Source organism: Ranitomeya imitator, chromosome 4 (assembly GCF_032444005.1).
Source record: "Ranitomeya imitator isolate aRanImi1 chromosome 4, aRanImi1.pri, whole genome shotgun sequence".
Taxonomy (NCBI): domain Eukaryota; kingdom Metazoa; phylum Chordata; class Amphibia; order Anura; family Dendrobatidae; genus Ranitomeya; species Ranitomeya imitator.
This window is the reverse complement of record NC_091285.1, coordinates 641331008-641600021: the sequence shown is the minus strand read 5'-3', so window position 1 is coordinate 641600021 and position 269014 is coordinate 641331008. Positions and strand designations below refer to the sequence as shown.

Genomic DNA, 269014 nt, shown 5'->3' with positions numbered 1-269014 from the left:
AAAAGCGAAGAGTCTCCCTAAGCCAGAAGATCGTTGGGTACAGCCGGGACCAGCTGCTTGGAAAGCATCACCAAACCAGGGATTCGAGCTTGAGGAGGCTAATTTGCATACTCCAGGTGCCCTCTGGGAAAAGCGAAGAGTCTCCCTAAGCCAGAAGATCGTTGGGTACAGCCGGGACCAGCTGCTTGGAAAGCATCACCAAACCAGGGATTCGAGCTTGAGGAGGCTAATTTGCATACTCCAGGTGCCCTCTGGGAAAAGCGAAGAGTCTCCCTAAGCCAGAGACTCGTTGGGTACAGCCGGGACCAGCTGCTTGGAAAGTCATCACCAAACCAGGGATTCGAGCTTGAGGAGGCTAATTTGCATACTCCAGGTGCCCTTCTGGGAAAAGCGAAAGAGTCTCCATAAGCCAGAAGATCGTTGGGTACAGCCGGGACCAGCTGCTTGGAAAGCATCACCAAACACAGGGATTTCGAGCTTGAGGAGGCTATTTTGACATACTCGCAGGTGGCCCTCTGGGAAAAGCCGAAGAGTCTCCCTAAGCCAGAAGATCGTTGGTACAGCCGGGGACCCAGCTGCTTGAGAAAGCATCACCAAACCAGGGATTCGAGCTTGAGGTAGGCTAATTTTGCATACTCCAGGTGCCCTCTGGGGGAAAAGCGAAGAGTCTCCCTAAGCCAGAAGATCGTTGGGTACAGCCCGGGGACCAGCCTGCTTGGAAAGCATCACCAAACCAGGGATTCGAGCTTGAGGAGGCTAATTTGCATACTCCAGGTGCCCTCTGGGAAAGCGAAGAGTCTCCCCTAAGCCAGAAGATCGTTGGGTAACAGCCGGGACCAGCCTGCTTGGAAAGCATCACCAAACCAGGGAATTCGAGCTTGAGGAGGCTAATTTGCTTACTCCAGGTGCCCTCTGGGAAAAGCGAAGAGTCTCCCTAAGCCAGAAGATCGTTGGGTACAGCCGGGACCAGCTGCTTGGAAAGCATCACCAAACCAGGGAATTCGAGCTTGAGGAGGCTAATTTGCATACTCCAGGTGCCCTCTGGGAAAAGCGAAGAGTCTCCCTAAGCCAGAAGATCGTTGGGTACAGCCGGGACCAGCTGCTTGGAAAGCATCACCAAACCAGGGATTCGAGCTTGAGGAGGCTAATTTGCATACTCCAGGTGCCCTCTGGGAAAAGCGAAGAGTCTCCCTAAGCCAGAAGATCGTTGGGTACAGCCGGGACCAGCTGCTTGGAAAGCATCACCAAACCAGGGATTCGAGCTTGAGGAGGCTAATTTGCATACTCCAGGTGCCCTCTGGGAAAAGCGAAGAGTCTCCCTAAGCCAGAAGATCGTTGGGTACAGCCGGGACCAGCTGCTTGGAAAGCATCACCAAACCAGGGATTCGAGCTTGAGGAGGCTAATTTGCATACTCCAGGTGCCCTCTGGAAAAGCGAAGAGTCTCCCTAAGCCAGAAGATCGTTGGGTACAGCCTGGGACCAGCTGCTTGGAAAGCATCACCAAACCAGGGATTCGAGCTTGAGGAGGCTAATTTGCATACTCCAGGTGCCCTCTGGGAAAAGCGAAGAGTCTCCCTAAGCCAGAAGATCGTTGGGTACAGCCGGGACCAGCTGCTTGGAAAGCATCACCAAACCAGGGATTCGAGCTTGAGGAGGCTAATTTGCATACTCCAGGTGCCCTCTGGGAAAAGCGAAGAGTCTCCCTAAGCCAGAAGATCGTTGGGTACAGCCGGACCAGCTGCTTGGAAAGCATCACCAAACCAGGGATTCGAGCTTGAGGAGGCTAATTTGCATACTCCAGGTGCCCTCTGGGAAAAGCGAAGAGTCTCCCTAAGCCAGAAGATCGTTGGGTACAGCCGGGACCAGCTGCTTGGAAAGCATCACCAAACCAGGGATTCGAGCTTGAGGAGGCTAATTTGCATACTCCAGGTGCCCTCTGGGAAAAGCGAAGAGTCTCCCTAAGCCAGGAAGATCGTTGGGGTACAGCCGGGACCAGCTGCTTGGAAAGCATCACCAAACCAGGGATTCGAGCTTGAGGAGGCTAATTTGCATACTCCAGGTGCCCTCTGGGAAAAGCGAAGAGTCTCCCTAAGCCAGAAGATCGTTGGGTACAGCCGGGACCAGCTGCTTGGAAAGCATCACCAAACCAGGGATTCGAGCTTGAGGAGGCTAATTTGCATACTCCAGGTGCCCTCTGGGAAAAGCGAAGAGTCTCCCTAAGCCAGAAGATCGTTGGGTACAGCCGGGACCAGCTGCTTGGAAAGCATCACCAAACCAGGGATTCGAGCTTGAGGAGGCTAATTTGCATACTCCAGGTGCCCTCTGGGAAAAGCGAAGAGTCTCCCTAAGCCAGAAGATCGTTGGGTACAGCCGGGACCAGCTGCTTGGAAAGCATCACCAAACCAGGGATTCGAGCTTGAGGAGGCTAATTTGCATACTCCAGGTGCCCTCTGGGAAAAGCGAAGAGTCTCCCTAAGCCAGAAGATCGTTGGGTACAGCCGGGACCAGCTGCTTGGAAAGCATCACCAAACCAGGGATTCGAGCTTGAGGAGGCTAATTTGCATACTCCAGGTGCCCTCTGGGAAAAGCGAAGAGTCTCCCTAAGCCAGAAGATCGTTGGGTACAGCCGGGACCAGCTGCTTGGAAAGCATCACCAAACCAGGGATTCGAGCTTGAGGAGGCTAATTTGCATACTCCAGGTGCCCTCTGGGAAAAGCGAAGAGTCTCCCTAAGCCAGAAGATCGTTGGGTACAGCCGGGACCAGCTGCTTGGAAAGCATCACCAAACCAGGGATTCGAGCTTGAGGAGGCTAATTTGCATACTCCAGGTGCCCTCTGGGAAAAGCGAAGAGTCTCCCTAAGCCAGAAGATCGTTGGGTACAGCCGGGACCAGCTGCTTGGAAAGCATCACCAAACCAGGGATTCGAGCTTGAGGAGGCTAATTTGCATACTCCAGGTGCCCTCTGGGAAAAGCGAAGAGTCTCCCTAAGCCAGAAGATCGTTGGGTACAGCCGGGACCAGCTGCTTGGAAAGCATCACCAAACCAGGGATTCGAGCTTGAGGAGGCTAATTTGCATACTCCAGGTGCCCTCTGGGAAAAGCGAAGAGTCTCCCTAAGCCAGAAGATCGTTGGGTACAGCCGGGACCAGCTGCTTGGAAAGCATCACCAAACCAGGGATTCGAGCTTGAGGAGGCTAATTTGCATACTCCAGGTGCCCTCTGGGAAAAGCGAAGAGTCTCCCTAAGCCAGAAGATCGTTGGGTACAGCCGGGACCAGCTGCTTGGAAAGCATCACCAAACCAGGGATTCGAGCTTGAGGAGGCTAATTTGCATACTCCAGGTGCCCTCTGGGAAAAGCGAAGAGTCTCCCTAAGCCAGAAGATCGTTGGGTACAGCCGGGACCAGCTGCTTGGAAAGCATCACCAAACCAGGGATTCGAGCTTGAGGAGGCTAATTTGCATACTCCAGGTGCCCTCTGGGAAAAGCGAAGAGTCTCCCTAAGCCAGAAGATCGTTGGGTACAGCCGGGACCAGCTGCTTGGAAAGCATCACCAAAACCAGGGATTCGAGCTTGAGGAGGCTAATTTGCATACTCCAGGTGCCCTCTGGGAAAAGCGAAGAGTCTCCCTAAGCCAGAAGATCGTTGGGTACAGCCGGGACCAGCTGCTTGGAAAGCATCACCAAACCAGGGATTCGAGCTTGAGGAGGCTAATTTGCATACTCCAGGTGCCCTCTGGGAAAAGCGAAGAGTCTCCCTAAGCCAGAAGATCGTTGGGTACAGCCGGGACCAGCTGCTTGGAAAGCATCACCAAACCAGGGATTCGAGCTTGAGGAGGCTAATTTGCATACTCCAGGTGCCCTCTGGGAAAAGCGAAGAGTCTCCCTAAGCCAGAAGATCGTTGGGTACAGCCGGGACCAGCTGCTTGGAAAGCATCACCAAACCAGGGATTCGAGCTTGAGGAGGCTAATTTGCATACTCCAGGTGCCCTCTGGGAAAAGCGAAGAGTCTCCCTAAGCCAGAAGATCGTTGGGTACAGCCGGGACCAGCTGCTTGGAAAGCATCACCAAACCAGGGATTCGAGCTTGAGGAGGCTAATTTGCATACTCCAGGTGCCCTCTGGGAAAAGCGAAGAGTCTCCCTAAGCCAGAAGATCGTTGGGTACAGCCGGGACCAGCTGCTTGGAAAGCATCACCAAACCAGGGATTCGAGCTTGAGGAGGCTAATTTGCATACTCCAGGTGCCCTCTGGGAAAAGCGAAGAGTCTCCCTAAGCCAGAAGATCGTTGGGTACAGCCGGGACCAGCTGCTTGGAAAGCATCACCAAACCAGGGATTCGAGCTTGAGGAGGCTAATTTGCATACTCCAGGTGCCCTCTGGGAAAAGCGAAGAGTCTCCCTAAGCCAGAAGATCGTTGGGTACAGCCGGGACCAGCTGCTTGGAAAGCATCACCAAACCAGGGATTCGAGCTTGAGGAGGCTAATTTGCATACTCCAGGTGCCCTCTGGGAAAAGCGAAGAGTCTCCCTAAGCCAGAAGATCGTTGGGTACAGCCGGGACCAGCTGCTTGGAAAGCATCACCAAACCAGGGATTCGAGCTTGAGGAGGCTAATTTGCATACTCCAGGTGCCCTCTGGGAAAAGCGAAGAGTCTCCCTAAGCCAGAAGATCGTTGGGTACAGCCGGGACCAGCTGCTTGGAAAGCATCACCAAACCAGGGATTCGAGCTTGAGGAGGCTAATTTGCATACTCCAGGTGCCCTCTGGGAAAGCGAAGAGTCTCCCTAAGCCAGAAGATCGTTGGGTACAGCCGGGACCAGCTGCTTGGAAAGCATCACCAAACCAGGGATTCGAGCTTGAGGAGGCTAATTTGCATACTCCAGGTGCCCTCTGGGAAAAGCGAAGAGTCTCCCTAAGCCAGAAGATCGTTGGGTACAGCCGGGACCAGCTGCTTGGAAAGCATCACCAAACCAGGGATTCGAGCTTGAGGAGGCTAATTTGCATACTCCAGGTGCCCTCTGGGAAAAGCGAAGAGTCTCCCTAAGCCAGAAGATCGTTGGGTACAGCCGGGACCAGCTGCTTGGAAAGCATCACCAAACCAGGGATTCGAGCTTGAGGAGGCTAATTTGCATACTCCAGGTGCCCTCTGGGAAAAGCGAAGAGTCTCCCTAAGCCAGAAGATCGTTGGGTACAGCCGGGACCAGCTGCTTGGAAAGCATCACCAAACCAGGGATTCGAGCTTGAGGAGGCTAATTTGCATACTCCAGGTGCCCTCTGGGAAAAGCGAAGAGTCTCCCTAAGCCAGAAGATCGTTGGGTACAGCCGGGACCAGCTGCTTGGAAAGCATCACCAAACCAGGGATTCGAGCTTGAGGAGGCTAATTTGCATACTCCAGGTGCCCTCTGGAAAAGCGAAGAGTCTCCCTAAGCCAGAAGATCGTTGGTACAGCCGGGACCAGCTGCTTGGAAAGCATCACCAAACCAGGGATTCGAGCTTGAGGAGGCTAATTTGCATACTCCAGGTGCCCTCTGGGAAAAGCGAAGAGTCTCCCTAAGCCAGAAGATCGTTGGGTACAGCCGGGACCAGCTGCTTGGAAAGCATCACCAAACCAGGGATTCGAGCTTGAGGAGGCTAATTTGCATACTCCAGGTGCCCTCTGGGAAAAGCGAAGAGTCTCCCTAAGCCAGAAGATCGTTGGGTACAGCCGGGACCAGCTGCTTGGAAAGCATCACCAAACCAGGGATTCGAGCTTGAGGAGGCTAATTTGCATACTCCAGGTGCCCTCTGGGAAAAGCGAAGAGTCTCCCTAAGCCAGAAGATCGTTGGGTACAGCCGGGACCAGCTGCTTGGAAAGCATCACCAAACCAGGGATTCGAGCTTGAGGAGGCTAATTTGCATACTCCAGGTGCCCTCTGGGAAAAAGCGAAGAGTCTCCCTAAGCCAGAAGATCGTTGGGTACAGCCGGGACCAGCTGCTTGGAAAGCATCACCAAACCAGGATTCGAGCTTGAGGAGGCTAATTTTGCATACTCCAGGTGCCCTCTGGGAAAAGCGAAGAGTCTCCCTAAGCCAGAAGATCGTTGGGTACAGCCGGGACCAGCTGCTTGGAAAGCATCACCAAACCAGGGATTCGAGCTTGAGGAGGCTAATTTGCATACTCCAGGTGCCCTCTGGGAAAAGCGAAGAGTCTCCCTAAGCCAGAAGATCGTTGGGTACAGCCGGGACCAGCTGCTTGGAAAGCATCACCAACCAGGGATTCGAGCTTGAGGAGGCTAATTTGCATACTCCAGGTGCCCTCTGGGAAAAGCGAAGAGTCTCCCTAAGCCAGAAGATCGTTGGGTACAGCCGGGACCAGCTGCTTGGAAAGCATCACCAAACCAGGGATTCGAGCTTGAGGAGGCTAATTTGCATACTCCAGGTGCCCTCTGGGAAAAGCGAAGAGTCTCCCTAAGCCAGAAGATCGTTGGGTACAGCCGGGACCAGCTGCTTGGAAAGCATCACCAAACCAGGGATTCGAGCTTGAGGAGGCTAATTTGCATACTCCAGGTGCCCTCTGGGAAAAGCGAAGAGTCTCCCTAAGCCAGAAGATCGTTGGGTACAGCCGGGACCAGCTGCTTGGAAAGCATCACCAAACCAGGGATTCGAGCTTGAGGAGGCTAATTTGCATACTCCAGGTGCCCTCTGGGAAAAGCGAAGAGTCTCCCTAAGCCAGAAGATCGTTGGGTACAGCCGGGACCAGCTGCTTGGAAAGCATCACCAAACCAGGGATTCGAGCTTGAGGAGGCTAATTTGCATACTCCAGGTGCCCTCTGGGAAAAGCGAAGAGTCTCCCTAAGCCAGAAGATCGTTGGGTACAGCCGGGACCAGCTGCTTGGAAAGCATCACCAAACCAGGGATTCGAGCTTGAGGAGGCTAATTTGCATACTCCAGGTGCCCTCTGGGAAAAGCGAAGAGTCTCCCTAAGCCAGAAGATCGTTGGGTACAGCCGGGACCAGCTGCTTGGAAAGCATCACCAAACCAGGGATTCGAGCTTGAGGAGGCTAATTTGCATACTCCAGGTGCCCTCTGGGAAAAGCGAAGAGTCTCCCTAAGCCAGAAGATCGTTGGGTACAGCCGGGACCAGCTGCTTGGAAAGCATCACCAAACCAGGGATTCGAGCTTGAGGAGGCTAATTTGCATACTCCAGGTGCCCTCTGGGAAAAGCGAAGAGTCTCCCTAAGCCAGAAGATCGTTGGGTACAGCCGGGACCAGCTGCTTGGAAAGCATCACCAAACCAGGGATTCGAGCTTGAGGAGGCTAATTTGCATACTCCAGGTGCCCTCTGGGAAAAGCGAAGAGTCTCCCTAAGCCAGAAGATCGTTGGGTACAGCCGGGACCAGCTGCTTGGAAAGCATCACCAAACCAGGGATTCGAGCTTGAGGAGGCTAATTTGCATACTCCAGGTGCCCTCTGGGAAAAGCGAAGAGTCTCCCTAAGCCAGAAGATCGTTGGGTACAGCCGGGACCAGCTGCTTGGAAAGCATCACCAAACCAGGGATTCGAGCTTGAGGAGGCTAATTTGCATACTCCAGGTGCCCTCTGGGAAAAGCGAAGAGTCTCCCTAAGCCAGAAGATCGTTGGGTACAGCCGGGACCAGCTGCTTGGAAAGCATCACCAAACCAGGGATTCGAGCTTGAGGAGGCTAATTTGCATACTCCAGGTGCCCTCTGGGAAAAGCGAAGAGTCTCCCTAAGCCAGAAGATCGTTGGGTACAGCCGGGACCAGCTGCTTGGAAAGCATCACCAAACCAGGGATTCGAGCTTGAGGAGGCTAATTTGCATACTCCAGGTGCCCTCTGGGAAAAGCGAAGAGTCTCCCTAAGCCAGAAGATCGTTGGGTACAGCCGGGACCAGCTGCTTGGAAAGCATCACCAAACCAGGGATTCGAGCTTGAGGAGGCTAATTTGCATACTCCAGGTGCCCTCTGGGAAAAGCGAAGAGTCTCCCTAAGCCAGAAGATCGTTGGGTACAGCCGGGACCAGCTGCTTGGAAAGCATCACCAAACCAGGGATTCGAGCTTGAGGAGGCTAATTTGCATACTCCAGGTGCCCTCTGGGAAAAGCGAAGAGTCTCCCTAAGCCAGAAGATCGTTGGGTACAGCCGGGACCAGCTGCTTGGAAAGCATCACCAAACCAGGGATTCGAGCTTGAGGAGGCTAATTTGCATACTCCAGGTGCCCTCTGGGAAAAGCGAAGAGTCTCCCTAAGCCAGAAGATCGTTGGGTACAGCCGGGACCAGCTGCTTGGAAAGCATCACCAAACCAGGGATTCGAGCTTGAGGAGGCTAATTTGCATACTCCAGGTGCCCTCTGGGAAAAGCGAAGAGTCTCCCTAAGCCAGAAGATCGTTGGGTACAGCCGGGACCAGCTGCTTGGAAAGCATCACCAAACCAGGGATTCGAGCTTGAGGAGGCTAATTTGCATACTCCAGGTGCCCTCTGGGAAAAGCGAAGAGTCTCCCTAAGCCAGAAGATCGTTGGGTACAGCCGGGACCAGCTGCTTGGAAAGCATCACCAAACCAGGGATTCGAGCTTGAGGAGGCTAATTTGCATACTCCAGGTGCCCTCTGGGAAAAGCGAAGAGTCTCCCTAAGCCAGAAGATCGTTGGGTACAGCCGGGACCAGCTGCTTGGAAAGCATCACCAAACCAGGGATTCGAGCTTGAGGAGGCTAATTTGCATACTCCAGGTGCCCTCTGGGAAAAGCGAAGAGTCTCCCTAAGCCAGAAGATCGTTGGGTACAGCCGGGACCAGCTGCTTGGAAAGCATCACCAAACCAGGGATTCGAGCTTGAGGAGGCTAATTTGCATACTCCAGGTGCCCTCTGGGAAAAGCGAAGAGTCTCCCTAAGCCAGAAGATCGTTGGGTACAGCCGGGACCAGCTGCTTGGAAAGCATCACCAAACCAGGGATTCGAGCTTGAGGAGGCTAATTTGCATACTCCAGGTGCCCTCTGGGAAAAGCGAAGAGTCTCCCTAAGCCAGAAGATCGTTGGGTACAGCCGGGACCAGCTGCTTGGAAAGCATCACCAAACCAGGGATTCGAGCTTGAGGAGGCTAATTTGCATACTCCAGGTGCCCTCTGGGAAAAGCGAAGAGTCTCCCTAAGCCAGAAGATCGTTGGGTACAGCCGGGACCAGCTGCTTGGAAAGCATCACCAAACCAGGGATTCGAGCTTGAGGAGGCTAATTTGCATACTCCAGGTGCCCTCTGGGAAAAGCGAAGAGTCTCCCTAAGCCAGAAGATCGTTGGGTACAGCCGGGACCAGCTGCTTGGAAAGCATCACCAAACCAGGGATTCGAGCTTGAGGAGGCTAATTTGCATACTCCAGGTGCCCTCTGGGAAAAGCGAAGAGTCTCCCTAAGCCAGAAGATCGTTGGGTACAGCCGGGACCAGCTGCTTGGAAAGCATCACCAAACCAGGGATTCGAGCTTGAGGAGGCTAATTTGCATACTCCAGGTGCCCTCTGGGAAAAGCGAAGAGTCTCCCTAAGCCAGAAGATCGTTGGGTACAGCCGGGACCAGCTGCTTGGAAAGCATCACCAAACCAGGGATTCGAGCTTGAGGAGGCTAATTTGCATACTCCAGGTGCCCTCTGGGAAAAGCGAAGAGTCTCCCTAAGCCAGAAGATCGTTGGGTACAGCCGGGACCAGCTGCTTGGAAAGCATCACCAAACCAGGGATTCGAGCTTGAGGAGGCTAATTTGCATACTCCAGGTGCCCTCTGGGAAAAGCGAAGAGTCTCCCTAAGCCAGAAGATCGTTGGGTACAGCCGGGACCAGCTGCTTGGAAAGCATCACCAAACCAGGGATTCGAGCTTGAGGAGGCTAATTTGCATACTCCAGGTGCCCTCTGGGAAAAGCGAAGAGTCTCCCTAAGCCAGAAGATCGTTGGGTACAGCCGGGACCAGCTGCTTGGAAAGCATCACCAAACCAGGGATTCGAGCTTGAGGAGGCTAATTTGCATACTCCAGGTGCCCTCTGGGAAAAGCGAAGAGTCTCCCTAAGCCAGAAGATCGTTGGGTACAGCCGGGACCAGCTGCTTGGAAAGCATCACCAAACCAGGGATTCGAGCTTGAGGAGGCTAATTTGCATACTCCAGGTGCCCTCTGGGAAAAGCGAAGAGTCTCCCTAAGCCAGAAGATCGTTGGGTACAGCCGGGACCAGCTGCTTGGAAAGCATCACCAAACCAGGGATTCGAGCTTGAGGAGGCTAATTTGCATACTCCAGGTGCCCTCTGGGAAAAGCGAAGAGTCTCCCTAAGCCAGAAGATCGTTGGGTACAGCCGGGACCAGCTGCTTGGAAAGCATCACCAAACCAGGGATTCGAGCTTGAGGAGGCTAATTTGCATACTCCAGGTGCCCTCTGGGAAAAGCGAAGAGTCTCCCTAAGCCAGAAGATCGTTGGGTACAGCCGGGACCAGCTGCTTGGAAAGCATCACCAAACCAGGGATTCGAGCTTGAGGAGGCTAATTTGCATACTCCAGGTGCCCTCTGGGAAAAGCGAAGAGTCTCCCTAAGCCAGAAGATCGTTGGGTACAGCCGGGACCAGCTGCTTGGAAAGCATCACCAAACCAGGGATTCAAGCTTGAGGAGGCTAATTTGCATACTCCAGGTGCCCTCTGGGAAAAGCGAAGAGTCTCCCTAAGCCAGAAGATCGTTGGGTACAGCCGGGACCAGCTGCTTGGAAAGCATCACCAAACCAGGGATTCAAGCTTGAGGAGGCTAATTTGCATACTCCAGGTGCCCTCTGGGAAAAGCGAAGAGTCTCCCTAAGCCAGAAGATCGTTGGGTACAGCCGGGACCAGCTGCTTGGAAAGCATCACCAAACCAGGGATTCAAGCTTGAGGAGGCTAATTTGCATACTCCAGGTGCCCTCTGGGAAAAGCGAAGAGTCTCCCTAAGCCAGAAGATCGTTGGGTACAGCCGGGACCAGCTGCTTGGAAAGCATCACCAAACCAGGGATTCAAGCTTGAGGAGGCTAATTTGCATACTCCAGGTGCCCTCTGGGAAAAGCGAAGAGTCTCCCTAAGCCAGAAGATCGTTGGGTACAGCCGGGACCAGCTGCTTGGAAAGCATCACCAAACCAGGGATTCAAGCTTGAGGAGGCTAATTTGCATACTCCAGGTGCCCTCTGGGAAAAGCGAAGAGTCTCCCTAAGCCAGAAGATCGTTGGGTACAGCCGGGACCAGCTGCTTGGAAAGCATCACCAAACCAGGGATTCAAGCTTGAGGAGGCTAATTTGCATACTCCAGGTGCCCTCTGGGAAAAGCGAAGAGTCTCCCTAAGCCAGAAGATCGTTGGGTACAGCCGGGACCAGCTGCTTGGAAAGCATCACCAAACCAGGGATTCAAGCTTGAGGAGGCTAATTTGCATACTCCAGGTGCCCTCTGGGAAAAGCGAAGAGTCTCCCTAAGCCAGAAGATCGTTGGGTACAGCCGGGACCAGCTGCTTGGAGAGCATCACCAAACCAGGGATTCAAGCTTGAGGAGGCTAATTTGCATACTCCAGGTGCCCTCTGGGAAAAGCGAAGAGTCTCCCTAAGCCAGAAGATCGTTGGGTACAGCCGGGACCAGCTGCTTGGAGAGCATCACCAAACCAGGGATTCAAGCTTGAGGAGGCTAATTTGCATACTCCAGGTGCCCTCTGGGAAAAGCGAAGAGTCTCCCTAAGCCAGAAGATCGTTGGGTACAGCCGGGACCAGCTGCTTGGAGAGCATCACCAAACCAGGGATTCAAGCTTGAGGAGGCTAATTTGCATACTCCAGGTGCCCTCTGGGAAAAGCGAAGAGTCTCCCTAAGCCAGAAGATCGTTGGGTACAGCCGGGACCAGCTGCTTGGAGAGCATCACCAAACCAGGGATTCAAGCTTGAGGAGGCTAATTTGCATACTCCAGGTGCCCTCTGGGAAAAGCGAAGAGTCTCCCTAAGCCAGAAGATCGTTGGGTACAGCCGGGACCAGCTGCTTGGAGAGCATCACCAAACCAGGGATTCAAGCTTGAGGAGGCTAATTTGCATACTCCAGGTGCCCTCTGGGAAAAGCGAAGAGTCTCCCTAAGCCAGAAGATCGTTGGGTACAGCCGGGACCAGCTGCTTGGAGAGCATCACCAAACCAGGGATTCAAGCTTGAGGAGGCTAATTTGCATACTCCAGGTGCCCTCTGGGAAAAGCGAAGAGTCTCCCTAAGCCAGAAGATCGTTGGGTACAGCCGGGACCAGCTGCTTGGAGAGCATCACCAAACCAGGGATTCAAGCTTGAGGAGGCTAATTTGCATACTCCAGGTGCCCTCTGGGAAAAGCGAAGAGTCTCCCTAAGCCAGAAGATCGTTGGGTACAGCCGGGACCAGCTGCTTGGAGAGCATCACCAAACCAGGGATTCAAGCTTGAGGAGGCTAATTTGCATACTCCAGGTGCCCTCTGGGAAAAGCGAAGAGTCTCCCTAAGCCAGAAGATCGTTGGGTACAGCCGGGACCAGCTGCTTGGAGAGCATCACCAAACCAGGGATTCAAGCTTGAGGAGGCTAATTTGCATACTCCAGGTGCCCTCTGGGAAAAGCGAAGAGTCTCCCTAAGCCAGAAGATCGTTGGGTACAGCCGGGACCAGCTGCTTGGAGAGCATCACCAAACCAGGGATTCAAGCTTGAGGAGGCTAATTTGCATACTCCAGGTGCCCTCTGGGAAAAGCGAAGAGTCTCCCTAAGCCAGAAGATCGTTGGGTACAGCCGGGACCAGCTGCTTGGAGAGCATCACCAAACCAGGGATTCAAGCTTGAGGAGGCTAATTTGCATACTCCAGGTGCCCTCTGGGAAAAGCGAAGAGTCTCCCTAAGCCAGAAGATCGTTGGGTACAGCCGGGACCAGCTGCTTGGAGAGCATCACCAAACCAGGGATTCAAGCTTGAGGAGGCTAATTTGCATACTCCAGGTGCCCTCTGGGAAAAGCGAAGAGTCTCCCTAAGCCAGAAGATCGTTGGGTACAGCCGGGACCAGCTGCTTGGAGAGCATCACCAAACCAGGGATTCAAGCTTGAGGAGGCTAATTTGCATACTCCAGGTGCCCTCTGGGAAAAGCGAAGAGTCTCCCTAAGCCAGAAGATCGTTGGGTACAGCCGGGACCAGCTGCTTGGAGAGCATCACCAAACCAGGGATTCAAGCTTGAGGAGGCTAATTTGCATACTCCAGGTGCCCTCTGGGAAAAGCGAAGAGTCTCCCTAAGCCAGAAGATCGTTGGGTACAGCCGGGACCAGCTGCTTGGAGAGCATCACCAAACCAGGGATTCAAGCTTGAGGAGGCTAATTTGCATACTCCAGGTGCCCTCTGGGAAAAGCGAAGAGTCTCCCTAAGCCAGAAGATCGTTGGGTACAGCCGGGACCAGCTGCTTGGAGAGCATCACCAAACCAGGGATTCAAGCTTGAGGAGGCTAATTTGCATACTCCAGGTGCCCTCTGGGAAAAGCGAAGAGTCTCCCTAAGCCAGAAGATCGTTGGGTACAGCCGGGACCAGCTGCTTGGAGAGCATCACCAAACCAGGGATTCAAGCTTGAGGAGGCTAATTTGCATACTCCAGGTGCCCTCTGGGAAAAGCGAAGAGTCTCCCTAAGCCAGAAGATCGTTGGGTACAGCCGGGACCAGCTGCTTGGAGAGCATCACCAAACCAGGGATTCAAGCTTGAGGAGGCTAATTTGCATACTCCAGGTGCCCTCTGGGAAAAGCGAAGAGTCTCCCTAAGCCAGAAGATCGTTGGGTACAGCCGGGACCAGCTGCTTGGAGAGCATCACCAAACCAGGGATTCAAGCTTGAGGAGGCTAATTTGCATACTCCAGGTGCCCTCTGGGAAAAGCGAAGAGTCTCCCTAAGCCAGAAGATCGTTGGGTACAGCCGGGACCAGCTGCTTGGAGAGCATCACCAAACCAGGGATTCAAGCTTGAGGAGGCTAATTTGCATACTCCAGGTGCCCTCTGGGAAAAGCGAAGAGTCTCCCTAAGCCAGAAGATCGTTGGGTACAGCCGGGACCAGCTGCTTGGAGAGCATCACCAAACCAGGGATTCAAGCTTGAGGAGGCTAATTTGCATACTCCAGGTGCCCTCTGGGAAAAGCGAAGAGTCTCCCTAAGCCAGAAGATCGTTGGGTACAGCCGGGACCAGCTGCTTGGAGAGCATCACCAAACCAGGGATTCAAGCTTGAGGAGGCTAATTTGCATACTCCAGGTGCCCTCTGGGAAAAGCGAAGAGTCTCCCTAAGCCAGAAGATCGTTGGGTACAGCCGGGACCAGCTGCTTGGAGAGCATCACCAAACCAGGGATTCAAGCTTGAGGAGGCTAATTTGCATACTCCAGGTGCCCTCTGGGAAAAGCGAAGAGTCTCCCTAAGCCAGAAGATCGTTGGGTACAGCCGGGACCAGCTGCTTGGAGAGCATCACCAAACCAGGGATTCAAGCTTGAGGAGGCTAATTTGCATACTCCAGGTGCCCTCTGGGAAAAGCGAAGAGTCTCCCTAAGCCAGAAGATCGTTGGGTACAGCCGGGACCAGCTGCTTGGAGAGCATCACCAAACCAGGGATTCAAGCTTGAGGAGGCTAATTTGCATACTCCAGGTGCCCTCTGGGAAAAGCGAAGAGTCTCCCTAAGCCAGAAGATCGTTGGGTACAGCCGGGACCAGCTGCTTGGAGAGCATCACCAAACCAGGGATTCAAGCTTGAGGAGGCTAATTTGCATACTCCAGGTGCCCTCTGGGAAAAGCGAAGAGTCTCCCTAAGCCAGAAGATCGTTGGGTACAGCCGGGACCAGCTGCTTGGAGAGCATCACCAAACCAGGGATTCAAGCTTGAGGAGGCTAATTTGCATACTCCAGGTGCCCTCTGGGAAAAGCGAAGAGTCTCCCTAAGCCAGAAGATCGTTGGGTACAGCCGGGACCAGCTGCTTGGAGAGCATCACCAAACCAGGGATTCAAGCTTGAGGAGGCTAATTTGCATACTCCAGGTGCCCTCTGGGAAAAGCGAAGAGTCTCCCTAAGCCAGAAGATCGTTGGGTACAGCCGGGACCAGCTGCTTGGAGAGCATCACCAAACCAGGGATTCAAGCTTGAGGAGGCTAATTTGCATACTCCAGGTGCCCTCTGGGAAAAGCGAAGAGTCTCCCTAAGCCAGAAGATCGTTGGGTACAGCCGGGACCAGCTGCTTGGAGAGCATCACCAAACCAGGGATTCAAGCTTGAGGAGGCTAATTTGCATACTCCAGGTGCCCTCTGGGAAAAGCGAAGAGTCTCCCTAAGCCAGAAGATCGTTGGGTACAGCCGGGACCAGCTGCTTGGAGAGCATCACCAAACCAGGGATTCAAGCTTGAGGAGGCTAATTTGCATACTCCAGGTGCCCTCTGGGAAAAGCGAAGAGTCTCCCTAAGCCAGAAGATCGTTGGGTACAGCCGGGACCAGCTGCTTGGAGAGCATCACCAAACCAGGGATTCAAGCTTGAGGAGGCTAATTTGCATACTCCAGGTGCCCTCTGGGAAAAGCGAAGAGTCTCCCTAAGCCAGAAGATCGTTGGGTACAGCCGGGACCAGCTGCTTGGAGAGCATCACCAAACCAGGGATTCAAGCTTGAGGAGGCTAATTTGCATACTCCAGGTGCCCTCTGGGAAAAGCGAAGAGTCTCCCTAAGCCAGAAGATCGTTGGGTACAGCCGGGACCAGCTGCTTGGAGAGCATCACCAAACCAGGGATTCAAGCTTGAGGAGGCTAATTTGCATACTCCAGGTGCCCTCTGGGAAAAGCGAAGAGTCTCCCTAAGCCAGAAGATCGTTGGGTACAGCCGGGACCAGCTGCTTGGAGAGCATCACCAAACCAGGGATTCAAGCTTGAGGAGGCTAATTTGCATACTCCAGGTGCCCTCTGGGAAAAGCGAAGAGTCTCCCTAAGCCAGAAGATCGTTGGGTACAGCCGGGACCAGCTGCTTGGAGAGCATCACCAAACCAGGGATTCAAGCTTGAGGAGGCTAATTTGCATACTCCAGGTGCCCTCTGGGAAAAGCGAAGAGTCTCCCTAAGCCAGAAGATCGTTGGGTACAGCCGGGACCAGCTGCTTGGAGAGCATCACCAAACCAGGGATTCAAGCTTGAGGAGGCTAATTTGCATACTCCAGGTGCCCTCTGGGAAAAGCGAAGAGTCTCCCTAAGCCAGAAGATCGTTGGGTACAGCCGGGACCAGCTGCTTGGAGAGCATCACCAAACCAGGGATTCAAGCTTGAGGAGGCTAATTTGCATACTCCAGGTGCCCTCTGGGAAAAGCGAAGAGTCTCCCTAAGCCAGAAGATCGTTGGGTACAGCCGGGACCAGCTGCTTGGAGAGCATCACCAAACCAGGGATTCAAGCTTGAGGAGGCTAATTTGCATACTCCAGGTGCCCTCTGGGAAAAGCGAAGAGTCTCCCTAAGCCAGAAGATCGTTGGGTACAGCCGGGACCAGCTGCTTGGAGAGCATCACCAAACCAGGGATTCAAGCTTGAGGAGGCTAATTTGCATACTCCAGGTGCCCTCTGGGAAAAGCGAAGAGTCTCCCTAAGCCAGAAGATCGTTGGGTACAGCCGGGACCAGCTGCTTGGAGAGCATCACCAAACCAGGGATTCAAGCTTGAGGAGGCTAATTTGCATACTCCAGGTGCCCTCTGGGAAAAGCGAAGAGTCTCCCTAAGCCAGAAGATCGTTGGGTACAGCCGGGACCAGCTGCTTGGAGAGCATCACCAAACCAGGGATTCAAGCTTGAGGAGGCTAATTTGCATACTCCAGGTGCCCTCTGGGAAAAGCGAAGAGTCTCCCTAAGCCAGAAGATCGTTGGGTACAGCCGGGACCAGCTGCTTGGAGAGCATCACCAAACCAGGGATTCAAGCTTGAGGAGGCTAATTTGCATACTCCAGGTGCCCTCTGGGAAAAGCGAAGAGTCTCCCTAAGCCAGAAGATCGTTGGGTACAGCCGGGACCAGCTGCTTGGAGAGCATCACCAAACCAGGGATTCAAGCTTGAGGAGGCTAATTTGCATACTCCAGGTGCCCTCTGGGAAAAGCGAAGAGTCTCCCTAAGCCAGAAGATCGTTGGGTACAGCCGGGACCAGCTGCTTGGAGAGCATCACCAAACCAGGGATTCAAGCTTGAGGAGGCTAATTTGCATACTCCAGGTGCCCTCTGGGAAAAGCGAAGAGTCTCCCTAAGCCAGAAGATCGTTGGGTACAGCCGGGACCAGCTGCTTGGAGAGCATCACCAAACCAGGGATTCAAGCTTGAGGAGGCTAATTTGCATACTCCAGGTGCCCTCTGGGAAAAGCGAAGAGTCTCCCTAAGCCAGAAGATCGTTGGGTACAGCCGGGACCAGCTGCTTGGAGAGCATCACCAAACCAGGGATTCAAGCTTGAGGAGGCTAATTTGCATACTCCAGGTGCCCTCTGGGAAAAGCGAAGAGTCTCCCTAAGCCAGAAGATCGTTGGGTACAGCCGGGACCAGCTGCTTGGAGAGCATCACCAAACCAGGGATTCAAGCTTGAGGAGGCTAATTTGCATACTCCAGGTGCCCTCTGGGAAAAGCGAAGAGTCTCCCTAAGCCAGAAGATCGTTGGGTACAGCCGGGACCAGCTGCTTGGAGAGCATCACCAAACCAGGGATTCAAGCTTGAGGAGGCTAATTTGCATACTCCAGGTGCCCTCTGGGAAAAGCGAAGAGTCTCCCTAAGCCAGAAGATCGTTGGGTACAGCCGGGACCAGCTGCTTGGAGAGCATCACCAAACCAGGGATTCAAGCTTGAGGAGGCTAATTTGCATACTCCAGGTGCCCTCTGGGAAAAGCGAAGAGTCTCCCTAAGCCAGAAGATCGTTGGGTACAGCCGGGACCAGCTGCTTGGAGAGCATCACCAAACCAGGGATTCAAGCTTGAGGAGGCTAATTTGCATACTCCAGGTGCCCTCTGGGAAAAGCGAAGAGTCTCCCTAAGCCAGAAGATCGTTGGGTACAGCCGGGACCAGCTGCTTGGAGAGCATCACCAAACCAGGGATTCAAGCTTGAGGAGGCTAATTTGCATACTCCAGGTGCCCTCTGGGAAAAGCGAAGAGTCTCCCTAAGCCAGAAGATCGTTGGGTACAGCCGGGACCAGCTGCTTGGAGAGCATCACCAAACCAGGGATTCAAGCTTGAGGAGGCTAATTTGCATACTCCAGGTGCCCTCTGGGAAAAGCGAAGAGTCTCCCTAAGCCAGAAGATCGTTGGGTACAGCCGGGACCAGCTGCTTGGAGAGCATCACCAAACCAGGGATCCAAGCTTGAGGAGGCTAATTTGCATACTCCAGGTGCCCTCTGGGAAAAGCGAAGAGTCTCCCTAAGCCAGAAGATCGTTGGGTACAGCCGGGACCAGCTGCTTGGAGAGCATCACCAAACCAGGGATCCAAGCTTGAGGAGGCTAATTTGCATACTCCAGGTGCCCTCTGGGAAAAGCGAAGAGTCTCCCTAAGCCAGAAGATCGTTGGGTACAGCCGGGACCAGCTGCTTGGAGAGCATCACCAAACCAGGGATCCAAGCTTGAGGAGGCTAATTTGCATACTCCAGGTGCCCTCTGGGAAAAGCGAAGAGTCTCCCTAAGCCAGAAGATCGTTGGGTACAGCCGGGACCAGCTGCTTGGAGAGCATCACCAAACCAGGGATCCAAGCTTGAGGAGGCTAATTTGCATACTCCAGGTGCCCTCTGGGAAAAGCGAAGAGTCTCCCTAAGCCAGAAGATCGTTGGGTACAGCCGGGACCAGCTGCTTGGAGAGCATCACCAAACCAGGGATCCAAGCTTGAGGAGGCTAATTTGCATACTCCAGGTGCCCTCTGGGAAAAGCGAAGAGTCTCCCTAAGCCAGAAGATCGTTGGGTACAGCCGGGACCAGCTGCTTGGAGAGCATCACCAAACCAGGGATCCAAGCTTGAGGAGGCTAATTTGCATACTCCAGGTGCCCTCTGGGAAAAGCGAAGAGTCTCCCTAAGCTAGAAGATCGTTGGGTACAGCCGGGACCAGCTGCTTGGAGAGCATCACCAAACCTATAGGACATTATTGCATGAGAGCTTCGCTGAGTAGATTACACAAGAAGGAAAACACACAGCAAGTCAGCAGGATCTAGGAGCAACATGGCAGATGTGACAACCTACATGGTGAGCTGCAGCATGTGCTACATGTTCGCAGATCGACCAGAAGAAGAATCCAATTTCACCTGTCAGAAGTGTAGACTAGTGGCCCTTTTAGAAGAAAAGGTGCGGGGTCTGGAAGAAAGAATAGCAACTTTGAAACTCATCAAAGAGAATGAAGACTTTCTAGACAGAACAGAAGCATCTCTACTGGTCACAGAAGGTGAAAAAAGTGTCAGAGAACCTCCAAAAGCAGATGAGTGGAAGCATGTGACCAAAAGAAGCAAGAAGACCATGGAGAAATCACCAACCACACAACTGAAGAACCGATATCAGATCTTTGTAGAGGATGAAGATGGCACACCTAAGGATGAAGCAATACCAGCAAGCAAAAAAAGAAAAGGGCACACAGCAACAAGTGACAGCAAAAAGTACAGCCAAGAAGCAACGAAGAGTGGTGGTGGTGGGAGACTCACTACTGAGAGGCACAGAAGCAGCCATCTGCAGACCGGACATAACTGCAAGAGAAGTATGCTGCCTTCCAGGTGCGATGATCAAGGATGTGACCGATAGGATACCAAAGCTCTTCAGCTCCAAGGACGTCCACCCATTTCTTCTGATACATGTTGGCACCAATGACACGGCAAGGAAGGACCTACCGACAATCTGCAAAGACTTTGAAGAGTTGGGGAAGAAAGTAAAGGAACTGGATGCACAGGTAGTTTTTTCTTCTATCCTTCCAGTAGACGGGCATGGCACCAGGAGATGGAACAGGATCCTTGATGCAAACAACTGGCTAAGACGATGGTGCAGACAACAAGTATTCGGATTCCTGGACCACGGTGTGAATTACTGGTACGATGGACTCCTCGCCAGAGACGGACTACACCTCAACAAACCTGGGAAACACACATTCGCCAGAAGACTCGCTACACTCATCAGGAGGGCGTTAAACTAGAAGAAGAGGGGACGGGAAGAAAAACATTAGACTCGACCAAAGAAGACCCAGGAAAACATACTCAGAAGGGAGGTAAGAACATTTCTAAAAAAATCCACAGCAAGGAGATTGGAACAAAACAAAATCCTCTAAACTGCATGCTCGCAAACGCCAGAAGCCTGACAAACAAGATGGAAGAACTAGAAGTAGAAATATCTACAGGTAACTTTGACATAGTGGGAATAACCGAGACATGGTTAGATGAAAGCTATGACTGGGCAGTTAACTTACAGGGTTACAGTCTGTTTAGAAAGGATCGTAAAAATGGGAGAGGAGGAGGGGTTTGTCTCTATGTAAAGTCTTGTCTAAAGTCCACTTTAAGGGAGGATATTAGCGAAGGAAATGAGGATGTCGAGTCCATATGGGTCGAAATTCATGGAGGGAAAAATGGTAACAAAATTCTCATTGGGGTCTGTTACAAACCCCCAAATATAACAGAAATCATGGAAAGTCTACTTCTAAAGCAGATAGATGAAGCTGCAACCCATAATGAGGTCCTGGTTATGGGGGACTTTAACTACCCGGATATTAACTGGGAAACAGAAACCTGTGAAACCCATAAAGGCAACAGGTTTCTGCTAATAACCAAGAAAAATTATCTTTCACAATTGGTGCAGAATCCAACCAGAGGAGCAGCACTTTTAGACCTAATACTATCTAATAGACCTGACAGAATAACAAGTCTGCAGGTGGTTGGGCATCTAGGAAATAGCGACCACAATATTGTGCAGTTTCACCTGTCTTTCACTAGGGGGACTTGTCAGGGAGTCACAAAAACACTGAACTTTAGGAAGGCAAAGTTTGACCAGCTTAGAGATGCCCTTAATCTGGTAGACTGGGACAATATCCTCAGAAATAAGAATACAGATAATAAATGGGAAATGTTTAAGAACATCCTAAATAGGCACTGTAAGCGGTTTATACCTTGTGGGAATAAAAGGACTAGAAATAGGAAAAACCCAATGTGGCTAAACAAAGAAGTAAGACAGGCAATTAACAGTAAAAAGAAAGCATTTGCACTACTAAAGCAGGATGGCACCATTAAAGCTCTACAAAACTATAGGGAGAAAAATACTTTATCTAAAAAACTAATTAAAGCTGCCAAAAAGGAAACAGAGAAGCACATTGCTAAGGAGAGTAAAACTAATCCCAAACTGTTCTTCAACTATATCAATAGTAAAAGAATAAAAACTGAAAATGTAGGCCCCTTAAAAAATAGTGAGGAAAGAATGGTTGTAGATGACGAGGAAAAAGCTAACATATTAAACACCTTCTTCTCCACGGTATTCACGGTGGAAAATGAAATGCTAGGTGAAATCCCAAGAAACAATGAAAACCCTATATTAAGGGTCACCAATCTAACCCAAGAAGAGGTGCGAAACCGGCTAAATAAGATTAAAATAGATAAATCTCCGGGTCCGGATGGCATACACCCACGAGTACTAAGAGAACTAAGTAATGTAATAGATAAACCATTATTTCTTATTTTTACGGACTCTATAGCGACAGGGTCTGTTCCGCAGGACTGGCGCATAGCAAATGTGGTGCCAATATTCAAAAAGGGCTCTAAAAGTGAACCTGGAAATTATAGGCCAGTAAGTCTAACCTCTATTGTTGGTAAAATATTTGAAGGGTTTCTGAGGGATGTTATTCTGGATTATCTCAATGAGAATAACTGTTTAACTCCATATCAGCATGGGTTTATGAGAAATCGCTCCTGTCAAACCAATCTAATCAGTTTTTATGAAGAGGTAAGCTATAGGCTGGACCACGGTGAGTCATTAGACGTGGTATATCTCGATTTTTTCAAAGCGTTTGATACCGTGCCGCACAAGAGGTTGGTACACAAAATGAGAATGCTTGGTCTGGGGGAAAATGTGTGTAAATGGGTTAGTAACTGGCTTAGTGATAGAAAGCAGAGGGTGGTTATAAATGGTATAGTCTCTAACTGGGTCGCTGTGACCAGTGGGGTACCAAAGGGGTCAGTATTGGGACCTGTTCTCTTCAACATATTCATTAATGATCTGGTAGAAGGTTTACACAGTAAAATATCGATATTTGCAGATGATACAAAACTATGTAAAGCAGTTAATACAAGAGAAGATAGTATTCTGCTACAGATGGATCTGGATAAGTTGGAAACTTGGGCTGAAAGGTGGCAGATGAGGTTTAACAATGATAAATGTAAGGTTATACACATGGGAAGAAGGAATCAATATCACCATTACACACTGAATGGGAAACCACTGGGCAAATCTGACAGGGAGAAGGACTTGGGGATCCTAGTTAATGATAAACTTACCTGGAGCAGCCAGTGCCAGGCAGCAGCTGCCAAGGCAAACAGGATCATGGGGTGCATTAAAAGAGGTCTGGATACACATGATGAGAGCATTATACTGCCTCTGTACAAATCCCTAGTTAGACCGCACATGGAGTACTTGGGCACCGGTGCTCAGGAAGGATATAATGGAACTAGAGAGAGTACAAAGGAGGGCAACAAAATTAATAAAGGGGATGGGAGAACTACAATACCCAGATAGATTAGCGAAATTAGGATTATTTAGTCTAGAAAAAAGACGACTGAGGGGCGATCTAATAACCATGTATAAGTATATAAGGGGACAATACAAATATCTCGCTGAGGATCTGTTTATACCAAGGAAGGTGACGGGCACAAGGGGGCATTCTTTGCGTCTGGAGGAGAGAAGGTTTTTCCACCAACATAGAAGAGGATTCTTTACTGTTAGGGCAGTGAGAATCTGGAATTGCTTGCCTGAGGAGGTGGTGATGGCGAACTCAGTCGAGGGGTTCAAGAGAGGCCTGGATGTCTTCCTGGAGCAGAACAATATTGTATCATACAATTATTAGGTTCTGTAGAAGGACGTAGATCTGGGGATTTATTATGATGGAATATAGGCTGAACTGGATGGACAAATGTCTTTTTTCGGCCTTACTAACTATGTTACTATGTTACTATGTTACCTAACGGACAGATAGTAGGGGCATCCCCCTGAGCCTCAACAACCTTTTTCTCAAGATCGAAGCATATAGACGCAATAACCACCCCTTTTTGAAGAATAGGAATTGGTTCACAATTATCTCCACCCCCAGGAAAACAATGGGATAGGGCATCCATCTTAATGTTCTTCATCCCCCAGCCTATATGTAACAAAAAAGTTAAACCTGGTGAAGAACAATTCTCATCTTGCTTGTCGAGGCGTTAGATGTTTCGCAGACTCTAGATATACAAGATTCTTATGATCCATGATTACCATAACCGGATGAACTGCCCTCTCCAAAAAATGACGCCACTCTTCAAATGACCACTTGATTGTGAAGAGTTCCCTGTTACCAAGGTCAGAATATTTCTCCGCAGATGACAATTTTTTTTAGAAAAGTATGTACATGAACACCATTTATCAGGAGACACAACCAGCTATAATACAGCCCCCACTTTAGACGCGTCAACTTCTACAATAAAAGGCTGAGAGACGTCAGGATGTATGAGACTTGGCGCAGATGCAAAATACTCCACCAAGGTATTAAATGTCTCCCTGGCTAACTGGACCACTTGGAAAAGTCTGTTCCTTTCCTGGTGATATCCGTCAGAGGTTTGGCCACTACTGAAAATTTTTTGATGCACTTACGGTAGTATTTGGTGAAACCCAAAACCTGTGTAAAGCCTTCAAATCCTCAGGACAATCCCAATCCAGTACCGCCCAGACTTTCACCGGATCCATGCGAAAACCGGTGGATGATGAAACATATCATACAAAAGGGATCTCCTCAACAGAGAAAATACATTTCTCTGGTTTGACAAATAATTTATTGTCTCTGAGTATCTGTAAGACCTACCTGACATGTACCTGATGTGACTCAAGGTCAGGTGAATAAATTAATATATCATCAGGATAGATTACCACAAATTTACCTACCAGATGACTAAAGATGTAATTTACCAAGTGCTGAAAGACGGTGGGAGCATTTGTCAACCCAAAAGGCATCACAAGGTTCTCATAGTGTCCCTGAGGCATATTGAAAGCTGTTTTCCACTCATCCCACTCTTTAATACGAATCAGATTATACGGCCCATGAGATTCAGTTTCTAAAACCATTTTGGTTGTATAATCTACTATATAAAGCTGAATGTGTGTGTGTGTGTGTGTGTGTGTGTGTGTGTATGTCCGGGATTGGCATCTGCACCGTCGCAGCTACGGCCACAAAATTTTGCACAGTCACACGTCTGGACCCCGAGAGCGTCATAGGCTATATTGTGAGGCGAAATTTTAACCCCGCACGTTCCAATTCACCAAACAATTTTGCCCCTATCTACATAATGGGGAAAAAAGTGAAAGGAAAAGTGTTGGAAACGTCGCAGCTACAGAAACAAAATTTTGCACAGTCACACGTCTGGGCCCTGAGAGCGTCATAGGCTACGTTGTGAGGTGAAATTTTAACCCCACGCTTTCCAATTCACCAAACAATTTTGCCCCTATCTACATTATGGGGAAAAAGTGAAATGAAAAGTGTTGGAGGCGTCGCAGCTACAGCCACAAAATTTTGCACAGTCACACGCCTGGACCCTGAGAGCGTCATAGGCTATGTTGTGAGGTGAAATTTTAACTCCGCGCTTTCCAATTCACCAAACTATTTTTCCCCTATCTACATAATGGGGAAAAGTGAAAGGAAAAGTGTTGGAGGCAAATTGACAGCTGCCAGATGTGAACAAGGGGGACTTAAAGCATGAGAGCGATGGCGCCAAAGAGTATATACCGTACAGTTGCTAAGGTGGGGCCCCGACATGAGATACTCACCACACACGGGGATATGAAGACACACACAAAATGCGCCACACACTACCACGTGCTTGAACACATATACCACCCTCAGCACACATTTCACCACACATACACCAACCTCGCCACATAAAAGTCGAAACACAAAAGTCGCCGCTCAAAATTCACCACGCGCAAAACTCGCCACATGCAAAAAATAGGCTCACGCAAAACTCGCCACAAGTGCAAAACTCACCTCATGGAAAACTCGCCACACGCAAAACTTGCACATGCGGAAAAATTGCCACATGCACAAAATTTGCAACACATGCTAAAGTTGCCTCACACAAAACTTGCACATACTCAAAAGGCACCAGAAATAAAACTCACCACGCGCAAAACTCGCCATGCGCAAAACTTGCTGCACACAACTTGCTACACTAACCTGCCACATGCAACTCGACACACAAAAAGTTGCTACACGCATGTTGCCACACAAAACTCATCTCACAAAAGTCGCTACATGCATGTCGCCAGACACAACTCAACACACACAACTTGACAAACGAAACGCCCTAAAACACACACAAGTCTGGTATTAGCCTTCAAAAATAAAAATCTGATTAATAAGCAGAGAAACTACAACAGCAACAAATGTACCATATAGGAAATACGGCAGCTGTCAGTCACATGACCTGTCTATTATGTGTATGTGTGAGCTAATATATACTGCCAGGGGGAGGGCTTCCTGTTGGCTGGGGATTTATCAGGCTGCCAATTTATCTTACAAATACTGAGGTAAAAATACTGAGCAAATAATGTGTTAATGAGGTCTAATACAGGAGATCACACAGGTATATACTATATACAGGGGAGATGACACACAGATATATACTATATACAGGAGAGATGACACACAGGTATATACTATATAAAGGAGGAGATGACATACAGGTACATACTATATACAGGAGGAGATGACATACAGGTATATACTATATACAGGAGGAGATGACACACAGGTATATACTATATACAGGAGCAGATTACCTACAGGTATATACTATATACAGGAGGAGATGACATACAGGTATATGCTATATATAGAAGATGACATACAGGTATATACTATATACAGGAGGAGATGACACACAGATATATACTATATACAGGGGAGATGACACACAGGTATATACTATATACAGGAGGAGATGACATACAGGTATATACTATATATAGAAGGAGATGACATACAGGTATATACTATATATAGGAGGAGATGACATACAGGTATATACTATATATAGGAGGAGATGACATACAGGTATATACTATATATAGGAGGAGATGACATACAGGTATATACTATATACAGGGGAGATGACACACAGCAGGTATATACTATATACAGGGAGATGATATACAGGTATATACTATATACAGGAGATGACATACAGGTGTATACTATATATAAGGGAGATGACAAACATGTATATACTGAGGTGAAAATGAGAGGTGTGAGGTGAAAATGAAAAGGTGTGAGTGCAAAATGAGAGGAGTGAGGGAAAATAGTGTAGTGATCGGAAAATGACAGATGTGAGGTCGAAATGACAAGTGTTAGGGGGGAATGAAAGGAGTGAGGGAGAAAATGAGAGGTGTGAGGGAGAAAATGAGAGATGTGAGGGGGAAAATTAAAGATGTGATTGGGAAAATGAGAGGCGTGATGGGAAAATAAGAGAAGTGACGTGCTATAACTAACCACAGATATTTACTATGCCCAGGCAACGCCGGGCTCTTCAGCTAGTCTACTATATAAAGCTGAATGTGTGTATGTGTGTGTGTATGTGTGTGTGTGTGTATGTCCGGGATTGGCATCTGCACCGTCGCAGCTACAGCCACAAAATTTTGCACAGTCACACGTCTGGACCCCGAGAGCATCATAGGCTATATTGTGAGGCGAAATTTTAACCCTGCACTTTCCAATTCACCAAACAATTTTGCCCCTATCTACATAATGGGGAAAAAAGTGAAAGGAAAAGTGTTGGAGGCGTCGCAGCTACAGAAACAAAATTTTGCACAGTCACACGTCTGGACCCTGAGAGCGTCATAGGCTACGTTGTGAGGTGAAATTTTAACCCCGCGCGTTCCAATTCACCAAACAATTTTGCCCCTATCTACATAATGGGGAAAAAGTGAAAGGAAAAGTGTTGGAGGAGTCGCAGCTACAGCCACAAAATTTTGCACAGTCACACGTCTGGACCCCGAGAGCGTCATAGGCTATATTGTGAGGCGAAATTTTAACCCCGCGCGTTCCAATTCACCAAACAATTTTGCCCCTATCTACATAATGGGGAAAAAAGTGAAAGGAAAAGTGTTGGAGGCGTCGCAGCTACAGAAACAAAATTTTGCACAGTCACACGTCGGGACCCTGAGAGCGTCATAGGCTTCGTTGTGAGGTGAAATTTTAACCCCGCGCGTTCCAATTCACCAAACAATTTTGCCCCTATCTACATAATGGGGAAAAAGTGAAAGGAAAAGTGTTGGGGGCGTCGCAGCTACAGCAACAAAATTTTGCACAGTCACACGTCTGGACCCCGAGAGCGTCATAGGCTATGTTGTGAGGTGAAATTTTAACCCCGCGCTTTCCAATTCACCAAACAATTTTGCCCCTATCTACATAATGGGAAAAAATGAAAGGAAAAGTGTAGGAGGCAAATTGACAGCTGCCAGATGTGAACAAGGGGGACTTAAAGAATGAGAGCGATGGTGCCAAAGAGTATATACCGTACAGTTGCTAAGGTGGGGCCTCGACATGGGATACTCACCACACACGGGGATATGAACACACACAAAATGCGCGACACACTACCACGTGCTTGAACACATATACCACCCTCAGCACACATTTCACCACAAATACACCAACCTCGCAACATAAAAGTCAAAACACAAAAGTCGCCACTCAAAACTCGCCACGCGCAGAACTCGCCACATGCAAAAACTAGGCTCTTGCAAAACTCGCCACAAGTGCAAAATTCTCCTCATGAAAAACTCGCCACACGCAAAACTTGCACATGCGGAAAAATTGCCACATGCACAAAAGTTGCAACACATGCAAAAGTTGCCTCACACAAAACTTGCACATACTCAAAAGGCACCACACATAATACTCGCAACGCGCAAAACTCGCCATGCGCAAAACTTGCTGCACACAACTTGCTACACTAACCTGTCACATGTAACTCGACACACAAAAAGTTCCTACACGCATGTTGCTACACAAAACTCATCTCACAAAAGTCGCTACATGCATGTCGCCACACGCAACTCAACACACACAACTTGACAAACGAAACTCGCCCTAAAACACACAAGTCTGGTATTATCCTTCAAAAATAAAAATCTGATTAATAAGCAGACAAACTACAACAATTGCACCATATAGGAAATACGGCAGCTGTCAGTCACATGAACTGTCTATTATGTGTATGTGTGAGCTAATATATACTGCCAGGGGGAGGGCTTCCTGTTGGCTGGGGATTTATCAGGCTGCCAATTTAGCTTACAAATACTGAGGTAAAAATACTGAGCAAATAACGTGTGAACGAGGTCTAATACAGGAGGAGATGACACACAGGTATATACTATATACAGGGGAGATGACACACAGATATATACTATATACAGGAGAGATGACACACAGGTATATACTATATAGAGGAGGAGATGACATATAGGTACATATATATACAGGAGGAGATGACATACAGGTATATACTATATACAGGAGGAGATGACATACAGGTATATGCTATATATAGAAGATGACATGCAGGTATATACTATATGCAGGAGGAGATGACACTCCGATATATACTGTATACAGGGGAGATGACACACAGGTATATACTATATAGAGGAGGAGATGACATACAGGTATATGCTATATATAGAAGATGACATGCAGGTATATACTATATGCAGGAGGAGATGACACTCAGATATATACTATATACAGGGGAGATGACATACAGGTATATACTATATATAGAAGGAGATGACATTCAGGTATATACTATATATAGGGGAGATGACACACAGCAGGTATATACTATATACAGGGGAGATGACATACAGGTATATACTATATACAGGAGATGACATACAGATGTATACTATATATAAGGGAGATGACAAACATGTATATACTGAGGTGATGAGGTGAAAATGAGAGGTGTGAGGTGAAAATGAAAAGGTGTGAGTGCAAAATGAGAGAAGTGAGGAAAAATAGTGGAGTGATCAGAAAATGACAGATGTGAGGTTGAAATGACAAGTGTTAGGGGGGAATGAGAGGAGTGAGGGAGAAAATGAGAGGTGTGAGGGAGAAAACGGCCCATGAGATTCAGTTTCTAAAACCATTTTGCACCTACAATCTGATTAAAGAGGTCCAGAAAGAGAGGGAGTGGATATGAATCCTGGACCGTGATCTGATTGAGTTTGCGGAAATTTATGCAGGGCCGTAACCCCCTATCTTTCTTCTTTACAAAGAAAAACTCCACAGTAATGGAGGACAAGGATTATCTGATATGACCCTTTGCCAAACTTTCCACGATATAATCCTTCATGGCCTGCCTCTCTGGACCAAAGATATTATATAGTCTGCGCTTTGGCAGCTTGGGACAAGATTAGCAGCGCAGGCATAAGGATGATGGAGAGAAAGATCTTGGTACTCCTGTTCCGAAAACACATCCCCAAAGTCAGACAGGTATTTAGGCACAGACTGGGTATCCATCCTTGGAAGCCGCTTTCCCAAGCAGTGTCCTTGACAATACTCACTCCACTTTACCACCTCCTGAGTCTGCCAATTTTCCACAGGGTTGTGCAGAGTGAGCCAAGGAAGTCAAAGAACCATAGGAGAGGGCAGACCCTCTAGCACATAACAGTCAATACCTTCTGAGTGCATGGCCCATACCTGTAGATGTAACCCTAGGATGAATTGAGTAAAATATGTTAGTCTCAAGGGTGCAGAGTCAATGGAGATTATGGGTATAGGTCTGAACAGTGTGTGGTTTGAGGCCCTGGACAAACCTAGCATTGGGCAGCATGGTGGCTCAGTGTTTAGCACTGCAGCCTTGCAGCGCTGGAGTCCTGGGTCAAATCCCACAAAGGACAACATCTGCAAGGAGCTTGTATGTTCTCCACGTGTTTGTGTGGGTTTCCTCCGGGTACTCCGGTTTCCTACAACATTCCAAAGACATACTGATGGGAATTTAGATTGTGAGCCCCATCGGGGACAGCGATGATAATGTGTGTAAAGCGCTGCGGAATATGTTAGCGCTATATAAAAATAAAAGATTAACTATCAAGTTAAACCCTGCCCCACTGTCTACAAAGGCAGAAACAACCACCTTATTTTTGCCCAGATGGATTTCAGCAGGCAGAAAAAAATTGTGTCCTACCCACGGAAGAGATATGTACACCTGGGTTGCTAATCTCCCAGAAACCTGGGCTCCTTAGTTTTATGGCAGCTGTTTACAGTGAGATACGGAAGGACACGTGTCCACGAAATGACCCTTCTACCCTAGTAGAAATATACTCCCCCTTTGCGCCGACAGACTGCATTCCAGAATGAGTTGCCCCACCCAACTGCAGGAGTTCCTCAGATGACTCAGACCAGGTATCTTTGGCCTCGAACATCCCGCACATTGGGGTCTCTCTTTATGTCTCTGGCGAAGACGGCGATCCACCCGGATATCCAGAGACATGGCCGCCTCACGGTAAACTGGAATCTTATACAGGGCTAAGTCATCCTTCACTCTCACTGATTGCCCTTCACAGAACTGGCTACAGAGCACGGGGTCATTCCACTTAGTGTCAGTGGACCACCTCCAAAACTCAGAGCAATACTCCTCCGCCACCTCCTCTGTCATATGTGAGTGAATATTTTGTATGCCTGGACTTTTCTGCTAACCCTTGTTTGTGTTGCCTTCTTTGTCCGGTTGGTCTACTACGGTGCACAGTAGTGCCCCTCTTCCCTGGGTGGGGGAAGAGAACAGACAGAGGGCTAACTCAGGAGATAAGGCAAGGGTGGAGGTCATGGCATCTCTCTCGTCTGTGGAATGACCCCGCACTCCTTAGTCAGTTCTGTGAGAGGCTCACAGTAAAGATGAAGGATGCCTTAAGCTATGTATGAGACTCCTGACTCCCTGGAGGCAGCCATGTCTCTGGTGATCCGGGATGATTGCCATTTTCACCAGAGACATAGGTAGTCACGTCTGTGTGCGGGAGGTCCGGGGTTAAGGGAGGTCAGCACTGAGCCTACTGAGGAACTCATACAGGTGGAGGCGGCACCTCACTCTGGTAAACTACCTTTTGTCCGGCATAAGGGGCAAGTGTGTTTCAATTGTGGCAAAAAGGACCATTTCGTGGGCGTGTCTCCATCCCTATCATATAGTGAACAACTGCCAGGAAAACTAGGTGGCCCGGATTGCGGGGAGGTTAGCAACCCGGGTGTCCTCATCACTTCCGTGGGTAGGACACAATTTTTCCTATCAGGTGTAATCCACCTGTGGGGGGTTAAGGTGGACAGTTTCATTTGATCGACGCTAGGTTTGTCCAGATCCTCATCCCACAAACTCTGTAAAGACCCATACCCATAATCACCATCGACTCAGCCCCCTTAAGACAGGGGCATTTTACTCAAGTCGTCCGAGACTTACAGCTTCAGGTGGTGGCCATGCACACTGAGGTGTTAGACTGTTAGGTGCTATAGGGTCTGCCCTCACCTGTGGTACTGGGACTTCCTTGGCTTGCTCTGCACAATCCTGTAGTAGATGAGCAGACTCAGGAAGTAGTAAAATGGAGTGGATATTGTCAAGAACACTTCTTGGGTACCCGTTTTGCTAGGGTGGATACCCAGTTTGTGCCTAGCTACCTGTTGGATTTTGTGGATATGTTCTCGGAGAAGGGGTGCCAAGATCTCCCTCCCCAGTGTCCTTATGATTGCGCCATTAATCTCATTCCTGGTGCCCAGCTGCCCAAGAGCAGACTCTATAATATCTCTGGTCCAGAGTGACAGGCCATGAAGGACTACATCGCAGAAATCCTGACAAAAGGACATATCAGGTTCTTTTTTGTAAAGAAAAAAGATGGGGGTTACGCCCTTGCCTCACTTTCCGTGAACTCAATACGATCACTGATGGTGATGCTTATCAGCTTCCTCTCATTCCAGACCTCTTTAATCAAATTGTAGAGGCGAAATGGTTCTCTAACATGGACCTCAGGGGGGCGTATAAATAATCTCATCTGCATTAAAGATGGGGATGAGTGGAAAACAGCGTGCAATACGCCTGAGGGACACTCTGAGAATCTGGTGATGCCTTTTGGGTTGATGAACACGCCCGCCATCTTTCAACACTTTATAAATGACATCTTTAGTCAACTGGTAGGCAGACTCATGGTATTGTATCTCAATTACATATTAATTTATTCACCTGACCTTCAGTCACCCCAGGTACATGTCAAGCAGGTCTTATGTATACTCCTAGACAATGAATTATTTGTCAAACCCGAGAAGTATATGTTGTTGGTTGAGGAGATCTGTTGTGAATTCTGTGGCTGAATTCACTCCTGTGGTCACAAGTGGTACTGCAGCTTCTGAGCTTCCTCCCTCAGGTGTTCTGGTGAGCTCGTTAACTGCTTCATTACTTAACTCCGCCTGATGCTGCTATCCTTGCTCCTTGTCAATGTTTCAGTGTTGGATCTGAGCTTCTCCTGATTGTTCCTGTGACCTGCTGCTCTGTATAGCTAAGTGCTTTTTGCTTTTTTGTTGCTTTTTTTCTGTCCAGCTTGTCTTTTGTTTTGCTGGAAGCTCTGAGACGCAAAGGGTGTACCGCCGTGCCGTTAGTTCGGCACGGTGGGTTTTTTTTGCCCCCTTTGCGTGGTTTTGCTTTAGGGTTTTTTGTAGACTGCAAAGTTCGCTTTACTGTCCTCGCTCTGTCCTAGAATATCGGGCCCCACTTTGCTGAATCTATTTCATCCCTACCTTTTGTCTTTTCATCTTACTCACAGTCATTATATGTGGGGGGCTGCCTTTTCCTTTGGGGAATTTCTCTGGGGCAAGTCAGGCCTATTTTTCTATCTTCAGGCTAGCTAGTTTCTTAGGCTTTGCCGAGTTGCCTAGGTAGTTGTTAGGCGCAATCCACAGCCGCTTTTAGTTGTGTTTAGGATAGGATCAGGTGTGCAGTCTACAGAGTTTCCACGTCTCAGAGCTCGTTCTTGTATTTTTGGGTATTTGTCAGATCACTGTGTGCGCTAAGCACACTGTGTTTCTGGATTGCCTTCATAACACCTGTCATTAGCAAACATAACAGTACAAGGAGCCAAACTAATGATTCTCAATAGAGGGAAAGAAAAACTTCTGACATGATTTTTTTTTTTTCTGCTCTGTGTTCACTTTTTTTTTTTCCCCTAGACATTTGGGTGATTCTGGACACAGGTGTGGACATGGATATTCAGGGTCTGTGCTCTTCAATGGATAATCTCGTTATAAATGTACAAAAAATTCAAGATACTATTGATCAGAAATCTATGTTAGAACCAAGAATTCCTATTCCTGATTTGTTTTTTGGAGATAGAACTAAGTTTCTAAGTTTCAAAAATAATTGTAAGCTATTTCTGGCCTTGAAACCTCATTCTTCTGGTAATCCTATTCAACAGGTTTTGATTATTATTTCTTTTTTGCGCGGCGACCCTCAAGACTGGGCATTTTCTCTTGCGCCAGGAGACCCTGCATTGAGTAGTGTCGATGCGTTTTTCCTGGCGCTCGGATTGCTGTACGATGAGCCTAATTCAGTGGATCAGGCTGAGAAAAATTTGCTGGCTTTGTGCCAGGGTCAGGATGATATAGAAGTATATTGTCAGAAATTTAGGAAATGGTCAGTACTCACTCAGTGGAATGAATCTGCGCTGGCAGCTTTGTTCAGAAAGGGTCTCTCTGAGGCTCTTAAGGATGTTATGGTGGGATTTCCTATGCCTGCTGGTTTGAATGAGTCTTTGTCTTTGGCCATTCAGATCGGTCGACGCTTGCGCGAGCGTAAATCTGTGCACCATTTGGCGGTACTGCCTGAGGTTAAACCTGAGCCTATGCAGTGCGATAGGACTATGACTAGAGTTGAACGGCAGGAATACAGACGTCTGAATGGTCTGTGTTTCTACTGTGGTGATTCCACTCATGCTATTTCTGATTGTCCTAAGCGCACTAAGCGGTCCGCTAGGTCTGCCGTCATTGGTACTGTACAGTCCAAATTCCTTCTGTCCATTACCTTGATATGCTCTTTGTCGTCGTTTTCTGTCATGGCGTTTGTGGATTCGGGCGCTGCCCTGAATCTGATGGATTTGGATTATACTAAACGTTGTGGGTTTTTCTTGGAGCCTTTGCGGTGTCCTATTCCATTGAGAGGAATTGATGCTACACCTTTGGCCAAGAATAAACCTCAATACTGGGCCCAGCTGACCATGTGCATGGCTCCTGCACATCAGGAAGTTATTCGCTTTCTGGTGTTGCATAATCTGCATGATGTGGTCGTGTTGGGGTTGCCATGGCTACAAACCCATAATCCAGTATTGGATTGGAATTCCATGTCGGTATCCAGCTGGGGTTGTCAGGGGGTACATGGTGATGTTCCATTTTTGTCGATTTCGTCATCCACCCCTTCTGAGGTCCCAGAGTTCTTGTCTGATTATCAGGATGTATTTGAAGAGCCCAAGTCCGATGCTCTACCTCCGCATAGGGATTGTGATTGTGCTATCAATTTGATTCCTGGTAGTAAATTCCCTAAAGGTCGATTATTTAATTTATCCGTGCCCGAACACGCCGCTATGCGCAGTTATGTGAAGGAATCCCTGGAGAAGGGACATATTCGCCCATCGTCATCACCACTGGGAGCAGGGTTCTTCTTTGTAGCCAAGAAGGATGGTTCGCTGAGACCGTGTATTGATTACCGCCTTCTTAATAAGATCACTGTTAAATTTCAGTATCCCTTGCCATTGTTATCTGACTTGTTTGCTCGGATTAAGGGGGCTAGTTGGTTCACTAAGATAGATCTTCGTGGTGCGTATAATCTGGTGAGAATCAGGCAAGGAGATGAATGGAAAACTGCATTCAATACGCCCGAGGGTCATTTTGAGTATCTAGTGATGCCGTTCGGACTTGCCAATGCTCCATCTGTGTTTCAGTCTTTTATGCATGACATCTTCCGTGAGTATCTGGATAAATTCCTGATTGTTTACTTGGATGACATTTTGATCTTCTCAGATGATTGGGAGTCTCATGTGAAGCAGGTCAGAATGGTTTTTCAGGTCCTGCGTGATAACTCTTTGTTTGTAAAGGGATCAAAGTGTCTCTTCGGTGTGCAGAAAGTTTCATTTTTGGGGTTCATCTTTACCCCTTCTACTATCGAGATGGATCCAGTTAAGGTCCAAGCCATCCAGGATTGGATTCAGCCGACATCTCTGAAAAGTCTGCAAAAGTTCCTGGGCTTTGCTAATTTTTATCGTCGCTTCATCTGTAATTTTTCTAGCATTGCCAAACCATTGACCAATTTGACCAAGAAGGGTGCTGATTTGGTTAATTGGTCTTCTGCTGCTGTGGAAGCTTTTCAGGAGTTGAAGCGTCGTTTTTGCTCTGCCCCTGTGTTGTGTCAGCCAGATGTTTCTCTTCCGTTCCAGGTCGAGGTTGATGCTTCTGAGATTGGAGCAGGGGCGGTTTTGTCACAGAGAGGTTCTGATTGCTCAGTGATGAAACCATGTGCTTTCTTTTCCAGGAAGTTTTCGCCCGCTGAGCGTAATTATGATGTGGGCAATCGAGAGTTGCTGGCCATGAAGTGGGCATTCGAGGAGTGGCGTCATTGGCTTGAAGGAGCTAAGCATCGCGTGGTGGTATTGACTGATCATAAGAACTTGACTTATCTCGAGTCTGCCAAGCGCTTGAATCCTAGACAGGCCCGTTGGTCGTTATTTTTTGCCCGCTTCGACTTTGTGATTTCGTACCTTCCGGGCTCTAAAAATGTGAAGGCGGATGCTCTGTCTAGGAGTTTTGTGCCCGACTCTCCGGGTTTATCTGAGCCAGCGGGTATCCTCAAGGAAGGAGTCATTGTGTCTGCTATCTCCCCTGATTTGCGGCGGGTGCTGCAAAAATTTCAGGCGAATAAACCTGATCGTTGTCCAGCAGAGAAACTGTTCGTCCCTGATAGGTGGACTAATAAACTTATCTCTGAACTTCATTGTTCGGTGTTGGCTGGTCATCCTGGAATCTTTGGTACCAGAGAGTTAGTGGCTAGATCCTTCTGGTGGCCATCTCTGTCACGGGATGTACGTACTTTTGTGCAGTCCTGTGGGATTTGTGCTAGGGCTAAGCCCTGCTGTTCTCGTGCCAGTGGGTTGCTTTTGCCCTTGCCGGTCCCAAAGAGGCCTTGGACACATATTTCGATGGATTTCATTTCTGACCTTCCCGTTTCTCAAAAGATGTCAGTCATTTGGGTGGTCTGTGATCGCTTTTCTAAAATGGTCCATCTGGTGCCCTTGGCTAAATTGCCTTCCTCCTCTGATTTGGTACCTTTGTTCTTTCAGCATGTGGTTCGGTTGCATGGCATTCCTGAGAATATTGTTTCTGACAGAGGTTCCCAGTTTGTTTCAAGGTTCTGGCGAGCCTTTTGTGGTAGGATGGGCATTGACCTATCCTTTTCCTCGGCTTTCCATCCTCAGACTAATGGCCAGACCGAACGAACCAATCAGACCTTGGAAACATATCTGAGATGTTTTGTTTCTGCAGACCAGGATGATTGGGTGTCCTTTTTGCCGTTGGCTGAGTTCGCCCTTAATAATCGGGCCAGCTCGGCTACCTTGGTTTCTCCATTTTTTTGCAATTCTGGGCTCCATTTTCGTTTCTCTTCAGGACAGGTTGAGTCTTCGGACTGTCCTGGTGTGGATTCTGTGGTGGATAGGTTGCAGCAGATCTGGACTCAGGTAGTGGACAATTTGATCTTGTCCCAGGAGAAAGCTCAACTTTTCGCTAATCGCAGACGCCGTGTGGGTCCCCGACTTCGTGTTGGGGATCTGGTTTGGTTATCTTCTCGTCATATTCCTATGAAGGTTTCCTCTCCTAAATTTAAACCTCGTTTTATTGGTCCGTATAGGATTTCTGAGGTTCTCAATCCTGTGTCTTTTCGTTTGACCCTCCCAGACTCCTTTTCCATACATAATGTATTCCATAGGTCGTTGTTGCGGAGATACGTGGCACCTATGGTTCCATCTGTTGAGCCTCCTGCCCCGGTTTTGGTGGAGGGGGAATTGGAGTATATTGTGGAGAAGATTTTGGATTCTTGTGTTTCTAGACGGAAACTCCAGTATCTGGTTAAATGGAAGGGTTATGCTCAGGAAGATAATTTCTGGGTTTTTGCCTCTGATGTTCATGCTTCCGATCTTGTTCGTGCCTTTCATGCGGCTCATCCTGGTCGGCCTGGGGGCTCTGGTGAGGGTTCGGTGACCCTTCCTCAAGGGGGGGGTACTGTTGTGAATTCTGTGGCTGAATTCACTCCTGTGGTCACAAGTGGTACTGCAGCTTCTGAGCTTCCTCCCTCAGGTGTTCTGGTGAGCTCGTTAACTGCTTCATTACTTAACTCCGCCTGATGCTGCTATCCTTGCTCCTTGTCAATGTTTCAGTGTTGGATCTGAGCTTCTCCTGATTGTTCCTGTGACCTGCTGCTCTGTATAGCTAAGTGCTTTTTGCTTTTTTGTTGCTTTTTTTCTGTCCAGCTTGTCTTTTGTTTTGCTGGAAGCTCTGAGACGCAAAGGGTGTACCGCCGTGCCGTTAGTTCGGCACGGTGGTTTTTTTTTGCCCCCTTTGCGTGGTTTTGCTTTAGGGTTTTTTGTAGACTGCAAAGTTCGCTTTACTGTCCTCGCTCTGTCCTAGAATATCGGGCCCCACTTTGCTGAATCTATTTCATCCCTACCTTTTGTCTTTTCATCTTACTCACAGTCATTATATGTGGGGGGCTGCCTTTTCCTTTGGGGAATTTCTCTGGGGCAAGTCAGGCCTATTTTTCTATCTTCAGGCTAGCTAGTTTCTTAGGCTGTGCCGAGTTGCCTAGGTAGTTGTTAGGCGCAATCCACAGCCGCTTTTAGTTGTGTTTAGGATAGGATCAGGTGTGCAGTCTACAGAGTTTCCACGTCTCAGAGCTCGTTCTTGTATTTTTGGGTATTTGTCAGATCACTGTGTGCGCTCTGATCGCTAAGCACACTGTGTTTCTGGATTGCCTTCATAACACCTGTCATTAGCAAACATAACAGTGATCCCTTTCCTAAGATATGTGTTGTCTTGCATCGGTTTTTACAAGGCTCCTACTCTGGCGCTGAGAAGAAACACTTCTCCCTTGCTTTAAATGTGTTTATTCTGGCTGAAAAGGGGTTAATCAGCCATGTTGGAAATCCCTGTGCTCATAGCTGAGCTCGGTTAGCCACTCCTTTCCCCTTTATAATCTGGGCTCTGTTAAAAATCCTTGTCAGAGCTAGCATTTGCCGCATGGCTAACGGAGGGAGAGGAGTTCGTATGAGAAAGAGAGTTGGAGGAGCAATCTGTGACTTGCTTGGTTTGTACATGTGGTAACTCCCTATCCTTCTCTACTTTGGTTTATTCCCCTACCTCCATGCCCCGGTACATTCCTCTGTTATATATGAGTGAATATTTTGTATGCCTGGAGTTTTTGGTTAACCCTTGTTTGTGGTGCCTTGTTTGTCGGTTTGGTGTACTACGGTGCCCAGTAGGGCTCCTCTTCGCTGGGTGGGGGAAGAGAACAGATGGAGGGCTAATTCAGGGGATAAGGCAAGGGTGGAGGCCCCAGCATTTCATTTTCAGAGGTATCCCAGGGAGTAGGGCGAGCTAGGGCGTCCCCTAGTGTTAGGGACAGGGAAGGAGCCCTTGGTCCCGGGTCACCCGACAGCTGTGTCATGACAGAGAGAGATTATTATTCCCACCCGTTGCTCCTCAGTTCCTGAGGAACAAGAACGTAACCTGAAGTATAGCTTACAGACCTCAATGAAAACAACAAACTTGTCATTATCCCCCAGAGAACCTGTCTGGCAAAGTAATTTTGCACTCCACAAAGGGTTGCCTGAGATTCAGAGTTCCCAAACCTGATGTGATAGGGTGCTGTAAAAGGACAGTTCATAGATCTGCCACCTCCAGGCCGAGCTGCTGCAGTTGCCCTGTGAGAGCAAAAATGGTTTAGGTGAGAGCTAATGTTATGACTCTGTTATCAGGTATCCCATGACAAGTGGCACCTGCCCTGTCCCTAGCACTAGAGGCAACCTAGCTCGCCCTGTTCCCCTGATTACTTCTGAGGGTGAAGATGCTGGGGCCATGTACCTTGCCTTAGCTCCTGAATCCACCCTCAGTCTGAACCCTTCCTGTTATGATCTGGTGGTTTAGGAGCAACATGGAACGAGCTCTGAAGGAAGTGGTATCTGTACTGACCGCAGTCCCTAAGCTCAACACAACACTAGAAGTAGCCGTGGGATGCTCCTAACACTCCCTAGGCACCTTGTCACAGCCTGAGAACTAACTACCCCTAAAGATAGAAACAGGAAAACTATCTTGCCTCAGAGAAAATCCCCAAAGGATAGATAGCCCCCCACAAGTAATGACTGTGAGTGGAGAGGGAAAAGACATACACAGAATGAAACTAGGATGAGCATAGGAGGCCAGTCTAGCTAGATAGATAGGACAGGATGGAATACTGTGTGGTCAGTATAAAACACTACAAAAAATCCACACAGAGTTTACAAAAATCTCCACACCTGACTAAAGGTGTGGAGGGTAAATCTACTTCCCAGAGCTTCCAGCAACACAGAATTAATTCATACTGACAAGCTGGACAAACATAGAAAGCACGGAACGGATAAGTCCACAACCTGTGGACAGAAAAGAGCAAGCAAGGACTTAGCTTTGCTGAACTGGTCAGGATAACAGGGAAATCCAAAGAGATGTGAATCCAACGAGGAACCATAGGCAAGTGGCACAAGCTGAAGGAAAGAGCCAGGCTAAATAGCCGAGCAGAAAAGACAATCAGTGGAAGCAGCTGCTGACAGCTAAATCCAAGGAGCAACCATTCCACTTAAAACCACCGGAGGGAGCCCAAGAGCAGAACTCACAAAAGTGCCACTTACAACCACCGGAGGGCGCCCAAGAGCGGAATTCACAACAGTACCCCCCCCTTGAGGAGGGGTCACCGAACCCTCACCAGAGCCCCCAGGCCGATCTGGACGAGCCAAGTGAAAAGCACGAACCAAATCGGAGGCATGGACATCGGAGGCAATTGTCCACCACATGAGTCCAAATCTGCTGCAGCCTGTCCACCACAGAATCCACACCAGGACAATCAGAAGGCTCAACCTGCCCAGAAGAAAAACGAGGATGAAAACCAAAATAACAAAAGAAAGGTGAAACCAAAGTAGCCGAACTAGCCCGATTATTAAGGGCAAACTCGGCCAACGGCAAGAAAGCCACCCAATCATCCTGATCAGCAGACACAAAGCATCTCAAATAGGTCTCCAAGGTCTGATTAGTTCGCTCAGTTTGGCCATTAGTCTGAGGATGAAACGCCGAAGAAAAAGACAAATCAATGCCCATCCTAGCACAAAAGGCCCGCCAAAACCTAGAGACAAACTGAGAACCTCTGTCAGACACAATATTCTCCGGAATTCCATGCAAACGAACCACATGCTGAAAAAACAATGGAACCAAATCTGAGGAGGAAGGCAACTTAGGCAAAGGTACCAGATGGACCATTTTAGAGAACCGGTCACAAACAACCCAGATAACAGACATCTTCTGGTAAACAGGAAGATCCGAAATAAAATCCATGGAAATATGCGTCCAGGGCCTCTCAGGGACCGGCAAAGGCAAAAGCAACCCACTAGCGCGGGAACAGCAAGGCTTGGCTCTGGCGCAAGTCCCACAGGACTGCACAAAAGCACGCACATCGCGCGACAAGGAAGGCCACCAAAAGGACCTAGCAACCAAATCTCTGGTACCAAAAATCCTAGGATGACCAGCCAACACTGAACAATGAACCTCAGAAATCACCTTACTTGTCCATCCATCAGGAAAAAACAGCTTCCCCACTGGACAGCGGTCAGGCCTATCAGCCTGAAATTCCCGAAGCACCCGCCGCAAATCAGGGGAGATGGCAGAAAGAATCACCCCTTCTTTAAGAATGCCAACCGGCTCAAGGACTCCAGGAGAATCAGGCGAAAAACTCCTAGAGAGGGCATCAGCCTTAACATTCTTAGATCCCGGAAGATACGAGACCACAAAATCAAAACGGGAGAAAAACAGGGACCACCGAGCCTGTCTAGGATTCAGCCGCTTGACCGACTCGAGGTAAATCAGATTCTTATGATCAGTCAAGACCACAACGCGGTGCTTAGCTCCCTCAAGCCAATGTCGCCACTCCTCAAACGCCCACTTCATAGCCAACAACTCCCGATTGCCGACATCATAATTGCGTTCCGCAGGTGAAAACTTTCTGGAAAAAAAAGCACACGGTTTCATCAAAGAACCATCAGAATCCCTCTGAGACAAAACGGCCCCTGCCCCAATCTCGGAAGCGTCAACCTCAACCTGAAAAGGAAGAGAAACATCCGGTTGACGCAACACAGGGGCAGAAGTAAATCGGCGCTTAAGCTCCCGAAAGGCCTCAACAGCCGCAGAGGACCAATTCGTCACATCAGCGCCTTTCTTCGTCAAATCAGTAAGGGGCTTAACCACACTGGAAAAGTTGGCAATGAAACGGCGATAGAAATTAGCAAAGCCCAAAAATTTTTGAAGGCTCTTCACAGATGTGGGTTGAATCCAGTCATGAATAGCTTGGACCTTAACAGGATCCATTTCCATAGACGAGGGAGAAAAAATAAAACCCAAAAAAGAGACCTTTTGAACTTTGAATAGGCACTTAGACCCCTTCACAAATAAAGCATTATCACGAAGGATCTGGAACACCATCCTGACCTGCTTCACATGAGACTCCCAATCAACGGAAAAAATCAAAATATCATCCAAATATACAACCATGAATTTATCAAGATAATTGCGGAAAATATCATGAATGAAGGATTGGAACACAGATGGGGCATTAGAGAGCCCGAATGGCATCACAAGGTATTCAAAATGGCCTTCGGGCGTATTAAATGCAGTTTTCCATTCGTCACCCTGTTTAATACGAACAAGATTATATGCCCCTCGGAGGTCAATCTTAGTAAACCAATTAGCCCCCTTAATCTGAGCAAACAAATCAGAAAGCAAAGGCAAGGGGTATTGGAATTTGACCGTGATCTTATTAAGAAGACGATAATCTATACAGGGTCTCAAGGAGCCTTCCTTCTTAGCAACAAAAAAGAAACACGCTCCCAATGGTGACGAAGACGGCCGAATATGCCCTTTCTCCAAAGATTCCTTAACATAGCTCCGCATGGCGGCATGCTCTGGCACAGACAGATTGAAAAATCGGCCCTTAGGGAACTTACAACCAGGAATCAAGTTAATAGCACAATCACAGTCCCTATGTGGAGGAAGGGAACTGGACTTGGGCTCATCAAATACATCCTGTAAATCTGACAAAAACTCAGGGACCTCAGAAGAGGGGGAAGTGTTGTGAATTCTGTTGTCAAGCTCCCTCCTGTGGTCATGAATGGTACTTCGGCTGGTTCTGTCCATGGGCTTCCTCTGGTGGTTGTGAGTGGGGCTGCGGCTTCTGAGTTTCCTTCCACAGGTGACGAGGTTAATTCGTTAGCTGGCTGTTCTATTTAACTCCACTTAGATCTTTGCTCCATGCCACCTGTCAATGTTCCAGTATTGGTCTAGTTCTCTCCTGGATCGTTCTTGTGACCTGTCTTCCCAGCAGAAGCTAAGTTCCTGCTTGTTTTTCTTTTGTTTGCTATTTTTTCTGTCCAGCTTGCTATTTTGATTTTTGTCTTGCTTGCTGGAAGCTCTGGGACGCAGAGGGAGCGCCTCCGCACCGTGAGTCGGTGCGGAGGGCCTTTTTGCGCCCTCTGCGTGGTCTTTTTGTAGTTTTTTTGTGCTGACCGCAAAGTTACCTTTCCTATCCTCAGTCTGTTCAGTAAGTCGGGCCTCACTTTGCTAAATCTATTTCATCTCTGTGTTTGTAATTTTCATCTTTACTCACAGTCATTATATGTGGGGGGCTTCCTTTTCCTTTGGGGAATTTCTCTGAGGCAAGGTAGGCTTTATTTTTCTATCTTCAGGGCTAGCTAGTTCCTTAGGCTGTGACGAGTTGCATAGGGAGCGTTAGGAGCAATCCACGGCTATTTCTAGTGTGTGTGTGATAGGATTAGGGATTGCGGTCAGCAGAGTTCCCACGTCTCAGAGCTCGTCCTATATTATTAGTAACTATCAGGTCATTCCGTGTGCTCTTAACCACCAGGTCCATTATTGTCCTAACCACCAGGTCATAACAGTACAGGTGGCCCTAAGTATTAATGCATCTCAATAGAGGGATAAGAGAAGTTCTGAGACCATTTTTTTTTCTTTGCAGTGTGTTTTGTCTCTCTTTTCCCCTTTACCTCTGGGTGGTTCAGGATACAGGTGTAGATATGGACATTCAAGGTCTGTCCTCTTGTATGGATAATCTCACTGCAAGGGTACAAAACATTCAAGATTTTGTGGTTCAGAATCCGATGTTAGAGCCTAGGATTCCAATTCCTGATTTGTTTTTTGGGGATAGATCTAAGTTTCTGAATTTCAAAAATAATTGTAAATTGTTTCTTGCTTTGAAACCTCGCTCCTCAGGTGACCCTGTTCAACAAGTGAAAATCATTATTTCTTTGTTACGTGGCGACCCTCAAGACTGGGCATTTTCCCTTGCGCCAGGAGATCCGGCATTGCGTGATGTTGATGCGTTTTTTCTGGCGCTCGGATTGCTTTATGATGAACCAAATTCAGTGGATCAGGCAGAGAAAATCTTGCTGGCTCTGTGTCAGGGTCAGGATGAGGTAGAGATATATTGTCAGAAGTTTAGGAAGTGGTCTGTACTCACTCAGTGGGATGAATGTGCCCTGGCAGCAATTTTCAGAAAGGGTCTCTCTGAAGCCCTTAAGGATGTCATGGTGGGATTTCCCATGCCTGCTGGTCTGAATGAGTCTATGTCTTTGGCCATTCAGATCGATCGACGCTTGCGTGAGCGAAAAGCTGTGCACCATTTGGCGGTATTAACGGAGCATAGACCTGAGCCTATGCAATGTGATAGGACTTTGACCAGAGCTGAACGGCAAGAACACAGACGTCGGAATGGGCTGTGTTTTTACTGTGGTGATTCCACTCATGCTATCTCCGATTGTCCTAAGCGCACTAAGCGTTTCGCTAGGTCTGCCACCATTGGTACGGTACAGTCGAAATTTCTTTTGTCCGTTACTCTGATTTGCTCTTTGTCATCCTATTCTGTTATGGCATTTGTGGATTCAGGCGCTGCCCTGAATTTGATGGACTTGGAGTTTGCTAGGCGCTGTGGTTTTTTCTTGGAGCCCTTGCAGTATCCTATTCCATTGAGAGGAATTGATGCTACGCCTTTGGCCAAGAATAAGCCTCAGTACTGGACCCAACTGACCATGTGCATGGCTCCTGCACATCAGGAGGATATTCGCTTTTTGGTGTTGCATAATCTGCATGATGTGGTCGTTTTGGGGTTGCCATGGCTACAGGTCCATAATCCAGTATTGGATTGGAAATCTATGTCTGTGTCCAGCTGGGGTTGTCAGGGGGTACATGGTGATGTTCCATTTTTGTCTATTTCGTCATCCACCCCTTCTGAAGTCCCGGAGTTTTTGTCGGATTACCGGGATGTATTTGATGAGCCCAAATCCAGTGCCCTACCTCCTCATAGGGATTGCGATTGTGCTATCAATTTGATTCTTGGTAGTAAGTTTCCTAAGGGCCGACTGTTCAATTTATCTGTGCCAGAGCACGCCACTATGCGGAGTTATGTAAAAGAATCCTTGGAGAAGGGTCATATTCGCCCGTCGTCGTCACCATTGGGAGCAGGGTTCTTTTTTGTGGCCAAGAAGGATGGTTCTTTGAGACCTTGTGTTGATTACCGCCTTCTTAATAAGATCACAGTCAAATTTCAGTACCCTTTGCCGCTGCTGTCTGATTTATTTGCTCGGATTAAGGGGGATAGTTGGTTCACCAAGATAGATCTTCGTGGTGCGTATAATCTTGTGTGTATTAAGCAGGGCGATTAATGGAAAACAGCATTTAATACGCCCGAGGGCCATTTTGAGTACCTGGTTATGCCATTCGGGCTTTCCAATGCTCCATCAGTATTTCAGTCCTTTATGCATGACATCTTCCGAGAGTACCTGGATAAATTCCTGATAGAGTTGAGCGACCTTGACCTTTTTAGAGTCGAGCCGGGTTTTGCGAAACCCGACTATATCCAAAGTCGGGTCGAGTGAAATCGGCCGATTATGACGTAAAGTCGGGATCGACCGAAACACGAAACCCAATGCAAGTCAATGGGGCAGCATAGTCGGCAGTGAGTGGGGGCCAGGAAAACACCTAGAGTGGCCATTTTAATGTCAAAACCATCCATTCTTCTTAATGAAGCTTGTCAAGCGTAATTTACCTTATAATAATTGGAAGGCATTTGAAATTGGGGGTCATTTGGCTAAAGTTGTGGGGGGTAGGGCTGGTTCAAGTAATTAGTGGGCCCAGGAAATCTGGACCACGTCACGGCAGTGGAGCAGGGAGAGGTAAGTATTTCAACTTTGCAAGTGCTGTGAACCTGAGCAAGCAGGGGGGGCCCACTCGTTGGCATTGGCACTGGCACAGGGCCCCTCAAAGTACAGCGGTGTGTTTGCACGGCGGGGGCGCCTCCCACCGGCAGCAACACTTTTGCGTACTATGAGAGGCCCTGTGCCAGTGACGTCGCCAACTAGTATTCCTCCCCCCACCTGATGAAGGAACCTGCACTTTCATCTGCACCTTCCTCTTTGTCCCCGTGTAAGGTGGTATGGTATGCGGGAAGAGCAACCTGACTTTCAGCAGGGTCACAATGTTGTTGTGTAGCGTGCACGGGGAATGTTGCGTTATGGGTCAATGTACCAGCAGACTCATCTATCACTGGCTGGGCAATGGGCACGATGAAGTGGAAACACAGATATAGGCCCAAAGAAGAAAGTGGGCTAAATGCAGTTCAAAATTGGTAACACAGGAATAACCAGGGGGCATTGCAGTGGAGGACAACTGGAATGAGAGGCTGACACAGAGAGTAGGGCCAAATCAGTAAGTAGTCGAAATGCAGTTCAAAATTGGCAACCGTAGTAAACAGGCGGCACAGCTTTGTTCAGTGGAGGAGAACAGCAAGGAGTGGCAGACACCGATAGTAGGCCCCAAACCAACTAGTACGCCAAATGCAGTTGTTCCATTTAACCACAATTTAATGAGAGCCTGAAGATAGAAGCTCAGGAAAGGCAACCTGGGGAACACCTTGGAGTGTAACACACCATCTCTCTCCACCCCATACCCATTTTGTATGGCCTAATGCAGTGTACTTTTCTACAACTACTAAACGAGAGTCGGAAGACCGAAGCAATGGCAAGGAAACCTGGGGAACACCTTAGAGTGTAACACACCCTCTCTCTACACCCCATACCCAATTTGAAGGTCTAATGCAGTGTAGTTTCCAAGAACTACTAAACGAGAGCCGGAAGATCGAAGCTCAGGAAAGGCAACCTGGGGAACACCTTGGAGTGTAACACACCCTCTCGCTACACCCCATACCCAATTTGAAGGCCTAATGCAGCGTAGTTTCCAACAACTACTAAACGAGAGCCGGAAGATCGAAGCTCAGGAAAGGCAACCTGGGGAACACCTTGGAGTGTAACAAACCCTCTCTCTACACCCCATACCCAATTTGTAGGCCTAATGCAGCGTAGTTTCCGACAACTACTAAACGAGAGCATGAAGATCGAAGCTCAGGAAAGGCAACCTGGGGAACACCTTGGAGTGTAACACACCCTCTCTCTACACCCCATACCCAATTTGTAGGCCTAATGCAGCGTAGTTTCCGACAACTACTAAACGAGAGCCGGAATATCGAAGCTCAGGAAAGGCAACCTGGGGAACACCTTGGAGTGTAACACACCCTCTCTCTACACCCCATACCCAATTTGTAGGCCTAATGCAGCGTAGTTTCCGACAACTACTAAACGAGAGCCGGAATATCGAAGCTCAGGAAAGGCAACCTGGGGAACACCTTGGAGTGTAACACACCCTCTCTCTACACCCCATACCCAATTTGAAGGCCTAATGCAGTGTAGTTTCCAAGAACTACTAAACGAGAGCCGGAAGATCGAAGCTCAGGAAAGGCAACCTGGGGAACACCTTGGAGTGTAACACACCCTCTCGCTACACCCCATACCCAATTTGAAGGCCTAATGCAGCGTAGTTTCCAACAACTACTAAACGAGAGCCGGAAGATCGAAGCTCAGGAAAGGCAACCTGGGGAACACCTTGGAGTGTAACAAACCCTCTCTCTACACCCCATACCCAATTTGTAGGCCTAATGCAGCGTAGTTTCCGACAACTACTAAACGAGAGCATGAAGATCGAAGCTCAGGAAAGGCAACCTGGGGAACACCTTGGAGTGTAACACACCCTCTCTCTACACCCCATACCCAATTTGTAGGCCTAATGCAGCGTAGTTTCCGACAACTACTAAACGAGAGCCGGAATATCGAAGCTCAGGAAAGGCAACCTGGGGAACACCTTGGAGTGTAACACACCCTCTCTCTACGCCCCATACCCAATTTGTAGGCCTAATGCAGCGTAGTTTCCGACAACTACTAAACGAGAGCCGGAATATCGAAGCTCAGGAAAGGCAACCTGGGGAACACCTTGGAGTGTAACACACCCTCTCTCTACACCCCATACCCAATTTGAAGGCCTAATGCAGTGTAGTTTCCAAGAACTACTAAACGAGAGCCGGAAGATCGAAGCTCAGGAAAGGCAACCTGGGGAACACCTTGGAGTGTAACACACCCTCTCGCTACACCCCATACCCAATTTGAAGGCCTAATGCAGCGTAGTTTCCAACAACTACTAAACGAGAGCCGGAAGATCGAAGCTCAGGAAAGGCAACCTGGGGAACACCTTGGAGTGGAACACACCATCTCTCTACACCCCATACCCAATTTGAAGGCCTAATGCAGAGTAGTTTCCAAGAACTACTAAACGAGAGCCGGAAGATCGAAGCTCAGGAAAGGCAACCTGGGGAACACCTTGGAGTGTAACACAACGTCTCTCTACACGACGGAAGGGCTGATTCTTAGGAAGGAAGGCTGTTGGAAATAAGCATTGCGCGTCCGAGGGTGATTATATTCTTATTAGGTATATACTCACCCTCGGACGCGCCCTGCTTCTTTATTTGGAATGAATGTTTATTTGCAATGTGGTGTTGACTTTCTCTATTATTTTGGTAATTAATGATTTTATTATTTTCATTATTTTGCATCTTCTCGGCAATAATATAAAGAAGACGCGACAGGACAACACTCGGTGGATGCCATATGTGTGTTTTCAATTTAAAAAAACTTTCAGTTAACTACTTGCAGGAGAAAGTAATTGTAGCTGGTGGCCATTTTTAGTACTGTACCAGATTTTAGTTGTGTGTTTGTTTTTAATGTTAAAATGTCTGCATTTGATATCTCACCAGTATTTTCTTTTTTATAAGCAAAATACTTATTTTTATATTTTCTGATGTTGGTTCCAGGGGTACACGGCCAGCAGTGCCCTGGTCAGTGTAGTAGTAGTTGAAAGAATGGACCGCAGACAGGCATCGAAGGCCTAAAATAATAACACATGGCTGTAGGCAATTTTAAATTGGTTCCAGGGGTACACGGACAGCAGTGGTGTGGTCAGTGGAGGCCTAGTGGAAGGAGTGACCGCAGACAGGCATCGAAGGCCTAAAATAATAACACATGGCTGTAGGCAATTTTAAATTGGTTCCAGGGGTACACGGGCAGCAGTGACCTGGTCAGTGTAGTAGTAGTTGAAAGAATGGACCGCAGACAGGCATCGAAGGCCTAAAATAAAAAAATTGGGCTGGCTGTAGGCAATTTTAAATTGGTTCCAGGGGTACACGGACAGCAGTGGTGTGGTCAGTGGAGGCCTAGTGGAAGGAGTGACCGCAGACAGGCATCGAAGGCCTAAAATAATAACACATGGCTGTAGGCAATTTTAAATTGGTTCCAGGGGTACACGGGCAGCAGTGACCTGGTCAGTGTAGTAGTAGTTGAAAAAATGGACCGCAGACAGGCATCGAATGCCTAAAATAATAACACATGGCTGTAGGCAATTTTAAATTGGTTCCAGGGGTACACGGACAGCAGTGGTGTGGTCAGTGGAGGCCTAGTGGAAGGAGTGACCGCAGACAGGCATCGAAGGCCTAAAATAATAACACATGGCTGTAGGCAATTTTAAATTGGTTCCAGGGGTACACGGACAGCAGTGGTGTGGTCAGTGGAGGCCTAGTGGAAGGAGTGACCGCAGACAGGCATCGAAGGCCTAAAATAATAACACATGGCTGTAGGCAATTTTAAATTGGTTCCCGGGGTACACGGGCAGCAGTGACCTGGTCAGTGTAGTAGTAGTTGAAAAAATGGACCGCAGACAGGCATCGAATGCCTAAAATAATAACACATGGCTGTAGGCAATTTTAAATTGGTTCCAGGGGTACACGGACAGCAGTGGTGTGGTCAGTGGAGGCCTAGTGGAAGGAGTGACCGCAGACAGGCATCGAAGGCCTAAAATAATAACACATGGCTGTAGGCAATTTTAAATTGGTTCCAGGGGTACACGGACAGCAGTGGTGTGGTCAGTGGAGGCCTAGTGGAAGGAGTGACCGCAGACAGGCATCGAAGGCCTAAAATAATAACACATGGCTGTAGGCAATTTTAAATTGGTTCCAGGGGTACACGGGCAGCAGTGACCTGGTCAGTGTAGTAGTAGTTGAAAAAATGGACCGCAGACAGGCATCGAATGCCTAAAATAATAACACATGGCTGTAGGCAATTTTAAATTGGTTCCAGGGGTACACGGGCAGCAGTGACCTGGTCAGTGTAGTAGTAGTTGAAAGAATGGACCGCAGACAGGCATCGAAGGCCTAAAATAAAAAAATTGGGCTGGCTGTAGGCAATTTTAAATTGGTTCCAGGGGTACACGGACAGCAGTGGTGTGGTCAGTGGAGGCCTAGTGGAAGGAGTGACCGCAGACAGGCATCGAAGGCCTAAAATAATAACACATGGCTGTAGGCAATTTTAAATTGGTTCCAGGGGTACACGGGCAGCAGTGACCTGGTCAGTGTAGTAGTAGTTGAAAAAATGGACCGCAGACAGGCATCGAATGCCTAAAATAATAACACATGGCTGTAGGCAATTTTAAATTGGTTCCAGGGGTACACGGACAGCAGTGACCTGGTCAGTGTAGTAGTAGTTGAAAGAATGGACCGCAGACAGGCATCGAAGGCCTAAAATAAAAAAATTGGGCTGGCTGTAGGCAATTTTAAATTGGTTCCAGGGGTACACGGACAGCAGTGGTGTGGTCAGTGGAGGCCTAGTGGAAGGAGTGACCGCAGACAGGCATCGAAGGCCTAAAATAATAACACATGGCTGTAGGCAATTTTAAATTGGTTCCAGGGGTACACGGGCAGCAGTGACCTGGTCAGTGTAGTAGTAGTTGAAAAAATGGACCGCAGACAGGCATCGAATGCCTAAAATAATAACACATGGCTGTAGGCAATTTTAAATTGGTTCCAGGGGTACACGGACAGCAGTGGTGTGGTCAGTGGAGGCCTAGTGGAAGGAGTGACCGCAGACAGGCATCGAAGGCCTAAAATAATAACACATGGCTGTAGGCAATTTTAAATTGGTTCCAGGGGTACACGGACAGCAGTGGTGTGGTCAGTGGAGGCCTAGTGGAAGGAGTGACCGCAGACAGGCATCGAAGGCCTAAAATAATAACACATGGCTGTAGGCAATTTTAAATTGGTTCCCGGGGTACACGGGCAGCAGTGACCTGGTCAGTGTAGTAGTAGTTGAAAAAATGGACCGCAGACAGGCATCGAATGCCTAAAATAATAACACATGGCTGTAGGCAATTTTAAATTGGTTCCAGGGGTACACGGGCAGCAGTGACCTGGTCAGTGTAGTAGTAGTTGAAAGAATGGACCGCAGACAGGCATCGAAGGCCTAAAATAAAAAAATTGGGCTGGCTGTAGGCAATTTTAAATTGGTTCCAGGGGTACACGGACAGCAGTGGTGTGGTCAGTGGAGGCCTAGTGGAAGGAGTGACCGCAGACAGGCATCGAAGGCCTAAAATAATAACACATGGCTGTAGGCAATTTTAAATTGGTTCCAGGGGTACACGGGCAGCAGTGACCTGGTCAGTGTAGTAGTAGTTGAAAAAATGGACCGCAGACAGGCATCGAATGCCTAAAATAATAACACATGGCTGTAGGCAATTTTAAATTGGTTCCAGGGGTACACGGACAGCAGTGACCTGGTCAGTGTAGTAGTAGTTGAAAGAATGGACCGCAGACAGGCATCGAAGGCCTAAAATAAAAAAATTGGGCTGGCTGTAGGCAATTTTAAATTGGTTCCAGGGGTACACGGACAGCAGTGGTGTGGTCAGTGGAGGCCTAGTGGAAGGAGTGACCGCAGACAGGCATCGAAGGCCTAAAATAATAACACATGGCTGTAGGCAATTTTAAATTGGTTCCAGGGGTACACGGGCAGCAGTGACCTGGTCAGTGTAGTAGTAGTTGAAAAAATGGACCGCAGACAGGCATCGAATGCCTAAAATAATAACACATGGCTGTAGGCAATTTTAAATTGGTTCCAGGGGTACACGGACAGCAGTGGTGTGGTCAGTGGAGGCCTAGTGGAAGGAGTGACCGCAGACAGGCATCGAAGGCCTAAAATAATAACACATGGCTGTAGGCAATTTTAAATTGGTTCCAGGGGTACACGGACAGCAGTGGTGTGGTCAGTGGAGGCCTAGTGGAAGGAGTGACCGCAGACAGGCATCGAAGGCCTAAAATAATAACACATGGCTGTAGGCAATTTTAAATTGGTTCCAGGGGTACACGGGCAGCAGTGACCTGGTCAGTGTAGTAGTAGTTGAAAAAATGGACCGCAGACAGGCATCGAATGCCTAAAATAATAACACATGGCTGTAGGCAATTTTAAATTGGTTCCAGGGGTACACGGACAGCAGTGGTGTGGTCAGTGGAGGCCTAGTGGAAGGAGTGACCGCAGACAGGCATCGAAGGCCTAAAATAATAACACATGGCTGTAGGCAATTTTAAATTGGTTCCAGGGGTACACGGGCAGCAGTGACCTGGTCAGTGTAGTAGTAGTTGAAAGAATGGACCGCAGACAGGCATCGAAGGCCTAAAATAAAAAAATTGGGCTGGCTGTAGGCAATTTTAAATTGGTTCCAGGGGTACACGGACAGCAGTGGTGTGGTCAGTGGAGGCCTAGTGGAAGGAGTGACCGCAGACAGGCATCGAAGGCCTAAAATAATAACACATGGCTGTAGGCAATTTTAAATTGGTTCCAGGGGTACACGGACAGCAGTGACCTGGTCAGTGTAGTAGTAGTTGAAAGAATGGACCGCAGACAGGCATCGAAGGCCTAAAATAAAAAAATTGGGCTGGCTGTAGGCAATTTTAAATTGGTTCCAGGGGTACACGGGCAGCAGTGACCTGGTCAGTGTAGTAGTAGTTGAAAGAATGGACCGCAGACAGGCTTAGAAGGCCTAACATAACAAACTTGGGCTGGCTGTAGGCACTTTTAAATTGGTTCCAGGGGTACACGGGCAGCAGTGGTCTGGTCAGTGGAAGTCTAGTGGAAGGAGTGACCGCAGACAGGCTTCCAAGGCCTAACATAACAAACTTGGGCTGGCTGTAGGCACTTTTAAATTGGTTCCAGGGGTACACGGGCAGCAGTGGTCTGGTCAGTGGAAGTCTAGTGGAAGGAGTGACCGCAGACAGGCTTCCAAGGCCTAACATAACAAACTTGGGCTGGCTGTAGGCACTTTTAAATTGGTTCCAGGGGTACACGGGCAGCAGTGGTCTGGTCAGTGGAAGTCTAGTGGAAGGAGTGACCGCAGACAGGCTTCGAAGGCCTAACATAACAAAATTGGGCTGGCTGTAGGCACTTTAAATTGGTTCCAGGGGTACATGGGCAGCAGTGTATGGTCAGTGGAAGTCTAGTGGAAGGAGTGACGGCAGACAGTCTTCGAAGGCCTAACATAACAAAATTGGGCTGACTGTAGGCACTTTTAAATTGGTTCCAGGGTAACACGGCCAGCAGTGGCCTGGTCAGTGTAGTAGTTGTAGAAAGAAGGGACCGCAGACAGGCTTCGAAGGCCTAACATAACAAAAATGTCAAAACAATGGTATTGTCAGTGCCAGGCATTGAAGGATGTCAGCGGCTAGACTACACATTGGTGAAGCTGTGAGAGATAATTTTGCTAGTGGTAGAGCACTGTTTGAGCTGGGGGGGGGAACTGTCTTGTGGCCGGCGGTACAGGCACAGGGCCCCTCATATTACAACGGTGTGTCTGACGTTGGGTGCGCACCACCACCGCCAGAGACACTTTATTGTACTATGAGGGACCCAGTGGCAGTGCCGTCGACCAAAAGCGGCCACACCCACCTCTTCAGACAAACAGCACTCTCAAGGGTCCAAGCGCAAAGTGGCGATAGCACGGCCCCGTGTGGGGAGTTTGGCCATTTCGTGAGGTGGAAACATGTCGTATGCTGGACAATCAGGTGAAGAAAATTACGAGATTGGAAAAGTCATTCAGAATAGTCCACAGGCAAGACCTTTTCATAGGAAAGCTAGGTGTCAGCCGGGCAGGGTGGGGCAAAAGATTTTGAAATCCAGTTGTGGTTCATTTTAATGAAGGTTAGATCATCTACATTTTGGGTAGCCAGACGAGTCCTTTTTTCTGTTAGTATTGAACCTGCAGCACTGAATACTCTTTCTGATAGGACACTAGCTGCCGGGCAAGCAAGCTCCTGCAATGCATATTCTGCCAATTCTGGCCAGGTGTCTAATTTGGATGCCCAGTAATCAAATGGGAATGACGGTTGAGGGAGAACGTCGATAAGGGATGAAAAATAGTTTGTAACCATACTGGACAAATGTTGTCTCCTGTCACTTTGAATTGATGCTGCAGTACCTGTCCTGTCTGCGGTCATAGAAAAATCACTCCACAACCTGGTCAGAAAACCCCTCTGGCCAACGCCACTTCTGATTTCTGCCCCTCTAACACCTCTGGTCTGCTGGCCCCTGGAGCTCGTGTGAGAACGATCACGGGCGCTGTGTGCAGGGAATGCCAGAAGCAAACGGTCAACAAGAGTTGATTGTTTTGTTGCTAATATTAGTTCCAAGTTCTCATGTGGCATAATATTTTGCAATTTGCCTTTATAGCGAGGATCAAGGAGGCAGGCCAACCAGTAATCGTCATCGTTCATCATTTTTGTAATGCGTGTGTCCCTTTTGAGGATACGCAAGGCATAATCCGCCATGTGGGCCAAAGTTCCCGTTGTCAAATCTGCGGTTGTGCTTGGTTGAGGGGCAGTTGCAGGCAAATCTACGTCACTTGTGTCCCTCAAAAAACCAGAACCCGGCCTTGCCACGCCACCAATTTCCCGTGCCCCCGGGAAAGCTTCCTCATTAAAAATATACTCATCCCCATCATCCTCCTCATCCTCCACCTCCTCTTCGCCCGGTACCTCGTCATGTACACTGCCCTGACCAGACAATCGCTGACTGTCATCAAGGCTTTCCTCTTCCTCTGGTGCAGACGCCTGATCCTTTATGTGCGTCAAACTTTGCATCAGCAGACGCATTAGGGGGATGCTCATGCTTATTATGGCGTTGTCTGCACTAACCAGCCGTGTGCATTCCTCAAAACACTGAAGGACTTGACACATGTCTTGAATCTTCGACCACTGCACACCTGACAACTCCATGTCTGCCATCCTACTGCCTGCCCGTGTATGTGTATCCTCCCACAAAAACATAACAGCCCGCCTCTGTTCGCACAGTCTCTGAAGCATGTGCAGTGTTGAGTTCCACCTTGTTGCAACGTCTATGATTAGGCGATGCTGGGGAAGGTTCAAAGAACGCTGATAGGTCTGCATACGGCTGGAGTGTACAGGCGAACGGCGGATATGTGCGCAAAGTCCACGCACTTTGAGGAGCAGGTCGGATAACCCCGGATAACTTTTCAGGAAGCACTGCACCACCAGGTTTAAGGTGTGAGCCAGGCAAGGAATGTGTTTCAGTTGGGAAAGGGAGATGGCAGCCATGAAATTCCTTCCGTTATCACTCACTACCTTGCCTGCCTCAAGATCTACAGTGCCCAGCCACGACTGCGTTTCTTGCTGCAAGAACTCGGACAGAACTTCCGCGGTGTGTCTATTGTCGCCCAAACACTTCATAGCCAATACAGCCTGCTGACGTATGCCAGTAGCTGCCCCATAATGGGAGACCTGGTGTGCAACAGTGGCAGGTGCGGATGGAGTGTTTGTGCGACTGCGGTCTGTGGACGAGCTCTTGCTTCTGCAGGAGGACGAGGAGGAGGAGGAGGAGGAGGAGGGGGTGCGAACGGCTACAGACAACTGTTTACTAGACCGTGGGCTAGGCAGAACTGTCCCAAACTTGCTGTCCCCTGTGGACCCTGAATCCACCACATTTACCCAGTGTGCCGTGATGGACACGTAACGTCCCTGGCCATGCCTACTGGTCCATGCATCTGTTGTCAGGTGCACCTTTGTGCTCACAGATTGCCTGAGTGCATGGACGATGCGCTCTTTAACATGCTGGTGGAGGGCTGGGATGGCTTTTCTGGAAAAAAAGTGTCGACTGGGTAGCTCGTAGCGTGGTACAGCGTAGTCCATCAGGTCTTTGAAAGCTTCGCTTTCAACTAACCGGTAGGGCATCATCTCTAACGAGATTAGTCTAGCTATGTGGGCGTTCAAACCCTGTGTACGCGGATGCGAGGCTAAGTATTTCCTTTTTCTAACCATAGTCTCATGTAGGGTGAGCTGGACTGGAGAGCTGGAGATCGTGGAACTAGCGGGGGTGCCGGTGGACATGGCAGACTGAGAGACGGTGGGAGATGGTATTGTTGCCGCCGGTGCCCTAGATGCAGTGTTTCCTACTACGAAACTGGTGATTCCCTGACCCTGACTGCTTTGGCCTGGCAAAGATACCTGCACAGATACAGCAGGTGGTGCGCTAAATGGTGGTCCTACACTGCCGGAAGGGATGTTGCGTTGATGACTAGCTTCATTGGCCGAGGGTGCAACAACCTTAAGGGACGTTTGGTAGTTAGTCCAAGCTTTCAAATGCATGGTGGTTAAATGTCTATGCATGCAACTAGTATTGAGACTTTTCAGATTCTGACCTCTGCTTAAGGAAGTAGAACATTTTTGACAGATGACTTTGCGCTGATCAATTGGATGTTGTTTAAAAAAATGCCAGACTGCACTCTTTCTAGCATCGGATACCTTTTCAGGCATTGCAGACTGAGCTTTAACCGGATGGCCACGCTGTCCTCCACCAGGTTTTGGCTTTGCCACGCGTTTTGGGCAAGATACGGGCCCGGCAGATGGAACCTGTGGCGATGTTGATGCCTGCTGCGGCCCCTCCTCCTCCTCTGCTTCAGAACTGCTGCCGCCTGCACCCTGTTCCCCCAATGGCTGCCAATCGGGGTCAAGAACTGGGTCATCTAATAACTCTTCTTGTACCTCCTGCGCAACTTCGTCTGTGTCACCGTGTCGTTCGGTGGTATAGCGTTCGTGATGGGGCAACATAGTCTCATCAGGGTCTGATTCTTGATCAGCACCCTGCGAGGGCAATGTTGTGGTCTGAGTCAAAGGACCAGCATAGTAGTCTGGCTGTGGCTGTGCGTCAGTGCACTCCATGTCAGATTCAATTTGTAATGGGCATGGACTGTTAACTGCTTCACTTTCTAAGCCAGGGACGGTATGTGTAAAGAGCTCCATGGAGTAACCCGTTGTGTCGCCTGCTGCATTCTTCTCTGTTGTTGTTTTTGCTGAAGAGGACAAGGAAGTGACTTGTCCCTGACCGTGAACATCCACTAACGACGCGCTGCTTTTACTTTTACCAGTTTCACGAGATGAGGCAAAAGAGCTAGAGGCTGAGTCAGCAAGATAAGCCAAAACTTGCTCTTGCTGCTCCGGCTTTAAAAGCGGTTTTCCTAATCCCAGAAAAGGGAGCGTTCGAGGCCTTGTGTAGCCGGACGACGAACCTGGCTCCACAGCTCCAGACTTAGGTGCAATATTTTTTCCCCCACGACCACCTGATGCTCCACCACTACCACTACCCTCATTACCAGCTGACAATGAACGCCCCCGGCCACGACCTCTTCCACTAGACTTCCTCATTGTTTTAAAAACGTAACCAAACTAACGTTATTTGTTGCAGTCACACAACTTACACGGTGAGCTATAACTTCAGTATGATTTAGCTACCCCTTTACAGGTTGGTGAGACCACAGCGAAAATCAGGCCCAATGTTACACACTCTTTTTTTGGTGGCTGCAAATTAGAGAGATGCCCCACACGCAGGACTGTCACTGAAGCACAAATGTTAATATTAATGTCACACTATTATTTTTTTTTTATTTTTATTTTTTTCAGGAACACTTTAGAAACCCCCCAAAAAAAAAAAAATAGATTTTTGCAGGGAGAATTTAGAAAACAAATGTAACAAACTATATGCTTTCTATGGGCCACTGAGTGAGAGATGACGCACACAGGAATCAGGAGTGGCACACAAGCCCAGAGGCCAATATTTTTCTACCAATGATTGATGGAGTTATTTTCTCTGGTAGATTTTGGAACCCAAATCAAGGAAAAAAAATGTAGGCTTTCTATGGACCACAATTGGAGAGAGAGAGAGAGAGAGATGGCACACCCAGGAGTCAAGACTGGCACACAAGCAGAAAGGCCAATATTAATCTCCCACTGTTTTTTTTTTTTTTTTTCAGGGAGACTTTAGAAAAAAAAATAATAAAAAAAATATGATTTTATCAGGAAGAATTTAGAAACCAAATAAAATAAAATGATTTTTTCAGGGAGAATTTATAAAACAAATAAAAACAAAAATAGGCGTTCTATGGCCCACTGACTGAGAGATGACGCACACAGGAGTCAGGAGTGGCACACAAACCCAGAGGCCAATATTTTTCTACCAATGATTGATGTAGTTATTTTCTCTGGTAGATTTTAGAACCCAAATCAAGGAAAAAAAATATAGGCTTTCTATGGACCACAATTGGAGAGAGAGAGAGCGAGAGAGAGAGAGAGAGAGAGATGGCACACCCAGGAGTCAAGACTGGCACACAAGCAGAAAGGCCAATATTAATCTCCCACTGTTTTTTTGGTTGTTTTTTTTTTTTTTTTTTCAGGGAGACTTTAGAAATAAAAATAATAAAAAAAATATGATTTTATCAGGAAGAATTTAGAAACCAAATAAAATAAAATGATTTTTTCAGGGAGAATTTAGAAAACAAATAAAACCAAAAATAGGCGTTCTATGGCCCACTGACTGAGAGAGAGAGAGAGATGGAACGCTTAGTACTGGCACACAAGCCCAAAGGGCAATATTAATCTCCCTTTTTTTTTCCAGGGAGAATTTCTAAAACCCAAAAAAAAAATAAAATAGGCTTTCTATGGCCCACTATTTGTGAGAGAGATGGGACGCTCAGGACTGGCACAGATGGCACGCTCAGGACTGGCACAGAAGCCCAGAGGCCAATATTAATCTCCCTTTTTTTCTGGGAGAATTTATAAAACCAAAAAAATATTTAAATAGGCTTTCTATGGCCCACTATTTGTGAGAGAGATGGCACGCTCAGGACTGGCACAGATGGCACGCTCACAACTGGCACACAAGCCCAGAGGCCAATATTAATCTCCCTTTTTTCAGGGAAAATTTATAAAACAAAAAAAAAAATTAAATAGGCTTTCTATGGCCCACTATTTGTGAGAGAGATGGCACGCTCAGGGCTGGCACAGATGGCACGCTCAGGACTGGCACACAAGCCCAGAGGCCAATATTAATCTCCCTTTTTTTCAGGGAGAATTTATAAAACCCCCCAAAAAAATAAAATAGGCTTTCTATGGCCCACTATTTGTGAGAGAGATGGGACGCTCAGGACTGGCACAGATGGCACGCTCAGGACTGGCACAGAAGCCCAGAGGCCAATATTAATCTCCCTTTTTTTCTGGGAGAATTTATAAAACCAAAAAAATATTTAAATAGGCTTTCTATGGCCCACTATTTGTGAGAGAGATGGCACGCTCAGGACTGGCACAGATGGCACGCTCACAACTGGCACACAAGCCCAGAGGCCAATATTAATCTCCCTTTTTTCAGGGAGAATTTCTAAAACCCAAAAAAAAAATAAAATAGGCTTTCTATGGCCCACTATTTGTGAGAGAGATGGGACGCTCAGGACTGGCACAGATGGCACGCTCAGGACTGGCACAGAAGCCCAGAGGCCAATATTAATCTCCCTTTTTTTCTGGGAGAATTTATAAAACCAAAAAAATATTTAAATAGGCTTTCTATGGCCCACTATTTGTGAGAGAGATGGCACGCTCAGGACTGGCACAGATGGCACGCTCACAACTGGCACACAAGCCCAGAGGCCAATATTAATCTCCCTTTTTTCAGGGAGAATTTCTAAAACCCAAAAAAAAAATAAAATAGGCTTTCTATGGCCCACTATTTGTGAGAGAGATGGGACGCTCAGGACTGGCACAGATGGCACGCTCAGGACTGGCACAGAAGCCCAGAGGCCAATATTAATCTCCCTTTTTTTCTGGGAGAATTTATAAAACCAAAAAAATATTTAAATAGGCTTTCTATGGCCCACTATTTGTGAGAGAGATGGCACGCTCAGGACTGGCACAGATGGCACGCTCACAACTGGCACACAAGCCCAGAGGCCAATATTAATCTCCCTTTTTTCAGGGAGAATTTCTAAAACCCAAAAAAAAAATAAAATAGGCTTTCTATGGCCCACTATTTGTGAGAGAGATGGGACGCTCAGGACTGGCACAGATGGCACGCTCAGGACTGGCACAGAAGCCCAGAGGCCAATATTAATCTCCCTTTTTTTCTGGGAGAATTTATAAAACCAAAAAAATATTTAAATAGGCTTTCTATGGCCCACTATTTGTGAGAGAGATGGCACGCTCAGGACTGGCACAGATGGCACGCTCACAACTGGCACACAAGCCCAGAGGCCAATATTAATCTCCCTTTTTTCAGGGAAAATTGATAAAACAAAAAAAAAAATTAAATAGGCTTTCTATGGCCCACTATTTGTGAGAGAGATGGCACGCTCAGGGCTGGCACAGATGGCACGCTCAGGACTGGCACACAAGCCCAGAGGCCAATATTAATCTCCCTTTTTTTCTGGGAGAATTTATAAAACCAAAAAAATATTTAAATAGGCTTTCTATGGCCCACTATTTGTGAGAGAGATGGCACGCTCAGGACTGGCACAGATGGCACGCTCACAACTGGCACACAAGCCCAGAGGCCAATATTAATCTCCCTTTTTTCAGGGAAAATTTATAAAACAAAAAAAAAAATTAAATAGGCTTTCTATGGCCCACTATTTGTGAGAGAGATGGCACGCTCAGGGCTGGCACAGATGGCACGCTCAGGACTGGCACACAAGCCCAGAGGCCAATATTAATCTCCCTTTTTTTCAGGGAGAATTTATAAAACCAAAAAAAAAAATAAATAGGCTTTCTATGGCCCACTATTTGTGAGAGAGATGGCACGCCTAGGGCTGGCACAGATGGCACGCTCAGGACTGGCACACAAGCCCAGAGGCCAATATTAATCTCCCTTTTTTTCAGGGAGAATTTATAAAACCCCAAAAAAAATAAAATAGGCTTTCTATGGCCCACTATTTGTGAGAGAGATGGCACACTCAGGACTGGCACACAAGCCCAAAGGCCAATATTAATCTCCCACTGTATTTTTATCAGGGAGAATTTATACACCCCACAAAAAAAAATACAGAAAAATGAAAAGGCTTTCTATGGCCCACTATGTGAGAGAGATGGCACACACAGGGATGGCACTCTAGCAGAAATGCCAAATTGCCAATCTTAATCTCCCACCAAAAAAAAAAAAAAAAAAAAAACAGGGAATGTCCTACAATTACTATCTCCCTGCCTGCAGTAATCTCAGCCAGGTATGGCAGGCAGCTACTATCTCCCTGCCTGCAGTAATCTCAGCCAGGTATGGCAGGCAGCAATAAGGAGTGGACTGATGCACAAATGAAATAAAAAGTGTGGACAAACAAAAAAGATAGCTGTGCAGAAAGGAAGGAACAAGAGGATTTGTGCTTTGAAAAAAGCAGTTGGTTTGCACAGCGGCGTACACACAGCAATGCAGCTATCAGGGAGCCTTCTAGGGCAGCCCAATGAGCTACAGCGCTGAGGGGAAAAAAAAAAAAAAAAAAACTTCCACTGTCCCTGCACACCGAGGGTGGTGTTGGACAGTGCAAATCGCTGCAGCACAAGCGGTTTTGTGGTTAATGGACCCTGCCTAACGCTATCCCTGCTTCTGACAAAGCGGCAGCAACCTCTCCCTAAGCTCAGATCAGCAGCAGTAAGATGGCGGTCGGCGGGAACGCCTCTTTATAGCCCCTGTGACGTCGCAGACAGCAAGCCAATCACTGCAATGCCCTTCTCTAAGATGGTGGGGACCAGGACCTATGTCATCACGCTGCCCACACTCTGCGTTTACCTTCATTGGCTGAGAAATGGCGCTTTTCGCGTCATTGAAACGCGACTTTGGCGCGAAAGTCGCGTACCGCATGGCCGACCCCGCACAGGGGTCGGATCGGGTTTCATGAAACCCCGACTTAGCCAAAAGTCGGCGACTTTTGAAAATGTTCGACCCGTTTCGCTCAACCCTAATTCCTGATTGTATATTTGGATGATATTTTGGTCTTCTCGGATGATTGGGAGTCTCACGTGAAGCAGGTCAGAATGGTGTTCCAGGTCCTTCGTGCGAATTATTTGTTTGTGAAGGGGTCAAAGTGTCTCTTTGGAGTTCAGAAGGTTTCATTTTTGGGTTTCATTTTTTCCCCTTTTACTATCGAGATGGACTCTGTTAAAGTCCAGGCCATTTATGATTGGACTCAGCCGACATCTGTGAAGAGTCTGCAAAAGTTCCTGGGCTTTGCTAATTTTTATCGTCGCTTCATCAGTAATTTTTCTAGTGTTGCTAAACCGTTGACTGATTTGACCAAGAAGGGTGCTGATGTGGTCAATTGGTCTTCTGGGCTGTGGAAGCTTTTCAGGAGTTGAAGCGTCGTTTTTCTTCTGCCCCTGTGTTGTGCCAGCCAGATGTTTTGCTCCCTTTTCAGGTCGAGGTTGATGCTTCTGAGATTGGAGCAGGGGCTGTTTTGTCGCAAAGAAGTTCTGATGGCTCGGTGATGAAACCATGTGCCTTCTTTTCTAGAAAGTTTTCGCCTGCTGAGCGCAATTATGATGTTGGCAATCGAGAGTTGTTGGCCATGAAGTGGGCATTCGAGGAGTGGCGTCATTGGCTGGAAGGAGCCAAGCATCGCGTGGTGGTCTTGACGGATCACAAGAATTTGACTTATCTCGAGTCTGCCAAACGGTTGAATCCTAGACAGGCTCGTTGGTCGCTATTTTTCTCCCGTTTTGATTTTGTGGTTTCGTACCTTCCAGGCTCTAAGAATGTGAAGGCTGATGCCCTGTCAAGGAGTTTTGTGCCCGACTTTCCGGGTGTTCCTGAGCCGGCGGGTATTCTCAAAGAGGGGGTAATTTTGTCTGCCATCTCCCTGATTTGCGGCGGGTGCTGCAAAAATTTCAGGCTGATAGACCTGACCGTTGCCCAGCGGAGAAACTGTTTGTCCCTGATAAATGGACTAGTAGAGTTATCTCTGAGGTTCATTGTTCGGTGTTGGCTGGTCATCCTGGAATCTTTGGTACCAGAGATTTGGTGGCTAGATCCTTTTGGTGGCCATCTTTGTCGCGGGATGTGCGTTCTTTTGTGCAGTCCTGTGGGACTTGTGCTCGGGCTAAGCCCTGCTGTTCTCGTGCCAGTGGGTTGCTTTTGCCCTTGCCGGTCCCGAAGAGGCCCTGGACGCATATCTCTATGGATTTTATTTCGGATCTCCCTGTCTCTCAAAAGATGTCGATCATTTGGGTAGTTTGTGATCGCTTCTCTAAGATGGTCCATTTGGTACCCTTGTCTAAATTGCCTTCCTCCTCTGATTTGGTGCCATTGTTTTTCCAGCATGTGGTTCGTTTACATGGCATTCCAGAGAACATCGTTTCGGACAGAGGTTCCCAGTTTGTTTCGAGGTTTTGGCGAGCCTTTTGTGCTAGGACGGGCATTGATTTGTCTTTTTCCTCGGCTTTCCATCCTCAGACAAATGGCCAAACCGAACGAACTAATCAGACTTTGGAAACATATCTGAGATGCTTTGTTTCTGCTGATCAGGATGATTGGGTGTCCTATTTGCCTTTGGCTGAGTTCGCCCTTAATAATCGGGCCAGCTCGGCTACTTTGGTTTCGCCGTTTTTCTGCAATTCTGGTTTCCATCCTCGTTTCTCTTCAGGGCAGGTTGAGTCTTCGGACTGTCCTGGTGGATAGGTTGCAGCAGATTTGGACTCATGTGGTGGACAATTTGACATTGTCCAAGGAGAAGGCTCAACGTTTCGCTAACCGCCGGCGCTGTGTGGGTCCCCGACTTCGTGTTGGGGATTTGGTTTGGTTGTCGTCTCGTTATGTTCCTATGAAGGTTTCCTCTCCTAAGTTTAAGCCTCGTTTCATTGGTCCGTATAAGATTTCTGAGGTTCTCAATCCTGTGTCGTTTCGTTTGACCCTTCCAGCTTCTTTTGCCATCCATAATGTATTCCATAGGTCGTTGTTGCGGAGATATGTGGCGCCTGTGGTTCCATCCGTTGATCCTCCTGCCCCGGTGTTGGTTGAGGGGGAGTTGGAGTATGTGGTGGAGAAGATTTTGGATTCTCGTATTTCGAGACGGAAACTCCAGTACCTGGTCAAGTGGAAGGGTTATGGTCAGGAAGATAATTCCTGGGTCTTTGCCTCCGATGTTCATGCTGCCGATCTGGTTCGTGCCTTTCATTTGGCTCGTCCTGGTCGGCCTGGGGGCTCTGGTGAGGGTTCGGTGACCCCTCCTCAAGGGGGAACACTGTTGTGAATTCTGTTGTCAAGCTCCCTCCTGTGGTCATGAATGGTACTTCGGCTGGTTCTGTCCATGGGCTTCCTCTGGTGGTTGTGAGTGGGGCTGCGGCTTCTGAGTTTCCTTCCACAGGTGACGAGGTTAATTCGTTAGCTGGCTGCTCTATTTAACTCCACTTAGATCTTTGCTCCATGCCACCTGTCAATGTTCCAGTATTGGTCTAGTTCTCTCCTGGATCGTTCTTGTGACCTGTCTTCCCAGCAGAAGCTAAGTTCCTGCTTGTTTTTCTTTTGTTTGCTATTTTTCTGTCCAGCTTGCTATTTTGATTTTTGTCTTGCTTGCTGGAAGCTCTGGGACGCAGAGGGAGCGCCTCCGCACCGTGAGTCGGTGCAGAGGGTCTTTTTGCGCCCTCTGCGTGGTCTTTTTGTAGTTTTTTTGTGCTGACCGCAAAGTTACCTTTCCTATCCTCAGTCTGTTCAGTAAGTCGGGCCTCACTTTGCTAAATCTATTTCATCTCTGTGTTTGTAATTTTCATCTTTACTCACAGTCATTATATGTGGGGGGCTGCCTTTTCCTTTGGGGAATTTCTCTGAGGCAAGGTAGGCTTTATTTTTCTATCTTCAGGGCTAGCTAGTTCCTTAGGCTGTGACGAGTTGCATAGGGAGCGTTAGGAGCAATCCACGGCTATTTCTAGTGTGTGTGATAGGATTAGGGATTGCGGTCAGCAGAGTTCCCACGTCTCAGAGCTCGTCCTATATTATTAGTAACTATCAGGTCATTCCGTGTGCTCTTAACCACCAGGTCCATTATTGTCCTAACCACCAGGTCATAACAGGGAAGAGGAAATTGACATCAAAGGAACGTCACTATGTACCCCTTGACAACCCCAACTAGTCACAGACATAGTTTTCCAATCCAGCACCGGATTATGTTCCTGTAACCATGGAAAACCTAGTACAACAACATCATGCAGGTTATGCAACACCAGAAAACTGCAATTTTCCTGATGTGCAGGAGCCATGTACATGGTCATCTGCGTCCAGTACTGAGGTTTATCCTTGGCCAATGGAGTAGCATCAATGCCCCTCAAAGGAATAGGGCTCTGCAAAGGCTGCAAGGAAAAACCACAGCGCCTGGCGAATTCTAAGTCCATTAAGTTCAGGGCAGCGCCTGAATCCACAAATGCCATGACAGAAAAGGACGACAATGAGCAAATCAGGGTCACAGATAAAAGAAATTTAGGCTGTACAGTACTAATGGTAACAGACCTAGCGACCCTCCTAGTACGTTTAGGGCAATCAGAAATAACATGAGCAGAATCACCACAGTAAAAACACAGCCTATTCTGACGTCTGAATTCCTGCCGTTCTGTTCTAGTCAAAATCCTATCACATTGCATAGGTTCAGGACTCTGCTCAGAGGACACTGCCATATGGTGCATAGCTTTGCGACCGCGCAAACGCCGATCAATCTGAATGGCTAGAGACATAGATTCGCTCAAACCAGTAGGCGTAGGGAAGCCCACCATAACATCTTTAAGGGCTTCAGAAAGACCTTTTCTGAAAATAGCAGCCAGAGCATCCTCATTCCATTTAGTGAGCACAGACCATTTCCTAAATTTCTGGCAGTATAATTCTGCCGCTTCCTGACCTTGACACGAGGCCAACAGGGTTTTTTCTGCATGATCCACAGAATTAGGTTCGTCATACAATAATCCGAGCGCTTGAAAAAATGCATCTACATGCAGCAATGCCGGATCCCCTGATTCAAGGGAGAATGCCCAGTCCTGAGGGTCACCACGCAGCAAGGATATGATGATTTTAACTTGCTGAATGGGATCACCAGAAGAACGGGGTTTCAAAGCAAAAAACAATTTGCCGTTATTTTTAAAGTTCAAAAACTTGGATCTGTCTCCAAAAAACAAATCAGGAGTAGGAATTCTAGGCTCCAAAGCCGGAGTCTGGACAACATAATCTTGGATACTCTGTACTCTTGCAGCAAGTTGATCCACACGAGAAAACAAACCCTGAACATCCATGCCAGAGCATAAATCCTGAACCACCCAGAGATCAAGAGGAAAAAAAAGACAAAAGAGCACAGAAAAAAAATGGCTCAGAATTTTTTCCTTCTTTTGAGATGCATTTAATTCATTTTTGGCCACTTGTACTGTTATGATCTGGTAGTTTAGGAGCAACATGGAACGAGCTCTGAAGGAAGTGGTATCTGTACTGACCGCAGTCCCTAAGCTCAACACAACACTAGAAGTAGCCGTGGGATGCTCCTAACACTCCCTAGGCACCTCGTCATAGCCTGAGAACTAACTACCCCTAAAGATAGAAACAGGAAAACTATCTTGCCTCAGAGAAAATCCCCAAAGGATAGATAGCCCCCCACAAGTAATGACTGTGAGTGGAGAGGGAAAAGACATACACAGAATGAAACTAGGATGAGCATAGGAGGCCAGTCTAGCTAGATAGATAGGACAGGATGGAATACTGTGCGGTCAGTATAAAAAACTACAAAAAATCCACACAGAGTTTACAAAAATCTCCACACCTGACTAAAGGTGTGGAGGGTAAATCTGCTTCCCAGAGCTTCCAGCAACACAGAATTAATTCAAACTGACAAGCTGGACAAACATAGAAAGCACGGAATGGATAAGTCCACAACCTGTGGACAGAAAAGAGCAAGCAAGGACTTAGCTTTGCTGAACTGGTCAGGATAGCAGGGAAATCCAAAGAGATGTGAATCCAACGAGGAACCATAGGCAAGTGGCACAAGCTGAAGGAAAGAGCCAGGCTAAATAGCCGAGCAGAAAAGACAATCAGTGGAAGCAGCTGCTGACAGCTAAATCCAAGGAGCAGCCTGTCATGATCCCAATGGCAGGGGATCACCAAAGGACAAGCACAGATACAAACAAGCTCTAGGGCGATGGAACCTGAGCTGACCGCGACCCTGAACCTAACACACAAATAAAAGTAGCCGGGGAACGTGCCTACGATGATCCTAGACGTCTCGCTCCAGCCGAAGATCTAACTTCCCCTATTAGTAGAAACACAGACCTCTCTTGCCTCCAGAGAAATCCCCCACAGAAATAGCAGCCCCCCACATATAATGACGGTGAAATGAGAGGAAAGCACATACGCAGTATGAAAACAGTTTCAGCAAAATGAGGCCCGCTAAAGCTAGATAGCAGAGGATACAAAAGTGAACTGCGCGGTCAGCGAAAAACCCTTCAAAAAATCATCCTGAAATTACTTGAACTCATGTGCCAACTCATGGTACATGAGGAGCAATTTCAGCCCACTAGAGCAACCAGCAGCAAGAATCACATATCTGCAGGCTGGACTAAAAACCAAATAAAGCAAAACACCAAAACAGGAAAATCCAAACTTAGCTTGACCAGAAGGTTCTAGGAGCAGGGAGCAGAGGTAACAAGACACACTGGATACATTGATAACCGGCGAGGAAATGCCAGCAAAGCCAGGTTAAATAGGAAACTCCCATATGCTGATGGATCAGGTGGAACCCAGAAACCCAGGAAAGACAAGTCACCCAGTACCATCAGTAACCACCAGAGGGAGCCCAAAAACAGAACTCACAACAGCAGCCATTCCACTTAAAACCACCGAAGGGAGCCCAAGAGCAGAACTCACAAAAGTGCCACTTACAACCACCGGAGGGCGCCCAAGAGTGGAATTCACAACACCTTCCCCCACAAAGGGAAGAGGGGAGTAGTAGTGTACCGTAATACACCAACCAGACTAACAAGATAATACGAATAGGGTTATAGGAAAATACCAATAGTACAAATATACACTCATAAACAAAAGAGGTAAACACCGGTGAGTGGAGGATGGGGTTAAACCAAAGTAGGAGAATAAATTAAATTATCACACACTCAAAACCTAGCAACAGTCACAGATAGGGTTGAGCGAAACGGGTCAGCCATTTTCAGAAGTCGCTGACTTTTGGCAAAGTCAGGTTCCATGAAACCCGACCCGACCCCTATGTGGGGTCGGCCATGAGGTCGGCGATCTTCTGAATCTGGTATCGGAATTCCGATACCGAGTTCCGATATGTTTGCAATATCGGAAATCGGTATCGGAATCCATATTTAAGTGTAAAATAAAGAATTAAAATAAAAAATATTGCTATACTCACCCTCTGACGCGTCCTGGTACTTACCGGTAGCCTTCCTTCCTTAGAATCAGATTAGAATGACGTCGCGGCTTGTGATTGGTCGCGCGACCGCCCATGTGACCGCTCGCGCGACCAATCACAAGTCGCGATGTCACCGGAGGTCCTTCAAGCGCTTATTCTTAGGAAGGAAGGCTGCCGGAAAGAAGCAGGGCGCGTCCGAGGGTGAGTATATACCTAATAGGAATATACTCACCCTCGGACGCGCCCTGCTTCTTTCCGGTGGCCTTCCTTCCTAAGAATCAGCGCTTGAAGGACCTTCGGTGACGTCGCGGCTTGTGATTGGTTGCGCGAGCGGTCACATGGGCGGTCGCGCGACCAATCACAAGCCGTGACGTCATCTAAGGCCCTTCACGCGCTGATTCCTTCGCTGCCGGTTAGTACCAGGGCGCGTCAGAGGGTGAGTATAGCAATATTTTTTATTTTAATTCTTTATTTTACACTTAAATATGGATCCCAGGGCCTGAAGGAGAGTTTCCTCTCCTTCAGACCCTGGGAACCATTAGAAACCCAATGCACTGCATTGGGTTTCGAGTTTCGGCAGACCCCGACCTCGACTTTTTTATAGGATCGGCCGATTTCACTCGACCTGACTTTTGAAAAAGTCGGGTTTCGTGAAACTCGACCCGATCCTATAAAAGTAAAAGTCGCTCAACCCTAGTCACAGATAAATCCACCAAACGCCTTGTCCAATAACCACCAACAACCACAAGCCATGCAGCAAAACCTATCTTTGACAGTGAGTGCTAACAAGGGCACAGTTTATAAAGGAGATGGGAGTGGCTGACAGTGCACAGCTGATAGCCTTAACTCAGGAAATCTTCCAGGAGCTCTTAACAGCAGATTAACCCCTGCACTGCTAAAAGAAACCTACACCATTTAATATGAAGGTGAAGTGCTTCTAATCAGTGCAGGAGTAGGTGAAATCAGACAGTGCGGTCTTCTGGCTCCTCTCTGTCGCAGTAAATGCGTGACACCTGCAGCCTGCAGAACGGCCAGGAAATTACAGGCCAGTGAGCCGCGTTAGTTCTATACCAGGAAAGTTATTTGGACAAATTATTAAAGTGAACCTGTCACCCCCAAAATCGAAGGTGAGCCAAGCCCACCAGCATCAGGCGCTTATATACAGCATTCTGTAATGCTGTAGATAAGCCTCGGATGTATCCTAAAAGATGAGAAAAAGAGGTTAGATTATACTTACCCAGGGGCGGTCCCGGTACAATGGGCGTCGCGGTCCGGTCCGGGGCCTCCCATCTTCTTACGATGACATCCTCTTCTTGTATTCATGCTGCGGCTCTGGCGCACTTTGTCTGCCCTGTTGAGGGCAGAGCAAAGTACTGCAGTGCGCAGGTGCCGAGAGAGGTGTCTTCTGATTTATTCACACTGTGGGGCGGGATGTCTGGCAGGGCGGCCACACAGGCGCAGTCAGCTAGACTGCAAATGAGAACAGAGGACAGGCAGCGCTCACTGCACATGCCCAAGGCAGGAGAAAAGAGCGCAGGCACCGGCTCATTTGAGAGCAGCGCTGAGGAGGCGGCACCAGGTGAGCACAGGCCCGGAGTGACGGCTGTGCTGCGTCTGATTAGCAAGGAAAGACCCGCCTCTGGGAACATTTCAGGGTAAGAGGGGGCACATTTTATAAGTGATTATTTCAGCGTGTGCAGGCATCATAACTAAAAGAGCCACCTTAGAAATGACAGAAAAACGACTAGCACATCCAAACTAGTGTGAATAGGTGCATACCAGGAGCAGCTACCTCCATATATAATATACAAAAAAAGGTTGCACTCTATGGTGCCAAAACACGTCAAATATGAAATACATGAAATATGAATTGCAAAATGGCTTTTTGAACATTAGGAAAACATTTTTTTAGACGCTTAGCACAGAATTTGGCCAAATAGTGTGAGCCCATCAACCATCGTCAAGGTGGTCTCATTAAACTGATGGGTACCTGACCTCCCTGTCCAAATGTGAACACTTACCGAAGGCTAATGTCTGTATGCTTGGGTGAATGTGGACACCTCTGTCAGCAAAGCCTACATATGGGTTGGCCGGAACCAAGTGTGATTAGATGTAATTAAAAACCACATGGTGAAGGGAGGAGTGCTCAGTCAGTAAGCTAACATAGAAATGACAGAAAAACGACTGGCACATCCAAACTAGTGTGAATAGGTGCATACCAGGAGCAGCTACCTCCATATATAATATACAAAAATATAGAGTGCAACCTTTTTTTCTATATCATATATGGAGGTAGCTTGGTTCCGGCCAACCCATATGTAGGCTTTGCTGAGAGAGGTGTCCACATTCACGCAAGCATACAGACATTAGCCTTCGGTAAGTGTTCACATTTGGACAGGGAGGTCAGGTACCCATCAGTTTAATGAGACCACCTTGACGATGGTTGATGGGCTCAACCTATTTGGCCAAATTCTGTGCTAAGCGTCTCAAGAAATTTTTTTCCTAATGTTCAAAAAGCCATTTTGCTATTCATATTTCATGTATTTCATATTTGACGTGTTTTGGCACCATAGAGTGCAACCTTTTTATGTATAAAAGAGCCACCTTGTCAGAATGCAGCATTTGTGCTGCACAAGGTGGTTCTTTTAGTTACAAACGCCTGAGGGGGGTGACAGGTTCCCTTTAATCCTAATTATGCCAAACAATTATTTTCAGTAGGCTAAGAGACAGACTATTGTTCATATGACTCTGAAAGTTGACTTTTGAGTTGATGTGTATTTCTTTGGTGGGTCAAGAAACATAGACTATTGTTTATATGAGTCTGAACATGGACTCTTGAATTGATATTTGTAAATTGTTGAATGGCTGCTGTTTATCTATTATATAAGCTCCTTCAGTTTATTGTATTGCTATCTCTGGGGGAGAGGGAGGCAGGATCATTGATCAATCGATGTTTGTTAATATGTTGATTACCCATTGTATAGGTCCATGTAGCTTGTGACCTGCAAAACAGTGAAGGACAAATTATGCAGATTGATTAAATACTCAAACAATGAGAGTTAATCTCATCCCACCTTCCCCCTAACCTGTGGATGATGGCCTGAACCACAGATGTGGGTATATAAAGGACCTACAGTACAGACCAAAAGTTTGGACACACCTTCTCATTTAAAGATTTTCCTGTACTTTCATGACTATGAAAATTGTACATTGATACTGAAGGCATCAAAACTATGAATTAACACATGTGGAATTATATAGTCATGAAAATACAGAAAAATCTTTAAATGAGGTGTGTCCAAACTTTTGATTTGTACTGTATATCCTTCTGCAAAGAGACTCAACGGAACCACAGCCAAGGCACCATTGCTCCATCAAAGAGAACACAGATTTGACATTCTCCAGGATGCCAGCTTAAGGAACCACAGCCCTAGCTGGGACAATAGGGATCTGCTCAATTGGCCATCACTGAACCCATGGATACGTTTGGGGAAGCCAGGTTGGGACCCTCTGGTTACCTGGCCCCATGGAGTCATTCAGAAAAGCCAGGTTGGCACCCTCCAGTCACCTGGCCACGTGCCTCAATGGAATGTCAGCTGCCTAAGCTTGTTGTTACCTTCTCTATGTGGGTGCCTGCCAAAAGTGTGGATGTAGTTGACCCTGGAAGCCCCGAAGTCACGGTTGCTCTAATCTCGGTGAGTAAACAGAAGGGTGAGACTCTGTTATTTTGCACCATATTGGGTATTTTACGGGGAATATCCTATATGTGTCACAACACAGCTGTCGGGTGATCTGGGACCAAGGGCTCCTTCCCTGTCCCTATCTCTAGGGGGTGCCCTAGCTCGCCCTATTCCCTGAGATACTTTCGAAGGTGAAGATGCCAGGCCACCACCCTTGCCCTGTCTCCTGAGTTAGCCCTCCGTCTGTTCTCTTCCTGCACCCAGGGAAGAGGGGCGCTATTGTACACCGTAGTACACTAACCCAACAAACAAGGCTAAACAAACAAGGGTTAACAGGAAACTCCAGGCATACAAAATCTTCACTCACATATAACAGAGGAATGCACCGAAGAGTGGAGGTAGAGGAAAAGCCAAAAATAGAGAAAGGAAGGGAAAATCCACACTTACAAGCTATGTAATAGTCACAGATAACTCCTCCAACACTCCTTCTCACATGAACACCTCTCCCTCCTGAAGCTGTGTAGCAAATGCTAGCTGTGACAAGGATTTGCATCAGAGCCCATATAATATTGAACAGGAGTGGCTAACTGAGCTCAACTGCGAGCTCAGGGGTCTCCAACATGGCTAATTAACCCCTGTTCTGCCAGAAGAAATAAACACCATTAAAATGAAGAAGTGCTTCTTCTCAGCGTAGGAGTGGGAGCAATCAGACGCCGTGGTCTTCTAGCTCCTTTCTGCTGCAGAAACCTCATGACAATATGTTATTGACTGTTGGTGGATTAGTAAAGTATTGCCACACTGTTTTACCCTCACCCTGTGTTGTCTGTGCAGTATTCTGAGCATGGTGAAAGACTGCAGGCATTCAGTGGGATGAGCCCTAGTCCATGCAGTCTTTTTTTAAGACAGCTGAGCCAGTGGCCAACAGTGCCCACTGAACCCTATGTGTCCACATTTGGGGGCAGTGGTGGGATACTATTCAGCCCAGTGGAGCTGCAGGGGACTGGAGTTCGCAGAAGCATGAAAAGGAGTGGGCACCACTAAGAATAAAAAGACTGGAGTTTGTAGACACTGTCCAAGGTCTTCACAATCAGGGAAGTATATAGACAGACCCAGCAGACCATAGTTGAGGCATAGACAGCAGGTTTCAGATGCCACCATGTCTAACCCCATCAGCTCAGTCTTGGAAAAAGGACCGGAGAGGATGTAAACCTGCAACAAGAAACGGCCACTATAGGAGCTGTTCCAGCTTTGATGCATTGAATGCCGGGCCATCGACACTTAGTCGGATTTGATTCAGGAACCACGGAATGCGGAGGACACCATGTGTGGATGCAATGGGTACAAATCCGTTGTTGTTGATTACGTGAGGAGTTACCCATGTCAAACAGAGTACCAGGAGAAGGATGATCGGAATCTTATCACGTCTGGCTAACTAAGATGGGGGATCAATGTGATGACACAGCATTTAATCTTAATTATGCCAGACGTACATTATATATATATATATATATATATATATATATATACTGTATATATATATATATACAGTATATATATATATATATATATATATATATATACACAGTATATATTATTTATATGCTAAGCTTTCTGACCAAGCACTTCACCCTTCACCAGGTGTTGGTTTTTAATTACATCTAATCACATCAGGTTCCGACCAACCCAAAATGTAGGCTTTACCAAGAGTGATGTTTATTTTCACCCATGCATTCAGATATTAGCCATAGGTAAGTGTTCACACTGGGCAGTTAAGTCAGGTACCCATCAGATTCATGAGATTACCTTGATGATAATTGATGGGCTCACACTATTTGGCCAAAGTTTGTGCTAAACGTATCATGTGTATTTTTCCTGAATTTCAAAAGCCATTTTGCTATTCACACTTCATGTATTTCACATTGATATGCTTTAACACAATTGAGTGCAACCATTTTCGTATTTTGATACAGTATATATGTTGCTTTTTTTGGTATGCACCTGTTCAGAGTAGTTCTTGATGTTTCAGTCAGTTTTTCTGTTATTTAGACGTATATTTTCAGCAGGCCAAGACACATAGAATATTGTTTATATGAGTCTGAACATTGACTCTTGAATTGATGTCTGTAAATTATTGAATGGCTGCTGTTTACCTATTATATCAGCTCCTACAGTTTAACCCCTTTACCCCCAAGGGTGGTTTGCACGTTAATGACCGGGCCAATTTTTACAATTCTGACCTCTGTCCCTTTATGAGGTTATAACTCTGGAACACTTCAACGGATCCCAGTGAATCTGACATTGTTTTCTCGTGACATATTGTACTTCATGACAATGGTAAAAATTATTTGATAGTACCTGCGTTTATTTGTGAAAAAAATGGAAATTTGGCGAAAATTATGAAAATTTCCCAATTTTCCAACTTTGAATTTTTATGCAATTAAATCACAGAGATATGTCACACAAAATACTTAATAAGTAACAATTCCCACATGTTTACTTTACATCAGCACAATTTTGGAACCAAAATTTTTTTTTGTTAGGGAGTTATAAGGGTGAAAAGTTGACCAGCAATTTCTCATTTCTACAACACCATTTTTTTTAGGGACCACATCTCATTTGAAGTCACTTTGAGGGGTCTATATGATAGAAAATACCCAAGTGTGACACCATTCTAAAAACTACACCCCTCAAGGTGCTCAAAACCACATTCAAGAAGTTTATTAACCCTTCTGGTGCTTCACAGGAATTTTTTGAATGTTTAAATAGAAATGAACATTTAACTTTTTTTCACAAAAAATTTAATTCAGCTCCAATTTGTTTTATTTTACCAATGGTAACAGGAGAAAATGGACCCCAAACATTGTTGTACAATTTGTCCTGAGTACGCCAATACCCCACATGTGGGGGTAAACCAGTGTTTGGGCGCATGGCACAGCTCGGAAGCGAAGGAGCGCCATTTGACTTTTCAATGCAAAATTGACTGGAATTGAGATGGGATGCCATGTTTCGTTTGGAGAGCCTCTGATGTGCCTAAACATTGAAACCCCCCACAAGTGACACCATTTTGGAAAGTAGACCCCCTAAGGAACTTATCTAGAGGTGTGGTGAGCTCTTTGACCCACCAAGTGCTTCACAGAAGTTTATAATGTAGAACCGTAAAAATAAAAAATCATATTTTTTCACAAAAATTATCTTTTCGCCCCCAATTTTTTATTTTTCCAAGGGTAAGAGAAGAAATTGGTCCCCAAAAGTTGTTGTACAATTTGTCCTGAGTACGCTGATACCCCATATGTGGGGGTAAACCACGGTTTGGGCGGATGGGAGAGCTCGGAAGGGAAGGAGCGCCGTTTGACTTTTCAATGCAAAATTGACAGGAATTGAGATGGGACGCCATGTTGCGTTTAGAGAGCCACTGATGTGCCTAAACATTGAAACCCCCCACAAGTGACACCATTTTGGAAAGTAGACCCCCTAAGGAACTTATTTAGAGGTGTGGTGAGCACTTTGACCCACCCAGTGCTTCACAGAAGTTTATAATGCAGAACCGTAAAAATAAAAAATCATATTTTTTCACAAAAATTATCTTTTCGCCCCCAATTTTTTATTTTTCCAAGGGTAAGAGAAGAAATTGGGCCCCAAAAGTTGTGGTACAATTTGTCCTGAGTACGCTGATACCCCATATGTGGGGGTAAACCACTGTTTGGGCGGATGGGAGAGCTCGGAAAGGAAGGAGCGCCGTTTGACTTTTCAATGCAAAATTGACAGGAATTGAGATGAGACGCCATGTTGCGATTGCATAGCCCCTAATGTACCTAAATAGTAGAAACCCCTCACAAGTGACACCATTTTGGAAAGTAGACCCCCTAAGGAACTTATCTAGATGTGTGGTGAGCGCTTTGACCCACCAAGGGCTTCACAGAAGTTTATAATGGAGAGCCGTAAAAATAAAACAAAAATTTTTTCCCACAAAAATTATTTTTTAGCCCCCAGTTTTGTATTTTCCCGAGGGTAACAGGAGAAATTGGACCCCAAAATTTGTTGTCCAATTTGTCCTGAGTGCGCTGATACCCCATATGTGGGGGGGAACCACTGTTTGGGCGCATGGGAGGGCTCGGAAGGGAAGGAGCTCCATTTGGAATGCAGACTTAGATGGAATGGTCTGCAGGTGTCACATTGCATTTGCAGAGCCCCTAATGTACCTAAACAGTAGAAACCCCCCACAAGTGACACCATTTTGGAAACTAGACCCCCTAAGGAACTCATCTAGATGTGTTGTGAGAGCTTTGAACCCCCAACTGTTTCACTAGTTTGTAACGCAGAGCCGTGAAAATTAAAAAAAAAAATCTTTCCCCCAAAAATTATTTTTTAGCCCCCAGTTTTGTATTTTCCCGAGGGTAAGAGGAGAAATTCTACCCCAAAAGTTGTTGTCCAATTTGTCCTGAGTACGCTGATGCCCCATATGTTGGGGGGAACCACCGTTTGGGCGCATGGGAGGGCTCTGAAGGGAAGGAGCTCCATTTGGAATGCAGACTTAGATGGAATGGACTGCAGGCGTCACATTGCGTTTGCAGAACCCCTAATGTACCTAAACAGTAGAAATCCCCCACAAGTGACCCCATATTGGAAACTAGACCCCCCAGGAAACTTATCTAGATGTGTTGTGAGAACTTTGAACCCCCAAGTGTTTCACTACAGTTTATAACGCAGAGCCGTAAAAATAAAAAATCTTTTTTTTCCCACAAAAATTATTTTTTAGCCCCCAGTTTTGTATTTTCCCAAGGGTAACAGGAGAAATTGGACCCCAACAGTTGTTGTCCTATTTGTCCTGAGTATGCTGATACCCCATATGTTGGGGTAAACCCCTGTTTGGGCACACGGGCGAGCTCGGAAGGGAAGAAGCACTATTTTACTTTTTCAACGCAGAATTGGCTGGAATTGAGATCGGACACCATGTCGCTTTTGGAGAGCCCCTGATGTGCCTAAACAGTGGAAACCCCACAATTATAACTGAAACCCTAATCCAAACGCACCCCTAACCCTAATCCCAACAGTAACCCTAACCACACCTCTAACCCTGACACACCCCTAACCCTAATCCCAACCCTATTCCCAACCATAAATGTAATCTAAACCCTAACTGTAACTTTAGCCCCAACCCAAACTGTAGCCCTAGCCCTAACCCTAACCCTAGCCCTAACCCTAATCCTAACCCTAGCCCTAACCCTAGCCCTAACCCTAGCCCTAACCCTAGCCCTAGCCCTAACCCTAGCCCTAATGGGAAAATGGAAATAAATACATTTTTTTAATTTTTCCCTAACTAAGGGGGTGATGAAGTGGGGTTTGATTTACTTTTATAGTGGGTTTTTTAGCGGATTTTTATGATTGGCAACCGTCACACACTGAAAGACGCTTTTTATTGCAAAAAATATGTTTTGCGTTACCACATTTTGAGAGCTATAATTTTTTCATATTTTGGTCCACAGAGTCATGTGAGGTCTTGTTTTTTGCGGGATGAGTTGACGTTTTTATTGGTAACATTTTTGGGCACGTGACATTTTTGATCGCTTTTTATTCCGATTTTTGTGAGACAGAATGACCAAAAACCAGCTATTCATGAATTTCTTTTGGGGGAGGCGTTTATACCGTTCCGCGTTTGGTAAAATTGATAAAGCAGTTTTATTCTTCGGATCAGTACGATTACAGCGACACCTCATTTATATCATTTTTTTATGTTTTGGCGCTTTTATACGATAAAAACTATTTTATAGAAAAAATAATTATTTTGGCATCGCTTTATTCTCAGGACTATAACTTTTTTATTTTTTTGCTGATGATGCTGTATGGTGGCTCGTTTTTTGCGGGACAAGATGACGCTTTCAGCGATACCATGGTTATTTATATCTGTCCTTTTGATCGCGTGTTATTCCACTTTTTGTTCGGCGGTATGATAATAAAGCGTCGTTTTTTTTGCCTGTTTTTTTTTTTTTTTTCCTTACGGTGTTTACTGAAGGGGTTAACTAGTGGGCCAGTTTTATAGGTCGGGCCGTTACGGACGCGGCGATACTAAATATATGTACTTTTATTGTTTTTTTTTATTTATTTAGATAAAGAAATGTATTTATGGGAATAATATATATATTTTTTTTCATTATTTAGGAATATTTTTTTTTATTTTTTTTTACACATTTGGAATTTTTTTTTTTAACTTTTTTACTTTGTCCCAGGGGGGGACATCACAGATCGATGATCTGACAGTTTGCACAGCACTCTGTCAGATCACCGATCTGATAGCAGTGCAGGCTGCTTCACAGTGCCTGCTCTGAGCAGGCTCTGTGAAGCCACCTCCCTCCCTGCAGGACCCGGATCCGCGGCCATCTTGGATCCGGGCCTGGAGCAAGCAGGGAGGGAGGTAAGACCCTCGCAGCAACGCGATCACATCGCGTTGCTGCGTGGGGCTCAGGGAAGCCCGCAGGGAGCCCCCTCCCTGCGCGATGCTTCCCTGCACCGCCGGCACATCGCGATCATCTTTGATCGCGGTGTGCCAGGGGTTAATGTGCCGGGGGTGGTCCGTGACCGCTCCTGGCACATAGTGCCGGATGTCAGCTGCGATAGGCAGCTGACACCCGGCCGCGATCGGCCGCGCCCCGCCCGTGAGCGCCGCCGATCGCGCTGGACGTACTATCCCGTCCGTGGTCATGGGGGCCCACCCCACCTCGACGGGATAGTACGTCCGATGTCAGAAAGGGGATAATGTATTGATATCTTTGGAGGAGAAAGATTTGGAATCGATGTTTGCTAATATGTTGATTACCCACTGTATAAGTCCATGTAGCCTGTTGACCTGCAAAACAGTGAAGGTCAAACCATGAGTATGTTCTCTCCGTGTTTGCGTGGGTTTCCTCCGGGTTCTCCGATTTCCTCCCACTGTAATTTTGCACCATTTTGGGCATTTTGCTGGGACTGTTCTATATGTTATAGTCTGTTGGTGGTTTAATTAAGTATTACCACACTGTGTTACCCTCACTCTGTGTTGTCTGAGTAATATTCTGCCCACGGAGAAGGAGTATGGGCATTGAGTGGTATGAGCCCTGGTCCATGCGGTCTTTCTTAAGACAGCCGGGCCAGCGGCGAGAGGACCCACTGACCCTTGTGTATCCACAACAACCAATAATTTGCTTCCCATGCCATCTTAAGGAATTTAATCTGTGTTCTGATGGGTTGCTATTTATTTATTAAGTTGATAAGGAAAAATGAAACTATTCTTGACAAAAAAAAACACCAGTATACAGGCAGAGATGCTTACCTGTCCAGGACCTCCAAACAATAGCACTAACCAAGGTGCAGTGGACCCAAGTTAAGATGGCAGATACACAGGTGCAATAATACCGATAAGGAAGCCATCCTACAATCAGGAATTGGCCGCATGGTACACCTGTGCAAACAAATAATCTGATAGACAGAATCCCCCTTGCCTCCAAGCATGACATCACCCTCCCCGAAGGGAAAGCAACATCACTGCAGCAACCGGTTACCTGGGGGTGCTGCAGATGTATTTTAATGCACACCTGAAACACACTGCTCCTTTGTGTAGCATCATGAGAAAGTCTGAAGAAATCAGCCAAGACATCAGGAAGAGAATTGTGGACTCGCACAATTTGGCTCATCCTTGGGTACAATTTTTGCCATGAAAGGATCGTATGTTCAGGGAACTAAAAAGTATTTTTAAAATATCTTTTAAGTTATGTTTTAAATAAAGAACAAAACGTAAAATTCTGTTTTTTCCCAATAAAACATGTTTTAGGGTTTATTCACACAAATGTTTTTGATCAGTATTATTAGTATGCCAAAACCAGGAGGGTGTCAATATTTTAATAGTTTTTCTCTGTATGCCCCACTCCTGACTTTGGCATACAAATACTAATGAGTGAATGAGGCCTTAATCTGGAAGAAAGCAGAACACCCTAAAAAACGATTCATTTTTGTATTGCAACACTTAAATATGATTTGTTACCCCACACACTAAACCCACCCCATAAATCAATGGCGGACTTGCATTTCTTTCGCTATTTTACCCCATTTGTGATTTTTTTCACCCATTTTACCGTACATCTACTATATAATTGTCTAAGGGTCACTTCCGTCTGTCTGTCTGTCTTTCTGTCTGTCTGTCACGGATATTCATTGGTCGTGGCCTCTGTCTGTCTTGGAAATCCAAGTCACTGATTGGTCGTGGCAAAACAGCCACGACCAATCAGCGAAGGGCACAGTCCGGTGGAAAAGTGGCCGCTCCTTCCTCCCCGCAGTCAGTGCCCGCTCCATAAACCCCTCCAGTTAGCGCTCACACAGGGTTAATGGCAGCGTTGACCGCGGTGTAACGCATTCGGTTAACGCTGCTATTAACCTTATGTGATCAACTTTTTACTATTCATGCTGCCTATGCCGCATCAATAGTAAAAAGATCTAATGTTAAAAATAATTAAAAAAAATAAAAAATAGTTACTCACCGTCCGTCGGATCAGGAACAGGCCTTTTCCACTCCTCGCGACGCCCCGGTGACCGCTCCATGCATTGCGATCTCGCGAGACCGCTACGTCATCATCTCGTGAGACCGCAATGCACTCTTCAGACCGGAGCGCGCGAGGAGCGTCGGTAACCGTTTCGATCCGGGAGCCAACGGAGGGTGAGTATATAACTATTTTTTATTTTTATTCTTTTTTTTTAACAGGAATATGGTGACCACATTGCTATATACTACGTGGGCTGTGCAATATATTACATGGGCTGTATTATATACTACTACGTGGCTGGGCAATATACTACGTGGCTGGGCAATATACTACGTGGCTGGGCAATGTACTACGCAAACTGGGCAATATACTGCGTGGGCTGTGCAATATACTACGTGGCCTGTTATACACTATGTGGCCTGTGTTATATACGGCGTGCGTGGTACTGCGCGGGCTGTGCAATATACTACGTGACTGGGCAATATACTACATGGCTGGGCAATATACTACGTGGGGCTGGGCAATATACTATGTGGTTGGGCAATATACTACGTGGCTGGGCAATATACTACGTGGCTGTGCAATATACTACGTGGCTGGGCAATATACTACGTGGCTGTGCAATATACTACGTCACTGGGCAATATACTACGTGACTGGGCAATATACTACGTGGCTGTGCAATATACTACGTGGCTGGGTAATATACTATGTGGCTGGGCAATATACTACGTGGCTGTGCAATATACTACGTGACTGGGCAATATACTACGTGGCTGGGCAATATACTACGTGACTGGGCAATATACTACGTGTCTGTGCTGTATACTACTGTATACTACGTGGCTCTGTGCTGTATACTACGTGACTGGGCAATATACTATGTGGCTGGGCAATATACTACGTGGCTGGGCAATATACTATGTGGCTGGGCAATATACTACGTTGCTGGGCAATATACTACGTGGCTGGGCAATATAATAAAAATAATCTTAATTTATATAGCGCCAACATATTCCGCAGCGCTTTACAGTTTAACAGCTTCAAACACAACAGTCATAAGTAACAACGTTAACAATACAATAATTAAAGCAACACAAGACGACCTTGCTCATGAGAGCTTACAATCTACAATGAGGTGGGGGAGATACAAAGTACAGGTGTGTATTTACAATGATGTATTTACAATGATGGTCCAGCCATCTTCAGGGGGTGGGGGATAGATGGAGATAGTGAATGGGCTACACACACAAACAAAATTACTGATTACATAGTAACATAGTAACATAGTTAGTAAGGCCGGAAAAAGACATTTGTCCATCCAGTTCAGCCTATATTCCATCATAATAAATCCCCAGATCTACGTCCTTCTAAAGAACCTAATAATTGTATGATACAATATTGTTCTGCTCCAGGAAGACATCCAGGCCTCTCTTGAACCCCTCGACTGAGTTCGCCATCACCACCTCCTCAGGCAAGCAATTCCAGATTCTCACTGCCCTAACAGTAAGGAATCGTCTTCTATGTTGGTGGAAAAACCTTCTCTTCTCCAGACGCAAAGAATGCCCCCTTGTGCCCATGAAAAAACGGACAGCACCACAGCAATTGTGAAAAAAACAGCTCCCGTATTTATTCTGCCATCTGCGACGTTTCGGTCCGTGGACCTTTTTCAAGCATGTTGTCCATGGAGACGTTGCCATTGTAGGGTGTGGCTTTACTACTAGTTTTGATACTTGCCCCCTTGTGCCCGTCACCTTTCTTGGTATAAACAGATCCTCAGCGAGATATTTGTATTGTCCCCTTATATACTTATACATGGTTATTAGATCGCCCCTCAGTCGTCTTTTTTCTAGACTAAATAATCCTAATTTCGCTAATCTATCTGGGTATTGTAGTTCTCCCATCCCCTTTATTAATTTTGTTGCCCTCCTTTGTACTCTCTCTAGTTCCATTATATCCTTCCTGAGCACCGGTGCCCAAAACTGGACACAGTACTCCATGTGCGGTCTAACTAGGGATTTGTACAGAGGCAGTATAATGCTCTCATCATGTGTATCCAGACCTCTTTTAATGCACCCCATGATCCTGTTTGCCTTGGCAGCTGCTGCCTGGCACTGGCTGCTCCAGGTAAGTTTATCATTAACTAAGATCCCAAAGTCCTTCTCCCTGTCAGATTTACCCAGTGGTTTCCCGTTCAGTGTGTAATGGTGATATTGATTCCTTCTTCCCATGTGTATAACAAAAAGGAATATGCTGCCCCGTGTGAGGATCGAACTCACGACCTTCAGATTATGAGACTGATGCGCTACCTACTGCGCTAACGAGGTAAGACAGGGAACGTGATAGGCTGCTCTGAGCAAATACAAATTGTGGATGGTCCTAATATCTTGGGGTAGAGCATTCCAGAGGATTGGCACAGCATGGGAGAAGTCTTGGAGTCGGGAGTGGGAGGTATGGATTAGTGCAAAGGTTAGCCGAAAGTCATTTGCAGAGCGCAGAGGTCGGTTAGGCTGATAGACAGAAATGAGGGAGGAGATGTAAGGGGGTGCAGCACTGTGGAGAGCTTTGTGGGTGAGAACAAGTACTTTGAATTGTATCCTGTAATGAATGGGCAGCCAGTGTAACGACTGGCAAAGAGCGGACACGTCCGAGTAAAGATTAGCCAGATGGACGACCCTGGCTACTGCATTAAGGATAGACTGGAGAGGGGAAAGTCGAGTGGGGGGGAGGCCAATTAATAGAGCGTTACAGTAGTCCAGGCAGGAGTGGATCAGGGAGACAGTGGGGGTTTTTGTTGTTTCTATGGTGAGAAAAGGGCGGATTCTAGAGATGTTCTTTAGGTGTAAGCGGCACGAGCGGGCAAGAGATTGTATATGGGAGGTGAAGGAGAGATGGAAGTCAAACATAACACCCAGACAGCGCGCCTGCTGCCAGGGTGTTTTTATGGTGCCACCCACGGAGAGGGAAACGTCAGGTTTACGGAGGTTAGTAGATGGCGGGAGCAGAAAAAGTTCCGTTTTGGAGAGGTTGAGTTTCAGATAGAGAGCGGACATGATGTTGGAGACTGCGGACAGACAGTCAGTGGCATTCTGTAGTACAGCGGGGGTAAGGTCAGGGGATAACGTATATAGTTGTGTGTCATCGGCATAAAGATGGTGCTGAAAGCCAAATCTGCTGATGGTCTGTCCAATTGAGGCCGTGTAGAGGGAGAAGAGAAGTGGGCCAAGGACTGAGCCCTGAGGTACCCCAACAGTGAGAGGAAGAGGAGATGAAGTGGAGCCAGAGAACAGAACACTGAAGGAGCGGTCAGAAAGATAGTAGGAGAACCAGGAGAGAGCAGCGTCCTTAATGCCTAGTGACTGGAGCCTAGAGAGCAGGAGAGGGTGGTAAACAGTGTCGAAAGCTGCAGAAAGGTCGAGGAGAATGAGCAGAGAGTGGTCACCATTATGTTTTGCTGCCAGGTCATTGGTCACTTTGAGGAGTGCAGTTTCTGTAGAGTGTAGGGGGCGGAAGCCGGACTGTGAAGGGTCTAGGAGGGAATGAGTGGAGAGGTAACGGGTAAGGCGGGAGTATATCAGGCGCTCCAAGAGTTTAGAGATGAAGGGGAGATTGGAGACTGGTCTGTAGTTGTTTGTGCAGGATGGGTCGAGAGAGGGTTTCTTTATACTATGAAGAATATACTGTGTGGCTGGGCAATATACTACGTCGCTGTGCAATATACTACGTGGCTGGGCAATATACTACGTGACTGGGCAATATACTACATGACTGAGCAATATACTACGTGACTGGGCAATATACTACGTCACTGGGCAATATACTACGAGACTGGGCAACATACTACGTGACTGGACAATATACTACGTGACTGGACAATATACTACGTGACTGGACAATATACTACGTGACTGGGCAATATACTACGTGACTGGACAATATACTACGTGACTGGGCAATATACTACGTGACTGGACAATATACTACGTGACTGGGCAATATACTACGTGACTGGGCAATATACTACGTGACTGAGCAATATACTACTTGACTGAGCAATATACTACGTGACTGGGCAATATACTACGTGACTGGACAATATACTACGTGACTGGGCAATATACTACGTGACTGGGCAATATACTACGTGACTGGGCAATATACTATGTGACTGGGCAATATACTACGTGAATGAGCAATATACTACTTGACTGAGCAATATACTACGTGACTGGGCAATATACTACGTGGCTGGGAAATATATTACGTGACTGAGCAATATACAACGTGCCTGGGCAATATACTACGTCACTGGGCAATATACTATGTGGCTGGGCAATATACTACGTAGCTGGGCAATATACTACGTGGTTGGGCAATATACTACGTGGCTGGGCAATATACTACGTGACTGGGCAATATACTACGTGACAGGGCAATATACTACGTTGCTGGGCAATATACTACGTGATTGGGCAATATACTACGTGGCTGGGCAATATACTACGTGACTGGGCAATATACTACGTGGCTGGGCAATATACTACGTGACTGGGCAATATACTACGTGACAGGGCAATATACTACGTTGCTGGGCAATATACTACGTGATTGGGCAATATACTACGTGACTGGGCAATATACTACGTGGCTGGGCAATATACTACGTGACTGGGCAATATACTACGTGACTGGGCAATATACTACGTGACTGGGCAATATACTACGTGACTGGGCAATATACTACGTGGTTGGGCAATATACTACGTGGCTGGGCAATATACTACGTGGCTGGGCAATATACTACGTGACTGGGCAATATACTACGTGACTGAGCAATATACTACGTGACTGGGCAATATACTACGTGACTGGGCAATATACTACGTGACTGGGCAATATACTACGTGACTGGACAATATACTACGTGACTGGGCAATATACTACGTGACTGGGCAATATACTACGTGACTGGGCAATATACTACGTGACTGAGCAATATACTACGTGACTGGGCAATATACTACGTCACTGGGCAATATACTACGTGACTGAACAATATACTACTTGACTGAGCAATATACTACGTGACTGGGCAATATACTACGTGGCTGGGCAATATATTACGTGACTGAGCAATATACAACGTGCCTGGGCAATATACTACGTCACTGGGCAATATACTATGTGGCTGGCAATATACTACGTAACTGGGCAATATACTACGTGGTTGGGCAATATACTACGTGGCTGGGCAATATACTACGTGACTGGGCAATATACTACGTGACTGGGCAATATACTACGTGACTGGACAATATACTACGTGACTGGGCAATATACTACGTGACTGGACAATACACTACGTGGCTGGGCAATATACTACGTGGCTGGGAAATATACTACGTGACTGGGCAATATACTACGTGACTGGGCAATATACTACGTGACTGGGCAATATACTACGTGACTGGACAATATACTACGTGACTGGGCAATATACTACGTCACTGGGCAATATACTATGTGGCTGGGCAATATACTACGTAGCTGGGCAATATACTACGTGGTTGGGCAATATACTACGTGACTGGGCAATATACTACGTTGCTGGGCAATATACTACGTGACTGGGCAATATACTACGTGACTGGACAATATACTACGTGACTGGGCAATATACTACGTGACTGGGCAATATACTACGTTGCTGGGCAATATACTACGTGACTGGACAATATACTACGTGACTGGGCAATATACTACGTGACTGGACAATATACTACGTGACTGGGCAATATACTACGTGACTGGACAATATACTACGTGACTGTGCAATATACTACGTGGCTGGGCAATATACTACGTGACTGGGCAATATACTACGTGACTGAGCAATATACTACTTGATTGAGCAATATACTACGTGACTGGGCAATATACTACGTGGCTGGGCAATATATTACATGACTGAGCAATATACAACGTGCCTGGGCAATATACTACGTCACTGGGCAATATACTATGTGGCTGGGCAATATACTACGTAGCTGGGCAATATACTACGTGGTTGGGCAATATACTACGTGGCTGGGCAATATACTACGTGACTGGGCAATATACTACGTGACAGGGCAATATACTACGTTGCTGGGCAATATACTACGTGACTGGGTAATATACTACGTGGCTGGGCAATATACTACGTGACTGGGCAATATACTACGTGACTGGGCAATATACTACGTGACTGGGCAATATACTACGTGGTTGGGCAATATACTACGTGGCTGGGCAATATACTACGTGACTGGGCAATATACTACGTGACTGGGCAATATACTACGTGACTGAGCAATATACTACGTGACTGGGCAATATACTACGTGACTGGGCAATATACTACGTGACTGGGCAATATACTACGTGACTGGGCAATATACTACGTGACTGGGCAATATACTACGTGACTGGGCAATATACTACGTGACTGAGCAATATACTACGTGACTGGGCAATATACTACGTCACTGGGCAATATACTACGTGACTGAGCAATATACTACTTGACTGAGCAATATACTACGTGACTGGGCAATATACTACGTGGCTGGGCAATATATTACGTGACTGAGCAATATACAACGTGCCTGGGCAATATACTACGTCACTGGGCAATATACTATGTGGCTGGGCAATATACTACGTAGCTGGGCAATATACTACGTGGTTGGGCAATATGCTACGTGGCTGGGCAATATACTACGTGACTGGGCAATATACTACGTGACTGGGCAATATACTACGTTGCTGGGCAATATACTACGTGACTGGGCAATATACTATGTGGCTGGGCAATATATTACGTGACTGAGCAATATACAACGTGCCTGGGCAATATACTACGTCACTGGGCAATATACTATGTGGCTGGGCAATATACTACGTAACTGGGCAATATACTACGTGGTTGGGCAATATACTACGTGGCTGGGCAATATACTACGTGACTGGGCAATATACTACGTGACTGGGCAATATACTACATGTTGAAAGACCCAGCCACGTTTCATCTTCAATGCCCTTGCTGATGGAAGGAGGTTTGCTCTCAAAATCTCACGATACATGGCCCCATTCATTCTTTCATGTACCCGGATCAGTCGTCCTGGCCCCTTTGCAGAGAAACAGCCCCAAAGCATGATGATGTTTCCACCACCATTCTTTACAGTAGGTATGGTGTTTGATGGATGCAACTCAGTATTCTTTTTCCTCCAAACACGACAAGTTGTGTTTCTACCAAACAGTTCCAGTTTGGTTTCATCAGACCATAGGACATTCTCCCAAAACTCCTCTGGATCATCCAAATGCTCTCTAGCAAACTTCAGACGGGCCCGGACATGTACTGGCTTAAGCAGTGGGACACGTCTGGCAGTGCAGGATCTGAGTCCATGGTGGCGTAGTGTGTTACTTATGGTAGGCCTTGTTACATTGGTCCCAGCTCTCTGCAGTTCATTCACTAGGTCCCCCCGCGTGGTTCTGGGATTTTTGCTCACCGTTCTTGTGATCATTCTGACCCCACGGGGTGGGATTTTGCGTGGAGCCCCAGATCAAGGGAGATTATCAGTGGTCTTGTATGTCTTCCATTTTCTAATTATTGCTCCCACTGTTGATTTCTTCACTCCAAGCTGGTTGGCTATTGCAGATTCAGTCTTCCCAGCCTGGTGCAGGGCTACAATTTTGTTTCTGGTGTCCTTTGACAGCTCTTTGGTCTTCACCATAGTGGAGTTTGGAGTCAGACTGTTTGAGGGTGTGCACAGGTGTCTTTTTATACTGATAACAAGTTTAAACAGGTGCCATTACTACAGGTAATGAGTGGAGGAAAGAGGAGCCTCTTAAAGAAGAAGTTACAGGTCTGTGAGAGCCAGAAATCTTGATTGTTTGTTTCTGACCAAATACTTATTTTCCACCATAATATGCAAATAAAATGTTAAAAAAACAGACAATGTGATTTTCTGGATTTTTTTTTCTCAGTTTCACTCCCATAGTTGAGGTCTACCTATGATGTAAATTACAGACGCCTCTCATCTTTTTAAGTGGTGGAACTTGCAGTATTGCTGACTGACTAAATACTTTTTTGCCCCACTGTACTACGTTGCTGGGCAATATACTACGTGACTGGACAATATACTACGTGACTGGGCAATATACTACGTGACTGGACAATATACTACGTGACTGGGCAATATACTACGTGACTGGACAATATACTACGTGACTGTGCAATATACTACGTGGCTGGGCAATATACTACGTGACTGGGCAATATACTACGTGACTGAGCAATATACTACTTGATTGAGCAATATACTACGTGACTGGGCAATATACTACGTGGCTGGGCAATATATTACATGACTGAGCAATATACAACGTGCCTGGGCAATATACTACGTCACTGGGCAATATACTATGTGGCTGGGCAATATACTACGTAGCTGGGCAATATACTACGTGGTTGGGCAATATACTACGTGGCTGGGCAATATACTACGTGACTGGGCAATATACTACGTGACAGGGCAATATACTACGTTGCTGGGCAATATACTACGTGACTGGGTAATATACTACGTGGCTGGGCAATATACTACGTGACTGGGCAATATACTACGTGACTGGGCAATATACTACGTGACTGGGCAATATACTACGTGGTTGGGCAATATACTACGTGGCTGGGCAATATACTACGTGACTGGGCAATATACTACGTGACTGGGCAATATACTACGTGACTGAGCAATATACTACGTGACTGGGCAATATACTACGTGACTGGGCAATATACTACGTGACTGGGCAATATACTACGTGACTGGGCAATATACTACGTGACTGGGCAATATACTACGTGACTGGGCAATATACTACGTGACTGAGCAATATACTACGTGACTGGGCAATATACTACGTCACTGGGCAATATACTACGTGACTGAGCAATATACTACTTGACTGAGCAATATTCTACGTGACTGGGCAATATACTACGTGGCTGGGCAATATATTACGTGACTGAGCAATATACAACGTGCCTGGGCAATATACTACGTCACTGGGCAATATACTATGTGGCTGGGCAATATACTACGTAGCTGGGCAATATACTACGTGGTTGGGCAATATGCTACGTGGCTGGGCAATATACTACGTGACTGGGCAATATACTACGTGACTGGGCAATATACTACGTTGCTGGGCAATATACTACGTGACTGGGCAATATACTATGTGGCTGGGAAATATACTACGTGGCTGTGCAATATACTACGTGACTGGGCAATATACTACGTGACTGGGCAATATACTACGTGGCTGGGCAATATACTACGTGACTGGGCAATATACTACGTGACTGGGCAATATACTACGTGACTGGGCAATATACTACGTGACTGGGCAATATACTACGTTGCTGGGCAATATACTACGTGACTGGGCAATATACTACGTGGCTGGAAAATATACTACGTGACTGGGCAATATACTACGTGACTGGGCAATATACTACGTGACTGGGCAATATACTACGTGACTGGGCAATATACTACGTGACTGGGCAATATACTACGTGACTGGGCAATATACTACGTGACATATAGTAACATAGTAACATAGTTAGTAAGGCCGAAAAAAGACATTTGTCCATCCAGTTCAGCCTATATTCCATCATAATAAATCCCCAGATCTACGTCCTTCTACAGAACCTAATTGTATGATACAATATTGTTCTGCTCCAGGAAGACATCCAGGCCTCTCTTGAACCCCTCGACTGAGTTCGCCATCACCACCTCCTCAGGCAAGCAATTCCAGATGCTCACTGCCCTAACAGTAAAGAATCCTCTTCTATGTTGGTGGAAAAACCTTCTCTCCTCCAGACGCAAAGAATGCCCCCTTGTGCCCGTCACCTTCCTTGGTATAAACAGATCCTCAGCGAGATATTTGTATTGTCCCCTTATATACTTATACATGGTTATTAGATCGCCCCTCAGTCATCTTTTTTCTAGACTAAATAATCCTAATTTCGCTAATCTATCTGGGTATTGTAGTTCTCCCATCCCCTTTATTAATTTTGTTGCCCTCCTTTGTACTCTCTCTAGTTCCATTATATCCTTCCTGAGCACCGGTGCCCAAAACTGGACACAGTACTCCATGTGCGGTCTAACTAGGGATTTGTACAGAGGCAGTATAATGCTCTCATCATGTGTATCCAGACCTCTTTTAATGCACCCCATGATCCTGTTTGCCTTGGCAGCTGCTGCCTGGCACTGGCTGCTCCAGGTAAGTTTATCATTAACTAGGATCCCCAAGTCCTTCTCCCTGTCAGATTTACCCAGTGGTTTCCCATTCAGTGTGTAATGGTGACATTGATTCCTTCTTCCCATGTGTATAACCTTACATTTATCATTGTTAAACCTCATCTGCCACCTTTCAGCCCAAGTTTCCAACCTATCCAGATCCATCTGTAGCAGAATACTATCTTCTCTTGTATTAACTGCTTTACATAGTTTTGTATCATCTGCAAATATCGATATTTTACTGTGTAAACCTTCTACCAGATCATTAATGAATATGTTGAAGAGAACAGGTCCCAATACTGACCCCTGCGGTACCCCACTGGTCACAGCGACCCAGTTAGAGACTATACCATTTATAACCACCCTCTGCTTTCTATCACTAAGCCAGTTACTAACCCATTTACACACATTTTCCCCCAGACCAAGCATTCTCATTTTGTGTACCAACCTCTTGTGCGGCACGGTATCAAACGCTTTGGAAAAATCGAGATATACCACGTCCAATGACTCACCGTGGTCCAGCCTATAGCTTACCTCTTCATAAAAACTGATTAGATTGGTTTGACAGGAGCGATTTCTCATAAACCCATGCTGATATGGAGTTAAACAGTTATTCTCATTGAGATAATCCAGAATAACATCCCTCAGAAACCCTTCAAATATTTTACCAACAATAGAGGTTAGACTTACTGGCCTATAATTTCCAGGTTCACTTTTAGAGCCCTTTTTGAATATTGGCACCACATTTGCTATGCGCCAGTCCTGTGGAACAGATCCTGTCGCTATAGAGTCCCTAAAAATAAGAAATAATGGTTTATCTATTACATTACTTAGTTCTCTTAGTACTCGTGGGTGTATGCCATCCGGACCCGGAGATTTATCTATTTTAATCTTATTTAGCCGGTTCCGCACCTCTTCTTGGGTTAGATTGGTGACCCTTAATATAGGGTTTTCATTGTTTCTTGGGATTTCACCTAGCATTTCATTTTCCACCGTGAATACCGTGGAGAAGAAGGTGTTTAATATGTTAGCTTTTTCCTCGTCATCTACAACCATTCTTTCCTCACTATTTTTTAAGGGGCCTACATTTTCAGTTTTTATTCTTTTACTATTGATATAGTTGAAGAACAGTTTGGGATTAGTTTTACTCTCCTTAGCAATGTGCTTCTCTGTTTCCTTTTTGGCAGCTTTAATTAGTTTTTTAGATAAAGTATTTTTCTCCCTATAGTTTTTTAGAGCTTCAATGGTGCCATCCTGCTTTAGTAGTGCAAATGCTTTCTTTTTACTGTTAATTGCCTGTCTTACTTCTTTGTTTAGCCACATTGGGTTTTTCCTATTTCTAGTCCTTTTATTCCCACAAGGTATAAACCGCTTACACTGCCTATTTAGGATGTTCTTAAACATTTCCCATTTATTATCTGTATTCTTATTTCTGAGGATATTGTCCCAGTCTACCAGATTAAGGGCATCTCTAAGCTGGTCAAACTTTGCCTTCCTAAAGTTCAGTGTTTTTGTGACTCCCTGACAAGTCCCCTTAGTGAAAGACAGGTGAAACTCTACAATATTGTGGTCGCTATTTCCTAGATGCCCGACCACCTGCAGATTTGTTATTCTGTCAGGTCTATTAGATAGTATTAGGTCTAAAAGTGCTGCTCTTCTGGTTGGATTCTACACCAATTGTGAAAGATAATTTTTCTTGGTTATTAGCAGAAACCTGTTGCCTTTATGGGTTTCACAGGTTTCTGTTTCCCAGTTAATATCCGGGTAGTTAAAGTCCCCCATAACCAGGACCTCATTATGGGTTGCAGCTTCATCTATCTGCTTTAGAAGTAGACTTTCCATGGTTTCTGTTATATTTGGGGGTTTGTAACAGACCCCAATGAGAATTTTGTTACCATTTTTCCCTCCATGAATTTTGACCCATATGGACTCGACATCCTCATTTCCTTCGCTAATATCCTCCCTTAAAGTGGACTTTAGACAAGACTTTACATAGAGACAAACCCCTCCTCCTCTCTGATTTTTACGATCCTTTCTAAACAGACTGTAACCCTGTAAGTTAACTGCCCAGTCATAGCTTTCATCTAACCATGTCTCGGTTATTCCCACTATGTCAAAGTTACCTGTAGATATTTCTGCTTCTAGTTCTTCCATCTTGTTTGTCAGGCTTCTGGCGTTTGCGAGCATGCAGTTTAGAGGATTTTGTTTTGTTCCAATCTCCTCGCTGTGGATTGTTTTAGAAATGTTCTTACCTCCCTGGACAATATACTACGTGACTGGGCAATATACTACGTGACTGGGCAATATACTACGTCACTGGGCAATATACTATGTGACTGGGCAATATACTACGTGGCTGGGCAATATACTACGTGGCTGGGCAATATACTATGTGACTGGGCAATATACTACGTGGCTGGGCAATATACTACGTGACTGGGCAATATACTACGTGGCTGGGCAATATACTACGTGACTGGGCAATATACTACGTGGCTGGGCAATATACTACGTAGCTGGGCAATATACTACGTGGCTGAGCAATATACTACGTGGCTGGGCAATACACTACGTGGTTGGGCAATACACTACGTGGCTGGGCAATATACTACGTAGCTGGGCAATATACTACGTGGCTGGGCAATATACTATGTGGCTGGGCAATATACTACGTGGTTGGGCAATATACTACGTGGGCTGTGCAATATACTACGTGACTGGGCAATATACTACATGACTGGGCAATATACTACGTGGCTGGGCAATATACTACGTGGCTGGGCAATATACTACGTGACTGGGCAATATACTACGTGACTGGGCAATATACTACGTGGCTGGGCAATATACTACTTCACTAGGCAATATACTACGTGACTGGGCAATATACTACGTGGGCTGTGCAATATACTACGTGACTGGGCAATATACTACGTGACTGGGCAATATACTACGTGGCTGGGCAATATACTACGTGGCTGGGCAATATACTACTTCACTAGGCAATATACTACGTGACTGGGCAATATACTACGTGGCTGGGCAATATACTACGTGGCTGGGCAATATACTATGTGACTGGGCAATATACTACGTGGCTGGGCAATATACTACGTGGCTGGGCAATATACTACGTGGCTGTGCAATATACTACGTGGCTGGGCAATATACTATGTGACTGGGCAATATACTACGTGGCTGGGCAATATACTACGTGACTGGGCAATATACTACGTGGCTGGGCAATATACTACGTGACTGGGCAATATACTACGTGGCTGGGCAATATACTACGTAGCTGGGCAATATACTACGTGGCTGAGCAATATACTACGTGGCTGGGCAATACACTACGTGGTTGGGCAATACACTACGTGGCTGGGCAATATACTACGTGGCTGGGCAATATACTACGTGGCTGGGCAATATACTATGTGGCTGGGCAATATACTACGTGGTTGGGCAATATACTACGTGGGCTGTGCAATATACTACGTGACTGGGCAATATACTACGTGACTGGGCAATATACTACGTGGCTGGGCAATATACTACGTGGCTGGGCAATATACTACTTCACTAGGCAATATACTACGTGACTGGGCAATATACTACGTGGCTGGGCAATATACTACGTGGCTGGGCAATATACTATGTGACTGGGCAATATACTACGTGGCTGGGCAATATACTACGTGGCTGGGCAATATACTACGTGGCTGTGCAATATACTACGTGGCTGGGCAATATACTATGTGACTGGGCAATATACTACGTGGCTGGGCAATATACTACGTGACTGGGCAATATACTACGTGGCTGGGCAATATACTACGTGACTGGGCAATATACTACGTGGCTGGGCAATATACTACGTAGCTGGGCAATATACTACGTGGCTGAGCAATATACTACGTGGCTGGGCAATACACTACGTGGTTGGGCAATACACTACGTGGCTGGGCAATATACTACGTGGCTGGGCAATATACTACGTGGCTGGGCAATATACTATGTGGCTGGGCAATATACTACGTGGTTGGGCAATATACTACGTGGGCTGTGCAATATACTACGTGACTGGGCAATATACTACATGACTGGGCAATATACTACGTGGCTGGGCAATATACTACGTGGCTGGGCAATATACTACGTGACTGGGCAATATACTACGTGGCTGGGCTATATACTATGTGACTGGGCAATATACTACGTGGCTGGGCTATATACTATGTGACTGGGCAATATACTACGTGGCTGGGCAATATACTACGTGGGTGGGCAATATACTACGTGGCTGGGCAATATACTATGTGGCTGGGCAATATACTACGTGGCTGGGCAATATACTATGTGACTGGGCAATATACTATGTGGCTGGGCAATATACTACGTGGGGCTGGGCAATATACTACGTGGACATGCATATTCTAGAATACCCGATGCGTTAGAATCGGGCCACCATCTAGTTATAATAATAAGTCTTGAAATTGGCATTTGAACTCCTGCGGAAACGTTCAATGTGTTGCACTTCCCCCTCCTACCGCTAGGTGTCGCTCTAGAATTCTTCCTATACCTCATCTGGGTTTCCAAGCTTTAATGACAGCGATTCTTACTGACACCTTAAAGTGAAACTACAACTCCCGGGATCCTCTGCGAACATTTGCCAGCCAATAAGGGGATTCGAATTTTTTTTTTTTTCACTGGCGCTGCCGGGGCGCGCGGGCGGCTTTTGTGTGAGGAGGAAGCGGGCGGTGGTGACCCGGACACACCCGGAAAAATCCTGGAACGTACCGGGGGGGAGGGAGGGGGTATTTAGTCACCCGGGAGCCGATATCCGGAAGCCTCGCACGACGCCAGGACCTCCTGGGCAATAAAACACCCGCCCCCCTCCCCTTTCCCCCCTGAAATTGAGGCCGCGCTTCACAACTGCTCACACCGGGTGTACACCCGCCGGAAACAGCCCCCCCTCCGGGAGGATTAACTTCTACAGACACCCGAATAAGAGGACAGTCGCCATTTTATGTCGGACGAGGATCACCCGAAATACTGGTGCGGACGCCCGGAATATTCCTCTCCTCAGCCCGGATATTACGTCACACGCCCGGCCGATACGGTCACCCGCGGGTTCTTGTCCGAGAGTCCGAGACACCCGGATCTAGAATGGAACAAACTGAAGGTGATGACGGCGGGTGTAACGGGCGTCTGTGGGGGAGGGGCGGGCTGTGACCTGCGGTGTACTGGGGTCACTGGTGGGCACTAGGAGCCGACCCTCCGCTGCTGCTGCTGCTGCCCTCCTACTGTGTGGGGTGTCCGGTCTGTAGGGGGCGGTGTATGGGGGCTTCACATGGATGTACAGTGTGTGAATGGGTGAGTGTGTACGGTGTGAGTGTGTAGGGTGCGTGAGTGTGTGTATGGGTGCGTGTGTGTATGGGTGAGTGTGTGTACGGCGCGTGTATGGGTGAGTGTGTACGGTGCGTGTGTGTATGGGTGAGTGTGTGTACGGCGCGTGTATGGGTGAGTGTGTACGGTGCGTGTGTGTACGGTGCGTGTGTGTACGGTGCGAGTGTGTACGGTATATGGATAGTATGTATGTGTATACGGTGCGTGTTTATATGGATAGTATGTGTATATAACTGTACACGCATCCATGTAAATACTGTACATGTGTATACACGGTACACATCCATATACTGTGTATATACCGTATGTTTCTATACTGTAAATATACTATTCACATCCATATATAACCTGTACAGTGTATTTATGTGGATGTGAGTGTTTATCTATTTACACATATATCATACACATCTAGATATACATATTTATATAAATGGTATATTCCACACATCCATATATCCTGGACACACCTAGATGTGTATGTGTGTACGGTATATGGATCTGTAGTACATATATGTAATGCACACATCCATATACACTGTACAGTACACATGTATACACATCATAAATATACGTGTGTTTAGGGATATATATATATATATATATATATATATATATATATATATATATATATATATATATATAATTTTATTTTTATTTTTTTCAAAGGCTCCTACGGGTGAACGGTGACTGTAGTGGGGTTTCCCTCGCTGCGCTGCCGCCAATCTCTATTTTGATTTGTGTATAGGAGCAGTGGACGAGGCCGGCACCGATGTGTCCAGTGCTGCCGCCTTCCTTTATTAAGGCCTATAGATATATGGCCCATGCATGTCTGTGTGCGCACACATTGTGTGTATATCCACTTACTACTCTTACTGTAATCATAAATGCAGCCATATAAACAAGCAACCTCTCAGGCTACTTTCACATTTGCGTTTTTTGCTGTCCGTCGTGGTGCAGCAAAATGATGTATCGACGGACGTGGAGATAGAGACCCCTGCTGATGGCCCGTGCGCACCACCCGCATGTCCACTGTGTGCGACCCCTGCTGATGGCCCGTGCGCACCACCCGCATGTCCACTGTGCGCGACCCCTGCTGATGGCCCGTGCGCACCACCCGCATGTCCACTGTGCGCGACCCCTGCTGATGGCCCGTGCGCACCACCCGCATGTCCACTGTGTGCGACCCCTGCTGATGGCCCGTGCGCACCACCCGCATGTCCACTGTGTGCGACCCCTGCTGATGGCCCGTGCGCACCACCCGCATGTCCACTGTGTGCGACCCCTGCTGATGGCCCGTGCGCACCACCCGCATGTCCACTGTGTGCGACCCCTGCTGATGGCCCGTGCGCACCACCCGCATGTCCACTGTGTGCGACCCCTGCTGATGGCCCGTGCGCACCACCCGCATGTCCACTGTGTGCGACCCCTGCTGATGGCCCGTGCGCACCACCCGCATGTCCACTGTGTGCGACCCCTGCTGATGGCCCGTGCGCACCACCCGCATGTCCACTGTGTGCGACCCCTGCTGATGGCCCGTGCGCACCACCCGCATGTCCACTGTGTGCGACCCCTGCTGATGGCCCGTGCGCACCACCCGCATGTCCACTGTGTGCGACCCCTGCTGATGGCCCGTGCGCACCACCCGCATGTCCACTGTGTGCGACCCCTGCTGATGGCCCGTGCGCACCACCCGCATGTCCACTGTGTGCGACCCCTGCTGATGGCCCGTGCGCACCACCCGCATGTCCACTGTGTGCGACCCCTGCTGATGGCCCGTGCGCACCACCCGCATGTCCACTGTGTGCGACCCCTGCTGATGGCCCGTGCGCACCACCCGCATGTCCACTGTGTGCGACCCCTGCTGATGGCCCGTGCGCACCACCCGCATGTCCACTGTGTGCGACCCCTGCTGATGGCCCGTGCGCACCACCCGCATGTCCACTGTGTGCGACCCCTGCTGATGGCCCGTGCGCACCACCCGCATGTCCACTGTGTGCGACCCCTGCTGATGGCCCGTGCGCACCACCCGCATGTCCACTGTGTGCGACCCCTGCTGATGGCCCGTGCGCACCACCCGCATGTCCACTGTGTGCGACCCCTGCTGATGGCCCGTGCGCACCACCCGCATGTCCACTGTGTGCGACCCCTGCTGATGGCCCGTGCGCACCACCCGCATGTCCACTGTGTGCGACCCCTGCTGATGGCCCGTGCGCACCACCCGCATGTCCACTGTGTGCGACCCCTGCTGATGGCCCGTGCGCACCACCCGCATGTCCACTGTGTGCGACCCCTGCTGATGGCCCGTGCGCACCACCTGCATGTCCACTGTGTGCGACCCCTGCTGATGGCCCGTGCGCACCACCTGCATGTCCACTGTGTGCGACCCCTGCTGATGGCCCGTGCGCACCACCTGCATGTCCACTGTGTGCGACCCCTGCTGATGGCCCGTGTGCGCCCCTCACTTGTTCACAGTGCAGATGGCCCGTGCGTGGATCCATACCACACAATGGCCTGTGATGGTATCCAGAAGACATGGGTGCTATGGAGACTGTTGCTTGGCACAGCCCCTCTGGGTCGCAGTGAGACCCCGATCACTTGTATTGTGCTGCCATGTAGCAGTGACCCCTAGCAAACTGCTCAGCCGACAGGTGTCGTGTGGACTGGACCTTACAAGGGCTGGAAGGCGCTGACTCTTTCCCAGCATGTTCTGGCCATTCACCCCCTGTACGGTGCAGGAGACGCTTCTGACCTGTGTGAGACATTACAAGGGTCGTCAGGCCCAAATTATTGCCATTTATACTGTAAGATAAGTGATAAACAAGCGAATCACCATCTCTGTCACAATCCTCTTGTGTTGTGTGGCTCGTTCATTGGGTGAAATGTTTTATAGCACAAATCATTGTTCTCCTCATCCTGTGTAATCGGGACCGCACTGCCGAGGACTATGGCAGCCTGTGCACACTGATCTAGTGCAGACTCGCCTTCTAACGACCACCATCGGCCTGTGACGTTCTTCTCGTTACATATGAGGGTGGCATGGAGTGGGCTTAGGAGCCGAGCCAACTTCATACCAGGCGAATGCCGGCTGCGTTACTTGGCCAATATTTGCCTGTGACGGCAGAGGCAGCCCTGATCCCTGTTAACTATTCGGGTGCCACGGCCAATCTCAGAACGCAGCATGTAATTGAGATGGTTTTGCTCATCCACCGCATTGTGATCATGGGGAGCTGCTGGTGGTGGTGGCCACCGGTGTCCTCCAGTGATGCTGGCCCGGAGGCTGGCCTTCACAGCCACAATCTTACTATTGTATCATAGTAGAAGTGATTGAGTCCCCCAGGAAAGGGAGGAAAATGAGAAGGCAGAGAGGAAATGTCCGGCCCTCTTAAGGGTTAATGGCGTATTCTGAAGTGGCGCTGTATGCCAGGGCCTGTTTTGTGCCTCCTCTTCTACTTGTTAAAGGGGTTTTACCTTTTATTTGGTTAACGATTTAAAGGGAACCTGTTTTCTGTTTACGCTGACTATACCCGCAGGGCTGCTCCATAGGGTTTCCTCTGAAATTCTCCAGGAGAAAAACTAGTTTGGAACAATTGGGCAGAGAAGACTAGTCCGGTGCCGCTCCCCCGGCTGGCTTCTCCTGGGGCTGCCCTGGATCAGTCATGTCTCTGTTTTGCCTGATACCTGGGGGGGGAGACCTGTCAATCACCCAGAGCAGAGGGGTCCGGTCTCCTTCCTTCACTTTCTCCTGATCAGCGTTGGATGATTGCGGGGGAACCTCAGTCTAGATTAGTGATGGCATCAGTAATACAGTATATTGGGAGGCAGACCAACTCCTCCCCGCAGCCCCCAGCAGTCATATAGTGCTGCTGAGGCCACCGATTGGCTGCAGTGGTGCTGCACAGGCAGCTTGTAAACATGCCACCCCTGCTGCCAATCATGCTGGTTTTATGGGGGTGAAGGAGGTTGAGTCTTGTGATTTCTAACACTTGCAGCTCTTGTCCCTCCTGTGTAGCCTACAGCCCTCCTCACCTACTGTGCAGGTCATGTCCCCCACTGGAGGATTCCTTTAACCCTTTAATGAGTGTACAGGCTGTAGAGTAGTTCTGCTGACCAGGCTCCTGTCCTGCATTGTATACATCGGAGAGCTGCGGTCACGTGACCACAGGGCCATTGGTCTTGTTCGACCCTTGCCACGCTCAATTGTCCTGTCAATGCCAGTCCCAGTATAGTGACCTGTAATGGGTCATCCATCCCCCCGAAGTCTTTCATCTGTAGTGCAGGTCCCAGCTGTGGCCCTATGGCTGGAACACCTTTGTTGAGACCTCCCCTTTAACTAATCCTCCATCCGCTGCCCCTGGGGTAACGAGGCTGCAGTGATGATGCCTCCATAATGGTCACCGGACCCCAATTCTCCTGTGCCTGAGAGAGTGACTTTTTGTAGTCCAATCCTTGAAGTCTAGCCCCTCCAACCTTTTCTCACTTCTCGTCAGACACAGCAGGGATTTCCTTCAGTAAAAGTTGAGTGAGGTTTGGCATGAAGTCATTTTCTGGGGAATTACTGCTTAATTGTCACGATGACAGTGATCAGGGGATCGCCGAACCACAGGGTCAACTCTAAACTGTGGAGCTGCACATGTCATGTGTGTTTTTTTTAGGGATGAGTCCTTGGCGGTCCTTATTTGAGTATATGCAGATCAGCGTCTTGTCTAAGGGGGTGTGGCTTGCTGGAAAGCAGGTGTGGTCTAATGTGCGCTACAATTTTGGCGCAAGGTTTTGCCACAAAGTACAGGTCCTTCTCAAAAAAATTAGCATATAGTGTTAAATTTCATTATTTACCATAATGTAATGATTACAATTAAACTTTCATATATTATAGATTCATTATCCACCAACTGAAATTTGTCAGGTCTTTTATTGTTTTAATACTGATGATTTTGGCATACAACTCCTGATAACCCAAAAAAACTGTCTCAATAAATTAGCATATTTCACCCATCCAATCAAATAAAAGTGTTTTTTAATAACAAACAAAAAAACCAACAAATAATAGTGTTCAGTTATGCACTCAATACTTGGTCGGGAATCCTTTGGCAGAAATGACTGCTTCAATGCGGCGTGGCATGGAGGCAATCAGCCTGTGACACTGCTGAGATGTTATGGAGGCCCAGGATGCTTCAATAGCGGCCTTAAGCTCATCCAGAGTGTTGGGTCTTGCGTCTCTCAACTTTCTCTTCACAATATCCCACAGATTCTCTATGGGGTTCAGGTCAGGAGAGTTGGCAGGCCAATTGAGCACAGTAATACTATGGTCAGTAAACCATTTACCAGTGGTTTTGGCACTGTGAGCAGGTGCCAGGTCGTGCTGAAAAATGAAATCTTCATCTCCATAAAGCATTTCAGCCGATGGAAGCATGAAGTGCTCCAAAATCTCCTGATAGCTAGCTGCATTGACCCTGCCCTTGATGAAACACAGTGGACCAACACCAGCAGCTGACATGGCACCCCACACCATCACTGACTGTGGGTACTTGACACTGGACTTCAGGCATTTTGGCATTTCCTTCTCCCCAGTCTTCCTCCAGACTCTGGCACCTTGATTTCCGAATGACATGCAAAATTTGCTTTCATCAGAAAAAAGTACTTGGGACCACTTAGCAACAGTCCAGTGCTGCTTCTCTGTAGCCCAGGTCAGGCGCCTCTGCCGCTGTTTATGGTTCAAAAGTGGCTTTACCTGGGGAATGCGGCACCTGTAGCCCATTTCCTGTACACGCCTGTGCACGGTGGCTCTGGATGTTTCCACACCAGACTCAGTCCACTGCTTCCTCAGGTTCCCCAAGGTCTGGAATCGGTCCTTCTCCACAATCTTCCTCAGGGTCCGGTCTCCTCTTCTCGTTGTACAGCGTTTTCTGCCACATTGTTTCCTTCCAACAGACTTACCATTGAGGTGCCTTGATACAGCACTCTGGGAACAGCCTATTTGTTGAGAAATTTCTTTCTGGGTCTTACCCTCTTGCTTGAGGGTGTCAATGATGGCCTTCTTGACATCTGTCAGGTCGCTAGTCTTACCCATGATGGGGGTTTTGAGTAATGAACCAGGCAGGGAGTTTATAAAAGCCTCAGGTATCTTTTGCATGTGTTTAGAGTTAATTAGTTGATTCAGAAGATTAGGGTAATAGGTCGTTTAGAGAACCTTTTCTTGATATGCTAATTTATTGAGACAGGTTTTTTGGGTTATCAGGAGTTGTATGCCAAAATCATCAGTATTAAAACAATAAAAGACCTGACAAATTTCAGTTGGTGGATAATGAATCTATAATATATGAAAGTTTAATTGTAATCATTACATTATGGTAAATAATGAAATTTAACACTATATGCTAATTTTTTGAGAAGGACCTGTAGTTGAAATTGACTTGGACAGCCTTAAAGGGATGTCTGATACTCCCCTTATTATTTTAGAACCTTTCTAATGGACAAACTCCTATAAAATGTAAGAGAATTTCTCATCCACTTTGCGGAGTTCTGAATCCAGTCTAGTGGAAGGATTGGGACGTGTTGCTGATCCTGCTGCAGGGGGTCGGCACCGGCCCCCGAGCTCCAGGCCGGCGTTACACAATGACTCTGGTGTGAGCAATGCTGGTTTCTGAGGTTTTCCTCGGGGTGGAGGTCTCATAAGTTGCATCACACATTCCCCTCTTGTGGCTGTAAACTTCCCATATGGTAGAATCGGGTGAGCCGTGGTAGACAAACGTACGGCACAGTTCTGCTTTCTGGACCTCAGATGATTAAAGGGGTATTCCCATCTAAATAAAGGGGCCGCCGTCCACTGCACGGAGGGGTGGGTTGTTGTTGGGTCGCGGTGGGCCCCTGAGAATTGCCTGAATGGGAGACTTATGATTGCCTAATGGGACAGACCCCTTCACCATGAAGTCACGTTCCGTCAGCCAAACTACAGAAAAGGGCTAAACCGCATAATAAAGTGCGATGTGTGTCAGAAGGCGAAGTGGCGTGTTTGGCATGTGTCTAAGAAGGAGACCACCGCCGTGATGGGAGGATTACATCTGCACTGAGGCTCGGAAGCCATGTCTGCCTTTACGGATCTAATTTTTTATGACTCCGATCTTAAAACAAAGCAACTTAAATAAATTGCCGTTGAATTCTGGGGTCTGCAGCTTCTGTGGCTATTTGTGTCTCTATGGCAACAGCAATCCTAGTTTGGCCTGATCATCTGTGTAAGAAGCTTGATGAGAACTCTTCTGACCCTTTGGTCTGTGCTCTACTTCGTTGTGATTTGTTGGTGTGACATCTTTAAAGCGTAATCATCGTTTTTTTTTTTTTGTTTTTTTTTTTAATCTTCATAAATCAATAGGACATGTGAAGATACAAACTCTGTAACATGTTTTATCAGAGAAACCTGCTCCTTTCTCCTCCTGGAGTGATGAGTCATTCTTCGGTAAAATGTGTCTTCAGGTTGTTGCATTATTCATAGATGACCATTGGTGCTCATAACATTCAATGTAGATCTGAAGGGGGAGGAGCCACCTTCAACTCCTCCCCTTTCCATAGCTGCCATCTATCTCAATCTGTCGTCACTGAATATAGATTTTACCTGTGAATTGAAAGTTTTCAGAATGAAAGATCAGTCCATGGGGAGAAAGGAGCAGATTTCTTGAAGATATATTACCAAGCTGATTTTTTTTTTTTTTTTTTTTTTGTAACCTGTACTATTGATTTGACATAAACTAAAGTGACGGTTCCCCTTTGAGGTGTTGTACTGTAAATACAAGAGAATAAGCCATGACTTGCTGATCACAGAAGATCCTGCTCACTTGGCCCAGGAGCTTGGGTTGCAGGTCCGCTGCCATTGTCTCCTCTGTACATATGAGCATGGCTTTGCAGGAGAGCTGCGTGCGTCCTACGGAGATCGCTCGGGATGACTGTCTATTATTTGCAGGCACTGGTCCAACTGCCCTGTTAATAGTCCATGGCTCTAAGGTGGAAGCCGGAGATCCTCTTCCTACATGCCACATGCTTGGCGCTGCTTCTGATTACTAGGCCTACATCATGGCTGAGTCGTGCCGCAACAATGAGGAAGTGCTGGGCCTGGTCTAATCTGTGTGCGGAGCATTGCTGTGTGGCTCTGCAGGAGAGCTGTGTGCAGACCCAGGATGACTGTACATAGTATCTGAGGGTGGTGTGCAGAGCGTTGCTGTATGGCTCTGCAGGAGAGCTGTGTGCAGGCCCAGGATGACTGTACATGGTACCTGAGGGCGGTGTGCGGAGCATTGCTGTATGGCTCTGCAGGAGAGCTGTGTGCAGGCCCAGGATGACTGTACATGGTACCTGAGGGCGGTGTGCGGAGCGTTGCTGTATGGCTCTGCAGGAGAGCTGTGTGCAGGCCCAGGATGACTGTACATGGTATCTGAGGGTGGTGTGCGGAGCGTTGCTGTATGGCTCTGCAGGAGAGCTGTGTGCAGACCCAGGATGACTGTACATGGTATCTGAGGGCGGTGTGCGGAGCGTTGCTGTATGGCTCTGCAGGAGAGCTGTGTGCAGACCCAGGATGACTGTACATAGTACCTGAGGGCGGTGTGCGGAGCGTTGCTGTATGGCTCTGCAGGAGAGCTGTGTGCAGGCCCAGGATGACTGTACATGGTATGTGAGGGTGGTGTGCGGAGCGTTGCTGTATGGCTCTGCAGGAGAGCTGTGTGCAGACCCAGGATGACTGTACATGGTATGTGAGGGCGGTGTGCGGAGCGTTGCTGTATGGCTCTGTACAGTCATCCTGGGCCTGCACACAGCTCTCCTGCAGAGCCATACAGCAACGCTCCGCACACCACCCTCAGATACTATGTAGTGTCATCCTGGGCCTGCACACAGCTCTCCTGCATAGTATCTGAGGGCGGTGTGCGGAGCGTTGCTGTATGGCTCTGCAGGGGAGCTGTGTGCAGGCCCAGGATGACTGTACATGGTATCTGAGGGTGGTGTGCGGAGCGTTGCTGTATGGCTCTGCAGGAGAGCTGTGTGCAGGCCCAGGATGACTGTACATGGTATCTGAGGGTGGTGTGCGGAGCGTTGCTGTATGGCTCTGCAGGAGAGCTGTGTGCAGGCCCAGGATGACTGTACATGGTACCTGAGGGTGGTGTGCGGAGCATTGCTGTATGGCTCTGCAGGAGAGCTGTGTGCAGGTCCAGGATGACTGTACATGGTATGTGAGGGTGGTGTGCGGAGCGTTGCTGTATGGCTCTGCAGGAGAGCTGTGTGCAGGCCCAGGATGACTGTACATAGTATCTGGGGGCGGTGTGCGGAGCGTTGCTGTATGGCTCTGCAGGAGAGCTGTGTGCAGGCCCAGGATGACTGTACATAGTATCTGGGGGCGGTGTGCGGAGCGTTGCTGTATGGCTCTGCAGGAGAGCTGTGTGCAGGCCCAGGATGACTGTACATAGTACCTGAGGGCGGTGTGCGGAGCGTTGCTGTATGGCTCTGCAGGGGAGCTGTGTGCAGGCCCAGGATGACTGTACATGGTATGTGAGGGTGGTGTGCGGAGCGTTGCTGTATGGCTCTGCAGGAGAGCTGTGTGCAGGCCCAGGATGACTGTACATAGTATCTGAGGGCTGTGTGCGGAGCGTTGCTGTATGGCTCTGCAGGAGAGCTGTGTGCAGGCCCAGGATGACTGTACATGGTATGTGAGGGCTGTGTGCGGAGCGTTGCTGTATGGCTCTGCAGGAGAGCTGTGTGCAGGTCCAGGATGACTGTACATAGTACCTGAGGGCGGTGTGCGGAGCGTTGCTGTATGGCTCTGCAGGAGAGCTGTGTGCAGGTCCAGGATGACTGTACATAGTATCTGAGGGTGGTGTGCGGAGCGTTGCTGTATGGCTCTGCAGGAGAGCTGTGTGCAGGCCCAGGATGACTGTACATAGTATCTGAGGGCGGTGTGCGGAGCATTGCTGTATGGCTCTGCAGATAAGGGCTCATTGCTGCAAACAGTGATAACCAAGGCCAGTAATTTGGGGAAATAGTAAAGTGAAACCCCTTTCCATTATGCTTTTTTTTTTTTTTTTTGTCCCCTCCTTCACCCTACAGCAGTGCGGTCAGTAGGCCGTAGTCACATCTGATCTAGTGATCTGGTGACTCGGTCATGTGAACGTCCTCTGGATCTCGCCTTCATGTAGTTCTGAGCTGAAACAAGTGATCTTTCAGGTCACAAGGACTGAATGCCGGCTGGATGTGACGGGCGCCTGCCAGGCGTCTATAGGGACCGGCTCACCGGTCAGGAATTGGGAATTTCTTACCTGGTGTAAAAGTGCGGCTGTTCTCCTGAATCCAGCCTGGGTTTTCTGACGTCCTTGCTCTTCTCCTTTCCTGACATTGTATATAAATCTAGTCTTGGCCAAGGGGGAGTGGTCCTCTTCTGCGGTGGACCAAGCCCATTTGGCTAAACAGACTAGACTTTTAGAGTAGGAAGAGAGGCCGTATCTCAGTAGCGGAGAGGACATTGCTGGAATCAGGAGAACAGCAGCATTTACACCAGGCTCAAAACCAAACCTTGCAAGTGACGGGTCGTCTATAACGATTGGGCAAGTGGAGAAGCCTGCTGCTACTTAAAGGGACAGTGGCGTCGTGTTACAGCCGATAGGGGGAGGTTAAAGGATCGTTCACACGCTGCTTTGTTGCTGCAGAAAATACAAAACGGCATTTTACAGGAAGAGCAAAGTCAATAAGATTTGATGTCTCATGAACACACTGCTTATTTTTTTTCCTCGCAGTTTCATATCAGCAGCGTTTTTCACCCATCAGATACTCGGTGTGCACATATCCTTAGGTTTGTGCTGCCGCAGCCATTCGTGGAGCATGGTGAGATGGGTTGTCACTGTGGGGGGTGAAGTGGCGCCATTAAGGGGTATTTTTTTACTACTGGAGGAACACAGCTGTAACAACCCAGGAGAGCTCAGGTGTGTACTGGATGCAAGGGCTGAAACCAATGCACATGAATAACATTTAGGCTATGTTCACACTTTGCGGATTTTGCTGCGGATCCGCAGCGGATTTGACATCTGCGGATCTGCAGCAGTTTCCCATGAGTTTTACAGTACAATGTAAACCTATGGGAAACAAAAAACGCTGTGCACATGCTGCGGAAAAAACCGCACAGAAACACAGCGGATTACATTCCGCAGCATGTCACTACTTTTCTGCGGATTTTCTCCTGCTCCAATAGGAAACTGCAGATGAAAATCCGCTGGAGAAACCACAGTAAAAACCGCGATTAAATCCGCAGTAAAAACCGCGACGGGTTTTCACTACGGATTTTGGAATTCTGATGCGGAAAAATCCGCAGTGGAATCTGCAAAGTGTGAACATAGCCTTAAGGTTCTTGAAGATGCTTTTTCCCAAGATGTATGGCTCCGGCCTGCCAGGCCGCTAGATCGCCGTCGGATGTAGCGGGGCGTATGCAGGGCAGTCAGGTTCCCGCCGGTTCACATTGCAGGCTGCCCTGTGTCCTGCCTCCCAATGATTGCAGTGGGGTGCAGATTGCCCAATATGTGAGCTCCTGGACCCCCACTGACTCTATAGACTATTGGAGAGATGTTTTTGCTCTCCCCATTTTTTTCCTGACGCTCCTCGTGAAGTGCAGCCCCTATGATATGATGGCTACATATAATATTTAGTGCTAGCGGTGTGTTTAGGTTGGTTTTTTTTTTTTGTTTGTTTTATATGTAAATGGAAACCAAAATCGACAATTCTTCCTTTTTTTTGTATTTTTACTTTAGGCCCTATGAGAGAAAGGGAAAGCTGATGATGCCTGAGCACGACAATGGATTTCTCCTTCTCTTTCATGCAAGGGATCATGGGAAACACAATCCAGCAACCCCCTCAACTCATCGACTCCGCCAACAACCGGCAGGATGATGCCAACAGCAGCGATCAGGCCGACGAGGGTGGGCACACACCCTACGAGTCCGGCCTCCAGACGGATTTCCAATACCCCACTCCCACCACGGAGGAGCTGCCGCCTCTCACCAATGGCTATCAGTCTTCGCTGGGTTACGACTCGCAGGTCAAATACCCGACCTATTCTCAATATCCCAACGGCTCGGCCAACGGGTACAGCAATAGGAACTACAGCACCCTGGAGTATTACCACCACCTGGAAACGGCAGCCATGCGCCCACACGAGGGAATGCTCAAATCCTCACCCCCTCAGCCCACATCCCCGCCCAACCTTCTTCAACCACCTCCCTGCTCCACCATCATCGCCCAAAAGAAGACCGGTTCCCCGGAGATCAAATTAAGGATTACAAAGACTATTCAGAATGGGCGAGAGATGTTCGAGTCCTCGCTGTGTGGGGATCTCCTTCATGAATTTCAGGCCCGAGAAATTAACAGGAAAAAGCACGAAAGGAGGCGAGAGAGGAAGGAGAAGCGGAAGAAGAGCAGCCGTCACCATCACCATCATCATCACCACCACCACCGGGAAGAGCTGAAGGTGGTGGAGGAGCCCCCGCCGCACGAGGTGCAAAAGATGGAGCCTCCCGAGGAGGAAGCTGTGAGTTCTGCTACATTTCTGCCTTAAGCTTTAAAGGGGCTTTTGAGATGCTACGCCAATGCAGTTTCTGGACGTTTTAGGGTTAATGTATGTCCTATCCTGCCCAGAGAGAGGTGCTGTCTAGCTCCTGCTCTTTCAGGGAATTCATTTTCATAAGCATTACAGGTGAAGAGGGCCTTAAAGCTTTGATTGAGGGGGCAAATATTTTAAAGGATTCTCCACCCCCCAAATAAAAATGAGAAGTGTCCTCACTTTACTGATCCTTTAGCTGCTCTTCTTCCAGTGCAGGTCCCCTGCCAATCTCTGCTCGCTCCACCAGTCAGCGGGTGTGTGACCACTGCAGCCAGTCATCGACCACCATTATGATGAACGGGTTACCGCTGCAGCGCTCACACGTCCATATGGCTGGTAGAGGAAGCTAGAGACCCGGGATCTCTGGGAAAGGAGCGGAAGGGTATGGTTATCTTTTCTTTTTTTAAGCTTAGAGCCAGCTTTGGATTTATGGTGATTGTGAACTGTTGTGACTCCATTGTGTATTTACCCAATATGAACTTCGTGTTTTGTTTTTTAACCTAGTCTGCTGATCACCTAAAGAATGAGCAAGGCGCTCGCTCCTCAGGTGAAATGATCTTTCGGTTCCGCGTAAACTATCATCGTTCTCGGCAGCGCCTCCTTCTGTGTAAACTGGACCTGTGCTGCCGAGAACAATGTCAGTCTGCGCAGTCAGTGAGCGATCTATCGCTGTTCGCTTCGTGCACACAATACTGGCTATTGAAAGACCACCGGTCAGCAAATAAGTAGCCCCTTGGTGGTTGTGTAATGTCGCAGGTCTGGTGATAGAAACCTGAACGAGACTCTCCTTCCTTTAACATTTCTTCCTTTTTATTTTTTTTCTCATTTATTGTTTTTACTTTTGGTAGAATTACATGTTCAGATAATGACGGGTACGACCGTGTTTGCGCTAATGTTGGGTCCTGTTTTATTGTTTGTTTTTTTTTTATTAAACCTTATTTTTAATCTTCTTGGCATTAAAATTCCATGTATACATTAATATCTGTCTGGACTCATGGACCCCCATTTATTGATTTTTCTTTTTATTTAAAAAAAAAAAAAAAAAAAAAAAAGATGCAAGATATGTCTTTGCTTTGTCAGGGTGCCATGTCCAGGATTAAGCAACATGTGGGAGTGAAATAGGGAGAGATTTCCCCCAATTACCAGAACACCCTACTCACAAATGTATGTATAAATTCAGCCAAAAGTGATGCTAATAAGATGAAAATAGCTTTGTCTATTTTATTACTAAATATTGAAATATAATCACCAGGTGGGGCAATAAGAGGATCACAGACCATATAATTCGGTAATAGTCAGTATAAGGCCGGGATCACACATGCGAGAAACACGTCCGTGTCTCACATGTGAAACCCAAGCTTTGGCGCCGGCACTCCAGAGCGGAGCGTGCGGCCGCATAGCAACACACGGAGCCACACGCTCCGCTCCCAAGTGCCGGCGCCAAAGCTTGGGTTTCACATGCGAGACACGGACGTGTTTCTCGCATGTGTGATCCCGGCCTAAACCAGAGCTATAACCGGCGTGATACTGACCAAGGTTCAGATTGATCAGATTAAACTCTGGTCCTGATGAATATAATGATAATATATAATAGTATATTATAGTGGGGCTGACCGTCTCCGCTTTCACTACAAACCTGAACGAGACGGATGGTGGTCAAATATTATAGAAACAGTCAGGTTTTCACACTCCTGTGTATAGATGTGGGCGCTCCGAAGGAATAGTAATAGTAAATGTATTCAGCTACACATGACACGGTACCATGCTGTCAATATAACATGATCCATCAATGGCTAGTTTGGGAATTCTGCTAATGTAGGATCTAATGTGCGAGCGTCTCCCCTGAAGAACCCAAAGGCTATGTTCACACAGGGCTTTTTTGCTGCAGTTTTTATGCTACTTTTCAGTTGTGTTTTACAGTACCAGCAAAGCCTATGAGATCTCAGAAATCTCCTGCACTCACACTTGTTTGTCATCAGTATTTTGTTTTTGTTTTGTTTTTTTGTTTTTTCACCCATTGACTTGAATGGGTGGTGGGAAAAAAAACCCCACGGGTATCATTTTGCTACATTCTGTGGAATGAGACTTTTTTTTAATTTTCAACACTAAACTTTATCTGCATGCACAAGAGACAAATCTAGCATGCCAAAACTGCTGCAAAAAGCACAAGGAAAAAACATGCTTTTTCCCCTAGTGTGTACTTACCCTAAGGCCACAAGCACACGAGTATTTGGTGAGATTTTTTACCTCCGTATTTGTAAATCCAAAACCAGGAGTGGAACAGTCAGAGGAAAAGTATAAGACACGTCCCCACTAGTGAGGAGCGAATGTACTTATTGCTCGGGTTTTCCTGAGCACGCTCGGGTGGTCTCCGAGTATTTGTGACTGCTCGGAGATTTAGTTTTCCTTGTCGCAGCTGCATGAGTTGCAACTACTAGCCAGCTTGATTACATGTGGGGATTCCCTAGCAACCAGGCAACCCCCACATGTACTCAGGCTGGCTAGCAGCTGTAAATCATGCAACTGCGTCAACAAAAACTAAATCTCTGAGTGGTCACACATACTTGGAGACCACCCGAGCAATGAGTACACTCGCTCATCACTAGTCACCACTTCTGTATTTATCACCCACTCCTGGTTTCGGCTTACAAATACTGATGTAAAATACTGACCAAAGAGGCCAGAAATGCGTCAGAAAGCACATGCTATTTAGGGCTAGTTCACTGCAAGAGCCAGCTGTGGACTGCCTGGTCAGGAGCTATGGCGTCCTCAGAAATTTGAGGGAGTTCCACTATTGAGGTTGTATTATATATGGAAAGCATGTCTTATAAATGGGTTACATATGTGTGAGCCTGCACTTTCCCTAGACACATGAATATCAATGTACGAGGGGTGTATGGTTAAAGTCATATACATAATAATAATTAAAAAAAAAAAAAAAAATAATACTCAATGGCTGATAATGTGGTGGTTCTGTTTTATATGCTTACCATTTAAAGGGAACCTGTCACCCCCAAAATTGCAGATGAGGTAAGCCCACCGGCATCAGGGGCTTATCTACAGCATTCTGTAACGCTGTAGATAAGCCCCGATGTAACCTGCAAGAGGAGAAAGACGTTAGATTATACTCACCCAGGGGCGGTCCCGTTGCTGGTCCGGGTCCGGCGCCTCCCATCTTCACCAGATGACGTCCTCTTCTGGTCTTCACGCTGTGGCTCTGAAGCAGGTGTGCTTTGTCTGTCCTGTTGAGGGCAGAGCAAAGTACTGCAGTGAGCAGGCTCCGGGCCTCTCTGACCTTTCCCGGCACCTGCGCACTGCAGTACTTTGCTCTGCCCTCAACAGGACAGACAAAGTACGCCGGAGCAGCAGCGTGAAGACCAGAAGAGGACGTCATCTGATGAAGATGGGAGGCCCCGGACCAACAGCGGGACCGCCCCTGGGCGAGTATGATCTAACATCTTTTTCTCATCTTTTAGGATACATCGGGGGCTTATCTACGGCATTACAGAATGCTGTAGATAAGCCCCTGATGCCGGTGGGCTTACCTCACCCGCAATTTTGGGGGTGACAGGTTCCCTTTAAATTGAATTTTGGACCATTGACAAGTATGGTCTGACTTGCACATACGTAGGGCTGATCGTATATGTCCCTACTACATGTGCTGCAAGTGCTTCTCACAAAATTAAATATCAAAAAGTTAGTTTTTCAGTTCTTCAATACAAAAAAAGTGAAACTCCTATATTAGTCATTACAAACAGAGTGTTTATTTCTGTTAATGTTGATGATTGTGGCTTACAGCCAATGAAAACCCAAAAGTCTTTATCTCAGTAAATTAAAATTAACAAAAAACACCTGCTTGTGCACTTTTTTTTTCTACCACACTTTTTCTACCACACTTTTTTTTTTTTCTACCACACTTTTTTTTTTTTTCCATTAGTACGCTTGGACACAGCACTCTGTGAACAGCCGGCTTCTTTAGCAATGATCTTTTGTGGCTTACCCTCCTTGTGGAGTGTGTCAATGACTGCCTTCTGTACATCTGTCAGGTCAGCAGTCTTCCCCATGATTGTGGAGCTACTGAATCAAAGGGACCTTCTTGAACGCTTAGGAAGCCTTTGCGGGTGTTTTTGTTAATTATTCTAATTTACTAAGATAATGACTTTATTGGCTGTAAACCATAATCATCAACATTAACAGAAATAAACACTTGAAATAGATCGCTGTGTAATGACTGAGTTTCACTTTTTGTATTGAACTGAAATAAATTAACTTTGTGATATTCTAATTTTGTGAGAAGCCCCTGTGTACTATGTGCGGTGGACATTGACCGCGGTCTGCCTCATTCTCCAGTGTTTTTCTAGTGGAAGCTCAGCTGCTGTCGGCCTCTTTATACCTTTATAGATTTTGTAGACGGTGTTATACTTGACCACCGTCCGTCTCGTTCAGGGATGTAGTGAAAGCGGAGATTGTGAGCCCCACTATAACATACTATAGAGCCCAGAGTGAGATTAGTATTATAGTGAGTATCATGTTCAAAAGTACCTGAGTTTTAATCTGATCAGTCGGATTAATTTGGTGTTATCTCTGGTTTAAACCAATTACGGAGTTATGTGGTTTGTGAGCGTCTTATTGCACCACCAGGTGATTTTTTTTTTTTTTTTTGTCTATTTTATTATTAAATACAAAGTTATATTTTATCTTATTAGCCTCACTTTTTTGTTGAATTTTTATATATCCGGGATTATTTAAAGATGGCCAGATAGTGCCAGATGTAAAAAGAAAAATGAACACTTGTATTCAGAAAACCCATCTCCAGTGCTCCCTTCGCTCCGTTACCTGCCTTAATGATGCGCTTGCTGTAGTGACTGTCTTATGCTTGACTGCCGCAGCTAATCATCTCTTCCTTCCTTATCGTTGATGAGGCCTGCGATTGACTGCAGTGGTCACATGCAGGTACTCTGTACAGCTAAAAGCTGGAGAGGCCATTCGAGCAGAAGCATTGTAGTAACCGGAGATTAGCCGGTTTATTTATCACTTCCCCCTACTATAAGGCCATTTAAAAACAAAAAGGCAATCTCTTAAATAGAAACCATGACGGTTGTGTGAACAGAGCCCTAGGGAGCATGCATTGCTGCAGTTTGTCGGACAGAGCAGCACGTGCTGGAGAGCTCGATCTGTGGCCGGTCTGTCACAGGAACCGATGTATGAGACATTGTCTAATGTCATAATGATGATTTTGTGCTTGGGATCTTTACACTTACACCTGCTGCTATATGACCGCTGGCATATGGCTTCCAATAGGCGCAGGGCGCACAGTATCATAACAATCAGTGTGGCGGTAGTAGTGTAATTTACCCACATGACCGTCTGTCCCCGATCTCCGTCCACTCCCGGGCTGGGTCCTTACACACTCGCGTCATGCACAGAAACATGCATGTGACGGGATCGTACAGGGGGGAGAAGAGAGAATGACTGAGCAGGGACTGGCTCTCTGGCACCACCACTTACCCTAAGGTCAGTCAGGGAACTGCACCGAGGGCAAATGGTCGCTGGAGAGGCTTCCCTTATAGGTACAAGTTATTGAGGAGCTCCCAGTGAGGGGGAGTATACACTACTCCAAAAAATAAAGGGAACACTTAAACAACAGAATATATCTCCAAGTAAATCAAACTTTCCACTTAAAAAGCAACACTGTTTCACAATTAATTTCACATGCTGTTGTACAAATGGAATAGACAACAGATGGAAATTATTGGCAATTGTCAAGACACACTTAATTTAGGAGTGATTCTGCTGGTGGGGACCACAGAGCACATCTCAGTACCAATGCTTTCTGGCTGATGTTTTGGTCACTTTTGAATGTTGGATGTGCTTTCACACTCTTGGTAGCATGAGACGGACTCTACAACCCACACAAGTGGCTCAGTTAGTGCAGCTCTTCCAGGATGGCACATCAATGCGAGCTGTGGCAAGAATGCTTGCTGTGTCTGTCAGCGTAGTGTCCAGAGGCTGGAGGCGCCACCAGGAGACAGGCCAGTACACCAGGAGACGTGGAGAGGGCTCTAGGAGGGCAACAACCCAGCAGCAGGACCGCTACCTCAGCCTTTGTGCAAGGAGGAACAGGAAGAGCACTGCTAGAGCCCTGCAAGATGACCTCCAGCAGGCCACAAATGTGCATGTCATGCGCCCCTATATTTAACATGGGGGGCGCATGGACATGCGTTGTGCTGCGTTTTGCGACGCAAGCGGTTTTTTTTTTTTGCCGCAAGCGTGCGGCGCAGAGGACGCAGCAAGTTCCTTTTTTTTTTTTTGCGTCCAAAAATCGGCAAAAAAGGACGCTTGCGTCGCAAAATGCTGCATTTTAGCGTGCGTTTTGTTTTGCGTTGCGTCTCGGACGCAACATCACAAATGTGAATGTAGCCTTACACAGTACGGTATGCTTCCACCAGTTCCTCGTTGGATACAAGCCCTGCCTGACAACAGGCTTACATTGGGTCAGAAACAATTCCTGGGTAGAGTATAATCACCAACCGAGCGAGGGGATTCGTGAATCGAGCTAAAAGAGCAGCCCAAGATTAATTTTATATTTAACCCCTTCATGACCAGGGGATTTTTCGTTTTTCCGTGTTCGTTTTTCGCTCCCCTCCTTCCCAGAGCCATAACTTTTTTATTTTTCCGTCAATTTGGCCATGTGAGGGCTTATTTTTTGCGGGACGAGTTGTACTTTTGAACGACATCATTGGTTTTAGCATGTCGTGTACTAGAAAACGGGAAAAAAATTCCAAGTGCGGTGAAATTGCAAAAAAAGTGCAATCCCACATTGGTTTTTTGTTTGGCTTTTTTGCTAGGTTCACTAAATGCTAAAAATGACCTGCCATTATGATTCTCCAGGTCATTACGAGTTCATAGACACCAAACATGACTAGGTTATTTTTTATCTAAGTGGTGAAAAAAAATTCCAAACTTTGCTAAAAAAAAAAAAAAAAAAAATTGCGCCATTTTCCGATACTCGTAGCGTCTCCATTTTTCGTGATCTGGGGTCGGTTGAGGGCTTATTTTTTGCGTGCCGAGATGACGTTTTTAATGATAGCATTTCGGTGCAGATACGTTCTTTTGATCGCCCGTTATTGCATTTTAATGCAATGTCGCGGCGACCAAAAAAACGTAATTCTGGCGTTTCGAGTTTTTTTCCCGCTACGCTGTTTAGCGATCAGGTTAATACTTTTTTTTATTTGATAGATCGGGCAATTCTGAGCGCGGCGATACCAAATATGCGTAGATTTGATATTTTTTTTATTGATTTATTTTGATTGGGGCGAAAGGGGGGTGATTTAAACTTTTATGTTTTTTTTATTTTTTTCACATTTTTTTAAACTTTTTTTTTTTTAACTTTTGCCATGCTTCAATAGCCTCCATGGGAGGCTAGAAGCAGGGACAGCACGATCGGCTCTGCTACATAGCAGCGATCTGCTGATCGCTGCTATGTAGCAGAATTGCACGTGTGCTGTGAGCGCCGACCACAGGGTGGCGCTCACAGCGACGGGCAATCAGTAACCATAGAGGTCTCAAGGACCTCTATGGCTACAATGGAGACGCATCGCCGACCCCCGGACATGTGACGGGGGTCGGCGATGACGTCATTTCCGGCCGCCCGGCCGGAAGCGGTAGTTAAATGCCGCTGTCTGCGTTTGACAGCGGCATTTAACTAGTTAATAGGTGCGGGCAGATCGCGATTCTGCCCGCGCCTATTACGGGCACATGTCAGCTGTTCAAAACAGCCGACATGTCCCGGCTTTGGTGCGGGCTCACCGCGGAGCCCTGCATCAAAGCAGGGGAGCCGGCATCGGACGGTATAGTGCGTCCGATGCCGGTAAGGGGTTAATCGCCGAAAGGTGCACTAAAAAGATGTGTATGTATACATACAAGAACAAATATACAAGTATGCAGTCAGGAATGTATTACAAGGGTAGGATACGGATAATTACAATTACCGCGTTATGTAGCATGTGACATGAATCTCAGGTCCAAATTTTTGTTACTTGATTCTCTGGCCACATCAGCCAAGTCCAAAATGATGAGCTGCCTATTGTCCCTAAGCTGCTCCCTCCCACATGCTGTGCCAACCCCTGGGCTGTGCAGCTTCCCTGATCCCATATCTGAGAGCATGGTTTTCTGGCCAGAACAGCCCGACGCTGTAAATGGGATGGCGGCGGCCCCACTGGGTTCTGCTGGATATTATTTGTGCAGGGAGACCAAATACGGCTACCGTATTTAATTCCTGGTAGCTATGCTTTATAACTCAATAATGCAGAGTTCTAGAGGTGGCTGCATGGTATGGGTTGTGGGGGAAGTACTGCAGATTCCGATTGTGCTCAGCTAGGTTCAGAGATATTGCATTCTTTTATTGTAGGTCATTTTCTAGATTCAATATCTCAGACTTGTGCTGTTGAGCCGGGGGTCTGCGGTGCCAATATGTCTGCGTGTCAGCCTGAGTCCAACAAAGGAAGCCAGATAGAGTTCACACCCCCTGGGATAATTGCTGGACTTGGTGCTGGGGGACACAGGGTCAGTGCCTCAGGTGGGCACTGAGTTTGGAACAAGTATTTTTTTGAGCCAAACTGTATCTGATAGGGAACTCCATCAGATATCAAAATATCATTTTCCCATAGTTCACAAGGCAATGGAGTCCGGTGTAATATGTGCCAGCGCAGAAGTGAATGGGTCTGAACAGTACTTGTATGGATGTCACATTATTGGCCTTGTTGCCGTTGTTCCTCCTGGAAGTATTTGGCTCGGTGTCAATAATTGTTGTCCCCACATCGGCCTCATCCTGTCAGGGTGGTTGGAAAGTGTCAGGTCCATATTTTCACCCAAAAGTTTTTTTCACACATTTCCAGGAGGAGTAACTGAGGCACAGCAGATTGCAAAACTATAAGAAATGACGCGTTCACCGTTGGCTCGTTATTGCTTGAAACTGCTGTGTCAGCAAAGTTTGTTTTTGTTTCTCTCTAATTTTAAGGGATTGTCCCATGACTGCAGTCTTTATTTTAACAGGAAGCTGTTGCAGACAGCTGCAGGCTGATATTAGTATCCTAGGAAGGGGCCATGGATACTGCCCCCCGCCCCCAGGCTAAAAACATGAGCTCTCAGCCACCCCCAGAAAAGACGTATCTCTAAGATGCGCCAACTCTGGCCCTTAGCCTCACTCTTCCCGGTGTCATCAAGCCCCGAGGTTAGTAATGGAGAGGCGTCAATAAGACGCCTCCATTACTAACCCCATAGTCACATTGTATGAAAACAGACACCCAGAAAAAAGTCCTTTAATTAAAAGAATGACAGACTCCTTTTTAATAATCTCAATTAAACCATACTTATGAGCTCGCCCACTCCCCCGATGCCCTTGCCATCTGCAAAAGAGTTAAAACAGAAAAAATTTCTCACCTTTCCACAGCGATGCTGCTAATCCATTTGTCCCACGACAGGTCTAGCTCGGCTACATCTAGATGGCAGTCGGCATGGTTGCATGATGTGTCCATACAGCCTGCCATCCAGCACACGCTGAGCACCGTGTGCTCAGTGTCTCTCTATGAACTCCTATTGCCTATCTGAGGGCACCGCGAGCGTGAGAAAGTTCTCCTGCTCGCAGTGCCATCAGACAAGTCCTGTGTGTTCACACCAGTGAACTCACTTCACCTATGTGACGATGGCGTGAGATGATGTTTTTTTCCTGGGGGAGGGGCATTATCCATGGCCCCTTCCTAGGCTATTAATATCAGCCTGCAGCTTTCTACATAACCTTTGCTGGTTATTAATTATAGGATGACCCCCATTTCAATAGCCAGTAAAGGCCAATTATCCAGCTGTGAGCTGATATTGATAGCCTGGGACGCTCCATGGGTATAACCCCCTTCCCAGGCTATAAACATCTGCCCCCAGCTGTCTGCTTTTCCTCTGCTGGTTAACAAAATTATGCGGGAGCCCACTCCATTTTTTTTTTCTGTAAAATAATCTTTTATTAAATACATGTCCAGTAATTTGCACACACTATCCTAATTGTATTTGTCACAGGCATATATATATATGCATATATATATATAATCTACCTACTCTACATGCATTTTCTGTATGTAATCCATCTCTTCTATCCTGTTGGCTCCTGCAGTGATTTTACAGAACATGGCAGATGAATTGCCAGCTTTTCTATATGTATTATATATAATCTCAATATCCGTGATAGATCTCTCTCTCTCACGCATCGGGTATAATAATCTTTATTTTTATATAGCGCTAACATATTCCGCAGCGCTTTACAGTTTTGCACACATTATCATCACTGTCCCCGATGGGGCTCACAATCTAGAATCCCTATCAGTATGTCTTTGGAGTGTGGGAGGAAACTGGAGTACCCGGAGGAAACTGTTATGAAAGGCAATTCAGAATCACAATGGACATGGAGGTCAGAGCACATACAGTGAACTGACAATAACCCAAAATAATAGAACGAGCTCTGAGACATGGGAACTCTGCAGACCGCAATCCCTAAGCCTATCAAACCACACTAGCCGTGGAGCGCTCCTGACCAGAACCTAGGCGCCTCGTCACAGCCTGAGAAACTAGCTAATCCTGAAGATAGAAAAATAAGCCTACCTTGCCTCACAGAAATTCCCCAAAGGAAAAGGCAGCCCCCCACATATAATGGCTGTGAGTAAGATGAAAATACAAACATAGAGATGAAACAGATTTAGCAAAGTGAGGCCCGACTAGCTGAACAGAACGAGGATAGGGAAGATAACTTTGCGGTCAGCACAAAAACCTACAAAAAACCACGCAGAGGGGACAAAAAGACCCTCCGCACCGACTAACGGTACGGAGGTGGTCCCTCTGCGTCTCAGAGCTTCCAGCAGGCGAGAAAAACCAATAAAGCAAGCTGATAAGAAAAATAGCAACAAAATAACATAAGCAAAACTTAGCTTTGCAGAGCAGCAGGCCACAGGAATGATCCAGGGAAAAAACAAGTCCCACACTGAAACATTGACAGGAAGCATAGATCAAAGCATCAGGTGGAGTTAAGTAGAGAAGAAGCTAACGAGCTCACCAGATCACCTGAGGGAGAAAACTCAGAAGCTGCAGTACCACTTTCCTCCACAAACGGAAGATCCTAGAGAGAATCAGCCGAAGTACCACTTGTGACCACAGGAGTGAACTCTGCCACAGAATTCACAACAGGAAACCCACGCAAACACGGAGAGAACATACAAACTCTTTGCAGATGTTGTCCTGGGTGGGATTAGAACCCAGGACACCAGCGCTGTAAGGCTGCAGTGCTAACCACTGCGCCCCGTGGGTATTCTAGAATATGTATGTAGCAGCCACATAGTATATAGGAGCCATGTAGTATATAGCAGACAAATACGATGTGGCCTGTGCTATATACCATGTGGCTGCTATATACAAACATACATACCTATTGTAGAATACCTGATGCGTTAATACAGGCCACACAGTATATAACACTGGCCACGTAATATATAGCACAGCCCACGCAGTATATAACACAGCCCACATAGCATCTAACACGGGCCAGGTAGTATATAGCAGCCACGCGGTATATAACACAGCCCACACAGTATATAACACTGGCCACGTAATATATAGCACAGCCCACGCAGTATATAACACAGCCCACATAGCATCTAACACGGGCCAGGTAGTATATAGCAGCCACGCAGTATATTACACAGCCCATGTAGTATACAGCAGTGTAGGCACCATATCCCTGTTAAAAAAATAAATAATTAAAATAAAAAATAGATATATACTCACCTGCCGGGTGTATATATCTATCGTAACCTGTCAGTGTGACATTACTGTATGCGGCACATGCATTGCCGGCTTTTCAAATGCAATCGGTGTTGAAATAAAAAAAAATAAAAAAATCGGACAGCATTTGCATGGTCCGAGTGCTGTTTTTTTTTTTTTTTCTCTCTCACCCATTGACCCCTATTGTGGGATGTGATCCTATTTTGTTTTTTAAACGCAGATGAACACACAATGATAGAATAGCATTGGTTTGACTATAATCCAATTTTTTTAAATTTATTATTATCATTATATCAGATTGCATTCGTCTGATTTCATCGCAAGTGGAAATGAGCCCTAACCTGGTTTGTCATCATGAGAACCTTTGCTCTTTCTGGTATTTTTGGTCCAGTGGGCGGTGCTAACAGCTATCTTTGTATGCACATTTGTACATGGAAGGCTGTCAGTCACTAATATCACCGCCCACTGGACAGAAAATCCCAGTGAGGACCGCCCACTAGACTGAATATACCAGACAAAGAGTATTAAATGATTAACCCCTTCACGACATGCGCTGTACTAGTACTGCGCATGTCGTGTCTGCCCCTTTGATGTGTGCTCCAGGACTGAGCCCATATCAAAGCCGGGACATGTCAGCTGTTTTGTACAGCTGACATGTGCGCGCAATAGCGGTGGGTGAAATCGCGATTCACCCGCCGCTATTAACCTGTTAAATGCCGCTGACAGCAGCATTTAACTACCACTTCCGGCCACGCGGCCGGAAGTGAGCGCATTGCCGACCCCCGTCACATGATCGGGGGTCGGCGATGCATCAGGATGGTAACCATAGAGGTCCTTGAGACCTCTATGGTTACTGATGCCGGTCTGCTGTGAACGCCACCCTGTGGTCGGCGCTCATAGCAAGCCTGCAATTCAGCTGCATAGCAGCGATCTGATGATCGCTGCTATGTAGCTGAGCCGATCCAGTTGTGCCAGCTTCTAGCCTCCCATGGAGGCTATTGAAGCATGGCAAAAGTTTAAAAAAATGAAAGAAAAAAAATATATATAAAAGTTTAAATCACCCCTCTTTCGCCCCCATCCAAAATAAAACAATAAAAAAAAAAATCAAACCTACACATTTGGTATCGCCGCGTTCAGAATCGCCAGATCTATCGATTAAAAAAAAAAAAAGCATTAACCTGGTCGCTAAAAGCGTAGCGAGAAAAAACTTAGAAACGCCAGAATTCCGTTTTTTGGTTGCCACAACATTGCATTAAAATACAATAAAGGGAGATCAAAAGAACGTATCTGCACAAAAGTGGAATCATTAAAAACGTCAGCTGTGAACGCTTTTAGCAAAGTTTTGAATTTTTTTTTTCACGACTTAGATAAAAAATAATCTAGACATGTTTGGTGTCTATGAGCTCGTAATGACCTGGAGAATCATAATGACAGGTCAGTTTTAGCATTTAGTGAACGTGGCAAAAAAACAAAACAAAAACAAAGTGCGGGATTGCACTTTTTTTTTTTTTTTGCAATTTCACCGCACTTGGAATTTTTTCCCCCCATTTTTTTAGTACAAGACATGGTAAAACCAATGATGTCGTTGAAATGTACAACTCGTCCCACAAAAAATAAGCCCTCACATATCCAAATTGATGGAAAAATAAAAAAAAGTTATGGCTCTGGGAAGGAAAGGAGGGGAGTGAAAAAAGAAAACACAAAAACGAAAAAGGGCTGCGGCGGGAAGGGGTTAAAACCCAGGTTATACCGAAAACGACATATCAATCTGGAGCCTGCAGATTGGACAGCATTTTCATGGTGACAGGCTCCCTTTAAGCGGACCATTTATCTTGTAGCATTGATGGATGAAGGAATGTTCCCCTGATTGCCGGCAGCTGCGCCTTTCCACCGCCCCACACCGGCACGCTCAGCTCTGGTAGCCGCGTGTTTCACATGAAAGTAGAACTTGGGCTGTACTGAAACTCAACATTCTTCTTCATTTTTTTTTTAATAAATATTCCGCTCTCTGCCTTTGCGAAGTCTTTTTATTTGCGTTAGATAATTAATTAGTGGCACCCTACTTCTAATATCTACGGACAACCTTTTAAACTTTCATGACTTATTTCGGAGGAGGGTCTGAAAGAGACATTTACACCGGAAGATGATCTCCAAGGAAAGATAACTTTGCCGCTGCCGTACAATGGGTTATACTAACATTTCTCACCTATTTAGAGTAGCTGGTGATTTTATGCCCCACCAATCCCAAGAATAAGGGGGCCTCGTGTGATCATACACAGCTGTAGTATTGGGCATGTATGATCACTGCTTTATTATTGGGAGTGATGCATGCTCTCCATACATACTGGGCTCCTGTTTTCTCAATTGGTGGTTGCCCAAGTGTGTGGACCCTCAGCGTTCCTCCGTTTATCACCTATTCTTTGGCAATGGATGGGGGGGATATCGCCTTCCTGAAGCCCCTGCAGCTGTCCATGTCATTACTAACACAGGAGAGTCTATTGCACCCAATGTGCCTGGCACCGCACCACCTGCAAGGCCAGGTGTCCATACCCATCCAGGCTGTGCCTGTGGGAAAAATATAGGCGTTTCCACGCTGCTAATGTGCTGACTGAGTGAAAGGTCAACGTGTGCACAACCTTAAAGTGGTGCATGGGTAGGTTCCCAAACCATTGGATAAATAGTAACAAAACCCAGCACTCAACTTGTTGTGAGGAGAAGGTTGGATACTTTATTTTATCCCAATGCACAATTCAAACGTTTCGGTTACACATGTGACCTTCGTCAGTGACTGTAAAGTATATGTCAAAATAATACATCAAAATAGGATACAAAAAATGGGATACAAAAAATCATAAATAATAAATAAACAAAGTATATACAACATAGACATGGACAACCGTGCATGTTTATGGCAAAAGAGAGAGATTCTTTATCTGTAGAACGTATGTGATAACTGAGAGCTATAGGACTATAATGGCACAGTGAGTGAGGAGAAAGATGTAGAGAGATACATACCAAAGATTGGGATAGTGGATAAATACTGATGGCTATATGCGCTGCCTAAAATAAAGGTGAAGACATAGCAAAAACCGTTTAGCCCCGGTGATGTGAGAAGTAAAAGTCGGTGGGAAGCATATCAATGAGGCCTACCAATGATGTCCAGAGTACAGCGTCAATCTAAATGAGAGTCTCTTAATACAGCCTAAAAAAAGGAAGGGGGGGATAGAAAGGTCAGGGTATAGGTGCCATGGTCGGTGCCTAGTAGGTGCGATGTCCCCAATACAGTACCTTAAGGAAAGCTGATTCCGCGGTGTCCACCGCTGTAGGGGTAAGGAGAACTGAGAGGATAGGGCATTTAAACCTAGAGGGCGGGATAACCGCCGGAAATATGTGGGCTAGGTAGCGTCAGAGCCCAAGATAGGGCGGAAGTCACGCGCTGATAGGAACAGTGCAAGCCGCACTGTGGGAGAATACCGGGCGAGCGGGCAGGAGCCGGATATGACGAACCGGAAGTGGGGCACCGGACGTCATGTAGAGAAGTTCCGTCGCCATATTGAATGAGGCAAGGCTACACTATGTGTGATCGCAAGTACTAAGTATGGGCCGGATATGACTGGCAGGGGTAGCAGACCGTGGACCTCCACTGTCATTGATGACTTCTCCTGTTAATACTCTACCTATACCAGATCAAGCTGAATCTGATGGGGACCATGCAGTGGGGCATTGTCTAGTGCCGAGGTGGCCATTTCTGGGGTACCCATTATTGGCTACTAACCATACCGACCGTCACTAGCTCGACTGCCAAGTGGCACCGCCCGTCTCCTGAAGTGGAGTATCAGACACGGAAGGCTGTAAAACCCCATTTACTCTCCTCCAGGCCATCTATGAACCGAAGTCTCCTAATTTTCGAGCCTCCTCCCTAAATTATAGCCTATTAAATAAAAAGCCTTCACCTGCTGCGACAGGTTTGTGTCTCCACGCTGGCTTCGTTTCATGACTGTTGGCAGAGAGTTGGGCCACGTGCCCGTGAACCAGCCAAATTAGCGCAGACCTATCACTTCTGAAGCCGATCAATCAGCCGCCAAGGTCTACACCCCATATATTCGGAGATTGTGTGTTCACGTTTTAACTCCTTAACTGCCAGGACTATTGTGGCTTTAAATGAGCAATCTGGCCGCTCTCTGTCCCACATCCGAAGGTGAGCGGGACCATCAGACATCTGTACGATCGCTCGTCTTTGGCCCAATATGGAAATTTGTGAACCTGTGCTGCCCCCTGTCATGTCATCTAAAGGTACCGTCACACTGAACGATATCGCTAGCAATCCGTGACGTTGCAGCGTCCTGGCTAGCGATATTGTTCAGTTTGACAGGCAGCAGTGATCTGGATTCTGCTGTGCCATCGTTGGTCGGTGCAGAAAGTCCAGAACTTTATTTCGTCGCTGGACTCCCTGCAGACATCGCTGAATCGGCGTGTGTGACGCCGATTCAGCGATGTCTTCACTGGTAACCAGGGTAAACATCGGGTTACTAAGCGCAGGGCCGCGCTTAGTAACCCAATGTTTACCCTAGTTACCAGCGTAAAAGTAAAAAAAAAAAACACTACATACTTACATTCCGGTGTCTGTCCCCCGGTGCTGTGCTTCTCTGCACTGTGAGCGCCGGCCAGCCGGAAAGCAGAGCACAGCGATGACGTCACCGCTGTGCTTTCCGGCTGGCGCTCAGTCAGTGCAGAGAAGCACAGCACCGGGGGACAGACACCGGAATGTAAGTATGTAGTGTTTTTTTTTTTTTACTTTTACGCTGGTAACCAGGGTAAACATCGGGTTACTAAGCGCGGCCCTGCGCTTAGTAACCCGATGTTTACCCTGGTTACCAGGGGACCGGCATCGTTGGTCGCTGGAGAGCTGTCTGTGACAGCTCTCCAGCGACCACACAGCGACGCTGCAGCGATCGGGATCGTTGTCTGGATCGCTGCAGCGTCGCTAAATGTGACGGTACCTTAACCCCTTACCGGCATCGGACGTACTATACCGTCCGATGCCGGCTCCCCTGCTTTGATGCAGGGCTCCGCGGTGAGCCCGCACCAAAGCCGGGACATGTCAGCTGTTTTGAACAGCTGACATGTGCCCGTAATAGGCGCGGGCAGAATCGCGATCTGCCCGCACCTATTAACTAGTTAAATGCCGCTGTCAAACGCAGACAGCGGCATTTAACTACCGCTTCCGGCCGGGCGGCCGGAAATGACGTAATCGCCGACCCCCGATCATGTGACGAATGGTAACCATAGATGCTTGTGAATGGTAACCATAGAGGTCCTTGAGACCTCTATGGTTACTGATTGCCCGTCGCTGTGAGCGCCACCCTGTGGTCGGCGCTCACAGCACACGTGCAATTCTGCTACATAGCAGCGATCAGCAGATCGCTGCTATGTAGCAGAGCCGATCGTGCTATGCCTGCTTCTAGCCTCTCATGGAGGCTATTGAAGCATGGCAAAAGTTAAAAAAAAATTTTTTAAAAAATGTGAAAAAAATTAAAAAAACATAAAAGTTTAAATCACCCCCCTTTCACCCCAATCAAAATAAATCAATAAAAAAAATATAAAATCTACGCATATTTGGTATCGCCGCGCTCAGAATCGCCCGATCTATCAATTAAAAAAAAGTATTAACCTGATCGCTAAACAGCGTAGCGGGAAAAAAATTCGAAACGCCAGAATTACGTTTTTTTGGTCGCCGCGACATTGCATTAAAATGCAATAACGGGCGATCAAAAGAACGTATCTGCACCGAAATGCTATCATTAAAAACGTCATCTCGGCACGCAAAAAATAAGCCCTCAACCGACCCCAGATGATGAAAAATGGAGACGCTACGAGTATCGGAAAATGGCGCAATTTTTTTTTTTTTTTTTTTTTTTTTAGCAAAGTTTGGAATTTTTTTTCACCACTTAGATAAAAAATAACCTAGTCATGTTAGGTGTCTACGAACTCGTAATGACCTGGAGAATCATAATGGCAGGTCAGTTTTAGCATTTAGTGATGAACCTAGCAAAAAAGCCAAACAAAAAACCAGTGTGGGATTGCACTTTTTTTGCAATTTCACCGCACTTGGAATTTTTTTCCCGTTTTCTAGTACACGACATGCTAAAACCAATGATGTCGTTCAAAAGTACAACTCGTCCCGCAAAAAATAAGCCCTCACATGGCCAAATTGACGGAAAAGTAAAAAAGTTATGGCTCTGGGAAGGAGGGGAGCGAAAAACGAACACGGAAAAACGAAAAATCCCAAGGTCATGAAGGGGTTAAGGACTCTAGTATTAGAAAACAACCTATTTGTGTAAAAAGGTAGATCCAGGACTATTTGTTTTTAAGGCCCGTGGTAAAATAACCAAAAACCAGACAGGTAATGGCTAACTATCTGCCTGTAATACCTGCTATACCCAGAGTGGTCATTGTGAAAGGAAGGAGGAGGTGAGCTGTGCCATCACCAGTAGTGATTGATGGAGCCTGTGTTACCAGACATTGTAATCCTGCCTCTGATGATAAAGAGACTGCTGAAAACTCTTACCTGAAAGGATGGCACGTATAAGTCTAAAAAAAAGCAAGGTTTCTAATTCTGATTTTTAATAAAGTTTGTGGCATGAAAAAAAAATAAACCTTTGAAATAAAATGATGTGCTTGTATTTTGGGGAACATGTGCATGATTCCTTTACATGGTCAGCTGACAGAATCTAATAAAAGCTGCTGTCTCTTACACTGGGGGCATGTAGCCAGCCGGCCGGGGGGCAATCTGACGGTCATTGCCATCGGGCAGTCTCCACAGAGCCTGGTGTAACCTGCTTTTCCCTCCAATATTTTTTTGTGACTGAGCAGATTGGAGGCGGCTGTCGGCTCCGCGGGATGTTATACACCCTCCTGCATCGGTCACGAGCAGTGTTGACGCCGACTGTGACCATTTAAAGGGACTGTGTCAGCACAGAACGACAGTCCTGCCGCGCGATGCTTCACCTCGAGGACAATCCTTTACATAAACCTTCTCACCTGCTTGTTTTCCATCTATCTCCACCCGTCTCCTCTGACTCTATGAAGCCAGAGCTGTCAATCAAAGAAAAGGGGGTGGAGATAGAGGGAAGACAGGCAGGTGTGAGGGTGTAAATGATTCATGGTGGGACTTAAGCCCCCGTCACACATAGCGAGATCGCTAGCGAGATCGCTGCTGAGTCACAAGTTTTGTGACGCAACAGCGACCTCAGTAGCGATCTCGCTATGTGTGACACGTAGCAGCGACCAGGCCCCTGCTGTGAGATCGCTGGTCGTGTCGGAATGGTCTGGGCCATTTTTTGATCGTTGAGGTCCCGCTGGGTAGCACACATCGCTGTGTTTGACACCTTACCAACGACCTCGCTGACAGGACGTCCCATTGAATCATCATGAAATAGCATCGTTCTACAGGTCGCCGCATCGCTGCTGCGTCGTTGGGGAGATCGCACTGTGTGACATCTCACCAGCGACCACATAGCGACGCAGCAACGATCCCTGACAGGTCGTATCGTTGTCGGAATCGCTCAAGCGTCGCTATGTGTGACGGGGCCTTGTTTGAGCAGTGATTCCGTGCTGACAATTGGTAGGAGGATGAGAGTAGTAGTCCTGCGATGCTGGATTCCAGAAATCTGAAAGACGTGATGAAGGATTAGACCCTGCGGTTTGTCAGCGTGTTTTGATGTTGAAGCAACTCCTTCATCAGGCAGGAAATCACAATATTATAATAGAACGTACCATAGTAAAAACCAGGGCTTTATTAGAGCAGATACCAGGGGGGGGGGAAGCAGATGAGTGTTTTATTTTCCCACGGGATGTAATCTAATAAAGACCTTATTTATACTAACATACCATTTTATTGCAATAATCTCTCACATACTGATCATTTATTCTTTTAGTTGATTTTTTCTCTCTATTTTAACTTAATTGTTATTCATATTTAGTTTTCATTAATATTCATTTAATCAGTTATATGAATATTATTAATAAAAAATAAAACAATGCATAATTTCACCACTGCACAAGCCTGGCAACATTATAAATGGATTCCTTTTAGATGCACATCACAGTCCCTCAATACAATTTTACTTTAACCACAAGGATGTTGCAGGCAGCAGATCGCTCTCCACGGTGTCTCCAGACTCTGTCACGTCTGTCACATGTGCTCAAGTGTGAACCTACTTTCATCTGTGAAGAGCACAGGGAGCCAGTGGTGAATTTGCCAATCCTGGTGTTCTGTGGCAAATGCCAGTCATCCTGCGCAGTGTTGGGCTGTGAGCACAACCCCATCTGTGGACGTCGGGCACTCAGACCATCCTCATGGAGTTGGTTTCTAACCGTTTGTGCAGACACATGCACATTTGTGGCCTGCTGGAGGTCATTTTGCAGGGCTCTGGCAGTGCTCCTCCTGTTCCTCCTTGCACAAATGTGGAGGTAGCGGTACTGCTGCTGGGTTGTTGCCCTCCTATGCCCCCTCCATATCTCCTGGTATACTGGCCTGTCTCCTGGTAGCATCTCCAGCCTCTGGACACTACGCTGACAGACACAGCAAGCCTTCTTGCCACAGCTTGCATTGATGTGCCATCCTGGATGAGCTGCACTACCTGAGCCATTTATATGGGTTATAGAGTCCGTCTCATGCTACCAAGAGTATGAAAGCACATCCAACATTCAAAAGTGACCAAAACATCAGCCAGAAAGTATTGATACTGAGATGTGGTCTGTGGTCTCCACCTGCAGAACCACTCCTTTATTGAGTGTGTCTTGATAATTGCCAATAATTTTCATCTGTTGTCTATTCCATTTGCACAACAGCATGTGAAATTGATTGTCAATCAGTGTTGCTTCCTAAGTGGACAGTTTGATTTCACAGAGGTTTGATTTACTTGGAGTTAGATTCTGTTGTTTAAGGGTTCCCCTTATTTTTTTTGAGCATAATATACACAGTACAGACCAAAAGTTTGGACACACCTTCTCATTTAAAGATTTTTCTGTATTTTGGGAGTGACAGGTTTCCTTTAAGTTTATAATTACACATGTGTTAATTCATAGTCTTGATGCCTTCAGTGTGAATGTACAATTTTCATAGTCATGAAAATACAGAAAAATCTTTAATGAGAAGGTGTGTCCAAACTTTTGGTCTGTACTATATATATATATATATATATATATATATATATATATATATATATATATATATAAATATATATATATATATAAATATATATATATATATATATATATACAGTGGGGCAAAAAAGTATTTAGTCAGTCAGCAATAGTGCAAGTTCCACCACTTAAAAAGATGAGAGGCGTCTGTAATTTACATCATAGGTAGACCTCAACTATGGGAGACAAACTGAGAAAAAAAAATCCAGAAAATCACATTGTCTGTTTTTTTAACATTTTATTTGCATATTATGGTGGAAAATAAGTATTTGGTCAGAAACAAAATTTCATCTCAATACTTTGTAATATATCCTTTGTTGGCAATGACAGAGGTCAAACGTTTTCTGTAAGTCTTCACAAGGTTGCCACACACTGTTGTTGGTATGTTGGCCCATTCCTCCATGCAGATCTCCTCTAGAGCAGTGATGTTTTTGGCTTTTCGCTTGGCAACATGGACTTTCAACTCCCTCCAAAGGTTTTCTATAGGGTTAAGATCTGGAGACTGGCTAGGCCACTCCAGGACCTTGAAATGCTTCTTACGAAGCCACTCCTTCGTTGCCCTGGCGGTGTGCTTTGTCATGTTGAAAGACCCAGCCACGTTTCATCTGCAATGCCCTTGCAGATGGAAGGAGGTTTGCACTCAAAATCTCGCGATACATGGCCCCATTCATTCTTTCATGTACCCGGATCAGTCGTCCTGGCCCCTTTGCAGAGAAACAGCCCCAAAGCATGATGTTTCCACCACCATGCTTTACAGTGGGTATGGTGTTTGATGGATGCAACTCAGTATTCTTTTTCCTCCAAACACGACAAGTTGAGTTTCTACCAAACAGTTCCAGTTTGGTTTCATCAGACCATAGGACATTCTCCCAAAACTCCTCTGGATCATCCAAATGCTCTCTAGCAAACTTCAGACGGGCCCGGACAGGTACTGGCTTAAGCAGTGGGACACGTCTGGCACTGCAGGATCTGAGTCCATGGTGGCATAGTGTGTTACTTATGGTAGGCCTTGTTACATTGGTCCCAGCTCTCTGCAGTTCATTCACTAGGTCCCCCCGCGTGGTTCTGGGATTTTTGCTCACCGTTCTTGTGATCATTCTGACCCCACGGGGTGGGATTTTGCGTGGAGCCCCAGATCGAGGGAGATTATCAGTGGTCTTGTATGTCTTCCATTTTCTAATTATTGCTCCCACTGTTGATTTTTTTCACTCCAAGCTGGTTGGCTATTGCAGATTCAGTCTTCCCAGCCTGGTGCAGGGCTACAATTTTGTTTCTGGTGTCCTTTGACAGCTCTTTGGTCTTCACCATAGTGGAGTTTGGAGTCAGACTGTTTGAGGGTGTGCACAGGTGTCTTTTTATACTGATAACAAGTTTAAACAGGTGCCATTACTACAGGTAATGAGTGGAGGAAAGAGGAGACTCTTAAAGAAGAAGTTACAGGTCTGTGAGAGCCAGAAATCTTGATTGTTTGTTTCTGACCAAATACTTATTTTCCACCATAATATGCAAAAAAAATCATAAAAAAACAGACAATGTGATTTTCTGGATTTTTTTTTCTCAGTTTGTCTCCCATAGTTGAGGTCTACCTATGATGTAAATTACAGACGTCTCTCATCTTTTTAAGTGGTGGAACTTGCACTATTGCTGACTGACTAAATACTTTTTTGCCCCACTGTATATAGTAAAATATATATTTTTTCTTCCTTCTTTCAAACCACTCTGAGGAAAAAAAAACTGATGTGTGCATGACCCCATAGAATATCGTGGGTAGTGATATTTGTGAAAACTGAAATCTGATATATCCGGTCGAGTGCACGGCCCTAATGAGGCACTCTGACACCTTGGACTCCATTCATTCCTGGTAGCACAAAGATTTTGGAAAAGCGACCTCGACCCCCCCACCCCCACCCCCCCCCCCCCCCCCCCCCGAAAAACCAATCCCGCAGAAGCTGCATTCCCTTATGCAAATGTTGCACTCCCCTCTTCTCCCCACACTGTGCCTAAACCGCCGTTCTCAGCCACATGTTTGGCGTTGCTGTAGCGGGATGAGCCCATGTGGCAGTTTTCAGGATGTGTGTCTCTAGAAGCATGAGCTGGGCACAATGTATAGGCACGAACGTTTTATCGCAGTGCTCTGAATGCTGAGCTGTGCATAACCCCGCCCAGAACACGGATTGGATGCTTTCTGTATGCATAAGCAGAAAGCTGCCAATCAGGGGTGGGGGTGGGGTTACATAGAGCAGGAGGACTACCTGGCAGCAGGTTTACTAGTCCTTTCATGATAATCTCCTGCTGATAAAACTGATTTTATTAATACTACAGCAAGCAGCCCAGTATGGGACACATAAATGGAATCAGGGCCTCTGCATCTACATTATGCAGCTCTCAGACCAGGTGGCCAAAACATTGGTGATAGATTCCTTTAATATAATATATCATTAGCTGAACCCATTGATTGGTACAAGGTCATCAGTGTGGTGTGATTTTTTTTTTTTTTTTTGCCGATCTACCAATTTAGGGTCTCTGCCGATGTGACATGGCATCAGTAATCTCTTCCAGCCAGAATTTCATTTCAAAAGTCAAATAGCTTTTATGCTGATCCGAGCACTGATGTAAGAGGAAAAAGTAGCATCTAAGCACTTGCGGGGGTATCACAATGTTCAGGAGGAATTGCTTTACAAAGTGTGGGGTCCACTTTCTCCTATTTACTCTTGTGAGAATGAAAAATTTGTGGCAAAAGCAACATTTTAGTGGGAAACAAAGCAACTAAAAAAACCTGTTTATGCTGTTTTGTCACCTCAGGGACTCTGCAAATGTGACACGGCATCTGCAATCTGTTCCTGACAAATTTACACCCCTTCACGTCCGTCGGCCTAAACTTGTAAAATAAATTGTGAGGTCCATCCTCTATTATCCTTGTGATTAGTGCCCCCCCCCCCCCCCCCCCCCAGTTATAAATGTCAGTGAAACACCTGTGGCGTAACAATGGTCACTATACCCTTTAGATGAGTTTATTGAGAGAAGGGGGGGAGTTTCCATAAAAAAAATATATCTATATATATATATATATATATATAGATATATATATATCTATATATATATATCTACATATATATATATATATATATATAGATATATATATATCTATATATATATATCTACATATATATATATATATATATATATATAATATGAGAGAGATTATATTTCCCTTCTCCTAAGTATTTGGCACTTGATGAGTTCATTTTTGTTAAGTCCTAGTGGGTGTTATCAGATGGTTTTCCATGGGGTGTGTACTTCCCTCCTGTATGACTCTGCCCAATCATAAGCAGGCAGCAATATTTGGGGTAAAGAAGAACACGCCCCCACCATAGCTTAGAGCAGGTTTCTCAGTGTGTGAGATGTAATGACAGGCAGCACTGATCTCCTTGTCTCACGTTCTGCATGATTAGAAAATGGATGGAGCACAGAACACCATTCAGATACAGTCCAGTAGTCATTATGTGCATGGGGAGGGCAGCACAGCTGAGTTTAGCTGTCACATTACAAATCCATCTGTGAAGGAACAAATTATGAAAGATTCTCCTTTTTGTGCATCAGCTCTCCTCTCATAGCACTGTCTCCTCTGTTGTACTGCTCATCCCTCACACTGCCTGTTTGGAGCTGAGAACTCAATAGTCCACTTATATCTGCTGTGCTCAAAGCAACTTGTACTCGCTCTGCAATGAGATCAAAGCAGGGTGTCACTATATGTCTCTACAGGAGCAGTCTGTTCTGGACTCCTGATATGTGAGATGTAATGACACCCTGCTCTGATCTCACTGAAGCAGACGAGTGATTATTACTGACAAATCTCCAAAAACGCAGGGTGGCTTTTGGGTTGGTACAGCAGAGGTGACCGTGCCGTGAAAGACGGAGAGCTGATAGAAGGGTTTATATTGTGACACATCTAAACTCAGCAGTACTGCATCTTTTCCCACTGAAAAGTGTTGGGTCATCTTAGTCTACTCACAGCACTTACTAAATTATGCACCAGGAAATTACGGCTGTTTGTTATTATATGTCTCATGCAGTGAGTGAGAAGTCTTCTCTGAGCTGTAGTTGGGGGATGTTCTTTTTCTGCTGTGTTGTAGCCTGCTTATGATTGGCCAGGATCGTACAGGGAGAAGAAGTACACGCCCCCACTGAAAACTGTCTGATAAATTTTGTTACGCCCAAGTGAGTGTTAACTCATTAGGTGCCGAATACTTTGATTGCTAATATAGTAGAACAAAAACTGCTTTGCAATTTGTACATAATTTTTTTTCCTTAATGTAATTTATCAACTTTTTTCCATTATAAGTTAGTCTCTGGTAGAGTTTTTATTTTAACTTTTGCACGTGTTTTCCTGCTCTTCAAATCCATGAGCACTGCATTATAGTGTGTCAGATATTTAATCCCTGTAGATTTTGTGTGATCTTTTTCAGTTTTCTTAAACTTTTTAAGAAGTTATCAGTGATCTTAACAGCACTCTGTTCTCCAGGTCCAGCATTTACCCATCTCTCCGCTCCAGTCTGAGGTCAGGACTGGCGTTTGGTTTCAAGTGGGGGATTTGGTTTGGTCTAAAGTGGGAACGTACCCCTGGTGGCCCTGTATGGTGTCCTCTGACCCACAGCTCCGAGTGCACAGCAAAATCAACAGCAGAGGTAAGAGACTGAAGGGGGGTGTTAGTAATTCATGCAGATGGGTGGGGGTGCTGAGCGTTGGGTACACGCCGTCCTGACATTTCGGGCAAAGTCATTCGGGCCTATTAATCAGAACGAGATCTGAGCGCAGTGCGTGGACTGGCCGGCAGCTCTCCCTGTCCAAGCTGGGCAGCTGTCATGTTCAGGTGAGGAGAGCCGCCGGCCAGTCCAGTTCTATATTTCCTAGGAGCAAACCCCCTGCACCGTGTCTTAGCGGTGATGATCTTGCTGACCGAACCCTTTCCTCTCCTCCAGGCGCTCGTGAATACCATGTCCAGTTTTTCAGCAATGAACCGGAGAGAGCCTGGGTGCACGAGAAACGTATGCGGGAGTACCGAGGACAGAAGCAGTACGAGCAGCTGTTGGCTGAAGACTCTGCCAAGGTGGTCAACCAGTCCGAGAGACTTAAGGTGCTATATTTGTTTTTTTTCAAGATACAGAAAAATAAAAAAATCCATATAAATTATCCTGATTGAATCTTGTCAGATTTGAGGATTATTATTATTATTTTATTTTTTTTTTTTTAGACTGATTAACCTATCTGCTTTTTCATGCCAGTATATTTGGCCCCCTGGCCGGGGCCTATAGCGTAGGGCTATACTGTGATCTCTGTTTGGTACGGGTCTAAGTAGTGCTGCAGCCATGATAAGAAAATGAAAAAGCAAATCTCTGTGAAGCAGATCAAAGCCATTACACAGCACCCAAAATTGAACCCCTTCACGACAAGACCGAATGTCTCTTTTTGTGTTTCCATTTTTTCCTTCCATTCTTCCCAGAACTTTTTTATTTTTCTGTCCACATAGACATACGAGGGCGTCATTTTTTGCAGGATGTTTGCCAAAAAAACATTTGGGGTTGTGTCACTATTTTCCGAGAGCCGTAATATTTTCATTTGTCAGTCGATAGCGCTGAGTGATTTTTTATTTTTTTTTGCTGGGTGAGACAGTGTGTTTATTGATACCATTTTGGGATAGATGTGACTTTTTGATCTTTTGTTACAGAATTTGTTGTGCTATTGCAGCAACCCAAAAAAAATGTAATTTTGGAGTTCTAGAATTTTTTTGTTTACTGATCGGGTTAATTATTTTTATATTTTGATAGATCGGACTTTTCTGAATGCGGCGATACCACATATCGTATTTTTCAAATTATAAGACGCCCTTTTTTACCCCAAAATTTGAGAGGATGATGGGCGTGCGTCTTAGGCCGGCTTCACACTTGCGAGTTTTACGGACGTAAGAGTGCAGAAACTACGTCCGTAAAACTCGCAAAAAATATGGCACAATTACTCTCTATGCCCCTGCTCCTATCTGCCGTATTAAACTGATCAGTATTATACGGCTTTCTACGGCCGTAGAAAATCGCAGCATGCTGCGTTTGTCACCGTATTGCGCAAATAAAACGCCAATGAAAGTCTATGGAAGCCCCAAAAATACGGATTACACACGGACCAGCAGTGTGACTTGCGAGGAATACGCAGCGGTGTTAGAGAGAAAAGCCGGCAATTCAGTGCGGTGTACAGTAAAATCACACTGACAGCTGACATTAGAATAGGTAGAATAAATATGTACACATAGAATAGGTATATATATATATATATGTAAGTGAGACACATATATGTATATATATTCTTACTTCATACAGCCGCGATATAGCAAAAAGCCGGTAATTCAATTACCGGCTTTTTCTTTCTCCTTCCTAAAACCCGACACGATTTGAGACATGGTTTACATACAGTAAACCATGTCTTCTCTCCATTTTTTTTTTGCAGATTCCACACTACTAATGTCAGTAGTGTGTATATGCAAAATTTGGCCGTTCTAGCTCTTAAAATAAAGGGTTAAATGGCGGAAAAAATTGGCGTGGGCTCCCGCGCAATTTTCTCCGCCAGAGTAGTAAAGCCAGTGACTGAGGGCAGATATTAATAGCCTGGAGAGGGTCCACGGTTATTGGCCCCCCCCCTGGCTAAAAACACCTGCCCCCAGCCACCCCAGAAAAGGCACATCTGGAAGATGCGCCTATTCTGGCACTTGGCCACTCTCTTCCCATTCCCGTGTAGCGGTGGGATATGGGGTAATGAAGGGTTAATGCCACCTTGCTATTGTAAGGTGACATTAAGCCTAATTAATAATGGAGAGGCGTCAATTATGACACCTATCCATTATTAATCCAATTGAATGAAAGGGTTAAATAAAAGACAAACACAATATTTAAAATTATTTTAATGAAATAAAAACAATGGTTGTTGGAGTATTTTATTCTACGCCCAATCCAGTCACTGAAGACCCTCGTTCTGTAAGTAAAAAAACATAATAAACCAACAATATACTTACCCTCCGCAGATCTGTAACGTCCAACGATGTCAATCCTTCTGAAGGGGTTAAAATATTTTGCAGCCAGGAGCTTTGCTAATGCAATGCTGCTCCTTGCTGCAAAACCCCGGAGAATGAGGCTAAATATAGATAGCTTTCTAGGTAAGTTCCCACGATCTATGAACAGCCAGCAGAGGGCGCCTCACCGCAAATGAAGCTAAATATAGATCATTGATCTATATTTAGCCTCATTCTCCGGGGTTTTGCAGCAAGGAGCAGCATTGCATTAGCAAAGCTCCTGGCTGCAAAATATTTTAACCCCTTCAGAAGGATTGACATCGTTGGACGTTACAGATCTGCGGAGGGTAAGTATATTGTTGGTTTATTATGTTTTTTTACTTACAGAACGAGGGTCTTCAGTGACTGGATTGGGCGTAGAATAAAATACTCCAACAACCATTGTTTTTATTTCATTAAAATAATTTTAAATATTGTGTTTGTCTTTTATTTAACCCTTTCATTCAATTGGATTAATAATGGATAGATGTCATAATTGACGCCTCTCCATTATTAATTAGGCTTAATGTCACCTTACAATAGCAAGGTGGCATTAACCCTTCATTACCCCATATCCCACCGCTACATGGGAATGGGAAGAGAGTGGCCAAGTGCCAGAATAGGCGCATCTTCCAGATGTGCCTTTTCTGGGGTGGCTGGGGGCAGATATTTTTAGCCAGGGGGGGGGGGGGCAATAACCGTGGACCCTCTCCAGGCTATTAATATCTGCCCTCAGTCACTGGCTTTACTACTCTGGCGGAGAAAATTGCGCGGGAGCCCACGCCAATTTTTTCCGCCATTTAACCCTTTATTTTAAGAGCTAGAACGGCCAAATTTTGCAGATACACTCTACTGACATTAGTAGTGTGAAATCTGCAAAAAAATGGAGAGAAGACATGGTTTACTGTATGTAAACCATGTCTCAAATCATGTCGGGCTTTAGGAAGGAGAAAGAAAAAGCCGGTAATTGAATTACCGGCTTTCAAGCTGTATAGCGCTGGAAAAAATATTTATATACATATATGTGTCTAATGACAGTATATATATATATTTTTTTCTTTTTGGGACACATGGATCACTTCTATAGCGGTATGTTGGTTTTGCAAGCCTGCGAGAAAACCACGCAGTACGGATGCCATACGGATTACATACGGAGGATGCCATGCGCAAAAAACGCTGACACACCCTGCCTACGGAGGAGCTACGGACCACTATTTTCGGGACATTTCAGCGTATTACGGCCGTAATATACGGACCGTATTTTCATACGCTGAGTGTGAAGCCGGCCTTATAATCCGAATGTAGCTTATCGGGAGGGCGGTTGCGGGGGAGCGGGGTTGCAGGAAGCCCTATGGCAGCAGGAGTGGGGCGATGCTGTGGGCCCCGGACTGGCAAGAGGGGTTGCCCCGCGGTGCAAGGCTGTGGGCCCTGGGCTTTCAGAAAATGTCGGCAGTGAGCGGAGTTCCCAGTCTGCGCAGATTTAGATCTTGGCTCACCGCTGACATTTTCTGAAAGCCCAGGGCCTGCAGACTCACACTGCCGGGACACCCCCTTCCTCCCAGCATGGAGGTCTTCAACAGACCCCCAGATGTCATAGCAATTCTTCAGCAACCCACGTTCACCCGCCGATAGATTCTTAGAATGACGCACCCCATGCCAGAGCGTGGTAAATGCCGCTGTCAGAGTTCAACAGTGGCATGTAACTAGTTAACAGTCGCAGCATGTCCTGACTGTAACACATAGCCATTGCCTGCCGAGTATGGGGTGCGCTCACACCGTGTGCCCACTGCATACGCCCGCTTCCAACTTGCGACGTATATGTATCTCTGATGTCATGAAGGGGTTCAAGGCATGTTGCGGATCTACGATAAACGTTCGATCGGTGCTGGGACCGACATCTTTCATGAGAACAAAGAACCACGTGAAATTAGCTGTCATATTTTTCATTTTAGATGCGGAAACCTCGCCCTCAGAAGGAGCGCATACAGTGGGATATCGGCATCGCCCACGCGGAGAAAGCCCTGCGGATGACACGGGAGGAGAGGATAGAACAGTACACCTTCATTTATGTAGACCCTGTGACCTCTCCTGAACCCAAAAAAACAGTAATCAGTAGCAAGAGGAGTCGGAGATCCACCTCTAGTAATGAGGCCGAACCTGCCCGTCCTAAAGAAGTCTCCTCTCCAACGTCGAGACACTCTGCCCCCGTACAGTCCCCTTCATCCAAGGACAATAAAGACTCCCTACCCGAAACTCGGAGGCAGAGCCAGAGGAAGCAGGTTCAGGAAGAGGAGCCGCCGCCGCCGCCACCCACGCCTCCTCCAGTAAAGATTCCCTGGAAGACAGCAGCCGCCCGCAAGTCGCTTCCAGCCTCGGTTTTATTACACAAGGGCACAATTGACCTTCAGAAGTGCAACATGTCACCTGTGGTGAAAATAGAAAACGTCCTCGCTCTCCATAATGCATCTTCTGATGGTTTTGAACAGTTCATATACACAACCAAGGTAGGGTGAAAAACAAAATCTCCATCATCTGTATTTACTGTGATGCAAAATGTATATTACATCCTTTACCTTTTCTTCTGTGGGACCCAAAGATGAAGCATGTCGGCTGATCCTGCTTTATCCCAAGATCTGCCTCCATTTATGTTAATTGATTGGGTCAGGATACATATCGGATGGTCGACCGCTGCGGGATCCCTTTTACCTTGGATCTAGCCCTCTTCTAATATGTATGAGGGATCTTCCACATAACCTTATACCAAGAATAGCTTTATCTATTGTGGCACGTTGGCTCTCCGCCCAAAGAATTTGGGGCAGACTGGGAGACCAAAGCCTGATGTGACCTTACTTGCCTCTGACAGCCAATATAAAGCAGATCTGCCGGCGTAGGGAGGCTGCATATCACTAATCACAGGTCTGTACTTGCAGGTGCCAAAACTGCACAAAAAATGGTTAAACAGTCTAGTTGCACTATAAGAATACAGTGGGCTTAACGTAGACTCGTGAATTTAGCTGGCTCATTTTTTTGCGCTGTTTTGGCTCTTAGGAATACGGGCCTGTAGGTATAATATGCTGTGATTACATTGGACAGCTGTAAAGTCTCTCTGAGGATGGTGGATTAAATCTGCACTCTCGGACAGGCTTGGTACTAGCCACTCCGTCTATCAATTCCTAGAAGATCCCTGGCCTTTAAGTCCTATACAGGGATCTAGACTTACTACAGAGCCCCCTGGGTTGCATCAAAGGAGTAGCCGCTGGCCGGAGAAGCGATCTTGCAGCAAGAGTAGTGGTATTAGCTGGGACAGAATCGGGATGCTAACCCATGGTCAGAGGAGTAGCTAGGATGAAGTTGCCAGTAGGTCGTCAAGCTTGGGTAAAGCCAAGAGGGATTACAGAACAGATGAGTTCAGAAATGGGGTAAAACAAAAGCTGTATAGGAAAACCAAATGCAATAACTGGCAAATACCAGCAGACTGTTGGGAGTTTAGAGGGAATCCGTCTGCAGGATTTTGCTATGTAATCTGAGATCAGCATGATGTAGGGACAGAGACCGGTATGTAATCATCTATACTTTTGTATTTTAAGGGAGTCGGTAACAAGACAGAAATCACAGTCAAAGCTCCCGAAAAGACGTCTGTACCCTCCCCCAATCTGAAGGCGGAGAAAAGTTCAGCACAACACACGCCTGCTCCCGAAACCTCATCGGGGGCCACAGGTAGGAAACTGCACGTGTCTGCCCCTAACACACACCTCCCTACTGCCAAAGTGAAAGGGGGAGGGGGGAAGAGACTGTTGAGCCCGCCGCCAAGATCTATAAACTGAACGGAGAGGGGGACATCCCGTTACCCCTCCAAAAAAAAAGAGAGAGAAAAAAAAAAAAAGATCAGTATTTTCCCAAATCTGCGCTGTCACCCATTTTCATATTTTTGTTATATGCTGCTTTTTGTGCAATAAACGATACAAAGATGACGACGTTTGCATTGTTCAGTGGGTTTTCTGTTGTGTTTTACTTGGTGCAGATGAGATGGGGGCCGCGTCCGCAGGTCTTTTTCATACTGCCTGGCTGATAACAGCGACCAATTGCATATGCATAGCCGGTATGAAATACATCTGTAGGCCATCACAATCCTTTATATAGAAAGGTTTATTAGTCATAAGGGGGGGGGGCTTATCACTAATATAAAGGCAGCGGTGAGGGTGAGAGATTGAGGAGACAAACGGGATCCACCCCCAGTACAGAAAAAGTTGTCGGGGGTCTCTGATGTTAGCACAAAACACTTTCCTAATTTCCCTTTTGGGGCACAATTGATCCTCATCTATGCCACAGATCACTGACCCTCGTTCTTTAATAGAACTATTCACACATCACGCTCACTTTTTTTTTTACGGACCCACATTGCCAGATCCATTAAACTCAATGCATGTCCTATTGTCATCCGTGTCTGCGGATCAGACAGCACCATATAGGAGGGTCCACTACCACTGGGCACAGTCTCCTGAATCTGCCTTTACACTGGCTGGCCTCTCAGCGCTTCGCAGGTTCTACCAACCACAGTGTTGACTGAGGGTGTTAAGATTTATGTTCTAGCCAGCACACTTAAGCCTACCTCCATTGTAATATCGGAGCCTTGTGTAACCTTGTCCTTTACAGCTCAGTGGTTTGTACTGCGGACCTCTCTATCCTAATTCACTTAAAGGGGTATATCCATTTCACTATGTATCACTAGGATATGACGTCACTTAAAGATGTTGTCCATGGCTCGGACACCCACTTCTCAATTACAGTGTTCCTCCATGTCCAGTAAGAACGCCTTGTTCTCATCACTGGCGCCTGAGCTTGCGTGACGTTATGTCACGTGAGCCCTGCAATCAATCGGCGGATGCCTCACTCTCACTTCCGTGGGCTTCCTTGTCAGGCTGTGGAGTCAGTAAGCCAAACCTCTTACTCCTCAATTTCCATGACGCCAACTCCACCAAAATGGGCTGCAACTCCGACTCCACAGCCATGCTAGGGCTGTGGAGTCGATAAGCTAAACCTCCGACTCCTCAATTTCCATGACACTGACTCCACGATTCCGACTCTACAGCCCTGGTTCCTTGGGGCGAAACTGCTGCTCTGACTTTCTCCGGATGTCAGTTTCATCTGAAGAAAGTGAGATTGAAGCTGCCACTGATTGGCTGCAGGGCTCACTTAACATAACGTTACGCAAGCCCTGGTGCTGATGATGTGGGAATGTTTCCCGTGCTGGTGTTTTTATTCTATGTGGGTAACATTGTAATTAAGAAGAGGTTGACAGGCAATAACCTCCTGTGCTTGGTGTGGGTCCTGCTGCTGTGACCTTCACTGATCGGCAGAACGGGGTATTTTTTATCCCCGTCAGGGCTTTATCCTCATTACTAATGGAGAGGTAAGTCGGACGTCCGACCGCCGCTACATTCATTCTCTATCCACATAGGGAACGCATTGAGCCACGGTCAGCCATTCCTGGCAGGAATAAATGTGCTCCATTCTGCTGATCAGTGCAGGTCCCTCACCGATAACCAAACCATAACCCATCTTGTGACTGTGGGGGTCTCAGAGGACCAAGTGAGATGGGAACACCTCTTTAAAAAGAAGTCATAGTTGTCAGTGTATCTGATATAGTAGACCTGTAGCCCGGTCACAGTCCTTCTTTTTTACTAGCCTCCTTGCTGGCACTCCACTCGCCTCTGCACCTCTCGCTACGCTCCTACACACGGCAGATTTCCTCAGCTCAATCTACAATTTGCCATGTGTGCCAGAAGTAAGATCTTGGTAGATCCAGGAGATCGTCCTTGGCCACCGGCTGAAGGAGAGAGGGATATAAGTGTTTATCGATTCATGTCGATGTGATGCCTCTGGTTGGAGACTCCATACCTGGTTGAGTGTGAAAGAAGGGTCCTTCTGGCCGAAAGCTGAAATCCGGACCCTGTGAAGGAAGGACCCGAAAGCCTGAGAAGCAGAAAGGGATCCATTCCTATGCATGATATGGAGGGTTACTACAGTAAGACTGACTAATAGTGTAATAGTGAAGGACATACTCTCCCGTGGTCCATCATTACTAGTGCACCAGCTCCACCATGAATGATGTATGTCACACCGGAGGTAAAGATCCGTCTGTACAGCTCTCATCAGTGCCATTCACATCTACATCTAGTTTCCGATACATTGAGAATAATATGGATGGACGATTCATTTTCTTTTCTTTTTTCTATTCATTTTCTTTTCTTTTTTTTTTTTCCTATAATGAACCTGGTAAGTTTATAGTCTAGATACATAACTTGTTTACTTTTTATTTTGTGGGGGCGGGTGGGTTTATATCTTCTGTTATTATTTATTGTCTGTCAGTTGTTGTACTTGTGGTCTACGGGCAGAAACGCTATCTACACGCTGTGCACGTAATCCACCTCGTCACTCGCGCTGCGGTGCAGATTCTCGGCGCACAGCATTTTGTATTAAGGCCACGTTTGGATGAGCGCATGCAAAAATGACACCATTTTTTCACTTTTTAATTCTGGATTTTAGCAATTGCAAAGCTTAGGCCACGCAACCAGTACTTTAGGGGCCGCCCTAGATCACTAGGACATCATTTACTGGCCCTTATCTGATGGGTTTACATGCACGTATTACCTTTTTTTTTTTTTTCTACTTTTCATCTCTGCTGTGTTCCATCAGGGCACCACCACTATGATTTCCATTACCACCATGCACACTCGCACTGCCGCCATGGCCCCCGCAAGATTTGTTGCTAAGTGATATGCCACTCAGTAAAGGGTGTACTAGTCGTATTCCCATCTTCAAGATCCTATCTTAGTATGTAGTAGGTGTAATAATTATAATATTAGAAATTTAGTATAGTTCTTCTGATTCGGCATTGCAGGAGCTTAGGTATCCATAGTTACGACCACACATCCAGTGACCAGCTAGTGGTCGTAACCATGGATACCGAAGCTACTGCAACTCCCTGCACATAGGGTAAGAGGCATAACAAATCAGAAGAAATGTACTACATTTGTAGTTGGAGGTATTTTCTAGTAATATAATTATTACACCTACTACATACTGCGATAGGATGTTGGAGATGGGAATACCCCTTTAACGTGGCTCCATCCTGGAGAAAGGCCTCCTTTAAATCACTCCTAAAATATTTTTACATACTGTCCAGGACATCTAAGAGAACATATATTTGTAGACGTTATAGTGGTCCAGTTGTGTTTGACATTTTTATTTTCTTCTCCCTTTTTTTTTTTTTAATTGCTGATTGAATTTTGACTGTGACCACCGACTGAGTTTCGATAGGTTGGAGTCTGGGTGCTCAGATCCGCACCAGTAGCTAAAAGAAAAAAAAGGGCAGAAGCCGTTCAGTCGAACATTACTTAGAGATTGAAGGCGAGCTCAATAGCAGATCCATGTGCCAGACCACTTACCGTTTTCTTTCTGCAGCTCCTACGCAGACTATGCATCTCCGTGGTAACAAACGGCAAACACATTCTGCGATTTGTAATCTTGCATTTTTTTTGTTCAGGTGCAGACATACAGTCCAGAAGGTATATACCCGTCACTGGCTGCAGTCTAAATAGTGTGTGTGTAATATATGTGCATGTAGTCGAGGCTTGAGGGGAAAGTCTGCAGTTACGCTTTGTGGCGGCAGACTTTTGAATTCTCAAAGTGTACACACTGCACGTTGTAATGATTCTCCGGCGTCATGTGACCTCCTGACTTTTACCCCGACAAAGGCCAGGGCAGAAAAGGATCTGGTCTGTGTGTGTTCTGGGAGGATTCTCTGATGCCGGGAACCGTGATTTGCATACATGTGGTCACATGCCGACCAGACGTGTGCAGGCTTGCTTAATGCTAGGGAATTGAGCAAGTCCAGAAATGTCTAGTCGGAATGTGACTGGGAGTATGCAAATTTCATTCTTGCAGTCACATGGCCACCGTCACCAATTAATCCTGACAGTGCACCCTTTGAGGATTCAAAAATTTGCAATTGCATATAATCAATACAAGACGTAAACCTCAAGCCTGGACAATCCCTTTAAAGCCCACATACAGATTAGACCGATGTAGGCAGAGCTTGCCACTATCGGCTGACCGTCTGCTGTTTCTGCAGACCTCCTCACTCTCCCCCGACATCATCTGTCCGACCCCGGACTGACGATCTTTGTGCCCTTGGTGAGATGAGCCACCTTCAGAGATGTCTAGCAGAGGCTCTCTTAAAGAACACATCGTTGGGCAGACCGAGAACTCCTGTGTAAAGAAATATCGGGAGAGATGGCTGCCCGCTGATTGGCCAAATGATAGTTCATCCGACAGCCCTTCTTTGTATATGGGGCCCCTTGCATTCTCATACTTTATTCCATTTATTTTCTGCGTTGTGCTGACCTATGCTTGATCGGTGAGAGAGTTAGAAGGGAATATGACTGCACGGTCAGACTACACAGCGTGTTTGCGGTCTGTTACTATGGAGACGCATCGTCCACAGAGTCGCTGTTGAAACAAAACAGTGGAAAAGTAATCAAGCCCTACTGCAAAGTGGCTTCAGTCTATGAGCCTCGACTCTCACCCAGAGGTGGGTCGTTTGCAGTCCTTCGAGACACTGACCCAATACTGGATTAATGCACAACACAGTTTCTTTTTACTAGGAACCTCTGAGAAGAAACACCAGAGAAGGTCCAATCGGACTCGTTCAGAATCTGAGAAGTCCTTGGACTCCGTGCCAAAGAAGAAGGTGAAAAAAGAGCAGGTGGGTTGCATGAATCGTTTGCTTTCTCTTCTCACCAGTTGTCAGATCAGTCATGTCCATGGATTGTGGTGACTTAATACTCGCCGTTGACTAAACGTGTGCCTGAACTCCTTGTATCTCACCTGTACTATTAAAGCATACAACACATCTGCCTTGCATTTTTCTTTTTCATTTACCATTGTTTTGTGACGATTATGCCATGACATTCAGATTACATTGAGACAACCAATTTGCTTAACGACTTCTAGTTTAAATGTTTCGAAGAAATGTTACACCTACAATAAAAAAAAAAAAAGAAAATGATCAATGTGAACGGAATAAAAGCTTGCCTGTGTCACTCTGCTGCTATGCAGGGAGATGCAAGCTCCACTAGATGGCAATAGAGTGGCGAGAGGACTGCACAGTGCTAGAGTAGACCTGCAGTGCTGCAGCGAGGCTACCACCAGGTGGCAGCAGGATAGTCAAAAAAGCCGGGTCAATATTAGTCAGTAGCGCAGTACCAGAGGGATAAACAAACACAGAGTCAGAGACAAATCAAAAAGGTCAATACTGGTCCAGAGTGGAAATACCAAAGACAAGAGACAAAATCAGGTCAGAGTCCAAGCCGAATCAAGTACCTGGGAGTCCACACATGAAGGGGAAACACAGTGTCGCTACGGGGAGAGGGGAGTAAACAGACGCGTGCACAGTCAGCAAAGGCAGCAGGACAAATCATGGTTTAAGCAGGGTCAGCTGCTAACGCCGTAGGCAGAAACTATAACTGACACCGCCTACAGGATGCAGTGGAGATAAATAGCAAACCTGAACCCAAAATGAGGCAGAGCAAAGTTACCCCCTGACATGACCAGACCGTGAAAGGGGTAGACAGGACTCAAAAACCAGATTGGATCACGACAGCCTGTCTGGTTTGTTGCAGGTGCAGACTAAAGGTAGTAGACTGAAGTCTGCTAACCCAGTGACATGGACAGTATTGTTTACAGTATTATGTGTATGGGGACTTTTTATCTCTTCCCCGGCAGATGTCAGGGCAGAGAAGGATTTGGTCTGTGCACATTATGAGGATTCTCCTGGAACAGGCAGGCGTGTGACCGCAAGTGTGCGATTTGCATACATGCGGTCACATGCCAAGTAGACATGCGCGACCGGACACGTCTAGTCGGAATGTGACCGGAAATATGCAAATCATACACTTGCAGTCACAAGACCGCCTGCTCCTGGCACCAGAGAAACCCTGTTGGGAATGCCGTGAGGATTAATAGAGTTACTGCAAACTTGTACCCAAGGCCGGTCAACCCCTTTCAAGGGGTATTCCTAAAGGATGAGATATGACTACAATATGCCATCACTTTATGTCTCTGCTTCTCAGACAGCTGATGCACAGCCCTATTGAAGTGCATGATATTGTGCTGCAGTGTCCAGTAAAATTGGGGTAAAATAATGCAACATAAGTGCTGCAACTTCTATATTCTCAGGATCTCTTATGTGTCCCAAATGGTTTGACCCCGCTGATCATAATTAATATTGTTGCAGATTTGAGCTTTCAGAATTATTCAGCCCTCGGATTGAAGTAGGAGAACAAACTGCTTTGCTTGGGACAGACAGAAACCATTGTCTTCATCGACACAACATTGAAGACTGCAGGAAAAGAACGCACACACCAAAGAGGTCATAGAGTGCAGTGTTAGCAAACTAATAGTGATGAGCAAGCGAGCGAGCGTGCTCAGATAAGGTGTTATGCGAGCACGCTCATGTGCTGAGTGTCTTCGGCGTTCTCGAATAATATGGTCAAGTCTCCGCAGCTGCATGTCTCGCGGCTGTTTGTTAGGCAATCTCTGCATGCGTTGTGACTCAACTGCGGGGACTCGAATATACTGTTCAAGCACGCCAAAGACACTTGGTTGGCACCCAAACATGTTGGATTAACACTTTATCTGAGCACGTTCGCATCACTACAAACTAACATCACATCTGCCGTGTGCACAAAAGTAGCTCCAGCCCAAGTCTGCCGCAATGAACTCAATTGTCAGTTCATTAGGCACAGCCCTTTCATCTCTGCAGTCAATGCTTTTGTGAAAATATCCCTAGTCACATTCTCATTGGGCAGTGTTGTAAGTACTGAAGTCCTTGTTCTTAAAGATCAAAAAAATCTCGTTCAAAAATTAGATCTTCACATCAAAAGGCTTGATTTTTGGGTGATCTCTTTTCATCTGTAAAAGTGCCAAATATCTTGGTTGTCATGCATGGATTTTATTTCTTCCTCTGCAGCCTTTATTCATTTATTGGCTTCTTCTGAGAGCTGAGATATGTCTTCCCAAGATGTGGGTCATGTACGTTGTCAGTGCATGCCTTGTATGAGATGTACAGGTGGTTTACCTTTGTTTTCTCTTGTTAAATGCCTTGGTACTATATTCGGGGTCGGTTCTCTCGTCACTTGTAGTGTTTGGACTTGCGCGATCTTCTGCTTTTTGATCAGAAGTAGTCAGAACACTATAGGGCTTCTCTTCATATTTGATTTTTGGGTAGGATTACACTTTTGCAGGTCTTTGAAGGAATTGTCCACTAGTTGGACAACCCCTTTTTGAATAAAATAGTCCCCCTTACGAAATAAAAATAACACATAATCATCTCCCATACCGACGTCATTCCAGGGATGTCGGCATCGGGTCTCCCATGACCTTGTCTGCAAGGTTCGCTTGGCATAACAATATCACGGAAGGCCCGGAGACATCACTGGAATGGCGCCAGTGCCGTTGGCAAGTATGTTATTTTTATTTTCTATGAGGGACTGCTTTATTTAAAAAATGGGTTGTTCAGATAGTGGACAAACTCTTTAAAGGGAATCTGTCAGCAAGTATTTGCTATTTAATCTGAGAAAAAGAGGGTCATCAATGATAATGGCAATGTTAACTTTCAGAAAACTATCACTTAATCAGCAGGAGAGTATCAATAGTTAAAACCTAACTTTTAAAAAGAGCTCTTCTAAACAAAACCCACTCAATTATAACCTAGACAAGGTGATCAGCAAAACGAGTGAAATTGCATAAATATGATAATAAAGTGCTTAGTGATGCCAGTGGCAATAAAAACGTTTGATCTCACCCAATTCTTGTAGTAAAGCCAAGTCATACACGAAAAGAGGAGTACATGGCCAGAGAGGTAAGATGATAACCTAGCGTTCCCTGTCATGCCCGTATGGCTCCCGCCCTGATAAGGGCAGTACACAAGTGTATAACTGTCACGGGTTTACCCCGACAGAGAGGAACCAGAAAACTGCAGTGTCTGATTTCTCCTACTCCTGCACTGATTAGAAGCACTTCCAGCTTCATATTAAACAGTGTAAGTTTCTTTTGTCAGTGCAGGGGTTAATCTGATCAGTTGAGAGCTCTTGGAGGCTTTCCTGCATTAAGGCTCAGCTGTTCACTGTTAGCTACTCATATCTCCTATATAATCAGGACCTTGGCTAGCACTCATTGTCAGACGTAGCTTTTGCTGCATGGCTGGAGGTTGCTGGTGGTTATTGGAGAAGGCTTTTGGGGGATTTTTCTGTGACTGTTGTTATGTTTTGAGTGTGTGATAATTCCCTTTCTTCTCCTACTTTGGTTTAACCCTTTCATCCACTCCTCAGTGCATTCCTCTGATGTTTGTGTGAGTATATTTGTATGTTTGGTATTTTTCGTTACCCCTGTTAGTATTACCTTGTTAAGGTACCGTCACACATAACGATATCGTTAACGATATCGTTGCATTTTGTGATGTAGCAACGATATCGTTAAGGAAATCGTTATGTGTGACAGCGACCAACGATCAGGCCCCTGCTGGGAGATCGTTGGTCGCTGAGGAAAGTCCAGAACTTTATTTTGTCGCTGGACTTCCCGCTGACATCGCTGGATCGGCGTGTGTGACGCCGATCCAGCGATGTCTTCACTGGTAACCAGGGTAAACATTGGATTACTAAGCGCAGGGCCGCGCTTAGTAACCCGATGTTTACCCTGGTTACCAGCGTAAACGTTAAAAAAACAAACACTACATACTTACCTTCAGCTGTCTGTCCCCGGCGCTGTGCTTCTCTGCACTCCTCCTGCATCCTGTGTCAGCGCCGGCCAGCCGGAAAGCAGAGCGGTGACGTCACCGCTCTGCTTTCCGGCTAACCGGCGCTGACAGTGCAGAGGAAAGCAGAGCGCCGGAGGACAGACAGCTGAAGGTAAGTATGTAGTGTTTGTTTTTTTAACGTTTACGCTGGTAACCAGGTTAAACATCGAGTTACTAAGCGCGGCCCTGCGCTTAGTAACCCGATCTTTACCCTGGTTACCGGGGACCTCAGGATCGTTGGTCGCTGGAGAGCTGTCTGTGTGACAGCTCTCCAGCGACCAAACCGATGCTGCAGCGATCGACATAGTTGTCGGTATCGCTGCAGCGTCGCTTAGTGTGACGGTACCCTTAGTCTGTGTATTACGGTACACTACTACTCGTCTCTTTCCTCGGTGAGAGAAGCGTGTAGACTGATGGCGAATTCAGGAGCTAAGGTAAGGTACGTGGCCCCGGTATCTTCACCATAAGAAGTAACCCAAGGAACAGGGCGAGCTAGGGTGCCCCCTGGTGATAGGGACAGGGAAGGGGCCCCTGGTCCCTGGACACCGCAACCGAGTCGTGACATTTTCTCTTACTGAAACCATTTTTTTTATCCATTATGGATCCTATCACAGTTCTGATAGAGCAACTGCAGCAGCGCAGCCTGGAGGTGACAGATCTACGCACTGTCGTTTTGCAGAACCCTAATACATAAGGTTTGAGGACCATGACTCCCAGGCAACTCATAGTGGAGCCCAAGATTGCTTTGCCTGACAGGGATTGCTTTGCCTGACAGGTTCTCTGGGGGTTTGACAAGTTTGTTTTCAGGGAGGCTTGTAAACTATAATTCAGGTTACATCCTTATTCCTCAGGAACCAAGGAGCAACGGGTGGAGATAATAATCTCTTTCCTTCAGGGTGACCCCCAGGCATGGGCATTCTCCCTCCCATCTGACTCTCAGTCGCTCCAGACAGTGTAGGAATTTTCTCCCTTCCCCATGACAGCACCATACATGACAAATGGCATCCGTCCACAGGAACAGGTGGATGCCTGTGGCAGGCTGTATACCTCCAGGGGGATCCCCCTCTGATGGTGCCCGGTCCTGAGACCGAGGTCCCCGGTGTGGGGGCAGCTGGGCGTGGTGGCGCGCGCCCGTCATCCTGGGGGCCCCCCGCTGGACTTCCCGGCGGATGCTCCTGTCATGAGGCTGGGCCGGAAAGGGGCGTCTCCAACATGACGCTCGCGCCGAGTGAATGGAACGACTTCCGGTCATACAGGAAGTGATGTAACACGCTGGGGGAGACGGTGTGCTGGCACTTCCGGGAGGGAGTTGCTCCAGAGGCGTGCACAACGCTCCTACCAGATAAAGAAGGGCAATGGATGCGGCAGCAGCTTCTCATGAAAGCATGGCAGACCCCGCAACGCAACCGCGCATACCGGACGAAGAAGTGAACCCGCAGGCTACCGGGGTACCCAGGGTCTTTGGTGGGTGTGTGCCTTTGTAAGGAAAAACATGTGGGTAATGACGAACTCTGTGTCATATTTTCTTTAGGGGAAAAAGGCCACATCAAAGCAGAAAAACAGGACATGTGCACTATGTAAAGAAACCCTCCCTAGAACATATGACAAGCGAATCTGAACGTTCGTGTATTAATAAAACAGTGGCCGAGGAGTCTCCGTCGCTACTCCAGAGCATAAAATCTATTATTCGAGAGGAAGTAAAGACAACAGTAAAGGAACAGTTAAAGCAGCATACTGCCCTCGGTTCCGGAAAGCCCACCTATCCCCCTCCTACAAATATCCAAAATGCTGATGTAGATTTGGAGGAAGAGCTGGGAGAATTAGCCCCCTCTGATGACTCAGACCTGTACTCGGACAAGGAATATGGCCGTCCTTAATGTTCATCCAAGGATATCGGGAAGTTACTCAAGCTTGTCTATTATGGGGGTGGAGACGCCTAGGGAACAACGAACAATTCAAGATTCCATGTTTAGTAACCTGGAGGGGAAAAAAAGCAGAGTTTTTCCCTTTTATGATAATCTCCTAAATTTGATTAAAAGGGAGTGGAAAAAAACAAGCAAAAAGATGTCTGTCCTGCAGACACTGAAGCACAAATACCCATTTGATGAGGAGGTCTGTGAAAAATGGGAAGAGGCTCCCAGACTGGATGCTGCTATCGCTAGTACCTCTAGAGGGATAGCCCTACCATTTGAGGACGTGGGTGCCTTAAAAGATCCCCTCGACAAAAAAGTGGATGCCTTTCTAAAATCAGTTTGGGAGGCATCAGCATGGTCATTCAAACCTGGGGTAGCCGCTACTTGTACAGCTTGTGCTATGGTCAAGTGGTTAGAGGAATTAAGTGAGCAGATAAAATACAAGTGCCCAAGAGAGGCTACTGAAGGCAATACCTTGCTTGCAAGAAGCGGCAGGGTTCCTGGTGGATGCCGCAGTTGACTCTGTCCGATGTGCCGCCCTTGCATGCGCCCTATCCAATTCAGGTCACCGAGCACTGTGGTTAAAAAACTGAGCCGCAGACTTTCAATGGAAAGTTAAACTCTGTGCAGTCCCTTGTGAGGGACAGTACCTCTTCGGAAAAGCATTGGATGAAATCCAGGAGAAGGCGTCAGACAAGAAAAAACGATGTCGCTCTTGGGTATCCTAACAGCAACAATCCCAGCGGTCCAGTGGGCGCCAGTCCATACGAGAGAATTACAATGTCAGATCCTATCCGAGCAGCCGAAGCATCCATACAACTTGAATCGGAAGATTCTTCTATCGCCACCATTGCAGGACTCGTTAAAGTGGTGACTGAGCACCAAAAACTTAAACAACGCTGTACCTTGGTCGGTGCGGAACCCAGTGGAGCTGACCACGGATGCAAGTCCATTAGGTTGGGGAGCACACCTAGCAGGCCGGATCCCACAGGGCCAATTGAAACCCTCAATGAGGACAGCATCCTCCAACCTAAAAGAGTTGACAGCTGTGAGGTGGGCAGTTCTTCATGCAAAAGAGGAGGTCCAAGGGAAACATGTGGTAGTATTATCCGACAACAGCACGACTGCAGCTTGCATAAATCGGTAAGGGGGTACAAGGTCAACATCCCTGATGGCAGAAGCCAAAGAGCTGTTCATATGGACAGAAAGCAACCTTTTGTTCCTGTCAGGTACACACTTGAAAGGGACGGGCAATCTTGTGGCAGATTTCTTAAGCCGTCACGTATTACATCAGGGAGAATGGTCCCTGAATCAGGAAATATTTGGAAGAATTTGTGCCATCTGGGGCACACCAGAAGTGGATCTGTTTGCCACAAATGAAAATCAGAAGGTAAACCGGTTCTACTCCCTAAATCCAAGAGAACACCCAGAGGGAGTGGATGCATTTCTGTACCGATGAAAGTTTAATCTGGCGTATGCTTTTCCCCCGGTTCCGTTGATCCCGATAGTCCTAAAGAAAATTTAGGAAGACAAGACACGAGTAATCCTTGTCGCGCCCTTTTGACCAAAAAGGGCATGGTTCACATGGCTCAGATGCATGTCTATCTCGGACCCATGGATCCTTCCGGATATCCCCAATCTCTTGCACCAGGGTCCAATAGAACATCCTCAGGTGCACAGACTCGATCTCACCGCTTGGAACTTGAGAGGGGACTCCTACTAGCATAAGGATTCTCGGGCCCTTTAGTGACCACTTTGCTCGCTAGCAGGAAAAAGGTCACGTCGGACAAATACCAAAAAGTTTGGGAAAGATTCCTGAAATTTTCAGGGCGACAGTTGTCCGAGACTAGCCAAGAAATCCCGGTAAAAGAAATTCTAGAATTTCTCCAAAAGGGGCTAAAAAGAGCATTATCTACCAGCACCCTAAAAGTGCAAGTCTCTGCCATGGGTGCGTTGTTTGACCAAAAACTTGCTGATCACCCTTGGGTCTATAGGTTCATTTGAGCCTCCTTTACAGCCATACCCTCAAAATCACTACCTAAGGTAGCTCCCTGGGATCTAAATTTAGTTTTAAATGCACTAAGTTCGCCTCTTTTTGAGCCTCTTACTTCCATTTAAATAAAGGCCTTGACACTGAAGACAGTTCCCTAGTTGCCCTGACTTCAGCTCGACGTACCTGTGAGCTGCAAGCTATCTCATATACTACCCCATATACTACCTTTCTGGATGACAGAGTAATTATAAAGACTGACCCGGCCTTCCTTCCAAAGGTCAATTCAAAATTTCACAGGGACCAGGAAATAATTTTGCCGTTGTTTTGTTCAAACCCCAAATCCCAGGGAGAGCAAACCTTCCATTGTCTAGATGTCAGACGTTGCCTGCTCCAATATATAGAAGCTTCAAAACCTTGGCGACAGTCATCAGCCCTTTTTGTCTCCTTCCAGGGGACAAATGGGAAAAAAGGCCTCAAAATCAACTATTGCATGGTGGCTTCGTATGGCTATTTCACTTTCATATTCTTCTTCTGGACAAGTTCCCCCACTGGGTGTAACAGCTCACTCTACAAGGGCCATTGCCACATCCTGGGCAGAAAGGGCAAATGCATCTGTGGAACAGATTTGCAGAGCAGCGGTATGGTCTTCACCCTCCACTTTCTTCCGTCATTATAGGCTAGATCTAGGGCTGTCAAATCTTGCTTTTGAGAGAAAGGTGTTATCTGCTGTTGTCCCACCCTAGGAGTCTCTGCTATTTCTTCCTCTCATGTGCGGTGCTGTCATGGGGAAGGGAAAAAATAATTACTTACCGATAATTTGATTTTCCAGAGCCATGACAGCACCGTATTAATTCCCGCCCTATCTTGGTGATGGTTGTGTGATGCACAAAAAAAAAAAGGTGGATAAGAGTGACTTTGTCAAAATGAATGTAATATACATATGTGAACTAATAAGGCAGTTGCCTTGCATACTCTGAAACAAACTGAGGAGAGAGGTGCCGCCCCCTTCTTTTATCTCTGCTGCAGGTTTCCTGTTCCTGGGGGCGGATGCCATCTCTCATTTACGGTGCAGTCATGGCTCTGGAAAATCAAATTACCGGTAAGTAATTATCATTTTTTCTGATGCTGGGTCTTATATACGACGGCCCAACCATGTCTCCCTGGCTGAGTCTAAACTACGTCAGGTTCAGCAGGGAGACCGGCTGGCGGAGGAGTATTGCTTCGAGTTCAGGAGGTGGTCCACGTACAATAAGTGGATTGACCCCACGCTCCTTAACCAGTTCTGTCAAGGAGTATCAGTAAGTGTGAAGGATGCCTTAGTCCTGTATGAGGCTCCTGTTTTCCTGGACAGGGCGGCCATGGCTCTGGCTATCCGGGTGGATCGCCGACTTCTCCAGAGACATAAAGAGACACCCCAATGTGCGGGAGGTCCAGGGCCAAGGGAAACCTGGTCCGAGTCATCTGAGGAGCCTATGCAGCTGGGTGGAATAACTCGTTCTGGAAAGCAGTCTGTTTGGCGCAAAGGGGGAGTATGTTTTCACTGTTGTTGAAAGGGCCATTTCGTGGGCACATGTCCTTCATTATTTCACTGTAAACAGCCGCTGGAAAACTAAGGAGCCCGGGTTGCGGCAAGGTTAGCAACCTGGGTTTACAGATCTCATCCGTGGGTAGGGCACAATTCTTTCTGCCTGCTGAAATCCATCTGGGCAAAAATAAGGTCTGCCTTTGTAGACAGTGGGGCGGGGTTAAACTCGATCGACGCTAGGTTCATCCTTGGCCTCAAACCAAGTACACTGTCCAGACCTATACCCAGAATCTCTATTGACTCTGCACCCTTGAAACCGCGGTATTTTACTCAGTCCAGGGGCTACATCTACAGGTAAGGGCCATACACTCAGAAGGTATTGACTGTTATGTTCTAGAGGGTCGGCCCTCTCCTGTGGGTCTTTGACTTCCTTGGCTCACTCTGCACAACTCTGTGGTAGATTGGCAGACTCGGGAGGTGGTAAATTGGAGTGAGTATTGTCAAGGACACTACTTGGGCACCCGGCTTGCAAGGGTGGATACCTAGGCTGTGTCTAAATACCTGTCTGATTTGGGGATGTGTTTTCAGAGCAGGGATGTAAAGACCTTCTTCCCGCGCTGTTAATCTTGTCCCTGTGGCAAAGCTCCCAAAGAACAGACTATATAAGATCTCTGGTCCAGAGAGGCAGGCCATGAAGGATTAAATTGCAGAAAGTTTGGCAAAAGGTCATATCAGATCATCCTCGTCCTCCATTGCTGCGGAGATTTTCATTGTAAGGGAATGTGCACACGTCAGGATTTCTTGCAGAAATTTTCCTGACAAAAACCGGACATTTCTGCCAGAAATCCGCATGCATTTTTACCGCGATTTTACCACGTTTTTATAGAGTTTTTACCGCAAAAAAACTTGAACGTGTGCACATAGCCTTAAGAAGAAAGACTGGGGGTTATGCCCTTGCCTAGATTTCTGTGAGCTCAATAAGATCACGGTCCAGGATCCGTATCCACTTCCTCTCATCCCAGGCCAGGGGGGGAGGTATAATCTCACTCGTATTAAAGAGGGGGATGAGTGGAAAACAGCTTTCAATATGCCTGAGGGACACTATGAGAACCTTGTGATGCCATTTAGGTTGACTAATGCTCTCGCCGTCTTTCAGCACTTTGTAAATTACATCTTTAGTCACCTGGTAGGTAGATTTGTTGTAATCTATATTGATGACATATTAATTTATTCACCTGCCCTTGAGTCACATCAGGTACATGTCAGGCAGGTCTTACAGACACTCAGAGACAATAAATTATTTGTGAAACCAGAGAAATGTATGTTCTCAGTTGAGGAGTTCCCTTTTCTAGGATATATTTTATCGTCCACCGGTTTTCGCACGAATCTAGCAAAAGTCCAGGCGGTACTGGATTCCGATCATCCTGAGGATTTGAAGATGTTACAAAGGTTGGGGCGTGGCCTGAATGTCCATGTGAGCGGACGCGCGGCAGAGCGCTCCTGCTACTGTATTTATAATAATCCTGTGCGGCAGACGCTGACCGGCTTCTTGTGGGGCTTACCGGCTGGTGGAAGGTCCTGGGAGTGAATATGACCATGAGACGGCAGAAGGACGCGGGAGCCGGGGATGCAGGGGCCGGCCAAGATGGTGCCGATGCAAGGGAGAAGGCTGACAAAGAGAACGCCGCATGTCAGAAGCGCATGGAGGTGGCTGCGAAGCTCCAGCAGTTCGCTAGAGTGGAGGCCGCAGAGGAGGAAGCCGGAGCTGACACTGAGGAGGAGGAGGAGAGCCCAGCAGGAGAGCAAGAGGTACAGCAGGGGAGAAAGGATAGTAGCATGGCGGTGGTAGTAGGGGGATCTGAAGATATGGTGCCAGGAGCTGAACCCACCCTCAGAGATGTTTTTGTGCTGGTTTCTTCATGCAAACAGTCCCTGACCCTGCAGATACAGGAGGTCAAGGGCAACACAGCCCAGATAAACACAGCCCTGCAGAAGATTGACAAACGTGTGGGGGTGGTAGAGGAGAGAGTGAGCACTGCGGAAGATCATATAGTACAGCTGCAAAAAGCTGAGAAGAAGTTTGCTCAAGCAATATCAGAGCTGGCTGCAAAAAATGAGGATCTGGAGAATAGGTCCAGAAGGAATAACATACTTATAGTGGGTATCCCTGAAAAAACTGAGGGGAGGAATCCCACTGAGTATATTGAAAGCTGGCTGTTGGAGACCTTTGGTGATGCAGCGCTGACAAAAGTGTTTGCGGTTGAGAGAGCTCATAGGGTCCCACCAAAACCACCTGTCCCTGGAGCGAATCCCCGTACCATACTTGCCAAAATTCTAAATTACAGAGACATTATCCTGAGGAAGGCTAGAGATATGACGGATTTGACAGTGGGAGATCAGAGAATTGCTATCTACCCGACTATTCCGCCCTGGTCCAGAAACAACAGATGATGTTCACGGGTATCAAGAGACGGCTGAGGGAACTGGGAGTGCAATACTCCATGATGTTTCCAGCACGGCTAAGAGTGGTCGCGTTTGACAAAATTCATTTTTTCCAGATGCCGGAGGACGCTACCCAGTGGAATGACATTAATGCTAAAAGACTTAAAGGAAAAGGTGATTGAAATTATGGGGTGATCCGGACGGGGGATACTTCACTGTCAATGGATAAGAGATTTGTGATTAACAGCATATTTGTTATGGGGATGTGAAAGTTTGAGGGTGGAGCTGGGCACTACTCAGTAAATGGTCTGGGAGTGCTGCAATGGCTGCTGGGTACGGGGGAGGAAGGGTATGCGGCGTACTATAAGTTTATTTAGTTTCTTTGCATTTGCAATTTAATACATGTTGGAATCTTTTACTCTGTTAAGAAATGCACGGAATTTTGTTATATACGGTAGCGGGCGGCGGGTGGAGAAGGTACGTAAATAAGAGTGTTCGCAATGGGCGATGGTGCCCCACTCTTGAAAAAAGGCAGAATGTATAGTATTGGGGGAGCTAGGGGGGGAAGTAGGGTTTGGGCGGGGGGGGGGGGGGGTTGAGGGAAGTTAGACAGCTCACGACCGGGAGTAACGACATATCTAGAGATGATGAGCCACATGATGGGGGGCCGCTTTAAGATACTGAGCTGGAATGTGAGAGGTCTGGCGGATAAGTCTAGACGAGCCGCGAGTTTGCAGTAGGCAAGGGACCAACGGGCTTCAATGATATGTTTGCTGGAGACGCACTTGGTACGGGAGAAGGGGTGTGTCAGTCTTGGTACCGGTGGAAGTGCAGTATGAAGAGGTGAAGGTTTGTGTGGATGTGGATGGTCAGTATGTGGTGATACAGTGTATATTATATGGAGTGAGGGTATGCATTGCGGCAATGTATATTCCACCTCCCTATTCAAGCAAGAAGATTAAAGAGGTGTTGGAGCGGGTGGAACGATGGGGACCGATACCACTGTTAATTATTGGAGACCTGAATAATATTTGTGATGATTTTTGGGATAAAAATAAAAACACCTAGAATAGGTCAGGGGGGGGGGGGGGGGGGGGGGGAGGATTGCACACTACAACATTTGGCACCTATGTTTGTGAAATAGGTATGATTGACCTATGGAGAGTTAGACATGTTGGGGAGAGAGGGTATTCATGTTATTCACCGGCTCATGCTACGTTGTCCAGAATTGATATGGCGTTGGGTAATCGTCTGCTAGACACAATGGTGGGGGAAGTGCGATACCTGCCGAGGGTCCTTTCGGATCACAGTCCAATTGAGGTGGAGTTTGGATTGTTGGGGACACAGGCCGTAAACAGGAGAGAGTGGAAGATCCATCCTAGTTGGTTACATAGTATTGATTTGGAATGTATAGGATAGGAGGTGGCGGAATTCTTTGTTTTAAATGATGGGAGTACAGACGCTCTTACTGTTTGGGAAGCAATGAAGGCGTACCGGAGAGGGCTACTGTTTAGAGATATTAGTAGGTGTAAGCGGAAGACGAGAGAGGCAGATTGGTTGATGAGCTGAGGGCTGCAGAAGACGAGATGGTAGTATTGGGAACTCCCGAGGCTGGGAAAAGGTTGAGAGCAGCGCAAAATCATATGGAAAAAATTCTGTTGGGAAAAGCTGAAAGGAAGCGGGAATTTCAGAGGGTGACTTATTATCAGGAGGGAGAAACAGTGGGTCACATGCTGTCGCTGGTGGCCGCTGCTCAGAGAAGTACCTCATATGTCCACTCGTTGGCATCTGCCAGTGGAAGCAGAGTATCTGAAACATCTGAGATTTTGAAGGTTTTTGCGGACTTTTATGCGGACTTATATTCCTCCCGGGTTGATGAGTCGGTCGGAGATACATTGACTTTCTTGGAGGGTCTGGGGTTGCCGAAATTGAGTGAGGTAGATAGGGAGAGCTTGGAAGCCCCTATCACGGAGGAGGAACTGAGTCGGGCACTGAAGTCCATGGCCAATGGGAAGCCGCCTGGTGTCGATGGGTTGCCCGCTGAAATCTATAAAAGCTTTGGTTGATTCCTAGATTAAAGGCGATTCTAGAGGAAGCTAGGTGTCAAGGGTGCCTGCCAGCTTCTATGAGAGAGGCCATAATAGTGGTTATTCCAAAGGAGGATAAGGATTTGGGGAAACCTGAGTCATATCGTCCAATCTCTTTGCTAACTATGGATGTCAAGCTTCTGGCCAAGGTGTTAGCTTCCCGTCTGTCTAGTGTCATTACTAACCTGGTGCATCCGGATCAGTCTGGCTTTATGCCTGATAGATTTACAGCGGTTAATCTGCGGAGGCTGTATATGAATCTGCAGCTGAAGTCTGACAACTGTGGCCAGAGAGTTATTGTGTCCTTGGATGCCCATAAGGCGTTTGACAGTGTGGAGTGGGGATATCTCTGGCAGGTGTTGAAGTGTATGGGTATTGGACCGCAGTTTGTGTCTTGGGTTCAACTGCTATATTCGTTGCCGACGGCTAGAATCAGAGTAAACGGTGAACTATCTCAGCCTATAAAGTTGGCTAGAGGCACGAGACAGGGATGCCCGCTCTCACCTCTTTTGTTTGCTCTGGCTGTGGAGCCCCTGGCCGCCAAGATTCGACAGTCTGATGGGGTCCCTGGGCTTAAGTATGGGAGGGTTGAGGAAAAGATAGCGTTATATGCGGACAATGTTTTGCTGTTTCTGGCTGACCCGGATGACTCCTTGACAGGGGCCATTGAGATTATTGAGAGATTTGGTTCCTTGTCGGGGCTGACGATAAATTGGGGTAAATCGGTTCTGTTTAAGGTAGATGGCGTGGGAGAGAATGAGTGAGCCTTTGGGAGAGGGCCGGCTTAAGGTGGCATCTCATTTTAAATACCTTGGGATATGGATTTTGGTGCCAGTTACGGAGTTTTTACATAGGAATCTGACTCCTGTCATGGGTGTGCTTAAGGCAAAAGTGGATGCTTGGAATAAGTTACACTTATCGGTGGTAGGTAGGGTTAATCTTATTAAAATGGTGCTGATGCCCAAAATACTATATGTCCTTCATAACGCACCAGTTTGGATCCCACGTGGGAAATTTCGACAGATTAATGCCCTCTTTAGAAGTTTGATATGGGGGAGGCAATATCCACGTATTGGCCTGGAGATGCTTCAGCGACCCAAGGAAGATGGTGGTTTGGCTTTGCCCAACCCTGAAGTATATTTTCTTGCAGCCCAGAGTCAACATTTGAAGGGCTGGGCGGGGGAGGCGTCATCCAGTGCGGTACAACACTTGATGAAGGGGGTGACAAACCGACGACCGGTGGTTCAATGTTTGGAGGATGGCTCCTTGGGAGCTTTGGGGAAATTGTATCCAACCATGTTTTTGATACGTAAATTGTGGAACAGATTGAGGCAGATTCGGGGGGTTACGGGATTGACTAAATTCACACCGATATGGTTTAATAGCAACTTAATGGAGTTTGCAGCTCTGGGGGTGCTGACAGAGTGGCATGCTAAGGGAATTTGGTATGTAAATCAGATAGTTCAACAACGAGTGTTAAAATCCTTTTCCCAATTACAGGCAGAGTTTGGACTGAGACCCTCAGGGGAATATCAATATGCTCAGATGAGACATGCCTTTGGAGCTCAAAACAGGGGTGCTGGCATTAAGATTCAAGAAGATATAGTATTGGAATATGTGTGTGGTGATGGGACTACAAGGGGAGTTATTTCCACCCTGTATAAAGACCTGCTGCATACATATTTGTTAGATTTTCCTATAAAAGCGAGAGCTAAGTGGGAGAGAGATCTAAGCCCAATGGAGAATGAAACCTGGGAGTCGGTCTTGGAGTGGGTTCCACGAGTGTCACTAAGCGAGCCGTATAGGCTGTCGCAGCTTTACATCTTGCACAGAGTCTATTAATCTCCGGAAGTTTTGCATAGAGCGGGGTTGCATGCTGACTGAGTGCCCGAGATGTGGGACTGAGAATGCAGGAATTTATCATATGATGTGGACGTGTCCAAGACTGGCTGCTTTTTGTTTGGTGGTTCTGAGTCGTGTGGAAGGCGCGTATAGATGTAGGGTTCCGAGAGATCCGATAGTGTGCCTACTGGGATATGTGGATGAAATTGGAGTGGATAACACCTGGAAGATAGCAATTGCTAGGCTATTATATATGGCTCGGAAAGTGATAGCACGGAACTGGATTTAGGAGGACCCGCCTGCGAGGGGAGAATTCCTTCAATATGTTAAACACGGTCTCAAGTTGGAAAAGGGGGTTTACAAGAAACGCGGGAAAACAGAAACGTTTGATAAAATGTGGTCTCCATGGCTTGAGCTGGGATAAGTAGGTAAAGGGAGTGGGAAGCTAAGGGCCTTTGACTGGTGAAAACTGCTAGATGAATAGGCAGTCTTAAGTGAGTTAAGTGGTTTCATTAATATTTTGATAGAGAAGTTCCAATGGAGATGAGCTGTCCTTTGGGGGGTGGGTGGGTTTTGTTGGGAATGTTGGGGGTTTCTAAAATTGAAAAACTTTGTATGTAACATATTGGAATGTGGAGGAAAATGTAATGTTTATGTTTATTCTTAATAAAAATCTTTTTTTTTTTTAAAAAAAAAAGAAGATGTTACAAAGGTTTTTGGGTCTCGCCAACTACTACCGTAAGTTAATCAAAAACTTTTTGGTAGCGGCCAAACCTCTTGACGGATATGACCAGGAAAGGGACAAATTTTTCCAAATGGCCCAGTCTTGTAAGTAAGGGAGGCATTCAGTGCCTTAAAGGAGTGTTTTGCATCTGCGCCGAATCTCATTCAGCCTGACATCACTCAGCCTTCTATTGTAGAAGTTGACGCGTCTGAAGTGGGGGTGAGGGTTGTATTGTTGCAGGGTTCATCTCCTGGTAAAAGACGTCCATGTGCATCCTTTTCTAAAAAAAAAAACAAAAACCCTCATCTGCGGAGAAAAATTACATTGGTAACAGTGAACTCTTTGCCATCACATGGGCCTTTGTAGAGTGGCATAATTTTTTAGAGAGGGCAGTTCATCCAGTTATGGTAATCACGGATTATAAGAATCTCACATATCTAGAGTCTGCGAATCATCTAACGCCTTGACAGCATTTTTCTTCACCAGGTTTAACTTTTTTTTGTTACATATAGGTCTGGGAACAAGAACATTAAGGCGGATGCCTTATCTCGTTGTTTTCCTGGAGGTGGAGATAATTGTGTATCTGTTTCTACACTACAAAAAGGGGTGATTATTGCATCTATATGCTCCGATCTTGCAGTGTCTGTGCATTCGAAAACCTCTCGTAATTATCCATCTGGGTCTCTCCAACAATTGGCGATTCCCAATAGACCTTGGACTCATTTATCGGTCGATTTTATCATGTTGGCGGGTAATGCTATAATTTTGCTGGTGGCGGACAGATTCAGTAAAATATCACATTTTATTGCACTATCTGCTTTACCCAATGCTAAGACACTGGCGCAAATTTTCATCAGAGAGATAGTTTCTGACCAGGGGGATGCAGTTTATTTCCAAATTGTGGAGGGCGTTTTGCACTAGTTTGGGGATCCATCTGTCATACTCTTCATCATTTCACCTGCAGTCTAATGGGCAAACTAAACGGGTTAAACACAATCTTGAGACTTATCTTAGGTGTTTTGTGTCTGAGAATCAGGAGGATTGGTTTACCTACTTACCTCTAGTTGAATTTGCGGTAAATAATCGTCATGAGTCCACTGGCAAGTCCCCGTTTTTCGGGGCATACAGGTTTCATCCTCAGTTTAGCTCATTTAATAGGAATCGTTCTTCAAGAATACCTGAAGTAGAACCATTTTCATCATCAATTACGTCTGATTGGCAAGGTTTTTTTTATTAATTTGAGGAAGATGGGGTCCAAATATAAGATTGTGGTTGATAGGAGACGTTTGGTGGGTCCAGACCTGTTTGTTGGTGACTTGATGTGGTTGTGCTTAAGGAACATTAAGTTGAATGTTCCCTCTTGGAAACTAGGTGCCAGGTTCATCGGTCCTTATAAGATTGGGACCATCATCAATCACTTAGCATTCCGCCTTGCTTTGCTACTCACTTTTGAGATACATAATGTTTTTCGTTGATTTCTACTTTAAAAATACGTTGCGTCCTCTTTACCATCAGTGCTACCTCCATCTCCAGTCATTGTAGATTGAAATTTAGAATTTCAGATAGAAAAGATCGTTGATACTCGCTTCGTTCATCGGTCGCTTCAGTATCTGGTACACCGGAAGGGATATGGTTCTGAAGAGAGGATGTGGGTACCAGCATCTGACGTCCATGCAGACAGGCTGATCCAGTGTTTTCACTTGGCAAATCCTGATAAACCCTGTTCTGAGCTTCCGGAGGTCCCTCGTAGAAGAGAGGGTTACGGTCACTGGTTTATCATGACAGAGAGGAGCCGGAAGACCGGGAGCGTCTGATTTCTCCTACTCCTGCACTGATTAGAAGCACTTCATATTAAACGGTGTAAGTTTCTTTTATCAGTGCAGGGGTTAATCTGCTCAGTTCAGAGCTCCTGGAGGCATCCTGCATTAAGGCTCTCAGCTGTGCACTGTTAGCCACTCCCATCTCCTATATAATCTGGGCCTTGACTAGCACTCATTGAGCTAACTTTTGTTGCATGGCTTGAGGTTGTTGTTGGTAATTATTGGAGAAGGCGTTTTTTTGTATTTATCTATGACTGTTGCGAGGTTTGTTCCTTTTCTCATATTTTGGTTTAACCCCATCCTCCACTCCCTGGTTCATTCCTTTGTTGTCTGTGTGATTATATTTTTATGTTTGGTATTTTTCATTATCCCTGTTCATATTACCTTGCTAGTCTGGTTGGTGTATTACGGTACACTACTACGCCCCTGTTTCCTGGATTCAGGAGCTAAGGCAAGGTATGTGACCCCTGCATCTTCACCATCAGAAGTAATCCAGGGAACAGGGCAAGCTAGGTTGCCCCTAGCGTTAGGGACAGAGAAAGAGCCCCTGTTCCCAGGACATAGTAACATAGTAACATAGTAACATAGTTAGTAAGGCCGAAAAAAGACATTTGTCCATCCAGTTCAGCCTATATTCCATCATAATAAATACCCAGATCTACGTCCTTCTACAGAACCTAATAATTGTATGATACAATAGTGTTCTGCTCCAGCCAGACATCCAGGCCAGGACACCTGACAACAGTGACAATAACCTATTGTTGGCTAGGATATTCTCCAAAAGAATAGCACTTCCGATGCATTTTCACCTCAGTAAAGAGGCCTCATTAGGGGAGTGCACTTGTAATAAGTTAGATCCACATCTAAGGGGTCGCCAGGCCCTGTAGTGGCAGCGAAACCCCGATATGAAGTATTGATCAATACTCCTCTGTATAAGGCATCCTTGGGCCATTTATTGTCCTTTCTTCCTGAGGTTTTGCAGCACTCCACATACTTCATTTCGGTGTTTCGCTGCCAGTGTTGGCCCAGGACACACCCCTTAGATGTGAATTTAATGGATCTCTTTCCCTTTTATTGCAAGTACACTTCCTGGATGAGGCCTCATTATTGAGGCGATAACTCGTCGGGAGGGCTGTTTTTGGGGGATATATCCTACCTCACTATACAGTCATGGCCGAAAGTGCTGGCACCGATGAAATTGTTCCAGAAAATGAGGTATTTCTCCCAGAAAATTATTGCAATTAAATATGTTGATTTCCTTTGTGTGTATTGAAACAACACAAAAAAAAAAACACAGGAAAAAAAGGCAAATTAGACAAAATTTCACACACAACATCAAAAATGGGCCTGACAAAATTGTTGGCACCTTTCTAAAATTATGGGTCAACATCTTTGTTTCAAGCATGTGATACTCATTCAAACTCACCTGTGGCAAGTAACAAGTGTGAGAAATATGAAAATCATACCTGTAACCAGATAAGAAGAGGAGAACTGGACTCTTTGCATTGTGTGTCTGTGTGTCAGTCTCACGGTTACAAGTCCATCTACAGAGATCTTGATGTTCCTTTGTCCATGGTGTACAACATAATTATTATTATTTATTATTATAGCACCATTTATTCCATAGCGCTTTACATGTGAGGAAGGGTATACATAATAAAAGAGAAGTACAATAATCTTAATCAATACAAGTCACAAATGGTACATAAGGAGAGAGGACCCTGCCCGCGAGGGCTCACAATCTACAAGGGATGGGTGAGGATACAGTAGGCGAGTGTAGAAGAATGAAGAAGTTTACAACCCATTGCACTGTAGTTAATTTCCCTGGACGGAAGAGAAACATTGATGTAAGGTTGGAACGCAGGATAGTCCAGATGGTGGATAAGCATACCGAATCAAGTTCCAAAGAAATTCAAGCTGTCCTCCTGGCTCAGGGTGCATCAGTGTCAGCGTGAACTATCCATCGACATATGAATGAAATGTAATGCTATGACAGGAGACCCAGGAAGACCCCACTGCTGAAAGAGACATAAAAAAGGTAAACTACAGTTTGCCAAAATGTACGTTAGCAAGCTGAAATCCTTCTGGAAAAGTGTATTGTGGACAGATGAGACCAAGATGGAGCTTTTTGGCAAAGCACATTATTCTACTGTTTACCAAAAATGGAATGAGGCCTACAAAGAAGAACACAGTACCTACAGTCAAATATGGTGAAGGTTCAAAGATGTTTTGGGGTTATTTTGCTGCCTCTGGCACTGGGTGCAAAGACTGTGTGCAAGGAGTCGTGAAATCTGGAGGTTACCAAAGGAACTTCGGTTGTAATGTAGTGACATTGTTAGAAAGCTGGGTTTGAGTCCTAGGTCATGGGTCGTCCAGGAGGACAATGCCCCCAAACCTACTTAAAGAAGAATCCAGAAATGGATGCAAACACATCGCTGGAGAGTTCTGAAGGAGTCAGGAATGAGTCCAGATCTAAATCACATTGAACATCTGTGGAGAGATCTTAAAATTGCTGTTGGGAGAAGGCAGCCTTCAAATATGAGAGCAGTTTGCAAAAGAAGAGTGCTCCAAAATTCCAGTTGAGAGGTGTAAGAAGGTTGTTGATGGTTATAGGAAGCGATTGATCACAGTTATTTATTCTAAAGGGTGTGCAACCAAATATTAAGTTGAACGTGCCAACAATTTTGTCCTGCCCACTTTTGGGTTTTGTTTGAAATTATGTCCAATTTTTCATTTTTCTCTGGTTTATGTGTTATTTCAATACACCGAAAGTAAATAAACGTGTATAACAAAACGTGTAAAATGCAATAAATTTGTGGGAGAAATTTTTTTTTTTTCTGGAACAATTTGAAGGGTGCCAACGCTTTTGGCCATGACTGTAGGTTATACACTTGGGTACTGCCCTTGTAAAGGCAGGAGCCATATGAGGCATGACAGAGAACATTAGGTTATCAGCTTACCCCTCTGGTCATGTACTCCTGTTTTCATGTGTGACTTGGCTTCACTACAAGAATTGGGTGAGAGCAAACCTTTTTTATTGGCACTGGCATCACTCAGCACTTTATTATCATATGTACAGTGGGGCAAAAAAGTATTTAGTCAGTCAGCAATAGTGCAAGTTCCACCACTTAAAAAGATGAGAGGCGTCTGTAATTTACATCATAGGTAGACCTCAACTATGGGAGACAAACTGAGAAAAAAAAATCCAGAAAATCACATTGTCTGTTTTTTTAACATTTTATTTGCATATTATGGTGGAAAATAAGTATTAGTTATTAGTTTCATGAATTTCGCTCTGGGATCCTTTATTTTTAATGGATGTTTGACTACATCAGTTTTATTCTATGGGTTTGAGTGCTGTCCAAGGCCAAAATCAGTCAGCACTCAGACGGGTCGCTTGGATTTGTGAATATAGCCTACCTGGGATAATGCTGTTTTATTCCTTCACCCGCTCCCAAGCCCCTAAAAAAGGAGCTTCAATTTATAAAGAAATCCAATTAATCTTTCTGAAAACAACTTCAAGGCTCATGAAACACACTGGGTTGTCAGGATTAGAAAATGACTGACCTGACACCCCCCCTCCCCCCCTCCCCAGAGAAGATAGCCCCCTTCAAATTGGGAATTTTTTTCAACATTGATGTTGCCACACAAATAAGTCTCCATAGTAGCATCCTCCTTCACCAGGTCCCAGATTAACCATTTGTTTGCCTTTTCTACACTCAAAGCGAAGCATCATTGTGGGCATTATTATTGTTAATGGAGGAAGTGTACATGTGTTGGAGTTCTACCACTAGGGGGAGCTCAGGTGTGGTGGTTCTAAAGGAACTGTAAGTGTGTGTGTGTAGTGATCGCCCCCTGGTGGTTAGAGGAAACGCTAACGTGTAACAGGAAGCAGGAGGTGCCAAATAACAAGCCAGTAAGGGACACATTGCTGGAATCAGGCTCTCTGCCCCAACATCAGGCTGCTCTCATATAGCATAGCATAATCCTGCTTGATGTGGGAATGTTCTGATTTTCTCCTCTGAAGACATTACACAATGGTGAGTTCAGATGCCGGCAGCAGAGGATTCAGGGGTTTGATCATTATGGCTTTTCAGCTGTATATTCTCTACTAGATGGTGGCCCGATTCTAACGCATCGGGTATTCTAGAATATGCATGTCCACGTAGCATATTGCCCAACCACGTAGTATATTGCCCAGTCACGTAGTATATTGCCCAGCCACGTAGTATATTGCCCAGCCACGTAATATATTGCCCAGCCACGTAGTATATTGCCCAGTCACGTAGTATATTGCCCAGCCACGTAGTATATTGCCCAGCCACGTAGTATATTGCCCAGCCACGTAGTATATTGCCCAGCCACGTAGTATATTGCCCAGCCACGTAGTATATTGCCCAGTCACGTAGTATATTGCCCAGCCACGTAGTATATTGCCCAGTCACGTAGTATATTGCCCAGCCACGTAGTATATTGCCCAGTCACGTAGTATACAGCACAGAGCCACGTAGTATATTGCCCAGCCACGTAGTATATTGCCCAGCCACGTAGTATATTGCCCAGTCATGTAGTATATTGCCCAGCGACATAGTATACAGCACAGAGCCACGTAGTATATTGCCCAGCCACGTAGTATATTGCCCAGCCACGTAGTATATTGCCCAGTCACATAGTATATTGCCCAGCCACGTAGTATATTGCCCAGCCACGTAGTATATTGCCCAGACATGTAGTATAATGCCCAGACACGTAGTATATTGCCCAGTCACGTAGTATATTGCCCAGCCACGTAGTATATTGCCCAGTCACGTAGTATATTGCCCAGTCACGTAGTATATTGCCCAGACACATAGTATATTGCCCAGCCACGTAGTATATTGCCCAGCCACGTAGTATATTGCCCAGCCACGTAGTATATTGCCCAGTCACGTAGTATATTGCCCAGTCACGTAGTATATTGCCCAGTCACGTAGTATATTGCCCAGCCACGTAGTATATTGCCCAGCCACGTAGTATATTGCCCAGCCACGTAGTATATTGCCCAGCCACGTAGTATATTGCCCAGCCACATAGTATATTGCCCAGCCACGTAGTATATTGCCCAGTCATGTAGTATATTGCCCAGCGACATAGTATACAGCACAGAGCCACGTAGTATATTGCCCAGCCACGTAGTATATTGCCCAGCCACGTAGTATATTGCCCAGTCACATAGTATATTGCCCAGCCACGTAGTATATTGCCCAGCCACGTAGTATATTGCCCAGACATGTAGTATAATGCCCAGACACGTAGTATATTGCCCAGTCACGTAGTATATTGCCCAGTCACGTAGTATATTGCCCAGTCACGTAGTATATTGCCCAGCCACGTAGTATATTGCCCAGTCACGTAGTATATTGCCCAGCCACGTAGTATATTGCCCAGTCACGTAGTATATTGCCCAGCCACGTAGTATATTGCCCAGCCACGTAGTATATTGCCCAGCCACGTAGTATATTGCCCAGTCACGTAGTATATTGCCCAGCCACGTAGTATATTGCCCAGCCACGTAGTATATTGCCCAGCCACGTAGTATATTGCCCAGTCACGTAGTATATTGCCCAGCCACGTAGTATATTGCCCAGCCACGTAGTATATTGCCCAGCCACGTAGTATATTGCCCAGCCACGTAGTATATTGCCCAGACACGTATGTAACAGGTTAAAAAAGAGTTAAAATAAAAAATAAACATATACTCACCTTCCGAGGGACCCCTTGTAGTCCTGTCGCCTGTGTGCGGTGCAGGCGGCAGCTTCCGGTCACAGGGTTGGATGTGATGACATCGCGGTCACATGACCGTGACGTCATGGAAGGTCCTTCTCGCATACCATCCTTGGCCCCGGAACCTGCCGCTTGCACTGCCGAGGAGAGGACGCGACGACGAAGGGTGAGAATAGCAGGTTTTTTGTTTTTTTATTATTTTTAACATAACATTTTTTTACTATTGATGCCGCATAGGCAGCATCAATAGTAAAAAGTTGGGGACACACAGGGTTAATAGCAGCGGTTACGGAGCAGCGGCATAACACGGTCCGTTACCGCCGGCATTAACCCTGTGTGAGCGCTGACTGAAAGGGAGTATGCGGGCGCCAGGCACTGACTGCGGGGAGTAAGGAGCCGCCATTTTCTTCCGGACTGTGCCCGTCGCTGATTGGTCGTGGCTGTTTTGCTCAGCGACTTGGATTTTCATGACAGACAGAGGCCGCGACCAATGAATATCCGTGACAGACAGAAAGACAGACGGAAGTGACCCTTAGACAATTATGTAGCAGAATACTCATCCAGGCTTTGCCGCATGTTCCTGAAGCAAGTCTGTAATGGCAGTCACCTATGAGGAATAGTGTAGAAAAAGCCATCTCCTGTTGTGAGAGCTGGGGTAAATGTGCACGTGAACCCCGCAATAACCACAGTGCGTGTCCCTATATGACTCGGACACGCACACGCTCAGTATTTTACCTCAGTATTTGTAAGCCAAAACCAGGAGTGGGTGATAAATCCAGAAGTGGTGACATGTTTCTATTATACTTCTCCTCTGATTGTTCTGCGTTTGGCTTAGGCCGGTTTCACACGTCAGTGGCTCCGGTACGTGAGGTGACAGTTTCCTCACGTACCGGAGACACTGATTCACGTAGACACATTGAAATCAATGTGTCTCTGCACATGTTAGCGTGTTTCCACGGACCGTGTGTCGGTGTGAAAAACACGGAGACATGTCAGTGTTCGTGGGAGCGCACGGATTACACGGACCCATTAAAGTCAATGGGTCCGTGTAAAACACGTACCGCACACGGACGCTGTCCGTGTGCAGTCCGTGTACCGTGCAGGAGACAGCGCTACAGTAAGCGCTGTCCCCCCCACGTGGTGCTGAAGCCGCCATTCATATCTTCTCTCCAGCAGCGTTCGTTGGAAAGAAGATATGAAAAATCTTTTTTTTTTTTTCCGCTTTTTAAATAAAGATCCCTGTCCCCAACCCCCTCCCACCCCCTGTGAGCCCCCCCCCCCGCTGTTAATAAAATACTCACCCTGCTCCCTCGCAGCGTTTTGTCCTGGCCGCACCTTCTCCTGTGGAAGGTGGAGCTGCATATTCATGACTGTAATCGGCGGCCCCACGTGACCGCTCATACAGGAGAAGCTGCGGCGAGGACAGGACGCTGCGAGGGAGCAGGGTGAGTATTTTATTAACAGTGGGGGGGGGACAGGGATCTTTATTTAAAACACGAAAAAAACAAAAAAAAGAATTTTTCATATCTTCTATCCAGCGAAAACGCTGCTGGAGACAAGATATGAATGGCGGCTTCAGCACCAGATGCAGGGGACAGCGCTTATCTCTAGCGCTGTCTCCTGCATGCTCCGTGTGGTACCCAGTCGGTACACGTGTGCCACACGGATGGCCTACGTGAGCTCACGGACACGGATAACTCCGGTACCGATTTTTTTCGGTACCAGAATTATCTGGACGTGTGGGACAGGCCTTGCAGATACTGAGGTAAAATACTGACCAAATACTGACCGTGTCAACGTGGCCTTACTCTATCTCCAGGACTGTCAGTCATTTTATCATTTTTGTGACAGACTGTGTATGTTTGTGTATATATACTTTATATATGGACACATTATGCAGTCTTGAGTTATTTTTCAAAAATTTTAACCCAGTATTTTTTTTCAATATATATATCTATTATATAGTGGGTATATACAGTATATATAAATATACATATATATATATATATATATATATATATATATATATATATATATATATATATATATATACATATAGAACAGCCCACTAAGAAAAAACGCAGTCATACGTCCAAATAGATGTAAATTACAAAAATCTTTATTAAATATGACCGGTATAAAAACAGCAGATAGGGATACTTCCCCGTGCCACTCTCAGCACATACGCACAGGACGGAGGCGGATATTGGTATGCATATCATATGCCAAAGCAGTATATATGTATAGCCAGAGACCATATAAGGTGCATATTACTAGATAAATATCATCACTCACTTTTAGTCAGCCTGATCATATCACCATATAAAATGTAAGTATAGGGGACATACATACCAATAAGAGTAATGACCACAGTGTACCGCACGTCCGTCCACCCCAACGCGCGTTTCGGGTATTGCCTTCCTCAAGGGGTGTGGGTACGGAAAATATTTAGACCCCATTAAATTTTTCACTCTTTGTTTCATTGTAGCCATTTGGTATATTCAAAAAAGTTCATATTTTTTCTCATTAACCCCTTCATGACCTTGGGATTTTCCGTTTTTCCGTGTTAGTTTTTCGCTCCCCTCCTTCCCAGAGCCATAACTTTTTTATTTTTTCCGTCAATATGGACATGCGAGGGCTTATTTTTTTGTGGGACGAGTTGTACTTTTGAACGACATTATTGGTTTTACCATGTCTTGTATTAGAAAACGGGAAAAAAATTCCAAGTGTGGTGAAATTGCAAAAAAAGTGCAGTCCCACACTTGTTTTTTGTTTGGCTTTTTTGCTAGGTTCATCACTAAATGCTAAAACTGACCTGTGATTAGGATTCTCCAGGTCAGTACGAGTTCATAGACACCTAACATGTCTAGGTTTTATTTTTACCTAAGTGGTGAAAATAAATTCCAAACTTTGCTAAAAAAAAAAAAAAAATTGCACCATTTTCCGATACCCATAGCGTCTCCATTTTTCATGATCTGGGGTCAGGTGAGGGTTTATTTTTTGTGCGCCGAGCTGGCGTTTTTATGATCACATTTTGGTGCAGATATGTTCTTTTGAATTCCCGTTATTGCATTTTCATGCAATGTCGCAGTGACCAAAAAAACGTAATTTTGTCGTTTAGAATTTTTTTTCTAGCTACGCCGTTTAGCGATCAGGTTAATGCTTTTTTTTTATTGATACATCGGGCGATACCAAATATGTGTAGGTTTGATTTTATTTTTATTGTTTTACTTTGAATGGGGCGAAAGAGGGGTGATTTAAACTTTTATATCTTTTTTATTTATTTCATATTTTTTTAAACATTTTTTTTTAACTTGTGCCATGCTTCAATAGTCTCCATGGGAGGCTAGAAGCTGGCACAGCCTGATCGGCTCTGCTACATAGCAGTGATCATCAGATTGCTCCTATGTAGCTTAATTGTAGGCTTGCTATGAGCGCCGACCACAGGGTGGCGTATCAGTAGCCATAGATGTCTCAAGGACCTCTATGGTTACTATGCAGACGCATCACTGACCCACGATCATGTGACGGGGGTCGGCGATGTGCACATTTCCGGCCGCGCGGCTGGAAGCAGTAGTTAAATGCCGCTGTCAGCGTTTGACAGCGGCATTTAACTAGTTTATAGCGGCGGGTGAATTGCGATTTCACCCGTCGCTATTGCGCGCACATGTCAGCTGTACACATGGTCATAAGTATTCAGACTGTTTGCTCAGACACTGATATTTAAGTCACATGCTGTCCATTTCCTTGTGATCCTCCTTGAGATGGTTCTACTCCCTCATTGGAGTCCAGCTGTGTTTAAAAAAATGACCTCCAGCAGGCCACAAATGTGCATGTGTCTGCACAAACGGTTAGAAACCGACTCCATGAGGATGGTCTGAGGGCCCTACGTCCACAGATGGGGTTGTGCTCACAGCCCAACACCGTGCAGGACGCTTGGCATTTGCCACAGAAAACCAGGATTGGCAAATTCGCCACTGGTGCCCTGTAGGGTTGAGCGAAACGGATCGGACAAATTAAAAAAATCACCGACTTTCGGCAAAGTTGGGTTTCATGAAACCCGACCCGATCCTAGTGTGGGATCGGCCATGAGGTCGGCGATCTTCGCACCAAAGTCGCGTTTCGTATGACGCTTTCAGCACCATTTTTCAGCCAATGAAGGAGGACGCAGAGTGTGGGCAGCGTGATGACATAGGTCTCGGTCCCCACCATCTTAGAGAAGGGCATTGCAGTGATTGGCTTGCTTTCTGCGGCGTCACAGGGGCTATAAAGTGGCGTGCACGCCGACCGCCATCTTACTGCTGCTGATCTGAGCATAGGGAGAGGTTGCCGCAGCTTCATCAGAAGAAGGGATATAGTTAGGGAGGGAAGATTAACCCCCAAACTGCTTGTGCTGTAGCGATTCCCATTGTCCAACACCAATATTTGTTTGCAGGGACAGTGGAGGCTACATTTTTGTGCATCATCTCTGTAGCTAATTGGGCTGCCCTAGAAGGCTCCCTGATAGCTGCATTGCTGTTTGCACGCTGCTGTGCAAACCAACTGCTTTTTTTAAAAAGCAAAAATCCTGTTGCTCCTTTCTGCACAGTTCTCTTGTTTACTTGTCCACACTTTTGTGTGCAGCAGTGCTTTTTATTGCTGCCATACTTTTCCTGAGATCATTGTAGGGAGATTGAAATTGTACTACAGTCCTTGTATTTTTTCATATATCTTCCAGCCACTTTCTGCCACTGCATCGATTCAAAGTGACAGGAGACAACATTTGTCCAGTATGGTTGCAAACTACTTTTCCTCCCTTATCGATGTTCTCCCTCACAGATCATTCCCATTTGATTACTGGGCATCTAAACTAGACACTTGTCCTGAATTGGCAGAATATGCATTGCAGGAGCTTGCTTGCCCAGCAGCTAGTGTGCTATCAGAAAGAGTATTCAGTGCTGCTGGTTCAATATTGACCAAAAAAAGGACTCGTCTGGCCACCCAAAATGTTGATGATCTAACCTTCATTAAAATGACCCAATCATGGATTTCAAATTATTTTGCCCCACCTTCCCCTGCTGACATGTAGCTTGCCTGAAAAATGTCTTGCTTTTGGCCTCCTCTTACTGACTGCTCCAATTCCTCCATTTGCAGCTGCTGAATGTCCACCATAGGCCATTTTTATGCCTCCCTAAATGGGCTGACTCCCCCCCACAGAGCCGTGGTCACCACCTGGCACAAGCACCCGTGCGAGTGCCGTTTGCCTGGACAGGTGGGTGCGCCCACTCTTGGGCGACGGCACTGGCACAGGGTCCCTCATAGTACAATGAAGTGTCTCTGACGGTGGTGCTGCACAACCAATGTCAGACACACCGTCGTAATATGAGGGGCCCTGTGCCAGTACCGTCGTCCACGAGAGAGTGTTCCCCCCAGCTTGAACAGTGCTCTACCACTTGCAATACTTACCTCACCCTGCTCCACCACTGTGTAGTCTGTGCTGTTAAATCCTTCAATGGCACTGCCAATACAAATTTGTTGAAATGATAGATGATAGTTAAAATATACAGGGGCCCTGGCCTCCATTTAGACCAGTTAATACTTTGCGCCTACTACCACTGTCTGCTACTCAGCAGAGGAGCCCACCCCAGTACCTAGCTATGCCTCCTGGTTAGTCCTGTGTTACCAATTTTGAACTGCATTTAGCCCACTTTATTATTTGGGCCTATATCTGTGTTTCCTCTTCATCCTGCCCATTGCCCAGCCACTGCTAGATGAGTCTGCTGGTACATTGACCCATAACGCAACATTCCCCGTGCACGCTACACAGCCAGAATGTGACCCTGCTGAAAGTCAGGTTGCTCTTCCCGCATACCATACCACCTTACACGGGGGCAAAGAGGAAGGTGCAGATGAAGGTGCAGGTTCCTTCATCAGGTGGGGGGGCATACTCGTTGGCAACGTCACTGGCACAGGGCCTCTCATAGTACGCAAAAGTGTCTCTGCCAGTGGGAGGCGCCCCCGCCGTGCAAACACACCGCTGTACTATGAGGGGCCCTGTGCCAGGGCCAAGTGCCAATGAGTGGGGGCCCCCCCCGCTTGCTCAGGATCACAGCACTTGCAAAGTTGAAATACTTACCTCTCCCTGCTCCACTGCCGTGACGTATTCTGCGTTTCCTGGGTCCACGAAAATCTAGAGCCATGCCTACCCTCCCACAACTTTAGCCAAATGACCCCCTGTTTTCAATGCCTGACTATTATTATAAAGTAAATTAAGATTGACAAGCTTAAGAAATAAGAATTGATGTTTTTGGCATTAAAATGGGCACTGTAGGTGTTTTCCTGTCCTCCACTCACTGCCGACTTTGATTCCCAATTGACTTGCATTGGGTTTCGTGTTCCGATCGTCCCCCGACTTTTCGCAATAATCGGCCGATTTCACTCGACCCGACTTTTGACAAAGTCGGGTTTCGCGAAACCCGACTCGATCCTAAAAAAGTAAAAGTCGCTCAACTCTAGTGCCCTGTGCTCTTCACAGATGAAAGCAGGTTCATACTGAGCTCATGTGACAGACGTGACAGAGTCTGGAGACGCCATGAAGAGCGATCTGCTGCCTGCAACATCCTTCAGCATGACCGGTTTGGCTGTGGGTCAGTAATGGTGTGGGGTGGCATTTCTTTGGGGGGCCGCACAGCCCTCAATGTGCTCGCCAGAGGTAGCCTGACTGCCATTAGGTACCGAGATGAGATCCTCGGACCCCTTGTGAGACCATATGCTGGTGCGGTTGGCCCTGGGTTGCTCCTAATGCAGGACAATTCCAGACCTCATGTTGCTGGATTGTCTCAGCAGTTCCTGCAAGATGAAGGCATTGAAGCTGTGGACTGCCCTGCCCGTTCCCCAGACCTGAATCCGATTGAACACATCTGGGACATCATGTCCCGCACCAATGTCACGTTGCACTACAGACTGTCAAGGAGTTGGCGGATGCTTTAGTCCAGGTCTGGGAGGAGATCATCTGCCACCTCATCAGGAGCATACCCAGGCGTTGTAGGGAGGTCATACAGGCACGTGGAGGTCACACATACTACTGAGCATCATTTCCTTGTCTTGAGGCATTTCCACTGAAGTTGGATCAGCCTGCAATTTGATTTTGAGCATCACTCCAACTCCAGACCTCCTTGGGATATTAGTTGTGATTTACATTGATCATTTTTTAGGTTTTATTGTTCTCAACGCTTTCCACTATGTAATAAATAAAATCTACAACTGGAATATTTCATTCAGTGATATCTACGATGTGGGATTTTAGTGTTCCGTTAGTTTTTTTTAGCAGTGTATATATATATATATATATATATATATATATATATATATATATATATATATATATATATTGTCTAAGGGGTACCTCCGTAACGGAAATCATGCGTCGCTGATTGGTCTCGCCAGCTGCCTGTCATGGCTGACGTGACCAATCAGCGACGGGCATAGTCCGATTAGTCCCTCCCCTACGCCCCTGCAGTCATTGCCCGGCACCCGCTCCATAATCCCCTCCAGTCACCGCTCACACAGGGTTAATGCCAGCGGTAACGGGCCGCGGGTACCGCACTCCGTTACCGCTGCTTTTAACCCTGTGTGTCCCCAACTTTTTTACTATTGATGTTGCCTATGCAGCAACAATAGTAAAAAGATGTAATGTTAAAAATAATAAAAAAACATTAAACCTGCTATTCTCACCTTCCGTCGTCCGATGATGCGCTCGCGCCGGCCGCCATCTTCCGTTACCAGAGATGCATTGCAAAATTACCCAGAAGACTTAGCGGTCTCGCGAGACCACTAAGTCATCTGGGTAATTTCGCAATGTATCCTGGGAATGGAAGATGGCGGCAGCCGAGCACGCATCGCCAGAGTTTCGCTGGATCCTAGGGGGTGAGTATATAACTATTTTTTATTTTGATTCTGTATTAACGCATCGGATATTCTACAATATGTATGTATGTATATAGCAGCCACATAGTATATAGCACAGGCCACGTAGTATTTGCTATATACTACGTGGCCTGTGCTATATACAATGTGGCTGCTATATACATACATACATACACACATATTCTAGAATACCCGATGCGTTAGAATCGGGCCACTATCTAGTCTACTATATAATTGTCTAAGGGTCACTTCCGTCTGTCCTGTCTGTCTGTCTTTCTGTCACAGTTATTCATTCGCTGATTGGTCTCGCCAGCTGCCTGTCATGGCTGCCGCGACCAATCAGCGACGGGCACAGTCCGGAAGAAAATGGCCGCTCCTTACTCCCCACAGTCAGTGCCTGTCGCCCGCATACTCCCCTCCCGTCACCGCTAACACAGGGTTAATGCCGGCGGTAATGGACCGCGTTATGCCGCGGGTAACGCACTCCGTTACCGCCGCTATTAACCCTGTGTGTCCCCAACTTTTTATTATTCACGCTGCCTATGTGGCATCAATAGTAAAAAATGTAATGTTAAAAATAATAAAAAAAAAAACCTGCTATACTCACCCTCTGTAGTCCGCTGAGCCGCTCGCGCCGGCCGCCATCTTCCATTGCAAGTTCCGGTGGCAAAGATCGTATGGGAGAAGGACCTGCCATGACGTCACGGTCATGTGACCGTGACGTCATCACAGATCCTGCGCTCATACCAACCCTGGGACCGGAAGCTGCCGTGGACTACAACGGGCCCTCGGAAAGGTGAGTATATGTTTTTTATTTTTTAACCTGTGACAAACGTGGCTGGGCAATATACTATGTACCTGGGCAATATACTACGTGACTGGCCAATATACTACGTGGCTCTGTGCTGTATACTACGTCACTGGGCAATATACTACGTCGCTGGGCAATATACTATGTCACTGGGCAATATACTACGTGGCTGGGCAATATACTACGTGGCTGGGCAATATACTATGTCACTGGGCAATATACTACGTGGCTGGGCAATATACTACGTGACTGGGCAATATACTACGTGGCTGGGCAATATACTATGTCACTGGGCAATATACTACGTGGCTGGGCAATATACTACGTGGTTGGGCAATATACTACGTGGTTGGGCAATATACTACGTGACTGGGCAATATACTACGTGGCTGGGCAATATACTACGTAACTGGACAATATACTACATCACTGGGCAATATACTACATGTGGCTGGGCAATATACTACGTGACTGGGCAATATACTACGTCACTGGGCAATATACTACGTCACTGGGCAATATACTACGTCGCTGGGCAATATACTCTGTCACTGGGCAATATACTACGTGGCTGGGCAATATACTACGTGGCTGGGCAATATACTACGTGACTGGGCAATATACTACGTGGCTGGGCAATATACTACGTGACTGGGCAATATACTACGTGACTGGGCAATATACTACGTGACTGGGCAATATACTACGTGACTGGGCAATATACTACGTCGCTGGGCAATATACTACTTGGCTGGGCAATATACTACGTGGCTGGGCAATATACTACGTGTGGCTGGGCAATATACTACGTGACTGGGCAATATACTACGTCACTGGGCAATATACTACGTCACTGGGCAATATGCTACGTGACTGGGCAATATACTGCGTGGCTGGGCAATATACTACGTGGGCTGTGCAATATACTACGTCGCTAGGCAATATACTACGTGACTGGGCAATATACTACGTCACTGGGCAATATACTACGTCACTGGGCAATATGCTACGTGACTGGGCAATATACTGCGTGGTTGGGCAATATACTACGTGGGCTGTGCAATATACTACGTCGCTAGGCAATATACTACGTGGCTGGGCAATATACTACGTGGCTGGGCAATATACTACGTGGCTGGGCAATATACTACGTGGCTGGGCAATATACTACGTGACTGGGCAATATACTACGTCGCTAGGCAATATACTACGTGGCTGGGCAATATACTACGTGGCTGGGCAATATACTACGTGGCTGGGCAATATACTACGTGGCTGGACAATATACTACGTGGCTGGGCAATATACTACGTGGCTGGGCAATATACTACGTGGCTGGGCAATATACTACGTGACTGGGCAATATACTACGTCGCTAGGCAATATACTACGTGGCTGGGCAATATACTACGTGGCTGGGCAATATACTACGTGGCTGGGCAATATACTACGTGGACATGCATATTCTAGAATACCCGATGCGTTAGAATTGGGCCACCATCTAGTGTATGTGTATATATATATATATATATATATATATATATATATATATATATACAGGGTTGGACTGGCCCACCAGAGAATCCTCCGGCGGGCCCTGGCTTCTCCTTCAGGAGAGTTCATAGTGCAAACCTTGCAGGTGCTATGGGGCTCTTCATTGGGGAAGAAAGGTGGGCCCTCAGAATCAATCCTCCGGTGGGCACAAATGTTCTTCCGTCTGATGCCGTGTATATATATATATATATATATATATATATTATATTATATTTTATAATTATTTCCCTTTTTTTTTTTTTTTTTTTTTAAGTTACAAAAATAAGTGAAAATTATATAGTGTGTACCCAATTAATTGTGATAAAGAAGAATAATGTATATATATATATTAGTGGTGTGTAAATGTATCCTGTGTCTGTGTATGTATATATATATATATATATATATATATATATATATATATATATATATATATATATATATATATATATATATATATATATATTATAATATAATATAGCTCTGGCAAAAATTAAGAGAGATCACCACATGAGCTTTGAGAAAGAACAAGCTATTGTTCGAAACGTGTAACCTGTTACTCATTATCATGTGAATTCATCGTACTGGACTTCATGTTTTATTCACAATAAATTTGGAATTTTTTTGGAAGCTGGATTTTCCTTTTCTTGCTACACCACATCAAAACCCTGTCATGGGCAGCCCAATCTCCAGACCTGAACCCTGTTGAAAACCTCTGGAATGTAATCAGGAGGATGATGGATAGTCACAAGCCATCAAACAAAGAGGAACTGCTTACATTTTTGCGCCAGGAGCCGTGTGAAAGACTGGTGGAAAGCATGCCAAATATTGAGACCACTGCAAAATGATCAGTTTGTCTGATTTTTCTCTTTATACGTATATTTTTGAGTAAAATGTAAATTGTTCATTTATTCTATAAACTACTGAAAACATGTCTCTGAAGTTCCAAGCAATACATTTTGTATTTATTTTCTGACAAAGAAGAATGGTCAAAATTAAAAAACAAAACAAAACAAAACATTGCTTTCAGACCTCAAATAATGCAACAAAAACAAGTTCATAATCATTTAGAAACAACAATACTAATGTTTTAACTCAGGAAGAGTTCAGAAATCAATATTTTGTGGAATAACCATGATTTTCAATCACGGCTTTCATGCGTCTTGACATGCTTTCCACCAAACTTTCACACTGCTTCTGGCGCAAAAATGTAAGCAGTCCTTCTTTGTTTGATGGCTTGTGACTATCCATCATCCTCTTGATTACATTCCAGAGGTTTCCAATGGGGTTCAGGTCTGGAGATTGGGCTGCCCATGACAGGGTTTTGGATGTGGTGGTCTCTTAATTTTTGCCAGAGCTGTATGTGTGTGTGTGTGTATATATATATATATATATATATATATATATCTTATAGACGTACGTATATAAGAGATGCGTGTGTATATCATAGAATCATAGAATGGTAGAGTTGGAAGGGACCTCCAGGGTCATCGTGTCCAACCCCCTGCTCAAAGCAGGATTCACTAAATCATCTCAGACAGATGTCTGTCCAGCTTCTGTTTGAAAACTTCCAAGGAAGAAGAACTCACCACCTCTCGTGGCAGCCTGTTCCACTCATTGATCACCTTCGCTGTCAAAATTTTTTCCTAATATCTAATCTGTGTCTCCTCCCTTCTGTTAATACATCCGAGAATTGTATTTGCCCTTTTTGCTGCTGCATCACACTGTTGACTCATGTTCAGTCTGTGATCTATTAGTATACCCAAGTCTTTTTCACATGCGCTGTTGCTTAGCCCTATGCCTCCCATTCTGTAAATGCTTTTTTCATTTTTATTTCCCAGATGTAGTACTTTGCAGTTTTCCCTGTTAAAAAACATTCTGTTAGTTGCTGCCTACTGCTCCAGTTTATTTATATCTTTTTGAATCCTCTCTCTCTCTTCTCTAATATTAGCTATCCCTCCTAGCTTTGTGTCATCAGCAAATTTAATCAGTTTACCCTCAATTCCTTCATCTAAATCATTGATAAAGATGTTGAACAATACAGGGCCCAGGACAGAACCCTGTGGTACCCCACTTGAGACATTCTTCCAACTGGATGTGCAGCCATTTACATCCTCTCTTTGGGTCCAATCACTAAGCCAGTTATGAATCCACCTAACAGTTGCCTTGTCCATTCTATACTTAGTCATCTTTTCAATAAGGATTGTGTGAGATACTTTGTCAAATGCTTTGCTGAAGGCAAGATATACAGCATTTCCCTGATCCACCCAGTCAGTGATTCTGTCATAGAAGGAAATTACGGTAAGTTAGTCTGACATGACTTATTAGTTACAAACCCATGCTGACTCACCGGCCTATAGTTCCCTGGGTCCACCTTCTTCCCCTTTTTGAAAATAGGAACAACATTTGCTCTTCTCCAGTCTTCTGGGACTTCTCCAGTTCTCCAAGAATTTTCAAAGATTATGGAGAGTGGTTCAAAAATTTCTTGTGCTATCTCCTTCAGTACTCTGGGGTGTAATTCATCTGGACCCGGAGACTTGAATTTATTTATGTTAGCTAAGTGTTTCCTCACTATCTTTCTGTTTATCAATATCCTGGATTCTTCTATTCCTTTAATAGGACAGTGAAGATCAGTTGATGTTGCAATTCCTTTCTGAGAGAAAACAGGTGCAAAATAGGAATTTAAAAGTTCGGCCTTCTCAACATCCTTTCTTACCATTTCATCATTTTCATCCTGTAAAAATCCTATAGCATCTTTGACTTTTCTTTTACTTTTGACATATCCCCCAAATCCTTTTTTATTGCTTTTGACGTCTCTTGCAAGCCTTAATTCATTGTTAGCTTTAGATAATCTGATTCGTGCCCTGCAGGTTCTGCAGACAGCATTATAATCATCTTTAGATATGTCTCCCTCTTTTCATTCGTATGTATATGTTTGTATATATATATATATATATATATATATAAGTAAAAAAAGAAAACAGCACACAAAAAATAGAAAAAAGTGGGCTTTTAATGCCTGGACGGCGTGGCAACGTTTCGGATATAGATCCTTTTTCTTTATACATATATATATATATATATATATATATATATATATATATATATATATATATACACAGTGGGGCAAAAAAGTATTTAGTCAGTCAGCAATAGCGCAAGTTCCACCACTTAAAAAGATGAGAGGCGTCTGTAATTTACATCATAGGTAGACCTCAACTATGGGAGACAAACTGAGAAAAAAAAATCCAGAAAATCACATTGTCTGTTTTTTTTTAACATTTTATTTGCATATTATGGTGGAAAATAAGTATTTGGTCAGAAACAAAATTTCATCTCAATACTTTGTAATATATCCTTTGTTGGCAATGACAGAGGTCAAACGTTTTCTGTAAGTCTTCACAAGGTTGCCACACACTGTTGTTGGTATGTTGGCCCATTCCTCCATGCAGATCTCCTCTAGAGCAGTGATGTTTTTGGCTTTTCGCTTGGCAACACGGACTTTCAACTCCCTCCAAAGGTTTTCTATAGGGTTGAGATCTGGAGACTGGCTAGGCCACTCCAGGACCTTGAAATGCTTCTTACGAAGCCACTCCTTCGTTGCCCTGGCGGTGTGCTTTGGATCATTGTCATGTTGAAAGACCCAGCCACGTTTCATCTTCAATGCCCTTGCTGATGGAAGGAGGTTTGCACTCAAAATCTCACGATACATGGCCCCATTCATTCTTTCATGTACCAGGATCAGTCGTCCTGGCCCCTTTGCAGAGAAACAGCCCCAAAGCATGATGTTTCCACCACCATGCTTTACAGTAGGTATGGTGTTTGATGGATGCAACTCAGTATTCTTTTTCCTCCAAACACGACAAGTTGTGTTTCTACCAAACAGTTCCAGTTTGGTTTCATCAGACCATAGGACATTCTCCCAAAACTCCTCTGGATCATCCAAATGCTCTCTAGCAAACTTCAGACGGGCCCGGACATGTACTGGCTTAAGCAGTGGGACACGTCTGGCACTGCAGGATCTGAGTCCATGGTGGCGTAGTGTGTTACTTATGGTAGGCCTTGTTACATTGGTCCCAGCTCTCTGCAGTTCATTCACTAGGTCCCCCCGCGTGGTTCTGGGATTTTTGCTCACCGTTCTTGTGATCATTCTGACCCCACGGGGTGGGATTTTACGTGGAGCCCCAGATCGAGGGAGATTATCAGTGGTCTTGTATGTCTTCCATTTTCTAATTATTGCTCCCACTGTTGATTTCTTCACTCCAAGCTGGTTGGCTATTGCAGATTCAGTCTTCCCAGCCTGGTGCAGGGCTACAATTTTGTTTCTGGTGTCCTTTGACAGCTCTTTGGTCTTCACCATAGTGGAGTTTGGAGTCAGACTGTTTGAGGGTGTGCACAGGTGTCTTTTTATACTGATAACAAGTTTAAACAGGTGCCATTACTACAGGTAATGAGTGGAGGAAAGAGGAGACTCTTAAAGAAGAAGTTACAGGTCTGTGAGAGCCAGAAATCTTGATTGTTTGTTTCTGACCAAATACTTATTTTCCACCATAATATGCAAATAAAATGTTAAAAAAACAGACAATGTGATTTTCTGGATTTTTTTTTCTCAGTTTGTCTCCCATAGTTGAGGTCTACCTATGATGTAAATTACAGACGCCTCTCATCTTTTTAAGTGGTGGAACTTGCACTATTGCTGACTGACTAAATACTTTTTTGCCCCACTGTATATATATGTATGTATGTATGTATTATATATATATAAACTCAACATTGACATTATAACACCAAGAAGAAAAAGTCATGGAATTATGGAAATCACAGGATGTATAGATATGTTACTGATCTGCAAATGATGACAAAATGGAAAGAAAATTTTGATAACATCACAATTTATTCAGTGTGCAGTCCGAGCTCCACACAACGAAATCCCCGCCCTTACAGCATCGGCTGCCATCAATGAGGTTATTAATGGTTGTCTGAGGAAGGTATAGCTGCACTGAATGCTCTTGGGCAAATCGTCAAGATCTGCTGCTGGCATCTTCCTTTGCAAATACTGACCAATGATGTCCCAGGTGTGCTTGATGGGCATCTCTGACCTTTCCCGGCGCCTGCGCACTGCAGTACTTTGCTCTGCCCTCAACAGGGCAGACAAAGTACGCCGGAGCCGCAGCGTGAAGACCAGAAGAGGACGTCATTGTAAGAAGATGGGAGGCCCCAGACCGGACCGCGACACCCATCAGACTGGACCGCAGCGCGAACGCCCCTGGGTGAGTATAATCTAACCTCTTTTTCTTATCTTTCAGGTTACATCGGGGGCTTATCTACAGCATTACAGAATGCTGTAGATACGCCCCTGATGCCGGTGGGCTTAGCTCATCCTCGATTTTGGGGGTGACAGGTTCCCTTTAAGTCTAATACATTTTCAAAACCCAATCCATACACGGCAGGGAAAAAACGCATAGGAACACGGCGAGTATGTGGTGTGTCCAGATCCGAAGCGTTGCCACATGGTGCTGCCAGATTACTTTTTTCCATTAGTAAAGATATATTTTTATTATTGTTATTGTCTTATTGCAAATAAAATGAAGAATAAAGCAACGTTCCAATAGATCTTGATTAAAAATGTCTTGCCATTTTGTTTCTGACACTCCTATGAAGAATAGTGTGTAGTCTGATCCTCTATCTGTCCCCTACTTTTGGCTATCCTACCAATTGTACGTTAGCATAAAGTAAATGTATATACAGAATTTGTTTGCTGTCTTATACCATGGAGACACATAGGGCTGCATAGGAGTTACGGAAATAAACCATAAATATATGTTAGTTCAAAGCAATCTATCAGCAGTTTTTTTCGATTGTAATTTTGGGGCAGAGACCCTGATTCCGGGGATGTGTCACTTACTGGGCTGCTTGGTGTAATTTTTGATAAAAATCCCTGTTTTCTCTGCTGCAGATCTAACAGAGCTCTAATACTGAGCTGTGTCCAACTCCGCCCACATCACTGATTGGCAGAGTCCTGTGTATACTGTCAGCAAGCTGCCAATCTGGTGGGGGCGGGGTTATGCAGAGTAACTGGACTTCTTCACATGCTACACCTAGCCCTGCAATGATAATCTCCTGCTGATAAAACACTGATTGTATTGAAACAACAGCACACAGCCTAATAAGTGACACATTCCTAGAATCGGGGCGCTGTCCCTACATTCTGCTACTCTCACATGCTGCTGATAGATTCCCTTTAAAACCTATTGCAAAGTTACAAGATTTCATTATTGTATTTCTATTGGGGCATTAAGAGGAATTTGTTTGGAAAGATGGATCCAGGGGGAAATGCAGGTGACCTCCCTTTCCCAGAGAGGAGCAATCTGATCGTTTCGGAGACGGATCGAGACCCCTCCATGTTTCCAATGATTATTTTCTGGTCTACTCCTACAGGTCGATGTAACGCCATTAACAGCGGTGCAGACGGGATTACAGAAGGGTGAGTGTTTTTGGTAAAATACAAGTGTATGCACTGAAAATCTCACATTTTCCAAGTCTCCATATTCCTTCGACCATGTTGTTTGTTTGACATGTACATTACAAGCCAAGTATTGGCCGCAGTAACTCCATAACGTAACTTCCCAAACATCCGCATTCGTTCTCATTGAAACTAATGGACGCTGCCACATAGTTAGTAAATCCTGACCCTCCTCGTTTCTAGGGGCCAGTGAGATCTCAGACGCATGCAAGCCCTTGAAGAAGAGAAGCCGGGCCTCTACCGACGTGGAACTTGCCAACTCCTCCTACCGGGACGCCTCTGACTCTGACTCGCGGGGCCTCAATGATGCTCAGGTGGGATCGGCATGCAACGTCTTAAGTTATAAAAGGGTTAATGGTTGAAAGTTAAATATATGTAGGCAAGTCATGATGACTTGGTGGTGGTGCACAGCACAGGATGGTCTCCGGAGAATGAATGCTTCCGGGGCTGTCAGCTCTGAACATATGAGATGATGCGGTCTGTGACTCCTGGGTATAAGGAGCTATGGAGCGTGTCACCCACTGAGAGGGAGTAATCCACGTCCTCTGTTCTTATGGTGTCCTACTTCCCACCCTGCTTTCACTTCCCTTCATTCTTTTCCGCCTGAACTTCCTCTCTCAATTCCTCTTTTCTTTACATCCTTTCCCCTTCCTTTTTTTTTCCGGCTTTGCTTCTTCCTCCATCTTTTGATTACTTCACACCTTTTGGCCTGCGCTTCCACCCACACTCAGCTTGCGCTGGTACCTACTCTCGGCCTGCACTGGCATCCACACTCGGCCCGCGCTGGCACCCATGCTTGGCCCGCGCCGGCACCCACGCTCGTCCCGTGCTGGCACCCATGCTCAGCCTTTCGCTCGCACATATGCTCGGCCTTTCGCTCATACCCGCCCTCTCCCTTTCGCTCGCACTCGGCCTTTCGCTCGCACCCACCATCGGCCTTTCGCTCACACTCGGTCTTTAGCTCACACCCACCTTCGGCCTTTCGCTTGCACTCGGCCTTTTGCTCGCACCCGCCCTCGGCCTTTTGCTCGCACTCGGCATTTCGCTCGCACCCACCCTCAGCCTTTCGCTCGCACCCGCCCTCGGCCTTTCGCTCGCACTTGGCCTTTCGCTTGCACCCACCCTCGGCCTTTCGCTCGCACTCAGCCTTTCGCTCGCACTCGGCCTTTTGCTCGCACTTGGCCTTTCGCTTGCACCCACCCTCGGCCTTTCGCTCGCACTCAGCCTTTCGCTCGCACTCGGCCTTTCGCTCGCACTCGGCCTTTCGCTCGCACTCGGCCTTTCGCTCGCACCCACCCTCGGCCTTTCGCTCACACTCGGCCTTTAGCTCACACCCGCCTTCGGCCTTTCGCTTGCACTCGGCCTTTCGCTCGCACCCGCTCTCGGCCTTTTGCTCGCGCCCACGCTCGGCCTGTGCTTCCACCCACGCTCTGCTTGCGCTTCCTTCCTTACTCCATTCCTCATTCTATTACTTTTTGCTTTCATTTTCTCCTTGCCTCTTTATTTTTTTTATATTATTTTTGTCTAGTAACATTATTAAACGTGTGGGTAAATATATTTGCATTTTTCCCATCTTATTTTACTTGTCGTGCATAACCTGTCGTACTTGATTTCGGCTACAGATTAGCTTTGAGAAGCAAGTGGACAGTCCGTCAGCTGTGGGTGATGCCGATGCCTCTGACGTCCAGTCTGTGGACTCCTCTGTTTCTCGGCGGTCCGGAAAGCGAGACACCGTGTGTCAGGTTTGTGCGCAATGAAAGGTTTTTCCCATTGCCCTGTCCCTAAGACCTAACATCACCTAATCATTGGTGCTGGTCCGACGTCGGATACCTCCTCACCAGTGCTGAAAATGAAGGAATCGCGGTGATGGTTTAGTAGTGTGTTCCTTCGCTGTCGTAGTAGATGACCGGGTGATGGCCCCTCTTATGGCCAGTGGGAGTCTGGTCACAGACATGGCTCAGGAATAACCTTTAGTACTGGATGGATCATATACACATGTAAGATGCAGTTCCAATACTAATTTAACATTTTTCTGAAACTTTTCCTTTTAGATCTGTGAAAATTTTGGGGAGTCTTTGGTGTCCTGCAATGGAGATTGCTCTCGGCTTTTCCACCTTGAATGTCTTGGCATGGATTCTCTTCCAGAAGGAAAATTTATCTGCATGGAGTGCAAAACTGGTGCGTATGTGAAGACTTATGTCATCGTGCGGCAAGGTGTTCTGTATAGTAGGGATCGGTGTGTGGTTTTTTCATCTGTACAGTGCAGATACTATTTTTACTGTGATCGGATATGACTTTTTATGCTTTCTGACAGGTCTCCACACCTGCTTCTCCTGCAAAATTCCCAGCACCAGCGTCAAGCGCTGCTGTGTTTCTTCCTGCGGCAAGTTTTATCACGAAGCCTGTGCACGGCAGTATGCGGCAACAGTCTTAGATTCCAGGGGTCTCCGGTGCCCCCACCACTGCTGTAGCTCCTGCACAACTGAGAAAGACCTGTACAGAGCTTGCAAAGGTGACCTAGAAATATATGGCGGTTGCATGCAAGAAGTGGGGGCCGAAGGTTTCTGTAAGGTTTTGCAGTGGTTAACGCCGCCACTTTCCCATTAAACTCCTTGGAAAATGTTTCATCAATCCTTTGTTCTCCAGATGGTTGCAAACTCCCACATTTAGGACCCTTGTGATAGACTTATGGTATCTCTGGTTGTACGATAAATGGATAAAAAATATGTATAATCTTTTTTTTATTCTTTTTTTTTTTTGGATTGTACGAAATTATTATGCTGTCACTACTTCACCATTTTTTTTAAAGATTTTAATTGAGTCAATAATTCTGTACATAACTAATCCTTCTCCCATCTGAGAAGTGGGTGCATTTATATTCAGTCTGGTCAATGCTCTGTGAGCTCAACAGCAGAGAGATGAATGTTTAGCTCACAGAGCATTGCCTACAATGGATACAGATGTATCTGCCGAGAGCAGAACTCGCTCTGTACAGCTTTACTGTATAAATCTACATGCATGGTTCTATAACTTTGCAAAAACTTTTAAGCTGCTCTTCTGTAGTTTTGAAGGCGTTAAAGGGATTTGCTGCTTTATAGAAATATATCTTAAAGGGGTTCCTCTTTTGTAGTAATCCGATGTGCCAGTTCTGAGAAATCAAGCTACATGCAAGTTAGCCTGCAAGTGAATTTGGGGTGTATCAATGCATTGGAGAACATTACCACGCCCCATTGCACTGTTAGGCTGATTTGCATAGGTTCAAATCTCCGATTTCTCAGTGGCGGCCACATCGGGTTCCTACAAGACAGGAATCCCTTTTCTTGTTGTACTAGGACCTATACAGACATACCACTAGTTTCAGGAGTAAAATCGTCCATTTAAGAAGTGAGGAATGGAAACACAAGGTATATTAGAAAGTTGTAGAACTTTTCATAAACGGCATGATGAAGCTTTATGTATATAAAACTTAAAAAGAATATCCCGTAACTTCTCTAAAACTATAAAAATGCAGCTTAAAGCAAAAGTCCCAGAACAATAATGTAGATTTACCCTGGGCATAGAGGCGGTATAGTGCTGTTTTCTATGTCACGTAGCACATCGTCTGCTTCTCTTTTGCAGGACGCATATTACGCTGTGTGCGATGCCCCGTGGCGTACCACAAGGGGGACAGCTGTATGGCTGCCGGCAGCCTTAGCCTGTCTTCAGGCCTCATGATTTGCAGCAACCATTCCAAACGCAGCGGCCATTCGTCCTGCGCTGTCAACGTCAGCTTCTGCTTTGTATGCGCGCGAGGTAAGCAATGTGACGCGTGCAGTCGTGATCGGCGCTAACGTTTAAGGGATTAGCGGGTGTGATCTCATAGCGCAGGATCCATCTATCATTCGGGAGCTAATGTGTGCCCATTCATTCAAGTGTTGTCCGCTTACACTCCCAACTTGTTAGGAAAAAAAGAGGAGAAATGAAACCTTTAAAGGGACTATGTCAGCACAGAATGACTGTTCAAACCAAGCTCAGGTGCTCGGTGCACCCTTGGCATGGCCAAACATTTAAGCACACTTTCCCACCTACTTATATTCCCTCTATCGCCACTCCTCTATTTTGATTGGCAGCTCTTTCTTTATAGCGCAAGAAAGGTGGAAGAGATAGATGGGGAAAATAAGTAGGTGGGAAGGTGCACTGAACTGTTTGGCCACCCCAAGGGTGCACCGAGCACCCAGAGTGTTAGGTTAGCCTTAAAGGGGTTATCCAGCGTCTCTCACTGCCTGATCGAAAGTGGAAAGGCGCTGCTGTTGTTGTGTCGACGGTCGCCTGCTTGGGTACAGGTATCGCATCGCGGCGCTGGATAACCTCTTTAAACATCCAGCTCTGCTAATGTGACCACAGGAGGGCAAATTGAGAAATCCCAAAAAATAAATTGAACCTGCCCTTTTACCTTTTTACCTGCCCTTTTATTTTGTAAATCTGAGCTTTGCGCCAGTTCTGCATTTTCTGGGGGTTTTAGTGTCACATAGCATGGGTCAGTTGTAGGTCCTCTTAACCACTAGGGTGGGCCGCCTTAAGTGTGGGGTATCTATCATTTAGGAGTGAGGGATCTTGTATACATCTGTACCTGTATGCTCCCTGTGCATGTAATGTATGACCTGATGACAGATGATCATGAAGCGTTTCATGTGTTGCTATGTATCCAGCCCTATTATTGGTTAATGTTAGATTACTATAGACCCTGACCAGATGAAGCCTGTAGAGTCTTTTATTCTTTATTCACATTTCTTCTTTTCTTTTGTTACTTTTTCATCTGTAGTTAATTTTTTTTGCTGTATTTTTTTGTTGTTTGTTTGTTTTCATTTACCAACCCATCGTTCATAACCGGCTTTACTAACAGCAATTACACTTGGTAACTATAAGATCGCATCGTACCGTGGGACCCGATTCTCGGGCCGATTTCTGGCCATAGGAAGAAACGTTCACTAAAAGAAAATTTACTAACACATCCCAATTAACTGCAAAAAGAGTTTCCTCGTCTCCAGTAAAAGAGCCTGAACTTTTCTACACATACAGTATCAGTCGTGTAATAAGATGTCCCTATAGATTATGCAGTAGGGGGTTACAGTTGTTTGTAAGGGCTTAAAGGGGGATCTGACCGTTATGAGAAAAATATAAAAAGTGACACTAGATGACATTATAAGACTTTTGTTAAATATATGTCATTAGCAAATCTGAGGATTTCCCTCATAATTACAGGGACACAGTTTTTGCTTTCACTTTCAGAGTAGGCACAAGATCTAGTGAGATCCTTTTTTCTGGGAGATACCAATTGTGAAGGGGGAAAACTAATTCTAAACTTCTTATGAATGGTAAATGGAGCATTGTGCTAAGATTTGCCAGGATTTGCCATTTTCTATACTTCAGGTTCATAGAATATAATGGGAGACTCGATTCACTTAATTTGCGCATAAAGTCACCAAAAGCAAATTCTCTAATGCATCCCAACAAGCAGTGAATTAGCGATACGCAAATCAGGTGACATTTTTTTCCCTCCCTTTCAGCCAGGAGCTTTAACTTTACTTCATACTGACTATAGTTATTTTTTTAGCCATTTAATAAATTGCCCCTGGGTATTATGCGGTTTAGATAAATGAGGGGCATGCACCTGCTAGTAAAGAGGAGGTAATCTGCAGGAAGAGGACAAAGCTACTTGTGAGGAATTAATCTGCAGGAAGAGGACATTGCTACTTGTAAGGGATTAATCTGCAGGCAGAGGACATGGCTTGTGAGGGATTAATCTGCAGAAAGAGGACAAAGCTGCTTGTAAGGGATTAATCTGCAGGAAGAGGACATGGCTTCTTGTAAAGGGTTAATCTGCAGGAAGAGAACATGGCTACTTGTAAGGGATTAATCTGCAGGAAGAGGACATGGCTGCTTGTAAGGGATTAATGTGCAGGAAGAGGACATGGCTACTTGTAAGGGATTAATCTGCAGGATGAGGACATAGCTGCTTGTAAGGGATTAATATGCAGGAAGAGGACATGGCTACTTGTAAGGGATTAATCTGCAGGATGAGGACATAGCTGCTTGTAAGGGATTAATATGCAGGAAGAGGACATGGCTACTTGTAAGGGATTAATCTACAGGATGAGGACATAGCTGCTTGTAAGGGATTAATGTGCAGGAAGAGGACATGGCTACTTGTAAGGGATTAATCTGCAGGATGAGGACATAGCTGCTTGTAAGGGATTAATGTGCAGGAAGAGGACATGGCTACTTGTAAGGGATTAATCTGCAGGATGAGGACATAGCTGCTTGTAAGGGATTAATATGCAGGAAGAGGACATGGCTACTTGTAAGGGATTAATCTGCAGGATGAGGCCATAGCTGCTTGTAAGGGATTCATCTGCAGGAAGAGGACATGGCTACTTGTAAGGGATTAATCTGCAAGATGAGGACATAGCTGCTTGTAAGGGATTAATGTGCAGGAAGAGGACATGGCTACTTGTAAGGGATTAATCTGCAGGAAGAGGACATGGCTACTTGTAAGGGATTAATCTGCAGGAAGAGGACATGGCTACTTGTAAGGGATTAATCTGCAGGAAGAGGACATGGCTACTTGTAAGGGATTAATCTGCAGGAAGAGGACATGGCTACTTGTAAGGGATTAATCTGCAGGAAGAGGACATGGCTTCTTGTAAAGGGTTAATCTGCAGGAAGAGGACATGGCTACTTGTAAGGGATTAATCTGCAGGAAGAGGACATGGCTACTTGTAAGGGATTAATCTGCAGGAAGAGGACATGGCTACTTGTAAGGGATTAATCTGCAGGAAGAGGACATGGCTTCTTGTAAAGGGTTAATCTGCAGGAAGAGGACATGGCTACTTGTAAGGGATTCATCTGCAGGAAGAGGACATGGCTACTTGTAAGGGATTAATCTGCAGGAAGAGGACATGGCTGCTTGTAAGGGATTAATATGCAGGAAGAGGACATGGCTACTTGTAAGGGATTAATCTGCAGGATGAGGACATAGCTGCTTGTAAGGGATTAATATGCAGGAAGAGGACATGGCTACTTGTAAGGGATTAATCTGCAGGAAGAAGACATGGCTACTTGTCCTCTTTACATATATATATACCGGTATATATATATATATATATATATATATATATATATATATATATATATATATATGTACAGGAAGGGGACATAAGAGTGTGTCAAAGGTTGATCTACTACAGGAAGATTATAGCTGCTTTTCTGAGTCTAGCTACATTCTCTACATACTGAGGAGACTGCTGTGACAGGGTTTACCTCAGTGGCTGTTTCTAGCCACCTCCGGCTCCTTCCTAATACACAGGAATCCATTTTACATGTTTTCTTCATACTGGATGCAATTATATAGCATAACAACACAGATCATGCGTGTTTTCCCCCACACAGTGGTATCTCCCAATTCAGTGGTAGGAAGCCTCTTACAGATTTCTCCTATCTCCTAGGTAAGGAGCCCAGTGCTTAGAAGTTTCCTGCTATAGAGCTTGTAAGTGCTGCACTGAAGTTGCACTGAGTTGGCGCTCAGTTAAGATCAGCGGCTCAGCCGAACTGTCAATCATCAGGCGTGCACCCTAGCAATCAGTGGACTCCTCCTGGCAAGCAGATGAGCGGTGCACCGCATTGAGAATAACCCTTTAAGGACCAGTCATATATGACTGGCTGTCTTATTACTTCCTACCAATGTCTAGGTTTTTACCACTTCCGCCTCTATTATCACTTGTATCCACTCATGCGATTGTTGGGATGCCACTGTTAGTAGAAAACTTCTAGGCTTAACTAGACCCAGCACAGTACTAAAAAAATAAAATATGAGTTTACTAATTATCATTTTTTAATCTTTGTGAGATAAGTAAAAAAAATAAAATAAAAATTAATTAAAAAAAACTTCTAAAATCATGAAAAATGCCCACTCTCGCCAACCATTGTTATAACTACAGCCCTGATCCAGTTGCATATACAGTGTAATTAACCAAAATGATTGGTTGATGATGAAGAACAAAAAAAGTCCATTTTATGACATCACTATTCAAGTACCAGAGTAATTAAACTAAATGGAGGAAATAATATTTCACGGTCATGGTTGCTCCCCCGTTAGCTCAGCGCGTTTACATAGGGCTGTGTGAGGTCTCTTACGCCCGTAGTATTATAGCATTATACTTTATATAGGCAAGTAAGGAGTTGTCAAGTGTATCCGCTGTTCTCTTATTGTAATAGTAAATAACTTGGGTTATCCATCAGCATGCGCACAAGGCTCTCGATTACCACCATTGTACACGCCCTTTCATAGAAATGACATAGTTTCTGCCAATTGAAGGTTTGTGCAGGAGCGCACTGCTCCTCTACCTCCCAGCTTGCTGCTTGCTGGAGGAGAGCGGTGCGCTCCTGATGACTGACAGCTCGAGAAAGCAGCATGACAGCCATCGGCCCGAGCTGTGTGCTCTCTCAGCAGAGGAAGCTTTGTCTCAGCAGCATCTGAGGAGCTCAGGGGTCCCTGTGATAAAGCCAGCTTCAGAGCAGCACTCACAAACTATAGCTTGTAAGCGCTGCACTCTCCTGGCCTCGGAGACCAGCCACCACTGATAGGTTACTAGCCAACTATTCAGTCTAAGCAACAATCAATAAAGTATGGAGTTACAAATCTCTCCATTCTTGACACCGGAGAAGATTGTTTTAATTGAGTGTCTTGTTTTGTTACAAGCACTTTGCATTTTGTGCCCGTTAAGAAGATGAGGAGAATTCTTTAACTTCTGCAAATCCATCATTAGAAGGGTTTTCCAGCCTGAAGAATGTTTTTTTTTTTTTTTTTTTCACATTACTCTCCTTGCCGATCTCTGCCGCTTTCGTGCCAACGATTCCCTGGTCTCGCACCAGTCTCTGTGTACTTGACTCCAGCAGTGACTTATCACCGCTACTTTCAGTGATTGGCTGCAGCGGCTACTTGTCCCTGAGTTGGGGACTGAGGGGTATCGAAATGGGAGAGGCAGGGAGGATGGGCGAGGAATTGTTTTCATATTTTTTGAGCTCCCAACCCAAGTGTAATTAAGCTTTACTACTTTTAGAATAAAAAATAACACACATAAGAAACTTTGGTCGGTGGAGGTCCGGGTGATGAGACCCCTAATAATCGCCAAAATGTAGACGTGCTGAGCATAGTGCTGTTCTCCATCTAGACTGGAGCACACTTTGTCTTTGGTCTTGGAGAAAGCAGCTCTTATCTGGTAGCTTCTACTTTTTTCATTTTGCATTTGGTGAGGATATTCACACTTGGACTCCCACCGGTCAAAGCCTCTGAGACTTCTGCTACACCTTCATCCTCCCAGACGTTGATTCAAGCTGCAACATCCTCCTGCAAGCACTTGAGCCCCCTGAAGACCACCACACCCTTCTTTTTCCCTCTGATCATTAGATTATGGTATGGGATAGAGGCCACTGACTGGGAAGAGAGTCGGCCAGCGGCACCAATGTGCAGACGGATCTGGACCAAATGAGAGTATCTTGGACTTCCTTTGCACCCAAGCTTTTGTTCTTCTCATGCCATCCATTGAACTAACATATTCTCTTGATGGAGCTGAATAGACACTTTTATAAGGGAGTCAGAGAACAATAGTACGACCGGTGTCTTCTGAGGCCCCTCTTTTGTCAGCTTATCTCCCTGAGAACAAAAGGTTCGGCAGTCTGGAATCGGGCATGCTGGATCCTCATCTCCCCCAATATCTTCTGTCGGGAAAGAATTAGGAGACCCCAACACACGTTACACTGTCATCCGATCCTACCAATATCAGTTCGTCTGAGTATGGTGGCCTTAACCCTTTAGGATCATGGCTTTATGATCAGTGTCATTTTGACCTCTGCCACCATCACTATTCCTGAGAATAACGGTGATGTAGCCGTGCATTCCCGTCTACGTTTTCCCTGCACAGCCACACCGTTGACCTTCATCAGCCCAAATAACTCGAATGGACCTGTGCAACCGCTCACTGGATGCAAAGAAGGGGACCTCGCTGACCATCAAGGGAAGCATATCTCACTTGTCACTTTACGAGATGGAAAATAAATTAAAGGGATTCCTAAAAAAAAACCTTTTCATTGGGCTGTATTGAGCTGCAGGACCAGTCTCTGTCATCTCGAACGATCCTTGTATTAGCCGTTCCTCCCTGGTGTAATCTAGAGCCAGGTGCTTGTGCTGATATCACCATTTTCTTCATATCATTCTTTTTTGAGTCATGTTTTCTTTCCATTTGCTCATTGTCTTTTTTTTGTTTGTTCCCCCCTTCCCTCTTGTTCCCCGAGCCTCCACCTCCCCTCCCTCACCCTGTGTTGATCCTTGTGGAATCATGGGTGCTTTCATTGACCGCATCTCTCTGTTTGTTTTGTATAGGGCTGATAGTTCAGGATTATACCCTGGTCAGTTCTATGTCCTTTAAGTCCCACTATCTACTGAATGACTCAAAGCGTGCAGAGTTGATGAAAATACCTATGATTCCTTCCTCCTCGCCAGCTTTCCTAAAGAAATCTGAGAAAGGTAACTGTAAAATAGCTTTTCCCCCTATTGAAATCCCTTATATCTGCATTTCATCTTTTTCTGATCTAAAGCCATTAAATCTCTATCCCTGCCTGGCACTTGGCTGCGCCTGCTCTGCCTTTCTGCTTTGCACGCCATGTGACGTTGTAATGAATGGCCTTTCTTGGGTGTGATTTTTTTACTTTTTTTTTCTCTTTTCTTTTGTGTGAGTTTTAAACAGCTTTTAAGGGCTTAAAATAATTCTACCTCCTCCCAATCTATTAAGCGAGACTGATTTGTGTAAATCCTATTGTAACATCCACCCATCAAAATTTCCACGTGGGTTTTAAATAATCACTGGCAGGAGTGCAGGGCTACAGTAAGTGAGGGTCTCAAGCTGAAGATTAGGGGTGCTGTGACCTCAAATGGAAGGATGGAGCGTTTCTAGGACTTCAGTAGTGATGACCCACTTTTAGGATAGGCCATCGACATCTGATCATTTTACCAAGCACAGCGCTGTACTTTTTGTAGTGACCGTACCTGTACCACAGCTGAGTTTAGACTGAGCTGGGAAAGCTGCAGTAGCAGGCACGGCCTCTAAAAAATGTACCAGAAAGGTCATCAGTATAAAAGTCCCAGAAAATCCCTTTACATTTGATACACATCATATGTTAACTTTTACCCTAAGAAAACTAAAATAGGAAAGGTGGGCAGGATGGATGGGACGGGTGTGGACGGATAGGACGGGACGGGTGTGGACGGATAGGACGGGACGGGTGTGGACGGATAGGACAGGACGGGTGTGGACGGATAGGACGGGACGGGTGTGGACGGATAGGACGGGACGGGTGTGGACGGATAGGACGGGACGGGTGTGGACGGATAGGACGGGACGGGTGTGGATGGATAGGACGGGACGGGTGTGGACGGATAGGACGGGACAGGTGTGGACGGATAGGACGGGTGTGGACGGATAGGACGGGTGTGGACGGATAGGACGGGACGGGTGTGGACGGATATGACGGAACGGGTGTGAACGGATAGGACGGGACAAGTGTGGACGGATAGGACGGGACGGGTGTGGACGGATGGGACGGGTGTGGACGGATAGGACGGGACGGATAGGACGGGACGGGTGTGGACGGATAGAACGGGACGGGTGTGGACGGATGGGACGGGTGTGGACGGATTGGACGGGATGGGTTGGGATTTGTCAGGTGCGGACAGGTTGGTATATGGCAGTTGGGGATGAGTTGGGATACGACAGATGGGGAGAAGTTTGGGATACGACAAATGGAGAGTGGTTGGGATACAGCAGGTGGGGACGGTTGGGATATGACTGGTGGGGACGAGTTTTGAATACGACACATGGGGAGAGGGTTACAACTGGTGGGGATGGGTATGTGATACAACTGATGAGGATGTGTTGGGATAATTTAGGTGTGGTGGGTTGGGACAGATAGGATTGGTGAGATATAGAGGATAAGGAGGGACAGTATGACACATGGTATAAGGAGGGACATAGAACAAATAGTAAAGAAGGGATAAGGAGGACAGTATGGCAGGGACAGGATGAAGGGGACGGGTTGGAACCTATTAGGATGGGGGAGTGGGATGGTACAGACAGGATGGGAGGAAAAGATGGCACACATAGGATGGGAAGATGGAACAGGAAAGATAGGATGGAGACCAAGATGAGACTGTTAAGATGGGAGAGACGAGATGGGACAGATAGGGTGAGGGAGCAGGATGGGACCGATGGGATGGGGGATAGGATGAGGTAACAGGGTGGGGCTATGGGATGGCATGGATAAGATGGGGGGACAGGATGGGATGTATAGGATGGAGTCTATAGGATGAAGAGACTGAGGGGGTGGATAGGTTAGGGGGTATGGGATGGAATTGATTAGCTATGAGGGTGCTTAGTTTTAGGTAGAAGTCTGGACAGTTCCCATTAGCCATTGCACCAAGCACTTGTTTCCTACCTGTATGCCCTGTTCTCTGCTGGTCCTGATGTCTTTGGCTTTCTCGTGGTGGTCAGACAGTAATAAAGTAACGTCTTCCTATGTCCATCCTGACTTGTTTGCAGAGACAATTATTTTGAGCCCTCTGCTTGCGCTCCCTGCTCCCGGCTTGATGCTGAATCCTCCTATGTAAGCTGTGTTGATGTTCATTATGTGGCTTTACCTCTATATTTCCTCTAATATCTGGATCACAAGGTCTTATGAGTGGAGAACCATAAAGAGGAAATATAATTTTGCTGGTATTGGATGTTGGGATTTGCGCACAAAATTACTAGAGATCCTCTCTGTTGGGCGGTGGTGAAGGCATCTCACATGGTGTGTCTACCCAATGGTGGTCTTTAAAATTACCTATATCAGGAGAAATGTGCCAATATGATGCTTGGTGGGACGATTTGTACACAGAATAATTTGCCGTCACAGAAAAGATGGAGAAAAAGAAGTGTTTAAAGGGGTACTGTGGTAAGAAGAAGTCATCACCTATCTATCCCCAGGTGGGCTCCGACTTGTGAGATGTCCACAGGCGGCCAAGACGGGAGTTATGTAGTAGTGGTCACCTATCTGTTTGATTAGGATGATGCCAAATTCAAGCAGAATTTCTCCATTTTGACCATCAGGGTGGGGGTGCTGGTGGTCGGACCCCTATTGCTCTAGAAATTATAACCTATCCAGTGAATAGGTGATGACATTTATTTTTACCATAAAACCCCTTTAATTATTTATTTACCCTCTTTAGACGTGAACAAGGTGAAAACTAACCGGGATTCCCAGCTTTCTATGTAGATCATAATTACAATTGTTGTAAATCACTGTTTTAAAACAGTTTTTCGGTAAAATGTCCCTGTTGGGAAAATGTAAAATACTCCACTAGTCCCACCATGTTATCATATAATCTTAATGGGGTTTTTGAGGCTTACTATATTGATGACCAATTCTTAGGGATAGGTCATCAATATCAGATAGATGGGGGGTCGGACACACGACATCACCCACCAATCATCTCTGTTTACAGTGTAGTAGCCGTTTCCAGCTACTGCAGCTCAGCTTCTGTTCACTTTAATAGGAGCTGAGCTGCAGTACCTGAAAATGGCCACTATACAGCTTATGAAGTGTATGAAGCTTTACTCTTCCGACTCCTTTCACTGTTTATATCCCGAGGTGGATACAGGGTGTTGGACTCCCAATTGATCCGATATTGATAATCGATCTTAAAGAGTAGTCATCATTTTACTTTTATTTGTCATAAATGAATAGTACACTTGAAAATAAGGAATTTTGTAATATGTCTTATCAGAGAAATCTCCTTCTTTCTTCTCCTGGACTGATCATTCTTTATCAATTCAAGGGTAAATTCTGTCTTCAGTGAATATAGATTTTACTATTCCTCAGATAGATGACAGTTGGCACTCATAAATTTCTACGGAATATCTGTATTCTGCTAGCTCCTCCCTAGAATGTCTGTGTATTCTGCTAGCTCCTCCCTAAAATGTCTGTGTATTCCGCTAGCTCCTCCCTAGAATGTCTGTGTATTCCGCTAGCTCCTCCCTAGAATGTCTGTGTATTCCGCTAGCTCCTCCCTAGAATGTCTGTGTATTCCGCTAGCTCCTCCCTAGAATGTCTGTGTATTCCGCTAGCTCCTCCCTAAAATGTCTGTGTATTCCGCTAGCTCCTCCCTAGAATGTCTGTGTATTCCGCTAGCTCCTCCCTAGAATGTCTATGTATTCCGCTAGCTCCTCCCTAGAATGTCTGTGTATTCCGCTAGCTCCTCCCTAGAATGTCTGTATTCCGCTAGCTCCTCCCTAGAATGTCTGTGTATTCCGCTAGCTCCTCCCTAGAATGTTTGTGTATTCCGTTATCTCCTCCCTAGAATGTCTGTCTGTGTATTCCGCTAGCTCCTCCCTAGAATGTCTGTGTATTCCGCTAGCACCTCCCTAGAATGTCTGTGTATTCCGCTAGCTCCTCCCTAAAATTTCTGTGTATTCCGCTAACTCATCCCTAGAATGTCTGTGTATTCCGCTAGCACCTCCCTAGAATGTCTGTGTATTCTGCCAGCTCCTCCCTAGAAGGTCTGTGTATTCCGCTAGCTCCTCCATAGAATGTCTGTGTATTTCCGCTAGCTCCTCCCTAGAATGTCTGTGTATTTCGCTAGCTCCTCCCTAGAATGTCTGTCTATTCCGCTAGCTCCTCCCTAGAATGTCTGTGTATTCCGCTAGCTCCTCCCTAGAATGTTTGTGTATTCCGTTATCTCCTCCCTAGAATGTCTGTGTATTCAGCTAGCTCCTCCCTAAAATGTCTGTGTATTCCGCTAGCTCCTCCCTAGAATGTCTGTGTATTCTGCTAGCTCCTCCCTAGAATGTCTGTGTATTCAGCTAGCTCCTCCCTAGAATGTCTGTAATTCTGCTGGCTCTTCCCTAGAATGTCTGTGTATTCCGCTAGCTCCTCCCTAGAATGTCTGTGTATTCTGCTAGCTCCTCCCTAGAATGTTTGTGTATTCTGCTAGCTCCTCCCTAGAATGTCTGTGTATTCTGCTAGCTCCTCCCTAGAATGTCTGTGTATTCCGCTAGCTCCTCCCTAGAATGTCTGTGTATTCCGCTAGCTCCTCCCTAGAATGTCTGTGTATTCCGCTAGCTCCTCCCTAGAATGTCTGTGTATTCCGCTAGCACCTCCCTAGAATGTCTGTGTATTCCGCTAGCTCCTCCCTAGAATGTCTGTGTATTCCCCTAGCTCCTCCCTAGAATGTCTGTGTATTCTGCTAGCTCCTCCCTAGAATGTCTGTGTATTCCGCTAGCTCCTCCCTAGAATGTCTGTGTATTCTGCTAGCTCCTCCCTAGAATGTCTGTGTATTCTGCTAGCTCCTCCCTAGAATGTCTGTGTATTCTGCTAGCTCCTCCCTAGAATGTCTGTGTATTCCGCTAGCTCCTCCCTAGAATGTCTGTGTATTCCGCTAGCTCCTCCCTAGAATGTCTGTGTTTTCCGCTAGCACCTCCCTAGAATGTCTGTGTATTCCGCTAGCTCCTCCCTAGAATGTCTTGTGTATTCCGCTAGCTCCTCCCTAGAATGTCTGTGTATTCCCCTAGCTCCTCCCTAGAATGTCTGTGTATTCTGCTAGCTCCTCCCTAGAATGTCTGTGTATTCTGCTAGCTCCTCCCTAGAATGTCTGTGTATTCCGCTAGCACCTCCCTAGAATGTCTGTGTATTCCGCTAGCTCCTCCCTAGAATGTCTGTGTATTCCCCTAGCTCCTCCCTAGAATGTCTGTGTATTCCGCTAGCTCCTCCCTAGAATGTCTGTGTATTCCCCTAGCTCCTCCCTAGAATGTCTGTGTATTCCGCTAGCTCCTCCCTAGAATGTCTGTGTATTCCGCTAGCTCCTCCCTAGAATGTCTGTGTATTCTGCTAGCTCCTCCCTAGAATGTCTGTGTATTCTGCTAGCTCCTCCCTAGAATGTCTGTGTATTCTGCTAGCTCCTCCCTAGAATGTCTGTGTATTCCGCTAGCTCCTCCCTAGAATGTCTGTGTATTCCGCTAGCTCCTCCCCCCATAGACGTTTAAACACACCAACTGTCATCTCCGATCTCTGGGAAAATCTGTCTGCACTGAGTATGGATTTTACCCAGGAATTGAGAGTGAAAGCTCAGTCCAGGAGGAGAAAGAAGCGGATTTCTCCGATAAGATATACTACAGAGTCTCTTATTTTCATGAGTACTATTGATTTTTGAAATAATAATTTGTAACGACTGACACCCTTTAAGGGTAGGACTTCAATATGATAAGCCTCGAAAACCCTTTTTAAAGGAACACTAAACATAGAAAATACAAAAGTATATCCCAGCTCTTCCTTTTTAGTTTTTTCTTGTTGTCTCATTTTACAGTTAAAATTGGGAAAATCTATAAAGAAATCTCTCTGTGTCCCAGGTGACCTGCTGTGTCCTTACTGGCCTGTGTCTGACTGCAGCAGGAGCCTCTCCCCACCTCTCTGCACTGTAAATAAATAAATAAATAAATCCTATAAATAGTGAGATCTTGCTCACATGTGTCATTCCTTCCAGGTTTAGTGTTCCTTTATCTTCCTGTGTTCCTGACATTTCTGGATTTTGGCTATTTGGTTGTCGCAGGTGTTTTTATTTTGCTTGTGTATGTTTTTATAATCATGCCTTCGATCGGAGGGTACAAGACTGAAATTAGTAATGTCCCCTTCTCATCAAAAAATGGCGCTCTGAGCTCTTGGCTTCACCTCTCAACACCATTTTACCGCACAGCTATCCACTGCATAAAAGCGTGCCCCTTCACCCCCGGGCTTTAAAGGAGGTCATTTGGCATCAGACGGGTTCAATATTGGCAGAATTACTTGACATTTTATGCAGATGTGTATCTAGATGTCAGGGTGTAAAATGATGTTCAGTGGTGACGCCGCTTCGCTTTTCATTATGTCCTGATCACAGCGGGAAATCGGGAAAACCCAAACTCCATAACACTGTAGTTATGGAGGCTTAAGATGTTCGCTACTAGTTTATTGGTTTTTGTTAAAGGGGTTGTCCAGGATTTTGATATTGATGATCAGATCCATGGAGGGTTCAACACCTAGCACCCCCGCACTGAATATAAACAGCCAGAAAAGCACAGCTGCAGTACCAATAACGGCCACTACTTGGTGTACAGCGCTGTGCTCCTCTGGTCTGTACACTATGGGCTTGCTGCTGCTAATGGATGGGGGTGTCGGGGATTGGACCCCCTCAACGATTTGATATTGATAACCTGTTCTATGGATATCAAAGCCACAAACAACCCCTTTAAACCTGCCCATGTAGCAGTAAACTTAATCTCCTCTTTTGCTATGCAACCCTTTAATTGATGGGAGGGATGGCAGTGATCCAGACACCAAGAGAGCTGCCGTTACACCTTAATCGGAGGTCTTAATAAAGTTGTCTGTTTATCCGAGGAGGTGGCAAGCTCCTGTGCTGCGACTCCTGTCCAGCCGCCTTCCACCCTTCCTGTCTCAACATGGAGATGCCACAAGGGTCGTGGAGCTGCAACGACTGCCGGACAGGAAAGAAGCTGCACCACAAGCAGATCGTGTGGGTTAAGCTGGGCAATTACAGGTAAGCCCTTGCCATGTTGTGCACCGTGCTCATGTCTATGAAATGGTAGCGGTGAAAATTTCTCCGGCACTTCATTGGGGGGGGGGCGGGGATAAAGGAACCATGAGACATGTTCCAGATCTCGCGAATCCTTAGCTGTCTCCATTGATGCTCTGGCAATTCCATGGTCCCTGGTAGTCTCAAAGTGTGAACACAATCCCAGGAACACGTGTGTCCTATGGTTCCTGTGTCCCCCAATGAAGGCTTTAAGAATTTATAGTGAGTCCCAAAAATCCTCTTTTTCCTACACTACTGAGCTCGCATCTGCTGTAAGCCATGCTGGTTCAGTGTCTGTGCAGAGCTTGGGCCACGAGAGGCACATCTAAACCTCACGGGAGGCACATCTAAACCTCACGAGAAGCACATCTAAACCTCACGAGAGGCACATCTAAACCTCACGAGAGGCACATCTAAACCTCACGAGAAGCACATCTAAACCTCACGAGAGGCACATCTAAACCTCCCGAGAGGCACATCTAAACCTCACGAGAGGCACATCTAAACCTCACGAGAAGCACATCTAAACCTCACGAGAAGCACATCTAAACCTCACGAGAAGCACATCTAAACCTCACGAGAAGCACATCTAAACCTCACGAGAAGCACATCTAAACCTTACGAGAGGCACATCTAAACCTCACGAGAAGCACATCTAAACCTCACGAGAAGCACATCTAAACCTCACGAGAAGCACATCTAAACCTCACGAGAAGCACATCTAAACCTCACGAGAGGCACATCTAAACCCCACGAGAAGCACATCTAAACCTCGCGAAAAGCACATCTAAACCTCACGAGAAGCACATCTAAACCTCACGAGAAGCACATCTAAACCTCACGAGAAGCACATCTAAACCTCACGAGAAGCACATCTAAACCTTACGAGAGGCACATCTAAACCTCACGAGAAGCACATCTAAACCTCACGAGAAGCACATCTAAGCCTCACGAGAAACACATCTAAACCTCACAAGAAGCACATCTAAACCTCACGAGAAGCACATTTAAACCTCACGAGAGGCACATGTAAACCTCACGAGAAGCACATCTAAACCTCACGAGAGGCACATCTAAACCTCACGAGAAGCACATCTAAACCTCACGAGAAGCACATCTAAACCTCACGAGAAGCACATCTAAGCCTCACGAGAAGCACATCTAAGCCTCACGAGAAACACATCTAAACCTCACAAGAAGCACATTTAAACCTCACGAGAGGCACATGTAAACCTCACGAGAAGCACATCTAAACCTCACGAGAGGCACATCTAAACCTCACGAGAAGCACATCTAAACCTCACGAGAAGCACATCTAAACCTCACGAGAAGCACATCTAAACCTCACGAGAGGCACATCTAAACCTTACGAGAGGCACATCTAAACCTCACGAGAGGCACATCTAAACCTCACGAGAAGCACATCTAAACCTCACGAGAAGCACATCTAAACCTCACGAGAAGCACATCTAAACCTCACGAGAAGCACATCTAAACCTCACGAGAAGCACATCTAAACCTCACGAGAAGCACATTTAAACCTCACGAGAAGCACATCTAAACCTCACGAGAAGCACATTTAAACCTCACGAGAGGCACATGTAAACCTCACGAGAAGCACATCTAAACCTCACGAGAAGCACATCTAAACCTCACGAGAGGCACATCTAAACCTTACGAGAGGCACATCTAAACCTCACGAGAGGCACATCTTAAACCTCACGAGAAGCACATCTAAACCTCACGAGAAGCACATCTAAACCTCACGAGAGGCACATCTAAACCCCACGAGAAGCACATCTAAACCTCACGAGAAGCACATCTAAACCTCACGAGAGGCACATCTAAACCCCACGAGAAGCACATCTAAACCTCACGAGAAGCACATCTAAACCTCACGAGAGGCACATCTAAACCTCCCGAGAGACACATCTAAACCTCACGAGAGGCACATCTAAACCTCACGAGAAGCACATCTAAACCTCACGAGAGGCACATCTAAACCTCACGAGAGGCACATCTAAACCTCACGAGAAGCACATCTAAACCTCACGAGAAGCACATCTAAACCTTACGAGAGGCACATCTAAACCTTGTTTCCTTGTCAAATCCTTGACGTCTTGTGCTTTCCAGGTGGTGGCCTGCAGAGATCTGCAATCCAAAGTCTGTCCCCTTAAATATCCAAGGACTGAAACACGACATAGGAGACTTTCCAGTTTTCTTCTTTGGCTCAAATGATTACTACTGGGTGCACCAGGGTCGTGTCTTTCCCTACGTAGAAGGTGATAAAAGCTTTGCCGAGGGCCAGACCAGTATTAATAAAACTTTCAAGAAAGGTGAGTTCAAAGCTTGATGGACACGTCCGAATTCACAGCACACGAGTCCCTCCTCCGGTCATTTTACTCATCATTATGTCTGTTTTGTCATCAGCTCTTGAAGAAGCTGCTAAGAGATTTCAGGAATTGAAGGCACAGCGAGAAAGTAAGGAAGCTCTGGAGATAGAGCGCAGCTCCAGGAAACCTCCTCCTTACAAGCACATAAAGGTGCGAGTCCGCCGGTGTGAGCCTTATATTACAGCTGTTGGGTTTTCCAGACTATCGAAATTATACTTAACGCAAAATCACACTCATGTATGTGATTGTGGGGGTGTCCATATACTTAGGGGGCTCAGGAGGTGAACTCTCTCCGCTGGCGGCTGATGCCAGTTATATTACATAGCCGGTATCCAACAGCAGCGGCCGGAGCTGAACTCTTATTGCAGCTGTTTGACACTGGATGACGTTGGTTCCCCTGCAACGCGATCGTGTGGCACCAATGGTTTGCCATTCTAGCCGGGGACCTGCTGAAGACCCCTATCCCTGCCATTTTGCTACTCTTTTGTAGGAGACTTCAAACTTCACTATATACTGCAAAACTGCTATATTGCAGTATATAGAATAAGAGAACGGATAATCGCAGCTTTAAGTCCCCTAAAGGAACTAAAAAAGTATAACAATTTTGAAAAAAAAAAGTTTTTTTTTTTAATGTATACAAAAATATGAAAATTCTAATCCCCTCCTTCACCTTTTCCACCTAAAAATGAAGGTTTTAAAAACTGAACATATATTTGGTATTATTGCGTGCATAAAAGTCTAGTCTATTTGGTAAATGCAGAAAAAAGAAAAAATAAAGCTGAAAACACCTGATTTCTGTCACTACTAGTCCTCCATAAATAAATGCAATAAAAAACGATCAAAACATTGTAAGCACCCCAAATTCGCATGCATAAAACGGTCGTCTCAATAAAGCATCCCTCACACAGCTCCATCAGGGGAAAAATATAAGTGTTACACATCTCGGAAAAGAGCAAAACAAATCCAAATATTATATATATATATATATTTATTATTTTATTTAATTTTTTACAAATTTTGGAAATAAATTTTTACCACTTAATACATAAAGAATGCCGTAAAAATAAAATAAAAAAACATGGTGGAATTGCATTTTTTTTCACCATTTCATGCCACTTGGATTGTTTTTTTGCCGTTTTTCAGTATGTTAGAGGGCAAGGTGAATGGAATCATTCAATCATACTGTACAGTATGTCCTGCAAAGGAAAAACGAGCCCTCATACGGCTATGTCAACAAAAAAATAAAAAAGTTATGACTTTTGGAAGAAGAGGAGGGAAGAATGTGAGCCTAAAAAATGACAATAGAGCCAATTTTTAGGGGGTTATCGCAACGTGTTAAATGAGTGAAATTGCAACGTGCCTGTAAACACAATCAACTTTGTCATTTGCGTATTAAAAATCCTCTCCGTTCTCAGGCGCAGAGGGATGCTGTCTATCAGAGGAATTTGTGTAGAAGCGCAGCGCTTGTAGGTCTTTGCTATAGAACTTGTAAGCGCTGCTCTGAAGCTGAACCTCCAGCGATCAGGAGGTTATTCTCTATCTTGTGGATAGGAAATAACTTCAAAATATTGTAAAACTCTTTCAAAGGGGCTCGGACTGGTTTAAAAAAAAAGATCCATTACAGTGCATTACACTGTGTCTTTCCTAATCTTTAGGAACCTTTTTAGCATATTTTATACCCAGTGTCGGTCACACGGGGCAAGGACTCCACAATTCGGATTCGGCCTTATCGCACTCTTACGTTTTTAATGTCTTCTCTACAGAACAATAAAGCGGTGGGGAAAGTTCAGATCCAGTTGGCCGATGTCTCTGAAATACCTCGTTGTAATTGTCGTCCCACTGATGAAGCCCCCTGTGGCCTGGACTCCCAATGCCTGAACCGTATGTTGCTCTATGAGTGTCACCCTCAAGTGTGCCCCGCTGGGGAATACTGTCAGAACCAGGGCTTCACCAAACGGCTCTACCCCGAGACTGAGATCTTCCGTACAGACAGGAGGGGCTGGGGTCTCCGATGCAGAAGAGATATCCGCAAGGTAATGTCCCGAGACAAAGACTTGAAGCAATGCCTGTTTTATTTATGACTTTTAATGGCACTGTCCTCTATGACTTAAAGGGAATCTCTCTGCACTTTTTTCTATGTAATCCTAAAGCAGCATGACGTAGAGGCAGAAACGCTGATTCCAACGATGAATCGTTTAATAGGCTGGGTGCTGTTGTTTTAATAAAATCAGTGTTTTATCAGCAGGAGATTATCACTACAAGACAAGATGTCTCGTGCCTTCTGGTCCAACCACACCCACACCGCTGATTGGCAGCATTTCTGTCAATGCACAGTGAACACAGAGAACTGCCAATCAGGGATGTTGGTGGGGTATAACCCCTCCCACACCACTAGCTGCTTTCTGTGTACACTGTGCATTGACAGAAATGCTGCCAATCAGCGGTGTGTGTTATGACCTGGTGGTTAGGAGCACCCGACCTGATAGTTAAACTCATATAGGACGAGCTCTGGGATGTGGGAGCTCTGCTGACCGCAAGCCCTAATCCTATCACACACACTAAAAATAGCCGTGGAGCGCTCCTGACGCTCCCTAGGCGCCTCGTCACAGCCTCAGAGCTAGCTAGCCCTAGAGATAGAAAATAAAGCCTACCTTGCCTCAGAGAAATTCCCCAAAGGAATAGGCAGCCCCCCACATATAATGACTGTGAGAAAAGATGAAAGTCACAAACGCAGAAATGAAATAGGTTTCAGCAAAGAGAGGCCAGACTTACTAAATAGACAGAGGATAGGAAAGGAATCTTTGCGGTCAGCACAAAAACCTACAAAAGACCACGCAGAGTGTGCAAAAAAGACCTCCGCACCGACTCACGGTGCGGGGGGGCCACTCTGCATCCCAGAGCTTCCAGCTAGCAAGACAAAATCAGGATAACCAGCTGGACAATGAAACAATGAGCAAAAAATACAATAAGGAACTTAGCTTCTGCAGGAGAAGACAGGTCACCAGGCAGATCCAGGAGCGAACTGAACCAATGCTAAAACATTGACAGCTGGCATGGAGTAATGATCTGAGTGGAGTTAAATAGAGAAGCCTACCAAAGGATAAACCACGTCACCTGTGTAAGAAACCTCAGAAGCAGCAGCTTCACTCATAGCCACCAGAGGGAGCCCATAGACAGAACTCGCCGAAGTACCATTCACGACCACAGGAGGGAGTTCGACAACAGAATTCACAACAGTACCCTTCCCTTGAGGAGGGGTCACCGAACCCTCACCAGAGCCCCCAGGCCGATCAGGATGAGCCAAATGAAAGGCACGAAAAAGATCGGCAGCATGAACATCAGAGGCAAAAACCCAGGAATTATCTTCCTGACCATAACCCTTCCACTTGACCAGGTACTGGAGTTTCCGTCTCGAAACACGAGAATCCAAAATCTTCTCCACCACATACTCCAACTCCCTCTCGACTAACATCGGGGCAGGAGGATCAACGGAGGGAACCATAGGCGCCACGTATCTCCGCAACAACGACCTATGGAACACATTATGGATGGCAAAAGAAGCTGGAAGGTCCACACGAAATGACACAGGATTAAGAACCTCAGAAATCTTATATGGTCCAATGAAACGAGGCTTAAATTTAGGAGAGGAAACCTTCATAGGAACGTGACGAGATGACAACCAAACCAAATCCCCAACACGAAGTCGGGGACCAACACAACGCCGGCGGTTAGCGAAACGCTGAGCCTTCTCCTGGGACAATGTCAAATTGTCCACCACATGAGTCCAAATCTGCTGCAACCTGTCCACCACCGCATCCACACCAGGACAGTCCGAAGGCTCAACCTGCCCTGAAGAGAAACGAGGATGGAAACCAGAATTACAGAAAAAAGGAGAAACTAAAGTAGCTGAGCTGGCCCGATTATTAAGGGCGAACTCAGCCAAAGGCAAGAAGGACACCCAATCATCCTGATCAGCAGAAACAAAGCATCTCAGATATGTCTCCAAAGTCTGATTAGTTCGTTCGGTTTGGCCATTAGTCTGAGGATGGAAAACCGAAGAAAAAGACAAATCAATGACCATCTTAGCGCAAAAGGACCGCCAAAACCTCGAAACAAACTGGGAACCTCTGTCCGAGACGATGTTCTCCGGAATGCCATGCAAACGAACCACATGCTGGAAAAACAATGGCACCAAATCAGAGGAGGAAGGCAGTTTAGATAAGGGTACCAAATGGACCATCTTAGAGAAGCGATCACAAACCACCCAAATGACTGACATCTTTTGAGAAACAGGGAGATCAGAAATAAAATCCATGGAAATATGCGTCCAGGGCCTCTTCGGGATCGACAAGGGCAAAAGCAACCCACTGGCACGAGAACAGCAGGGCTTAGCCCGAGCACAAATCCCACAGGACTGCACAAAAGAACGCACATCCCGTGACAAAGAAGGCCACCAAAAAGATCTAGCCACCAAATCTCTGTTACCAAAGATTCCAGGATGACCAGCCAATACTGAACAATGAATCTCCGAGATAACTCTACCAGTCCATCTATCAGGGACAAACAGTTTCTCCGTGGGACAACGGTCAGGTCTATCAGCTGGAAACTTTTGCAGCACACGCCGCAAATCAGGGGAAATGGCAGACAAAATTACCCCTTCTTTAAGAATACCCGCCGGCTCCGGAACACCCGGAGAGTCAGGCACAAAACTCCTTGACAGGGCATCAGCCTTCACATTCTTAGATCCCGGAAGGTATGAAACCACAAAATCAAAACGGGAGAAAAAGAGCGACCATCGAGCGTGTCTAGGATTCAACCGTTTGGCAGACTCGAGATAAGTCAAATTCTTGTGATCCGTCAAGACCACCACGCGATGTTTAGCTCCTTCAAGCCAATGTCGCCACTCCTCGAATGCCCACTTCATGGCCAACAACTCCCGATTGCCCACATCATAATTGCGCTCAGCAGGCGAGAATTTTCTAGAAAAGAAGGCACAGGGTTTCATCACCGAGCCATCAGAACTTCTTTGCGACAAAACAGCCCCTGCTCCAATTTCAGAAGCATCAACCTCCACCTGAAAAGGGAGCGAAACATCTGGTTGGCACAACACAGGGGCAGAAGCAAAACGACGCTTCAACTCCTGAAAAGCCGCTACAGCCGCAGAGGACCAATTGACCACATCAGCACCTTTCTTGGTCAAATCAGTCAACGGTTTAGCAATACTGGAAAAGTTAGCGATGAAGCGACGATAAAAATTAGCAAAGCCCAGGAACGTCTGCAAGCTCTTCACAGATGTCGGCTGATTCCAATCGTAAATGGCCTGAACTTTAACAGGGTCCATCTCGATAGTAGAAGGGGAAAAAATGAACCCCAAAAATGAAACCTTCTGAACTCCAAAGAGACACTTTGACCCCTTCACAAACAAGGAATTCGCACGAAGGACCTGGAACACCATTCTGACCTGCTTCACGTGAGACTCCCAATCATCCGAAAAGACCAAAATATCATCCAAATATACAATCATGAATCTATCCAGGTACTCTCGGAAGATGTCATGCATAAAGGACTGAAACACTGATGGAGCATTAGAAAGCCCGAATGGCATAACCAGGTACTCAAAATGGCCCTCGGGCGTATTAAATGCTGTTTTCCATTCATCACCCTGTTTAATTCGCACAAGATTATACGCCCCTCGAAGATCTATCTTGGTGAACCAACTAGCCCCCTTAATCCGAGCAAATAAATCAGACAGCAGCGGCAAAGGATACTGAAATTTGACTGTGATCTTATTAAGAAGGCGGTAATCAATACAAGGTCTCAAAGAACCATCCTTCTTGGCCACAAAAAAGAACCCTGCTCCCAATGGTGACGACGACGGGCGAATATGACCCTTCTCCAAGGATTCCTTTATATAACTCCGCATAGCGGCGTGCTCTGGCACAGATAAATTGAACAGTCGGCCCTTAGGAAACTTACTACCAGGAATCAAATTAATAGCACAATTGCAATCCCTATGAGGAGGTAGGGCACCGGATTTGGGCTCTTCAGATACATCCTGGTAATCTGATAAAAACTCAGGGACTTCAGAAGGAGTGGAAGGCGAAATTGAGAGCAATGGAACATCACCATGTACCCCCTGACAACCCCAGCTGGACACAGACATAGATTTCCAATCCAATACTGGATTATGGACCTGTAGCCATGGCAACCCCAAAACGACCACATCATGCAGATTATGCAACACCAAAAAGCGAATATCCTCCTGATGTGCAGGAGCCATGCACATGGTCAATTGAGTCCAGTACTGAGGCTTATTCTTGGCCAAAGGCGTAGCATCAATTCCTCTCAATGGAATAGGATACTGCAAGGGCTCCAAGAAAAAACAACAGCGCCTGGCAAACTCCAAGTCCATCAAATTCAGGGCAGCGCCTGAATCCACAAATGCCATAACAGAATAGGACGACAAAGAGCAAATCAGAGTAACGGACAAAAGAAATTTAGACTGTACCGTACCAATGGTGGCAGACCTAGCGAACCGCTTAGTGCGCTTAGGACAATTGGAGATAGCATGAGTGGATTCACCACAGTAAAAACACAGCCCATTCCGACGTCTGTGTTCTTGCCGTTCAGCTCTAGTCAAAGTCCTATCACATTGCATAAGCTCAGGCCTATGCTCAGAGAATACCGCCAAATGGTGCACAGCTTTGCGCTCACGCATGCGCCGATCGATCTGAATGGCCAAGGACATAGACTCATTCAGACCAGCAGGCGTGGGAAATCCCACCATGACATCCTTAAGGGCTTCAGAAAGACCCTTTCTGAAAATTGCCGCCAGGGCACATTCATTCCACTGAGTAAGCACAGACCACTTTCTAAACTTCTGACAGTACACCTTGCGCTTCATCCTGACACAGAGCCAGCAAGATTTTCTCTGCCTGATCCACTGAATTTGGTTCATCATAATAATAATAATAATAATTTTTATTTATATAGCGCCAACATATTCCGCAGCGCTTTACAAATTATAGAGGGGACTTGCACAGACAATAGACATTACAGCATAACAGAAATACAGTTCAAAACAGATACCAGGAGGAATAAGGGCCCTGCTCGAAAGCTTACAGACTATGAGGAAAAGGGGAGACACGAGAGGTGGATGGTAACAATTGCTTTAGTTATTCGGACCGGCCATAGTGTAAGGCTCGGGTGTTCATGTAAAGCTGCATGAACCAGTTAACTGCCTAAGTATGTAGCAGTACAGACACAGAGGGCTATTAACTGCATAAAGTGTATGAGAACATGATGCGAGGAACCTGTTTTTTTTTTTTATATATATAAATAGGCCACACAGGGATCTGTTGTGAATTCTGTGGCAGAGCTCCCTCCTGTGGTCACAAGTGGTACTTCGGCTGATTCTCTCTGTGAGCTTCTGTTGGTGGAGGGAAGTGGTACTGCGGCTTCTGAGTTTCCTCCCTCAGGTGATCTGGTGAGGTCGTTAGGTGCTTCTCTACTTAACTCCACCTAATGCTTTGATCCTGGCTTCCTGTCAATGTTCCAGTGTAGGACTTGCTTTTCCCTGGATCATTCCTGTGGCCTGCTGCTCTGCATAGCTAAGTTCTTCTTTGCTATTTGTTTGCTATTTTTTCTGTCCAGCTTGTCTATTTTTTTGCTGGAAGCTCTGGGACGCAAAGGGTGTACCTCCGTGTCGTTAGTTCGGTACGGAGGGTCTTTTTGCCCCCTTTGCGTGGTTTTCTTTAGGGTTTTGTGTAGACCGCAAAGTTACCTTTTCTATCCTCGCTCTGTTAAGAAAGTCGGGCCTCACTTTGCTGAATCTATTTCATCTCTACGTTTGTCTTTTCATCTTAACTCACAGTCATTATATGTGGGGGGCTGCCTTTTCCTTTGGGGTATTTCTCTGAGGCAAGGTAGGCTTATTTTCTATCTTCAGGCTAGTTAGTTTCTCAGGCTGTGCCGAGTTGCATAGGCAGAGTTAGGCGCAATCCACGGCTGCCTCTAGTGTTGTTTGGAGAGGATTAGGGATTGCGGTCTGCAGAGTTCCCACGTCTCAGAGCTTGTTCTATGATTTTGGGTTATTGTCAGATCACTGTATGTGCTCTGACCGCTATGTCCATTGTGGTACTGAATTGCCTTTCATAACAGTACAGGAAGCCAAAAGTACTAATGATTCTCAATAGAGGGAAAAAAGAAGTTCTGAGACCATTTTTTTTTCTTTGCACTGTGTTTTGCCTTTTTTTTCCCCTAGACATTTGGGTGGTTCAGTACACAGGTGTAGCGATGGACATTAGAAGTCTGTCTTCATTTGTGGATCAGCTCTCGGCAAGAGTACAAAAGATTCAAGACACTATTGATCAGAAATCTATGTTAGAACCAAGAATTCCTATTCCTGATTTGTTTTTTGGAGATAGAACTAAGTTTCTGAGTTTCAAAAATAATTGTAAATTATTTCTGGCCTTGAAACCTCGCTCCTCTGGTGATCCAGTTCAACAGGTTTTGATTGTTATTTCTTTTTTGCGCGGCGACCCTCAGGACTGGGCATTTTCCCTTGCGCCAGGAGATCCTGCATTAAGTAATATCGATGCGTTTTTCCTGGCGCTCGGATTGCTGTACGATGAACCTAATTCAGTGGATCAGGCAGAGAAAAATTTGCTGGCTCTTTGTCAGGGTCAGGATGAGATAGAGGTATATTGTCAGAAATTTAGAAAGTGGTCCGTGCTCACTCAATGGAATGAATCTGCGCTGGCAGCTATGTTCAGAAAGGGTCTCTCTGAAGCCCTTAAGGATGTCATGGTGTGATTTCCTATGCCTGCTGGTTTGAATGAGTCTATGTCTTTGGCCATTCAGATCGGTCGACGCTTGCGTGAGCGTAAATCTGTGCACCATTTGGAGGTATTACCTGAGCTTAAACCTGAGCCTATGCAGTGCGATAGGACTTTGACCAGAGTTGAACGGCAAGAACACAGACGTCTAAATGGGCTGTGTTTCTACTGTGGTGATTCCACTCATGCTATCTCTGATTGTCCTAAGCGCACTAAGCGGTTCGCTAGCTCTGCCACCATTGGTACGGTACAGTCAAAATTTCTTCTGTCTGTTACCTTGATCTGCTCTTTGTCATCGTATTCTGTCATGGCATTTGTGGATTCAGGTGCTGCCCTGAATTTGTTGGACTTGGAGTATGCTAAGCGTTGTGGGTTTCTCTTAGAGCCCTTGCAGTGTCCTATTCCATTGAGAGGAATTGATGCCATGCCTTTGGCCAACAATAAGCCTCAATACTGGACCCAGCTGACCATGTGCATGGCTCCTGCACATCAGGAGGTTATTCGCTTTCTGGTGTTGCATAATCTGCATGATGTGGTCGTGTTGGGGTTGCCATGGCTACAAGCCCAAAATCCAGTATTAGATTGGAAATCCATGTCGGTGTCCAACTGGTGTTGTCAGGGGGTACATGGTGATGTTCCATTTCTGTCAATTTCGTCATCCACCCCTTATGAGGTTCCAGAGTTCTTGTCTGATTACCGGGATGTATTTGATGAGCCCAAGTCCGATGCCCTACCTCCGCATAGGGAATGTGATTGTGCTATCAATTTGATTCCTGGTAGTAAATTCCCAAAAGGTCGACTGTTTAATTTATCCGTGCCTGAGCACGCCGCTATGCGCAGTTATGTGAAGGAATCCCTGGAGAAGGGGCATATTCGCCCGTCATCGTCACCATTAGGAGCAGGGTTCTTTTTTGTAGCCAAGAAGGATGGTTCGCTGAGACCTTGTATAGATTACCGCCTTCTAAATAAGATCACGGTTAAATTTCAGTACCCCTTGCCATTGTTATCTGATTTGTTTGCTCGGATTAAGGGGGCTAGTTGGTTCACCAAGATAGATCTTCGTGGTGCATATAATCTGGTGCGAATCAGGCGAGGAGATGAATGGAAAACTGCATTTAATACGCCCGAGGGTCATTTTGAGTATCTAGTGAGCCATTCGGACTTGCCAATGCTCCATCAGTGTTTCAGTCCTTTATGCATGACATCTTCCGAGAGTACCTGGATAAATTCCTGATTGTGTACTTGGATGACATTTTGATCTTCTCGGATGATTGGGAGTCTCATGTGAAGCAGGTCAGAACAGTTTTTCAGGTCCTGCGTGCTAATTCTTTGTTTGTGAAGGGATCAAAGTGTCTCTTTGGTGTGGAGAAGGTTTCATTTTTGGGGTTCATCTTTTCCCCTTCTACTATCGAGATGGATCCTGTTAAGGTCCAAGCCATCCATGATTGGACTCAGCCGACATCTCTGAAAAGTCTGCAAAAGTTCCTGGGCTTTGCTAATTTTTATCGTCGCTTCATCTGCAATTTTTCTAGTATTGCCAAACCATTGACCGATTTGACCAAGAAGGGTGCTGATTTGGTCAATTGGTCTTCTGCTGCTGTGGAAGCTTTTCAAGAGTTGAAGCGTCGTTTTTCTTCTGCCCCTGTGTTGTGTCAACCAGATGTTTCTCTTCCGTTCCAGGTCGAGGTTGATGCTTCTGAGATTGGAGCAGGGGCTGTTTTGTCGCAGAGAGGTTCTGATTGCTCAGTGATGAAACCATGCGCTTTTTTTTCCAGGAAGTTTTCGCCTGCTGAGCGAAATTATGATGTGGGCAACCGAGAGTTGCTGGCCATGAAGTGGACATTCGAGGAGTGGCGTCATTGGCTTGAAGGAGCTAAGCATCGCGTGGTGGTATTGACTGATCATAAGAACTTGACTTATCTTGAGTCTGCTAAGCGGTTGAATCCTAGACAGGCTCGTTGGTCGCTGTTTTTTGCCCGTTTTGACTTTGTGATTTCGTACCTTCCGGGCTCTAAAAATGTGAAGGCGGATGCTCTGTCTAGGAGTTTTGTGCCCGACTCTCCGGGTTTGTCTGAGCCGGCGGGTATCCTCAAGGAAGGAGTAATTGTGTCTGCCATCTCCCCTGATTTGCGGCGGGTGCTGCAAAAATTTCAGGCTAATAAACCTGATCGTTGTCCAGCGGAGAGACTGTTTGTCCCTGATAAGTGGACCAATAAAGTTATCTCTGAGGTTCATTGTTCGGTGTTGGCTGGTCATCCTGGAATCTTTGGTACCAGAGAGTTAGTGGCTAGATCTTTTTGGTGGCCGTCTCTGTCTCGGGATGTGCGTACTTTTGTGCAGTCCTGTGGGATTTGTGCTCGGGCTAAGCCCTGCTGTTCTCGTGCCAGTGGGTTGCTTTTGCCCTTGCCGGTCCCGAAGAGGCCTTGGACACATATCTCTATGGATTTTATTTCTGATCTTCCCGTTTCTCAAAAGATGTCAGTCATTTGGGTGGTCTGTGATCGCTTTTCTAAGATGGTCCATTTGGTACCCTTGTCTAAATTGCCTTCCTCCTCTGATTTGGTGCCATTGTTCTTCCAGCATGTGGTTCGTTTACATGGCATTCCAGAGAATATCGTTTCTGACAGAGGTTCCCAGTTTGTTTCAAGGTTTTGGCGAGCCTTTTGTGGTAGGATGGGCATTGACTTGTCTTTTTCCTCGGCTTTCCATCCTCAGACTAATGGCCAGACCGAACGAACCAATCAGACCTTGGAAACATATCTGAGATGCTTTGTTTCTGCCGATCAGGATGACTGGGTGTCCTTTTTGCCTTTGGCTGAGTTCGCCCTTAATAATCGGGCCAGCTCGGCTACCTTGGTTTCGCCATTTTTCTGCAATTCTGGGTTCCATCCTCGTTTCTCTTCAGGACAGGTTGAGTCTTCGGACTGTCCTGGTGTGGATACTGTGGTAGACAGGTTGCAGCAGATTTGGACTCATGTAGTGGACAATTTGACCTTGTCCCAGGAGAAGGCTCAACGTTTCGCTAATCGCAGACGCCGTGTGGGTCCCCGACTTCGTGTTGGGGATCTGGTTTGGTTATCTTCTCGTCATATTCCTATGAAGGTTTCCTCTCCTAAGTTTAAACCTCGTTTCATTGGTCCGTATAGGATTTCTGAGGTTCTTAATCCTGTGTCTTTTCGTCTGACCCTTCCAGATTCTTTTTCCATACATAACGTATTCCATAGGTCATTGTTGCGGAGATACGTGGCACCTATTGTTCCATCTGTTGATCCTCCTGCCCCGGTTTTGGTGGAGGGGGAATTGGAGTATATTGTGGAGAAGATTTTGGATTCTCGTGTTTCTAGACGGAAACTCCAGTATCTGGTTAAATGGAAGGGTTATGCTCAGGAAGATAATTCCTGGGTTTTTGCCTCTGATGTCCATGCTCCCGATCTTGTTCGTGCCTTTCATGTGGCTCATCCTGGTCGGCCTGGGGGCTCTGGTGAGGGTTCGGTGACCCCTCCTCAAGGGGGGGGTACTGTTGTGAATTCTGTGGCAGAGCTCCCTCCTGTGGTCACAAGTGGTACTTCGGCTGATTCCCTCTGTGAGCTTCTGTTGGTGGAGGGAAGTGGTACTGCGGCTTCTGAGTTTCCTCCCTCAGGTGATCTGGTGAGGTCGTTAGGTGCTTCTCTACTTAACTCCACCTAATGCTTTGATCCTGGCTTCCTGTCAATGTTCCAGTGTAGGACTTGCTTTTCCCTGGATCATTCCTGTGGCCTGCTGCTCTGCATAGCTAAGTTCTTCTTTGCTATTTGTTTGCTATTTTTTCTGTCCAGCTTGTCTAATTTTTTGCTGGAAGCTCTGGGACGCAAAGGGTGTACCTCCGTGCCGTTAATTCGGTACGGAGGGTGTTTTTGCCCCCTTTGCGTGGTTTTCTTTAGGGTTTTTTGTAGACCGCAAAGTTACCTTTTCTATCCTCGCTCTGTTAAGAAAGTCGGGCCTCACTTTGCTGAATCTATTTCATCTCTACGTTTGTCTTTTCATCTTAACTCACAGTCATTATATGTGGGGGGCTGCCTTTTCCTTTGGGGTATTTCTCTGAGGCAAGGTAGGCTTATTTTCTATCTTCAGGCTAGTTAGTTTCTCAGGCTGTGCCGAGTTGCATAGGCAGAGTTAGGCGCAATCCACGGCTGCCTCTAGTGTTGTTTGGAGAGGATTAGGGATTGCGGTCTGCAAAGTTCCCACGTCTCAGAGCTCGTTCTATGATTTTGGGTTATTGTCAGATCACTGTATGTGCTCTGACCGCTATGTCCATTGTGGTACTGAATTGCCTTTCATAACAGGGATCGCTAGGTTAATGCATTGAGGCGGTAGGCCAGTCTGAACAAGTGAGTTTTTAGGGTACGCTTAAAACTGTGGGGATTGGGGATTTATCGTATTAACCTAGGTAGTGCATTCCAAAGAATTGGCGCAGCACGTGTAAAGTCTTGGAGACGGGAGTGGGAGGTTCTGATTATTGAGGATGCTAACCTGAGGTCATTAGCGGAGCGGAGGGCACGGGTAGGGTGGTAGACTGAGACCAGAGAGGAGATGTAGGGTGGTGCTGAGCCATGGAGTGCTTTGTGGATGAGGGTAGTAGTTTTGTACTGGATTCTGGAGTGGATGGGTAGCCAGTGTAATGACTGGCACAAGGTAGAGGCATCGGTGTAACGGTTGGTGAGGAATATGATCCTGGTAGCAGCATTCAGGACAGATTGGAGCGGGGAAAGTTTGGTAAGAGGGAGGCCGATTATCATCATAAAGCAATTCAAGCGCCAGAAAAAACGCATCTACATCTCGCAATGCAGGATCTCCTGGCGCAAGGGAAAATGCCCAGTCTTGAGGGTCACTACGCAACAAAGAAATTATGATTTTTACTTGTTGAACGGGGTCACCAGAGGAGCGGGGTTTCAAAGCTAGAAACAGTTTACAATTATTTTTGAAATTCAAGAATCTAGATCTATCCCCAGAAAATAAATCAGGAATAGGAATTCTAGGCTCTAACATAGGATTCTGAACCACAAAATCTTGAATGTTTTGTACCCTTGCAGTGAGATGATCCACACAAGAGGATAGACCCTGAATGTCCATCTCTACACCTGTGTCCTGAACCACCCAAAGGTCTAGGGGAAAAGAAAGACAAAACACAGTGTAAAGAAAAAAAAATGGTCTCAGAAGTCCTCTTATCCCTCTATTGAGATGCATTAATACTTTGGGCCAGCTGTACTGTTATGACCTGGTGGTTAGGAGCACCCGACCTGATAGTTAAACTCATATAGGACGAGCTCTGGGATGTGGGAGCTCTGCTGACCGCAAGCCCTAATCCTATCACACACACTAAAAATAGCTGTGGAGCGCTCCTGACGCTCCCTAGGCGCCTCGTCACAGCCTCAGAGCTAACTAGCCCTAGAGATAGAAAATAAAGCCTACCTTGCCTCAGAGAAATTCCCCAAAGGAATAGGCAGCCCCCCACATATAATGACTGTGAGAAAAGATGAAAGTCACAAACGCAGAAATGAAATAGGTTTCAGCAAAGAGAGGCCAGACTTACTAAATAGACAGAGGATAGGAAAGGAATCTTTGCGGTCAGCACAAAAACCTACAAAAGACCACGCAGAGTGTGCAAAAAAGACCTCCGCACCGACTCACGGTGCGGGGGGGCCACTCTGCATCCCAGAGCTTCCAGCTAGCAAGACAAAATCAGGATAACCAGCTGGACAAAGAAACAATGAGCAAAAAATACAATAAGGAACTTAGCTTCTGCAGGAGAAGACAGGTCACCAGGCAGATCCAGGAGCGAACTGAACCAATGCTAAAACATTGACAGCTGGCATGGAGTAACGATCTGAGTGGAGTTAAATAGAGAAGCCTACCAAAGGATAAACCACGTCACCTGTGTAAGGAACCTCAGAAGCAGCAGCTTCACTCATAGCCACCAGAGGGAGCCCATAGACAGAACTCGCCGAAGTACCATTCACGACCACAGGAGGGAGTTCGACAACAGAATTCACAACAGGTGTGGGTGTGGTTGGACCAGAAGGCACGAGACATCTTGTCTTGTAGTGATAATCTCCTGCTGATAAAACACTGATTTTATTAAAACAACAGCACCCAGCCTATTAAACGATTCATCGTTGGAATCAGCGTCTCTGCCTCTACGTCATGCTACACTCAGATTACTTAACTAAAACCTGGTGATATATTCCCTTTAAGTATAAACTTCAAAAATGCAAATATCGTTTTCAATTTTTCATTTTTATATTTTATTTATATTAATCTTCATTTTGAGAGCCAAAACTGTAAGATGTTCATGTTGTTTTTGATATACTTTATTCTGCTTGTAGTTAAAAATTATGAAATGTCTTTTTTTCACCTTTCCTTAATTTTTGAGAAATCAGTTTGTGTTGATACCAATTAAGCATTCTTTTTAAGGCATTTTTCTTTTGTAAGGGGCAAAAGGTTTTTTTGCCTTTTTTTTTTCTGACTTTTTAAAACTTTTTTTTTTTTCATTTGGCACTATTAAGGGGCAGTGCAGTCATTTGATCACTTCTGTATTACACTGTAATACTTTTTTAAGTGTTGGCCCTAATAGGCGAACACATAGGGGGGGAGACTCCCAGCTATCATAGCAAGCAGTAGGCCCCCTGTGATCATGTCGTGGGGGTCAGTTAGATGCTAGCAAAAGCCGCGAATGTTCTGCAGCCATTGCAGCAGTGCCTCCTCCATCCTTTTACCGTACACTTATGGTTACTTGGCACCTATGCCCCACATAGGCAGTGAATCTCTAATCACCCATCTTCTTTACCTGTTCATAGGGCGAATTTGTCAATGAGTACGTTGGGGAGCTGATCGATGAGGAGGAGTGCAGATCACGCCTGAAACGCGCCCACGAAAACGGAATCACCAACTTCTACTTGTTGACAGTCACAAAGGTGAGAACATGTTTACCTCTGTGGAAAATAGTCTGTCTTGGGGGGGAAAAAATGCTAAAAAATTTGCTATCGGAGTTACATAGATGATCTTCTTTATGGATATGTGTCCATAAAAGTGATAGTACTTCCAATCATGCACACCTAGAGCCTTTTGTCGGTTTTTATTGCTTTGTATACTCTGTATAGCTCTTTCTTCTTAGCACATTTATTGTAACAACTTAATTTCAGGATCGTATCATTGATGCCGGACCTAAAGGGAATTACTCACGCTTCATGAACCACAGCTGTGACCCAAACTGTGAAACACAGAAGTGGACGGTAAACGGGGACGTCAGAGTTGGGCTGTTTGCCGTTTGTGACATACCTCAAGGTACAACACACAACACTCTCTCCTCTTTCTGCCTTTTTTTTTTTTAGATTTGATTCATATTGATCCAATACATGTAAAAGGTTCACTTTATAGACCTTAAAGGGAACCTGTCACCAGGTTTATCCCATATGAGATACGGCCACAACCTTTCAGCCCTCATATACAATATGCTGTGGATATGCCCCCGATTCAGACTTCAACAAAAGAAAAACCCCTTTTATTACACTCACCTGCTGGGCGGTCCATTCCGAGGGGTGTTGCCGGTCTTGGTCCGGCGATTCCCTTATTCTTTCAATGCGTCTTCCTCCTTGCTTCATGTGGATGATAGAGCAGAATATAACGAGAGCTGCACAGACTAAGGGTATCTTCACATTACTAAGGGTAAGGGTATGTTCACACTGCTTTTTTATTATCCAATGGTCAAAAACGACGATGTTTTCAAGAAAAAATTGCTATAGGAAACTCTCAATTTTTTTTTCTTTTTTGTTAAAGTTTCTTCAAGTGTTTTGTTGGCGTTTTCTGTAAACTTTTTTATTTATAATTTTTTTTTTAGTATTCTTTTTGGAGAGTTTTCAGATTTTTTTTTTTTGACATCCATTAAGCAATGAATAAAACGCTAGTATTTTTTTTTTTAAGTGAAATCGCTGACAAAGCGTTCAGAAAATGGCCAGCAGTTTTTGTTAGCCTTCCCATTAACTCCTTTTGTAAAGTAATGAGCGTTATCCGAGCGTTAAACGTTAGAAGAATGGACATGTCACTTCCAATGTTTGACATTTTTAAAAGAGTAAATTGTTTTTAAAGACGCTCAAAAGACTGAAAATATGAACATCAAGTCATTTTTTCGATTTAAATGAATATTAAGGTTTTTTTCTTTTTTAATTCTTTTTCCTGCGTTTTTCAGAGCGGAACCGCTTAAAAAGACGCCAGAAAGAACAAAGCAAAATCATGTGAACATACCCTAACATCTTTCATATCTGCCTGTAGGAATAAGCAGGAGAAGGGCGGAGAAGCATTGGGGTACTTGCCGGCAGAGAGAATGCGGGAAGGGTTCTGGATACAGTGGTACTTGTAAAGTACTTTGTATGGAAATGTATAGCTGTGGGGTTTAGTATGAATTTATTTTATATGAACATGACAAAAGTGCCAATTACCGGACCATTCTGTAGAATGTTATATTCTCTCTCCTGAAATTTCTGTAGGAATGGAGTTAACATTTAACTACAACCTTGACTGTCTCGGAAACGGCCGGACAGAATGTCATTGTGGGGCGGAAAACTGCAGTGGCTTCTTGGGGGTACGACCTAAAGTAAGTGCATCAGTTGGTTTACTATGACATGATGGCGGTGTATATTCAGCAGTGTACGTCTTTACGTTTGACCAAAGATTGATTCTAACACTCGTGCACACAGCAGAAAGTTATAAAAGTTGCCTACATTTTGGGGGTAAGTTTGGACCTCACTCCTCAAAGGGAACCCCTCCTCACTAGAGATTGTTCAAATTCATTCGAAAAGTCCTCTCCAATTTTTGCCGAGGCTTATGAACCACCACCTCCTCTCAGCTCTGGAGTCCCAAGAAAAATGGATAAACCAGCAAGTAACCAAATTTTACATTAATTTTATTTTCAGTCCTGCAATCACTTTTTTGAACCTGCAGTCACTTGATCATGAGTATGATGCACTGCAGTACTGTAGTATTGCAGTGTATCGTGGCAGCAGGATGTCGTACAGCCACAAACATGGCAGACCACCCGTCGGCAGTCGATGGCCTGACAGAGGGCACCATCTCCTATCTAACCACTTAGCAGCAATTGCAGCAACTAAGGCGTTAACTGCAGCGATTGTATTGAGCTTGGAGGAAGAGCAATGCGGCTACATAGTAGCTGCCCACCTCTATACAACGGCACCAGACACATGACCTACATTTGCATCACATTTCAGAAAGGGGTTGTATTTGCTTTTGGGATCAAAGTCCTACTTTTCAATATTGGTTCTCCATGAAACATGAATACGATACTTAAGCTTGTATGGCCGGAGCATGTACATACGTCCACCCCTCCCCCATTGCAAACCTGACTCACGATAGGTGAATACACAGCCGTACATGTGGATTATTTGTTTTTCCCCTGATGCTTTGCAGACATCATTGTGTTGTTGATTTTTTTTTTTTATTTTTTTTTTTTGCAGACAGCTTGTGCGACAGCAAATGAAGAAAAGGCCAAAAACGCTCGTCTGAAGGCGAAAAAACGGAAGATCAAAACCGAGCAGAAGCAGATGCACGAAGATTTCTGTTTCCGCTGTGGAGATGGAGGAGAACTGGTGATGTGCGATAAGAGAGACTGTCCTAAAGCTTATCACCTCCTCTGCCTTAATCTGACACAGCCGCCCTACGGTAATACACGATTTACGGGTCCCATACTGCGTAGCGTGCTGAGCTGGAGGACGTTCAGTCCACGTGGCCAAAACTAATACACTGCTGTGCTTTGCTCCTTGCACCAGATCTCGGTGTTCCTTTACTTCCAGTGTTTAGTACATAAATGTCATTAAGACTCCTAAATCCCATGCAACTGAATCGATTTCAAGCTGTTTGTGAACCTTATAAGGTGCAGGCTGTTTCCTTTTTATGTAGCAAATAATACTATATATATTATTTTTTTAACGAGCAGCAATATATTCCTCAACGTTTTACAATTTAGAGGGTACACGTACAAACAAATCAGATTTTACAAAGTAATGAAATAATGACACAAACACTAGGCATGAGGGAACCTGTTCACAAGAGCTTACAATCTACAAGGATATAGGGATGACACACAATGTAAAAGTGCTTGCATTGTACAATAGTCCAGCAATAATTTATTAAAAAAAAAAATAATAACTTAAAGGGGTATTCCCATCTCCAAGATCCTATCCCAATGTGTAATAAGTGCTAGAAAAAGGCTTAATGGCATTTAAAAATGCAGACAGGAGTCATTAATAAATAATACAGTAGTAGGGCCATATTAATATGCAAGTTAAGTCAGAAAAAATGCAATACAATGTATTATATCATGCAAGTGCAAAAAGAGACAACCTGAAACTGAACCCTGGCTACCGTTTCGCATTAGCTTCTTCCTGGGGGAAGCTGCTTCTTTTACACCCCATGAAGAAGCTAACGCGAAACGCAAAACTTTTTGCTTCCAAATTTCCTAGTCTTTAGGGAGCGCCCCTTATGTGAATAGGCCACTTTATAGGATCCGTATGTATAAAAAAAATTGGAATGTAAATGTGGACATAGCTCTTAAACGATAAGGCCAAATTCAGATGCCTATGAAACAGGGGGCCAAGTATGGACCGAATCTGTTGACCCGAACTCGACCGCCCCATATATGCCTTGTGTTCAAGTCAGGAGATTTGCAAGCGAAACACCAAACAACCACAAAAAGAGCCGTCATGAAGGTCCCATAAAATTGTAAACTTTAATAAATACCAATTAAAACAATGTATAAAGCAGGTTAATGGCATGATTGGAGAGATGAGTAGTGCCCATAGCGGACATGGACAGACTACAAAGGGCAGAATTGGCCGCACACACCTGCAAAACCAGAAGCCTACACCAAATTATGGCACATAGTCGCTTTCCAAGAGTGGCAGTACAAATACATATCAATAGCGCTAACGGAATATAACCGCATATTACATACCTATGGAATGCAGGAGTGGGAGGCCAAAAGCCCTGACCCCGACGCGCGTTTCGGAGTGGCAAAGACTCCCTCCTCAGGGGGCAAGCGGTCTGAACATCACGTTTCATACTCGCCGCGTTTCACGTATGTCTGATTTCAGCCTAACCATGATGGGTAGCTCGCATCTAAGTAACGATCTACACGTTTATGTTGTGCTGTTGGTTTATCTATTTTATGGGGTTTTTTGTGTGCTTTTTTTTTGTGTAAAGGTAAATGGGATTGTCCGTGGCACCAGTGTGACGTGTGTGGAGCAACTTCGTCATCCTTCTGCGACTTCTGCCCGTCTTCTTTCTGCAGAGCGCACGAGAAAGACGCACTAACGGCCTCAGCCCAGGACGGGAGACTTTACTGCCCGGAGCACGACCCCCAGCACTTGCCGTCCTGTGGAGACGAGAAAAAGTTTAAATGTAAATTAGAGAGCGAGGACTCCACGTTTCCTTCCGGGCTTTAAAGGAGACGATGCATTTAATACAGAAAACTGTTCCTGTCAGTACCACGTACTCCGGCCCTCCTCTTCCTCAGTGTGTAGTGGGGGCTTGTAACGCACACATCAAAGTGTTTTAATGCCAGGATTGGATTGTACTCGTCTTTTTAGTGTCATTTTGTTGTTCCTGGAAACTTGTTTTAATTTTTTTTTTTTTTTTTTTAACAGTGAAATCAATTCCTTTTTTTTCCTCCACTTTCGTGGTAAGCAAAGTTGTATTTATTCTATTTATTACCTTTTTTTTTTAATTATTATTATTACTATTGATTTTTTTTTTTTTGGAGGGGGGCTATCATGCTATAAATGCATCTCCGTGCAACCAGTTTCATAGAAGTATTGACGAAATGGCAAATTTGCAGCTCCGACGTGTTAAAGGACTGGCGGAAAAATTCAGCATTATCCCTGGATACTTTCCAGAGTAATTTTTCTTAAGTAGATTTCGATAGGATTCAACGGCAGCTGTTCTTTTTTTAAAGGATGAATGTTGGAATTCAACGCCTCGCGTGCCGATTTTAGGGGGGGGGAACAAATTTTCAAGAAGAAACTTACAATGGCTGATCCCGGTTATTTTTCTCCTCGCGGGATATTCGGTGAGGCGTAAGGGGCAATAAGTCTTCTGAGGCACCTCAAGGGGAACAGATATTGTCTACCACATGCCATCGGTGTACACGTACCTCCTGGATACCCAAGGAACATGAAAAAGAAAAATGGCAATGGTGTCATCTCTTACGTCTCTATTATGTGGTGGAGTGAAACTAACTTTTTTGCCTGTCTCGTGAATCAGCAATTCTCTGTCCTGACTAACCAATATTCCATTCCTGCCAGAGATGAAGGTTCCCATCTGGATGCAATAGGTCGACGACTTCAGATAGCCCTTAATAAAAGGAATTTCAGCTGCTTCCTGCCACGTTATCCTAGACACACAATGATTATGCCTGCACGTGTATTGTAAGCTCGGTGTAATGGGTGGGAAGACCATGGGGCATGTAGGATGTAGGCCATCTTCTACGTCACTCAACGTGTCCACTTCGAATGGCAAAAATAGATGCGATACCCACCGATCCCCTACCCCTCTCGTTTCGTCACTTGGCGGATCCTGCCCTCGTTTCCACTTCCTGGTTCCTCTTCGGGCACAGGAAATGGACTGCTGAGCCAATCATTGACTGCAGCCATGATAAAGTCTGCTGAGGATCTGGAAATTGTCAGGACGGGAGTGGCAGGGAATTGTTTATTTTGCCATTCTGAAAAAAAAAAATGGAAGTGGACAAAGCCTTTTTTAAGGCTCCTTCACCAGATCCCTGACCATATTTGTTTTCTCGTACTCTATGTAAATTTACGAAAGGCTCTGAAGGGGTTGTCTACTGCTTGGACTACTGTATTCCCCAGTGTTAATAAATGGAACCGATACCTCTCGAACCGGTGGCATCCAGGGAAGTTCGAGAACAGCAGCCCGTTAGCGACCGCCGATTTGGCCACTCACATGGCATAACAATGTGACGGGAGCATCGGGAGACCCAGTGCAGAAAGTCAGTATCTCTTGTTTTTATTTTACACTAGGGGGTACAGTACCCTTTAGAAGGGATTGTCCGAGTGGTGGACAATTCCTTTAAGTCCCTTCTTAGGACTTCTCTTGTTTTCCTCTTCCTTTCTTGTGTTTTTGTTTCCCTATACTGCAGTAAATTATAATACTTCAGAGAACGAGCTCCCGTGGAAAGGAAATCGCTTGCTGTGATGGCCAAGGGACACCCGTTCTTCCAGTGGGTTGGGGTCCCTGAAGTAGGACCCCCCACTTCTTTGACACAAATTACTCTGTAACTATCTAAAACCTACTCCAGCCGGTTGCAATATTTGCAAGGAGTCCTATAGAATTTACTTGCATCCGCCCTACCTACAACGCACATGCATGCAAAAGTATGCACACCCTACGTGTGATTAAGGCACTGTTCTGTCGTCTGGGCTTTGATGTACATTCCGATAATGTGTGTAGCGTTCATTATGTCTTGTCTGAATGGATCCCAATGTGCGGTTTATCATCTTTTTTTTGCCAGCGGGCCCGCAGAAGGGACTGGTTCTCTTGTAGAATATACATAGACTTGTACAATGGGGTTTGCAAATGTATCAGCCACCAAACCAGTATGGGAAGATGTTTTTTATTTTCTTCAGATTAAATGGAATCTGTCAGCAGTTTTTTTTTTTTTTTTGCTATTTAATCCGAGAGTAGCATAAAACAGGGTACAAGTGTACGATTCCAGGGATGTGTCACTTATTAGGCTGTGTGTTGTAGTTTCAATATTTTATCAGGAGGAAATTATCACTACAGGACCACATCGCACGTGCACATTAGTCTGGCTGATCTGTGTAACCCCGCCCCCACCAGTGATTAGCAGCTTGCTGATAATTCACAGTGCATACGGGAAGCTGCCAATCAGGGGTGTTATACACAGGAAGCTCCCAGTAAGGTGTATAGGCGGCGATATACACAAGAAGCTCCCAGTAAGGTGTATGGGCGGCGATATACACAAGAAGCTCCCAGTAAGGGATGTGGGCGGGGTTATACACAGAAAAATGCCAATAAAGGGTGTGGCCAGGGTTGTACACAGGAAGCAGCCAGTAATGGGTGTGGGCGGGGTTATACACAGGAAGCAGCCAGTAATGGGTGTGGGTGGGGTTATACACGGGAAGCAGCCAGTAAGAGGTGTGGGTGGGGTTATACACGGGAAGCAGCCAGTAAGAGGTGTGGGCGGGGTTATACACGGGAAGCTGCCAGTAATGGGTGTGGGCGGGGTTATACACGGGAAGCAGCCAGTAATGGGTGTGGGCGGGGTTATACACGGGAAGCAGCCAGTAATGGGTGTGGGCGGGGTTATACACGGGAAGCAGCCAGTAATGGGTGTGGGCGGGATTATACACGGGAAGCAGCCAGTAGTGGGTGGGGTTATAGATGGGAAGCAGCCAGTAATGGGTGTGGGCGGGGTTATACACGGGAAGCAACCAGTAATGGGTGTGGGCGGGGTTATACACGGGAAGCTGCCAGCAATGGGTGTGGGCGGGGTTATGCACAGGAAGCTGCCAGTAATGGCTATGGGTGGGGTTATACACAGGAAGCAGCCAGTAAGAGGTGTGGGCGGGGTTATACACAGGAAGCAGCCAGTAAGAGGTGTGGGCGGGGTTATACAATGGGAAGCAGCCAGTAATGGGTGTGGGTGGGGTTATACACGGGAAGCAGCCAGTAAGAGGTGTGGGTGGGGTTATACACGGGAAGCAGCCAGTAAGAGGTGTGGGCGGGGTTATACACGGGAAGCTGCCAGTAATGGGTGTGGGCGGGGTTATACACGGGAAGCAGCCAGTAATGGGTGTGGGTGGGGTTATACACGGGAAGCTGCCAGTAATGGGTGTGGGCGGGGTTACGCACAGGAAGCAGCCAGTAATGGGTGTGGGCGGGGTTATGCACAGGAAGCTGCCAGTAGAAGGTGTGGGCGGGGTTATACACAGCCCAGAAATATTTGCTCTGTTACATCTACTGCAGACAAACAAGGATTCTATCAAAATTACACCAAGCAGCCCAGTAAGTGACACATCCCTGGAATCAGGCTTTCTTGCCCTATATTATGTTTTTCTCATATAGCAAAAACCTGCTGAAAGTCCTTTTAAAAAGGTTATTAAAGCTTGGTAGAAAAGGGTCTGCTTTTTTTTCAGACTGCACTGTTTTCTTTTGGTCTGTGCCATGTTTTGCAGCTTGGCTTTTAATCACTTGCAAAATTTTAGCTGTATTAGCGAGCACCGCCCATAAGCAAGAGTGGCACTGGTTTTGGGGAAAAAAGGGTAGAACCCTTTTAATTTTGTTTTCCTCCAATCCCGGACAACCTGTCACCAGGTTTTTTCTATGCAGTTTGAGAGCGGCATAATTTAGGACCAGAGAACCTGATTACTTACAGGGCTGTGTTTTGTTGTTTCAATACAGTGTTTTATCAGCAGGAGATTATCATTACAGGACAACTGGCCTTGTGCCTCCTAGTCCATCCCAACCACACCTCTAATTAGCAGCCGTGGTGTGGGTGAGTTTTTTTTTTCACAGCTCAACTACTGAGCTCTACACTCGCATCACTGGAATGAGGGTCTCTGTCCCTACATTACGCTGCTGTCAGATTACATAGCAAAATCCTGCTGACGGATTCCTTTTAAAGTTTATTAAGGTTCTTGTCATTGATAACATTTTACAACTGTGTTCCTGGGAGTGAAAGTTTTGCCCATGTTGTGCCAAAAACACCAGCCTTTTTTTTTTAATTATTTTTTCTTGTTTTTTTGTCACAAGATAATAATATTGTCGCTAGGCCTCAGTTGTGTGCCAATGAAATTTTGTATTTGCAATATAGCTGTCTAGTTTTTTTCTTTTTGATGCACTGTTATGATTGTTTTTGTGCTGTTTTAGCAGTGTTTCTTTTTTTTATTATTAATATTTCACTTCCTCTATGGCTTTATCCAAATTGGTATCCAGTTCGTTTGAAAACCAGTAGATGCTGCTATTTTAAAGCTACTGCCGATTTTTAATTTCACTCATTAAAAAAACAAAACAAAAAAAAAAGTTTAGACCTTGAACACTAGGTTTTCACTTCGCTGCGCTAATCTACTCTTTGGTATGGGCTTTACTGATAAAGGTTGTGTATGTTGCAAATTTACTTTTTAGAGCGTTGTTTTAGCGATGAGCGAGCGTGGTCAGAATAGGTGTTATCTGAGCATGCTCGGGTGCTAACTGAGTGTCTTCGGCGTGCTCGAAAAATACGTTCGCGTCCCCAAAGCTGCATGTATGGCGGCTGTTCGACAGATTCAACACATACAGGGATTTCCTGTTTGTTAAGTAATCCCTGCATGTGCTGGGGCTGTCAAACAGTCGCGAGACATCCTGCGGCGGGGACTTGGAACATATTTCTATAGGAGTTCAGCTAAGCTGTTAGAGCAGAATTGTGAATGCAGCTCCGGATTATAGTACAAAATATATTACGCGTCTTATCTTTTAAAAAGAGACTGGCTCACTATCCCATTTTGTTTTTTGTGTGACTTGTTAAGGGTATTAACATGATTTTCATAGAGTTTACAGCTGATAAATGGTTCTGGGCCTTCGGATGTGTTGTTGCCCGTCTGCGTTGCTTTGTTCGCACCGGCCTTGGCCAAATTACAGCTACAGGAAGTAGATATGACTTTAGTGTGGTTCGTAAGCTGAACTTAGCCAACTATGTGCACTCATCTATGTGCTAGGGACCTATTCAAGCAGTTTACAATCCGCCTAATACCCCGCTGTCAAGTTTACTTTTTATGTTTCTTCGCTGTTTTAATAAAAACCTAATGTAATTTGTTTTAGCTTTTGATGAATTGATTTATCTTACTAGTCACTACTCTTTTTTACTAAATGTACTTATTTTCGTTAATGTTTGCTTGTGTTTTATGGAAATGTATTGACACCATCAGGTACGATTGATCATCCCTGGGTAGAGAAACAGCCTTCTGTTATAGTTAGGGGCAATAAAAAAAGAGATCATACTGAAACACTTGCGTTAAAGGACTGATTGAGTTGGTAAAGGCATGGCTAACGATACATTTAAAAGTTTAATACATTTATGAAAAGACAAATATGTTGAAATATGTCAGGGTAACAACTTTTTACCATTTACTAAGCCTGTGCTATTTGAATCTATATGATTGTGTGATTGCATCTAATTTATTGTATAGATTATTACTAAGAACAGTGCCATATACTCAACAGTGTTGTGATAACGTTTTGTTTGGTATTGTCACATAATCTTCTTGGGACCTACAGAGTTGATACAGCTTCGGATACTTTTAAGGCATTTTACGAATGAGACCTTAAGTTAATGACCTTGGATGTAGCCTTCTTTATTGTTTGAGGGGTATGTGTGGAGCCCATGGCAGTCCTCTTTCTGCTTTGTACTTTTAGAATGTCTTTCAGCATTTACAGTATGCTGTTTTATTGATAATTTTATGTTTTAACGTTTCTCAATTTTAACATAGCACGTTGGACTGTGAAGATGGTGGTAGAGTAAAAGGTAGTGGTTGGTTATAGGACTTCAGATAACTTTCATTTCCTTTTAAGTATAAATTTAATCTAACAATGAATCTCCATTTTTTAACACTCAGTTGGCTGATAATTTGATGCCGATTAACTAATTTATATTTTTACAAGGAAAGTTTATTCCATTACAACATTTTCCAGCCGTAAGTGTATGATCCTCAGTGATCATGAAAACTGTAGTCCTTTGACCCCAGTTTAAGTAAAGCTGTGATCACACATGTGCAGAACCACTCCCAGCTGGTCACAGATGCGCTTGACTGAATTATGATTTGTGATGTCCAGGCGGGCAGATCACCACCAATTATAAATATCACCACTTTTCTGGATAGGTCATAAATGTAAATCTTTGGATAACTCCTTTTAATATAGCTTGATAGTGATAACAAACATACCGTCTGTCTGCAGCCTCCACTAAGAGCCTACTCCGTCTTAAGTTGCCTTACTGGTGATTGCAGGAAACCTAAATGTCCATTCTTAAATTTGATTATAGACAACTTTTGGTACTCTATATAAGTAAAACATTGAGAACTTAATCAGTTAAGACTTTTTTCATTTGTGTAACGAGACATTTGTTTTTAGACTGATGGCTAATTACGGTAACTTTTAGAAAGCATTTTTCCTATCGTATTCATTCTGTTAGAACAGTATACTACAACAGTTTCCTTCGACAACGTATGTTCTTTATTTCGTGCAATCTTGGGTAAGACTCACTTGTGCTTGGCTCTGGACATATTCTGTGTTGTATGGAAAGATCTGACAATAAAGGGCAGTCCTGTGCTAGTCGGTGCTTTTCTTCGGGGAGAGGTTGTTGCAGACAGGTTCTTTTGTACACCGTGTGATTGATGTAAAGGGTTTTGTATTCAGTGTTTATTACTAATGACTTATTGTTACCTTTTTGGCCTTCCATTTCATTTTTGTTGAATTTTTTATATTTCATACAGGGTAAAACACATTCTAGTTCACATGTATATAATGTTCTTTTAAGGTGTAGAAATGTGTACATACAGATACTAGAAATGAACTGGCTTTATCATGGGTCTCCCCATATGGTCACACACTAATTTTAGAGCATGCTTGAGTATACGGTAAGGATCTATTTACATTGTGTATATGACACACATTCATTGGGCTACAGTCACCATACATGTCCCAAAACCATATTTTTTTCACCTCGGTTGGTCCTGTTCAGTCCAGTATAGTTTTTTTTTATAGCGTAGTCAACTATGCGTTGTGTTATCCAAGTGGGAGTCAATGGGGTAACATATATCATTAGAGCCTTCCATTGTAAGTATACTTTTTGATGGAAGGCTCCGATGTGAAGCAATCAGAGACTAAGTAATGCCTGGAGGACACAGCAAGCTAGACAAGTATGTGAAGTATTTTAGTTGATCCCAAAATCTTGCATTACCTTGTCCTGCACTTTCTTCAGTCCCTTACTGTAGGAAAAGTTAGTCCGGTTTCATTTATTGAAGGTCCAAGCGATGTCTGGACTGGCTGCGGGTCTCCTGACCCAATCTCAACAAACAATATATGCCTCTAAGGCTGTTCAGTTGGGTTCAGAAGACTCACGGCCAGTCCAGTCATGGTGGTCTTTACCTGGTCCTTGAATGTTTGATTTCTGAAATAATCCATAGTGGTTTTAGTTGGGTAGATGGCTACAGTTTTAACAATTTTATGTTATTGAAAAAATATTAAAATTCTTTGCAAAGAGTCGAATGGTATTGTAAAGCGACGATTCATTATAAAGTCTCCTGCTTGGACCTCCAGTGATCAGCGAACGTCACCACAGGAGACTTGCGCATTAAACAGTGTCCATTTACATCAATAGGTTGTATGTATATTGTAGGCCGGGACTTTTCCTCCAGAGTGAGATGTTCTTTGTTGTCCCCTTTCTTCTGTTATTTTTTGTAAATGGTCCACTAAACAACGCTTGTGTGAGCAAACCTAACATTTGGTGGTTTTACGTTCCTTCATGTTTTAGCCAGAGAGTTTTGGAGGACCCAGGTCGTTATTCAGACTGCCTATTAATAATAATCAGTGGTACTTTGTAATGCTTCATTTCCCCTGTGGTGGTGCTGCAGGGAGATGAAACTCGTATTAGCAAGTTCCTTCCAGATTACAGCTGATCGCTTGTGTTCAGCCGCCTGTTCAGTAAATCTATCGGTATGTGCATGAGATCTCTTTTTAAAAGTGGATATTCCCAAAAAGGCGCGCAATAAACATTGACCATTCCGCTCACTATTTAATACATACAAGTTTAAAAAAAACACTAGTGGCAAAGCCGACTAAAAAAAAAACTACAGGGGAGAAACTTCAGGAAAAACACCACTGATGGTTTCCTGAACGTCTTCTTGAAAAACTTGACCGGTACGTTGGCATCTAAAAGTCGTCATGTACACGTCTTAGCGAAAACAGAAAATGCCTTACAGATCTAGCCACCGTTCATTATGGAAATTGACATTTCTTAGAGGTTCTGGAGAAACAACCTGTTTGTATGATGCCGCCGATATTCCCTTTTTAGCAGTGTTTGCGTGCGTTGCATATCGGCAATGGATTCCATCTTGACTATTTTTCTAAAGCATCCCTCAGATATGGCTGTGCAAATAAACCTTGAATCTTAGACTGAATCCAGCACAGTCCATATTTTTCCCCAAAAAAATCAGTTGTCGAACCAACAGATCTAAAAGGAGATTTACCTCCTATGCTTGTTTGTTAGGGAAAGATGGCACGCACATTGGGACATTGGAAATTTTTGATCGGAAAGTTTTGAGGTCTAAGAGGTCCTATCCGTGTGCTGGTAGTCATGGTGCTTTATCTTTATTATATGTGTTGGTTTACTACATATAGGATTTTGTGTATTACAATTTATACACTACTTTTTCGGGAGCAAGATCTGGATTATATGTATTTTTTTCTTGAGACTTTCATAGATTTCTGTATAAGTCTACTAGCTATCTTTTCATTCCCAGAAGGATTGGTGAAAGGGTTTTCTAGTCTTTGATTTTAAGAGTCACATTGGTGGTGGTCTGTCAGCTGGAATCTTCACGAGTGACATACCTCTTGGAAAGCTCCTCGAAGGGTGTTGTACAAAATTAAAAAGAACATGGCTTCTTATTTTCAGAAATGGCTCCATGGTGGCTTTGCATCTTGGCTCTATGAAAGTGAGTAGGAATGAGATGTCATACCATAGACAAGCTTTGGACATGGTTGGAAGGGAGAAACTTGTACAACTTCCTTGGTGTTGACTTCTTAACAATAGAATTAGTATCACTAGTAACCAAATATTGAGATAAAGGGTTATTTCCATCTTTGACTTTTAGAGCACATCCACAGGATATGGTAGATAAGGTCTCGTCTTTGGGACCCTCAACTCTTTCGGGAACAGGGTTCAGTTGTGTGCCACTGTCAAAGAAGAGGTGGCCCGGCATGTGCGCTGCTCTCTAAACATGTCTATGGAATCTACAAAAATCACCGGCAGATTGGTAGTCCCGTAGGCCGTAAATTAAATTGTGGCACGTATGCTCAACCACTGTTCCATTTGCTGAAGGAAACTGGGATCCCCCATTCTGGTGATCCGTGATGGACCCAGCACGTGGACCTCCAAGGGACTACAAGTGATAACCTGTTTAGTGGATAGGTAAAAAATAGTAAATAATGTTCGCAACCGGAATATCAACATTAAGTCTCATTCCGACGGGTATGTTGAACCGTATCTGTATCCCGGATGTAATGCCCAAACCTCTTCTAAATCGAATTTTCAGCATGGTAGATCCTTATGGTGAGTTGAGATCGGTAGAACTAAAGGAGCGTTCCATCTGTAATGCAGACTGTTAAACATGCGTACAATATGCCCGCGTGGCCTTTTGACAGATGTCCCATGTTCCTAGCTTTGAAGTCTTAGGATAGTAGTTTTAACTTGCAAAATTGCTGCCTACACGAAGAAAAATCCATTCTCCTCTACCTTACGATAACGCTAAGATTCGGTTTCGTCTTTTAATATGATGTACGGTTTTCTTTCGTTGAGATTTGTACATAAATATTTTTATATTTTCCTCAGTCATATTTTTATTTACTTTGATATATTAATTTTATTTTATATTCCTCTGGTGATCGGAAAAAAAAACAAACTACCATTTTAACATGGGCGAACTAAATGCCCGCCAAATGTTAATAAACTCCATTATTCTGTTCCATCCTTATTTTTTTTGTTGTTGTTGTTTAGCAGGTAGCATTTCTGAATCCGTAAAATTAACAAAAAATTAAAAAAAAAAATACAATAAAAACCTTTTTAACATTACACATTGAATTGTACATTTATTTTTTATATATAATTACTGTAAGTCGATTTTTGTGGAATCGTTCTAAAATGCCTCCACTGCTCTACCACCAATTTGTCTATCGGGGAAAGCTTGAGAAGGACAGTGTATGAAAAAGCGGAGGGTGCATAGAGGCTAACCCAAACTAGTTCACAAAGACACACGGTATAACTCAACGTCTTCTGTATTTTTGACTTGATATGACCACATTAATATTTAAATATATAGTGTACGAGGTGTGTGGGATTATTACCGTTTTGCTTTTTTTTTTCTTTTTTTTTTAAATGTTTTTGGGATTTTTTTTTCTTTAAAGTGTAATTCATCCGCACTTATATATATATATTTTTTTAAAAGGTCAGTCCCACATAAGATATATTTAGTGAGACTGATGTGATGTTAGTGATACATGTCGGTAGGTAATACAATTTTGATTGTGTTTTTTTGTTTATTTTTTTATTGTAAATGTACTGTACATTAGAAAATGAATGTTTGCGTATTGTTATATATTTTTTTGTTGTTTTTTTTTTTCATCTGCCTTCAACGTACTTTATATATAGATGGACGGCTAGTTACAAGCACAACCTCAGATTTGACTTTCAACAACACCTTTTTAGACGTGACACTTCTTTTAAAGGATTGTCTGCCGCGTTTAAGACTTGTGACCTCAAGATTAATTATCACCATCACGAAACTCATTGCTGTTTTAATTGGTTCTCTCAGGTCAGGTCGATTCGTGTTATTATACTGGAATAAAGATATTTACGTGCATCCGCCATTTTTTTTTTTTTTGGGGGGAGGACTATTTTAAAGGGGGGAGGGATGTGGTGGGGTTGTAAAAAGGCACTTTATTCCAAATAGTCACGTGTTCGATGCTGGATGTGTTTCATAAACTTCTATGGAGATTGCACTTTAATGCTTGTAGCCATTTCATCTCTCGTCTCCTATACGATACAGATAGCAGACAGTGTGTATACATTTCTGTATAATGAAACCAAGCAAATAGTCATGTTAAGTGCTTTAATTCTATGGCATTTATGATCAAAGTTTACGTATTAAAACTGAAGAAAATCAGTTGTTAGCAAGTCTTAAGTGGGACTGACCAATTTATACTGTATATAGAAGGAAGTATTACACTAGTCATTTTAGAAATACCTGTACCATTTTAGTTATCACTGAATGTCTGTGCATATACATTTTGTAAATTAAAATGCTTTGCCTATAAACATTTTTTTTTTCCATTTTGGGTTTTGTTTTAAATGTGTGTTTTAGCTGTTCAAATGTTAACGAAGAAAAATGAGAAAGTGTTTTTTTATGACATTCCGCTGATTTGAAAGTTTGCTTGTTGAATTCAATAAAAAATTGTTCTGAATGTCCCATACGCCCGTGTGATTAATAATTTCTGAATTGATTTATATATAAGAAACGGTAAGGTTCCAACGACTGTTGAGAGTGTGTTTCTTTATCCATTCTATTAATCCATTTATAAGAGGCATACACTTGTGCTCAAAAGTTTACATACCCAGGCCCAGGCAGAATTTTTGCTTTCTTGGCCTTTTTTCAGAGAATATGAATGATAACACCAAAACGTTTTCTACGCTCATGGTAAGTGGTTGGGTGAAGCCATTTATTGACAAACTGCTGTGTTTTCTCTTTTTAAATCATAATGACAACCCAAAACATCCAAATGACCCTGATCAAAAGTTCACATACCATGGTGATTTTGCCCGGATAACATGCACAGAAGGTGACACAAATGGGTTTGAATTGCTACTAAAGGTAACATCCTCACCTGTGACCTGTTTGCTTGTAATAAGTGTGTGTACATAAAAGCTGAGTAAGTTTCTGGGATCCAGACAGACTCTTGCACCTTTCATCCAGCCACTGACATTTCTGGATTTTGAGTCATGGGGAAAGCAAAAGAATTGTCAACGGATCTACCGGAAAAGGTAGTTAAACTGTATTAAACAGGAAAGGGATACAAAAAGATATCCAAGAAATTAATAATGCCAGTCAGCAGTATTCAAACTGTGATTAACAAATGGAAAATCAGGGGCTCTGTAAAAACAAAACCATGGTCAGGTAGACCAACAAGAATGTTGTCCACAAATGCCAGGAAAATTGTTTGGGATGCAAAGAAAAACCCACAAATAACATCAGCTGAAATACAGAACTCTCTGAAAACTAGCAGTGTGGCTGTTTCAAGATACACAAAAAGGAGGCACTTGAAGAAAAATGGGCTGCACGGTCGAGTCGCCAGAAGAAAGTCATTACTGCGCAAATACCACAAAGTATCTCACCTACAATATGCAAAACAGCACAGAGACAAGCCTCAAAACTTCTGGAACAAGGTAATTTGGAGTGATGAGACCGAAATTGAACTTTTTTGCCACAACCATAAAGGATACATTTGGTGAGAGGTCAACAAGGCCTATGATGAAAGGAACACCAATCCTACTGTAAAGCATGGAGGTGGACCGCTGATGTTTTGGGTATGTGTGAGCTACAAAGGCACAGGAAACTTGGTCAAAGTTGAAGGAAAAATGAATGCAGCACGTTCTCAGCAAATACTGGAGGCAAATTTGCACTTATCAGCCCAGAAGCTGGACATGGGACGTACTTGGACATTACAACGATCCAAAACACAAGACCAAGTCAACCTGTCATTGGCTACAGCAGAACAGAGTGAAGGTTCTGGAGTGGCCATCTCAGTCTCCTGACTTCAATATCATTGAGCCACTCTGGGGAGATCTCAAGTGCGCAGTTCATGCAAGACAGCCCCAGAATTTACAGGAACTGGAGGCTTTTTGCCAAGAAGAGTGAGCAGCTTTACCATCTGAGAAAATAACCTCATCTACAACTACAACAAAAGATTTTAAGCTGTCATTGATCTTAGAGGGGGCAATACACGGTATTAAGAAATGGGGTTTGTGAACTTTTGATCAGGGTTATTTGGATGTTTTGGGTTGTCATTATGATTTAAAAAGAGAAAACACAGTAGTTTGACAATAAATGGCTTCACCCATACACTAACCATGAGCGGAGAAAAAAAGTTTTGGTGTTATCATTCATATTTTCTGGAAAAAAAAAGGCCAAGAAAGCACAAATTCTGCTGGGGTATGTAAACTTTTGAGCACAACTGTACAATGGATGGGCTGCTATATTGACTACCTCCTATACATATGGAAAGGTCAACAGGAGAAAATTGCATAATTTGTGTCCTATTAATAACAACCTCTTTAAGATTTATCCACTGTCATAACAATTATACCAACAATGTTATGGATATTACTTTACATGATGTGACAAAGTCACTGGTAAAGTGCTGGAGGGGAGATATGTGTCACTAAGTTTAATGGTGTCAGGGATATAAAGCCAGAGTATTTTCCTCCAGCACACTAAAATGTTCTGAGGCCTTAACTAAAGTTGCACAAATGGGCTGGTTTTATGTGGACATTAATAGAGCGGGTGGGAGAATGTCCACCCTATCTCCACCTGCAGTGTCGGCACCACCGTGTCCTGACTGGACCTATGTAATGTCACAATCATGTGATCAGTCACATTATGGAGGAGTCACATGTACTGGGGCTTAAGTAGCTGGCTTCCAAAGGCAGCAGTGTTCAGTGTGCCTGGAGAGGAAGCACTCCAGGAAAGTGTGCCCGTTGCTAACCGTGAATGGGCTGATTCCCTGCTAAGAGGCTTTTGCCCAGAGGGCCGTGTTTATTTTTCCCAACTTGGTTTATGCTGCCTCTAACCCCTTCATGACCTTGGGATTTTCGGTTTTTCCGTGTTCGTTTTTCGCTCCCTTCCTTCCCAGAGCCATAACGTTTTTATTTTTCTGTCAATATGGCCATGTGAGGGCTTATTTTTTGCGGGACGAGTTGTACTTTTGAACGACATCATTGGTTTTAGCATGTCGTGTACTAGAAAACGGGAAAAAAATTCCAAGTGCTGTGAAACTGCAAAAAAAGTGCAGTCGCACACTTGTTTTTTGTTTGGCTTTTTTGCTAGGTTCACTAAATGCTAAAACTGACCTGATATTATGATTCTCCAGGTCAGTACGAGTTCATAGACACCAAACATGTCTAGGTTATTTTTTATCTAAGTGGTGAAAAAAAAAATTCCAAACTTTGCTAAAAAAAAAATAATTGTGCTTTTTTCCGATACCCGTAGCGTCTCCATTTTTCATGATCTGGGGTCGGTTGAGGGCTTATTTTTTGCGTGCCGGGCTGGCGTTTTTAATGATACCATTTTGGTGCAGATACGTTCTTTTGATCGCCCGTTATTACATTTTAATGCAATGTCGCGGCGAACAAAAAAAATGTAATTCTGGCGTTTCAAATCTTTTTCTCGCTACGCTGTTTAGTGATTAGGTAATCCTTTTTTTTATTGATAGATCGGGTGATTCTGAACGCGGCGATACCAAATATGTGTAGGTTTGATTTTTTTTTTTATTGATTTATTCTGAATGGGGCGAAAGGGGATGATTTAAACTTTTACATTTTTTTTTATTTTTTTCACATTTTTTTTTTTTTTACTTTTGCCATGCTTCAATAGCCTCCATAGGAGGGTAGAAGCGGGCACAACGCGATCGGCTCTGCTACATAGCAGCGATCATCAGATCGCTGCTATGCAGCAGAAATGCAGGTGTGCTATGAGCGCCGACCACAGGGTGGCGCTCACAACAGGCCAGCATCAGTAACCATAGAGGTCTTAAGGACCTCTATGGTTATTATACACAAGCATTGCTGACCCCCAATCATGTGACGGGGGTCGGCGATGCGCTCATTTCCGTCCGGAAGCGCTGGTTAAATGCCACTGTCAGCATTTGACAACGGCATTTAACAAATTAATTGCGGGCACATGTCAGCTGTTCAAAACAGCTGAAATGTCTCGGCTTTGATGCGGGCTCACCTCCGGAGCGTGCATCAAAGCGGGGGTTCTGACCTCGGACGTACTATCCCGTCCGAGGTCAGAAAGGGGTTTAATAAACCAAGCACGTTCTTAAAGAGACAGTGTTCCATTTCTACCTCTGTGTCCAGCAAAGTGAGCCGCCCTACCACAATGGGGATACCTCTAATAATAATGTCATAATAACACCATTTCGCAAACCAACAGATTTTAGTGAGATGCTCCAGGCTAAATCATGTCATCCTGCGCATGTCATAAAAAACATTCCCAAAGGAGAATTTATCCGCAACAAAAGAAATAGGACTCAGAGAATTTTATTAAGGAAGCAGAAATAGTTATAAAATAGACTTTCATACAGAGGATACAATCCAGCTTCATTAAACCATGCATTAACACAGGTGTCCCAAATCAACAGGACAGACTTACTCGACAAAGAGTCTCCTCGTGTACCATAAATGAGACATATATCTACAAATATTAAAAAAAAAATAGATCTAATCCCAATAAAAACAACAATCAAATGTTCAACTGAATTCAATTTCAGGATATAGTCAAAATAGTAAAAAGAAAATACCTACCTATCTTGCAACAGGATAATAAATTAAAAAAATCTGAAAAATACAAACAGCATTAAATATGTAGCCAAAAAAGCATCAACTCTTGGATCTTTCCTCTCACCTAGTTTGTTTAAACATAAAACACACATAACAACTGACACATGGTGATCATTAAAGGGAACCTGTCACCCCGAAAATCGCGGGTGAGGTAAGCCCACCGGGATCAGGGGCTTATCTACAGCATTCTGTAATGCTGTAGATAAGCCCCCGATGTTACCTGAAAGAGGAGAAAAAGACGTTAGATTATACTCACCCAGGGGCGGTCCCGCTGCTGGTCAGGTCAAACGGGCGTCTCCGGTCCGCTGCGGCGCCTCCCATCTTCATTACAAGACGTCCTCTTCTGATCTTCAGCCATGGCTCCGGCGCAGGCGTACTTTGCTCTGCCCTGTTGAGGGCAGAGGATAGTACTGCAGTGCGCAGGCGCCGGAAAGGTCAGAGGCCCGGCGCCTGCGCACTGCAGTACTTTGTCTGCCCTCAACAGGGCAGAGCAAAGTACGCCTGCGCCGGAGCCATGGCTGAAGATCAGAAGAGGTCGTCTTGTAATGAAAATGGGAGGCGCCGCAGCGGACCGGAGACGCCCATCCGACCGGACCAGCAGCGGGACCGCCCCTGGGTGAGTATAATATAACGTCTTTTTCTCCTTTTTCAGGTAACATCGGGGCTTATCTACAGCATTACAGAATGCTGCAGATAAGCCCCTGATGCCGGTGGGATTACCTCACCCGCAAATTTCGGGGTGACAGGTTCCCTTTAAAAGGTTGGGTTTTTTTTTTTAGATGTGGCAGTGACAAATGCATCTCACGTGCACATGCCCATAAAACCAATACTTTTGCTTCCGTTTCCACTGGGCTTTCCCTCCCTATTAAAGATTTCATGAATTGCAACACAATGGGTGTCCTATACCTTATAGACTGCACCCAGTGCCGTACTCAATACATGGGTTGGACCATGAAAGCAAATCAGAAAACACATGTCTGAAGTGATTAATACAGAGGCGAGCAATATCTCTGCAGTATCAAGACATTTTTCCCAATGTCACAAGGGAGACTTGTCTTCTCTTCAATTCAAGGCCATTCAAAAAGTCATCAAACCAGCAAGAGGAGGCAATTATGGAGGAATAATTCTGGACTGCGAATCCTTCTGGATTATTAAACTGAACACTAGGACTTCAGCTGGCCTAAATGTTAGAATATTAATTACACATCAAACACGATCTAGACAGTCTAAAAATACACATATACAGTACAGAGCAAAAGTTTGGACACACCTTCTCATTTAATGATTTTTCTGTATTGTCATGACTATGAAAATTGTACATTCACACTGAAGGCATCAAAACTACGAATTAACACATGTGGAATTATATACTTAACAAAAAAGTGTGAAACAACTGAAATTATGTCTTATATTCTAGGTTCTTCAAAGTAGCCACCTTTTGCTTTGATGACTGCTTTGCACACTCTTGGCATTCTCTTGATGAGCTTCAAGAGGTAGTCACCGGGAATGGTCTTCCAACAATCTTGAAGGAGTTCCCAGAGATGCTTAGCACTTGTTGGCCCTTTGGCCCTCACTCTACGGTCCAGCTCACCCCAAAACATCTCGATTGGGTTCAGGTCTGGAGACTGTGCAGGCCAGGTCATCTGGCGTAGCACCCCATCACTCTCCTTCTTGGTCAAATAGCCCTTACACAGCCTGGAGGTGTGTTTGGGGTCATTGTCCTGTTGAAAAATAAATGATGGTCCAACTAAACGCAAACCGGATGGAATAGCATGCCGCTGCAAGATGCTGTGGTAGCCATGCTGGTTCAGTATGCCTTCAATTTTGAATAAATCCCCAACAGTGTCACCATCACACCTCCTCCTCCATGCTTCACGGTGGGAACCAGGCATGTAGAGCCCATCCGTTCACCTTTTCTGCGTCGCACAAAGACACGGTGGTTGGAACCAAAGATCTCAAATTTGGACTCATCAGACCAAAGTACAGATTTCTACTGGTCTAATGTCCATTCCTTGTGTTCTTTAGCCCAAACAAGTCTCTTCTGCTTGTTGCCTGTCCTTAGCAGTGGTTTCCTACCAGCTATTTTACCATGAAGGCCTGCTGCACAAAGACTCCTCTTAACAGTTGTTGTAGAGATGTGTCTGCTGCTAGAACTCTGTGTGATACACCAAAGAAGAAAAACTCATTCCTAAAGATGGGTTAAAAAATACATTTTTATTTATCACAGAAAACCATAAACACATAATCATATTTAGAACAATATAATAAGTATAACAATGTACCACAAAGGGGGAAAAACACATATAGGGATAGGGATACAAGTGGGACACCTGGAACTAACAGAGCACCAAATAGACAACAACCCAATACTGATAAAAAATTACCAGTCATAAAGCAAGGGGTATGCTGTGTAACAGAGTATCAAGTATCAATGGTATTATACCTAAAGTGCCAGTGCAGAAAAATATATAAATATATATGTATATAAAGGCAATAAATATTAATCCATATAAGGCTATGTGCACACGTTGCGGATTAGCCTCAGGAATTTCTGGTGTGGATTCTGCCTCTCCTGGCAGAAAACGCACCTGCGGATTTGTTGCGTTTTTTTGTGCGGTTCCGCAACATTTTTTGTGCGTTTTTGCTGTGGTTTTCTTGCGGATTTGCTACGTTTTTTACCCCTGCGGATTTCTATAAAGGAATGGGTACAGAAACGCTGCAGATTTACAAAAAAGAAGTGACATGCTACTTCTTTTAAACCACAGCAGATTTTCTGCAGAGTGTGCACAGCATTTTTTTTTACACTTCGGTCACATGACCCAACAACTAGCTGCAGGTTTGATCATATATATGATAGGAAATGTGGAGAAAAACCACACATAATGATTCTATGTCCGATATTAGTCTCTGTATATGTGTGCAATTTGTGTGTCAATAATTAATCGAAAAGATCCAAGGACTCGATGAATGGGAATTTAAATGATACCTTGTGATAAAATAGAACGTGACATAAATTAGAAAACCTATTACAAAACAATAACCAGTGGTGAGAAATCCTGATAATTAAGCCCATACAGGCAGCAAATAAATATGGTCAACAATAACACCAAAGTGAATTATAATATAAATACTAAAAGTGAACATAAATCAATAAAAAGCCATTTTGTGAGAGTGAAAAAGATAACGCGTTATAAATGTGTATACCAAGTAATACGTATGTGTATATACTAAAATCAATAAATAAAAAATAATGAATAAGAAACAGTATAATGTATAGACACGTGAATACACGTGAGGTTACATAAACACCCATTCCAAAAAAAACCCCGATCCGGTCCTCATCTGTAGAATAAACGGGCAGGATGATCATCAGAGATATCAAAAAGGCCTACAAAAGATTAATAATATTAATACCAACTCCACAAAAAGAAAACAAAACAAAAAAGAAAATATTAAAAAGACATAAAAAGAAACACCAAATACCAAATATAAAGTATATACAAAGTACATACGAAAAAAAGAAATAAAACAAAAATAAAAAAGATATGCATTTTTAAAATATTAAAATATTGAACCATCAATACCGTTTTATCAGATTAAAGCTGATGTTAGTATGACTCAGAGAGCCTAGACACTATATAACCAAATCCAGTCTAGATTTAGATCTAATTGTTCCTATCTAAGGAGAAATGGTACAAAACTGTTGTGGTCATTAAGGCCAGATGGGGTCAGAGTGTTAAGTTTAAAAATCCACCTTGTTTCTCTTCGTACCAAAAGATTTTTCCAATCCCCCCCACGGGGGCCAATAAACACCCTATCAATACCCCTCACCAAAAACCTCCTTGAATCACAATTGTGTGCCATCTTAAAATGGCGAGGGATAGGTTTTAATTTAGAGAGGTCATCCTCCTCCTTTGCAGAGTCAATGTCAAGAATGTGTTCCCTCACTCATCTTCGTAATTCCCTAGTGGTCATTCCTGTTATGGCCTGGTGGTCAGGACAATAATGGACCTGGTGGATAAGAGCACACGGAATGACCTGATAGTTACTGATAATATAGGACGAGCTCTGGGACGTGGGAACTCTGCTGACCGCAATCCCTAATCCTTTCAACCACACTAGAAATAGCCGTGGATTGCGCCTAACGCTCCCTATGCAACTCGGCACAGCCTAAGAAACTAGCTAGCCCTGAAGATAGAAAAATAAAGCCTACCTTGCCTCAGAGAAATTCCCCAAAGGAAAAGGCAGCCCCCCACATATAATGACTGTGAGTAAAGATGAAAATACAAACACAGAGATGAAATAGATTTAGCAAAGTGAGGCCCGACTTACTGAACAGACCGAGGATAGGAAAGTTTACTTTGCGGTCAGCACAAAAACCTACAAAAAGACCACGCAGAGGGCACAAAAAGACACTCCGCACCGACTAACGGTGCGGAGGCGCTCCCTCTGCGTCCCAGAGCTTCCAGCAAGCAAGAACAATCAAAATAGCAAGCTGGACAGAAAAATAGCAAACCAGAGAAAAACAAGCAGTCACTTAGCTTCTGCTGGGAAGACAGGTCACAAGAACGATCCAGGAGTGAACTAGACCAATACTGGAACATTGACAGGTGGCCTGGAGCAAAGATCTAAGTGGAGTTAAATAGAGCAGCCAGCTAACGAATTAACCTCGTCACCTGAGGAAGGAAACTCAGAAACACCCACAGCCACCAGAGAAAGTCCATGGACAGAACCAGCCGAAGTACCATTCATGACCACAGGAGGGAGCCTGACAACAGAACTCACAACAGTACCCCCCCCTTGAGGAGGGGTCACCGAACCCTCACCAGAGCCCCCAGGACGAGCCAAATGAAAGGCACGAACCAGATCGGCAGCATGAACATCAGAGGCAAAAACCCAGCAATTATCTTCCTGACCATAACTCTTCCACTTGACCAGGTACTGGAGTTTCCGTCTCGAAATACGAGAATCCAAAATCTTCTCCACCACATACTCCAACTCCCCCTCAACCAACACCGGGGCAGGAGGATCAACGGATGGAACCACAGGCGCCACGTATCTCCGCAACAATGACCTATGGAACACATTATGGATGGCAAAAGAAGCAGGAAGGGCCAAACGAAATGACACAGGATTGATAACCTCAGAAATCTTATACGGACCAATGAAACGAGGCTTAAACTTAGGAGAGGAAACCTTCATAGGAACATAACGAGACGACAACCAAACCAAATCCCCAACACGAAGTCGGGGACCCACACAACGCCGGCGGTTAGCGAAACGTTGAGCCTTCTCCTGGGACAATGTCAAATTGTCCACCACATGAGTCCAAATCTGCTGCAACCTATCCACCACAGTATCTACACCAGGACAGTCCGAAGACTCAACCTGCCCTGAAGAGAAACGCGGATGGAAACCAGAATTGCAGAAAAACGGCGAAACCAAAGTAGCCGAGCTGGCCCGATTATTAAGGGCGAACTCAGCCAACGGCAAAAAGGACACCCAATCATCCTGATCAGCAGAAACAAAGCATCTCAGATATGTTTCCAAAGTCTGATTAGTTCGTTCGGTTTGGCCATTTGTCTGAGGATGGAAAGCCGAGGAAAAAGACAAATCAATGCCCATCCTAGCACAAAAAGATCACCAAAACCTAGAAACAAACTGGGAACCTCTGTCAGAAATGATGTTCTCCGGGATACCATGTAAACGAACCACATGCTGGAAAAATAGTGGCACCAAATCAGAGGAGGAAGGCAATTTAGACAAGGGTACCAAATGGACCATCTTAGAAAAGCGATCACAAACCACCCAAATGACCGACATCTTTTGAGAGACGGGGAGATCCGAAATAAAATCCATAGAAATATGCGTCCAGGGCCTCTTCGGGACCGGCAAGGGCAAAAGCAACCCACTGGCACGAGAACAGCAGGGCTTAGCCCGAGCACAAGTCCCACAGGACTGCACAAAAGAACGCACATCCCGTGACAAAGACGGCCACCAAAAAGATCTAGCCACCAAATCTCTGGTACCAAAGATTCCAGGATGCCCAGCCAACACTGAACAATGAATCTCAGAGATAACTCTACTAGTCCATCTATCAGGGACAAACAGTTTCTCTGCTGGGCAACGGTCAGGTCTATCAGCCTGAAATTTTTGCAGCACCCGCCGCAAATCAGGGGAGATGGCAGACAAAATTACCCCCTCTTTGAGAATACCCGCCGGCTCAGGAACACTTGAAGAGTCAGGCACAAAACTCCTTGACAGGGCATCAGCCTTCACATTCTTAGAGCCCGGAAGGTACGAAACCACAAAATCAAAACGGGAGAAAAATAACGACCATCGAGCCTGTCTCGGAATCAACCGTTTGGCAGACTCAAGATAAGTCAAATTCTTGTGATCTGTCAAGACCACCACGCGATGCTTGGCTCCTTCAAGCCAATGACGCCACTCCTCGAATGCCCACTTCATGGCCAACAACTCTCGATTACCAACATCATAATTGCGCTCAGCAGGCGAAAACTTTCTAGAAAAGAAAGCACATGGCTTCATCACCGAGCCATCAGAACTTCTTTGCGACAAAACAGCCCCAGCTCCAATCTCAGAAGCATCAACCTCAACCTGAAACGGGAGCGAAACATCTGGCTGGCACAGCACAGGGGCAGAAGAAAAACGACGCTTCAACTCCTGAAAAGCCTCTACAGCTGCAGAAGACCAATTGACCACATCAGCACCCTTCTTGGTCAAATCAGTCAACGGTTTAGCAACACTAGAAAAATTAGCAATCAAGCGCCGATAAAAATTAGCAAAGCCCAGGAACTTTTGCAGGCTCTTCACAGATGTCGGCTGAGTCCAATCGTAAATGGCTTGGACTTTAACAGGGTCCATCTCGATAGTAGAAGGGGAAAAAATGAACCCCAAAAATGAAACCTTCTGAACTCCAAAGAGACACTTTGACCCCTTCACGAACAAGGAATTCGCACGAAGGACCTGGAACACCATTCTGACCTGCTTCACATGAGACTCCCAATCATCCGAAAAGACCAAAATGTCATCCAAATATACAATCAGGAATTTATCCAGGTACTCTCGGAAGATGTCATGCATAAAGGACTGAAATACTGATGGAGCATTGGAAAGCCCGAATGGCATAACCAGGTACTCAAAATGGCCCTCGGTCATAATAAATGCTGTTTTCCATTCATCGCCTTGTTTAATACGCACAAGATTATACGCCCCTCGAAGATCTATCTTGGTGAACCAACTAGCCCCTTTAATACGAGCAAACAAATCAGACAGCAACGGCAAAGGATACTGAAATTTGACTGTAATTTTATTGAGAGGGCGGTAATCAATACAAGGTCTCAAAGAACCATCCTTCTTGGCCACAAAAAAGAACTCTGCTCCCAATGGTGACGACGACGGGCGAATATGACCCTTCTCCAAGGATTCCTTTATATAACTCCGCATAGCGGCGTCTTCTGGCACAGATAAATTGAACAATCGGCCCTTAGGAAACTTACTACCAGGAATCAAATTAATTGCACAATCGCAATCCCTATGAGGTAGGGCAGTGGCTTTGGGCTCATCAAATACATCCCGATAATCCGACAAAAACTCTGGAACTTCAGAAGGAGTGGAAGACGAAATAGACAAAAATGGAACATCACCATGTACCCCCTGGCAACCCCAGCTGGACACAGACATAGATTTCCAGTCCAATACTGGATTATGAACCTGTAGCCATGGCAACCCCAAAACGACCACATCATGCAGATTATGCAACACCAGAAAGCGGATATCCTCCTGATGTGCAGGAGCCATGCACATGGTCAATTGGGTCCAGTACTGAGGCCTATTCTTGGCCAAAGGCGTAGCATCAATTCCTCTCAATAGAATAGGATAATGCAAGGGCTCCAAGAAAAAACCCAGCGCCTAGCATACTCCAAGTCCATCAAATTCAGGGCAGCGCCTGAATCCACAAATGCCATAACAGAATAGGATGACAAAGAACAAATCAGAGTAACGGACAATAGAAAGTTAGACTGTACAGTACCAATGGTGTCAGACCTAGCGAACCGCTTAGTGCGCTTAGGACAATTGGAGATAGCATGAGTGGCATCACCACAGTAAAAACATAGCCCATTCCGACGTCTGTGTTCTTGCCGTTCAGCTCTGGTCAAAGTCCTATCACATTGCATAGGCTCAGGTCCATGCTCAGGTAGTACCGCCAAATGGTGCACAGCTTTACGCTCACGCAAGCGTCGATCGATCTGAATGGCCAAAGACATAGACTCATTCAGACCAGCAGGCATGGGAAATCATGACATCCTTAAGGGCTTCAGAGAGACCCTTTCTGAAGATTGCTGCCAGGGCACATTCATTCCACTGAGTGAGCACAGACCACTTTCTAAACTTCTGACAATATATCTCCGCTTCATCCTGACCCTGACACAGAGCCAGCAAGATTTTCTCTGCCTGATCCACTGAATTAGGTTCGTCATAAAGCAATCCAAGCGCCAGGAAAAACGCATCAACATCACGCAATGCCGGATCTCCTGGCGCAAGGGAAAATGCCCAGTCTTGAGGGTCACCGCGTAACAAAGAAATAATGATATTTACTTGTTGAACAGGGTCACCTGAGGAGCGAGGTTTCAAGGCAAGAAACAATTTACAATTATTTTTGAAATTCAAGAACTTAGATCTATCACCAAAAAACAAATCAGGAATTGGAATCCTAGGCTCTGACATCGGATTCTGAACCACAAAATCTTGAATTTTTTGTACACTTATAGGGAGATTATCCATCAAAGAGGACAGACCTTGAATGTCCATGTCTACACCTGTGTTCTGAACCACCCAGATGTAAAGGGGAAAAGAGAGACAAAACACACTACAAAGCAAAAAAAATGGTCTCAGAACTTCTCTTATCCCTCTATTGAGATGCATTAGTACTTTGGGCCACCTGTACTGTTATGACCTGGTGGTCAGGACAATAATGGACCTGGTGGATAAGAGCATGACCTGATAGTTACTGATAATATAGGACGAGCTCTGGGACGTGGGAACTCTGCTGACCGCAATCCCTAATCCTTTCAACCACACTAGAAATAGCCGTGGATTGCGCCTAACGCTCCCTATGCAACTCGGCACAGCCTAAGAAACTAGCTAGCCCTGAAGATAGAAAAATAAAGCCTACCTTGCCTCAGAGAAATTCCCCAAAGGAAAAGGCAGCCCCCCACATATAATGACTGTGAGCAAAGATGAAAATACAAACACAGAGATGAAATAGATTTAGCAAAGTGAGGCCCGACTTACTGAACAGACCGAGGATAGGAAAGGTTACTTTGCGGTCAGCACAAAAACCTACAAAAAGACCACGCAGAGGGCGCAAAAAGACCCTCCGCACCGACTCACGGTGCGGAGGCGCTCCCTCTGCGTCCCAGAGCTTCCAGCAAGCAAGAACAATCAAAATAGCAAGCTGGACAGAAAAATAGCAAACCAGAGAAAAACAAGCAGTCACTTAGCTTCTGCTGGGAAGACAGGTCACAAGAACGATCCAGGAGTGAACTAGACCAATACTGGAACATTGACAGGTGGCCTGGAGCAAAGATCTAAGTGGAGTTAAATAGAGCAGCCAGCTAACGAATTAACCTCGTCACCTGAGGAAGAAAACTCAGAAACACCCACAGCCACCAGAGAAAGTCCATGGACAGAACCAGCCGAAGTACCATTCATGACCACAGGAGGGAGCCCGACAACAGAACTCACAACACATTCCCACATATATAAGATCACATAGACAAGTCCCATAGTAAATGACGCCTCTTTTGGTGCAATTAATACTGTGTGTGATCTTATACGTCCTTTGATGTGAAGAATCAGTGAATTCTTTGCTCACTATGATGTTTTTACATGCGACACATTTGCCGCATGTTGAGCATCCCCATGCGGGGCCTTTTGATCCAAATCGATATTTATCTTTTTCCTTTTTGAGATGACTACAGTGGGGCAAAAAAGTATTTAGTCAGTCAGCAATAGTGCAAGTTCCACCACTTAAAAAGATGAGAGGCGTCTGTAATTTACATCATAGGTAGACCTCAACTATGGGAGACAAACTGAGAAAAAAAAATCCAGAAAATCACATTGTCTGTTTTTTTTAACATTTTATTTGCATATTATGGTGGAAAATAAGTATTTGGTCAGAAACAAACAATCAAGATTTCTGGCTCTCACAGACCTGTAACTTCTTCTTTAAGAGTCTCCTCTTTCCTCCACTCATTACCTGTAGTAATGACACCTGTTTAAACTTGTTATCAGTATAAAAAGACACCTGTGCACACCCTCAAACAGTCTGACTCCAAACTCCACTATGGTTAAGACCAAAGAGCTGTCAAAGGAAACCAGAAACAAAATTGTAGCCCTGCACCAGGCTGGGAAGACTGAATCTGCAATAGCCAACCAGCTTGGAGTGAAGAAATCAACAGTGGGAGCAATAATTAGAAAATGGAAGACATACAAGACCACTGATAATCTCCATCGATCTGGGGCTCCACGCAAAATCCCACCCCGTGGGGTCAGAATGATCACAAGAACGGTGAGCAAAAATCCCAGAACCACGCGAGGGGACCTAGTGAATGAACTGCAGAGAGCTGGGACCAATGTAACAAGGCCTACCATAAGTAACACACTACGCCACCATGGACTCAGATCCTGCAGTGCCAGACGTGTCCCACTGCTTAAGCCAGTACATGTCTGGGCCCGTCTGAAGTTTGCTAGAGAGCATTTGGATGATCCAGAGGAGTTTTGGGAGAATGTCCTATGGTCTGATGAAACCAAACTGGAACTGTTTGGTAGAAACACAACTTGTCGTGTTTGGAGGAAAAAGAATACTGAGTTGCATCCATCAAACACCATACCTACTGTAAAGCATGGTGGTGGAAACATCATGCTTTGGGGCTGTTTCTCTGCAAAGGGGCCAGGACGACTTATGCGGGTACATGAAAGAATGAATGGGGCCATGTATCGTGAGATTTTGAGTGCAAACCTCCTTCCATCAGCAAGGGCATTGAAGATGAAACGTGGCTGGGTCTTTCAACATGACAATGATCCAAAGCACACCGCCAGGGCAACGAAGGAGTGGCTTCGTAAGAAGCATTTCAAGGTCCTGGAGTGGCCTAGCCAGTCTCCAGATCTCAACTCTATAGAAAACCTTTGGAGGGAGTTGAAAGTCCGTGTTGCCAAGCAAAAAGCCAAAAACATCACTGCTCTAGAGGAGATCTGCATGGAGGAATGGGCCAACATACCAACAACAGTGTGTGGCAACCTTGTGAAGACTTACAGAAAACGTTTGACCTCTGTCATTGCCAACAAAGGATATATTACAAAGTATTGAGATGAAATTTTGTTTCTGACCAAATACTTATTTTCCACCATAATATGCAAATAAAATGTTAAAAAAACAGACAATGTGATTTTCTGGATTTTTTTTTCTCAGTTTGTCTCCCATAGTTGAGGTCTACCTATGATGTAAATTACAGACGCCTCTCATCTTTTTAAGTGGTGGAACTTGCACTATTGCTGACTGACTAAATACTTTTTTGCCCCACTGTATGTACCAATTTGTCTCGCAAATTCGTGGACCTTTGTAAAAGAAATTAGAGGATTTTTGCTGACAATCTTGGAGAGAGTATTATCCAAGTGTAATATTGACTAATGTTTAGATATGGCTTCACGGAGTTCCCCATTTCTGAAATGAAAATCCAGAATGCACCCTATTTGGTCACCTTTCTTCTCTGTTTTTTTACATTTGAGGAGTTCCCTGCGGTTACTCATATGTGCTCTCCTATAGGCCCGACAGATTGAATGAGCCCCATACCCCCAGTCCATAAACCTCTGTGTCAAGTCCACTGCCTGCTTCTCAAAAGTACCTGATTGAGAACAAATTCTTCTTGCACGTAGGAATTGGCCAAAAGGAATGTTGTTAATAAGATGTCTTGGATGATGGGAGGCCGCATGTAATAGAGTGTTTGATGATGTTGATTTTCGGTATAGATCAGTCTGTAGAAATCCATGTTCATCCACCTGAATTAACACATCCAAGAAATAAATACTAGTTTTACTCATTTTATGTGTCAATTTGACATTGATTTCATTTCTGTTCAGTGTGGATAAAAAGGTGATGAGTTCATCCTGGGTACCATACCATATCATTATCACATCATTGATGTACCTTCCCCCCAAAATCGCCGTCACTGTGCCCCCTGACCTGAGCGTCACAGCTGAAGACAGAGCGTCGCCGGAACGAGGAGCAGGTGAATATCGTGCAGCGCTCCCCTCCCCGTTATACTCACCTGCTCCTGGCGTGGTCCCTGCACGTCTGTTCCCCGGGGCCGCAGCTTCTTCCTGTACTGAGCGGTCATCGTTACCGCTCATTACAGTAATGAATATGTGGCTCCACCTCTATGGGAGGTGGAGCAGCATATTCATTACTGTAATGAGCGGTACCATGTGACCGCTCAGTACAGGAAGAAGCTGTCAGTGCCGGGGAAAAGACGTGCAGGGACCACGCCAGGAGCAGGTGAGTATAATTACACAGCCCCCGCTCCCCCTCCCCTGCCGACCCCTGGGTATGACTCGAGGATAAGCCGAGAGGGGGACTTTCAGCCCCCAAAAATGGGCTGAAAATCTCGGCTTATACTCGAGTATATTCGATATATTTGGTCTTCGGTGTTTCTTTTTAATTCTTTTTAATATTTTCTTTCTTTTTTGTTTTCTTTTTGTGGAGTTGGTATTAATATTATTAATATTTTTTAGGCCTTTTTGATATGTCTGATAATCATCCTGCCCGTTTATTCTACAGATGAGGACCGGATCGGGGTTTTTTTTGGAATGGGTATTTATGTAACCTCACGTGTATTCCCATGTCTATACATTATACTGTTTCTTATTCATTATTTTTTAATTATTGATTTTAGTATATACACATACGTATTACTTGGTATACACATTTATTACGCGTTATCTCTTTTTCACTCTCACTTTCACAAAATGGCTTTTTATTGATTTACAGTGATGCAAAAAGTATTTAGTCAGCAATAGTGCAAGTTCCACCACTTAAAAAGATGAGAGGCGTCTGTAATTTACATCATAGGTAGACCTCAACTATGGGAGACAAACTGAGAAAAAAAAATCCAGAAAATCACATTGTCTGTTTTTTTAACATTTTATTTGCATATTATGGTGGAAAATAAGTATTTGGTCAGAAACAAACAATCAAGATTTCTGGCTCTCACAGACCTGTAACTTCTTCTTTAAGAGTCTCCTCTTTCCTCCACTCATTACCTGTAGTAATGGCTCCTGTTTAAACTTGTTATCAGTATAAAAAGACACCTGTGCACACCCTCAAACAGTCTGACACCAAACTCCACTATGGTGAAGACCAAAGAGCTGTCAAAGGACACCAGAAACAAAATTGTAGCCCTGCACCAGGCTGGGAAGACTGAATCTGCAATAGCCAACCAGCTTGGAGTGAAGAAATCAACAGTGGGAGCAATAATTAGAAAATGGAAGACATACAAGACCACTGATAATCTCCCTCGATCTGGGGCTCCACGCAAAATCCCACCCCGTGGGGTCAGAATGATCACAAGAACGGTGAGCAAAAATCCCAGAACCATGCGGGGGGACCTAGTGAATGAACTGCAGAGAGCTGGGACCAATGTAACAAGGTCTACCATAAGTAACACACTACGCCACCATGGACTCAGATCCTGCAGTGCCAGACGTGTCCCACTGCTTAAGCCAGTACATGTCCAGGTCCGTCTGAAGTTTGCTAGAGAGCATTTGGATGATCCAGAGGAGTTTTGGGAGAATGTCCTATGGTCTGATGAAACCAAACTGGAACTGTTTGGTAGAAACACAACTTGTCGTGTTTGGAGGAAAAAGAATACTGAGTTGCATCCATCAAACACCATACCTACTGTAAAGCATGGTGGTGGAAACATCATGCTTTGGGGCTGTTTCTCTGCAAAGGGGCCAGGACGGCTGATCCGGGTACATGAAAGAATGAATGGGGCCATGTATCGTGAGATTTTGAGTGCAAACCTCCTTCCATTAGCAAGGGCATTGAAGATGAAACGTGGCTGGGTCTTTCAACATGACAATGATCCAAAGCACACCGCCAGGGCAACGAAGGAATGGCTTCGTAAGAAGCATTTCAAGGTCCTCGAGTGGCCTAGCCAGTCTCCAGATCTCAACCCTATAGAAAACTTTTGGAGGGAGTTGAAAGTCCGTGTTGCCAAGCGAAAAGCCAAAAACATCACTGCTCTAGAGGAGATCTGCATGGAGGAATGGGCCAACATACCAACAACAGTGTGTGGCAACCTTGTGAAGACTTACAGAAAACGTTTGACCTCTGCCATTGCCAACAAAGGATATATTACAAAGTATTGAGATGAAATTTTGTTTCTGACCAAATACTTATTTTCCACCATAATATGCAAATAAAATGTTAAAAAAACAGACAATGTGATTTTCTGGATTTTTTTTTCTCAGTTTGTCTCCCATAGTTGAGGTCTACCTATGATGTAAATTACAGACGCCTCTCATCTTTTTAAGTGGTGGAACTTGCACTATTGCTGACTGACTAAATACTTTTTTGCCCCACTGTATGTTCACTTTTAGTATTTATATTATAATAATTCACTTTGGTCTTATTGTTGACCATATTTATTTGCTGCCTGTACGGGCTTAATAATTAAGATTTCTCACCACTGGTTATTGTTTTGTAATAGGTTTTCTAATTTATGTCACGTTCTATTTTATCACAAGGTATCATTTAAATTCCCATTCATCGAGTCCTTGGATCTTTTCGATTAATTATTGACACACATATTGCACACATATACAGAGACTAATATCTGACATAGAATCATTGTGTGGTTTTTCTCCACATTTCCTATCATATATATGATCAAACCTGCAGCTAGTTGTTGGGTCATGTGACCGTAGTGTATGACGCGCTGGTCGTGTGGTGTATTGTGGTATGCATGTGTCATGATTGATAACGCGCCGGTCACGGGGTATCTTGGGATGTACGCGTCATGACTGATGATGCGCCGCTCACGTGACTATGTCACATGGTGGACGCGTCATCTCTATTGTCGGCGGTACTTACTTAGTCCGGTTTTGATGAGGTGGCGTCTTCCTGTTCGGCTGCAGACATGTGGCTGCTCCATGTGATCATTGCAGCTTGTTTAGTTTGCTGGAAGGAAGCATAGATGTCATGCGCACGTAGGTAATTAACAGAGGCTGGTTTGCCTCTGTCTCATTGGCCAATGATTAGTTAAATAGCCAGCTCTCCAGTTGCCCATCACCCTTGGTCGAAGCTCCCAGAGCGAAACGTGCGTCTGGTGTGGGGGGCACCTGGACACCTACACTCTTTAGGTAAATATGCAGCACCATATTTGATTTGTTGCTCTATATTATTTGTGTTTTGACAACACCTATGGGATTTTTTTCCGGACTTTTGTGATATTGCACTTCATGTGGGTTTCTACCATTTTAAAGGGATATGCTGTAATAGCTTCTTATATGGATTAATATTTATTGCCTTTATATACATATATATTTTTCTGCACTGGCACTTTAGATATAATACCATTGATACTTGATATTTGATGCTCTGTTACACAGCATACCCCTTGCTTTATGAATATTTTTTTTATCAGTATTGGGTTGTTGTCTATTTGGTGCTCTGTTAGTTCCAGGTGTCCCACTTGTATCTCTGTCCCTATCTGTGTTTTTTCCCCCTTTGTGGTACATTGTTATACTTATTATATTGTTCTAAATATGATTATATGTTTATGATTTTGTGATAAATAAAAATGTATTTTTTAACCCATCTTTAGGAATGAGTTTTTCTTCTTTGGTGTATCTTGTAGTTTTTTGCTCTCTTTCCTTAAGGGTTTTTTTTTGTAGGATTGAAGGATTTTTTGTTGGTGTATTAGAACTCTGTGTGGCATTGACCTGGTCTCTAATCTGAGCTGCTGTTAACCTGCGATTTCTGAGGCTTTTGACTCGGACAAACTTATCCTCAGAAGCAGAGGTGACTCTTGGTCTTCCTTTCCTGGGGCGGTCCTCATGTGAGCCAGTTTCTTTGTAGCGCTTGATGTTTTTTGCCACTGCACTTGGGGACACTTTCAAAGTTTTCCCAATTTTTCGAGCTCACTGACCATCATTTCTTAAAGTAATGATGGCCACTCGTTTTTCTTTACTTAGCTGTTTTTTTTTTTTTGCCATAATACACATTTTAACACTCTATTCAGTAGGACTATCAGCTGTGTATCCACCAGACTTCTGCACAACACAACTGATGGTCCCAAACCCATTTATAAGGCATGAAATCCCACTTAATAAACCTGACAGGGCACACCTGTGAAGTGAAAACCATTCCCGGTGACTACCACTTGAAGCTCATCAAGAGAATGCCAAGAGTGTGCAAAGCAGTCATCAAAGCAAAAGGTGGCTACTTTGAAGAACCTAGAATATAAGACATAATTTCAGTTGTTTCACACTTTTTTTGTTAAGTATACAATTCCACATGTGTTAATTCATAGTTTTGATGCCTTCAGTGTGAATGTACAATTTTCATAGTCATGAAAATACAGAAAAATCTTTAAATGAGAAGGTGTGTCCAAACTTTTGGTCTGTAGTGTATATATTTATTTATTATGCACCCATTCAGACAATGAAAGTAAGCCAGACAAATATTTCATTAACCCTATGATCAGCTCTGTTGATCTTGATTATCCCCAGGTGTTTCTCATAACTTTCATTGAATTTGCTTCATTGTGATTGGCGTGTTACTAACATGTGATTTTAAATGTTTTGTATATATTTGTAACTCCGGCAGATGCACCATAACCATGAGTAAGGCTTTCATTAGCCAAAACGCATAGGTCTAATTTCTACGCTGATGGATGATATATATGCACACAATATTCAACTGTTTTTAGATGCCCAAATAAAAGTGGATTTTTAACTACTTCAATAGAACCTCCTTACTTCAGGAACCTCCCCGCCTCAAGAACGTATCCTTGGTGAAACCAATTTGAAGATTGACTAAGAGAAGGTATATTCTGGTTCCAGGTGTTCACAGGATGAGAACGTCAAAGCCGAGACAAATTCTGATTCTCTACTATCTACCCACCGGGAGGAAGAATCCAAGTCCATCGTCGATTCTTCCAAGAGGGTGGCTAGTCTTGCCGGGCTAAGAAATACTCAGCAATTCAAGGTTCTTGCTTCCAAACCCGCTCCGTTCTGCTCTGATGATGTCCAGTTGGTGAGAAGCATCCTGACCAAGAAGATGGTGAGAGATGTAACCTTTCTTCCAGTGGTTTTGATAGTTGTGGTCCTGATGAGAGGTTGTGGGAGTTCGAAAGGAAGAATCCGGCTCCATCATCTCTGCAGGTAGTCCTCGCTACTTGAAGAAGAGGAGGCGTAAAGGGGGAGTACTGCAACACCAATGGCCAGTGGCCCTTCTACCTCCATGTGGGGATGCCAACATACTTACCGGTCATGGCAGCGTCCCCGTGCTCCTCTGCCTCCTTCTACAGTGCATGCCGCACAGGCTTCCCTGCTTGTAAAGGGCAGCGCGCAGCTGCAAAGATGCCCCAAGGCAGTAGCTGGGAGGCATTTTATATATAAGGCACATTCCCCAATAGGGAGGTGCCTGAGCATCCCCTATAGCTTCCTTAGTGTTAGAGTGTGTGCAACTGTATGTTGCCAGGTCCCCCACCCTCAGTCTGAACCGTTTCCAATAACCCGTGCATTTGAACGAGAATCTATCCCCGAATTCCACATTGTCTGTTCTATAAGTCTCTGAATCCTGCCTGTCAGTGACTCCAGTCCTGTGTCCCTGTTCAGCGAACCCGACCTTTATGGTTGGCAGCTGTGGTACCGGGGACTGCATAGGAGTGGTACCTGGCGGCTACCTGCAGCTCAAGAGTGACTCCTCCATCAGGAGCTCCAGTGAACACCAGGTAGCCACGTAGCTACGACCCTCCTAGGCAAGCCCGGCCCCATTGCACAGTGGGTACACCACCTGCGAGAATAACAACTACTAAAGCACACACATACTGCTAAGATTATATATACACTGCTCAAAAAAATAAAGGGATCACTTAAACAACAGAATATAACTCCAAGTAAATCAAACGTCTGAGAATTCAAACTGTCCACTTAGGAAGCAACACTGTTTGACAATCAATTTCACATACTGTTGTGCAAATGGAATAGACAACAGATGGAAATTATTGGCAATTATCAAGACACCCTCAGTAAAGGAGTGGTTCTGCAGGTGGGGACCACAGACCACATCTCAGTACCAATAATTTCTGGCTGATGTTTTGGTCACTTTTGAATACTGGTTGTGCTTTCACACTCGTGGTAGTATGAGATGGACTCTACAACCCACACAAGTGGTTCAGGTAGTGCAGCTCATCCAGGATGGCACATCAATGCGAGCTGTGGCAAAAGGTCTGCTGTGTCTGTCAGCGTAGTGTCCAGAGGCTTGAGGCACCACCAGGAGACAGGCCAGTACACCAGGAGACAAGGAGGGGGCCATAGGACGGCAACAACCCAGCAGCACGACCGCTACCTCTGGCTATGTGCAAGGAGGAACAGGAGGAGCACTGCCAGAGCACTGCAAAATGACCTCCAGCAGGCCACAAATGTGCATGTGTCTGCACAAACAGATAGAAACCGACTCCATGAGGATGGTCTGAGTGCCCGACGTCCACAGATGGGGGTTTGTGCTCACAGCCCAACACCGTGCAGGACGCTTGGCATTTGCCACAGAACACCAGGATTGGCAAATTCGCCACTGGCGCCCTGTGCTTTTCACAGATGAAAGCAGATTCACACTGAGCATGTGACAGATGTGACAGAGTCTGGAGACACCGTGGATAGCGATCTGCTGCCTGCAACATCCTTCAGCATGACCGGTTTGGCAGTGGGTCAGTAATGGTGTGGGGTTGCATTTCTTTGGAGGTCCCTCCATGTGCTCACCAGAGGTAGCCTGACTGCCATTAGGTACCGAGATGAGATCCTCGGACCCCTTGTGAGACCATATGCTGGTTCGGTTGGCCCTGGGTTCCTCCTAATGCAGGACAATGTCAGACCTCATGTGGCTGGAGTGTGTCAGAAGTTCCTGCAAGATGACAGCATTGAAGCTATGGACTGGCCCAGAACTGAATCCGATTCAACACATCTGGGACATCATGTCTCTAACCATCCACCAACGTCACGTTGCACCACAGACTGTCCAGTTGGTCTTTAGTCCAGGTCTGAGAGGAGATCCCTCAAAAGACCATCCGCCGCCTCATAAGGAGCATACCCAGGCGTTGTACAGTAGGGAGGGTATACAGGCACGTGGAGGCCACACACAATACTGAGCATTATTTCCTTGTCATGAGGCATTTCCATTGAAGTTGGATCAGCCTGTAATTTGATTTTCCACTTTGATTTTGAGTATCATTCCAAATCCAGACATCCATGGGATATCCATTTTGATTTACATTGATAATTGTTATGTTTTATTGTTCTGAACACATTCCACTATGCAATGAATAAAAATTGCAACTGGAATATTTCATTCAGAGATATCTAGGATGTGGTATTTTAGTGTTCCCTTTATTTTTTTTAGCAGTGTATACACATACATACATAAATAGTATTACTATATCACACACATGCCTAATGCCACTATATACGCACACAATAGTAATAGGTCACACACCTAGCGCCACTACACATGTACATGGTACTAGATCACACACATACTGCCACTGTATAAAGTCATGGCTGAAAGTGTTGGCACGCTTGAAATTGTTCCAGACAATTATGGTAAGTATTTCTTATAGGCAATTGTTGCAATTACACATTTCGTTATACACACGCTTATCTCCTTTGTGTGTATTGGTACAACACAATAAAAAAAACAGAAAAGGAGGCAAACTGGACATCATTTCACACAAAACTTCAAAAATGGTCTCGATAAAATTGTTGGCACCCTCAACTTAACATTTCGTTGCACACCCTTTGGAATAAATAACTGCAATCAATCACTTCCTATACCCACCAACAAGCTTCTTACACCTCTCAACTGGAATTTTGGGACACTCTTCTTTTGCAATCTGCTCCAGGTCTCTCATATATGAAGGCGCCTTCTCCCAACAGCAATTTTGAGATCTCTCCACAGGTGCTCGTTAGGATTTAGATCTGGACTTATTCCTGCCACTTCACAACTCTCCAGCACTTTGTTTCCATCCATCTCTCGGGGGCTTCTTGATGTATGTTTGAGGTCACTGTGTTGCTGGAAGACCCATGACCTAGAACGCAAACCCATCTTTCTGACACTGGGCGTTACATTGCGACAAAGAATCCTTTGGTGATCTTCAGATTTAATGATGCCTTGTACACAGTCACACTGCCAGAGACAGGAAGAGTACCCCAAAACATTGGCACCTCTGCCACATTTGATTGTAGAGACTGTGCTCTTTTTTTCATAGGCCTCATTCCATTTTTGGTAACCAGTAGAATGATGTGCTTTACCAAAAAGCTCTACCTTGGTCTCATCTGTCCAAAAAATGCTTTCCCAGAAGTATTTTGGCTTACTCACGTACATTTTGGCAAACTCAAGTCTAACTTTTCTATACCTGTGTCAACAGTGGTGTTCTCCTGGGTTTCCTGCCATAGCATTTGATTACATTTAAATGTCAGCGGATTGTTCACACTGACACTTGTCAGAAAAGCAGGTGGCGCACATGGTTCGTGGACCCACTGTGCCACAGGGCCAGGCCTGGCCAGGAAGGGGAGTAGCTAAATTGCTACCTGGTGTCCACTGGAGTTTCCGATGGTGTTGACGGCTCTGCTGCAGATAACCACCAGGTACCACTCCTAGGCAGTCCCCGGTACTGCAGCTGCTGACCCCAGGGGGTCAGGTTCCCTGACACGGACTCAGTCTACTTTCAGACTGGGCTGATTTGGAGACTGATCTTGGCAGTCTGGATTCATGAAATACTCGAATAGGCACACATACAGACACATGGCTTTCGGATACTGTTACAAGCACCGGACGCACATGGACCGGGGAACGATGTTCAGGACTGGCAAAGCAAGGATCAGGGATTCTGGTTCAGGACTGGGCACGCAAGGACCCGCGGACCTAACAACTAGCAGGAGAAACTACACACTAATGAATAATGTGGCTTCGGCGACTTTAGAGGGAGCTTTATATGAAAGATGCTAAATGCCTCTTGGCTATTGGCTTGGGGCATTTTACCATGCCCCTTTAAGAGCTAAGTGTGCTGCCAAGAAGTGCAGGAGGCACGCCATCTAATGGAGGGAAGACTGCGTGACGGCAGTGCTATGTCGGCATCCCTGCATATGGGAAGGAGGAAAGTCATGCAGGGACGCCGGCATTATCGTTACAACACTGATGCACCCAGAGCCTGTAGGACGGCTTGAATTCCTTGGAACATGATTGGGGCTCTTATCTACCATCTGGATCATCCTGTGCTGCAACCTTTCATCATTTTTTCTCTGGGGAGACTAGATGCAGTCTCACGGGTTGTAAAGTTCTTGATCATGTTGCGCACCTTTTATGAAGGAACATCAAGATCTCTGGAGATGGACAACCCCTTCTTGATCTAAATGTTTGGCCCCCGATAAGATAAAAAAGCTTATACTCACCTCCCATGCCTGCGTTATTCCAGCAGTGTCAGTACTCACGGTCCTGAGGCTCTCGTTAGGTTGTGATGACATGTGAACCTGGTGCCCAATCAGCACTGACACCAGCGTTGAATGGGGATCGGGCACCACGTGAGGCCCTGGACACTAATGCCGACACCTCTGGAACGGCGCAGGTACAGGAGGTGAGTATAGGGTTTATAGAGTTTTGTTTTATCGGGGCCAAACATTTAGACCGAGAAGGGGTTGTCCTAGTAGTGGACAGCCCCTCTGATTGTAGTAGCACACACACAGTTGAGGTCATCACAAGCGAGAAATGTAGATTGCAATATGTGGGGTGCACCACCAGACCGTTACGAAGATGTATCTCAGACCATATATATGAAGTGCAAAATATAACTACTCGCAGCTTATCAGGTTCTTCTCAACGCTTCCTTAATCATCACAAGGGTGATGTCACCACACTAAAGGTTAACGCCAATGAAAGGTTCCTCCACCCAAATGGGGAGGGGAGAGATCACGTATTTACATCAAAAAGAAGCATTATGAGACACTAGAACCCCTAAAGGTATGAATATTAGGACGGATCTTCTATATATACATGGAGTTCTAGTTTTTTAAATTCCTTCTTTATACTGATGAATAGTGATTTGTTCCCGTCACTTCTGTGCCAATACTATTTAGTGGAACCTTTTGCGCCGAGGGACCATGCTGCACTCTGATTAAGAACATGACTGTTCAGAACGCGTAAGTTGCACATATTCCCGGGAATGTGGAGGTTTTTTTATTTGAAATGATGCAATAAACAGTTGTTTTTAATTACATCCCTCGGATTAATTGTTGGATAAACCTCTTCAGTTTCTCTCAGTCTGTTGCCGGCAGCCATTTTTCTTTGAACTGCCAGAGGGCCATCTCTCCACGAATTGGTGAGCTGGAATATTTTTCTTTTTTGTATGCCTTAATATTTATGCATACACATAAATCGTACTGCTAAATACACACACGCACCCATGTGCTGCTACATACACACGCACACCTACATACTGCTACATATATACACGCACACCTACTGGATGTAGTACTATATACACAGACACACCTTTTTATGCTATATACACACAGGCACCCATGTACTGTACAGCTATATACACACACCCCTATGTACTACTATATACATGCGCGCACCTTTGTACTACTATATACACGCACGCACCTACAGTATGTACTACTATATACACGCGCACACCTATGTACTACTACATACACACCAAAAGTATTGACACCCCTGCAATTCTGTCAGATAATACTCATTTCCTTCCTGAAAATGATTGCAAACACAAATTCTTTGTTATTATTATCTTTATTTAATTTGTCTTAAATGAAAAAAACACAAAAAGAATTGTCCTAAAGCCAAATTGGATATAATTCCACACCAAACATAAAAAAGGGGGTGGACAAAAGTATTGGCACTGTTCGAAAAATCATGTGATGCTTCTCTAATTTGTGTAATTAACAGCACCTGTAACTTACCTGTGGCACCTAACAGATGTTGGCAATAACTAAATCACACTTGCAGCCAGTTGACATGGATTAAAGTTGACTCAACCTCTGTCCTGTGTCCTTGTGTGTACCACATTGAGCAAGGAGAAAAGAAAGAAGACCAAAGAACTGTCTGAGGACTTGAGAAGCCAAATTGTGAGGAAGCATGAGCAATCTCAAGGCTACAAGTCCATCTCCAAAGACCTGAATGTTCCTGTGTCTACCGTGCGCAGTGTCATCAAGAAGTTTAAAGCCCATGGCACTGTGGCTAACCTCCCTAGATGTGGACGGAAAAGAAAAATTGACAAGAGATTTCAACGCAAGATTGTGCGGATGTTGGATAAAGAACCTTGACTAACATCTAAACAAGTTCAAGCTGCCCTGCAGTCCGAGGGTACAACAGTGTCAACCCGTACTATCTGTCGGCGTCTGAATGAAATGGGACTGTATGGTAGGAGACCCAGGAAGACCCCACTTCTTACCCCGAGACATAAAAAGCCAGGCTGGAGTTTGCCAAAACTTACCTGAAAAATCCTAAAACATTTTGGAAGAATGTTCTCTGGTCAGATGAGACAAAAGTAGAGCTTTTTGGGCAAAGGCATCAACATAGAGTTTACAGGAGAAAAAAAGAGGCATTCAAAGAAAAGAACACGGTCCCTACAGTCAAACATGGCGGAGGCTCCCTGATGTTTTGGGGTTGCTTTGCTGCCTCTGCCACTGGACTGCCTGACCGTGTGCATGGCATTATGAAGTCTGAAGACTACCAACAAATTTTGCAGCATAATGTAGGGCCCAGTGTGAGAAAGATGGGTCTCCCTCAGAGGTCATGGGTCTTCCAGCAGGACAATGACCCAAAGCACTAGAAAATGGTTTGAGAGAAAGCACTGGAGACTTCTAAGGTGGCCAGCAATGAGTCCAGACCTGAATCCCATAGAACACCTGTGGAGAGATCTAAAAATGGCAGTTTGGAGAAGGCACCCTTCAAATATCAGGGACCTGGAGTAGTTTGCCAAAGAAGAATGGTCTAAAATTCCAGCAGAGCATTGTAAGAAACTCATTGATGGTTACCGGAAGCGGTTGGTCGCAGTTATTTTGGCTAAAGGTTGTGCAACCAAGTATTAGGCTGAGGGTGCCAATACTTTTGTCTGGCCCATTTTTGGAGTTGTGTGAAATGATCAATGTTTTGCTTTTTGCTTCATTCTCTTTTGTGTTTTTTTCAATTAAGACAAATTAAATGAAGATAATAATAACAAAGAATGTGTTTGCAATCATTTTCAGGAAGAAACGGAGTATTATCTGACAGAATTTCAGGGGTGTCAATACTTTTGGCCATGACTTTGTGTACTACTATATACACGCGTGCACCTATGTACTACTACATACACACGCGCACCTATGTACTACTATATACACTCGCGAACCTATGTGCTGCTATATACACACACACACCAATATACTACTATATACACACACGCGCACCTGTGTACTACTATATACACTCGCGAACCTATGTGCTGCTATATACACACACACACCAATATACTACTATATATATATATGATCCCTGTGTGGCCTATTTATAAAAAAAAAACAAAAAACTATCAGGTTCCTCGCATCATGTTCTCATTCACTTTATGCAGTATTAGCCCTCTGTGTCTGTACTGCTACATACTTAGGCAGTTAACTGGTTCATGCAGCTTTACATGAACACCTGAGCCTTACACTATGGCCGGTCCGAATAACTAAAGCATTTGTCACCATCCACCTCTCGTGTCTCCCCTTTTCCCCATAGTTTGTAAGCTTGCGAGCAGGGCCCTCATTCCTCCTGGTATCTGTTTTGAACTGTATTTCTGTAATGCTGTAATGTCTATTGTCTGTACAAGTCCCCTCTATAATTTGTAAAGCGCTGCGGAATATGTTGGCGCTATATACAGTGGGGCAAAAAAGTATTTAGTCAGTCAGCAATAGTGCAAGTTCCACCACTTAAAAAGATGAGAGGCGTCTGTAATTTACATCATAGGTAGACCACAACTATGGGAGACAAACTGAGAAAAAAAAATCCAGAAAATCACATTGTCTGTTTTTTTATCATTTTATTTGCATATTATGGTGGAAAATAAGTATTTGGTCAGAAACAAACAATCAAGATTTCTGGCTCTCACAGACCTGTAACTTCTTCTTTAAGAGTCTCCTCTTTCCTCCACTCATTACCTGTAGTAATGGCACCTGTTTAAACTTGTTATCAGTATAAAAAGACACCTGTGCACACCCTCAAACAGTCTGACTCCAAACTCCACTATGGTGAAGACCAAAGAGCTGTCAAAGGACACCAGAAACAAAATTGTAGCCCTGCACCAGGCTGGGAAGACTGAATCTGCAATAGCCAACCAGCTTGGAGTGAAGAAATCAACAGTGGGAGCAATAATTAGAAAATGGAAGACATACAAGACCACTGATAATCTCCCTCGATCTGGGGCTCCACGCAAAATCC

The 269014-nt window shown here is 45.6% G+C and overlaps 1 protein-coding gene and 1 long non-coding RNA gene across 2 annotated transcripts; one reads left to right on the top strand and one right to left on the bottom strand.

Annotated features, from left to right (window-relative positions):
- Positions 1-95690: 95690 nt before the first annotated feature.
- On the top strand, positions 95691-227870 carry NSD3 (nuclear receptor binding SET domain protein 3). Its single transcript, XM_069766880.1, has 23 exons — positions 95691-96170; positions 108163-108938; positions 134560-134722; positions 135017-135171; positions 139083-139634; positions 140718-140847; positions 145797-145897; positions 186783-186828; positions 187051-187181; positions 188490-188609; positions 188919-189045; positions 189182-189379; positions 190486-190659; positions 197285-197428; positions 204367-204523; positions 206693-206895; positions 206990-207102; positions 208716-208985; positions 222623-222739; positions 222968-223109; positions 224309-224415; positions 225293-225497; positions 227037-227870. The coding sequence occupies exons 2-23, from the start codon at positions 108207-108209 to the stop codon at positions 227276-227278; spliced, it is 4329 nt and encodes a 1442-aa protein (XP_069622981.1). The 5' UTR covers positions 95691-96170; positions 108163-108206; the 3' UTR covers positions 227279-227870.
- Positions 226545-227985, bottom strand: LOC138677057 (uncharacterized). Its single transcript, XR_011320855.1, has 2 exons — positions 227861-227985; positions 226545-227208 (listed from the first exon to the last, which is right to left on the bottom strand). It is a non-coding gene; the product is annotated as an uncharacterized lncRNA (long non-coding RNA).
- Between the last annotated feature and the right edge of the window lie 41029 nt (positions 227986-269014).

Excerpts from the sequence above, each read along its gene's own strand:
- NSD3 (XM_069766880.1), top strand. The coding sequence starts at position 108,207 with ATGGATTTCTCCTTCTCTTTCATGCAAGGGATCATGGGAAACACAATC. Across the intron at positions 189,380-190,485 it reads CCTGTACAGAGCTTGCAAAG|GACGCATATTACGCTGTGTG; the intron begins GTGACCTAGAAA and ends TCTCTTTTGCAG. Across the intron at positions 204,524-206,692 it reads GTTAAGCTGGGCAATTACAG|GTGGTGGCCTGCAGAGATCT; the intron begins GTAAGCCCTTGC and ends TGTGCTTTCCAG.